This window comes from Anarhichas minor, unplaced genomic scaffold (genome assembly GCF_050575085.1).
Source record: "Anarhichas minor isolate MPS153535 unplaced genomic scaffold, ASM5057508v1 ptg000011l, whole genome shotgun sequence".
NCBI lineage: Eukaryota > Metazoa > Chordata > Actinopteri > Perciformes > Anarhichadidae > Anarhichas > Anarhichas minor.
The window spans coordinates 8,089,283-8,313,252 of record NW_027466457.1 but is presented as its reverse complement, the minus strand read 5'-3'; the positions used below and the strand labels follow the sequence as shown (position 1 = coordinate 8,313,252).

General features: G+C 41.8%; 20 protein-coding genes and 1 non-coding gene across 26 annotated transcripts; 13 read left to right on the top strand and 8 right to left on the bottom strand.

The window, feature by feature from the left end:
• The first annotated feature begins 5,992 nt into the window (after positions 1–5,992).
• On the top strand, positions 5,993–67,888 carry syt7a (synaptotagmin VIIa). The gene is made up of 11 exons (XM_076089766.1): positions 5,993–6,026; positions 32,518–32,621; positions 40,780–40,859; positions 42,224–42,364; positions 53,221–53,352; positions 62,402–62,504; positions 64,076–64,343; positions 65,039–65,208; positions 65,537–65,651; positions 66,275–66,474; positions 67,267–67,888. Exons 1-11 carry the CDS (start codon positions 5,993–5,995, stop codon positions 67,369–67,371), a joined length of 1,452 nt encoding a protein of 483 aa, XP_075945881.1. The 3' UTR covers positions 67,372–67,888.
• Positions 67,889–81,013: 13,125 nt separating this feature from the next.
• Positions 81,014–84,167, top strand: saxo4 (stabilizer of axonemal microtubules 4). The gene is made up of 11 exons (XM_076088735.1): positions 81,014–81,089; positions 81,365–81,488; positions 82,501–82,663; positions 82,775–82,820; positions 82,970–83,070; positions 83,230–83,295; positions 83,406–83,495; positions 83,582–83,647; positions 83,751–83,845; positions 83,963–84,067; positions 84,149–84,167. The coding sequence occupies exons 1-11, from the start codon at positions 81,014–81,016 to the stop codon at positions 84,165–84,167; spliced, it is 951 nt and encodes a 316-aa protein (XP_075944850.1).
• Positions 84,168–86,319: 2,152 nt separating this feature from the next.
• Positions 86,320–87,504, bottom strand: lrrc10b (leucine rich repeat containing 10B). The gene has a single exon (XM_076088731.1). It carries the CDS (start codon positions 87,502–87,504, stop codon positions 86,320–86,322), a length of 1,185 nt encoding a protein of 394 aa, XP_075944846.1.
• A 4,795-nt stretch (positions 87,505–92,299) lies between these two features.
• Positions 92,300–95,837, top strand: fads2 (fatty acid desaturase 2). The gene is made up of 12 exons (XM_076089928.1): positions 92,300–92,509; positions 92,797–92,907; positions 93,269–93,466; positions 93,554–93,655; positions 93,727–93,852; positions 93,941–94,001; positions 94,083–94,159; positions 94,302–94,399; positions 94,602–94,698; positions 94,788–94,867; positions 95,428–95,553; positions 95,786–95,837. The coding sequence occupies exons 1-12, from the start codon at positions 92,300–92,302 to the stop codon at positions 95,835–95,837; spliced, it is 1,338 nt and encodes a 445-aa protein (XP_075946043.1).
• Positions 95,838–97,191: 1,354 nt separating this feature from the next.
• On the bottom strand, positions 97,192–114,785 carry eps8l2 (EPS8 signaling adaptor L2). The gene is made up of 20 exons (XM_076089926.1): positions 114,751–114,785; positions 114,223–114,269; positions 109,096–109,160; positions 107,498–107,659; positions 106,588–106,737; positions 105,526–105,605; positions 105,158–105,267; positions 104,975–105,045; positions 104,739–104,865; positions 103,415–103,503; positions 103,247–103,321; positions 102,197–102,345; positions 101,801–101,969; positions 101,673–101,707; positions 101,471–101,576; positions 101,070–101,189; positions 99,237–99,312; positions 98,960–99,131; positions 98,049–98,181; positions 97,192–97,269 (listed from the first exon to the last, which is right to left on the bottom strand). Exons 1-20 carry the CDS (start codon positions 114,783–114,785, stop codon positions 97,192–97,194), a joined length of 2,049 nt encoding a protein of 682 aa, XP_075946041.1.
• A 9,859-nt stretch (positions 114,786–124,644) lies between these two features.
• On the top strand, positions 124,645–143,044 carry myrf (myelin regulatory factor). Its single transcript, XM_076089925.1, has 27 exons — positions 124,645–124,690; positions 133,730–133,820; positions 133,951–134,250; positions 134,789–134,850; positions 135,527–135,749; positions 135,851–135,951; positions 136,113–136,227; positions 137,100–137,295; positions 137,391–137,467; positions 137,562–137,672; positions 137,766–137,871; positions 138,739–138,939; positions 139,216–139,324; positions 139,771–139,880; positions 139,961–140,121; positions 140,248–140,320; positions 140,410–140,492; positions 140,597–140,665; positions 140,772–140,855; positions 141,081–141,148; positions 141,263–141,337; positions 141,415–141,642; positions 141,820–141,913; positions 142,069–142,131; positions 142,490–142,595; positions 142,772–142,846; positions 142,964–143,044. Exons 1-27 carry the CDS (start codon positions 124,645–124,647, stop codon positions 143,042–143,044), a joined length of 3,108 nt encoding a protein of 1,035 aa, XP_075946040.1.
• Positions 143,045–145,384: 2,340 nt separating this feature from the next.
• Positions 145,385–146,812, top strand: tmem258 (transmembrane protein 258). Its single transcript, XM_076089198.1, has 4 exons — positions 145,385–145,514; positions 145,866–145,975; positions 146,448–146,576; positions 146,663–146,812. The coding sequence occupies exons 1-3, from the start codon at positions 145,512–145,514 to the stop codon at positions 146,572–146,574; spliced, it is 240 nt and encodes a 79-aa protein (XP_075945313.1). The 5' UTR covers positions 145,385–145,511; the 3' UTR covers positions 146,575–146,576; positions 146,663–146,812.
• A 314-nt stretch (positions 146,813–147,126) lies between these two features.
• Positions 147,127–149,869, bottom strand: tmem138 (transmembrane protein 138). 5 transcript variants are annotated; one of them, XM_076089196.1, is made up of 6 exons: positions 149,802–149,819; positions 149,444–149,491; positions 148,767–149,276; positions 148,075–148,246; positions 147,860–147,935; positions 147,127–147,778 (listed from the first exon to the last, which is right to left on the bottom strand). In XM_076089196.1, the coding sequence occupies exons 3-6, from the start codon at positions 148,892–148,894 to the stop codon at positions 147,666–147,668; spliced, it is 489 nt and encodes a 162-aa protein (XP_075945311.1). In that variant the 5' UTR covers positions 148,895–149,276; positions 149,444–149,491; positions 149,802–149,819; the 3' UTR covers positions 147,127–147,665. The 5 variants fall into 5 exon arrangements, with proteins under 5 accessions (XP_075945311.1, XP_075945308.1, XP_075945310.1 ...); XM_076089193.1 differs by lacking the exon at positions 149,802–149,819 and adding an exon at positions 149,700–149,768; XM_076089195.1 differs by lacking the exon at positions 149,444–149,491 and having other exon boundaries at positions 149,802–149,869.
• A 211-nt stretch (positions 149,870–150,080) lies between these two features.
• Positions 150,081–158,625, top strand: cracr2b (calcium release activated channel regulator 2B). 2 transcript variants are annotated; one of them, XM_076089191.1, is made up of 18 exons: positions 150,082–150,193; positions 152,161–152,519; positions 152,597–152,708; positions 152,795–152,939; positions 153,875–154,021; positions 154,141–154,231; positions 154,323–154,418; positions 154,502–154,689; positions 155,142–155,213; positions 155,352–155,406; positions 156,274–156,353; positions 156,460–156,580; positions 156,770–156,893; positions 156,990–157,071; positions 157,252–157,366; positions 157,590–157,697; positions 157,828–157,904; positions 158,373–158,625. In XM_076089191.1, the coding sequence occupies exons 2-18, from the start codon at positions 152,163–152,165 to the stop codon at positions 158,455–158,457; spliced, it is 2,055 nt and encodes a 684-aa protein (XP_075945306.1). In that variant the 5' UTR covers positions 150,082–150,193; positions 152,161–152,162; the 3' UTR covers positions 158,458–158,625. The 2 variants fall into 2 exon arrangements, 1 of the variants encoding a protein (XP_075945306.1); XR_012953374.1 differs by lacking the exon at positions 158,373–158,625 and having other exon boundaries at positions 150,081–150,193; positions 157,559–157,697.
• Positions 158,626–159,862: 1,237 nt separating this feature from the next.
• On the top strand, positions 159,863–163,636 carry cd151 (CD151 molecule). The gene is made up of 7 exons (XM_076089924.1): positions 159,863–159,946; positions 160,567–160,758; positions 161,436–161,510; positions 162,307–162,411; positions 162,621–162,776; positions 162,894–162,980; positions 163,122–163,636. Exons 1-7 carry the CDS (start codon positions 159,863–159,865, stop codon positions 163,179–163,181), a joined length of 759 nt encoding a protein of 252 aa, XP_075946039.1. The 3' UTR covers positions 163,182–163,636.
• A 76-nt stretch (positions 163,637–163,712) lies between these two features.
• gatd1 (glutamine amidotransferase class 1 domain containing 1) lies at positions 163,713–165,656 on the top strand. Its single transcript, XM_076089190.1, has 7 exons — positions 163,713–163,872; positions 164,062–164,138; positions 164,343–164,448; positions 164,545–164,652; positions 164,744–164,835; positions 164,927–165,020; positions 165,113–165,656. The coding sequence occupies exons 1-7, from the start codon at positions 163,824–163,826 to the stop codon at positions 165,226–165,228; spliced, it is 642 nt and encodes a 213-aa protein (XP_075945305.1). The 5' UTR covers positions 163,713–163,823; the 3' UTR covers positions 165,229–165,656.
• chid1 (chitinase domain containing 1) lies at positions 165,482–169,499 on the bottom strand. The gene is made up of 13 exons (XM_076089189.1): positions 169,275–169,499; positions 169,075–169,184; positions 168,725–168,868; positions 167,806–167,938; positions 167,677–167,721; positions 167,454–167,560; positions 167,309–167,370; positions 167,116–167,205; positions 166,918–167,019; positions 166,626–166,775; positions 166,259–166,339; positions 166,121–166,163; positions 165,482–166,023 (listed from the first exon to the last, which is right to left on the bottom strand). The coding sequence occupies exons 2-13, from the start codon at positions 169,180–169,182 to the stop codon at positions 165,925–165,927; spliced, it is 1,164 nt and encodes a 387-aa protein (XP_075945304.1). The 5' UTR covers positions 169,183–169,184; positions 169,275–169,499; the 3' UTR covers positions 165,482–165,924.
• Positions 169,500–169,560: 61 nt separating this feature from the next.
• Positions 169,561–175,811, top strand: ighmbp2 (immunoglobulin mu DNA binding protein 2). Its single transcript, XM_076089187.1, has 16 exons — positions 169,561–169,733; positions 170,257–170,339; positions 170,502–170,671; positions 170,767–170,962; positions 171,047–171,144; positions 171,315–171,478; positions 171,636–171,836; positions 171,920–172,067; positions 172,156–172,330; positions 172,832–173,014; positions 173,117–173,235; positions 173,322–173,416; positions 173,649–173,772; positions 173,900–174,718; positions 174,812–175,011; positions 175,534–175,811. The coding sequence occupies exons 2-16, from the start codon at positions 170,263–170,265 to the stop codon at positions 175,729–175,731; spliced, it is 2,967 nt and encodes a 988-aa protein (XP_075945302.1). The 5' UTR covers positions 169,561–169,733; positions 170,257–170,262; the 3' UTR covers positions 175,732–175,811.
• A 1,428-nt stretch (positions 175,812–177,239) lies between these two features.
• LOC142947533 (DNA-binding protein SMUBP-2-like) lies at positions 177,240–180,195 on the top strand. Its single transcript, XM_076089188.1, has 7 exons — positions 177,240–177,400; positions 177,501–177,619; positions 177,706–177,800; positions 178,033–178,156; positions 178,284–179,102; positions 179,196–179,395; positions 179,918–180,195. Exons 1-7 carry the CDS (start codon positions 177,255–177,257, stop codon positions 180,113–180,115), a joined length of 1,701 nt encoding a protein of 566 aa, XP_075945303.1. The 5' UTR covers positions 177,240–177,254; the 3' UTR covers positions 180,116–180,195.
• A 76-nt stretch (positions 180,196–180,271) lies between these two features.
• On the bottom strand, positions 180,272–182,449 carry LOC142947893 (E3 ubiquitin-protein ligase TRIM17-like). The gene is made up of 4 exons (XM_076089765.1): positions 182,060–182,449; positions 181,476–181,571; positions 181,046–181,276; positions 180,272–180,280 (listed from the first exon to the last, which is right to left on the bottom strand). Exons 1-4 carry the CDS (start codon positions 182,447–182,449, stop codon positions 180,272–180,274), a joined length of 726 nt encoding a protein of 241 aa, XP_075945880.1.
• Positions 182,450–182,737: 288 nt separating this feature from the next.
• rapsn (receptor-associated protein of the synapse, 43kD) lies at positions 182,738–190,191 on the bottom strand. The gene is made up of 8 exons (XM_076089923.1): positions 189,586–190,191; positions 188,674–189,012; positions 187,825–187,983; positions 186,843–186,941; positions 186,560–186,682; positions 186,397–186,450; positions 185,031–185,230; positions 182,738–184,838 (listed from the first exon to the last, which is right to left on the bottom strand). The coding sequence occupies exons 1-8, from the start codon at positions 189,808–189,810 to the stop codon at positions 184,766–184,768; spliced, it is 1,272 nt and encodes a 423-aa protein (XP_075946038.1). The 5' UTR covers positions 189,811–190,191; the 3' UTR covers positions 182,738–184,765.
• Positions 190,192–191,045: 854 nt separating this feature from the next.
• kbtbd4 (kelch repeat and BTB (POZ) domain containing 4) lies at positions 191,046–194,525 on the bottom strand. Its single transcript, XM_076089186.1, has 5 exons — positions 194,459–194,525; positions 193,058–193,532; positions 192,834–192,975; positions 192,583–192,689; positions 191,046–192,497 (listed from the first exon to the last, which is right to left on the bottom strand). Exons 2-5 carry the CDS (start codon positions 193,517–193,519, stop codon positions 191,637–191,639), a joined length of 1,572 nt encoding a protein of 523 aa, XP_075945301.1. The 5' UTR covers positions 193,520–193,532; positions 194,459–194,525; the 3' UTR covers positions 191,046–191,636.
• Positions 194,526–195,563: 1,038 nt separating this feature from the next.
• LOC142947854 (protein FAM180B) lies at positions 195,564–196,357 on the top strand. The gene is made up of 3 exons (XM_076089725.1): positions 195,564–195,639; positions 195,819–195,892; positions 196,001–196,357. Exons 1-3 carry the CDS (start codon positions 195,573–195,575, stop codon positions 196,355–196,357), a joined length of 498 nt encoding a protein of 165 aa, XP_075945840.1. The 5' UTR covers positions 195,564–195,572.
• Positions 196,358–196,481: 124 nt separating this feature from the next.
• Positions 196,482–199,885, bottom strand: ddb2 (damage-specific DNA binding protein 2). The gene is made up of 11 exons (XM_076089922.1): positions 199,771–199,885; positions 199,536–199,680; positions 199,350–199,459; positions 199,027–199,218; positions 198,398–198,564; positions 197,945–198,044; positions 197,614–197,791; positions 197,296–197,441; positions 197,031–197,186; positions 196,902–196,947; positions 196,482–196,792 (listed from the first exon to the last, which is right to left on the bottom strand). Exons 2-11 carry the CDS (start codon positions 199,669–199,671, stop codon positions 196,554–196,556), a joined length of 1,470 nt encoding a protein of 489 aa, XP_075946037.1. The 5' UTR covers positions 199,672–199,680; positions 199,771–199,885; the 3' UTR covers positions 196,482–196,553.
• Positions 199,886–200,326: 441 nt separating this feature from the next.
• On the top strand, positions 200,327–209,856 carry kif23 (kinesin family member 23). The gene is made up of 23 exons (XM_076089921.1): positions 200,327–200,381; positions 200,623–200,686; positions 200,875–201,003; positions 201,305–201,410; positions 201,554–201,690; positions 201,803–201,912; positions 201,995–202,165; positions 203,549–203,661; positions 203,941–204,062; positions 204,161–204,263; positions 204,343–204,422; positions 204,501–204,620; positions 204,708–204,867; positions 205,027–205,188; positions 205,285–205,451; positions 205,537–205,710; positions 205,843–206,046; positions 206,925–207,242; positions 207,477–207,710; positions 208,532–208,620; positions 208,702–208,780; positions 209,218–209,288; positions 209,376–209,856. The coding sequence occupies exons 1-23, from the start codon at positions 200,368–200,370 to the stop codon at positions 209,389–209,391; spliced, it is 2,943 nt and encodes a 980-aa protein (XP_075946036.1). The 5' UTR covers positions 200,327–200,367; the 3' UTR covers positions 209,392–209,856.
• On the top strand, positions 203,745–203,841 carry LOC142948168 (Z30 small nucleolar RNA). Its single transcript, XR_012953452.1, has one exon. It is a non-coding gene; the product is annotated as a Z30 small nucleolar RNA (small nucleolar RNA).
• Positions 209,857–223,970: the final 14,114 nt, after the last annotated feature.

The following is a 223,970-nucleotide window of genomic DNA, read 5'->3' as shown; positions in this document are numbered from 1 at the left end:
GGAACAGTTCAAACCACTTAGCTCCACAAGTAATTATTATTGTTTACAGATGAGTTCACACTCACTTTAGATTCTTTGTCTGAACTAGAATTCATTGGCAGAACCCAAAGAGCTGATGGTAAATCTTTCTTCCTCAGAAAATCAAACCGACGTGTTTTCAGCGTGTTCTATGATTTTACCAAACATCTCGGCTTGTTTGTTTTAGAGGTTTTGTTTGCTTTAAGCTGCGAGGGGGAAAGCAGCTCTGTCGTATCTCGTTTATGCATCAGGACACTGAAGCCCTGCCATTGGTTTATCTCGCCGGAGATCAAGGTGACTTTGATATGTATTATCCAATCACATTCCTTCCTCGCTCCCACTGTCCAAGCAGCTCCTCAATCCTACTGTTGCACTGTCGACACGCGATTGCGACTTTCCGATGTTTTATCATTTGTGGGAGCGAGTGATCTATTTATCAGAAACCCTTTCTATATGTAGAATAGCACTATATATTTGTATGTGTTGTTTTATCTGTGACAAAGTGTCCACCTTAACTATATTGTACAGAAAATATGAAATGTATGTTTTAGGATTTATTGTTCGGTTTGTACATGATGGCTTATTTGCACACCTACCGCCCCCCCAATCCATAATGTGGTGATTTTATGTTGTGATGCTGTCGACATATCAAATGAAGGAACATGTTTTATTGCAGCAAACATTTGAACTTAAATGCAGCATGTTGATGAGTTTTTTTTATACTGTATGCAAAGGAGAACACTAGTATAAATCAAGGAGGGTTTTTGTGGAGGTTCCATTTCTCCTGAGCTATTGGTTAAGCTGGTCAGCCTGTTGTCCTGTTTCATCAACTGGGACCAAACGGAACATCATTTAATGATGACAGAAATGTAGGTAGTTTTAAATGAATGACCTCTGGGGCTAATAGGACAGTTCTGGAAGTGAAATGTCATGAAATACAGCCTGAACGAGGCCTCTAGGGAGCTGCTGACATCAGACTGTAAGTCTTAACATCTGTGAGCGGTGCTTCTTTCATGAGGTAGCTGCGACATGACATTGATGGCACTACGGACCGAGTCTGTGCCGACTGAATCACAAGCGAGGGAATCTCGGCGTTATCGATGTCTTAACGGAGAGCCATAGGTCAGGGAGGGACATTAGAACTGCTAGACATGGACTGGCACCTCCGGCCTTGCTGACAGATGACAGCTGGGCCACAGGAAGACGGTGAAAAGAGCTGTCTATCTGAGTAAGCTCGTCGTTAGAAATTACTGTTTTTCAACATTCCTGTTGCCAGTTAATCTCATATATGCTGTTTCATTGTGTTAATGCCTATTTTTGTGTTGTTGAGATTATTGTTATGGTTTTTTTTTTAACTCCCCATCCCCCACCCCCTCCCTTGTTGTTTTCAGATTTTCTTTTCTGTATCTTTGGTTGAATCTTGAAAATGTTGTGCAAGTAATTTTGTTTTACTCAGCTGTGAACTTTCACTGACCGTGTGCATTTGGTTATATATATGTGCGTGCGTGTGTGTCTGACTGTGTAGTGCTGTAGTTGATGTGTAGTTGTTAGTGCGACACTGCGGTATTTTTCTCTTTGATTGTCAGACCCGTGTTCTCTCCCCTCTTTCCTTCTACCGTTCACACTCCTCTGCCATCAACTCTCCCCGGCATCCACAGCCGGGGCTGCAGGTCGATGCAGAGGAGCTCTGAAACACCAAATGTATGACTTAGAGTGTATACAATCAAAGAAGGCACAAAGGATTTTTAGGCACAAGAGACCACATGGCCCACTTTGAATATACTCAGACTACGTTCTTGGAAAACAATGCGCTGCTTTCCCTGACATGGTTTAAAGTCTGAGTTATTCAAGTGGAGAAGTCGATTGAGATTAACTTTTTAGTCTTGTAAGAAAGTTTATCTATGTCTGTAAAACTTGATCCATAGGGCTGAGAAGATGTGATGGTGTCCACAATGTCACCCATCAGCAGTTATCCACAAACTGTATATCGCCTACATATTCTAAATGAATCAGATATAAGAATGTATCTTAGATATTATGAGATGTAGTATTATTATTATTATAGTGAAGAGTTTATTACATTTTAATCTAAAGATTTGTGCTTTACACATTCACTGAAAATGTTCATGAACCAGCTCACTGATATGCAATAAGTAGAAGCTGCACACACACAAACACACACTAGAAAAAACAAACAATGAACACAGACAAAAATAACTTCACAATGTATGATGCAAGCGGGGAATTTGGAGGCCTTCCGGGATCTCTTCCCGGCCTCTGTTGTCTTCCTCCAAGAGGAATCGTGCATTCTAGCACTTTAAAATATAGGGACCCACACCCCACTGTCCATCTACAAAGTCTCTCTCTGTGGCAAAGAGGGTGTTTATGAATACGTGTGGTGAATGGCACAGTTGTTCTAGACATTGTTGACAATGCAATTGAAAAAAAAAAAAATATATATATATATTGTGTTCCCTGTCACAATTTTCTGTTCAATAAACTGACTGTCCTGAAATCGCCTGGTGCAGTCTGTGCTGTGGGTTACACTGTGTTTCTCTCTTTCCTATTTTACACTTATCGCTGTATCTGCTTTCAAGGTCCAGTAGTCGTCTGACAGAAAACAAAAGAGCAGACAGTGCCGTTTTTCGTCTGAAATAGTGCCGTGAAAACGAAACAGCAGTGCAAAGTTTTTTTGAAGAGTGCGAGCATGACATCGTGGCCCCTCGGGGGCACAAGAGCCATGTTGTGGTGATTTGCTGCTATGCGGAGCCACCAGGTGTCAGTGTGGGGTCGCGGGAGAGCTGTTAGTCCTGCTCTGGTGGGAGTGGGGTGGAGTGTGAGCAGTGCTATTATGTACTACAGGTGTATGCTCAGCTTGGGTGGTGTGGCAGTAAATCACAGGCACTGATCTCACTCTCCGTCCATCTTATTCTCAGTCATGCTAGTCTCCATCTCTGTGCAGCTGTGGTGCTGCTTGTACACAGATGTGCCTCTGTGATCTGTGTGGCTTCACTTGACAAACTTAAGGTGTTTCTGTGTGCTTACAAGTTGCATGATAGGAATATGGAAATGTGTTTTCTCGCGGATTTCACCGGATGCTTGAGGTCCATAAATCCCACATTATTCCTGAATACGTTTCAGCAGAACGGATGTTTTGACAGGAGGGTTATTCATCGTTAATCCCGTGCTGTTTGTTATGTATTCAACATTACTGTGCATAGCATTATATTCCAGAATGCTATTTTGCAATAATTAAATCTTAGAGCCTTCATTTAACCCTAAACAAACACACACACACACACACACACACACACATAGACACACACACACACTCTTGCTAAGTGTGCGTCTTTGCATCCATATCTTATTTCAACCAGAGTCAGATTTCATACTGAATGTTGTGCCTCTTTGAGAGACTCCTTTCATCGTCTACTCCAGTGTTTACACACACTGGAGATGAGGCTCAGTTTACCACAATGACAAGACTTTGAAATATAGAAATGATGCACCGGCCACTGTTCTTATGCTCATTCGAATCCCCTTTGTGTGTCATGACTTGAGCTTCCGCCATGAACAGGTTTTTCATGCTTTCTAGCAAGAGGAGGAGAGAAGGTGGACTGAAAAGGCAGTCTGAGATGAGGTTAAAGCGACAGAATGATGGAGGGAAGGTGTGAATCAAGATTGGAGACGGTAAAGGGTCGTCGATAGAAGGAGCAGAGAGCCAGAGGAAAGGAGGGGACGGTGTTGGTGTATATATAGGTCACTAAATCAATGGGAATCAGGTTTTTGAAGGGGAGAGAAGGGGGTATTTATAGATACCAGTGGAGACAGATGCATCAGTGACAGGCACAATGATGCTGGGAGCACAGGAGGGGGAAATCTGGGGAACAGACTGTGGTCAAATTAGTCTGCAGAGAATTCTCCCTAACAAAAGGCAAACGATTCTCAATAGTGATCAAATAACACGGAGCGCAGCGCAAAACAAAATATAATCAAATGGAAATCACTGCAGAATGCTTTGAGCAAATGACCTTCCCAGCTCTGTTGACAAAACGCAGGCAAACTGTTATTTGCGGTGTTGCTCACAGCATTTGCATCTATAGTACAGCTCAACTCATATCCTTTTGAATTGTAATCTGTGATATCAGAGAGACGCATGATTGAATTGAATATTAGCCTTCTATTTTGCAGGCGTGTAAAGAGAACCTGCATATTTATCACTCAAGCGCACTGAGAGCGACTGAATGGCTGGGAAGTGCAATAAAAACATTACAGACCGCATTGTATAGATTCCAGGTCAGAGGTTATTGGTTGATGAGCATGCACTGTAATGATTTCCATTTTAATAGCATACATTAATTACACAACTACTGTTCAAACCATTTCTACCAAATGGCTAAGTGGTGATGCTGGCCTTATGTGGTAGTTTTAATAACTGTAATGGCTTATCCCATTATATTTTATATATGCCAGCTTCATGTAAGAAAGTAACACGGAGTTCCATCACGAATTAGAAATTTGCTCTGAGAACAAGAAGGAAAAGTAATTGAAGAAATTGTTTTAAATTGCCTCCAGACTCGATTTTTCTAGGACTAAGTCAAGGTCATGGACAAATTGTTCCTTCACCACTTACAGGGCTGTGTGTGTGTGTGTGTGTGTGTGTGTGTGTGTGTGTGTGTGTGAGATGAAAGACAGCCTGAGTACTGAGTGTTAAAATATTCTACATCTCATTTCTTCATCTCATTGTCTAATAATGTGGTCAATAAACTCACAGGACAGTGTTGTGAATACAGGACCATCTGAGGATCATTTATATAAGGGGTAAGGATATGGATATGCCGCATGGTTGAAGTGACGGGGGCCAGATGGTCGTTATGTCGTTTCCTCTCCTCAGATCAATGTTTAATGTAACAGGATGATGTTGCTTTAATGACTCATTTGTCATTGTGGTTTAAGAGGTATAGAAGTGGAAAGTATCTCAATACATTGACTCAGGTATACTGCACATAAGTACAGGTTTGAGGTACTTGCACTAACATGAGTATTTCCATGTTTTTCCGCTTTATAATATTACATGTTTTACTCCACAACATTCATTTGACAGCTATACTTTTATGGCTGCAACAAACCATTATTACGATTACGAAACAAAGCAAAGTGACATCTTCAAATGTATTGTTTTATCGAACAAACATGTTCATTTTCAATTACAGTATGCAGTATATGAATCAGGGGTAATAAACCAGTAAGCTACTATATTGCAGTTTAGTTTTGTGATCGTTTTTAAGATTCTGTTGTTTAATTTTATGTTAATATAGGTTTTGTGTATTTTAATACATTGGGACCAAAACAAATATAGTATATACAATGATACAACATTCTGCATGATGAGGACTTTTACTCTTAATATATTAATGTTTTACGTAAGTACAATTTTGGATACTTCTTCCACCACTAATGAGATTATCAATTAAGCCATGCAACTTGGGTGCAAGCCTTGTCTAAATCCCACGAGTGAGCTAACTGCACTCCTCACTACACAGCAGGGGAATATTTTTTTATCTTTGAATGACAGGTAGATACACAAAAATAATCAAGGATCTCACCTTGCAGCAGAGCAAACAGACTTCTTAAAGACAGCTGCAAAAAAAAGTCACTTATGTATTGTCCTCTGAGCCACAGTGAACCGGTGGTTATTAAAGGGAGAGAGAGAGAGAGAGAAAGAGAGAGAGAGAGAGAGAAAAAATGGAGAGAGAGGGAGGGAGAAGGGAGAGAAGGAGGGAGATAGTGAGAGTCTCAAACTGGCTAGCCCACCTATCCACTAGGAGGAGAGGAGAGTCTGTTGAGGAGCAACAAAACAATAAACAGCTACTACTACAAACCACATCATCGGAGTTCACGAGACACGCCAGAGGAGTACCAACAGATAATTGAGACAACGCCATCGTATTTGCCTCGGAGTGAATTAACAGCCATGTATCTGAACAGGGAAGAGGACAACAGCAAAGGTAAGATCCTTGCCACTCTTTGCGAGGAGCACGCTGACAGGTTCAAGGTGTTTCATTTCTGACCCGCTGTTTGTCTTTGACAAGAAAAGGTGCGGATGTACTGTCTGTCACTCCCCGTGTGTCTTTTCTTTCGCTTCTTCTTCTTAAACAGCCTTGTCCGTTTGACATGCCGGAGGACCGGTGATGTTAGTCTAAAGTGTGGGCAGTCATTATGTAATATCAGTGCAGTTAATTGCCTCCTGGGAGGATGCCTATCAATAGCCCAAATCCTGCATTTATTCCAATGCACCGTGGACGATTAATTGTGAACCTGTTGTGGACACAGCCACTTTATCATATGCATCATTTTACCGGTGTGCGTTGTCTTTCGTTGTCAATGTTTTTTGGACATTGACAATACTTAAGGGCAACAAAACACAAGGTCAAAGCCTCTAGCCACAATGAAAACCAAGTGTATATTGGTTATTCCTAATGCTCCACGGCTTCCGACATTAAAAAAATAAATAAAAATAGCTTACTAACGGAATGCAGCTTATTGCTTAACGGGGAGCGATAACCGTGCAGCAGCGAGAGGGGCAACGAGGGTACAAAGGAGGCATATTTGAGTAATCTCTCCCACGTGTTTTTGAGGCGTGATTTCTTCGCTCAGAAACACACTCGACCCGTGTCTCCTCCCGTTGCCGTGAAGCATAAATAACTCTCTGGGGCTAAGAGGTAATGCTAATTACCAACTAAATCTTCAGGTTATAGGAGAATAACACCTGCTGCTACCGAGGACCGGGGAGGAGGGGGGGGTGAAAGAGCAAAAGGCAAAGTGGGAGGGGCTCATTGTGTTCATTTCCCTTTGATGTGAGATAATGTGATCTCGCCACACACGGACGACACATGATACTGTACAGCAGCATCATCCTCATCCGTGGATGAGAGCAGCCTCTGCATGTGTCCACAGAAATACAGCAGAGGTAAGAAAAATAAGTTGCAATCATTATTCCATGTAAAGGATACCGTGTAGCTACTTACGCCCAGAAAAAGTTCTTTGGAACAAAATAAATGTTGGTCGTATTCGGTGAGAAAGCTCTGTAAGGTCACATTAAACTGATATCCACAGAAGTCCTAATACGGGAAAAAAACAACAAAAACTTCCGTATCCGTTGGTCATTCCTCCACCTTGGTCCAGACAAATGAACGGGGCAAAATTCAATATTCAGAGCTTTAATATAGCAGAAAACAACTATATGCTATGTAAAGATATACAGGACTCATGTACCTGAGCAGAGAATGAAGTCCCTCTTCCTCTGTGTGTGTTGTAATCCCAGTTTAGCCTTGCTTTGTTTACATAGTTGGGCCGTTGTGTCACTGTTTGTGCTGTTAGCACCGTTAGCTGCGAGCCCACGGCTTAGAAGTGCCTGTTTCTCAGACAATGAATCATGATCATCTGTTGATATCCTGATATGGTTAAAACATCTTCACATTTTTTGTGCCTCATCATTTTATGAGCCTCAGACTTAGCTGCCCTTTATGTTAAATGCAAATGCTAGCATGCTCAGAAACTAAACTAAGATGTTAAAGATTAAGCACCATTCTGCCTAAGTACAGCCTCACAGAACTGCTAGCATGGCTGGCTCTTTTCTAGTTGAAGGTCAAGGAGGGATGCAAAGGGGAATGTTTGGATTATAACGGACTGTAGAGTGTATGGGACCTCACGATCCAGGAGTCATGTTTGTTCGTAGCAGGTCTTAGGTGAGATAGGAACATCAGGAGTGATCATTAGTGTGAGGTGCTGAAGTAATTAAAGGCAAGATGTTGCAGAGTGAACGTACCTGAAAACCTGTTGTTGGACCCAGGCTAAGACGAAAGGATCTTTCCAGGGATAAATGGACTGCGAAGTATGACTAGGCTGACTGCTAATGTGTTAGGGCTACTCTTTTAAATAAAGGGCTCAATACTTGATTGGCGTGCATTTAATTGATTTACGTCGGTGGGTGTTCCTTTCCGGCGGGTGTTTCCCTCGCTGCACTGCTGTGGCCTTTAAATTCACACCGCGTCTCAAGGTGGACTGGCAGGGAGATGGAGAAAGGTCTACCAGGGATGTATCGATTATGGCCTCAGAGGATTAAAGGGGGGGTGAGGACAAACGGGTTGATCATATGAGGGCTGACAATCACACAAACCACTGGCTACTGTCAAATAAACATCTGCAATAAGACTGGATGTGTGCTTCAATCAATACCACACTTAAAAAACAGTATATTGTAGAATACTCTGGATAAGTGGCACCCTACCATCGTCTCTTCAGTGTGACGGCTAAATGGCCCGTTATTTATACCCACTGGAAAACAACAACAACGACTTAGACTGCTGACTGATGCTCCTGCAGGGTTTGATTGTAGACCATTAAGAGACAACCTGGAGATGTTCAGACCATCCAGCGCACATGTGGCCAATCTTTCTTTATCATAGTGAAAATGGTAATCGGAAAAAACATTTGATTCTTTAAGTTTGTTTAAGAATACATTTGGGTGTGCTCCAATGTCTTCTTCACACAGCTGAAAGTAACAGGAACACAATTCCTGTATGAGATGGTGTGGCAGTATTCACTTTACTTTGCTTTGCCTTTGGCAAATATAGAAATTCACTTTTTAAAACTAAACATTTTATATTTCAAAGTATGGAAACACTAAAGATGTGCAGACTGTTCAAACACAGAACACTTAAAAGCCCAATGCAATGGTAAACAGCTATTTGGAGGTCTAAGGTGGATGTTATAGAGTTTAGGTTTAGTATGCATCTGTGTTGGCTGGAAGTAATGATTATATCATAAAAATGAATCCGTCAACAATTCACTTGGTCACTTTGATAGTTTATTCTCTAAAATGCTAGTAAATGGTGAAACATGTCCATTTATATTCATAGGGCCCAAGATGACATCTTCAAATTATTATTTTGTTTGTCCAAAACACAAATATTCAGTCTACTGTCATACTGGACAACGAAAAGCAGCAAATCGTCAAATAAAAGAAACTAGAACCAGCAGAATTTTGGCATTTTTGTTTGAAAAGTGACTGAAAAATGTATCAATTAATAAAAAAAGTTGCAGATTCTGATGATCAATAAATAGTTTAAGTCTACATGTTTGTAGATTACAATTTTATGTCGAATTCGTACATCACTGTATCTTAATGATAATTATGCTAACTGACCACATTTTTCTTTTGCCAGTGATTTAATTATTGGGTTTACACATGATCGTGTGTGTTTCTCCTCTTTAACCGTCACCAGCAAGTGTGAAAAATCTGTCAGGCAGGCGGCATCGTCACCCCGTGCACAAGTAGAAGACTGTCCCTACTTGTGAAATGTCTGCGCCACACAGACTCTCTTCTATTCCCACTTCAGAAACTGAGGGGCTTCTTTCCAACTGAAACACATCCATCGGCAGGGGACCGATAGATGAAGAGCTTTCCAGCATCATCTATTGATGACAGTGTTGATGAGCTGACTTGTAGATTTGTCGGACAGGAGCTGATGCCTTTATTGATCGACTCCACTGAGGGAGAATGCTTCAGGTACAGGTTAGGTTTGGGGTAGATGCGTTCTGACGGGGGACCTGTGGTTGACTGACTTCATGTATTATGCATAAATCACCCTGATCAGTATAAGTGACAACAAGAGGTGGATCAGTAATACAGCTTTATGGCCTCTCGTGGTGGAGCAATGTCCCCCACAGGACGCATTCCCCTGTTGTCTTATTGCAAAGTGCAGTTCAGTCTAGGCAGAATAGCACAGTCTGTGATAATGTTTCCAAAAATAATATAGAAAACAGTGTAGAGCTTCACTTGTTGGCTCTGCAGCATAAAGTATTATCCTTCTGTCAACATTCTGTTATCTCCCTCCTTTCTGGAGACAGAGTTGGAGCATCTGGGACAATTTGCCTTCAATTTATTTGATGTGTGGTCCTGTACTCTGAATGTCTGGCATCCCACACTATGTACCACTTGAATATGATATGGAGTAAAATGTCAGGTTCGCTATTGATTAAGGGTGATGTTGGCCTTGCATTTGGGCTGGAGTCTAAATCTCCCGCCAGGAGTAACCAATCTAACTGACACAAGTTTGGCATGCAGAGCCTGCCCTGCACTCAGAGAGATCCTCAGGTATAGACCTTTTTTTTTGCACATAAATCAGCAACCTTAAAAGGTTTGATATGATTAATAGAGAAGGAATACCATGATTGTTAAAAAAGATAAACTTTTAGAATATAGTTTACGGAAATTGCTCCTTTTTAGGCACTTTCCAAGGAAATTGCGTATACAACCATTTGTGGTCACCAGAGGATGAATTATAATAATTGTGGTGATGCCATAACGTTTTAATGAAGCGCCATCATCAGGCCAAAATCAATTTGTTCAATAACAACAAAAAGGCCGTTATTATGCCCTGGTCTCTAGCAGTTGGTGGTATACTAGCTCGATGGTGTAAGACATGCAGTTCTTGGTATGCATGACTGGATTTTAGTTCCTGAGGAAATGAAATGGTAAATGGAGTGGATCTGTGGGGACTCTTTAACATGGTGTGAAGTATAGTGTCAGCGTTAGACTGTGAGTCCATAACCTCTTTGTTATTATTGCCCTGTAGAAATTGATGATGTCCCTCTTCTTCATGGCTGTTTTACTAATGTGGGATGGACAATTATTTGAGGAGATTGCTGTGGCAGTCTTGTAATGTCCATGCTGCTCAGAGCAAAATGAATTGACGTACAGCTGGACGCTTGGAGAAAAGGTATTAAAAGCTAAATTCAACAAGTCTATATTTCCATGATCAAACTTAAAAGGAGGATTACTGGAGATATTCATTCATGATGCCCTCTATTTTCCCTCCTAATGTAGTTTGAAGCATAAAGCTGCCGTGAGCTATTCCGCGGTCTTGTCGGCTCGCTGTATTGATATCTGATGTTGAGTATGAAAATGTCACATTTTACAGCACAGCCTGAATTAAATGTGGTGGATTCAGTCTGTGCGCATCAGATTGGTGAACCTAATCGCAGCAGAGGCCTTTCGGTATGTAAGGTACATAAATTGGCACAGGAATAGCGTAATTGTATAGAGCGCTTAATCAGCCTGTTTGACATTTAATAGATCGCTTCATCACTTGAGCTCAAGTTTATTTAGCTTTGAATGGATAGTCAAAACAGTTAACAGCTCCAATTTATTATATGTGTATGATGTGATCGAAGCCTTCGGGAGCATCTCAAGGATCACTGGAGTCAGAGGAACAGGCTACAATGCTGCGATGGAGGCAATTAGATGTTTTTGTAGTAACACCTGCAGTGAAACACAGATTTGACCCGCTGTTTCATCACCCTCCCCGGTGAAACAGGAAGCCGTATCAGCCGATTACAGCGAAGCATAATCACACTTTGAATCAGTGAGCAATATGCGCTGCAAAGAAAATAAAATTGCATTTGTAAAAGAATAGAATAAAATAAAATAAATAATTTTTGATTGATTACCCTGCAGAACGGCACACTTGAAGAACATGAAGTTAGTCTAATGAAAGGTAATGCTTGATATCAGAAATATTTTTTTGTTTTATTACACTTATTTGTCCGCATGTGAAATTATGGATGAAAGACCTGTTTTTTTATTAGTACACAGTATAAGACAGGATCCGTATATATGGGACTTGTTGATACAGTTATTTTTAGGGTGAACTCTCCCTCAGCTGACTGAAATTGCGGAGGAGGGGGAGGTCTCTTACTTCTCCTCTCTCTGCCATGCTCTTTCCCTTTCTCCCATGTGTCTTGGGGGGGCGGGGAGGAAAAAGGACAGCGCCGGTTAACATCAGCCGGTCAGAGGGGGGGGGGGAGTGATAGAAAGCAAGAGGTAGAAAAGCGGACAAATAGAGTGGAGGCGTGCGTGAAAAGATGGAGTGAGAGACAGAGGGAAGCAAAGAACAAGCCCTGGAGTGCTAGCCAGTCAAGGTCGCACAGAGGAGAAGAGGCCCTGCATGTAGATGTCTATATGTGTGTGTGTGTGTGTGTGTGTGTGTGTATGTGTATGTGTGCGTGTTAAGGGAAAAACAGTGCGGACGGGAGGCCGACACAGTAAAGAATGAAGTGCTGGTGACAGCGGATTGGTTTAGTCTGGGATCGGGGGTTTTATGAGGGAGGGATGAAGAAAGGAAGCAGGGAAAGGGAGAGATAAAATAGAGCTTGTAATATGGTTTCACAACAGTTCTCTTCTCAAACTTAAGTCTTGACATTTCTGACAGGAATGGCTTAATACATTTGCAACTTTTAACATGTTCAAACTCAGGCAGTGGTGGCACATTTGTCATGTTTATGATGTAGCTGTGTGTGTAATGAACGTTTCCATGCATGGTGCTGCATAACCATCCAGTCCCGTCGTGTTGATCCATGTTCAGTCTCTTTCTCTTACCCCCCCCCCCCCCTCACCACTCGATGACCCCCGCTATCTCGCTGCAGCTTCCGCTTTCAGTAGGTACTGCGATGCATTCTGTTGAGAGTAAACGCAATAACTCTGCAGCTCCATCCATACCACCTTTCTGTCCTCTGAAAGCAAAGAGACAAGAGGAAGAACACGTTAATCCCACCCAGAGAACTTGCTCTAGTTTCTGATTAGTGTCGGAGAAAGGGGGACTATTGCATAATGGATAGCCCGGTGCTTGTCATCTTAGGATCAAGTGTTTTGAGCGCGGGATTGTGGTTTGCTGAGAACATTCTTTATTCGGTTATCCTAGCAGGATGCAAGGAGTCACTTGGGAATGTGATCGCTGCCTTCTCTTCAAACATATTAGCCCTGTTTGCATCTCACACCCGGGAGAGATTACGCGTGTGAGCCGTTGCCATAGTGTTTTGGAGCACCACGGTGCTGATGTGAAAGATCTGAGATGGCTCGGGTGCTCTGTGACATTATCTCTCCGGAGCAATGGTGTGTGGAGTTGTGATAACGTATGATGACTTTATTTGCAGGTCAGGAGTTCACCCTGTGGGTGTCACCGTGGGGTCAGTTCCAGCTCTTATCGTCTTAATGTGGTGATGCTGCATGGATGTTATTCTACTTTTTTAGAGAGAAATCTTTTCCCCCCGCTCTCTGTCGTCCTAAAATGCATTCACCACCACTAATCCTCAAATTAAACCTCCAGTGGTCACACAATCGCATTCATTTGAAGACTCCAAGCGAATTCTCTGCAATTATCCTGTTGACAGACATCATTACCATTCCAAAGAGTAATTCATCTTTACACACCGTGATTTTACACAGATGAAGAGTAATAGCTTCTGTAGTAATGGCTTCAAAGCATTTGAAGCTTTAGACCGTAATTGTACTCCTGTTAAACAGACCCAGTGGAACTGACCTGTAGTGTGTGCTAAATGACCCTTAACATCTGTATGATTATATTGGACAGCTGATGGAATAGAGACAGACATGAAGGGGAGAGAAACGGCTATGGCGTGCAATAAAGGGCCCCAGCTGGAATCAAACGTTGCTGGTATATTGTATCTTCTTACGTCCATCCACGAGGGCGTCCCCACCCTTCAGCTTTGGTTGAAACAAAACTGCCCCATGTCATTAAAGTAATATGCTTAAAGCTACAGCCGGTAATTTTAATACAAATTACTTTCTGTCATATTTGCTTAATTAAACTGTCACTATATCCTGACAGTAGTACATGAGACAGATAATCTGTGAATAAATCAGGTTCCTCTGCCTCTTTTTAGTGCTAATGGCATTTGCAAGATTCCACTGTGCTTGAAGAAAAACAAGCAATCAGAGCCGAGGAGTCTCTAACGCAGCTGTCAATCACTGCTCTGGAAGATCATGAACTCTGATCAAACTGTCAAACTAGGCTGCGCTGATCCAATATGAATCAATATCCTGTAACTGTATTGCCTGTTTTTCACTTCACATGTTTGTGAATATAAAATAACGCGGATCTTCTGGCGATGTTCTGCATCCATGGGGCTCCATAGGGCGAGCTCACTAGCGTTTCCTTTAGCCCCGCCTCCCAGCCCTCGGTCCAGCCTCGTTCTCGGGCTCATTCACGTGAATGGAGGAAGGAAAATAACTCTGGATTTGGCTATTAGTGCATTTAGGACCAAATAATTTGAATAAGGAACATTTAGGTGTTTGTACTGGAAAGTTGAATGACCTCAAAAAAATGTATGAGCTGATTTACAGATGCCGCTTTCCCACTGTAAGTCAATGGGGAAAAGTCTTTATGGGCCCCATGACCTCACCTGATACTGTACATCAGGTACTCAGAAATTGTAATTCCACCGTTTGTCCACTATATACAATTTCCGTAAAAAGCCCGGCGGTCTTTCGTGGAGACATGAGAGTGGTATCCTTCCTCATCTAGCTCTCGGCAATAAAGAAAATGAGCGTACACCCCAAAAATCTGAACTATTCCTTTAAAGGAAACCCAAGCAGTTCCAATTAAAAGTGTTTTAATCGTAAAAAGTATGTGTTAAAGAAGAAAGACATACAGGAAAAATGATCTTTGCACGCCTGTGTTGAGAAATGTGCCTTGGAGAAAATTTAAATAAAAAAGTTCAAATGAAAAAAAAAAAATGCTCACACACTGCCAATACTTGTGGTAAATGTATTGAAAACTCTGTCTGTGCCTGCACACTGTCAACGAAAAAGTGTTGACAGTGTGCAGGCGCTGATTTTTATGATACGGAAGTAAAGTTAAAAGCGGAAAAGCAGGTATTATTTTACAGTGTTTTTACAGGAGATGTATCACACTTCAGCACAGCATGTCCCACAAGTTTGTGTGTGTGCTTGAGCATTAATTTCTGTGTTTATGTGTGTAGCCTCACTCACTGTCTCTTGGTATTTAGCAAAAAGTGTGTGATTTTGTGTGAGCCACCCTGTATCTGGCGAGGTAGTCAGACTGACAGATTGTGCTGTATGAGAGCCATCTCCTCAGCTTGGCTGCCTGCGCGTTTCTCCCTCGTTCCTCTCATTCCTCCCTCCGTCTCATCTCCCTTTTACTGTGCTTCAGTGGTGACCAGCATGGCAAAGGGATATTTTTCCTTCATCTGCCTTATCAAGCCAGCTGTATAGGTAGGGCGTCTCCCTGGATTAAGCCCACTCACCGTTCCATAACAGTAGCTACAATACCTGATGGATCAGCCCTCCAGGTCTGTCTCTTGTGCTCTCCAGCCAAGGAGGTAGCTTGTGACAGGGTGTGAGGTTAAAATGCCAGAGATGGCAGCGGGCGCTCAGTATGTCCTTGCATTACTCTCCTCCATTAGAGCCGTTCTCACTTTGTGGCTTCATCAGGACTAGTTAGAAAATACACAGATACTGTCGACGAAGGAGAAGAGGGAGCTATTGCTCTGCAGGGGCAGTGATTGTGTGTGTTTCTGTGTGTGGGGAAAGTGTTTTCACGCTCATTCTTTTGATTAGAACCTTTGTGACAATGATAGAACGATTTTCAGTCACATCCTCATTTTGCTCTTTTTAATTTTAAAAACATTTAAGTGGATTTTTCACATCTGATTTTGTTGAATCTAGCCATTTGGACCAGTGAGGCATTTTAAAATTGGCATTGTTTGTAATGTGGTACCACACCAGAGCTCCTTGTGGAGAATGGGGTGGAGGGAGCAGGTAGAACAGGGAGGAATGAGCCTTGGCAGGAGGGACAGATGATGGAGGTAAACCTGGCGCAGACAAAAGGAATACACAGTCCCACATCTCTCAACCCAAATATGGATTCACGTGACCGATTGGGAAATTGAAATCCTGGGGTCGAGGGCAGATGAGGGGGTTTAGGATTCATCAGTTGATCGTTTAGCTAAAGAAAAGCAATGCTGGCCCCATTCACGGTGTGACTGAATACCTGCTGTAAACACAAAAAGATCAAATTACTGATACCAACAGCTGGTAGACTTGTTTTTGTTCTCTCTCCTCCCACTCCATCTCCCAAAATGATCTGGATTACTGTTTTCGCTGCTCCTCTTGATTCCCCACCAGTCGCCTAACTTCTTGTGGACGCAGGCTTATCATCCTATGTTTGCCTTGGCAGCGGCGTGAATTGCTGCAGCTGGAAGAGCACAATGAATTGGATGCAAACAATTGTGCATGCATGGGAGTGAGCTGAGAGAGAGAGAGAGAGCTCAGCCACAGCCTCAGCAGAGCTGAGACTCACCAGATTGGGCTGGCTCGTCCAAGCAGTACATTTCTGATTGGTCCGGGCGACAAAGCTGAAATGTGCCTTTTGTGCCACCGGTCCACAAATCTGACATGCTATAGAAATATCTCTCGCTCTTTTTCTCTCTCACGCTAATGAACAGCAGTGCCTCTCTACAGTCACTGATCATTTTTCCTGTTCGCAAACCTTCATTGATTAATGCCAACTGCCCTGAGACTCTGCTTAGTGGTTATGGCTCTCAGGCTTGGGAGGGGCCACTGATACCCTTAATGAGTCATAAAAGGCGAATAATTATACACTCCAATAGTCTTGACATTGGGTGATATTTCAATATTTGGTCACTCTCTCTCGGAGTCTATTTGCCCACATAGTTGGCACACGCTCAAATGCCCTCAGACACGCATTTGCACAAGTAAACAGAGAGATCTTGACTCTCCAGTCCCGTGGTGTAGTCCATGCGCTCGGGATATTTGAGTACAGGCAGGATCCTGCTGCAAAGCCTGGAAAAACAAACACGCAGGTCAAACAGAGAGCTCCCAGAATGCACTGTGATTCAGCTCAGCTCACTCACCACCAAAATAAGCATGTTGATTACATAATCGCAACAAGAAGCCCGAATGCCAAAACCACTATAAAATAATTGCCATGCCATCATCCAGAGTGCCGACTCTCCTGCCCGTGGTGTCGTTCCTTCCTGGGTGGTAATGTTTGTGAGCTGCTATCTGAGACTGATTGTGCTAAATCATGTTGTCCTATATGTGATTATCCACTTGATAATGACAATGTATTGTTTCCCCCCCTAGAGACGGTCAGCACACTCTGAACGAGATGACGGAGGTCTTCGCTTGTTAATTGAGCTATCATAGAGAGGGATAATGCATGCATAGGGCGTCATACTATCTGCCTCTCACACCATCTTTCCCTGGGGTAAATCTGTTCCTCCCTTGTCTCTGAGTCCATTGCCCTCTAAAACACACTGCTTAATTACAGAGCAACAGAGGGAGGAGGTGAGGACAAAGTGGGAGAAACGAGCAAAAGCCAGAAATATGCAAGAGGAAGCTTTAAGCGTGTAGCTAGAGGAGGTAAAATGGGCGCTCGAGAACAGCTGTGCGAAACTGATGCCTGATAGGGAAGCAGCTCATAATTAAGATTGTTTTAGAAGTAGCGTTTCTTAAATTCAATTAATATTTGATTGTGGCTGCACTCTGAGTTCCCCCCCCACTGAACAGGCTATGACTCTGAGGCAAACACACAATGACTGCACATCAGACATGGCTGAGGATTGACAGGCATGTGGCTCCCAGCTTCCTCCAACAGTCTTCCTCCTTCTTAAAGCGCCTGACAAACCTCATTAAGGGCTGTTCACGCAGGCTCTATTGACATGAGGCATACCAAGGAAGGCTCATGTTTTAAACATCGGCTTCCCAAGGTTATATTGCAGAGCCTATAAATGGATCTATAGCACTTTGTGCCGTATGAGCTTTCACGGTATATGTGATGTATGTGTGGTACTTACCATCAGTCCCTCCTGCTGTATTACATATTGGTGTCTGAGGTGTAAAAAATGATGGGCCCTGTTTTAATAACGGTGGGAATATTATCATTCCGCCCAACTCCCAGAGCCACGTTCACACCCTTTACTCCTCTGAAATATTGATATAATGTAACCGGCTATTTGCATTAAATATTTTATTCAGTGTCACATTTGCATCTCATAAACGGCTGGTCAGTATTACTTTAGATTACCTTTTGAATTTTAGAAACTTGCACGACTGGGACAGAATGAGAGCAGAGAAGCAGCGGAAGTTTGGGAGAGGAGGGGAGCGTGGAGTTTGTGAGCTGCGAATCGCTTGGGGAAATTCACTGAAAATGTTTCCTGTGTCCTTTTGGCTGCTCCATTTTCCTCTGCTGCTCCTTCTTCTTCTAAACACAGCGCTCTCAGCTCCGTCTCCCACTGTTTATTACACACTGTTTGCAGCAGCACTTTATGTAATGTGCTCCAGACAGATTTGACAGGCTGGATGTGGACCATAAAATACCTCCTCTTAGAGTACTGTCTACCAAGCTATCACAAGCCCAGGTACGAGGAGGCTGGGATGTTTAGGTAGAAGAGGGGAAAACAACTGGAATGAAAGCAAAGAGGAGGGGCAGATGCACAAGGAAACCATGCAGGATTTTGCACAAAATAAGTTTAATTTTGAATATATGGCTTTCATTTGAGTTAGAATAGTAATATTCTAGAGCAGCAGTTCCTTGACAATACATTATCTTTGAGGTGTAGAGAACACAAACACACAGTATTGTTTGATGCTCTGGTTCTAGAATAACCTCTTACAGGCTTTAATATGTCTCGAGTGGTTATATTGGACTGTAGGACCTTCTTTGTAGTGCTGACCTGAGGTTATTACTGTGTGCAGTGATGGGGAAGGAAGATCCATGGCGTGCAGCCATTGTTGTGTTATTTCGTTGGTTTGAGGCGGTGCTCGTTGCGCCACCTGTTGGAAGCTGCTTCGCAATCTCATTTGGGAATGGAGACCTGCATGTTCGTTTAAGCCGATTGTTGAACCGCCTGCATAGTCTCCATTTACAAATGTTGCTCATGCTTTGTTTATTCTCATTCTACAACATATTTAGCCACACAGCTGGACTGTAAGCTGTCATTTATCAGGAAACGTAATTGGAAGAAATCTCTGTACCTGAAAATTGTATCGTTATCAAACTGTAATAACTGCTTTTTAAAGTCTTAAAAGTCATTAAAGTCAACAGCTGCATGCTGTTAATGATGTGTGTTTTACTACATATGATGGTGCAAACAGACATGCAATCACATAAATGCTAAAAATCCCACATTCCTGCAGGCATCCTTACTAGTAAAATTTTAAGGCTGTGCACATGACTAACTCTGCTTACTGAGACTCTGTTTGCATTTGGAACCACAATGCATCTCATCTGATCACCACTGAAATGCCCTAAACACAGGTGTAATTGCACCAACACATAGCTTTGAGGCTCTCCTGGGACTGAATCTCTCAAACAGCATTCAGAGGGGGTCAGTGATGCATGTGACTGCACACTCAACGTAACGTGAAAGCAAGGGCCGTGGGGTCATCTTCAACTTTGTACAACACACATACGGCACGACAAGTTGTTTGTTTGTGGCAGAGAGCATGGGCAGTGCTTTGAAGTGAATTCATGAGGGGGAGGTATCAAACAGCCTTTCTCGTCTCTGTGGCTGAGCATAAATGTGTTTTTCTGTTCAGCAGCGGTTGCTGTTTTCCCACAGACAAAAATCACATGCGAGCCAGCAAGGGATGTAGTCCCTTTTAGACTTAGACGTTTGATTCTAGATTGAGCTGCAAATCTTTATTCTGGATACTGTTGGTCTGAACAGGGCACGAGACACATGTGGAAGAGCTGTTCTCTGACAGGATTATGGGCCACCAGCCACAACAATAAAGCCACGTAGGATTTGTCAGAATCATGGCGAGCTGGAAAAGGTAGAAATAATATGTATTTGTTCTTATCAAACTATAACCCATTTGGCAATCATTGCTGTCAGCAACAAAGTGCAAAACGATTCACAGTTTTTTTTTTTTAGGGGGAAATTATTGATATGAGCGATGAGTAAGCCCTGTCTTGTCCTTTTTTTTTGGCTTTGCAGTGCAAAGCAGGCTAATGAAAAGCTCTGAGCATCTGTAGGCCTGCACGCTCATGCTCGCTCACTGTTCTCCAAACCAGGCTGCACGGCCACTGCTAGCCAATCGTGTTGTCTCTTCTCCCCCTCCAGCCTCCAGCCTGCCAGTCCCCAACTAGCACAGCCTTGAGGTAGGACATGCTGGCAGTCCTAACATGCTCTGGCCTAAACCTATTTTGGGTGCTTTTTGAGCAAAGGTCTGCACAATGCCAGATGCAGGATGGAGTGACACTTCAGCCCTCTCCCCTACATATAATTTCATCATCCATTCATGACCACTGGACCATACATCACGCAAGAACATTGTGCAAGTGGCACTTGCCAGTTCACCAGCCGCTGGAGACAAGGTGTCGAAGGTCCAAAAGGGAAGCACTAATCTTTGTATGTGCCATTCTTTCTCCTCTCCGATCCCTTCCTCCACGACTGTCAGCCCACATAGGAATCCTTCGGAACAGCCTGGTGAATCACCCTGCATCACCAGGCTAAGCACTGCACATGTTCCAACAATTACACAAACAAGCGTGGACATATACCCACACACAAATACCCTCCCTCAACCTGACATATCATCTGTGTGTCAATTAGTGTTTTTGAAATGGTATAGTGCCAGCCAATTCACGCACAGCCATTAGATAACAGTCAGTGATTTGTGTAAAACCATCCCATTAACTTGTGAATAGCCACTGATTTTCAAATATAAGTGGTGTGTTAAGTCACTAATTGTCCACAAAGTACTTAAGTGCCCGATCCAATATGCATTTTGCTTTTTTGACTTAATTAAATAGTTTTTAATGTAAGAGAGCCTGTGATATAATGTAACACATTCTTTAACCACGCTAGCAGTTCTGTGAGGCTGTACTCCGGCACAGCGGTTCTTTGAGCTAAATGCTAACGCCAGCATGCGAACATGCACACATGACAAAGCTAACATGCTGATTTGTAGCAGGTACCGTGTTAGCATGCTAACATTTTCTAATTAGCTGAGACTGAGACTGATGTAAATGTCATAAACCAAACTATTGAACATAGTAACATTTTGATGGCGATTTCACGGCAATCCATTCAATAGTTGTTATATGTCTGAGGGGCTAACTGACTGACCATACTGCTAGCATGGCTAAAGATGTTCTCTGAACTTTCTTCACGAAACTGAAACAATTCTAACCAAACTAGGCCACTGAAGGGATTTGTTTTGGAAAGAAACAAAAAAAGGATCTGTTCAATACCACCTTATTATCTCTACTAATCTAACAGGAACCGTTGTTTCTTCCTGGATAGCTTCGTGTTCTCAAGAGCCCCTCAGTCGGCTTAAAGGTCAGGTTGCATACAAATCACACAATCGCCCTGTTTGTCCTTTTCGGAATTCAACAGACCTCATAGAGACTTAGGGCTGAGAGGCTGCCTCAAAAGCATCAGCTATCCTTTGCCAACTCCCATTACTCATTACCAGAATTATAGCTCTCTTGAAGAGTAAATCAACCACGGATCATGTTAGTTCTGCCTCTTTGTTTTTCCTTCCAATGACAATATTTAAGGCTCGTAGTGCCAGATAGATTGTTTGTGACAACGTACTGTACTTTGCATGTGCCCTGTTCAGGTGTCGCCCAGTGAACACAGCCCCCTGAGCTCTCAAGCCGCCACTGAGTCAATTGAGAAAGCGATGGAAAACAAAACTCCAGCATGCTTTCCACACGTAATCATATTTTTGTAGTAGAAAAACACTGTGCTTCTCATTATTACACTTAACATGATTTCCAGTAATAACTCAAATCTCCTCTCTTTTTCACTCTCTAGCCTGAACTCACACTCCCTCAATTATTTCCCCCCTCAGCTATGCCTGCAATAGTTAGCCAAATGACATCCTTGTCATGATGTAAGGGTAATAATGTCAAGTGGGTTTGAGAGCTGCGTGTGTGTGTCACTCTGCTTAATGGCAGTAGCCAAGCCTGCCATTTGTTCTCTGCGGCCCTGCCAGCCAGATGGGCTACGATCGCCGTATAGACGTGACAAACAGTGACATCCTACTTGGTACTGCAGGTATCATGGCAACTCCTGAACTCTGAGGTGATATTGTCTGCTGCAACAGCAGCAACAAGCTCATATCTCCACAACAGCTACTATTAATATGCATGTGAGTAAGAATTAAGACTATTACAGTATGGAGGAAGGCTAAAATGTCCTCAGGTGTAGTGTAATTGAGTTAACGTGAAGGGAAAATTAGAGGCTGCTCCCTGCAGAAGTGAAGGCCACAAGGACCGGTAGTTGTGGAAAACTATATTTCCCATGAGCCCTTGACTGTATCCTGCTGCAAGCAAGCAGCTGCATGGCACCGTCAATATGTCTGTGCTGGGTACTACCCAGCTGTAAATTGTTGACAGTTATACAAGCCAACACATCAATGGCTGCAACAGAGAGAAGTGCTGAAGGCCCGTCAGTCCAAGATGACACCGTGCTTATGACGTGCAAATTATGTTAATACAGAACTGGCTGTCTACAAAAAGTAAAACTTCATTCTGGGGAACATGACGCATATTCAATTCTAATATTAATTATTAAATGTGTTTTTTGGAAGAAACCCACTTATGAGTCAGAGGAAGCTTATATATGTTACAGGATATATTTCATTACTTTAATTTGTCCTTCCAGTCACATTGGCCGATGCTAATGAGTTATTTTCTGTGGTGTCGGTCCAGCTGGACTCTGAAAGCAGAGGGGTATTTAAATCTCCTCCTGACACTGAGCCAATGGAGTGTCTTCCCCGGGGCCTACAGCACTGAAGAGGACGGGATCGCTCCGACCATAGTGGAGCTTTACCGTTAATGCACAGCGGCTGACGGGAAATGTCACCTGGAGAGAAAAGTGGTCACTGGAGAGATTCTCTTTTCCATTTGATGAGAGCAGCAGCCACTGAACAAATACAATGTTCCCCGAAGAGGAGTTACTCTGTTCTCCCTCTGCACTCACAGTGTAAAATGCAGTTCGACAGCCTGTTGCAAATACAAAAACAATACCAGACTCATTAATTCCCTCACTTAGCTGTCGTGCACTTGTACATCCTCCCCTCGTCAGCGCTCCTGGCACCTGTTGTGAGAAGGTTGTGGTCAGAGGCGAGGCAAGTGATCAGTCATCACACCAGCCGAGGGTACAAGTTAGTCAGTGTGAGGGTTTCACTCCAAGGAAGTGAGTGCCCCTTGGAGAAAGAATATTGGCAGACATGCAGATGCAAAGACTGACATGCACGGATGGCATCAGGCCATGAGAGGTCTGTCTTTTAGTGGCTTTTTTATTGAGTCTTAAGAGATACGACTTTAGCTGTGTTCGTGAACGAGTCAGTACTCTAACCTCTAGCTAGAGGCGAGGGTTTTCTATGTCCGGGGTTTTTACTACCTGGTCTGTCCTGACAGGTAATGAAGGGCTTTTTTACAAGCAGTCTTTAATTGATTAATAAAGAAGGTAAAGATGGAGGCCTCCAGGTAGTCATGAATCTGTATTAATTCATTAATGACAAACTGAGTCCGTATTGCTTTTTCACATGAACTTTGCTTGGTAGATGTGTGTCTGTTTTGGTTGTGAATAATCCTGTAGACGTCTTAAACTAAGCCCATTGTGTAGTTGCGTGGTGTTTGATGAGATTTTATAAAACCATAACGGAGATGCTGGGACTAGGCTGCTTCACTGTAATTTAGCTGTCATTCAATTAAAGTTGCACTTGTCCTGCCAATACTTTAATTACACCCTCAATAATTGTTTTCCCATTTTTGATGGAACGAGAATATTTAGGCTATTTTTACGTGAAGAGAGGCACTGGAATTTGGACATGGATACAAAAATGCACAAGTATCCACACACATACACATACCATGAATGCATTCGACTCTGCCCTGTATCCTTAGGCAAATACAATTGACTTTGACTTGGATTAGATTTTATAATGCCACCCACATGATACATCTGGAGCATCCGAGACCTCTTTGTCTTGCTTGATGTCACCAGCAGTGAGCTGATGATGTGGGCAGAAGGGGACTGTAGGCCTGTATGCATATGCACAAGCTTCACAAATTGCTCCTCAATAGCATTACAGTCGAGTCCCTCTTCCCTCACTCCCACTCTGCTTTTTCCTGCACTGTTCTCTCTCCACTTTCTTGGTTCCTTCACATCGCTAAAGCGCATGTGTTCCCACTCATGTCACTGTGCTTAAGCTGTGTCAAGTGGAAGAGTATGTGTTTTAGTGTTTGCAATTTTGAGAACATGCAATTATTCCCTTTTTTTTTGGCCGTAACTGAAACACAACTTTCAATGCAGATGGTGAAGGTGATAGAACAATGGATTAGAGGTGACTGTACATTAGAGCACAGACGACAAGAAGGTGATAGAAAGTGGACATTGATGGGGTTGTAGGAAGTCAGAGGAGCCAGGCAAAATGTTTGGCACAACTAACAAGACTATTACCATTTTGGGCCTTGATGAATATATCCATCCATTAGCTATAGCCACTTATTCTAGAGGGTCGCGGGTGGGGCTGGAGAGCCTGGGGACAGAGAGCTCAGCTAAACTATTAGCACCACTTTCTCTCCAACTTTGAAACGCTTTGCCGATGTTGTAGCTCGCTCCGAGCCTCGAATCACAGTCTGTCAGAGTGTCAAGTTGGAGCTATACTCCCTCAATTGTGGCATCCGACAACACTGCAAGATGACATGTTTTTGCTGTTTCGATGCAATGCAGCCTGGGTCTCCAGGTGTGTGGTGTTGGCTCCCAGAGGAGTGAGGTGAGGCTCTGCTCCTGGTCGGAGGAGGAGCCGCTGCTTTCCACTTCCCACTTCCCACCGGAGCTCCAACTGCAAGTCGAAGGCAGCAACAAAGCCAGATCTGGGTCTGTCCTAGGGCGGCAACCAGCTCTTAAAGCTAATGCTAGGTTAATTAGCTAGCTAGCTATAAGGTCAAATCAGCCAGCAACAGCTCTCATCTCAGACAGCTAAATCTACCTGCTACTCAGTCAATCACATATGTGTATTCTGATAAACTTCCCGCCTCCAGTAAGATTTACACACACAGTAGAGACGGCGACAGACCGAGTAGTCGGAGAATAGAACGTGAGTCAGAGAAGTTATTTCACATGGCGTTCTCCAAAAAGAGAAAAGTGGTCAGTGAGACCAGAGACTTTAAACAAGAATGGACAGACTCTTATGTTAATTCTTCCCACGGGCAGTTTAAAACCAGTATGTCTCATATGCTCAGAGACCGTGACGACTATTAAAAGCGGCAATGTGAAGCACCACTGCGAGACAAATCACACAACCTTTGAGAAAACGTACCCGCCGAAATCCGAAATGAAGTCACAGCAAATAAACAGTTTAAGAGTCCGATACGATCAGACTCCGAACGCATTAATTCACTGTCCAACAATGATGTTAACAGTGAGCAATAGAGCTGAACCAAGTGGTTTCAATAACCACAGATAAAGTCCCTGCACACAAATTTCTCTTTTTAGAAGATGAGAAGAATATAATATCATGGTTTTCTTGGTTGACATCACTTCACCCTGAATGAACTGAATTTAAAGCTGCAGGGCAATTCAGTGAAATTCATTTTTCGAGTCATATTTTTCAAAAGCTTTCTGTTATTTAATTTATTCTTTAATGCAGCCCTTATTTTACTTGACATGAGAGCATAACATTGATTTATTATTAGATTATGTATCATTTATAATTTATCCAGTTCAATTTGAAAACTGACAATGAATATTGTTGAGATATTATTGAACTGAACTTTGTTTAATTTTAATTCAATACCCCTGCATTAGAGTAATAATGAACATACTGAAATGGTTGGAAAGGACAAGACACCAGGGAAAAAGCAAGGAGCTGTTTTATTGTGAACCCTAACCTTGCTCACAAGAAATAAAATAGGCTGTATATAGGCAATTTAATGCCCCTGAACCTGGAATAATGTTAGTCATGGTTGACTTAGTTTACAGCTCCCAAGCTCATTACTGAGATGGACACTACTCTAACTCCAGAGTATCAACAGCCACCATGTGGGCTCAAGTCAATAAAGTCAAGGGCATCAGTGGGACTGGTGAGTAATAGGTTGTTTTTAACCGTGTGAGGAAGCCATAACCCCAAGAAGCTCTGGGGCCACTAAATGGGAGAAGCTCATTCAGCTTGATCAGCTTTCTAGAATATATACCAGTCATTTGTTCCAGTGCACTGGCGACAGGAGGTGAAAGTGGGAAGAGTACTTAAAAAAGGGGGAAAAGGTGAAATGTATGTGAAGTCAAGAGGTAGTTCTTCGTAGGATTTTTAAATTTTCTTCAATCCCGACAGATCTGGCACGATCAAAGTCACTTAAATGTGCAATTAGCTGGCAAATTGCACTGACAGATGTGCACCGCTAAAATGTAATCCAGGCAGGCAGATGAGTTAGCCTCTTTGAAAGTAGAGTTTTAGAATCATCTGGTGATATATGACTCTAATCCATTTTTAATGTGTTTGATGCGAGGTAGGAGGGGCACTTACAAATTGGAAAACAAATGGGCCTGTGTGGAAGCATGAGGAGAGTGTCCAGGGTAAATGTGTTGAGTCCTTCTTGTGGCTTACATATGAAAGTCATCAATTTCAATCTGAGCAGTTAATTCAGTCTTTCTGAGGCAGAGCTGTAGGGAGACAATTATGGCAGAGACACTGATAGATTATGTGATAGATCAAGACCACGCTTAGTGCATAAATATCCAGACAAAGGACATAGGAAAATTAGATGTAACCAAAATGTTATCTTTATCACTCATTTAATGATTTAATTAGATACTATTCATTTATCAGCCCACTAAGATCACAGCAGTAAAATTAGCTCAACATTAATGTGTTGAGTTCAGTTTCTGGAAACTATGCTTTCACAATTGATACAGAAACATACAACATACCAATATCATACAATTTTCACCTGGCTGCATTTTGTTTCTATGAAGGGGTGATGCTCTAAGAAAAGGATAATCTGTAGAATAAGAGGTTGCCAAAAAAGGTGTTGTAAAATAGTTCAGAAGGGATCAAACAGAGCTGATTCTGTATGTGCCTCTTTAAATATGCAGAAAAGAAACATATTCGGTAATCACACGTTCATTATTTTCATTGCAGTATGTCTTTTTGACAGTATTATGCAGCCCGACTTATTCAGTCTATTCATTGAGCATCATATTGTGAGCAAGAAACGGTTGTTTTTCGCAGACACTCCTGAGTATTTACCATTAGAATACAGTTGATAAGAAAACAGAGTATTTCAAAAATGTTTTATTTATGTGGGTATTATATTTGTTGACGCTTAAATAATTACATAAAATGGTCTACGCCAAAGGATATCTTAGCCGTATTACAGACTCATAAATATACATTATGAGTTGTAGTATTTACACAAGAACATGGATATGCTGGACAAAAATAGCATCTGTTGTATTTAAGTTACTTTTCATTTAGTTTATCTGCTGTTTGGCAGAGTCAGAAAAATACTGCACTTGATTTTGTTCCCTTGTAACTATACTAAAACATTATCACAGCTACCGTTGACTTACGTCCCAAGTGTCCAGATCTTGTTGGCTTTTATGGGTGATTCACCCCTTCAGTGTTAGAGGTGCTAATAAGATGATGGTGCCATTATAGGTGACACCAGGCATGTGTCACATGACGTCTTGCTGGTCCGACTCCAGCCCGGCTCGTCACCGGGCTGAGATGGATCTTATCCCTCATCTGAGAGCAGACAGAACGTGGGTGGCAGTCCTCTTACCCCTCGCTGTGAAACAGCCTCTGTGACAGCGCAGCAGTGCTGCAGCTGAGCCACAGGGTGCATATAGGGACAGGGGACAGGCAAAGCTCCCTGTAGCCTACAGGGGATGCAAGAGACACTCACTCACACCACAGGTGCTCTCCACCTGTCAACATTTCACTGGTTGCTCCACACATCGCTGTGATTTGCAGCACATGGGGCTCTGGTGTGCGTTGGGGACTGGGATTTCTAAGTGGTTAAAAAGGACCATACCAGAATTGTCCCCCCATGTAGTGCAAATTGCTGCAAAGTGCATAAACTCAACATTACCATCAATTTCCCAAAGTTTTTTAGGTAAATGGATGTTCCCAAAACTTTGCTAAACAGTTTCTGGTCTTCCATTAACATACAGTAAGTTTAGTAAGAATTAGAGGTGACTGAATCTCTCCCAAAGTATTCATAAGTAAAGTATTCATAAGTAAATAAAGAGTAAATAAAAATTCGTATACGTCTGTGAAGCTGAACCGTCCACTGAGAATCTACTGAGCTCAACAAAATGCTAACAAACTTTACAAAAGGTTTAGAAAACATTCCTGACTTGCTCAGCAGTTCCCAGACCTTGTGAACAACCATCTATTAAAATCAAGCATGATTCTGCAACTGTAGATCAGTTTCGATCAAACAGCTGTGGGACGGTTTCACAATGATGTCTGCATGGAGGAGAGACCTGTCAATCATCTGTCATATACATCACACTTGAAATGACGTTCTGTCTCAAGCAAATGCCTTTTGAGCCTTGCCAGACTGTCTGGCTTTGCAACAAAAGTAAAAGGGCTAAAACATGCCAAAACAACAGCTCTGGCCACAACTCTGGTAGCAACCACCAAGGCTCACTGTGGGAAATGGCACCTCGTCAGTTTATTTGACAATGACGTTTACCTAAAACCATCGTACTTAGTCATTTGATCCACGTCTCCCCTCCTGAATCAATGTTACGCTCTCCCTCCACAAATTATTTTGTACAACTGAGCAACGGAGAAATATTTAGATTGAACATCTTGAAAGTGATGTGCTGTTTACCACCGTTCAATCTTTTTTCCAGAGAAATAACTGCAAATCAAAAGCAACAAGCTGCAGCGTATAGAACTGATCCAGAAGGTAGATGGAAGCAATTCCAAACACTCAGTATCACAATATAACTGGATGGATGTAACATTTTGCCGTTGCACACAGATTGCTCCTCAGAGGGGACGGACCGTAAAGACATCTGAGTGACATCGGAGGGTTACCCAAACAGCAGCTCAGTTATAAAGAGGGCAGAACCCAGACTCCAGTACGAGGAGGGGGGCACTTTGAAGTGGCGATTAGGCTGCGAGCTTTGCACCCAGAGCTTCCGAGGCACTGCCCTCTACACCTCAGACAGAGCATAAAGATGCAGTGTGGCAGCTTTGCTGACTGGACACTGCTCCAGTTCCGCCTGTCCAATTAGCAATCTCTTCTACCCCTGAGGACTGGTCCCTTTCTGCTTGGCTTAGCTCACTGCATGTGGGCCGGATCACCTACATGCACAGTCCCACTCTGTGCAGCCACAGTAATGCCTGTCGTACTTAATGCCGCTATGCACTAAGAGCGCTCCATGATAAAGACTGTGTGCTCTTCCTGCTAGCTCTACCTCTGCGTTACCCATAAATGTCCACATTTAACCTCAGCACGACTTGGACTTTGTTGTCCTCTTCAGTGAGCTCATTTACGCCAGCGTTGCCACCACTCACCCCAGTGCAGTTCCTCTCTTATGTGCATATAAAAGAGATAGCCACTGCAATCTGAAACAAATAAGCGACTTTCAAGTTCAAGAGTGCTCTGACTTCTAAAGGCTTCTGATCAAAGGGTGCAATGGCTTGTTCAGCTCGCTTGTCAGTTTTAGCGAGTCGTGCCGTTTTAGTTGGTAAGTATTTTTCAGTCCTTACCTCGTTAAATATAGTGAAGATCACTATATGTTACATTAGCAGTTATTTAACACCAGTAAAATTGTTTTTTTTTTACCAGTTTCCGCATCCAAACACGGTTTCATCTTTCACTTTACTAATGCGTCACCTGTTTGAGTATTTCAAGCTGAAAGTTGTTTTGTTCAAGGGGGAAGATAAATTGAATTTGCTGAGTGATGTGTGATAGCTGTGTGTAGTGCAGCCTTCTCTTTCTCTAATGATGCCTCTCTTTCTCCGCTGCCATAGTGCGGAAGATTTGCATATCTCCCTAATACCTCAACGCAGTGTATTTCCTGCCTTTTTATTCCTCCGCACTGCTTCTCTGTAGCTTCTAAAAAAAAAAAGGAAGTTATATTCCATGAAGTGGGAATCCAGCTCTCTATTTACTGAGTGCAGTATACGTGGCCTCTGTGGATGCTGCATTATATTTGGAGGCTTTTTACTCCCTCAGCTGTCATGACTGACACAGATCATAAAGCATACCACCCTTCACCCCACCCCCGACCTTCAGAAAGCGCACAGGATGTGGGGCCTTACATCAGCTGCTGGCTTTCACAGATCCACCTGACTCTCTAAGCCCTTCAGGAATATAAACATCCATCACTGAGTCACTTAGCACTGGATGCTACCATAGATGCCCTTAGCTGGAGACCAGTTTCTTATTCAAGATCTATTGCTACCCTTGCTGATGTCACGGTATCTAATGGACTCAACTTTATTGGCCTCTCTATGATTCTACAGTAACGGAGTATATAGCCTGCGTCTATTTCTGAACATCTATGAATAGTGATATTCATCATTCAGGAGCTGGCTGTGTTTCACTGACCCTCTCATGCTCCGGAGGGCATGGACGTGCCTTTTTACCATTAGCAGTCTCTTTGACTGTAGATAAATAATGGTAGGGGTCACTTGTAACAACTACTACGCTGATTATATTTCAAGATCAGATCAGTCATGTCGGCTCGAGTGTTTTCCAGTCTGGAGCAGTTGCTGTTGTCAGGAGATGATGTTTGAGATGTTTAGAATGTTTGTTTTATTAATCGGGGAAGCACCTAGAAGTGACTTCTACTGAGCACCTGCCTGAGAGGAGATGTTGTAGGATACAGACTGGGTTGACTTGTGTTTCTTATTCTTTGCACCTCACACTAACTCCTTTAATACATGAAAGCATAAAAGGGTTTATTGATACATTGTAGCTTGATTCAAACAGAAGATTATTAGAATGATTATAGAAAACGCCATCCTTTGTCTCTGTATACCAAAAATCCACTATGATGTACGATGCAGTAAGACATTGAATTATGAATTGTAACCACCTTAAGAGGCATAGCAGGAAACGGTCATTGGCAGCTGAATTGACAGCCCAGTCCAGATTCCCATGGTGATTATAAATATGATTCTTTCTTTCATTGTTATGACTGAAAGCAGGACAATCAACAAAGGAACAGTGGAGTGGATTAACAATACAATTTTTCTTGGTTTTACTGAAGACCGCTGAAGTTCACTCACCTCCATCTCTCCCTGCAAAGTCTGCAGTCTCTGCAGTCTCCAGCCACAACCATTGTGCCATTCCCATACACGTTTTCCGTGCAAATGCACAAAGTAAATGGTTCATTTGTTACAGTCACACTCTAGGATTTGCGTTATAATGGGATTTTAAAGGACTGTCTAACAGTAGAAGTCTAATCATCATCTACCTGTCATTAAATTTGCTGTCCATGGCTATTTTATACGAACTCTCTTTTCTCACTGCAAGTGGCCTCAGGTGTCACATCGACTTCAAATCAGTAGTCGAGGCCGAGGGAAGACAGAGGAATACAGTGCTGATCCCGTTCTTATTTTCCATATGAAACAAGTTTACTCCCCACTGTTCCTGCTTTTGGAGCTAGTCAGTTCCCAGAGGACATGGCGGGGTGGAGAATAAAGCAGAGATCCAATGGAGGAGTGAGCTGAAAAGGCCAGTTGTGACGAGCAAAGGAAGGGAAGGAGAAAGCAATTGGGGAGAAGCATAGAAGACAAACCCAGTTATTGAAAGGAAAGCATGTGTGCTTCTCCGTGTTTGTCACTCAGCGGTGTGAAAATGCATCCTGACACCCGTTTATCACTGTATATTTAGGAATCAAAAATTGTTAGAAGGAAATCATGAATTTGAATACATTAGCATCCTCCCCGCTGTGCAAATATCAACGCTCAATGAAGCTTTATATCCTTGTCCTCTAGAGTGAAGGCCATTGAATTGTTTAAATGTGTGCAACTTGAAGCTCAAAGTGCTCACGAGTTTAGATCCACTTATTGTAATAGTATCATGTAAACAGACACAGGCGCATAGGTGCAGCTGTGAATTATCTCTCTCTCTCTCTCACACACACACACGCACTCTCTCAACAAAATATGATGTTTTTTTATAACTCTCTTCCAGAGCCACCTCTCTCACTGGGCATCTACTGATACCCATTAATCACGAGCTCTCTTGTATTGTCAGCCAAGCCTCCTCTCTTCTCTCCTCTCCCCCTCCCTCCCTTCTCTTTCAGCCTGTCAGTTAACAAGCTGTGACACTATGACAGTGATGTGTGTGCAACTGAGTGATGCCTGGCTGCAGCCCTTATTGGAAAGATATTGAAATGCTCCAGCATGAAGGGGGTAGTGATGAAATTGTATTTCTCAGCTCCTTACGACAGAATGTAAAAATGCCAGCTTTGCAGGCTTTTCAATTAGGCTGGGAGGGAGGGCTTTATTTTGGGTCGACAACATGATTCACTTTGACGTACAATCAGCTCCGTAGCAGAAAATCCCATGTTTTTATTTTACACACAGCGAAGAAAATGTAACTATGTACGTAAATGACAGCATCACTCATTTTTCATTGTACTTTGTGTGTGCAGGCTCCGTGTCCCTCAGTGTGTTCCTGGTCTCCCTCGCAGCGACAGTGTGTGCTGTTTGGCTGGTGGCTCTTTGTGGCGTCTGTGGTTGGTGTCAACGCAAGCTGGTGAGTTTGAACACGCACACGAACACGAGCTTCATTAACAGATACTGTACGTGTACTGGAGTCATGTTTGTTAATCCTAACATGCTTTGTCTGCTGTGATTGTACTTGAAAAAGACACTTTGGTGCATTGGAGAAACAACAATGTGTGCAAATATTATGAAAAGCTGTTCAAATATTATGCGCGTTCTTGTTGAACCGAGAATTTCCTGTTGAACGACAGTTAATAATGAAGTATTCAGGTATTTTACTCGTGTAAAAATATTAATATAGTGTGAAAATACGAGTAAAAGTCCTATATTCAAAAGTAAAAGTAGGCTATATAAGTATAAGAAGCAGAATGAACTTAAAGTATTATAAATAAAAGTACTTACTCGACAGAAAAGTTACCTCTATGTAGCACCACCTGCTGGCAGTAGACAGAGGTGTGGTTTTAGTGGTATTGAGTAACTAATGAATATAGTACTGGATTGATGCATGATTCATTTCTGATTTATTTATCATTATTATACAATTTAAGGTAATTGGCTGGTTATAATTATTTCTAAATAGTATTTTAATTGTGCATGTCTTGAGGGCTTGAGAGCCACAGGTGCAATGTCAAGTTGTCCCGAGTTTGGGAAAACAACACTGCGAATGCCCAAAACAATTGGTAATGAAAGTGGATGGCAAAAATGTAATGCCATGTGGGGCTGATTGTCTGCCGTGTACTGTCGCCATTGTCAGACGAAGGTATTTATTGTATCTAGATGGTTATAACAGTTACTCACAGGTCACGAAAACATGCGAAAACTCTTGAGAGACTCGCTGCCCGATGACTTAACATGACCTCAACCAAAGATACTTTATCACAGAGATGACTCATTATAAGCTCCGCCAATGTTTTCAAATGGTATACACTTCCTGTCTCCTAAGTGGACGTAGTGATGGCGTGTTCGCTTATCCCCCCCCCCCCCCCCATCTTGTTTGGAAGTGTTGTGAATGTGCATGGATAAAAGCATAATGGGTTATAGTTGCATCAGGTAATACAATTTTTGTTTGCTGACATAATGTATTTACACAGCTAATGGCCATATTTAGCATTATGAACATCTATTAGTCGCCATGTTACTCCAGTAGCCCAGAATGACCAAACCAAACACTATCCTATCGCCTTTCACCTGAAGGCCACCGTAGTTCTCCAACAAGCTTGTGAAACTGCATGCGTCAGCGTGAGCCGCAGAGTGCACGCCAGCTGCTGTCAAAATATAAATCAACTAATACCATGTGATGTATAGGTAAGCTACTCTGCAGCATTACATATTTGATATTAGGCCCACCATTACAAGTTGCAACATTAATGATGCTTCCACATTAATTCATCACTAAATATAATTCAATGTGATAATATACATCATTCTGAAATGCATATTTTCACACTGTGGTGATGTGCTTCAAAATTGTACATAACAGCAGTATCTATTTACTGTCCATGACTGCATGTTGCTGTAAACACTGGCCACGGTTGCATCAGTGTCCGCACAACTACAACTGGTGCAGACACTAACTACTTCATCTCTCAGACAGACACAGCTCCAACACCAGTACACTGTGCTGATACAGCATCAGGACCAGTCCACTCATTGATGAGAAACAGAACACAGATTAAGCATACTGACCTCTAGTAGAGGGCATGTCATTGTGATTACATGCTATGAAAGGTGATTGATTAAAGAGCGGCAACCACTCATTACGCAGACAGAGCTGTACGGCTAAGTGCCACTTCACTTGACTGATTTCTTTTAGATTTGCATGCCTTTAAAGTTAATTGATTTCTGATTCCTCTTGTGCTTGTACAACCCAGGGACACAGGTCACCTGCTTCGAGTTTAATGTTGGCTCGAACTTGTTTCAGCTCACCGTTGCACTGCTGCGAAACCTATTGGTCCACAGATGGCAGGATTTGGCATTGCAGTAGGCTCTGCACACCACATGCCTCTCTACATTATGACATTTGCATTGCTTGAATCCCTAGAAGGTGACTGTAACTCGATTACTTGTGTATGAACCAGGGAGGAAATGGTCCTTTGGTCCTCTCCGGAGCACTGCTTTAAGTGTAAATGGAACTCATTTCCATCCTGTGACTGAGTCGTGCAGCAGCTACAGAGCAGGGGCGGACTGGGACAGGGTGACGATCTGTTGGCCATATGACCCTATGATGGCCACTATCAACCACGTCCTCACACACAAGATGATGTGCTTCTATCTCAGTGGAGATGCTGTTTGTGCATGTCTTATTTTGTCTTTCCTATCGGTGCATCTTGCCCTGGCTAGTCTACTTCAGGGTGGGTGTTTAATGTGTTTGGTGGTGGTGGGTAAAACAGAGTGGCATTAAGATGTTAATTAAACCCTTTGAAGTCTTTAGACCACTTAATTTGGGGGAAAATGTCAGCCGCCCACTGGTGTGTGAAACCACATTAAACACAGCTGCTTAATGTACAAAATAATTAAGTGTGACTGAGATAAACTGCAGTCCTTTCTATGGTGATGAATGTGTTATCGATGGTGCGCTACACTTTAACAAAGCCTAAATACTAGTCGTCGTGTTGATCATTTTCTCACATTAATATCCTCATCCGTGTGATGCTTTCTATATGTGACTAACGACCACGAAGGCGCGGCAGCTATACAATCTGTTTGCGCTACAGAAACTGTCTCCGCTCCCTCACTTCCCTTGATCTCTTTATCGGTTGTTTTCCATGGTAGCACTATATTCCCTGTACGCATAATTAGAATGTGTATACAGTATGATTTGCATAAACACGGCTACTTTCAACTGACGCACCTTATTATGGATGCGTATCTAGTACGCTTTGAATTCACGCAGGCAGATTTTCTATGCATAACTATATGTTTTCATTCGGTAGAAAGTGCTCAGTGGTTAATGCTCATTTTACATAAAGCTATACCACAAGCCAGGCCACGTCCAAAACTTTCGTTTATGATGTTTGCGAGTGTACTCTTTGACAGTGTCAGCTTTCATAAGAACAAATGTTTGCCTCAAGCTTCACGTGTCAGTTGCGAGTGGGCCCATGCCAGTTTTGGTTATGATTCATAGGTTAATAGACAAGACATTTTGGGTGAGTGTTGCTTTTGGTGTTTTAACTTTGGCAACCAGTGTGATGGGTTTTATTTTAAAAGTCCTCATGTGCGGTCATCCTGAAGCCTCCCTCCTGCTTGACTTTCTGTTATCTAAGCCCTCTGGAAAAACTGCGCAGTGAATGCTGTCGTCCCCTTCTGCTGCCTGCTAAGTCTGCTTGCTCGTTGCTGTTTATAGATGCATCAGCGAGACATTTTTAGAATATGTGCTCAGCCAATAATATTTTTATAAATGTCTTCACATTTTTTACTCCGGTTTCACAGCAAATATTCTTCTGTATCGATTTAGTTATTATTATTTTTTTACTTTTTCATGTCTGATATTATTATTGTTTTTGTAATTGGAGACAAAGTTGGTGACAACACCAACTAAACAAAGAAAATGATCACTGGTTGGTAAGCCGCTGCGTTGTGGGGCTGCTGACTGTCAGCAGGGGCTCGTGTTGTAGGTGTTGGGTGGGATTTTCGGATATCAGAGGTGGTGCAGCGAACATCTGTTTGAGCAGCAGTGGCTGTTTGGCATTCACAAACCCTCTGCTTGCTCCTGTGAGCCCAGTGCCGTTTGTTCCGTAACATAGTTGTGAGTTGAGTTGAGATTGGACCTGACCAGATTCCCAGCATGATTCAACAAGCCCAACTGGGGTGGCATTTTGGGTGCATTAACTGGATGTTAGGGTTCACAGTTGTTAGGAGGATCATAGTAATTATACCAATCAGAGGAGAGAGAAGATGTGAAAATCAATAATTATAGAATTTCAAAACTATTGGGAATACTATAATAAGAGCACATTATGTGGATCTAAAGCCTTGACCTGTCACATTTACGGGACAGTGTGTTGGTGGTGATATGTAAATTTTATGTCGCTGTGATTACACGTTCCTCGATGTCGGCACAAAGCTACACAAGAACACAAGTATTTTTAAATAGATTGTTTTGACAGATGCTGAAAACCAATGATCGACTGATGATTTAGCAGCGGACGACCATTTTAATAGTGTACTCCTCTCTAATTATGGTGTGATGTGGGTAATATTGAGCGAGCATGTAGACTCTTGCTGCCTGCTAATTCACAGCAAACAAACACAGCTGGGTGTTGGAAGGCAGTGCACTGCCAAGTGAGACAGAGAGAGGGGTAGTTTCACTCTGTCTTCTCCCATGTCTGGATTCCTCCCTCAGAAAACCCTCAGCATCACCCTGGGCAGTCCAATGCCGAGTCTTTTCTCACTCATCTGCTGTGACGGAGCAAAAAGAAATCTGTGCCGCGTACATATGGAGCCTCAGTGGGTCCCCGTCCTCTTTTTTTAATACAGTGCATCCATTGGGACGCCAATCAGTAAACACACAAATCTGTCGTGTTTGTTAGGGTAATCTGCAATTACTAAGTGTTTAAAACTCATTAAAGACAGTCTGCACGATCTTAAAGCTCAGCATATTTTGTCCACTTTTGACATCATACTGTATTTATTGTTTGAAGCTTCACTAGTTACATTTTAGTTAACCTTACTTCCTGCTGTTTTTTCATCAAAACTTGGACACAGAGGCATTTTCTGATCTGATGACATCACTTGTCTGCACCAAAACCGTTGCTGTTGAAAAATAAACCGGCTGAAACGACTGATGCTGATGCAGCATAGAAGTAGAATAATAAAACTTCTCATCCATATACAGTACATTGGCTTCAGAAATTATTCAGACCCCTTGACTTTTTTGCACTCTTTATTGTGTTGTCTCTCCACAGATGGTCTATAGGGTTAAAGTCTGGGCTTTGTCCAGGCCGCTCAGGGACAGTCAGAGAATTATCCCAAAGTCACTCCAGCATTGTCTTGACTCTATGCTTCGTGTCATTGTAGCGCTGAAAAGTGAATTGTCGCCCCAGCCTGAAGTTGTGTGCGCTACGGAGCAGCTTTCCTTCAAGGACCTCGCTGTATATCTGCTGCATTCATCCTTCCCTCAATTCTTTCTGACCAGTCTCCATGTCTCTGACGCAAAGAAGCACCACCGCCGTGCTTCACTGTAGAGATGGTAATCACAGTACCTGGTGTCCGCCAGATATAATGCTTGAGTTCAAAACTTGAACACTAAAGTTCGGCTCAGACCGAAGGGTGAAGTTACACTTTAAAATGTCTTTGTTGCCCCCCCCCGCGCGCCCAAGTTCTTGTGATTTGTCTCATAATTGGTTATTCATATCAGTTGGAGGTATTCTGAACTCATGGCTCAGAGCCAGACAGCACTGAATGCTGTAATCGTGTGAAACCATTTGTCGCTTAACAAAAGGATGGCTGGTTTAAATTAGACGTAAGTATTGTCAAGGGCATTTGAGTAGAGGATGATGAGGGGGAATTGCTCACTCTTCCAGTGGTATACTTTAACCCTCATTTGGGGTATTGAGCTGATTTTCTTTATTGTACCTTGTCTTTAGAGCTGGTGAGCTTTGTTATGTTCATCGCTATGGATCCCTGCAGCCTCCACAACTCCCCTGAAGATAGAAGAAGGGTGTTTGTTATCCACTCTTGTGAATAAGCTGAAGGGAAAGGTGTGGGAGATGGTTTTGAAGCTGTGTAATTCTTTCTTTGTGTGTGTGTGTGTGTGTATGGAAATGAGGATCGTCTGACTCGATGCCCATCCATTTCTTGTTTTCACATCCAATCCACTCGGGACTTCCTGTCACTCATTGTTTCTCTCAGTTCATTTTTCGCACCTGTCTCTCCCTCCAATCTCGTTGTCTCACATACCGTCCTGCACTGTCCTTGTTTTTCACTCCATCTGACTGCCTGTTTTTATTTTTTTTAATTTAGTTTCTATTTTCAGCTCTCACCCCTCTTTCTGTACTGGACTCTTGTTCATTCTCCGTGTCTTCCCACCTTCTTGAAATTTTTACGATAGCATTGAATGATACATGAGCTTCCTTTGATAGCTTGTCCTCGCCTGACAGAGATTCAGAGAGATTTTTCCTCCCTAGAAATTGCCGTACAAGAATACAGTATTTATTGTGATGTGCTTATGTAAAAATGATTTTTTTTAGAGTTTCCCTTCTGGGCATGCAGATGTTTTGAAGCTTTAATAGTTGGCTGTATGCATCTTTGTGTTCCCAAAATGCTGTACAAAAATATGAGGTCATGCATTTAGCCAGCATGTCAAGCCAATGATAACAGCTATTTAATGCCGAAAGCCAACTCCAAAAGATCATGATTGGTCTCTCTAGTGTGGGCTGAGAACATGTTGATATGTGTTCAGTATATAGACTTCCATGTCTACTATAGTTTATAAAGAGACCGTTAATCCAGAAGTTAGTATTTAAATTACAAACACGCCTCTTGAATGCAGCTGTTTAACGTGTCGTTCCTGTCAGATCAGTGTTTATTCATCTGTTGACCTGTCTATTTCAGGTTGGTGTCGATTATACAATAGATGAGCGCTTTTGTGTCCTTGTGTGTGTGATAGATATCATTCTTTGCTCAGTAGTGCCATTGTGGGCTTTATCATTTCTGCCCAGCAGTGCTATTGTCTACTCTGGCTTTGGAACAGGTCCAACAATATCCAAAGCCGCAATATCCAAGGTGTGGGCTTTAGTATGAAATTATATCTGTGTTATCTGGACATTATGGAGTTTACGTCAGTCATCTTATAAATAACTGAAGATCAGTACATAAACTGTGGCACAATTTGCATTTCCATACACGTCTGCTATTTATGACCGTTGCATGCATCATACATAGATCTCTGAGTCAACTCAGTCAATTACTCTGGCTGATTGCGTCTCAGAGTTTTCCCCCATGTTTCCCCCTCCGGCTGTCTTCCCAACGGCTACCGCGTTTCAAATGTTACCTTAAAATAGCGTTAACAGGACAGATGCGTCACTTAGTACTAAGGGCGAAATGAAACAAAATAACACCAACTGCCCAACAAGAAATGATGTGACATAAATAAAGAAAAAGCTACAAAATGACAATTAAGTCTGATTATCAGGCTATCGTTGGCTTGCTAGGCTAATGCAATGTATTGGCTATTGCCCTTCCCAGTGGACATTACATATGACAGGCATGGATGAAGACAGTTGACACAATCGGAGAGAGAAAGGAGACGTAGACTCATTTTATGATGCGTATTATATTTGGAAATAAGCAAACCAGAGCCCGACAATTGTCATGACAAAACGCACAAACCCGTTACGGTGTCGCTGGGTCTTAAGGCCCTGTAGTAGAACTCAAGTGAGGTCTGGTAAGGTTTATTACGAAGGCTCATTACAAGGGTAAAGTGGAAGCAGGGAGGTTGCATAGTTCATGATATCCAGTATCAAGCTCCATCATGCTCAATCCCCAACAAGCAAGCCCAACACAGGAAATCGCCCTTCAACATAAGATCCAATTGTCCAAGCCAAGCCACGGTGGCAGCTCTGTGTTCTCCTCCTCCTCGTTTTCTGGGCCGGAGGATCCTCGCCTATCCTTGATGTGTATCAGAGCATCACTTTCAGGGGAGCAGGCGTGGTATTTTGGGGGCCGGGCAGCTTTAGACTGATCCCCTACCTGTCCAACTTGTAGCAAAGTGTCAATAGAGATTACTTGCATTGTGACATGTGTGAAACACCTTTAACTGTAATGAGCTTTTCCAGCCGAATGCACCCAGCAGACCTCCCTTTTTGAAGCCTTTAAATTGCCATTATTTCCATGGTTACAGCAGGTCATGCTCTAGCTATTTGAAGTCAGGCTGGTGCGAGTCTTTCTAGAGGCTTCTCTCCAGTACCCAGCGGATTACTTTAAAGAGGCAATTGCCATGTAAATTTCAGGGTGGTACGAATGATAATCATAGTCAGAAATGGCTCTCTGCAGCAGATTTGATTTGACTTTGATGAGTGTAATCAGGAGACCATCGGGTAAAGGACTGATGGCACAGTGTTCCTGAGATAATGGGAGAGGCATTTACACTTGAAATTAGTATAGCAAAAACAGAGCTTCAAATGACAAATCTAAGCTAACCTTTTGTTTCTCTGCTTTCTCTGTCATCTCCTCCCCCTGCTTGGCTCAAGGGGAAGAGGAATAAGCCAGGAGTGGAAACAGCAGACACTCCAGACTCGGCACGTGGGCGAGGGGAGAAGAAAGCCATCAAGTAAGTGACTGGTAATGGGTTGGGGTAGAATAAATCTGGTGATAATGAACTCTATTTGGTTCAGCTGTGAGTGCTGCGACGTACACCACACAAACAAGGTGGAAAATAAGGCCTGGTGTTTTATCTTGAAGAGCACAATCTCTACGAGAGCATGTTCGGGTAGACTTTAAACGAAAGGTTAGTGATTTAATCAGTATAGATTACATCTGCATTATCTAACCTGTGAAGCTTTTGGCTGGATGAGCCTGCTCCTGCACGTATCTTATGGGTTGTAAGATAGGTCTCACTTAAGTGCAGGCCTTTAGCCACGCCTCTGCATTGCTTCAAATGGTGCAGGTTCAAGTAAACGTAGGGGGGGGCTTGTGAGCGCTCTTTGTGATATGAGTATAAATGTTTGGGAGGATTTTTTGATTTAACATTTCTTACAGGGCTCAAACTAAGATTAAGATATTTTCTGTTCTTGATGAAACAAGACTATAGGTCAACACCAGGAAATGTCAGCTCTGTAATGCTAAGTACAATATTTTATTCCACAAAAATGCCTCTATTAACCACTGCTCATCACCACTTCTCTTCTATAGCCTGCTGCTGTCTCGGCTATTTTTGAATGTCTTCTTTTTACTTTTAAGCACTAAAGATGGACTATGTGAATGTATTCTGACTTGAGTCCCTCGGTCTCTTAATTTTTTGCATTTTCTTTCTCACTGGCTCCAGCAGCATTGGTGTGCTCAGTTGGCCATTTCAGCTTCAAACTCCTTCTCTTTGTGCACTACCTTTCTCTCCTGCTCTGTCCCTGTGCTACAGCTCTGACCACTGCTGTGTGACTCGTATGACATCAGTGATTCTGCTCACTTTTTCCTCCTCTACTTTGATTGTCTGCGATTTATCTCTCTGCCTTGTGTCTCATGCGTTCTCACCGCTCACGCCGAGGACGGGGCGCCTGACTTCTTGATGTTTACTCAAATGTGTTTCATCAGTGGTGCCGTGCTAGATGAACAGAAATTAATCACATGCTTTATGTATTCATCAGGTTATGACTTCCTCTTTTCTTGCATCTCCTTCTGTTTTTCTCTGTCTTTGCTACACATTGCTTTATGAAAAGCTTTTGAGAATGCCTTTTTCCCCCAGGCTGCCCCTTTTTGGTTTTAAAATCAAACAACTATGGTGATTTGTCAACTTCAGGTGGAAAAATAGACATTAATCTGGTCCTGTTTTGTTTCAAACTCCCATTCAGTGCAGCTGTAAAACCAACGCTCTTCCTCAAACCAAGCCAACGGATGAAAGCAGGAGCGCCTGTTGCGAATGGTTGGTTGGTGCCAAAGGCTGTCCATAGTTGTATTGCTCTGACCTGTCTCTCTCTTTGGCCACAGTGATCTAGACAGAGACTTTTGGAATAACAATGACAGCAGCACAGTGCAGCAGAGGTGGAGCTCCTATCCGCCCAAGGAGTTCGTACTAAACATTTCTCCCTATGCCCCATATGGAGATCCTCGCCTCACACTCAAGTGAGTCTTGGTCCAAGGTTGGTAAGAGACTTCCCCCTGAGCAGGGCTGTAACGAGGCAGGGGCAGTGCCACTCTCCCCTTTCCCTTCCCGATTTCCTTTCCTTTCGTCCCTTGCTTGCATTCCTCTCCTCTCCCCTCCTCACACCATCCTCTTTTCTAGTTGAGCAGTCACCACCACTAGCCACTCATCAAATTGAACCATTAGATGTGGATGTTACATGGCCGAACAGCTTATTAAATCCACCTAGTTTCATAATGTTGATTATTTTCATTTTCCTGAGGACATTTCCTCATGAGTAACCAGTGGTATTTAGCCAAAGGCCCTTTGGAAAAAGACCATTCTGTAAATGTCACAGTTTTGCAATATTCACAAAGTGTACATTTCTAGACTTATTAATGTTGTATAATGCGATTTCCATCAACAATAGTAATAACGACAACAATAGCAACACAGCCAATGTTAGAACACTGGAGGTCACGAATGGTTACTAATGATTAGTCATAATCTGCTTGGAAAATGTGAGTGCAGGAAATGTCATACGCACATTACAGCATCACTGCGACAGCCATTCGACTATTACTGCAGCGTCAAAACAGCACAGCCCTGTATCCTCCGCGGGCTAATTTCTGCCGCAACTTCTCACATCCCGTCACCTTCTAATGAACAGAGAGGCGCGTGCTCAGATGCCCCCCCACTCCCTACAGCCCTGCCGGTCCCACTAACTCCTGACCTCTAACCTCTCGCCTCTTTCCCATGGGGCTCTAACCATGGAGACGGACAACCCTCGTAACTTTCCTCTCAAAAAGACATACTTTAACCCACCGTATCTGTAATCTGTGTATCTCCCCGCCCTTTTGCTTGTGTGAACTGAAATTGTTGTTGTTGTTGTTATTGTGGAGGGTTGACCGTTGAACCAGGTTGCAGGGTGGTGCCAGTGTTCACCTGTGGTTTACATTCATATGTGGCTTCTCTCTGATCCCCATCAACCTAATATCTAAGGTGTACTGCACTAACATTGTAGCACTTCAACTGTGTCTACTGTCTGTCATATGGGGAGATAGGGTAACAGTGTTTTTACTTGATGCAATAAAAGTCATTTTTTCACTCACTAGGCACTTGAATCCAATATAGCAGTAGCAAGGTCATACCTATCTCCCTCCGGGCACAGAAAAAGCTCTACGCTTAGACATCCTGCTACCAGGCATCTGTCTGATAAACTGTCTAATAACTGGTCATCTTTAATAGACCTAGCTGTTGAGGACTGTGTGTCAAATGGCCTGCAGAAAGGAGGCAGCTATGTGCTCATGGACGCGGTGGATATATGGATTGCTGTCTGAAAACTCTGCCTGAAGATGATGGCTGCTGATCTCAGGAAACCAGCTTTAGACCCTACTGCTCGTGTTTGAGAAGTTATTATTTTTTTAAATCCTCAAGGTTCTCAGTTATTGTCCATAAAGCTGTTTTTCAGCAGGCCCTGTCTTTCCAGCAGTGGAAAATAAATTAACTTTTCAGTGCAGTAATGGTAAAATGAGCTGTGTTTTCTGCAGTGCATGTGAGCCAGTAAAAAAATACATTGACTTAGAATAAGAAAACATTAAAAAGATATTTTAACTAGGGGAGACGGGGGCTTTAGCAGCATAGTATTGACTTCAACCAATATTATGCTGCTAAAGCAGACAGCTAGGAATTATTTCCACTTTGAGATTCTCTCGAGATCAGCAGCTTTCAATCTCTTTAATCATTTATCAATCCGGTAACCATCCCTGCACAACAGTCTCCGTGCTCAAGGATTTATTGGATTGGAAGTTCAATACGATCATTTTTCAATATTGAACTTGTTATAAAAATAACGTCAGCAACGGGCATGCCACAGTCTTAAAGTCATGGTGATTTGACGTAATGTTATTTTGAATTTATGCACCAAATACATTATAGTTAATTTGATCAATCTGACAGCTTCCAGATGAAAAACTGTCAACGACTTAGTGACTATATTTCTTCTACTGTCAGTGAAGTTCAGTCAGAAATATGATTAATATCTGAATGCTATATTCCTGTAAATACTCTTAGTGATTCATGGTCCCTTTATTTATGTGTTCCTACCTTTGATGAAGAGTAAAGACGTTCACCTTGTTGAAGAGTAAAGACGTTCACCTTGTCCTCGATAAATGAGGCCGGCGTCTCTTGTGTTGACCGTTGCTTCGGCTGCTGTTCCATGCTGCTGTTGTGATTGATGACTTATCCACATGCTCTGTCAGGGTAGTTGGTCAGAATTCAATGTAAAAGGTGACCTTCAAAGAGACATGATGCAAGTGTAGCACCCCTTCCCCCCCCCCCCCCCCCCCCCCCCAACCCCATGCTTACACACCCGACGACATGTGTCTTCTGCGCCTCATATTTTGCGTCTCCTGGAGCAGGAGCACCATGCATATTAATGAAATGTAGTCATGTCACCAGAGGGCACTACTGTGCTTTATTTTTGATCATCACTGCTTTCAGAGTAGATGTGACATGTTAAACCTAAAACCAGCTTTGAGAGGAAATCTGAGTTGGCGAGTTTGCTTAAGTATGAACACTGTACCATTTTAGGAGGTTGATATGATTAGATTGCCCTTATGATCCTTTCTACTGTGTGGTTCAGGTATTTCCTGTGTACCGTTATTAATGCTAAGTGGTGATCAGATGACAAGCAAATCTTTAGAAAATGAAATATTACACATTAGGATCTAAAAAAAGAGTGTAATTGGTGTTCTACCTGAACAAATGCACTTGTATTTAACAGAATATCACTCATTTGATTTCCCAAATGAGTCGATTATTTGCTCATGAGGCACTTCAGTTCAAGCCGTCCTCCAGTTGCTCTAAGTTGCTACTATCGAATTGCCTTGTATAGTAGCACATCTCAGGCCCCAAATACCTAAATGAATGAGAGAATGAGACCTAAATAACCGGCATCCACACACTGTTGCCACTAGTGAATGCTGGCAGCTGTAGTATTGGTCCTCCAGGCTCTAAGGAGTGACTTCTTGCTGGTTTTCCATCCTCCACAGGCTCCCTGTAAATTCTCCTCTTCCTCCTCTTCCTCCCTGCTCTCCTCTCCCCCATCCCTCTCTTTCTCCACACTGGACTCCACACAGACCTTTTCCTCCTCCTGCCTCTTACTTGGCCTGGAAAACTAGACCTGCCCCCTCACACACTCTGCTGATCTGTCTCACCTCCTTAGCCATGTGGTTACTCAATCTATTTTACTGTGTGTGTATGTGTGGTTTTGTCTGTCTTTCTCACGCTCTTTGGTCTTTTTCTCCTCTGCCTGTCGTTATTCTCCCTCCTCTATACCTTCTGTCTGCTGTGGGACCTCGGCACCCTGTCTCTCTCTCTTAGTGGGGCAGTGTCAGGGGGTCAGAAGGGGGCAGCAACTGGGCATGGGGATGATGGGGGGGGTCCTTATCGCAGTGACAGCGTGAAGAGCATGGTGACAGAGGGAGTGAAGGCCGGGAGGTGGCAGACCGTCCAGGGCCACATGCAGTCCGGAGGATTGAGACCCAGCGAGTGAGTTCAGAACCGGGTAGAAAAAAAAAAGCAAACATTTCACTGTGCAGCAGAATTAACACATTATAACAATGCAAATGAAAACAAGTTTTTACCTCCTCCTCCTCCGCAGCAGCAGCTGTGGTCAGATGAATGAATCAGTTCTGAGTCGACACAAGGAGAGTTAGGTCAAGTTCAGCAGGGAGGAAAGTGCAGCTCAGGTGTCACAGTGAGCATGTTGGCACAGATCAAAGTGTGAGCACACGGGAAATGTGAACTCTCGTCATCACCAGAAGATAACAATAGTCGCCCGAGCTGTATCACACTGACTCAAACCTTCAGCTGACACAGTCGGCCCAGCTGCACAATATAGCCCCGTGTATGAATCTGCAGGAGGATATGATTTATTTATGTGAGGAACTGCACTGCCTGCAAGTGTACTTTAAAAAAATGCTATGCAGAAATAGTCTCACTTTCACACTCTGACTGAGATGATGCCTCACACCTTCCCAACCCACCTTTTAATTAAGATCTAGGCTGGAATGTGAAATGATGTTTATCACTGACTGCATGTATCCCACAGCCATGACATATGACACAAGTTAGGGTCTATATTCAGCGTGTTGTAAATGAGGCAGTTCATTTTCAGTTCTTCATGATTTCTTTGCACCTTCCTTTGGCACCTCGTGCCTGCGATGCTTCCTCCACAACACATTTACGCTCGTCACTACCTCACTCCTCATTCCCTCCTTCTCTTCTCTCCTCATCTTTCTTTTTGCCCCCTGTCTATAATTGGATTCTATTTTCAGGCTGCTATAAGTGTCTGTGTCTCTTGTGTTTGTGTCTCGCACCCCATTTTCTGCCTTTCCTCCATCCTCACCCTCTGCTCTTATCGTTCCCATCGCGCTCTCCATCTTTCTTTTGCTGTGTAATGCAACTCCTTTTCTTCTTCTTTTTCTTCTGTTTTGCCCATACACTGTTTTATTTCTGCAAAACCTTCCATTACCTTTTTTATCCCTTTTATTGTGATTGTCGGATATGATGGACACTAAAAGCCTCATTCATGCAGAATTATGTCAGGTGAAGTTATGCGGAGCGGAGTAAACTGCACCTAACTGATGTGAATAGCTCTCTCATGACCTAATTCTGGTAGTCTGGTTTACACAGTGATCTGAGAGAGAGGAGGATATATTTGGTGAGTAGAGGAAAATATAAAAAGGATGATACAGGATACCGTACAGCCCACAAAACACAGGAATGATGTTTAAGTAAGTGTTGGCATCTAAATACCATGTAAATAATAACATTTGTAAGAAAGGCATGAGCTAATTAAACAGCATTTTTGAAGGGGAGGAGTGGAAAATGAGAGGCTAACAGAGGGAGGGAGTTATACTGTAGGACTTGGTTGGCTGTTGGGATGTCTCTAGAGGTGCGGCATATATTCAAAAGACCAAAAAGACTTAGAGTCAGGAAGAGAGGCTATCAGAGATGGAAAAAGTTGACTGACGAGTCGAGGACATGGGGATCTCTTATCAGACCAAAAAACCCTCGTTAAGAACGCCTGGAACCTGCAAAACTACAACACACACGCCTCGACGCAGTCACGTGGCACAGAATCGCGCCACGCCCGTGCGGACGGTGCACATCCGACCACTGCCCACGCGAAACACGCCCTCACGCAAACAGCACGCTCAGACCGCACAGACCCGCAAGGTGCACACACATCTGACGCAGACGCACAGGGCGAGCTCACCGTTTGCACACTGCTGCCCGACGCGGCGCTATGAGCAGTACACGGCTCACAGCGACCACTCAGGCTGCACCTTCTACTGCTATTTCTGCTACTGCTGTTACTGCTGCTGCCTCACGTTGCTCTCTTTCTCTCTCCTCCTCCTCCTCTCTCCACCTCCCAACGCTCCTCCCTCTGCCTCCTTCCCCACTTTGTCATCACACATCACTCTTCCTCCTGCTTCCTCCTCCTCCCCCTCTCGATCATCAACTTCCTGTTTGGATGAACTTTCCCGTATCTATCCGGGCGTCAACCTGACTTCCTCCGCTGTGTCTCCCTACTGCCCTGTGCCACCTTGTCTCATCTATGATGATTCTTTCCCTCTCTTCTACGTCTCATCTCCTGACCTCACCACTCCTGACCAATTCACCTCCTGTTGCCACGGCTCCTCTCCGACTTCTCCTTCTTCCTCTTCCGTGCCCTCTGACTCCATCCTCCCTCCTCATCATCCTATCCTATGCCGGCCGTGGCCTTCTTCGCGCTCTCTTTCCTCCCTACTCCTCTGCCCTCCCAGCTTTGGGGAACCAGTCTTATCGTATACGTCCACTTTGGAGCACATCCCCTCCCGGCCTCGGACGCTGCTGCGCCAGCAGAGTCTTCAGCAGCCTCTCATCCACCCACCAGGCCCCATTCTCGGCCATCCCCCCACCACATCCCAAAGTTTGGGACAATTACACACTGCACCTGGACAGCCTGGGGGAGGCGGGGGTGCTGGGAGAGGAGAGGGAGGTGGCGGCAGTGGTGAGGGTGGGGGTGCAGGTACACGAGGCGGTCCCAGGGGTGTACGGGGCAGCCCATCAGGAGCAGGGGCCTCTCGCAATAGGGGAGGTGGAGCAGCAGGGCGCTCTCGTGCCAATCCTGGCAGCTGGGATTACACGATGGACCAGATGCGAAGTCGCGGCCTGGACGTCAAGTCCTTCCTGTGAGTTTCTTCAACTCTTCCTACATATTTTGATGGAGTCTTTGTAGTGTCACCTGCTTCAGGCCTCTGTCTTTATCCGTGTCTTACAGTACATGCTATGTTATGCTAAGCAGAGTTATTTTAAGTATTTGTTTAAGGTGATGCTTTGCAATGCTTAATGTCTTAGAATCAAATTGTTATTAGTATTTTTAATAGTGTATCTATGTTTAAGTACTAACTAATCTGCTTTTACCTTTTAACTTTGTGTTCTGTGCCTCTTCTTTCGGTTGTCTATTTTCAGTTTGCATCTGATATCCAGGGAAGGATATTACTTCTGTCTTTCAAAATATGTACTGTGTGATTGTGTGCATACATGCATAAATGTGTATTGTGTAGGTGTGTGTTTTTGTGGTTCACGGCTGTACAAGATAGTGTGTTTGGAGCAAGTTCTCATAGCTTTCACTACTGCCAGAAAGATATTCTATATACAGCTACAAAACGCAATTTAGTCCATGTTGTTTATTAATGTAGGATGATGAAGTTGATTGCAGATGAGGAGGCCAGAGGATGGCTTATATGAAAACTCGATTATAAATGTAAATAAGGGAAGAGTTATGGATGTAAATAAGCTGTTGTCTTTTAGCTCTAAGCCCTGTGGTTGTGTAAGAGATGGCTCAACATGTCATTTAATCAAGACGTCATAGATAGATATTAACAATTATACATTATGGTTATTAGATTTTAATCTTAGAGGGGGAGTACATGGTAACTTGTTATATTGTATGATCCTTTCAAATCTCAGCTCAAACTGATTGTTTAATGAGTTATTACCTTGTAAACAGTTATAAATAGTTTTGTTCATATGAAGTGATGTATCAGTGATCAGTTACATTTAATTGCAAAGCTTCTTATTGAGCAATCTCTTAAAAAAAATAAATGCATTCCCCCTAATTTTAGAATGAAATAACATGTTTATAAAAAATTGCAAGAAAAGGTTGCGACATATTGTGGGCTTTTTCTGTCCCATTCTGTAAAAAAAGTGTTCAGTGTTTACACTGTACGCTCTGCTAAACAGTAACATCTGTTTGCATGGCATTCAGCCTGTCTGCTGCAATTGTTTCTGCAGGACAGAGCTGCTGGTGCTCGTTCATAATATTCATGAGATGGTGTCATAAAAAGTCACATTTTGTATTCAAGCCGCCCTACTCAATTACATGATGTTATTTCGGAGCCATCACTTGAAATGATGGCTCCGATGGCCATCACTTGAAATCAATATCCTGCTCAGGGGACACACCAGTAGGCCTTATTCATATTTCATGAGTATTTGCAACTAAACTCTTTTTCTGGTACCACTGTAACTTTTATGCTAATGGTGGTTGTGCAGTTAGCCTGCTGACATGTGCTTCAGCATGTGTACATCACACCGTCCACATGTCACTGTGCATCAGTAAAAGAACAAGGGTCAAGCAGCTGTGTTTTGTGTTAACCCTGAAGCATTGATCTTATGTCACCAGCGCCATTACTTCTACAACATATTGTTACTTCAGGCCAGAAGTGGAGGGAGAGCAGATGAGGGAGAGCGGGGATGATGAAGGTATGACGTAGGACACTGCCAGAGTAAAGCATGCGTTTAATGTCCCTTTGCACTGATTTCCATTTTACAGTAGCTTCTCACAATTTCTTTTATTTTATTTTTTTATTTGTGTAAAAGCTTCTCTAGGCATTTGAGTATGACACAGCTGAGCTAATGTCAACGGCTAGCGGAGCATTAGCAATGTAGCAAACGCGCCACAACCAAGGTCATTGAGAATATCGCCCATAATACTCAACTTATCTAGTCGACTCATCATTGTAAACATGAGATTGAGGTCATATATGGTGATGTATTTCCTTCTTTGCAACGGCAACACCTCATATGATTGATGACAGAGCGGTCTAGTAATAGACGTGACCCACTGTTCAAGCCAGTTAATTTCAATCTTGGCCAGATTCCCTATCTGGGTGAATCATTGCTCAATGAATGTGTTGATGTGGTTGACACAGATATCTAGCCTTTGGAGCTATTTGACCAAATGGATATCTTGGGTGAATGGTCGCCCTGCTTTTTGGCATAAAATCAATAACTTATCCTAATGTAATTAATGTCTGCTCCCTCTCTCGCTTCCTTAATGTTCGGTGCATTCATTTAAGTTTTTTTTACCAATATTCTTGAGTGTAAATGCTCATACTTGAAAGGTGATGGGAGAAGAAGGATCCGATGACCATTTAACCAATAACCTGTACTTATAGTAACAATACAAGCACCATGCCATTGGATATATTATTGAGGGTGCCCCGATCCGGATTATTAGGTTCCGCTACGGATCACAGGGTCTATTTGAAGCTTTGTATTTAACAGTTTGACATATTTATTTATTTAACTGTTCTTAAAAACAAAGTATGAAAATTAATTGATGAAAAATTATCGGTAGCACTTTATAATAACTACACACTATGAAGCATTAGTTAAGTATGAGTAAACACTTAATTCATCATTTATAAAGCATTGTTCCTACATTAATAATTCATTAGTATGCAGTTCATAACAACAGTTGTAAATGTTTTATTCTTGATTAATAAGCCCGTCTATTATGTGCTTCATTATTGTGTTTTCATACTTTATAAATGATGGATTCCCCATTTGTAAATGAAGTATTATATATTTTACAAACAATTATTAAGGAGTTGTAGATGATTAATATGATCATTTATAGTGTTAGTAAATGATTAATAACTTATTTAGATGTACATTATTCATGCATTTATATATATAATGGTTAGGGACTATGTTAATATATGCTTTATAAATGCATATTAATACTGCAATTCATGATTAATTCATGATTTATTAAGGTAGTTACTACTCATTGACAAATGTTTATTTATTTGTAGGCAACATGTGCAACATGTTAAGCCTAAGCCATTTTAGATAAAATGTCTAACATTTTTGTGTCGTCTGATCGGCCTTCTAGAGACCACCGATCAAAATATTTAGAACCATTTTGAGCCTGCATTTGCCGGAGTAAATGTGGAAATATTATGGAGTAGATTAAGGAATTAATATGATAAAAACAATTCAAATATTGAGTCAGCTGTAACGCATGAAGTCCGCGTGTAATAGTAAGCAAGTGAGCAGACAAGTTGAAACATAGAAGACATGTCAGTAAAAACAATCAGCCTAAAGTAATGGATAAAAGTTCAGATTGTTTGCTAAAAGTAATGCATAAACGTTAGAGATAGACGATATAGATAAAATCACTTTCAATGGAAACATTTATGACGTGTGGTGGTGAAGGGGTATTTAAGTTAAGCTGAAAGTAGTTGTGGGTTTCTTGTGGGTGTTCGACATAAAAGGCTGGGAACCACTGTTATAGACGTATAACAGGGAAATGATTAAACATGGCTTTATGGGGCTGCAAGAAATGCTTTTGACAGCATGTAAGAAAGATGAAATTGTGAAGTTCAGGGTGATATCTTTCCACAGCTTGGCAGCACTGTATTTTCTTAGCGGAGGTATTGTAACGCAGTCAGAGGCTTAAGCTATAGAACCGTGGGTGTGGGTGACAGGAAGTAGGGAAGGAGGCAGAGAATTAAGAGCCGGGGATAGCGATGAGGGGGAAAGGGGATTTGGAGAGCAAGTGTGACATAATGGAGAAGATGAAATGAGAAGAGAGCAACACGGAGAGCGAGAGAGCAGTGACCCAGAAAACGGTGACATACACCGAGCACCTCAAGATACTGTGTCACTCAAATAGAAACAATTAGTCCAGATCTTCTTAATGAGGCTCAATTAAATCTTAACTCTGGAGAAAGACGACATTCATGTTCGATGGGAAAGGTGAGTCTGGAGGGAAAGCAGAAGGCGGGTTAAATAACTAAATAAATTAGTGTGTGTGTGTGTGTGTGTGTGTGTGTGTGTGTGTGTGTGTGTGTGTGTGTGTGTGTGTGTGTGTGTGTGTGTGTGTGTGTGTGTGTGTGTGTGTGTGTGTGTGTGTGTGTGTGTGTGTGTGTGTGTGTGTGTGTGTGTGTGTGTGTGTGTGTGTGTGTGTGTGTGTGTGTGTGTGTGTGTGTGTGTGTGTGTGTGTGTGCACATACAGGCCTGTACATACTTCTTACATGTGTGGAAGCTGATGTGCAAGCTGCTGAATATCACATCCATTAACAATCATTAACTAATCACCAACAGCTCCCTTAATTTAGTTGTCTGTACGATGTGAACACAGAGTGCACCTGTTGTCAGCACCACTTCATTAAAATCATTACGTTATTATTAATTTGGCCTTTCAGTTTAAAAGGTTTCTTTTAAATATCCTTCCCTGGACAAAGTGCTTACTGCTGGGGTGTTGCATTTTTCACATTAATGACCATTTTCTCTGTAACTGCTTCCTCTGTTTAATGTCATAAGGTCTCTTATTGTCCCGCCTCTCATGCTTTCTGTCCTCGCTGTCACTTAAAATGACCTCTTTTCTTCTCTCCCCCTGCACCACACCTTCTTTATGTCCGATTTCCCTATCCTTTGCATCTGTTCTCTTTTCTGGCCTCTTGTTCTTTCTCTGTATCTATCTCTTTATCGTATTTATTTTATGGGGAGCCAGTGAGGGGAAGCTGGTGGTCCTGGCTCTGGCCATTGGCGTGGCCGAGCAAGATGACTTTGCCAATATCCCTGACCTGCAGGAAACAGCGCAGGCACCCCCACCAGCCAATCAGGAGCCCCCTCCTGAGAAGAGGTACCAGATAACATACGAGAGTGCTTGTTGTGTGTGTGAGCGAATGATGGGGTGCAAATGAAAGTATGTGAAGGATATGATATCAAAGAAAAAGAAGAGATTATTTCAGAATGTTTGTAGAGGAGAGTAGTTTTGTTTTGTAGTGTTTTCGGTGAGTCACTGCACTTAAGTGCATTGTGCCACAGACCTGCACCTGAAATAGCCCCAGAGCTCAACACTCTGTTACAGAAATAAAAACGAGAGCTGACTATGAAACCAAATGTAGAAAAAATGCCTGAAATGCTGAGATGAGTAAAGAGATTTGGATGTTAGCTGAAAAGCAGCAATGAGCTCATAAATCAGGGCAATGAGATTCTCACTGGTACTCCAGTCCTTTTTTCTGCTTTTAGGGGTGGAAATTTCAGCGAATCACATAAAACCAACATTTTCTCATGCCAGTGGTCTTTTTTTTTTTTCCTGACCGTGATAATTATCTCCCCCATCGCAATGACATTCTCCTCCACCACTTCATCTCTATTCGTTTGTCTCTTCACTCTTGCCTTACAGAGACCTCCCATTGGTAATTGTTGTATTTCCTTTGTATTTTCATGCTTTTTTTATCCTTTCTACTCCCGTTTTTGCTTTTTTCCCTCCTGCTCATTAGCTTCCTTCAATCACCCTCTGCTGCTCTGAGAGTCCCATCTCTGTAGCTCCACCGAGGGCCCAGAGAGCCTCCTCATTATTCCACAACATGTTAGTCACTTACATAAACACGCTGCTAAAAATAAACCTTTTCCTTGCCAGCTACTTTACACTAGATGCCAAGATATTTCCACTCATCTTTAAGGATGCACTACTCTCACTAGCATCTCCCTATCTCCCAAAATAATTAGTTTAGCATTCTGTTTAGGATTTCGTCCAACTTTTTTGTGGAACAGTTTAAGACTAACAAATGAGTACAGTGGCTGTGTCATGTAATTCAAACAGCTGAAACCGCACTGTGCTTGTGTTGTTCCCTTTACGGCCGTGGATGGTGGTTGTGATTATTCGCACCAGCGTGTAGCACCATAGTGTCAGAGTGAAACCCTGCGTTTGGTTCCAGCCCTAGGCAGATGCGAAACACTCGATTTCCTCAGCAGTCCAATTAGGTCGTTTTAACCTCACTTTGATTCTGTGACAAATTGGAGACAATTTGGAGATACATAATATGACACACACCTTAAAACAAAATGACAGGGCAGGGTGAACAAATTCTGATTTACTCGTCACACCAATTATTCCTCATTCACAAGTGTTCCATCAATTTGACACATGATTTTAAACTAGGGCTCTATTACAATACAGATGGTAACTGTTTTCCTCTCTAGACTGCACAGCTGCAATATGAAGCTGCACATGTGGGCCGTGCAACTGGAGACAGCTGTAGGGTCTCCAGCGTCTTTAGCATGACAGCGATTGTCCTCCCGGAACTAATAAGCACCTTTTATTTATCATAAAACGTTAGCCTTTGGTGCTACACTACATCGACAACGACCTCTTGGTTTGTCTGCTTCATGTTAGTCTCTTGCCCTGAAGCATCCTGTGGCCTTTTCCTCGTCAACACAGCGCTGCATGGAGTTACAAACAAGCATGAACATATTCTTTCAGGAACAATGTCGCTTTTGTGAACATCGAAAACATTTCCGTTGTTCAGGATTAGTGTGAAACCCGTAGAGCCACAGAGGAGTACAATTTTCTGTGTAATTTGCTGTGCACATTACATCTGGCTCTCCCAGCTTTTGCGTTCACCCGGAAACCTGGTTGTGAAATCCACTAATAGACAAAACAGCAAAACAGGAACCGTGAGCCTTTCAGTCCAGCTCGTGGCTCGCAGGACCCACCATGATTTAACAGTGATTTACTGCTTTGTGGTGTTTTCTACATTAACCTGAGGTTCATCTAATTTATTTAAGTCCAAACAGAATGACTGGAAGCGTACAGTCTGTGAACAATGGAGAACTAGGAAGTAAAAATATTTAAATATAATACAAGCTCCTGTGTAGCCCTCTCCTTACCTGTGAACTAATTCCACTTGAGCCTCTCATTGTTTTATTTCTTTCATGATTGATTAGAAATTCAAATGTATAGTAAATGATTTAGATGCACTTTAATTGGATGCTAAATTTAGAGGCTCGGATAGATGTTATAAGCCTACAGTATATTAGAAATGCAAGGTGTAAGCTTGCTGGGAGTATCATTCCCTGTGGTATTAGTGCGGACTTCACTGATGTCTGACCATGATTTAATCAATCACGCTCGTGGCATATTGCTCATTTTAAACGGGACTCTCAAGCCGGAGACAAAGCTGCGCTTTCATTCGTCTCCCGCTCTCCACAGCCCTTGTGTAGCCATTTCATCGAGTCTGTGCATTTACATCAAAACATGTCCTTCGTGTGCCCATCACTCATCGCCATACCTGCATCAATCCATCCAATTAAATGAATAATCTCAACAACATGTGACAAATTATTTCAGCCAAACATAAAGCCTCTGAAGTTCATGTGAATAGTTCATGTGACTCTCAAACGTAAGCATCATCAATGCAACATAAAAGGGAAACTCTCCACTGTTGATGAATATCAAAGAGCTGCTCTGCACAGCTGATACGTGGTGCCCTACATTAGTGGAACAACAACCAGCGGTGGAAATGACTATTTAACAGCTATAGTTAATAGTTGATGTACAGATTCAGATTTGACTTAATAACACATGGATTCATTTGTTCAAAATAATGCCTAGTTAAAGATTAAACCAGTTTTATTGTGTGGCCCGTAGGTTGATAACCGCTGGACTAAAGTATCTAACAGTAAATAAATCATTTTAAACTAGCCATACATTGAGCAGCTACAACAGTAAGCAACAGTAAAATGCTGCTAACACATTGATGCATCAGTATAGCTCACAATACCTATGAATGTTAAGTTGGAGTTTGAATGCAGCACTTTTACTTATAACGGAGTCGTTTTACGTCGTTGTATTATTACTATTCCTCGAGTAAAATATCTAAGTGCTTCTTGCACTTCTGGAAACAATAATACTCCTGTCTTTGCACTACAATCAGCCAAATAATCTTGTTAATTTAAACATCATGGATGTAAAGTGCTTCAGGCACAAATAACAATAGAGGGGCCTTTCGTTTAGCCTTCAGCCATGTGTTAACGCTTCATTGTTGCTTGGCTGTAGACAAAGGCGAGCCGAACAAACGCACTGCTATCCCCACCGGCCACGAGGAGGTGCTGTAGTGCGTAATATTCATTACGCTCCTTCACTGACCTTGTGTGAGATCGCTGGATGAAAGTGTTCTGCATAGCCCTTTGTTGATGAAGTGATGCAGGAGCTGACTGACAGCTTGAACTGCAGTTGCTGGTGGTGACCAAGACTTTAAAACCAAGGTAACACAGTTTCAGGGGAGAGGGAGGGAGGGGAGGTTGCACAATGAAATAGCAGAGGAACTCAGTTGGATTACAACGATCGTGTGTTGCTTAGATTCTGTGGCCACACGTGCTGAGATGTTTATATCCTAGGCGTCCGTAGATTGTGGATCTTAGAAAGCTTAATTAGGTTGTTCATTGTCAGTAATGCCTCATTGGTCTTCACTTAAACGACTCTGCTGCGATTCAGCGAACCTTGTGTACACCGTAGGTTCTCCTCCAGTGTTGCTATACGAGAAGCCTCAATCCCTGAGAGCTTTGAATCTAGATCTCTTTCTGAGCAGCCAGCGAAAGGCCCAATGAGGATGGAGGTTTAGGACAGGAGAGGCGGGATATATCCTCATGCCACATTAACATTCAATCCACTTGCCTGTGGTCTTTCAATTATTCATCCATTCATGTTACATAATTTTGTGTAAGCCAGTGGAGTTGTTTCTTGTTTCAGAATGGATCTTGCAGATTTGGATAAATATAGATGTATACTCTGCCTCAAAGATGTGATGCACTCAGGGATGCACTTTTAGTGGCTGTTAATTGCCAAGTGGGCTTGGGCTATATAATAGTGCTTTATAATTTATGATCTTAGTCGACTCCTTAACCTGACATGAAAGGCAAAGACGAGCGTGGTTTATAGGGGTTATGACCTTTAACCTAAATTAATACAAATGCGTGTTTATGTAACGTCATGATTGTGGGTTTGTGCTCTAACTGCATTAGTCTGACTTGGAGGAGTTTAGTCTTTATTGTGGTGGTGGAGGATGTGTTTAGGTCATTCTGAGGTCACATACATTTTAACATTTTAAGGCGGTCATTTCGGGCCTTGCTGTTACAATGCTTCCAGATGATATAATCTGTTTGTACATAAACATGTAAATTGATTATGCTATGCTCTGCTAGTCTGCTCCTCTTGTGACAGGGGCTTTACAGGCCTGGCTAATCAGCCAAGTCTTCAGGGGCTCTGCCTAAGACTGTCCCTGAGGCTTTGGGCCCCTGTGGCCACCATGCTCATCCAAACAACACAGGGAAAGTGATGAGATGCAGGCGGGGGAAAGTAGATAGCACTAAGGCTGAAGAAAAGGAGTCACTAAGAGTAGGTTAGTGCAGTCGCATCATATGTCAGGGGAGGATGAGGGAATATTTCCAGGGTGCAAATCCATCTTCCCTATGAGAGAGTACTTTATTGTACTCTGTACATCCATGCGTTATGCGGGGCTGAAGGCAGCACTCTAGCCAGCAGGTACATGCTGGTACACATGCTCATCTCATACATACAGATCAGATGATGGCTATTCGGAGCATTAACCGAGGACTTTTGTGTCCTGCCTCAGAACAGGTGGCACATCTGCAGCAGCCTCCACCTCAGAGGCAATCTTTGAATCCAATCGGGTGCAAAACATTTGGTCGACTCTTGAGACTTTAAAAAAACGTTTTGATGGTTTCATGTTGCGGAAATTCCCCAGAATAAGAGGTTAGCTGTTTTAATTAAGCTCGGAAACATCATGAATGCTAAATTGCAGAGAGTGTTGGGAGGCCATAAAGGGAGGTGGGGCTCAACATTTATAGATAGAGTAGACACTAAGCTTGTCTTTGGATTCAAAAGTAATCATGCGTAACTGTATCAGGCAAAAGGGCAATTGCCGGCCACCAAATTTTAGAGTCGCACATTTGGAATACGGCCTCTAATAAAATAAAAATAGACATAAAACAGTGCTCGTACAGACCAACGTTTGGCACCCGCTGAAATGCCTTCTGGTTTTAATATTCCTTTTGAAGAAGCAGAGACACAGAAGGCAAACATTTAGCACCTCCCGTGTTGCTTCTTCCTGAAATGGGATTTCAGTAAACGATGCTATTTTAGACCAATTTACAGTTCCAACATGCAGGAAGTAATTAGGTAACAGTGAACGCATCCATATTTATATGTCGCAGCAGAATATTTGGCCGTAGCCTGAGAAGTGAAGCAGCAGGAATGACTGACTCTAGTGTGAATGTACATGTGTTTCATGTGGATGATGAGTTATGTAAGCAGCGCCATGCTTCACTGCTGTGGCTTTGACTATGTACGATCCTGGAAAGTATGCTGCGGCCTCTGAAGAATGATAGATCTAGTGGGCGACTATGAAATTGAGCATAGGCTTTGAAAATACATCACTTCATGGTCTCAGGCGAGCGTGTTTGTTTGACTGTGACATGTTTGCAGAAGGGTGAAAAAAAAAAGAAAAAGAGGGCTGGGTTGGGCTTTCTTTCTCGCGTCTCTCTCCAGCCTAGAAGTGGAGTCTTTCCCCCCCTCCCCCTCTCTTCGAGCTGCTGGCCCTCGGTCAGGTAACAAAACAGGATAGTATCACAGGACGGTGAAACCCAAAGTGGCCCCGCCGGCCTCCATATGTCTGTCCATGTGTGTGTCTGCGAGGTTCTCACCCGTACCTGTCATATATCCTATACCTTATCTTCTTTGTTCTCAGTGTGTTTGCCTGTTTGCTGTACCCCTCTAAACACACCCTTTCCCTGCGTCCACTCCCAACTACGTCTTGTCACGCACACCCCAAACCCTCAAATGCATGGTCTCTGTTTCTAGAGCCGTTGCTATGCCAACAGCCCAATTTCTGGTCCTTAGCTGTGGGAGAATCTGATCTAAACTCGAGTCCACTCTGCCTCCCACTGGATACTGTAGACAACTGCAGGCTCTAAAGCGTCAACTTCCATTATCAACCCCCAAGGGGTGGGACAGAAAAAGCATTGGCACCAAAATGTTGCAGTTGTAGTTTTACCATCTGCCACAATTAATATTCCTTATTAATAGAAATTAAATAAACTGAAGCCAACCTTCATGATATACTGTTTGATCTGGAGGAAGTATATTATTTTTTGCAAAGAATCCGCAGCTCCAGCTGCTTTGTTTAAACAGCCCGGAGGCAGCGCTGGAGCGGACGTCCACCTCAGGTGTTGTAGAGCAGGGCTGGTAGAAAGGCCATTCCCCTGGCTGCACTAGCTCTTACCTGAGAATGCACTGAACCCCTGAATGAAGCATGAAGGAGAATGAATAATTGAAGACGTTCACTCCCCTATCGATAGTTGGGAGGTGGAGGAGGAGGGAGGTGCCTTGCTTTACTTCAAACCCGAAGTCTCTCTCCATGCTTTATAGAGCTCTTTTGAGCTGATCCCCAGACCTTGGTTAAGCGTTTTATCCAGCCTTTTCCTTGCCTCTCAAACTCATTGCCTGCAGTTTAGAGTTTGTGCAAAGACAAAACAGTCTCCTGAAAATGCAATTACCTCCCTTGGCAACTAATACGACTAACGCCAATTGATGAATATTCCCTTCCCTTCTCGAAATGGTTAACATCCCTCCTTCCCCCCCCCGTCTCGCTCTGGTTCCTTTGCTGGTTGAAGTGATTGTCTGTTTGCTTGTCTTGTTTGCTTGCCCCCCCCCGGTTCTGTCCTTGTCTTCAGCAAAAATGTACACATTATTACATTCAACATCAATTCTCATCCAAATTTACAGTTTAGAACGCTCAAAACTAAAAAAAAGTACATTCTCTCAGTGAAAAGCTCGACAGAGATTGCTGGTCAGACAGACAGACTTTCTGTGGGCTCCTTGTTTCCTGCCTGTCCAAGGCATTGCCTTCACTCTCTGTGAGTGACAACTACTTGCATATATTGTATATGCACATGTAGCCAATGCCAGTTTGTACTTTGGCCCTTGTGTCCCCAGTCCACACTTTTAGAGTGTTGCTTAAAGGTTGAAAATCCGGTTAGATGTAAAGTTACCTTCTATAATAGTTATTACGTTATTTCTACCAACGCCCTCTTTTGTGACACTCTAAATGTGCATTTCCTATGTTCTTACTATTTGTCTCTTTTTGTGTTTTCAATGATATAATATTTTTTAATGGTATATCTAAGCCTTATTTCTCTTTCATACTATATCTCATCTATCGTTTATTTTGAGCTCTCCACGTAGAACGATGGTTCTTGCTCTCCTTTTCCTGGTGATCAATTGTATTTATTGTCTTTTTCTTTTCTTCCGTGTGCTCTTTTTCTCCCTTTATCATGTCCGCCCCTTTGTCTCCTGTTAGATATATTGTCTGTGCATAGCTCTTTATTTTTGTCTCTTATTCTTTGATACTTATCAGACTGACCAAACTAAGCCTCTCTTGTGTTTCCAGGCTTTCCTTCCTTCATTCCCTATCTTTTCTTGCAGCTCTGTTTTTCTCTCTAATGTGCTGGTGTTTGTAACAATCTCACACTCTCTCTTTGGTTTTGGTTTTCGTAACCTCACTGTTCATGCTATTAATACTTTCTATCTCTTCTAATACAGATAAATAATTTTCAGCTTGCTTTTCTATTTCTTACTTTCCTTGTTGAACCTTTTATCTTATCTACAGTCTTTATGATTTCTGTCCAGTGTGTGTGTGTCTGCAACTTCCGCATCCTCTCTGAGTCTGCTCATTTCTTTTCTCTTTCTCTGTGTGTCTGTTCTTGTTTTTCTTCTCTATTTACTGTTTGTTTATTGCCCAACAGTGTTTCAGTGTGCAGCCTCTCCATGTGCCTTGACCAGTCATCTATGGAGTGCTGTGTGTCCAATGTCTCACATTACATTGGCCAGGACTTTCACATCGATCTCTCTCTTCCTCTATCTTTTTTTCATTCTTTCTTTAATCTCATAATATTTATTCTCTTTAAATGTTTCTTCTTTTGCTGATTTTTTTTCTTTACACTTTGTGATTCTTCTTGTTTTCATGATGTATGAACATAGAGGTTTTTCTCCCAGAATGTTTGTCCCACTTTAACGTTATGTTTTCAACTAAACTTAACATCTATTAACATTTGTACCTAAGTACCAGCTGTGCCATGGGAGATCTCTGTTCTGTCTTTTGTGCTTTTATTTACATTTTGTGTTGATGATGCATATTAATAACAGAGATTTTAACACACACATACGCACACGCACACACACTTTACACAACTGTTCCACATCTGTCCTGTTAAACGTCTGGTCCTCTACATGTTGCTATACATGTTTGTCTATTGTATTTATAGTGACGTTATGTTGCTATACATGTCATTATACATGTGTGTCCCGTTAATGTCTGTAGAGTAAATAAGGTTAATCTTGAACTCTTTGGAGATTTGGAGACAATGGATTGGTTTCTATCAATTTCAAATTTAGTGGTTCTGTTTTGCGTGCTGTCTGAAAATGTGTTTGTTTACTTGGTGGAGGTAACTTTCTTGTTAGAGATATGGATGTTTGCCACACTGGACATATGTACAGTCATCTCAGATTCCAAGTTTCATCAAACACAACTCACCGCATCAAATGCCCTCAGTTCTAGCGCCCGCCGTTAATCTGTGGAATCTTTGGCAGATTTTATTTGGCTTCGCTCATGATAGCTAGAGAAAGCACAATCTACTTTGAAGTGACATCTATCCAAAGCATATTTGTACTCAATTGGTCGTTTCAGATAGGCGGTCCTCGAGCGCCAAACAGGTGGAGGTTGGACTCCCTGTGTGCTCAGACATTCTCTCTTTCTGGAGACGAGTTAGCTTCTCGGCACATGTCCTCGCCGTTTCCCCTCCGGGTCAACCTGTGTTTCTGCTTACAGGGGCAACAAGCCAGCGAACAGTCCCAAGGGCCAACCCCCTGATGCTGACGGCCGCTCCTCCGTAACTGACCTGGCCAACTCCCTTACAGGAGACATGGTGATGGTAAGAACTGGTATCTCACCACACACATCCACCCCACCTATGCTGAGGAGGTGATGGAATTTGTTTGACAGTACAAACAGTATAGAATTTTGCCGGACTTATTCATTAAGCGAAATGTAGAGGGACTCACGATAGATTAAAAATGAATTAAAGCAAAAGAGGCCAATATATTCAGATTTTTAGTCCTGAGTATGTTTCATAGTGTTGTCTTAGATTTTACAAAGCTTAGTCCAAAATCACAGATGGTATTATACAGCTGTTTTCACTGGCTGAGTAGTACTCCTTATGATGAGTAAACTGACCTTGACATGGCAATTCCAGTTTGAAGTCAACTAGCCTGCCAGCCCCATCCAACATCTCTGGTGATGAATCGGACCGCAAACTGTGAGCCAGGACCATATCCACCAAAATCAGTGCCCGGCATCATTAATGCTCTTGAAGCTGTGTGGAAATATTCAGAACAGAAGAGTACAAAAATCATATTGATGCCCATGGTTTTGGAATTAAATGTTATATGCATGTCATATTTTGGCAGTACTGGCTGTAGGCAGGACTCGTGTTGCAGAATCATCCTCCATGCTAGAGGTTGATTTAAAGCTGCACGTAGTAATAAGAGTACCATAATATGAGAAACAAAAACACAGACAGTTCCTACAGCGGCAATCAAGTGAGACAAGCCATCCAAGGTGACTCACACTGTTTCGGAAATTAGACTTTGAAATATTTCACACTTGCTCTGCCTGTCAGTTCTAAAACCCATATTGACAAAAGCTGAGCAAGTGAGTCTTTTTCCACTTTGAAATTTAAGCTCTAACCCAAGGCACTGAAATCAACAAGTTCAGGTAATGCTCCGACAAAGAGTTTGCCTGCAAACCAAACGACCCGGCTGGTCTTTTTCAAAGTATTAGTGGAGACACTTGCACAAAGTGGTCTTTATGAACTCCCTGAAAGTCCTCAAACGCTTCATTCCAAATCAATGCTATTGTTGCAGAGGGAGAAAACAATAAAGGACAGCGACAGAAGGTGGAGCCAAGGGGAGAAAAGAAGTGGAGCTTAGCTTCAAGTGCGGAATGCTAACCTTGAGCTGTGCTTTAGTTCTCGCTGTGCCCCTAATGCAATGCTCTCTCTCTCTCTCCTACTCTTTCTGTTTGTCTCTCGCTCTCTCTCTCTCTCTCTCTCTCTCTGACTCTCTGGCCGCTGCCTTCTATCAGATAGTGGCCTTTTAGTGCACAGCAGTGATAAAGCAGTCAGAGTGGCTGTGAGGGAGAATGGGTGGTCTAAAGCTCCTCTATCTTTAATCTGAGCGCCTCCTGCCTCTTAAGAACATTAGAAAGGAAATTAAACTCTCTCAGTCTTCTTAATGTCAGACCTTTGAGCAGCTGCTTGAGTACGCCGTGATAGAAATACAGCTCTAAAATCTCCTCCCATCACAGCTTCTCTCTGTCACGGTCTGTGTGCGTGTGCTTGTGTGAGAGAAAGTGTGTGTCCTTGGACTGAACTATCCGTGTGATGAGTGGCTGCTGCTGTTGCATGTATTTATATTTATTTGACTGCATTTGTGGCCCCGGCAGCTGTCCCCAGGATCGGAGGACGATGACGGTGAAGGGCCAATCAGTGAGAAGCTGGGCCGGATCCAGTTCAGCATAGGCTACAGCTTCCAGAACACGACCCTCACCGTCAAACTTCTCAGGGGCCAGGAGCTCCCGGCCAAAGACTTCTCCGGCACCTCCGATCCCTTCGTCAAAATCTACCTGCTGCCCGACAAAAAGCACAAGCTGGAGACCAAGGTCAAGAGGAAGAACCTCAATCCAAACTGGAACGAAACCTTCCTGTTTGAGGGTCTGTGTTGTTTCCACTCAGCTACGTATCAAAGAACTGTTATATATATATATATATATATATATATAAAATAACTGTTTTTATTACATATTTTTCTATTCATATTTATATTTAACGTACAAATATGAGAGTGGTATCGATCTTCTCCTTTAAGAAGAGATGTGTTGCTCAAATCACAGGCTCACAAACCTAAGTTTGTAACATTGGTCCATTAAGTGTTAGTGGCAACGACAAAGGTCTTAACCCAGAAAGAGCATTGTGGGAGTTGTGTGAAAATTCCCAAACAAGACATTTAGAAAACCTTCAACTCTGCAAAATGCAGATGTTAAGTATAGCAGCCTCCAGAGTGAAGGAGTGTCTCACCTCTGTATGATCGCAAGTTGTTTCATTATGACCAATGTGTTCGGATAGTAAAATAGCCAAAATAATGTGTAAACGGTTCTAAAATTAGAAAATAGCCAGTGCTCTTGAAACATGAATGAGATAGTTCTTTGTAACTTGAGTGTAATAATCCCTCTCAGTCATTTAAGAGAGAGAGAGAGAGAGCTGGCTGTTCCTGCAGTGTTTGAAATGCACTCTGGCCTTTGCCAAATTCCTCCCTGTTAGCACGGTGCAGATTACACTGCACGCTCTGCGCTGTCAAGAATATGTTTCTCACCCTCTGTAACTTCCCTCTGATTCTGTCTCTGTTTTAGGCTTCCCTTACGAGAAAGTGAGAGAGCGCACTCTATACCTTCAGGTGTTGGACTACGACCGCTTCAGCAGGAATGACCCCATTGGAGAGGTGTCAATCCCCCTTAACAAGGTGGAACTGGGCCAGATAAAGACCTTCTGGAAGGAGCTCAAGCCCTGCAGTGATGGCAGTGTAAGAGAGGGAGGGATGGACGATGACACATCCAGTGTTTTCATTCAGATGTTACAGGTTTATTAAAAGTGCAACGCCATTTGTTGAGTGCTCTCAGCATGTGAGCTTGATTGACGTAATTTCAGGGTGAGCAACGGGCTCAGCTATGCCAGCCTGGTCACTGTGTTTAGCATCTGCGTTTGCCATCTGTGTTTGGCACAAGGGGTTAGAGCAGTGATGTAAGATTGCACAACGAGCTAGTGAGTAATCTGGAGGTTGATATTCCCTGATGAAATCTGATATCAGACTGGGGGATTCATACGTCATCGTGTTTGTGTGTGTTCCTCAGGGGAGACGAGGAGACCTGCTGCTGTCTCTCTGCTATAATCCCACAGCCAACACCATCACTGTGAACATTATCAAAGCGCGAAATCTCAAAGCCATGGATATCGGGGGCACCTCAGGTACGTTTGTTTAGCCTTTTTCTTTCTTTTTAACCCTTGTTTACCCGTCTGAAACCCCTCTCCTGACATTGGAAGCTCCATATCCGCGTTCAAACATTCGCTGACCTGTCCAGCAGAAGACTGTTGCCTTCTAGCTTCTAAGCTGGGTCGCACCAAAGATAGCTGCACCTCTCCCTTTTCCCTCTATCTATCCTTCCTGCTCCCTCTCTTTCTGTATATCTATGAGGATCTGCTCAGCCAAATCTGTGTCAGCTCAGTCTGGTGCTAGTCTTTAAAGCATCAAGTCTCAATGTAAATTGCTTTATGTGGCATATATTGTTAAAATTACTGCTTCGTGCAGTAGCAGGAGCGGTGTATGCTCGTGTCACAGAATATGATAATGCACCAGAATTGGTAGTACAAATCCCAGGCCCTATTTCCATAAATACTTCCTCATTTGTATGTTTCCTAGCTCAGGGGATAAGTTGACCTTGAGCTCAAACTAGGTATCTGCTTCCCTGCTTCCTTCCCTGACTTAAACAATTAAGAGGGTAATTGCCATCCTGACTCTAAAATTCACCTTCCCAGAGCATCTTCACCCTCGCTCTCATGTAAACTGCTGTTTTTTTGCGGCCACATTGCAGATCCATATGTGAAGGTGTGGCTGATGCACAAGGATAAGCGTGTAGAGAAGAAGAAGACGGTGACAATGAAGCGCTGTCTCAACCCCATTTTCAACGAGTCCTTCCCCTTCGACGTGGCCGCCCATGTGCTGAGGGAGACCACCATCATCATCACCGTCATGGACAAGGACAGGCTCAGCCGCAACGACGTTATCGGCAAGGTAAGCCTTTTGTAGTACGCCTTGTGTTGTAGCCTTTGGTTACAACACATGAGCCATGAAAGTGATGGCAAACTGAGTGAAGAGACTTTCAGACAGGAAGTGGTCGCCACTGAAGTTGGTCAACTTGCGGCGAGGAAAAACGATACAGTAATTAATAACTGAATTAAACACATACATTTTTCACCAGGGGTGAACAAACTAATCAATGAGGAGAAACGGTCCAGGAACAACATTAGCTTCACCGTTTGATGTCGTGGTGCTAACCAGTTCCTCTATTTTAAAGCATAGTTCGACATTTTAGGAAATACATATATTAGCAGATAGAGTTAGATGAGAAGATCTCTCATGTCTGGCAATTAAACATGAAGCTACAGCCAGCAGACGGTTAGCTTAGCTTAGCATAAAGACTAAAAGCAGGAGGAGACAGCTAGCCTGGCTCTGGTCTGGCTCTAGCAGTTACCAGGCAACCAGCGGAGACTCCAGGGAGTTTCAGCATAGCAGAAATAGGCTTCATTGATTAAGGCCTCAACAGCAAAATGTATTTTAATATCTATAAGTGATGCAGCCTGTGAGAGAACTGAGACCACGTTTCTTCCTTCATGTCAGTACCTTACAACTCATCGCCGCTGCTCCTCTCGCGTACCTGATGCCAGATATCCCCCAAACATGTCTGAATAAAAGCGACCGTTAGTGTAAATGACACAAAAAAAACAAAAACAGCAATGTCGTGTACTCTGGGTTATAGATTATTTAGTCTACATTGTCATCCCTTCTCTTCTCCCGCTCTCTCAGATCTACCTATCGTGGAAGAGTGGACCAGCGGAGGTAAAGCACTGGAAAGACATGCTCGCTCGGCCGCGTACTAACGTGGCCCAGTGGCACGCTCTCAAGGCCTGATCGCACCGCCCAGCTTCCTCCGTGGCCGCTTCCCCCCTCCTGCTCCCCCCTCCTCCCTTCCCTCCTCCCACTCCCGTCCTTATGCACAAGACTGACTTGCTGCCAGGCTGCGAAACACGGGTACAATTAGCCATCTGCTCTATTAAACCTTTAAACTCTTTTTTTTTTTTTTTTTTTCTTTTCAAGATCTCTATTTCTCTCCGACTCTTCTCACTTCTTCTGTTCCCTCTTCTTCATACAGCCGTGTCTTAGTTTTCTGTGTCTCACCACTTTGCCAATGGTCCCCCTGTTTCTGACCCCCTGTCTGTATGTCTGTCTGTCCTTATGCACTTTGCCTGTGGCGTCCCGATATTCAGTTTCTTTGTCGACCCCTTGGTTCTGAACTGCACTGCAGCCCCTCGACCCATTTAAGGTGCCAGTCCCGTGGGATCACAGAGAATCTTAAGTAACGATCTATTCTCATATAATCCTATTGTATGACTATTCCAGGTACTCAATACTATACAGTCTGTACAATATGTACATATATATATGTTAATATATGAGGTAAACAGATTGGCAGAACTCCCCCCATACACATGCCTAATATACGGTATCTTATCCAAAGCCTGTCTGCTGTTTCCCATCTCTCCTGTCACTTCATTTGTCTCCTTGTCATCTGTCTCAAGTGTACAATATCCTCTCCCCATTTCAGTCCTCTCTCCTTTTACTCAAAAGTGGTTTAATGTTCAGCTGAAGTTGTGGAAAGCAATCAATACTCTGTTTGTGATGAAACCAGCTGAACTCTAGATGGAATTGTTGATACTGCTGTCTCTTTCCCTCCTCCTTTTTTTCCTCTACGCTCTTCTTTATCTCATTTTTTCCCCCTTATTGTTCCCTCTCTCTCTTCCTCTGGCACAATATTAGTGTATCCAACCTTTTCTGGACCCCCCACCCTTATCGTCTGTGTGCTGTGGGTGCTGTGCTGTAGCTCCAACAAAAATAGAGATTAAAATGAAAAAAACCTTCCGAAACTGGGAAAGCAGGAATACAATAAACTTATGAAAGGGATCGCTCCTGATTTTTCCAGACAAAGCCCTGACATGGAGAGAGAAAAAAGAAGATGAAAAGACAAACAAAAACAAAACAAAAAATCCCCCCCATGATACGATGATGTCATTTGTCACAGCATCACCAACTGAGGAAACCAATTTAAAATCTTCTTCCAATTTTAAGATGAAAACAGAAGCAAAACGTTTGTGCACATGCATTCGGTTGTGTGTGCACACTTCTGTCTCTTTATTGATGCTATGAATTCTTCGTGCTGCCCTGTGCTGTTGTCTCGTGCTGATGGGAGTCGATCTCCACCGATTTCGACTGTATGGTGTGCTGCGCTAATATGTGCCTAGTTATGTATGTGTGCGTGTGTGTGTGTTCACAGGAGCGACAAAATTCAGACTCGTCAGAAATCTTCTCTTTTCTCTTTCTCATCTTGCGCTCTTCTTGCTCTTCTTACTGCCATTGTTTCCCCCATCCTCCTTTACTGCCCTGCCTTCTGAACGGGGGCACAGGAAAGTTCTATCTGCACTTTTTGAAAATGTAATAACAATAATAATGATGATGACAGTTTTGATGATGATTACAGTACTGGTGAAAATAAAGGGAGGAGTATCTGAAAGGGTGAGCAGCAGTTGGGGAGAGGAGACGTCTGCTCTGTGATTTCAGGGTTTGGAGATGAAGTGGAGGACACAGAGGATGGATGTAGGGCTCTCATCCTCCTCTTTTTGTTCCTCTTTTTTTTTCCTTCTCAGTGTACCTGTGTGTGTGTGTGTGTGTGTGTGTGTCTGCTTCCAGACTCCTGGTGGCAGGCTGCTAGTGTCTGCAATGTTAGGCTTGTCTGCTTGTCACACGGAGACCCGGCCAACACAACACTGCTATTACACAATGTGTTGATCGACAGCGAGCATGGTCGGAGCTCTAACCAAGAGTCTGGATGCTCCTGCATGAGTCCACGATGCTGTACATCGGTGCGTGTCTGGAAACAGTCAGGCAGATGTGCATTTAACGCTGAAAGAAAAATGAGATAACAAGGCTTTCTCTGAGTTTTTGTTGTTGTCTCCTGAAACTATGAATGACTGTGTATTATAGACAGTGGGTGTGATATTAGACGATGGTCTGATCTGCCGCTGTGAGATACCGTAGAAGCAGATTAGACATTATCTCTTCCCTGAGTGCTTGAGAGCACCACAGAGTGAACTGGTAGCTGCCCTGCTTGTCAGGCACATTCAGCTCAGCTCGATATTTCTGTAACGTAAATAAAACAGTCACAAAGTAGCAACACGAATACCGTCGGCCATTAAGAGCTGCTCACACAGACGTCTACTCTTTCTTTGTGTACACTCTACAGTAACAATCTGTGTTTTCACATTCATAAAGTCCTGTGAAGCGTAATCCTGTCAGCTTTTTAGGATTTGTTTCTTTACTGGAGCAGCTTAGTTTTTATGTCTAAATGAGCATCAACCTTTCAAACATCTCTCATGTTTGACTGACTTAGCAAGCAAATGTAATTAGTTAGTTTTTTAGTCAAAGCATCACTGCCTCCGTTAATGTAGTTCCTACTAACTCTGGCCCCATTAAAAACCATGCCTAAAATACTGAAGGCCCTGCAGTGGGTTTTATTTTCTCTTATCACGCAAAGATCTGATAGTGTCTTTATGCATTTGTGCTTGTCTTGATTTATGATGATGATATCCTGATCACTTGAAAGAGTATGTAATTGAAGTCTAATCTGCACTAGGTTAGTCCTCGTCTGGTGTCTCTCTATAAGCCGGTCTGGGCGGCACACTGTGTGCTGTGAATGTGTTCTGGGCAGTGTGTTTCGTGCGAGACTCGGTGCTGGCTGCTGTGATGCACTGATCCAGTCCAGCACCCTTCAGAACAATTGGCCAGCCGTTGAATAGGGTCCACTGTTTTGACAGCCGCTGCCTGCAGTGTCACAGCACATTACACTCCCATTAGGTGGTCAGAAAGGAGCAATATCTGCTTTCTTGGACCTGAGGGACCCGCTGTTTGCAGAGGTAATACTCGCTAAGAATAAAAACAAAACTGTGGAGCGTGCTCATTAATAAGCATGAGGATGATGGACAGGGATAAAGGCTCCTCAGTCAAAACAAGATGAATAATCATTAGGCGATCGCTGTGTGAAGCTGTGAAAACCAAAACGTGGTTTGAATGTGCAGGTGTGCAGGTGATGAGTCGACACAATGCCGCTGCCATTTCCTTTCACCAAGTAGCTCAAGGAGTGATAAATTGGTATGCTACGAGGGTTTACAAAGCTCAGTCATCAGTGACCCTGTAAACCGGAGGATGTGGCTTTATTTTTAGTAACATGAGGCACAGAGTGATGTGGCTGATCCTCCAAGGTAGCCTGGAGGGCTGCAGAGTTTTTAAACTCACTGAGTGCTTTGGAATACAGACGTCTTAAAAGCAATTCCAATGAACACTATTTTCTATTTTTAAAAGGTCAAATTGCACAGTCATCAAATAATTAGTGACATTTGGGCAAAGGCAGGAGGTTGCTAAACTAAATGTGAAAGTAAAATGCTGTAAAAATGTGTTTCTTCATGTCATGTTATTACCCATGAGTAACATTGACTTTACTTCTTCATTGCTTGGGGTCTCAAAGAGTTCAAAGTCATGAAGTATCGAGCTGATAAAACAATATTTATGTATTTTGAGCTGTTAAAGAACATTGTAGTTACAGGAAGAACTTACTACGTTCAAGATCTACATATGCAGAGTTAATTCAAGAGGTATCTAACGTTCATCTTATCTGCATTAAAAGAGATTTAGTGACTACTCATGCTCACAAAATTGACCATTATCTCTAAAAATGGCGAGAACAAAATACTCAAATGTTATTGTAATGTTGTCTCTAGTTTAAAAAAGGATTTACTTCCGCAAACCAGTATTTGTTTTAAGTATAAGTAAGTAAAATGTATTTATAAAGCGCTTTTCACAGACATTAGTCACAAAGTGCTTAATTACAAACATAAAAAAAAACACAGTGGCATATGATCCATCACAGAGTACCCAGAAAGTTGTACTTTCCTTGAAATAACCAGAAGTCTCAAACCTTATGTTCTCCCACCGCCAGCAGTCAAACAGCAGCACCATTAAAATGGATGGTGAGCTCAGAGCCAAACCGTAGAAAGGAGAGAGCAATTTCCAAATCCCGGTTTCATTATACTGCCACCTGTCTCACGCCTCTAAACGTATTGCGTTCTGTTGGCACCAACACTGTCAGGACCGACCTTTAACAATCCTGAGCTCATGAATACAGCATGGCGGTGTTGCAGATGCTCCCGGTTGAGACTTTGTCAGACTAACTCCACTCCAGTGTACTCGCTCTCCTTGTGTTCAGACTCTTCTCTGTCTGTCATCAGTGTTTCATTCCCTGGCAAAGCCAACCGGTTGGTGCAAGGTTTTGATACTTACTGCGGTTAAAATCAAGAAGACAGACACAGCCAACACTGCCCACAACTTTGCCACTGAAATAGGAGCAGCTTAAGTTGCTCTTTAAGCTTAACCCAGTTTATTAGATTCCTCTTTATTTCGTTTTTAATCCGTAGGGTGTTGGAAACGCTTTGTAATTTCTCTTTTCGAGTTTCTGCAAACTTTCGTGAACTTTAAGCACTGCCTTTAACAATTTGTCACAGCCACGGTAAACATTATACCTGCTTAACATCAGCATATTGCCATCGTGACATTAGCAATTAGCTCAAAACTTGAGTACAGCCTCAGAAGGCTGCTAGCTGTCGACAGCAGCTGGATGAAGTGGGGGAGAAGACTTTTTTCTTGTCTAAGACGTTTATGAAGGGAATGGGTGTGTCCGCCCCAAATGTATCATTGTCACCTGCAGCCTTGCCTTCTCTGTTTACTTTCTAAATAACTGAAAGCTTTATTGGCTGAAGGGGTCACACCTGTTTGCCGAGGGATTAGCAAGATATATTCCTGAGCCTGATGTTGTTTGTCCTTGTCGTACTCTCGGCCCGTTTCCTATACTGTGACACTAGTTTTCCTTGATGGATATGGCTTTCTCAATATGAGCGTCAGTGACTCACTCTATTGGAACGGTGCCTGCTTTGCTGTAGTTTGTGCAATATTAAATTAAAGCTACACTGTGCTTATGTCTTGGAGAACTTTAGGTGTGTGTGTGTGGGGGGGGGGGGGGGGGGGGGGGTTAAAATCCGGCTGTAGTAATCTCATCCTGGAGGGACAGCAGTTGTTTTATTCCGCTGAATCATATTATGACGGCTGAGTCAGCCCAGAAGTCTTCTGGGTCACCTTTGGGTTTTTTCCGCTCGCTCCGTGTGTGAGTCTCACCCTGCGCAGACAGACCTCGCCTCCCCTAACTCACCCTTTCAATTGTTTTAAGCATCTGGTGAAAACCAATGTGACTTCTCCCAATCAGGGTTCAAGCAAGCATTATTTGAATGGTAACAAAATTAATATGAATAACAAGTAATAATATTTGTTTTCTTTCTGTTCACATTTGACTGTTGGTCAGTGTGTATGTATGTGTGTGCTAGATGTTATTTCTTTATAAAAATGTGGTAAGAAAATCCTTCTGTTTTTGGAAACTTTATGTAAATATCGTTGGTGAAAATTAACATTTGTTGTACGCCGAGTTTTCATTTGTCACTTGAAATGATGAAGAAAACAATGATATTGATGAATAACAGTGGTGATGTTGATGATGCTGAAGCTGATTATACCTGCCCTTCTTGAATAAGGGCTTTTGATGTCCGCTGTATTTTTGTTGGAGGTGCTGTGAGGTCGGGGCAAGAGAAACAAAGGGAAGGAGTGATACCCAAAACATCCCAGGGCCGCTGTAGCAACACTGCCACATACCTTTTACCCCCCCCTACACATTTTGAGGATGTGGACTGAGCGATATGTGGCACAAATTGTAGCCTGTGTTATCCATGCCACAAAACATCTTTGTATTTTTATTACAAAAATGGAGCGCTCCGTGGCTGTGTGAGAAGACTGTTCTCCTCCCCGTAGAGTCAGTCTGCCCCGGTCGCTTGGCATCACATCTCACCCTGTCTGCTTACAGGCTTGAGGATTTACTGTAATGCCATTGTGTTAGACGGGATTGGCCCTGTACTGACACTGATGATGCCTTCCTCATTGAATTTAGAGTCATTATTGCTCTGCTGAAGGCCATACATGGGGACAGGCATGTATGGAGGAGGGAGTAGATTCCAAGTAGAGGGACGTACTTCATCCATCTGGCCCTGTAAAGGGCTAGTGATTCAGCCTCTTTTTGGGGGGTTAGACTCACGATTAAGCACTGCCATGAACTCGCCACATAAGATGCTTGTCTCCTGCTTAGAGATGTCTGTCAGACATCTCAAACTCCAGCAAGAGAAACCCAGGATTAGTGCTATAAACCGCCATATGGCAGACGTATAGTGGAAATAAGGGTATTTAATGATTAAAAATAAGTGAAGGAGATTAAGATCTTTCCAAATGTCCAAAATGTGCCCTGTGCCTTCTCAACAGACTTATTCAGCCCACTGCTGCATCCCAAAAAGAAAAGCACAGGGCTCTACTCCAGTTATTTTCACTGCAGGTGTCTGTACGCCTACTTTCCTATTTTCCATATGCCACAGCCTTATGTATCTGGCTGGGTATGTGTACAGTGCAAGGATGAAGCTTATCGGTTTCATTTTACTTTTAGCACCGTCTCCGCCACGGACGTGATATGGTACAGCAGATACTCCCAGCAGCTGTCTGCAGGAAGGACAGTGGACACAGTCCTGCCTTCATTTGTAATCCCATCCTTTAGAGGGAGTCCCACGAGTCGGGAAATACACACACACACACAATCTGTCGTTTCTCGATGCGCTGAAAATAAATTCTGACTATTTTCCCTAAATCCAGATCCCTCAGAATACGTGTGTTTTTCTTTCCTCGCTGGTTGTAAATAGACTTTGTGATTCGGTTAGAGCATCCTCTAACTCCTGCCATAATGTGGACATTTGTAATCAGGTAGGTAATAAGCAATACACTTATTTAACGCCATACACAAATATTACTTACCGAGTCTGATGGTGACTCTTTTTGCGTTGCGGGATGTCCAGGGTAACACTCCTGTTTCTTCACCTCCTTTCTCAACTTGCCATGGCTCACCTCTTTAAAACGGCTCTAACTTAAAAACACACAATTGTGATGTGTACAATCTAATTTAATTTATTTATTTATGTATTTTTGCCAACTTTGTATAGTGTATAAATATCTATAAATATATGAAAAATGACAGTACTGTATAGATTTTAGCTGCCTGGTAAGGTTAATAGTATATACTTGGTAGACTAAAAGAAAAAGCGTAGAGCTGTTCAAAAGCCAGTCATTGAGAAAATGCTTTCTGTAAAACCCGGTGCCACTGGCTCTTTTTATATCCTAGGTTTCGTTTCTGGTTTATTTTTTTATTATTGCCAGTGGGATCTAAAGTGTGTGTTGTTTCTTCTTTTCGTCCGTTTGTTTGTTAATCGGTTTGTTTGTTGTTTTTTCTTGACGAGACACAGCGAGGTTCTGGCAGCCAGGAGAGTGCAGTGGAACGCAGACTGGGACCCTGTGTAGTAGTGTGTGTGTGTGCGTGCGTGCTTGCGTGCGTGTGTGTGCGTGTGTATGTGTGTGTGTTAAGTGCGTGTCCGTCCATGGTAGTGCTAGTGCTCTTTGTGCAGTGCCTCCCTCCCTCTCTGATGTAGTTTGTCATGTGACGCAGTGTGTGTTCAAGTGCAGGATGACTGTTGGCTGAAGCTGGCAGATGCTCTCTCTCTCTCTCTCTCTCTCTCTCTCTCTCTCGTCCACTCTGCTTCTTCATTACAACGCTTCATCTTAATCCTCCACCAAGTATAGATTTCCACTTCCTCTGCTCAATTTCTCATTTACTTCCCCATTCAGCTTGTAATGCATACACCACCAGAGTCTAATTTACCAGTAATCCATGCTTCCTCATCTATCTGTGATTCTTTGTCCATTAGCAACTCTCATCAGTCACCCTCCACATTACCTTGTTTTTCCTGCAGAGCTCTGTGGACCAGAGAATGATTTAGCACAAAAAAAGAGCATCGTCGTCCCTGTTCATACCTTCATGTTACATCCTCTCTTTACGATGCTGTACTTTTAGACTCCTCTCTATACAATATCCGAGGAGACGGGCAGCTGCCAGCTTAGCACACAGAAACACAAAGCAGCCATATTCAGATATAAAGCACAGACCTGTGACTCAAATCAACAACTATGTTGTGGTGGTTTCACTGCCGCCCTGTTTGTAGCAAGAGAAAGAGAATAGCCTTAAAGATTGGACCAACTACACACACACAAAAAGTAGTGGGATATGTGCATTTGTAGTGGATTATTATTACCTTCCCTTTCCCACACCAGATTTATTACTCAGTATTCTGATATGTTGCTTGGTTGCTCTGTACATATCTGTGTAGTACTTCTGTTGATGTCCCTGTGTTAGGGTAGTAATGGGTTCTTACTGGGCGACCTCCGCAGACGTCCTCTCCCTCGTATCTCGTCTCATTTCCTCAAAAACTTCAAACATTCCATCTGAATCTCAAGTGAGCAACATTTTAAAGATGATTAGATAATCACGTAAACTGGGAGTAAAACAGCAGAGGGACTGAACCACAGACATTTCCACTGGAGCCATGATAATAACCAAGACGTCTTGTCTGTGTTCACGTCCCTCTGAGAACTGATAGAGCACTCGGCATAAAGACCGTCACACTCTCCTCTCTGCTCCTCCAAAACCCGCCTTCACGCTGACCTCACCGGGCTCTGAGGGGTCAGCGGGCCATCGACTGTGGGACGGTGGGAAGAGAAGGGTGAGGTGGGTGAGGAGGTGGGAGAGCCCCGGGAGGCGGCAGAGAGGCCTGTCCCCGTGGTCACATCCTGGGTCAGGGAGGAGGGGAACGAGGGGAACGAGGGCGTCTCGAGGTCAGACCCAGTAGCACTTTGGTTTTGCGTTCCATGTTTTTTTTAGCCTCTCCTGTTTTTGGGCCGAGCGGACTGTGATCTTGCTGGTTGATTTTCTCGTTCTCCTCCACCCATCAGTGTTACAGAGTGTGTTGGGTGGACGGAGCCATGGAGCTGAGCTCTGATTTTGTTCCATATTAAAGAATCATTTTTACTACATCTGTGTTCAGAGATTCAGTCGTCTTCCGCTCTGTGTCTTGTTTCTCTCAAGGTTATTTGAAGAGCGGTAAGCGTTGACACTGGAGACACTCAAACATTACACCCGAACGCTTCTCTTTCTGAAAGGCGTTAACGTGCTGCTCAGTCCTTTTAGCCATGTTAGGGGTTTCGCTTTTGACATGGCATCACTTTGGTCCAGACTCAATCATCTCAACAATTGGATGGATTGACATTCAATTTTGTACAAAGCGCCACCATGAGGTTGACATTTTTCGGTTTTGGGTGAAATGTGTTGACTACTACTTGATTTTGCTACAGATATTGAAGGTCCCTACTGAGTGCTTTAGTGAATAAAGACCAACTCGGCTTTACAGGAATAGTGTTGTTCCTTAATTTCATGGTCTTCTGTGTATCGCCAGGCAATGTGGTGGTTCTCTTTTACACAGTGTTCTTTCGTCATCTTTTTAACCTGTTTTTATCATGGATAAATCCTTATATCTGTCTGCTTCCTTCTGAAATCACACTTTTGTGTATCCAAAAATTAGCAACTTTTTCTTCAGGAACTGCATTTAGTGACAGTGTGGACTCCATGCTAATATTAGCTCTTACTGCTTGACGAAGTAGCAGCGGGGGGCGGGACTTAACAAAGGGTCAATTGCATGTACGGCTTCAAGGCCCAATGATAAAAAAAACAGCTCCACGGCAAAATGTGACCACAGGAGTCCACATACGAATGGTGTTTTTTTTTTTTTTTTATCAACTTGGACACATGCAGTGTAATTGAACTGCAATATAAATAATTAGAAACTTTAATGACACCATTCCAACCTGACATGTTCCACCATTTGCTGATAGCGGTGGCAATTTGCAAAGGGTTGGTTTTGCCTTTGAGTGCAATTAAAAATGCATCGTGGAAAGCTTCTGCTCTGAGCAACACATTAGTTCGCATGAAGGTAAATGACTCGCACATCTACATGCAGCACTCTGAGGGAATCTTTCATCCCGTTTTCAAGGATGATGACAGAGTTTCTCATTAGTTAGCTCTCGCACTGTTCATACAGTTTGTTTGACTTCTGACATGTCAGTCCAAAAGCTGTTTGTTTCAGCTTCAATCCATTTTAATCCATCCATCTCAATATTCAAAGGCATATCTTGCAATATCAACATGATGGTGAAATCGTTTTTCTTTCATTTAATCTGCTTCTCATTGAGTAACAGAATACCTTGTACATGTCAGGAAATGTACACTCGTCTGATTTTATGTCTGAATCTCCCTCTGCTCACCACAGCCGGCCTCCTTAGCATTACACGCACCAAAGCTGATTGAAACTAGAAATGGAAGAAGATGACTATGCAATTTACTCCAAACCGCTTTGCCTATTAAGTACAGAAGTCAAAAAGGAAGCAGGAAGGAGATAAGACCCCAGAACAGTGAGGCGGTGAAGCAGAGAGAGCACCTCTGAGACCTGACACACAAAGACGGGTCTTAGCGCCTTAGCTGTCTCTCTAAATATTAATTCCATGCTTTTCTATGGCAGACACAGAAACAGGTTATTGAACCGACAGAGAGACTGTACAGAGTCTCCTCCCGGTGCAGCAGAGTATCAGAGTTGGCCAGGAAACGCAGACGAGCACGAAGCCAGCCGAGCTCCTGCAGACAGGGGCCGAGGTTTCGTCCCTCCCTGAACTACAACAGACGGCTGCAGGCGAGCCAAGCGCATCAACTCGACGGGAGACCCGTGCTTGCATCACCTCCATCTATTTTTAGAAACACTGCACCCACCTTTTCTCATCTTTTTAGGCTCCCTCTGTATTCCAAGTGTTATCTCAAGTGCACATTTTTGCAGGAGGTGCAGCATTGTATCCTTTTTGTCCTCCCAGAATTAATGTCAATTTGATCCAGAATCTGGCCTATAACTGAGTGTGGCTGCAGCATAGTCATGTTATATGTGAATTATGCAGATGCAGAACAAACACAGATTGCTGTACTGAAGAGATGAACAATCATGTGGAGAGTCTGCAGGTTTTTCATCTCAGAGTACAGCAGGTGCTTCCACTGATCAGTTCCTCCTCTCTGACTCTCTGGCTGAAGTTGTTCTAATAAGCAAAATCATCTGGTGTAATCTTTGACTGGAATGAAAATAGGCGCCTGGTCTATTTCTGCTGTATGGATCCCTGAGCGTTTATAATTAGAAATGCCAATAATGTGCACATTGTGCTTAAGAGAAAAGAAGCAGGAAATGAGACTGTCAGTTTCAATGATGCAGGCGTTTCCCTGTCGTTATTTTTTTTGGAGAAGATAATGAACAGTCCCAGGCATGGCACGTCAAGCACGAAGGACTGTGGAACGGCAACACAAGCAACAGCTTGGTAAAGATAGGCTCCTCCGACTGCCAGCGTTGGACAGATGGAGGGAGCAAGAAGTGATGTGACAGAGGTGAAGATGCAGTGTGAGTCCAAGGAAATGAGATGGAAAGAGAAGGAATAGGAAGTGAGGGGGTGAGCAGCTCGTTATGGAAAAACCTCAGTTAGATTTTAGGATGTAATTTTCACCTAATAAGGAAACGGTGAAGAAAATGACACTGTTTGAAGTGTTCATACTGCGTGTTTGAAGACCATGTGGGTTTTCTGATGTAAATATTACACTATTTTACCCCTTTTAATTGAATACAGACGATATCCTGTTGATGGTTAATAAGTGAGAATATATCTGCTTCTATAAAAAGGATTTTTTCGCAAATAAACGTTGTAAATAAAGGAGGTGGATATCCTCCAGATTAAATTGACATGCTCATGTAGATGTATAGATGGTGTGCGGACATTTCTTCCTGCTAACAGAGGTGGATGATAAACCCTTGTCTCGGATGGACATTTTTTATCAAGATATCATGCAAATTTCAAGCCATCCATCATTTTTTACATAACCTTGCATCTTTTCTGGGCTCGACTGAAGTCAGAGCCACTGTGGCATCACACTGCCATCCAATGGACACACAGAGAAACCGTCCAGTCTGCTGAGGATGTTTGGTATGAGAGCTGTGCAGCTGAAGTTTTGTAAGTCAACTTTATTTATACATCACAAATTTGTCTCAAAAGACTACACGAAGTGAAAAGCATACAACACCTACTATTAAATGAACAAATAAAAAGCTGTATGTATAATATAGAATACCTTAGACTGGATCAATTAATTATGCTAATATATGGACATGCACTGTATTAGTTATTACTTCTTAGTTCAGTAAGTTATAGAGTAAAACATGTCAGGCAGCCATGGCGTGTGTGTGCTGTACACAATATAAATATAGGTATAAATAATAAATACAATATGCATAAAATACATTCTTCAACCCCTCCTATTTCACATTTATAAGCATTAATAACATTTTATAAACGTATATAACACTAAGATGTAGCTGTAAGCAGATATAAGATAAGTGTTTACTAGCTCCTCCTCCATAACGCAGTAATAATGATTAATAAATGATAGTGATCAGTTCAAACTTAATAGGTAATCAATAATGAATGTTAATTCATAGTCACATACATTGATTGGATCATTCTGTGAACTAATCCCATTAAGTCATTAATAATTTGTTAATGCAACAATAATTACATTTCTTAAGTATGGGATTTGTATTCTTATTATGAAGTGTTTCCAATTAAATAAGTAACCGTAATATGATGAAATATGGACTAAAAACAAACAAATAGATGATAAATGAGTAGGAGGCTGATCTTCAGTATATTTATTGCTATGATTCAGAAGGCTGACACCTGAACACCACCTGCTGCCTTCGAGTGTGTCTGAAGACTAGATAACATTAAATATAAACATTAAATTAAATATAAATCTAGAAGTGCTGATGATTGGCTGAAACTCCTGCCAGTGATCAAATAACTTGCAGAGGCCAGGTGTTAAAGGAATAAAGCATCGACCTGATTTACAGTAGAAACGTTATCTAATGATGTAAGCAGCCAACCTTTCTCTCTGGAGTCACTCATCAGCCCTGGTGCTGCCTCTCCTAGCAACAGAGACCTGTTTACCTAAACCACGAGACGGAAAGGTGAGCAACGAGCATTGCAGGTACGTCTGGGGAGTTAAGTGAATCTGCTCTTTTTTTTCGGGGGTAATTTAAATCTGGTGTAAATAGAGCTGATATCTGTAGCTGTGCTGCAGTGCTGTTGACCTTCTCTCCTCCACAAACAGCATTTGATAAAGGGAGCACTCATTGCATTATTTCCTACAGGCTCTGTAATCACTTTTTCAGAGAGCTCTGTTGGATTCTGTCAAACCTAAAAACAAAGGAGTTGCACATTGTTTGCTGCTTTTGTTGATGGTTACAGCACTGTGCACATGCCCAGAGGATTTTTGCCATCCATCACCGGCGTCAGTGAGAGTTTTCCATTACAGCAGTCACGGGTGGCTGAGCAGAGGAGGATAGTTATGACGACTGTTGGAGCAACAGGTAGCAGGGGACGACTGACCGGCAACGCAGTCAAACTCTACAACACGTCTTACGGTGAGAGAGTGCACGATGAGGGGGGAAGTCAAAAAGTCTCAGCTTACATGTCATAGTAGCAAAAGCACAGATGTATTCAGTAACATTAGCTTCGTTCCACTTAGGGGAGGCCCTGGTATGATCATAGCTTAATGGGACACTTAATGAAACTGAGCCATCGTCAATGTTGATTTCACTTGTGCTTTTATGATTATAGTGAAAATGACTGCTGTGAAAAACGTCCATTGGGATTCAGATTAGGTTTCTGATGGCCAGTATTTGTATGACTGTCTCAGACCCGGGCAGGGTGACTTTCACCTCTCATCTCGGACATCCCAGTGTGACGGGCTACACATCAAACCAGAGACCAGCCGTATATTACAGGCCCAGTTTGGACCACATTGACAACCCTGCTTTTGGGTAAGTGTCAGGTGAGGACTATGAAAATCAAACTGAGATGCTCACCAGTTGATTATTATTTCAAAAGCCCTACACATGTGTTTTTTAATCATGTCTGATTAGACGTTGAGTCAGGTGGAAGCTGATTTAGCTTTGTGAATTACCAAACGCTATGTCCAAATAAGTAAGTAAGAGTGAAATGATAGTGAAAACACCTTTGTCAGTACACTGAGTGTGTGTGTGTCAGCGCACACAATCGTTAATGTTATTGGTAACACCTGAGCTTCTCCTTCTAGTCAAAGTGTCTATTATAGCGGTGATATTGGTTCAGCCTTAAAAGGTGCAACAAAGCTAACAGGAGAGTTCAATATAACGTCAGTAAAGCACTGTCTGGACTCCCTAACAGGTTTGAGAAGAGATCTAATCAATCAGTGATTAACACCTGGGTTAATTTACCGTGGGTGTGCAGGGCTTTTAAGATATACGTCTAGTGAATGGAGGCTCATGTCGTGCTCAATTTATTTCAACATTTGATTAAACAGAAACAATGTCCCTGTTAAGTGTGATAATATACAGATTGAGCCGTTAATATTTGAACTAACTTTATACAAAATAAATAGTCCCTGTTATATAACTACTGTTAGTATTGTTGTTTTTAAATCTCATTTTCTCAATGCAAAGACCCCCACATATAGATAACTTTATTGACCTCTGTTACATTTGGGTGGAGGCGGATCTTTAGGCCCTGCACACTCATGCCGAGTCCTCACAGGTAATCTTAATCATTAATCAGGCAAGTAAAACTAAAGCTATTTGCATAGCTCGATACCACTAGATACAAGACAGCGTGTAGGTTTTGTAATTTGGGTGACTTGACACGTACAACAATATTTTGATAGCAACGTTTCTGTGGTGTTTTTCATTTTTGTAAACCAACTGCCTGAACTGATTAAGCTGTCACTGAAACTACAGTTCGTCCTTAGCTTCAAAAAGCCTGTTTCCTCAAACACAGTTGTGTTGTTTTTGTGTGCAGACTCCTGTTATCTGACAGTTTCATGTCTCAAACTAAACAACACTACCAACCTCACATCCTGTCTGATTATACGGGGTCTTTGCCAAACCTCATTAACAAGTCCAGAGACAGCGGCTTCCATCAGCTGAGGAGTCTTCCGAAAACAGCGACTATGGAGCAAAAGGTAAGACACAGAAAGATAACAACACTTCGGAGATGTCGAGAAGCGTCACATGTGCATGAATAAGAAGTGGTAAATTTCTCATTATCTGTCTTCATGAATATTTCTCTTCAGACGGAATACCAAAGAGTGTTTGTGCCACATCGTCTCACACCATCAGGTAGAATAATAAAGACCCATGTTTTTGTGATTTTAAAGGTTAAAGACAACAAACAGAAAATAGATGATTGGGGAGAGACAAAACCTAATAATTGTAAACTTCTCATGACCTGTTGGCGTTTGCATATGTGCACACTCTCACACCTCCAGTTTTCCAGAACCATGTGACTGTGGGTCCGCCAGGAGACAGTGGCTTCACTGAAGGAACAGACCTTCAACTTAACACATTTGTGGAGAAGAAAAGCTGCATGGTAAGATTACTAAATAGTCATTATTGTAAATTAAATCAGTATTATTAGTCTATATTTACGTAATCACACAGTGAGTACACAGTACATATTTTACATACTGTACAATAAGTTATTTCTTAAATGTAACATCTACTTTTTTTTTTTTTGACTGATGTTCAGGTTGAACCTCTCCAGACTGACAGCTCAGTGATGAAAAGGGACTTTGTGTCACCGTCATTTCTGCAGGTTGGCACACAGACCTCATCCACTCTGACTTGTTTGAAAGGATGCAGTTTGTAATATTGTTTTCTAGAATCTGTAAGGTTTAACAGCATCTTTCCGTGCTTGTGTTTCAGGGCACTGAGGCGAGACCGAGCGTGTGCAGTAGCCATTTGTCTCGAGAAACAGGATTCACTCGAGGTGCCATCGCTCCCTTGGCCTGCCCAGTGAGTATTGATCCCCGTCCAGTCAGCTGTAGCAGATTTTAATGATATCACTTTAACTTTAAACATTCTTCCCTCTGCTCATCTAGACCTCCCTGCTGCCGTCACCATGGACTAAAAGTAATGCACCAACTACAAAGTCCATTGGAAAAAAGGTTATATACTTTTATCTTGTAGTTTTCTTTCTTCCTGTGATCAATATTACCTCTGTGTTTGGAGCTGTTATCAGTTGTTTTAGCCTGTTGTTATGTTTTCTAGGAGCCCACAGGATTTCTTCTCAATGCTTCAAGCAACCAGATTTTTCCGAACACACCGTTTGATTGTTCACACTTCAACACACATTATAAAAGGACGTAAGTGTGTTTGATATCTTCAGATAATGTCGAGGTTAGCTAACGGGTATCAAACAGTACAGAATAACATCCAAGCACATGTTTAGTTGACAAGAATGATGATTTTTTTTCTTCCAGGTTTTGTCATGATGCCGATTACGAAAAGTCAAAATCTGGCCACACTTGTGCAGGAATTATCAGTGGAAAAAGGGACAACAGCTACAATCGTCGAGACATGGACAGGTACGCAAACAAGCTGCACACATGATGTCCCATCATGCATAATGTTTCCTTTGACTCATATGAGTTACTTTTATTTCACAGGTTCATCTTTAGGGGCTAAACCTTCTCACACCTGAGAAGGTACCTGCATGACTGCAAATAAAATGTGGAGTTTGTTGTTAAAACTGTACTCTGGGAGATTTGTGCAGAAAACAAAACTGCGGATGTGTGTGTGTAATTATTACATATTGTTATGATCAAATCCTGAAAGCCTTCAGAACTCCCTCGTCTGTGTTTTTTTGCAAAAGTCCTGTCAAAAAATAGCTCACTTTATCTCTTTGTTAAGTCCTCTTTGTGTGAGCTGAAAAGCTGCCAGTCAGTTGTGTGAAGTGAGTCGTGTGACGGCCAAAGAGGCAGTGAAGGAGATGATGCATTGTCTTTGACTCACTGTCACTGGAGGATCGAGTGTCCAAAAGGGTCACATTATGTGTCTTATACTGTAGCTCCATCCTACTATACATGCGCGGAAAAACGCGAGGAGCTCAACAACGCAAAAGCGGAGCAAAACCGCTTCAATCACATTGAAAACAATTACAAAAAAGCCGCCCAAGCTGCTAAAAACGCACATTGTCTGATCGGGGCCTTAGTCTTGATCAAGCAAAGCAGCTATTGCTGCATTACTTTGTCTTTAATCAAAATTACAGTTATTTCGTGTCTTTGGGTTTTGGTCAGGACATTTGAAGATGTCACGTTAGGCTCTGGGAATCTGTGATGAGCATTTTACACTGTTTTATGACATTTTAAAGACAAGACAATTAACCTGTTAGCTAAGAAAATGTTGCCAAATTAGTTAATGATAAAAATAATCAGATTTACAGAAACTTTTGAATGATTTTGAAAATTGCTTCATATCTTTTTTAAGCTGACAAAAAACAGTATAACAATGTTTTTGGTAAACTGAATATCTTTGGGTTTGAGACTGTTGGTCAAACAAAACACTCAATTTGAAGATATCAACTTGCTCTCTAGTGTACTGTGACGGGCAATTTTCTCTTTTTTCTGATATCCACTGGATCAATCGATTAATTAATCAAGAAAATTATCAAAATATTAATAGATAATTAAAAAATCATCAACTGCGGCCCCAGACATAACACAAATAGCCTTACATATATGTAAAATTAATGGTTTTATATGTAAAAAGTTTGAGTCTGTTCTCCAAAAGTTTCCCTCAGCACAGACGCAGGAGTCGAGACACGCTGCCACACGAGTACGAGCATAAATATTTCAACGCTGGGATAAATATTTCACTCTTTCAATGAGATGTGAGAAGGAGATACGTGGAGGGAAAGGAGATTGGATTACGTAGGAGCCCGACATGAATAATGAGTGCAGAAATGAGAGGAGAACAAGGGCCGGACTTGCTTCATGTTAGAGACGGAGGTAGAAAAGGTGCCGTCACCGACAAAAAGGAGTATACAAAGGTCATGACGGACCCGAATCTCTGACCTGCTGACCTCCTGCTTGATACTTTTGTGAGTCTATTTCATGTCTGGAGCCTCCCTATGGACTTACCTTTTATGGTGAGGCACCCCAACTATTCCTCCCTCTAATAATCCTGCTGGTCTCGCTCTCTTCCTTGGAACTGGCACTCACAGGACTGCTTACACAACACTGACAAGGGTTGGGGGGTTGTGTTTAGCACGTCATAAATATTTTGTAAATCTAAATCCAATACACACATTTACATGCGCACACACCGTCTCGGTTTACAAAAATAGCAATGAGTCGAGGCCGAGGTGCACTGGCACATAAACCAGACACTGACCATGATATGTGGAAATACTACAGTGTGTCGGTGAAGTAAACGTTCACTGGTTCCCAATTATGACATATTTTCCCATAAATAATTGACACCAACTTCATCAGCTGAGTTAATATTTAATAAGGGAAGATGGTGTACACAAAAATAACCCTAATGTAAAATACCCGCACACCTCTCTTACACACACACACACACACACACACACACACACACACACACACACACACACACCACCTGAGTCCTGCTCTGATTTGGTCATTTGCTGCTGATTCAGATGTCACAGGTGCTGTCAGTTTACAGTTTCATAATGCCTCACTGCTTATTCATTTTCACAGTTAACGCTAGATTAGCAATTAGCAGCACAGCTAATTTGTTGTGTCAGCTTCTTTTCTGTCATCCACCTCCGCCTGCCTGCAGATCATCTGAGTCTGGATGTATGAAGGGTTTTTCATGCCCCTTCATCTTGTCTCCCCGAGTCCTCCTCATACTCATAGTCCATCTGAGCCCTCTCGTACTCCAGCTCGTCCCCCTCATACTCAAACCCCTCTCCCTCACATATCAGCTCCTCCGTCTCATATTCGACCCCCTCCTCATCATATTCAAGCTCAGCTCCGTCATAATCAGTGACGGGCAGCTCCATGTTTTCCTCCTCCTCATTTGCCAGGGGCTCCTCCTCTTTAACGTCTGCGTCCTCTACAGTCACCACAGCTTGTTTTGAGTTGGAGCTGCTGTTCTTCAGGATGCCATGAATCACCGGCTCTTCTCCTGCCAGAGCCAACTCTTCGGCCTCTTCCTCTGCAGCCTTTCGTCTCTCATTCCTGGCCTCGCGCTCCTCCAAGAACTCTGCAGCGCCTTCCCCAACCACGAGCACCTCCTTGCCCACTTTAGGAGGGCCATCCACTGGATTGTGGTCGTAGGAGAAGAGCTGCAGGGCGTGGAGACGCTTCAGGCTGGGAAACTCTGATATCTTATTGCGGTCCAGATCTAAAATCTCCAAACTCTCCATGCGCAACAAGACTTTGGGGAAGGTATCAAAGCGGTTCCCATAGAGCCATAATCCCCTCAAAGCCTCCATACGGCAGAGGTCAGGAGGCAACGTCTTCAGCCGGTTGTCCCCAATCTGAAGGGACTTGAGTTTGGGCAGGTCATAGAGCTCCCGTGGAAAACTCTGGAAGTAGTTGCTCTCCACCCACAGGCAGCGCAGACTTTGCAGGTTTCTCAGCTCAGGCGGGAGGGTCATGAGCCGGTTGCTGCCCAGGTAGAGGCGAGTGAGGTTAATGAGCTGGCAGACGGCAGCAGGAACATCCTCCATCTTGTTGAAGTCGAGGGCAAGGATACGCAGACCTTGCAGCTGGGAGATGCTGTCCGGTAGAGTGCGCAGGCGGTTCCCACAAACATATAGCTTCTCCAGATGCATCAGTCCACTAACACGCGACGGCAACCGCTTAAATTTACGGTAGCTCAAGTCCAGCACGGGATCCCCACTTTCAAACAACTCCTCCACCCCCAGTGGAAGCTCTGCCTCCACCTCCACCGGTTCTTCTTTCTTCTTCTCTGTGATATCGGCCTCCTCGCCATCCTTCGCACCCACCTCTTCCTCTTCTCCCTCTCCCTTCCTGGAGGAGTTGCCCATGCTGTGGCCTGCAGCCCCCTGACTCCTATGTGAGTCAGGACAGAGTCATTTGATGAGGTAGTGTCCGTGACAAGTTAGCCTTCCGCCTGGGAGCGAATGTTGTCTTGTTGTTGAACCCACCGGACGCAAATGGCATCACGGTCCGGACCAATTAACGCTCTTGCAGCCATGCCACAGCAGTTTATCAGGTGTCTCTTCGTCACGTCATCTGCCGCTTCATCAGAAAACACCAGTTGAATATATCTAACAAAGTGTGGAGTAATAGTAATGATAGTAATAGTAGTAGGAGTAATAATAATAGTAATAGTGCTGCTGGTAGCTGAGCTCAACAAAAATACAGCAGAATTTTGTGCTGAAATTGAGTTCTTGCAGTCCTTACCCTGTCCTCTTTATTCCTCCAGGCTTTTAAGAGAAAGATAACGTGCAGCGTACACGTCCAGGTCACCTGTCCACGTGATCCGGTCTGGCTATCAGAACAGGATAGAGGTGCCACTTTAGGACTCTAAATACTCCGTTTAATGTCCCTCCTCCTGCCGGGTGTCGGTGGATAAGCCCACGGTGCGTGCGCAGCTCAGTGACCTGGCCGGCAGCAAAGAAAAGCAGTAAATGGAAGTGTGTCCACTAGTTAATGCGGCTGCTCCCCATTAGAGGCCGAGGTCTCCCGGAGTTCTAATCCACGCTGGAGAAGGAAATTGCACATTTTGGGAAACTGCAGCGCTGACTGAGTGACTGACTGTCCTCTCCTGATGTTGGCCGCTTCTCTCCATCAGTGGGAAGGTTTACATTGTACTGCTGCCTCCCTCCTCCCTCCCTCTGTAACCGGAGCAGGGGGCATTCACATCACATGGTCAGTGAGTGAGTGTGAATGTGTATGTCTGTGTGTGTGGGGGGAGGGGGGGGAGGGGGGGAGGAGGAGTGTGTATTTGTGTGTGCGTGTGTGTGTGTTTAAAGTAGTATAAGAAAACTTTCTCTCCTATCAACTGTGTTTTTTAACATGTGTATTAAAACAATTTTAAAGAAAACTGCATTTTCAGGGTTATAAATATCAAAACGTTTTCCCCTATTTTGTAGATTTCAATTTTAATTAATTAGTTTATTCTTGTTTTTGTGCAGTAATAAGGCCGCTACACCTAATTGTCCTTTTTTATATATGGTATGTCCATCACAGTGGCCATGTGATGTACTGTAGCCTACTGTCTGCACTAATATAAGAGATAAACAGTTTAAGCCCTTACGCCTCAAATTAGACCAAAAATACAAACTGAGTGCATCAAGTACTGTACTTAAGTACAATGTTCGGTACTTTACTTGAATATTTTCATGTTATGCCTCTTTATACTTCTACTCCACTAACATTCAGAGGAAAATATTCTGTTTCTTTCTCCACAACATTTATTTCACAATTATAAGTACATTTAAAGTAATATACAAAACATAGATGTGATGCACTAATATGTATTGAACTATAGCTTGTTCCCGTAAGATGGTGACTTTAGTACTGGTTTGTATCAAACACTAGACACTACAAACACAGCAGGTTTTTATAGACCACTTAAAAAGCTGTGACGACAGCCTTCGTGGGAATTTCTGCTTTGACACAGAACAGACACAAAAATAACTTCTAAACTGCTGCTAACCCTTAACAGTGTTCAACCTGAGACAAGTGTAAGACGTATTGATGCATTGACAATCAGATAAGCAGTATGCTTGAGTAAAAGTCCCACCAAATGTCAACAACAAAGTAAAAGTTGTACTTCACCACCTGGATAGGAGGATGGATGAATGGATGGAGAGATGCCCACTATACTGCAGTTTGGATTGTCATGAATGTGACTCGACTAAAATATATTCTAAAAATAGCTCCAAAATTTGATGAGCCCAGAGCAAGTTTTAGATAACAGGACAGCAGCAGTTACAGCACAAACTAACTTGATCCAGTGGAGGAATACTATCCTCTATAATATAATAATATCCTCTTCTTGTTAAGACTGTGCCAAAATACTCCATTACAACTGCATACTGAGAGTATGGTGCAAAGAGTGGAATGTAACTGAGTACATTTACTCAAGTACTGTACTAAAGTACAATTTTGAGGTACTTACTTGAGGATTTCCATTTTATGCGTAAGTACTTTGTACTTCAATTCAATATCAGGGGGAATGTACCTTATATTGCATTTATTTGGACCGAATGAGTACTTTTGCTTCTTAAGTGTTCTTTTACTTAAGTAGTAGAACGTTCTGTAGTAAAAACTACTTCAATTCTACTTCCGAATTCAGGATGTTTTACTTTTAGAGCAGTATTTTTCCATTGAGATTATTGCTATTTTTAGTTGAGCAAAATATCGGAATACAATTTCCAACACTGTGCAGTACTGGCAGTAATATGTATTTACATAAGGTCAAAGTACTCTTTATGAATGAGCATCTCTTCTGAAATTATGAATGCATACAGTAATCGTATTATTGCTGCAGTAGAAGGTGGTGCATAGACTGAAACAACGTTATGTGTTGTCGGGTTGTTTAATCTGCAGCAATGCATCATATTTAATAAGGACCTGAATGTAAAATCTTCATCTTAAAAAAGTAACTAAAGTGTTATCCGTTGGTTAAATGTAGTGTACAAAGTAGAATACCGTATGTCTGTTTGAATGCAGAATTGTGAAAAGTCTCCCAAAATAGAAATACTCAAGTTACTTCAAAACTGTACAAAATATACTTATGTACTTTGTTGAATTCTTGACAACAGCAGACATGCTTTTTTTGATTGATTGCATGCCTTGTTGGTTGTGATACTGAAGAAAAGCCTGGAAAAGCCGCTGGGGTCAGATGCGCAGTGCTTCTGTCAGCCTGATGAGCTGTGGCAGAAGAAGCAGACAAACAGGGAGACAGGCCACGCGCTGCTTGAGGATAATCCTGTCTGATATGCTGAGAACCAAAAGAGCTGATTTGCAAATTTCTGCATCGCATTCAAACGACCCTGAAATGACACAATGGACTGTAAGCAGCAGACTGAAAGACAGAGACCCCGGGCGGTGACTGGATGTGACTGCTGAGGTGAATGTGTTGAATGCAGATTAAGAACTGCATGACCCGGCCAGCATGGGAAAGACAACTAAAAAATTTAAAAACTGAAACAAATGTAAACAGTAATGGATATTTTCCAACATCCAAGATCAAATCATTAATAATGAAAAATCTCATTTGGGTTGAATTACAGTGTTGCATGTTTTTCTGATGCAACAGGAGACTGTAGTGATACCTGCTGTGTTGTTGCATCCTCGGGGTGAAATGAGGACAAGGAAGGTGTCTTATTAAAGGAACACATCTGCAGCATCTGCTGGTGGCGGAGGGAACTGCAACACACCTATTTCATAATATGTCATTTAATATAGCCCATTTTACGTTGTTAATAATAAGATAATAACGCATCACAATAAACTAACCATGTTACTTTTTTTTCCCGTTGAAGAGTGTTTCAGATGTTGATTCCTTTAACACAAAAAGCATTTCATATTGTTATAAATATCTCTAAAGGTATAGTTGTCCAGCCATTTATTGTCTTACTACATTGACACGAAGATTGATTGATTTAGATCATTTTGTAGAGATCTGTTTTCACTTTGACAAAGGATCTCTTCATGCTGGTCAGTCTAAAATTAAATTAAATTAAAAATTTAAATAAACTTCCACCTGAGATGCGGTAAGGACACGGATAAACCAACAGACAGACAGATAGATTGATTATTGTACAATGATAATACCAAATAACACTGTTAATTATCATATGAATATAATACATTTATGTAATGGAGGATGCTCTAACGGCGACTCTTTCCGTGTGAGCGCACAGACGAGACCGTGTGACAATCGGACGAGCTGCTTGTTGAGCCTATTACACATCAGCCAGCGGTCCAGGGTATACTGTACACCGATTGGCCCAGAAACCCTCGAATGATCGGCTCGGAATTTGTACTGTGAGTGGGTGAATGAGTCCATGAACATTTTTAGGCAAGACGAGAGGATGCATTTTTGTGATGTTCACTATTTGAAATGAGTCTAAACGAAACGGGAGCAAATAAAGTGAACTAGTGTGTTGATGTGACTGAAACCCGGGGAGAGTAGCCACAATCTGGATACTGTAAGTGTGAAATATTTTCCATCTTCATGTAGCGGGCCTTTCCAGCTTGCCCCTATCTGCGAGTATTGTTCAACTAATCAATACGCCGGCGATGAACGTTTATGGAGGAACTGTCTGTGGTTTGATGGGTCTGTTTTGTGTCCTGTTTTTACACATTGACCGCTTATTATGATAAACTGCGGCTTTTGCTTACATGCGCTGCTGTAAAAAAAAAAGAATAGTCGCACCTAAACGCGCTTACACGCTAAATATAGATTATTCTCGATATTTCATTATATGAGGATATGCATATATTTCATTATATGTATAAGCTATTGGAGGTTAATGTCGATACAGACAAATGATGCAAATGTGAAAATCCACCCTGCTTCCCCGACTGCCTCCTGATTGTCGTATTTCATCATCAATTATTGGTGAAGAGGTTGCTCTGCTCTTTGTCTGACTTCACTTGTGTCACAATCAGCTGGGTGGTCGAAGTAAACAGAGCAACAGGTTAAAACCCTCTTCCTGTCGATGCTGCTCCCTCTGCTCAATCAGTGACACTGTTGAGGGGCGTTCAACACACCTCTTCTTCTTTTTACATCCAGGTGTCAAAGTTTGTGGCTGACTGGCCCTTTAGTGTGCAGGTGGACCCAGGCCAGAGACAGCAGTGAGGATGGGAGGCGGAGGCCAGCTGACGGGGCCAGGAGAGCAGGTCAGCGGGCGAGCTGGTGGCTTCTACACCTGGGAGGAGGTGCAGAGCCACTGCAACAGGAATGACCAGTGGCTGGTGATCGATCGAAAGGTTTACAACATTACTCAGTGGGCCAAAAGGCACCCAGGAGGGATCCGGGTCATCAGCCACTATGCTGGAGAGGATGCCACGGTAATATTTTATATTTCAACACGTTTCCTGAGAATACAAGAGGCTTTTTGCTGTTCTCCAACACTTTATTGAATATTAAACCAGTGGTTTCCAGCCTTTTTTGGCTTCTCAAATGATTTAATTTACAGGTTTTTTTTTTGTAATTGCCAAAACACAGATAACTGCTTTTTGTGGCACAACTATTGAAACCAGAATTGTCTACTTTATACACTAAGTTTGAAATTCTAAAACACATTTTGCAAACGTTTTTTTATTTCCTGGGTTACTTTCTCATTTCTGTTTTCCAGGAGGCATTCACTGCTTTTCATCCCGATGTAAAGTTTGTGCGAAAGTTTCTGAAGCCCCTGCTGATTGGAGAGCTGGCAGCGACAGAGCCCAGCCAGGACCGAAACAAAAACGTGAGATCAGTCTCAGATTCTTCAAGTAAAAATAAACATCTCATTATTCATGGTGTCAGTGGGACAACACGGCTGGATTGATACCTCGTACAGAAACACCTGAGGAAAAGGAGTAGGTCAGACCATTCACACATCTGTTTTGTTATTCATGAGTCTTACAGTGTTCGGGAACATCTGAGATTCTGGACACTCATGTGTCTTTAGCTGTTAAATAACTCAAACTGCCTTAATGCCTTGTTTTTCTTTCTTCTTTTTTGAATCTCTGTCCTAAAACTGTAAAGCTGCACGCCCTTCAAATGTTGTGAGAACATCCCTTTTTTTTCTTGAACCCCCAATGGTATTTCTTCGTCTCTGCTCTCAGGCGACAATCATACAGGATTTCCACACTTTACGTGCGAAGGTGGAGCGCGAGGGTCTGTTTCAAGCTCAGCCTTTGTTCTTCTGCCTCCACCTGGGTCACATCCTGCTGCTGGAGGCCCTCGCCTGGCTGATCGTCTGGGTCTGGGGAACTAGCTGGACACTGACCTTTCTGAGCGCCGTCATGCTGGCGACTGCGCAGGTGACTCGAACATCATCATCTCTTCGCTCGTGCCGTTATAGTTGACGAACTTTAAGTCAATGCTCGTTTACTCTTCCTCTTCTGTAGTTGCAGGCTGGATGGCTGCAGCACGACTTTGGCCACCTGTCTGTCTTCAAGAAGTCCAGCTGGAATCACGTGTTGCACAAGTTTGCCATCGGCCATTTGAAGGTAATTGGTATTCTCAATCGCTCATTTTGTTTTCTGAAGATTTTACAGATATTAAAGGATCGTTTTCTCAGGGAGCATCAGCCAACTGGTGGAATCACCGGCATTACCAGCATCACGCCAAACCCAACATCTTCAGTAAGGACCCTGATGTCAACATGTTGCACGTCTTCGTAGTTGGAGCAACTCAACCGGTTGAGGCAAGTAACTCATGTGTTTTTTTTTTCTTAAACATGTGGTATTTAATCTTTCACCAGCTTCTCATCCTAACTTTCCTCTCTGTTGCAGTACGGCATAAAAAAGATCAAATATATGCCCTATCACCACCAACACCAGTACTTCTTTCTTGGTATGTTTCCTAAAGTCATTTAAAAAGGGTGAAACTATGAAAACTTCACAGGAATAATAGTTCACTTTTTCTCTTTTTTAGTTGGACCGCCGCTTCTCATTCCAGTTTACTTCCACATTCAGATAATTCGCACCATGATTTCCCGCCACGACTGGGTGGTAAGATGCTGTCTTCTGTGTGGTACAGTGCAGATTATATGAGCATTTTATCTAGGTTATGTCAGGATACATGTTAGCTAGGTAAAGATAAGAGTTGAGTCTTGATAACAAAGATCATATTAACCCTCTTGTCTCTATGAAGGATCTGGCTTGGTCTCTGTCTTACTACCTGCGCTACCTTTGCTGTTCTGTACCCATGTATGGCCTGTTTGGCTCAGTGGTGCTCATCAGCTTCGTCAGGTAAACACCACAGTCCAAACATACACTTGCATATTACCATCATGATATATTTAATAAATTACTTAATTTAAATCAACCCATTAGTTTCAGCGTGTGAACCCTTTATAAAGAATTATGAAGTGACACCTCGTTTTTCTACAACACCTCGATCATATGGTGTGACACATTATTCAGTCACTTGTCTTGTGTTGCCTTGTATTAGGTTTTTGGAGAGCAACTGGTTTGTGTGGGTGACTCAAATGAATCATCTGCCGATGAACATCGACCACGAGAAGCACCAGGACTGGCTGTCCATGCAGGTATCTGGTTTATTGTCAAACAGTCCGCACAGTCAGCTGTACGTGCTGCTGATGTATTAACACGTCTTTTGTGTCATCCTCTACTTTAGTTACACGCCACCTGTAATATCGAGCAGTCCCCCTTCAACGACTGGTTCAGCGGACACCTCAACTTTCAAATCGAACACCAGTAAGTCAGTGATTGAGTCTAAAGAGAACATGTGTTCATCGTTTCAAAGTTTGTAGGAAAAACAGACAAAAGGTCCTGAAATTAAAAGAGAAACAATCTTTCTATATACTGTACAACATAAACATCATGCTGTATGAGAGTTGAATAAGCTGATGATGTTTTGGAGGTATTGACTGTAGAGATGTCTGTCTTCTCTCCAATATATACTGTATATAATGAGACTATATGGCAGTCGGCTTGTGGTGCTCAAAGCGTCAAAAATGCATATGAAAAACTCAACAGCAGAGATCCTGAGCCAGTTACTCTCGATAATCCACAAACCTTGTTTTGAACAGTTTCATGCAGGAACTGTGGTTGAAAGAAAATAGGTTTTCAGCGACTGGAGGGAAAACTGTATTTCAAAGAGTTACATTTCTGGACCTCCAGTGCATTTAATAACTACAAAACACAACATGATCTTTTTCAGGAAATGAACAGAGAAAGGATGAAACTATTCTGTAGTTTGTAAAAATATAAACATTAGGACTGCAGTGACCTTCTGTTCCCTTTTGTCTCTGAAGTTTGTTTCCCACGATGCCACGCCACAACTACCACCTGGTGGCCCCGCAGGTCCGCGCACTGTGTGAGAAACATGGCGTTCCTTACCAGGTGAAAACAATGTGGCAAGGCCTCGCTGATGTTTTCAGGTAAGTCCAATGATAGTTCATCGTCTACTGCCGGGATGAGACACGTTGAGGTTGTCTAAAAACTCCCAACAGTTTGCATCTGACTAAACAAAGGCATGAACTCAAAAGTGCAACTGGCAGAATAACCAAGATAGAATGAGATTGTATTGTAATGAACAAATCTTAATTGTCGAGTGATGAATTGCTTGCCTGAAGAGCGTCGTTTGTATTTTTGTTCTCATTTTTCTTTCAGATCACTGAAAAACTCAGGCGACCTCTGGCTTGACGCATATCTCCATAAATGACAACTTTAATTCTCTGCACTGTACCTACAGGGAGTGACGTTTTCCTCCTCTTCTGCATCATACATTGATTGTATCTGTTTGGTTTTATAATCCAGTTGATAGTGTGGGAATGATCTTTTTTAGTGTTGGTGTTATAGTTCACTTTTTTAGATTCGGGTCTTTAGTGCTCACAGGGTTTCTCTGAATTGCCTTACAGTGTCTTGACCAACAGTAGTATGGTGTTATATATACAATTGTGAAAACTGATTGTGAGGTATTTCATTTTCATTATCTATCATGTGAAGCAGAGCAATAAAATGAGACAATTACACGGACAAATTACAACTCCCGTGTAATTGAGGATTAATTAGTTACTGCACTTAATTTTAACTTACTTCTTTACTTGCAACTCTTGTTCTTATCTTCCAGTATAAAATAAAGGAAATGTATTGACTGTTTATCCACCTCTGCTATTATTGACAAACACAAGAATTCTGAACAAAAGAGATGTGATATCAAATATTTGCCAAGTTTATTTCCTTTTAAATATTCTTTTTAAACAATTTTGTCCCATAATATTTACAACCGTCTTTGAATGTTTTACCTAAATCTTCATTTAATTATTTTATATCAGATAATCTCACATATTCATCATTCCTGTGTCTGTGCAGTTTACACTGCAACATATCATGCTGCATAAAAACACATTCATCACAGCGTCCCACTGTCATTGACTAATTAATAACTTCATGCAAGATTATTGACAGTTTCTCGCTGTTTGAATTCTGATTATAATCAGCAACATTATTCATGTTAATACCTACTGCTGCTCTGCAGTTACCAACAGGATGAGACTATACTTCTGACATACATAGAGTGTGTTTTACTATTTATTATACCTGTAAAACAGTAATATGAAAATAATTGGCTATATATCAGAAATTGTGTCAAACATTCTGGCACAGATTTAGATATGCGATAGCTAAGATCTAGTCATTCAGTAAATAGCTGGAATATCACCAATGCGCACAAACATTGATAACACTGCTCATACAAATATATACATTACATGCATGTTGTGCTTACACATGCTCCCACACACACACTCACACACAAAACTGCATTGATTCATAATGTTCCTCTGTTCATACGACAACAACATTTAATGAGACAATGAAAACCAAAAGCAACATAATTAGATAAGAAAACACTGGAATACATACACGTTGGGTGATACAAAATAAATATACAATTAAAAATGTATACAACATCTCAGTATGTTTTACTGTGGGTCATAACTAGCAGAAGATTGATTGAAGGAGCTGCTGCTGTGAGAGCGTGAAAGCATCTGGATGGGTCGTGCTGCTCAGCAGGTTCAGTCTTTGTTGCCAGAGTCGATCCTCTCCTGCCGCCGCTTCATGATCTCCTGCAGTTCTGAGGCCCCGCTGGTCTTCTGTAAAAGTAACACATTTCATTTTTTTTCTCTTGAAACTACTGTTCATCATTTACTAATTTTTGTGCACACATTTTATAAAAAGTACATTTTACATTGAATGAATAATATCACAGGTAATTCATTTTTTTTTTTACAGTTTAAAATAATAGATCTAAGATCTTAGATCGAAGCTTTAGGTCTCACCCATTGGTATGTCGCAAAGTTTTTATTTACAATACTTATGGTGTAAAGAGATGCATCTACTGTTTATTGTAATTTGGTAATTTGTATTTATTTATTCTACATAACTGTTATTATGTTATTGTCCTTGTGGGGAATTATGTAATAATCCTGCCTCGCTAAAGTTCAAGTTTATCGTCATATACTTTATAAAGTACAGACATTCTACAAAATGTCACTGAGTTATTTAAAGTGCTTGTGACTTATTTTAAAGTGCTTGCTGTTCAGCAGTCTGGCTGCCTGGGGGTTAGTTCTGACCGCTCTGTGGACTTCACCTGTATGTACTTAATGAGTGTGACTCTAATACTCTGCTGACATCAGCTTTTGGAAGAGTGTATGGACTTGTTGTAACATGCCCAGATAAAGACTGAAAGCTGAGAACGGTGAGTATTATCCAAATCTATTTAAGACGATTTACATTTTTTGCAAACATGTTGAAACGGTGTTCATTTGTCGATTTTAAAATAAATTGTTGTGGTCTAACTGTGAACGGAACAGCTTTGTTGTAACAGATGTGCGCACAGTTTGCGTGCTACTTGAACAAGTGTATGACTGACCTCCAGCTGTGCTTTCTGCACGGTGACCTGACAATAGACACGGCCACCTTCTTCTTCGCACACCGCCTTCAGTTCTTCTTTGTTGAGGGAAAAGAGTTGAGCTCCAGTCAGGATTCCCAAACATTCAACAGTCCTGCAAACAGTCAATTACTTTACTCATTATAAAATATAAATGCATTTCTTAATTCCATTGGTAAGTACACTGATGTTGCTAAAACACTGTAGATCCAAAGAGAAAGTCTTGGTTGCATTTTAACATATAACTGCAGGAAAAGCATAGATGTAATCAATAACATTAATAAAGACCAGATTCATCAGGGTTGTGTCTGTTCCAGCGTCCTGGTATTGTGCATGCATGGCTCGCTGGGATGGCTTACTGGGACATTTAATGGGACTGAGCCATCATCAATGTTATTAATGACACCTGTGCTTCCCATGTCATCCTGCAGGGAGCATGAATGTCAAATTTCATGGCAATCCATTTAATATTTGTGGAGGTAGGATTCATCTTAAAGAAACCTTGAATGTAAAGAAATGCTCAGTTGTATGCATAGACGGTGTCCGGCTGTTGGTTTGGACAGAAAGGGTCTTGTTGCTGATGTTGTTGACCTTGTGTGTACGTTCTTTCAATGTAATCTAATTTGTAGCCTGAAGATGTCCTTCAATTTAACAGTAACAAATACTCAGAGTATATTGTAACTGACCTACTTTTTTACTTTTACTAAAGTATATTTTCACAGAAGTACTTTTAATGGAGTACAATATTCTAGCAGGCTACTCTTTCCACCTCTGGTTATTGGAGTTGTAATACGATGCAGCTTTTAATTGGCCTACATTTGTCATTTTAGTGAGAACTTCTGGTGTGGGAAGTATTTGTTTTGCTGCATTGATGAGCGTCGTGGGTGACTTACGTTTTAGAGAAACCTTTTGCGCTGAGCCATTCTGTCACCTGCTCCGGGTTTGAGTCAAACGTGAGCGGTACTTGGCTGCCAGACGATCGCTCCACACGGAACTTCCTGGCGGCCGGCTGGCTTTTGTTAGCAGTGATCATCATCAATAACTCATTGTTGACTTCATCCATCACTGCAGCACAGAAACAAGACGTCAGCAGACGTCAGAATAGAGCAATTATGACACATCTGTAATTCCCAGATCTTGCTTTGTGTTACTTTGTTTGTGTTTACTCACTTTTGTCTTTGGGTCTACCCTTGTTGAAGCTGTCTCCATGGCTCAGAGAAACGGGAGATGACGGACTGTAGCCTGGCTGCACACACACACAGAAACAAACACAGTTCATGAGAAACCAGCTATTATTCCACAAACAGGTTTGTCTTTCATCTCACTGGTGGTTGATACATTTTTGCCCCGGAGCCAAAAGAGAAAATATGTGTGTGAAAGAATTTGACACCAGGAAGAGTAGCTGCATGCAGTATCTGCTGCAGGGCGTTGGTGAACCTGCATGCAGCGTGCATGTGTGCAGTGCGTGTCTGTAGGAATGTAGGCTTTTGTTGAGGGTGGGAACGCATTGCTGCACAATGAGTAGGATCACAACAAGTGCAGAGAGTTTGTACACAAAGCTGCACTGATCTAGGAGCAGCGTTCAGGTGATATGACTGCAAACGTTCCTTTTACATTGTTATTTTGCTTTGTTTTACATACTATCCTTTGTCTTTATACATCTAGGTTTTTTATTCAACTGATTACTTATTTATCACTGTAAAATATCTTTATTAGGACTCCTTCATGTGTATTAATCATCTTTGCACTTTAAACCCGGATGCAACAATTTTCCAGCAGCAAAATAAATCTTTCCACAAGCAGTGATAAAGAAACCTTGACCCGTCTCATTACAACGTGATTGCATTTCCCAGAATTCATTGTGGCACCTCTTGATAACACACCTGAGGTTGTGCAGCTGAGATAAGGATGATGACTCTAAGTAAGTGAGAGTGAACTGACATATATAAAAATTCAAAAAGCTGGAAAAAGTCTATTCAAAACAGCATTTCCTGTGGCTGCATTGCATTCTGGTCTACTAAAGCAGACAAAATAGTATCTTGAAATGTTTTTTGTGTAGCTGCTGGAAACATTGCCTGTGGGAATGCTAGAATTACATCACACAGCTACAACAGGCTTAGAAATAATACAAGTTTTTAACAATGCTATCAGAAAAAGGGGCTAAATTCCTTAATCAGAACTGAAGGATTGCTTCCCCACAGCTCTCAACATGGCAACGACTGGGCCGGCGGCTCATAGCGAACAACGTTAACAGCGCAAACAGTGCAAACATTGAGATCGGTGTTAACCGGAGGGGGAACCGGAGGGTGGGCTATAAGCTTCCGAGACGACGCAGCTTTAGCGGCCGTGTGAGCGCAGTGCAGAGCGGCAGCCATTAGCTAGCCAGTGAGGCATGCTCACGTTCACTAATATACGGCAGGTACGGCCTGCCCGGCCATGTAAACAAAGGAAGGAGAAGCTCAGATAAAAACACAAAGATCGGATCGCAACTTTATTTTCAGCTCAGGTAGACATGGACTTGGTAAATGCTAAATGGACTTGGACTTGTAAAGCTGTTTTCTAGTTTTCCGACCACTCAAAGCGCTTTAACACTAAATGTCATCATTCACCCATTCACACCCCTTCAGACACTGATGGCAGGGGCCACCTGCCCATCAGGACTATCTAACATTCATCCAGTACCACAGGCACAGCCTACGGGAGCAATTTGGGATTAAGTGTCTTGCCAAAGGAGACATCGACATGGACTAGGGGAGCCGGGGATCAATGCAGCCACAGGACATGTTGTGCCGATCCTCTGATTGCAGGACGAGCCGCTTTACCACTGAGCCACAGTCAACATTACTCCACTATATCTAGATGCTAGTTGTGTGCTGCTGTGTTATAAATAGAGAACCTTTTAAGTGAATCATTTCCTGAGCTCACACATACACAGCCAAAGGTTTATCGTGTTCATCAGAGAATGTAATGTTAATGCTCTGCATGTATAGAACAACAGGTCACCTGGTTGTAGACGGCTTCCGGCTCTTCGATCTTCACCACGTCCAGGATGTTAAACGGGACGTAGCCGGCCTGACCGCTGCGATTCCGTAGTTTCCACCACTGTTTGTTATCCTCTATCACCTGCGAGACAATTTTCACATCTCAATCCGAAATTGCTTCAGTGCTGGAAGTGCTTTTATGGTTTAGCACTGGACATTCGCTCATTTATACAATTTGTTTACATCAGACAAATCAGATTAGCTGCATTTTTAAATGTTTACCTTCACAGAAGGTCAATTTATGTTTTTGCTCAAGAAGGCTGGGGAGGGGTTTGCATCACCCCTGCCAGATGCTACAATCTACATCTGCATTTGTTGTAGATTAAAAACGATGTGTCAATGTTCTGTGAATTAGTTTTTTACCTCGAGGATTTCATCCTGCAGCACTGAGAGCTCGTTGGCATTCCGTGCTACGAAGTGGTAGCGAATTTTGGCATATTTGCGAGTGGGGGGCATCCCATTGTGAGACCTGTTAGGACACATGGTATCCACTCAGCACACTGTGACATGTTTTTTGACATGTGTGAAAGAGGCAGCGACGTTCGTGAAGGACTTCATTACTTACCCATTTGACGAGTTTGAGGAATGTGTTCCATAATACTGAAAAAGCAGACAGATTGTTACATGTTCAGGTGTTGGGACCTGTAATGGTCGGTGCATTCACAGACAGTAGCTAACAAACAAGTCCCTTACGTCTTCAGCTGAATGTCTTCTGTAATCGGGGCTGGTGAGAGACCCCGGTGGCCCCGTGGGTCCCTCTGTTTCCCATGGGGCCGCCCTGAGGAGCTCCAACGGCGGCTCCCAGCCATTACGAAACTTAGGGTGATAAGGAGGCGCACACTTATCCCTGGGCCACTCCGCTCTGCCACAGGAGGGACAGGATGGTCAAAATGTGACCTTTCAAACTACACATCTGTTCAGACAGAGCCAGTCAAAATAATGCACTGAACTCTCGATCGCTCCCAATGGTCAGGCCAGCCTTTTGCATGGTAGCTCACTGTCGTCAGTGTGTGACTGGGTGTGTGAATGAGAGGCAAATTGTGACGAGCTTTGGATAAACGTGCACTTGAAATGCAGCCATTTATGTACCTGGGTTTGGTCCATCCATCCCCCAGCAGCTCAAAGATGGTCATCTCTTTGGGGGAGAGGTGTCCACGCAGGAAGTCGACAGTGTCTTTGGAGAGGTGAGGGGAGATTACTGAACGCACAAGGTCAGGACTCCCACAGCTCTGCAGCACCTGTGGACACATTCAGGAGTTTACTTTTTAGCAATGTGCTAAGACGGATATATATATATATATATATATATATATATATAAATATACATATTTTATGTTTTTAATTTGTATCTAGCCAAACATTCAGTGCCATTTTCGAAACTAGAAAGTCTTCACTACTTAATGCTCCACACATTTTGGCCAATCTTCAAAAAATGTTGAGGTTTGATATCCAGCCATAGTGTTCACCAAAGAAATTAAACTAAACTAAATAGTTCTGCTCTTTAATCTGAAGATCCTTTATTGTTTTCAGAAGGCATGAAAGTAATAATTAAAAAGCAATTAACAGCATCCTGGATAAAATATTGATTAACTGCATCAGAAATCTCGGTTAGATGTACAGCTAGAGAACAGCTAGAGGCCGTGGGGCCACACTTTGAATATTACTGCTCTGCCTTAATCTCGACAAGCAAATCAAACGTGTCCAGAGGGTACTGCACATTATCAACTGGCAGAGCCTAATCACAGCTCTGCGTTTCTTTACCAGCAGTATCGAAGGTGTGACCGAAAACTGCAGGGTCGGAAACCTGCATTATGCAAATGTGGCTGCACCTAAGTCAGAGCTGAAAGCCACGTAGCTCCAGTCTGGTGAGAGTTTAGCAGAGCGGCAAGGGGTGTGGTGGCAGAAAAGATAACAACAATAAGAGGAATGTCTGATGGCAACAATGCAAACGCTTAACTGCTTTAATTCTGTGCGTTATTGTTACGGCTCAGTCAACATTGAGAGAATCAAATGACATGGAGAACTCATTTAGAGTGGATTAATATCGTTGGCATTCACTCAAAGGATGATAGCATCACCCATAATAGCCTTTATTCATATCTGTATCAGACACACTTTGTACAGATTTATAGCTCTTACCAGCTCCAGGGGGCCGAAGAGGAAATGAACCAGCTCAGACGCACTTGGATTCTGTATGTGTTTCTTCAGTTTGGCCTGCAGGGGGCGCCATGACAGACACACAGTGAGATGGTGATGCAGAGAGGACTAGTGATGACTGAGGAGAGGTTAGGAGCTGTGATATCTCACCAAGAGGTTGAGGGCCAGCTTCAGTTTCTGCAGGCTATCAATGAACTCTGCTTCAGTGGGGGGCTTGGCTCGCAGGGTCAGCATGCCATCTATAAACAACCAGAGCAACAATGACCACACACAGACTCCAGAGTTACCAGCCCTCCATTCAGACATATCACAGACGGAACACAGGATTCACTTTCTGGCCACAGTTCAAAGAAATGGTATTTTTGTCAGTGAAATGAAGGCAAGCAGTAAAATGATGGTTAGTTAATAAACAGCTCTGCATTTTAAAAAAATCACCTTGACCAGAGAGTAAAGCTTAAGAAAGAATGTGCTACATCAGTGTTTCTCAACCTGAGACCCAGAAGGTCCCAACATTCTCACAACCCCAGAAACCAGAGTCATGAAATGGGAATTAGTATTCCTTTAAATTGTATTTTCAGGGGTATGGAGGTTCCAAATTAAATAATGGTTATGAGATAAATCAGACGTACTGATTTAACTATACGTAATTATATTTATATAATATATATTTGAAATGTTTTGATCAACATGTATCTGGGATTCTGACCACAAAGTTGAGAAACTGATTCTCTAGAAAGAGAATACATCATTTTCAGCTCATCTGTCAGAGTCAGGAGCAACCAACAGATGTGTGTAAAAGTAACACATCCTGTGTGTGTTTGCACCTGACCAGTCACACAGAAAACAACACATCGCATGTATGTAAAGAATGTCTTGCTGCGAAGGAAACAAGGTGTGTTGAAATAAAAACACAGCATCACACCACTGCCAGTGTTGGGTGGTAAAACATTACTCAGCTACATGTTACAGTAATATTATTACTCATCACGGTTATAATTAGCTGCTATTACACTTTCAGTCCATAGATGAACAAACTTTTGGTTTCAATTAAAATAGTTTTGGCTCATCTAATCTGCATCTCAAGGTAGCCTCCATGCATAGTTTAACTGAATTAAATCTAAATTAAATCTTCCTTCTGGTATGCCAATATTTTTTACTTTTTTTTAAACATAATACCAGATAGACCGACACACACTGATAATAACATTTTAAACATTTTAACATGACAGAAATACCTCAGTTCAGCTTTCCCAGGGAGTGGATAAGAAGTAATAGTATGACCTCAGTTATGACAGTTGAGTAATGAGTATTGTGTTACTTAACAGAAAGCCAAACTGGCCACTGCTACCACACATGCATCACTGGATGACAGTCCCGGGCCACAGGACACAAACAGAAAAACATGACAATGTGAGCAATATGAGCATATTGTCACTGCATTCGTGCCACCACAACAGAAGAAAGGGAGACAGACCTGCTGGTCCTTTCTTCTTATTCTTCTTACTCTTGTTGCGCTGGTTGAGCTGAGAAAAGGCCTCCGTTGCCTTTTGCAGCCGCGCCACAAAGATCTCGATGTCATCCAGGGAACAGTTGAGGATTTGCTGAGGGAGACAAACCCTTGGGTTTAGCTTGAAGAATATAGCGTCACGAGCCGGTGAAAGGAGCTGTGTAATGTAATGACAGGCGTGGGTGTGGATAACAAACACTCACCACATCTTTCTCAATGCGCTGGGCCAGCTTTTCATGTGACTCTGTGTCATTTTGTCTGGAGCCTCGTCGATCTACATGCAAACATAAAAAAAGCTCTTGTGAATGCAACTATTGCATCAAACCGGAGCTCTGCATGTGAAAAGGGCTTTCTTTTGAGTGCATGTGCAGCATGTGTATTCTCACCCTGTGTGTTCATGGCTGCCGCGCGTCCCTTCGCAGCAGGTGAGGGGCCCTTAGGGGCCGAGGGGGGAAGGATAGTTTCTCTGTGGCGCTTCATTTTCTCCTGGTTCACCCTGGAGAGAGAGGAGGAGGCATTGAGACCTTCAGAAATCTAACATCAAGTTAGCTAACTACTAATTAGAAGTCTGTGTCGCCTCCTTCGATGTGTATTTGACTGCAAGAAGGTGTGTGTGTGTGTGTGTGTGTATGTGTGTGTGTGTGTGTGTGTGTGTGTGTGTGTGTGTGTGTGTGTGTGTGTGTGTGTGTGTGTGTGTGTGTGTGTGTGTGTGTGTGTGTGTGTGTGTGTGTTTCTGCTGCAGCACTGTTCTCACTTCAGAGTCTGAAGCCTCATTTTCTTTCCATGCTTGTTGTCTCCAATGGCACTGTCTATATCTGCATGGACCATCTCAGCCTGAGGAAAGTGAGGAGAGACACACAGAGTCAAACTTCACATACTGTATGGTGGTAGAGCTTCACTGGCAGCCAGAGTTACCGATCTAGGGTCTAGATCAAAATCAAATATTGCCAAATTGAATTATGAAAGTTTGCAGTTTAATATCCTATTGCAAACTGACATTAATATCTACCGCATGATGGATTTTACATATTCTATACAGTAAAAAAAAAAAGTGATACATTTTATACTATCTTCAGGAAAGCTATGCATCCATGGTGATAATTGTTTTCTGATATTCTGTCATTCGGATTATTGGTCTAGAACTAAATGTTTTGGAGTAACATATAATCCATTCATATATTTAAAAGGTTTTATGGACGATCATCTATGCAAAGCTTTGGCTTCTGGAGAACTGTAGCTTTTGTTGTGATGCCCTTCAGACCTTTGAGAGTGCAGCAGAGTGAACTTATAAAGTCCAAAAACCTACAAACATTTTTCAGATTTTGAAAAGCTGTCCTATTCGTTCTCCTCATTGAATAACAGAATCGTCAGAGTTTCGATAGCTAAGAAACTCCTCGTTCACTAATATCCTTTCAATGAATACAAAGGTAAGCAATATGTGATAGTCCAAAGGCCATGTTATTCAGATCCTCCAACCCTGCTCAGTGTTTATGAGCCAACATTTCTCTTAAACTATTTATTTGGACTTACTAGTAGCCTTGTGATTCTGAACTATTGAAAGGTATTGTCTTTAAAATAAGTTATAGTATTATATCCTTTCAGGGATTGATCTTCCCCGGAGAAGGCTGCAAGGCTGCAAACAATGTAAAAGGATACACACAAGCACACTGCCTCCAACAGCACTGAAATCTGACCTGGCGCTCCAACAACAGCAGCTTGGATTTACAAATGACATAAAACACAAAGCCAGCCAATTCACGCACGGACAATAACGGACGCAAACTGAGCCAAGCCTGCATCATTTAAACAGACTCACCTCCACCTCGTCACAGTGGAAGAAGTGGATGTCGGGTTTGTGCTGCTCCTTGTCCTGACACACCAGCAGGAGGACGGAGGGGTAACGTGTCTGATTCAGGACCGTCTGACTCATGTGGATTGTGGGGAGAGGGAAGTTCTCCAACTCTTCCTGCAGGAGCACAACAGAGGAATAGTTAGAGGGGAGGAGGTGGAGGAAGAAAAAGAGCAAGACACTATCTGAGTGGGCCTGAGTAAGATAGAACAATACTACAAATCGTCTTTAAAATGTGATGACACTCTCATATTTGCACTCTACATGGAGTGTTGTGTGATTTTTTTTTTATCTTTGGACAAAGCCAGGCTAGCTGTCTCTGCCTGCTTCTAGTCTTTATGCTAAGCTAAGCTAACCGTCTGCTGGCTGTAGCTTATTGAACAGACAGAGTGATATCAATCTTCTCATGTAACTTTTGGCAAATAAGCAAATTCCCCAAAATGTCTAACTATTCCTTTAAAGGTTGTTCAATGTGTGAATTGACAGAATTATAATCACATTGGACATTATGACGTATGTAAAAAAAAAAATTACTATTTTACTGAACTGTACCACATTTAATTAAAACTTAAAGAGGCACCTGAGCGTGTTCGTATTGCATTAAGTTGGGGCACTTGTGAGAGACAGATTAAAACAATATCGATGCACAGAAGGCCAATATATTCTTACTTTTAACAACGTCCATAATGCACCTTCATACTCAAACTCCCTGCCTGGTTAAATTCTCACATCTTTCAAACTCCAACCCCCCACTCTCTAGTGTAGGTTTTCTGCATGTGCTTTACAGTTTGTGATGCTGTAGATCCCAAACACAAATCAGTGCCTTTTAAATGTGAAGTTTATTGCATGCTAACATAATCTGATGATGAAGCCGTACCTGTGTGTCACAGTCCAGCAGCCTGACTGCCTTGTCGGTGACCTGCAGGAGCATCTCCTGGGTCCAGATTTTGTCTTTTGTGTCCAGAAGGACCAGTTTCTTGATAGCATCGTCCACTGTGGTAATGGACTCCGTCTTGTCCATTATGAACGTGGAGAGATGCTGAGTAGAAAGCAGTGAGTGGGTAAATGAAGGATAAGATTTATGGTTGTAAGGGGACTTTAACATGGTGTGACGTAAAAACAACGACTGTATGGAAAGTAGGAAAGGTATGTTGGTGGCCTAATCTGAAATACAGACTATTTTCAGTTAACTGGCTGTATTAAGGTAATAGTTTGACAATTTGGAAAATTGGTATTAATCTTCTAATTAACTCTCAGCAAGAAAGCAAAAAAGGATATTTCCCATTCCAAAACTGTTTCTAACACTGTAACTGTGCTGAACTGTATAGTTAGGCCTGTTTTCTTACAGCTATTACCTGAAAGAAAAACTAAAGTACTTAACTTGAAAATTCCTCACGATGCCTTCAGCTCACAGCATTACTTAGCCGTGTGAATTACTTGTTTTATCTGACATCGAAGCTGCAATATCACCACTTCCATGGCTCTCTCTGCATGCAGCTGTTGCCAGCGGGGCTCTTATCTGAGACCACCTGCCCATGTGTGATAACAGGGAGGCATTTAGAGAAATCCTACCCACAGGGACACAGGCCATAGTTCAACACCATCCCTGACCTAAATAATGTGTCAGGCTTAGACTTCCCATCATCAGTTCCCCTGCTGCAATCAGAGGCCTGATTGCTTTATTATAACAGAGTTTTATTATATGTGAATGGACTCTTGAAAGACTGCTCAAGAGGTTAACTGTCAGAGTTTATCTCTGGCCAAAAGAACAATGTACAACATTTAGAGTAAGTGTGTTTCTTTCATCTTGTTTTTCCCATGAGGTTCATTGACCTTTTTAAAAAGTATTATCTTCTATCTTTCCTTTTTTTAAGCCTGGTTTAGATTTTGTATATGTGTGACAGGAAAAATTGAGAAAAAGAGAGAGTTAGAACATAGTTCCTCAGCTGGATTACATCTGGAGACATAATGCTTATGGGGTTTACAACTACTGGAATAGCAGAACAAGATTTTCTCTCTTAGTTGCTCATTTTTATACATAGTTAAAAATTTGCCATCTATTTTATTATTATTGAGTTTATTTTATGTTATCTCAAAAGGCCTTTATTTATCTCCCCAGTCACAAGGCAGGTGAACAGGTATCACATGCATAAGTATATAAAAGTATATAAAAACGTAAATCAAACATTTAAATACAGAATGATGATTCAGAGAACAATGTCCAGGAAACTATTAAACAGTAACTTTTGATTTCACTTTAATGAGTACAAAAATGATTTTAACCTTAATAATAATAAGGTAAAGTGTGTTAAAGTGCCTCTCACACTGATCGGTTTACCTCACAGCCTCTGTAATACTATTAAATAAATATGCAGTCTTTCTACTTAAACATGTATTTTCCTTTTTTTCTAAAAACTTTTAAAAATACAAGAACGGTCAAAATTATAACACAGATAAACACAAATGGAGTCTTACCTCAACATGATACTGCGACGTCTCATGCATGATATAATTGGAGTTGGAGTATTTTTTCCTCTGTTCTGTTGATAAGAAAACAAAAACACCAAAAGTGAAAAACTGTCAATCCAAGTCCTGCCTGTGATCTTACAGTTAATCTTTTATAAACAACCAGCAGTGACACTGACCTAAACTCCACATGTTGCCCGTTGCAGTAGAAAGAACCGATGAAACAAAACACTCGTATGCAAGCTGAAAAGACCAGCACAGCAATAAGGAAGTGACAAGAATACGTGTGTGGGGCGTTTCTTTTCATGCTCTATCTGTAAACTTCACAGTCAACTATACTGTTCAATATTCACATCAAATAAAATGAAAACACCTATCTGAGAAGTTAATTATTAAATCTCATATCAAAGAGTCTGCGTGACTTGATTTGATCCCTAACATTACAGCTTGTTGACCAGACTGGCATTAACTACACCCACCAGTTACAGGCGCCGATTTACTGCAGGGTCAAAGATCAGTGATGCCATTCTCGACAGCACCATGCTAAGAGTTGGTCAACACGCTGTGAATTTAGCCTGGAATGTTTTAGAACAAACCTGTTAAGTAGTAACAGAGGTGAGAGTACCCTAAATAGGGGCATGCAAATAGTTTTTTGTCAGTGCTACCAGTGATTTAGATTAAACCAATGTCACCACACAAATCCACACAATAAAGATTCACTCTAGACATATTGTAAGACAGGCAATACTCTGCTCTGAATAATAACTTGTGTCTGGTCACAAACAAAACAATTCTAAACTACTTGCACACTCTAAAAAGCCTGTTTACTAGAAATCCAGAATCTACACAACATTGATATATCATCACCTATTAAGTTCAAATGGGGAACCTGTTAGCAAACAGTTGCTTATTTACACATCTGGCAGTTACAGAGCAACATTATCATTTGTTTGGAGTTTTGTTTCTGGCCACCTGGTGAATGTAAGTCCAGTATTTACTCTCTTTGGGCTCTGATTTTGGTCTCTACAAAACCCGCGATGGCAGTCTTGTAAGGATGTCCTAAACCAAGACTAAGTCATGACCAAGACCAGAGTACATCAAGACCAAGAGACCAAGACTTTGAGGGGTTGAGACCAAGTCAAGACCAAGACAAAGGCAAGCCAAGACCTAGTTAAGAACCAGATCAGCGAGAGTCCCAGTGCTGCTGTGTGCTTCTAGGTATCCAAATTTGTTTTTGTCAAAGATTTAGCTCAAATCTCTTCCAAGACAGCCAGAGCTTTCTCCTGTCTACCGCGTGTGAAGAGGGGCGGGGATGTGTGACAGCCGTTAACGGTTACAAAAAAAATAGAAATAGAAATAAGTCACATTATTGGTTGCATTTCAAGCAGGAAGTGTTACATCTTCTCACAGTAATGATATCAACAAATAAATCAGACAATGCACACGCAATTTAGTGATATACCGGCAGCTGTGGTCTTGGAAAAAATCAGCAGTAAGCCTTAATATAATTTAAACGGCTGAGTTATATAACAATTCACACCCGTACAGTTGTCATGGACGGGGAAATTACATAGAGACCAAAACATTTGTTTGTACTAGACTGTAGACATGTTTACGTCTGCTGTAAAGTTGAGCATTTTAACATGGGGTCTATGGAGATTGACTTGCTTTTGATGTCAGCCTTAAGTGGCCATTTGAGGAACTGCAAGTTTTGGCACTTCATTTCTCAGCACCGGAGGTTGCCGCTTGCAAAAAAAATGTTATTAAATTACAATACATTTTAAATGGTGACCTGTTAAAAGTTTGAATGAACACTTGAGCTAACTCCATTTTGAAGAAGGAATTGTAGACAGCACTGTGTGTACTGTTGGCTGGGACCAGTGTCTTCAAACAGGCCGAAGGTAAATGAGTATGCCAGTGTGCTCATTGACCTATTTACCAGCTGAATAGTCTGCAGGTTACAATTACGGTTAAATGAGAGTATGTTCTTGTCAACACTGGCAGATTCATATCAGGTCTCTTTATGTCCCCCACCCAATAGAGTCAACATTTTGATGCTGCACAGGTTTTTTCTCCATACAGACGTTCAGCCATATTTCACTTCATGTCCTTTTTGTTGACTGTGGCACAAAAGCTCTGCTGTTTGTATAACCCTTAATGAATGTGTGTCAAGCCTCCAAATGTCATAATATCTGTTTATTGATGATTAAGTGTAATCATGCTTCATAGTGCTCGGCCTTTTCCATGTTCCAAGCAGCTTTTTTGTATGCTGCCGCTGCCCAAATGACGCAAGCATGTTCCTGCTATTTCCTCTCTGCTGATTCCTTCCTGCTTGGCTCCCCACAGGTGAAACACAAGCGTCAAGTGTCGTACTGAAAGTCGAGCTCGCCCCATGTCTTATTAATGGACTGACATTTACGCCAATCAATTCACAGCGCTGCAACAGCTTGCAATAAGAGCCACTTAGCAGGCAGATGGGCAGATCCTCAGGGCTCTCCAGAGTCACTGACCAGTGATAAACATAGCTGCTTGGCAGATTATCAAACCAATACATGGCCCAGATCAATCGGACAATCTCACCTCCTACTAAATGCCCTTTAAACAAACTGAGACCTGATATTTAACGTGACTCAACCCAAATAAAAAGTAGTAAAAATGTTTGATACAATGCCATGAAACTGAAACGTTTTGCAAATGTAATTTGATTAACAAAAACAACAAAAATCCTGCATTGCCCAAAAAGGCAGAATGAGCCACAATACACGTTGTGGAAGAGTGCTGCTGTGTCCACAAAGATTATGTCACCAAAATATCATATTAACAAACCTCACAGTCTAATTCACCAAAGACTTGCTCTCTCAAACTACGTAAAACAAATGAATACAAGTTTACATCATGCATTTGTCTATCAGGAACAGTAAGAGGCCAAACACGTACAATACAGCCACTGATAACTGGAACTATTGGATCTTATTGGACATTCAGCTGAATTCCATACATACACAGACTTTAAAGAAAAACAGCAGAGCAGGACGAGAGAATTAACACGTGTTTAGTCAGTCTCACAGCCCAAACGCATTTTACCTGACAAAAACATGCTCCTCAACCTCAAACAAAGAAACTCAAGAAAACTGCCGGATGGTCTGAAGTCCAGAGGTGATGAATCTGATGTGGCACGTCTCTGCTCTAACACCAAAGCTGCTGATAACAGATCAGGGTGGAGGACCTGTGCATTATTTGCATCTGCTATGTGCTGCCCTGCACTGTGTGAATAATGGGGGAGTTTTGCATACGGGATATTGAGCTGGGACTTTTGCTGTTGTTCCTCTACATGTTTACTCAGCAGCAGACCTTTATCTATCCAAATATCTCCCACTGTTATGGATGGTGCACTCTCCTGCCTCTGTGGTTCAGGGGGACAGGCATGCTGCTGTCATCCTGCAATGAGAAGGTAGCGTGACCATCTGCCACACAAGATGAGACGAGCCAATGAAAAACAGCACAGCCTCGTCACGCATACAGCGGGATATTTCACAGGAATCCCAGGAGTGGGTGGGTCCTGTGGACTTACAGCATAAAAATAAATCACAGACAACGAGGTGCACAGTCGGATGCTTTGGGAACATCTTGCATCCCTACAATGCATCATCTGTCATTTGAGGCCATTCTTTATTTGGAACAGTGCAGCCATGCACGAGAGCAGGTTGTCCGGGCCTACCTCAGTGTAGGTTTCTATCTATCTGCTATACAATGTTCCTCTATGTTGGCAGTGTGTGGAGGGAGGTGCTGGCAGGAGCCAGTGAGCTAATGTCTGAGGCAGCGCAGAGAGGACCAGAGGTGAGTCCGCCTCTTCCTTTCCACTTTTCAATGCATCTTTTATTCACCTGCAAAACATGGGCATCCGCACCCTGTTCCAACCACACTTTAAAAACAGGCACACCCTGCACTCCCTCAGCACATTTCAGTCACACACACACACACACACACACACACACCCTAGCACAAGTATGCAACAGCTAGTGTCATGCCAAAACTATATTACTGAGTTTCACCAGAGACATGACAGATCAGAGCCTGACAATTCAGATATGAATGGATTCAGAGTATACATGAAAGACTAAAAAGCTATATAAATATACATCTGCACATCTGCACAAAACGTGACTATAAAGTGCAGACAAACAACCAAAAGACTGATGCATCTGACAACAAATCCCAGCATGCTGTGCAGGCCTGGCACAGAGCTGGAAACTCAAATTCCCTTCAGGAGCCCTGCCTCCCTCCCATGTCCCTCAGCATCTGACAGAGGTGTCAGCAGCCTGAGCACGACGGGGCCCCTCAGCAGGACCTTGGCCCCCTCTTATCACTGTGTGTGTGTATGTTCTGGGGAGAGGACTGTGATAGTCAAGCAAGGCCGTGGGGCTGCAGAGTGAGGGTGCTGGATTTCCTTATGAAGTCATTTGCATAGCAAATTGAATATTGTTGTGATTTGAGTCAGTTACAGTGCTGATCTACACAGCTTGACTATGACAGTTTGAAAAGGTGTCAAAAGACAAGGCTGACTTTATATCTAACGCAGATGCAAGATCTATAAAAACGAATATGCTTTAGCTTATTTTTAAATAAATGAAAACAATTGGGCTCTGTAGTTTTTAGCAATAGCGTATTTGTTTGGGAATATTTTCATATGCGGATTTATACAGATTTGCAGGTTCATTGTTCATCTCACAGCAACAGAGTGGTTAATTTATGGACGACAGTGAAGGTCAACAATCAGGCTTTGACTACAGAGGCAATATGCATTAGTAGAATAAATCAAGTTTGTTTTCCTAGGATTTTTGAAAACTATAGAATATTGTCTGCCTTTAAGAATAGAAATAATAATGGGTGTTGAAGAACATACTTAATAAACAATGTGCAAACTATTCCTTAATAATTAAGAGTGTAAAATCTCCTAATTGACAGAATAAGCTATATACTGTAAATCGTCAGCAGTGACTCATGCCACAGAAATAACAGCAGGAGTAATTACAGGTGACGGGCATGTAAAGGCAAAGTCTTGAAAACAGGCCAACAATGAAATAATCCGTCTAACAAGGCAGCAACTTCCCGTCACACTTCCATGCAGTCACTTACCGTAGAGGGCCTTGGCGCTGATCTTGCTGTCTGATCTGGCCACTCCACTGCAATGACAAGAAGAGGAGACGGGGTTACGCTGCATGTTCTTCATCCTCACCCCTGCACCTCTGGACGTCGGTGTCACAAACGCTCTGAATCACCCACTCTGTCACTTCTCATAAACGCAAGTACCACCAAATAGGAGTGATATATACGGAGAGAAGACTGGCCAGCACTGGATGAGATTAGCCTGAGATTCTGAGCATATGGATCAGCCAGGGAGAGAGAGGGAGAGTGGAAAAGGGAGAGAGGGGGAGGGTAAGAGGAGGTGTGTGGGGCACGGAGGGAGGCTAGAGCCAGGAAAACCCAGGCAAAGGCAAACAATTCTCAACAAGAGCCGCTCTGTGCCCGAGGTCCCTGACCCACACCACCTTCTACATACTGGGTTAGTGATTCTCTCGCGCCTGTGTGACAGTAACTCCGCGTAACACACTGAAAGGTAAACATGTGGGGGGGGGGGGGAGTAGGAATGTGTGCGACACTCACTTGGCTTTCCTCGACGGAGGTTCCAGAACACTCATGGTTTAAGGCATCCACCTGGAGAATAAAACAGAGAGGATGATAATCAGAGAAAGAAACAGGTTGGGTGTTGAGGGAGGGAGGTGGCTGAGGGTGGAGTGCAAACATTTTCCACCAAAACAAACATGCATTATGTATTCCTTTTAAAGGCCCTCTAAATGCCTATTGCATCATTTTTGGTGAGCTCTCATGTACAGTCCATGGTGTTAAAGCTTATAGAGCTATTGGTAGCACCTCATTAGGGTTGTAGATATGACGTGCAAAGTTGAGGCGTAGTCTACCAAACAGCCTGTTCTTCCACTGTGTAGAGCCAGGTGTTGGGCCTGTATTGCTGGTAGTCGGGGGACTGATCTGGGACAATGGCAGACAGCAGGCTGATATGCACTGTGTAATTAGATCCACTCTGTTGACGACTATATCTGTATAGCTGCAATTCATTAATTGGTTATAGCTATTTGATAATTAGCATGGTGTGCTACATCTAAATCTGGTCAACGAGAGCAGGAAATGAGAGAAGGACACGCCCCCCAAACCTTTCCCTCTGGGTGTGGAGACTCTTTTCTGTCAAGGCATGTACTGATGAGGTTATGTAATAAATCTATCAGGTCTACAGTGCACACTATGGCTAAACACACACTGTAGCTAGACTAACTGTGGACCCTAACGAGCTGTTACACAAAAGGGTGGGCTCCTCTCGGCTTCCTTTACAATACTTTATACTGCAAAGCCACTGATAAGTGCTCCTACGTTATTGGCTGAAGTGAATTGTATTTAACACTGGAGATAGTAATCACCTTTTACCGTATGTGACTTTTAGACTCCAAGGAGCCATGTATCGCTTTGGCCAATGCGTTCAGTTTGTATTATTAATTGGTGGGCGAGAGGTTTGGGTTTTGTTTCACAAGCAAGCATTTTAAGTGCTCTGCAAGAACAATCCAACCTGTAAGATAACAACCTTGTGTAAGGCGTGTGTCCCAGAATAGCTCTGAATATTTCAGTATAATTTTCTAACCAGACTGTTACCACTTGTACTTGGCAGCGTTATGAGACAGACATTTCCTTGTGACACGCCTCCTCTCTGACGTGTTGAACTATTTTTGCATAATGAGCAGCAGTAAACTACACGAGGTAAACACTGTGTATGACAGTTTACAGGTTACAGGCGTGGTCACTCAAGCTTATCGTGCCGCAGATCATTAACTTAATCGGCCTCAACAGATAATCCGCTCATATCTGCTGCAACATAGTGAAGCCAAATCACAGCAACAGCGTTCACAGATATCACCCAAAGTTACTGTGTTCCTGCAGACATGACTTTGTTCAGATGCACACATGTATCTCTCCATGCGATCGGCTTAAAGGATCATCTACAACAAAATCGAACGGAGAAATGCAAATGAGCAAAGAAAACTAATCCGATTAACTTTAGTTTGCACAAAAGGTAGACTTCCTCTTTCTGTCCTTATCTCTCTGGTCATCATCCCTCTGCGCTATTGTTCGCAGCTCTGGCCCACCGCCAGGTTTCAGGAGGGAGGTGAAGCCGGAGCTGGATAGACTGGGTGTCATGTGTTGTCAACCTCATGGCAAGAGGCCCTCCGCACACCTCTCGTCCACTCAGCCTCAGGTGCTTATTGTTCAATACTGACAACCTCTTATCCAGAGGTAATTACACGGTTTTAGAACAATAATTACGCAAAAATAGAGACTGAGTGTGCAGGATGCTTATCTTGCTCGTAAAGGCAGCTATGTCCCATATTTAATTCTACCTTTTCTCAAATTAGCTGGTGATATATTTAGATCTTTCATTTTTAATTGAAATTAGGTGTTGTCATGTTCATGCTGCTTTCTGTGACAACAAATCAGAGCGATGAGAGTAACAATGAAAGTCAACCAAATAATCTGTGTTGTTTCTTTTTTTCACATGTTAAATCTAATTTTGTTTTTAAACTCGTATAATTGTATTATCTAATATTTGAACAGTTAATAAATCAATAACTACACATGAGATTCTGCGATCAGTTTACGCACAGAGGATGTCATGAGCTGTTTTGCATGACAACAACCTGACTTTATGTACCAAGTGTAAAACTAAAACAAAACAACTGATTTTTAGCAGCTTGAGTCTAAAACACATTTAATGCCACAACATGATAACTCTGTTCATACAAAGCAGCACAATCACACTCCCAAACAACAACTGCTCTAACACAATAAGTATCTATCATAACACACCTGGAGCTTAATCAGAGGATTTCAGAAAGCCTGACAACAAGAATCACAACTGACGTGCACATTATTGGTGAAATAAACCCAGTGTTGACAGTATCATACCACGGTTTTCTTTTAGCATTATAACCAAAGTGTGCTGAGATCTCAGCAAGTAAATGTTAACCAAACTCGTACTTCAATATCAATATCAACACCTTTTGACATTGTCATAATACAAAACTAGAAGATATTGACAGTGATAGTTTATGTGCTGTGTCTGAAAAAATATGAGCAGGACTTTGCTCCACGCTCTTGAGCATTTTGTGAAACAATTGTCTGATTTATGCATTTCAAGCATTGCATCTGGGTGAATCATAGCACGCTGTTATGACATCTGGTGACGATGTTCCAGGTTTATTCTGGCTATACAGGTCTCTGAATCAGGACACAGAGCACCCGGCACAAGTTGAAATCAGGCCAGATTTCACAGACATGATCCCTTTTTGATCACATTCATATAATATAATGTGAAAATCAAAAATCACCTACCAGGACAATGAAATGCTAAAAATAGTGTTTCTTATTTGGTTGTTAATGTGTAGCAGGCATGGGGTTATTCCTAAAGTTGTTGAACCCAAATGAAAGCACATTCCTCTGTCATGCTGTCATTGAGCCTGAGGGTGACAGCAGGCTTAAATGTATGATAGCAACATATAGCAGAAACAACACCAAATGTTGCAGTATGTGAATTACTCCAATAATGAATCACTGTACAAGTTTTCAGACCTGCAGTCTTGGTCACAGATCATGAATGATGTGCTGACAATTATTCGGAGGTATTTCATAATAACATAATGTATTATTAAAAATAAATCATCTCCATAAACAAAATAAGTGCAACCAATCTCTACTTCAAACCAACATTAGGCCATGAAAGTGCATATGATATAATATGATATGATACGGCTGGGAAGGAAGGAAAGAATGAAAGAAATACAGAAAGAAAGAAAAGGACTATTCTATCCTTCACCCCCTCATCGGAACTCACAGTGGTGTTTTCCTGAACGGGATGCTGAAGGTGACAAACGTGGGCGAGAGGCGCCTGAAGCATCAGCCTGCCATGACAGCCCGATCAGGAACCCAGCGGGAAATTGTCGATATTTGCACCCGCTTGTTTTCCAGTAGAACCGTTGAAATCCCAGACTGTAAAATACACAGCTGTCATCCAACAGAGCGCAGACGTTTGTTGCCGCTTGCCAGCAGGTAGGTGACTCTGCAGGTAACTCAATCTGAAAGGGGAGGAGCTCCACGGACACTTTGTGGGAGGGGCGGTGTGGGCTTTTCTCACTCACTTCGCAGTAAGTCGGAATGCTTTGGTTTGGATGCATGCTGGTGATCCAAATCACTCATCGGTTTTATTATCCGGCATTACATAAAGCAACAACAACCCATACTGTGCAGCTTCATTTGAAAACATAGTGATTTATTCATTTATTGATGTATTCTTATTGCCATCTGGTGTGCTTTGATAATATGCTGTAAATCTTGGGAGTTAAGCGGTGGTTTCAAACCTTTATGGTTTGTGACCCCGTAAAATAAAGCCATATTAACTTGTGGCCCCACATCACATACGAATGGGAATAAGAGAGAGGACTTTAACCAAAACGTTGTTTTCCTCCTCAGACAGTGTGATTTGAAGGATTTATGATTTTTTTTTTTAAATATATATTGCAAGAAAAAAAAAACTAAAATTACAGCAGAATGAGGAAAATAAACTTTTGTGTAACAGAATATATATATATATTCATTTTTAATCATCTTGTGAACCTCGGATTTATCTTGGGACCCTTTGACAGATCACAACCCTAAGGGAACCACCGCTGTAAAGCACCATTACCCTAAGAAGACCTTAAATGACCTTAGGTAACATTTATGGTTATAAAAAATGCTGTTTATGATTTACAAATGCAATTACAAATGTATAGCCCTCGATACATTTTATACGCAAGCTATTGATTTGTGGGATCATTTTATTTGAGCAGGTTTCCGTTTGAGCAGCAAAGCAGTAGCTGCTCTAAAACAGTTGGATTCAACAGGTGAAAGAAGAGCAACAGTGTGGAACACTGCCCAGGTTTCAATGTCACTGGCTGCTGGTAAGAATGACCAGTCTTTGTCCAGCTGTAGTGAGCTGTGCCTACAAAGAAAATCATTAAGATAATGCTGTTGCCCTCTTCTGGGTATATTACTGTATGTGAACAACCACCTGAATGATTTTGCTTGCACACAAACTGGCTTGACTTACATTCAGAGACACAAGTGTGTGTCCATGTGCTCAGCTGTTGCTTAAGCGCATGCACTCTGAAATGTGATTTGTTTTGAATGTGGTTACTTTGGAAACCTCGCCATTCTGTGTGATCATTAACTTGAGCTGTCAGTGCTGAGAAATCGGCTGTTTGACGAATGTGGGGTTGGAAATGACCAATAGAGATCTTTACCTGAAGGAATAAAGTGCAGAGGATCAGTGCTGATCTGACATCAGATATGTATAGGCTGCAATGAAAAGATTAAGCCAAACTACAACATTCATTCTCAACCAATCTGGGTCAGGTACTCTGAAAGCAACTTTATAGATCAATAGGAATATTGTAAGGTCATTTGCATGTATAGCCAACTCCAGTTAACCTAAGTTGTTGACTCATTCAATTCCTAAAAATGGAAGACATGGAATAAGAAAATGTTCCTTTTCTTAGTAATAAAATCAGTGTTGCCACGAACACTTCAAATCTTAATCAAAACAATTCTGCCCTCTACTGGAGCCAAGATGAACATATATGAAGCGTATTAAATGTGGTATGTTTAGTATAAATAGCACAAAGCATAACGCTGGAGAGAAGGCTTCTTCAATCGTCACTGAAACACACAAAAAAAGAGCAAAAACAGATCTGTTATTCAACTGCACCTGAACAACTTAAAGCACATGAATGACAGAGAAGTGTGTGAAACAATGTTTAGTTGTTCAAAATCAATCTTGCAAATGACTGCAGGTGTAGTTTAGCTCTTCCTTCACATTGCTTTATGAATGCATGCCGGCCATCGGCCACCTGAATAAACAATATCCATCTTTTCATAAAGGGAAATTGGATTATTGTCCTTGGATCTATCTTGGGAGTAAAAATTGAGGCTGTGGCCACATTGTAGAAGGTATACAGTATCACTTAAATGAATGACACACATATCAATTATTCAAACAAGTCCTAAAGGCAACCAGGGCTTCATTCGTGGACAAAAGCGTGAACAAAAGAAAAGCTGAGTGCGTTCAGGTATATCAAAACATACGTCTGAGATGCTAATTACAAATGTTGCCAATCAAAATAAATGGAGACTATATTGTAGGCCACTCTCTTCATATGATAATGAAGCATGTTATCTATGTATGATACCAGATATTGTAACATGTCCATCATTTATGCTGACATGCAACTGTCAAAAAAAAGCCTGTTGTGTTCTGAAATGTCACATAATCTGATAAGGCCATCCATCATGGCTGGTGAGGTTTAATATAAACTGTCTGTGATACAAACGAACGAGAGGAGAAGTGACCTGGCCAAAGCGTTGAGAGCCGGGAATACAGCTAAACCACAGAGAATAAATGATGACATCGATGACGAGCCAAGTCAGAATGAGGTCATAACGAACAAGGCCCTGAATCGCCCTCCGGTCCCTCACACCTGCAAACAGGGTCAAAGACGGTGGAAGAGGGATGCCAGTTACTGTTGAATGTATTGTTTTCACCGAAAGTGTGCATTACAAACTGGAGGCAGGCAGTTTGAAAGAAATGACAAATGATGCGGTTACTTGTATTATGGGAAATGTTGGATCCAGTGTTTCAGGAGCTTGACCCATGCTCGGGATATGTCATACGCATATCACAGGTTTTTAGATTAATAGACGTTATTTGTCAACATACAGGCAGCTCTTGCTCACCACTTGTTTTAACATTTGACAAAATCACACATGCAGAGACTCAGTGGAGTCAAATTACAGTGAAAAATCGTCTATATCTTTAGTCAACACTGTGTTATTGCTGCAAGGTGATGATTTTAAGAGTGGATGGTTTGGTATCTCTTCCATGTGTCTTGAATTTATACACCATGTTGTTATAAAATGTAATTCCTAAGACAGGACACATTTGAAAGCTGCTGGGAAGTCTGACTTGAGTATATGTCGCTCCATTTCAGGAACCTTGAAAACTATAATATGCTCTTGGGAATGGATGGTAAGCAATAATATATGATAATGCAATCAAGTATACATGTGTTGTATGCAGAAATATGTGGCTCTGTTCTCTCACCACGGCAATAATCCAGAATAACCTTGAGGTTCAGCAGAATGATCAAACAGAGATATATCAGGAAAGCACCAAGCAGCTGGGTAGAGAGTTCAGGTGTTGTCGGTTATCATCAGTCAGTGACAGAGAGAGGATGTCCTTTTTAGACGCTGCGTTACTCAGTTGAATGAAATGAAAAGGATACTACTGTGATTGCTCTTCCTAGAGAGAGAGAGAGAGAGAGAGAGAGAGAGAGAGAGAGAGAGAGAGAGAGAGAGAGATACAGAGAGAGAGAGAGAGAGAGATACAGAGAGATACAGAGAGAGACAGAGAGAGACAGACAGACAGAGAGACAGAAACGCAATTAAAAAAGTTATCTCAATTTCTTCACAGCTTTGAATTAACACAATGTACCAAAGTAAGAGCATTGACACCAGTTATCTTTAAAGTGGATGTAAATAATATGAATTACATATTTAGCGGTCTGATGTAACGCTAGCTTGTTAGCTTAAATGCGTGTCTACAGTAACTATGGCAACGCGTCCACCTACCTTCTCCAGGCATCGCCATTTTGATTTTTCCTCAGCTCGTTCACTTTCTACTAAAACGATGAAACGTCTCGGCCTACTGGCTGGAAGATGAACTACAACAGCTTGGTCAAATAATAGGATAAATGTGTGGTTAAAATACTCGCTAACGCAAAGACAGACTGAAGTGTATAAAGTCCTGATAATCTGTCAACTGGGAAAGCACGTGCAGCACGACTTTCTTTTAACGTTGGCATTTAACTTCATCTCATTTCTGATTGGCTGGCAGGCTGCTCAGGATGTCTAGTCAGTGTAACCTTTTAATCACTGCAAGGTATTAATAACTGCAGGTAACTATAGTTTACACACCTCTTAGTTCAATGTAACTGTTAAAAACCCACTCTTATCCACCTCCAGCAGCAGCAGGCAGCTGTTTTCAGTAAATAATAATAATAATGAAGCTACTATGCACTACATGCTCACTATCAAATGGCAGATAAAGTTAGCAACTAAGCTAGCTTAGCTGGTGAGCATAGTGAAGCATGTAGCTAGAAGCTAAAGAGGCTGAACGTTTTCTCAGCAGTTGGTGGAGACCAGAGCAAAAAGGAGAGTCAATATTTATTTTGACAGGTGAATGAAAATGATTGCTAATGTTGCTCCATGTCTACTAACATGTTTATGATAACAACTTTATCAATATGTTGATGTATACCTACATTTATTCTCCCCATGCCAAACCACAACCTTCAACAAACCCCCAAACCTAATCCTAACATGTAACATTTAACCTTGACCTGCTTTTTGTCCGAAATAGGTGAGTCCCATTAATGTGCCTTTGTTCACTGGCTTTATATCCACACAACATGCAAGAGTAGTAGGCTACAAGTGGACACACTCACACACATCCACACACACATGCAGTTCGCTATATGAGATAAGAAATATAGAATGACAAAATGAACTGCTTTAGTATAGCCAGCTGTTTCATTGTCCCCTGCAGCCTCTATCTGTTTCTCTTTCTTGCTTGTCCTCTGAAACAATCTGCATAGTGTGGCTAAAAGAACGGAGGCGTTGTCTGGGCTGAATGGAGGAAAAGCAGAGGGGTGGAGGGGCTGTAGAGGGAGATGCTCCAGCTGTGGGGGAACAAGACAACACAACAGCATCTCACATGTGGGCGAAGGGGGGGTGGGCGTCAAGGCTGCGTGGGCTGCACACAGTGGCATTGTTATAAGGGGGGGGGGGGGTGCAGCTGATAAGGTTGAGAGAAATGGATCATTCCCTCAAGTCCTCCCCTTGGGAAGCCTGGACACAGAACACCCCTGTTACTGTATGTTTGCTTAAGATGGAATTTAAAAAGGCTGCACGGAAGTCTTTAAATCACTAAAACATACTTTAGATCAAATGTTTATGCGCTGCTAGATCAGGGAGAGAGACAAATATTTATTTTTAGGACCATGAATCAGGTATAGGGCTAAAACTGAATTTGACAGCCCATTAGATCAAGTGTGTTGGAAGCTTTTTTTTTCAAAGCGTCCTCAGGCCTGACCTAACTGCATGCTGTTTGTATTATGCTAAAGTCTTTTCATAAAGTTAAGGCAAAGTCACATTCATTTCATTTTTATAATATTGCAAATTTGCGTCAGAAGGCTTTAAAATCCATAGCCTCTATTAGAATATAATTTAAAAAACTCAATATACAAAAACTTAAGAGGAAATAGGGAGAAACTTCAGGAGGAGCAACAGAGGAGAGATAAAGCTCAATTTCACAATTTCAAAAAAAAAAGAAACATTTAGAGTGTCCCTGCTTTTAGGAAAAATATGTTTATTTCAAATATCATGCCATATGTCTCATGCAATATAGGTTTAGGTCTGCAACTAACAATTCATTTAAATATGGATAAGATTATCGATTGCTAAATATTAAAAATGCCCATCACAGACCCCAAAGTGATGTTTCAAATTTAATTTAGCCTGTATGAAAAAGAAAAGCAACAAACTCTAATTCTTGAACCAGCAAACTTCAGCCATTTGTCTGATTATCATAATCGTTGAACACTCAGTTTTCTTTTTCATAGAGGTCTTTATATGAGTTAAAAAACAATGTTCCATGAATTAAAGATACAGAACTATAAACCAAATGTGGAGTATGACAGACACACGCGTCCTTATACGTTAACTCTTTGTTTTTGTACGTTGCTATTTGCAGCAGCTTCACATCATTCACCTGCCCCGCTGCTCTCCTCCGATGTGAGCTGCACACATCCTGTCTGAGAGAGAGAGGCGAAGGAGGAAGAGAAGCAACAGAAGGGACTTCTGGTCAAGTTAAGACAGCTTTTACGTTTCACACTTTCTTTTTTTTTCTTTTTTGAAATACTTGTATTTTTCTGTCGATTTTTCTTCAGACTTGTGTTTTTTTTTGCCAGTTTATTATGAAGCTTGTTGTAGCTGAAATGAAGGTGCGCCTGAAGGCGATTATTTCAACGTTGTTCTTATATGGATTTTTGTTGGCACCTTAATTAACAAACACCTACGACTATAGTTTTAAAGTTATAGCCCTGTGTTGTAGCGTCACTGGAGGCGTTTGGCTGAGAGACGTCAACCCAGTGCCAAGTTGCTGAACAGGGGAAAGACGTTCTCCGCATGAAGCGTTGGATTTATCTGAACTAAAACAAGAAGTCGTCACTAAGAATATAATCTGGATTCCGCGATGTGTGTTTGAAAGTTTCCCCGATCCGAATTGATTTGGTTCGGACAAGGGGAGACTTTAATGGATGGATTTTTTATGTGGGACCTGCTAGGATGGACGTGGTAGATGAAACAGAAGCGTTACAGAGATTTTTTGAAGGTAGGAATGTCTTATTTTTGTATTATATTCATTAATACAGTTCAGTATTAAATCAATGTACAGACAATTGATAGTAAAACGGAAAAAGTGGGATTTTTGTTGTACTTTTACAACCACTTTGACTTCTTAATCATTTGTTTTAGTAATTGAAAAAACTAAATGTGTTTAAGTATCAGCTCTTATCAAATGCAGTTAATTAATGTATCGTATGTATAGTTTAACTTCAGTGCTTCTCTGATGCACTACACGTGGCAGGTGGTTAACATCACAAAAAGAATTGCGATAATATTTGCAAGTGATCTTATGATGTGTGGCTTTTAGGTGAACGTTTCCTAAACATATTGCGCACTGCACTCTGTTTTTCACTGAAACTTTTCTTCTTGGCTGTCCATCTTAAAAACAAAAAACAAAAATGAAAGAAGGCAGGAGGTTTAACGGGTGAGGGGAGCAAAAGTGCTGCTGATGGGTAACAGATCAAGTTAAACGGGGAATCCTAAGACAAAACGAGGTGGAGGAGGGTGGGGTTGAGGGTTGGAAGGGTGGAGGAATTCAAGTCAAGATAAATGGTGTGTTTTGCAAGGGTGCTGTGGCACAATGTGTGCGTTAGAGACAGACATGAGCAATGGGATTTCAACCAGTGATGTAGTGTTGCTCATCGTAAGGCAAACAACCTTAAATAGTTCAAAAAAGCACAAATGTATGTCCCCATAACATCAACTTGATTATTATATACTATGACTTGGGATTATTAAAATTGTAGTTGTCAATTTTTTTTTCAACGTATACTAAAAGAGTTTGTTGGGTTCTTCTGTGCTACATCGCTAATTTACCAACCTTTTGTTTTACTACATTATAGTTGTGTGACTTGAAGATCTTCACTGAATTGTATTGAAGTAATTTGAGAATATTCATGACATTCTGAACCCTATTCGGTCCAGCGTGTTCCTGCTCTAAGTTTCATCGATCTCGGGCAAGACAATTACATTTTGTCACATTTGTTTGAAGAGTTTTTTTCACTCTGCTCTGTGATTTACAGCTTGAAGAATTCACTTCTTACTAATTTGTTTTTCTCAAAGAAACTTAATGTCATTTGTTCCAGAAGTCAAGTGCACATAAAACACATACTGTGGTTTATGTATAATAAGTTATCTGTGGAGAGACTTAACACTTGATTATAGTATACACAAAGTGTTGCCTTGAATATACACAGCCCACTATGACTGTCAGATGTTCCTTGCCACTCTGACAGGAATTTAGTGTGTTTACATTCTTGCTTTGGGAGTAAGAGCGATGTTCTTACTTTGGCTTTATTTCAGCCACTTTTGCTTGGACTAAAATGTCAACTTGTCCATGAGAAGTATACAGTAGGTGCCGCCTTAGATGCTTAGTTTCCAATTTAACTTGCTCGTTATCTTAACTAACCGTAGTGATATCAAACTCTATATCTCTCTCAGATCTTGGACTCAGGCCTTTTGATAAAAGTCCTTGAATTTCAATTTGTGACAAAAAGTAAGCCTTCAGTTTTATATATTAGATAATTAGTGTCCGTCTTCATCTTGCCCTTTATCTTTATGACACACACTCACTCAGAAGCACACACGCACAGCACTATAATGGATTTTGGCACTGCTAAACTGTGTTTTTATAGGATTAGTGAAATATGTATACATTCACACTAATGCACAGTGTACATTCCTGGCATAGCCCTGGTGGCTGTTAAAACACAATGAGGTGAGACTGGTGTTTCTCCTCAAGTATTTGGCCTTCCCCAGGCGCTCGCTCGCTCTGATTCCATTAGAGTGACAGTGAGCAGACAGGGTGAGGAGGTGAGATAATGCAGACTCAGGGTGGAGAGAGACTGACCTGTTGAGAGAAACCCAGTTAAACCACAAACCTCCCCCAAATCTTGACCTTCTCCTCTCTGACTCACTTAGACAACAAACAGTCGCTCACACACGCACAGAGTTTGCACATAAAATAATGACATTCATTGCTGTTGTGTTGATTTCAAGTAATGCCCCATCCTAAAACACTTGAATAAACGGTGACCCACACTGCCTGTGTTGCATTTTCAGCATGTCCTGAAGACAAAACGCATTGGAATTGAATCGTTCATGTACCGTGTTTTCAAGATTACGTATGCACACAAATAGTTTTTGCCCATGCAAGTAATGTGGATCCAGCAGACATAAGACTGCACAAAGATACCAGTACATCCTCACAATTTAGAAGCTGCAACCAATGTAGTTTGGCAGTTTTGCTACAAAAAATGACTCTTAACCATTGTCCAAGTAGCTGCTGTTTAATTTCCTGTCGACTGATCAGTTATTTGTTTTTAGGTGTAGTCAGAATGCGAACATACTCAACATACTCACAAGTACTGGAGAAAGAATTGACCTGATGGTGGCGCTAGAGGATCACTTAAGCTGTTTGGATTCATCCTCAGGAGAGCATGAATGTTTTTTTTTATGACAATCCATCCAGTAGCCTCCAAGATATTTATCTCATGGTGGCACTAGATGGAAACGTCAGGGAATCATCAAAGTCATTAGGATGCATCCTCTGGGGAACATGAATGTTTGTGCCAAATTTCACGGCAATCCATCCAATAGTTGTCAACATATTCCAAGGGGGGAAAAAGGGGGCCAGAGTAGATTTGCAGCCTGTAGTGCAAATAGTTTGAACATTTTGACTCTACTGTGTCTTCATTAGATTCACACTAGACGAAGACAAAAAGCAAACACATATATAGTCAACCTAGAACATGTGTACAATTTTCATAGGATAATTGGTTAAAGAGGATTTCAAACCTATTGGATAATGGACCCAAGGGTGGGCAGCGAACCGTGTTTCAACTAGTTGTCTGGTGAACATTGCCATCCACAGAATCACGCTGCTAATGTGAAGGAAAACCCTTCAACATGAAATGAACTTAGTAGATAGATACTGTTATTAAACTGGATGCGCCAGAAATCAAACTGTGAGCATGTGCACCTTGTAACCGTCTGAGTCAAAAGGTGATTTAATGACGTTCTTACTCCATTTTGTCCTTAAAAGATGAACAACTCATCACACGTGTTACTATATCATCCTGCTGCACTCCCACAGAAGTTGTGAATCATGGATGGGATGGCTGTCGTCCATCTTGGAAAACCTGTGTGAAACGGAGCGAAGTTTGGACGGTTCCTCTGATTTACAGGTTTAGCAGTGAACTGCAGCTCGAGGAATGTATTGTTTTTGAGCAGTCAGGCTTACGGTGCTTACGAATAGGTTTAATTATTCATTGTTGTGCCTCTCTCCCGTCAGTCCTGACTGCCAACTGAGTAATCCTCAGCCGGTGCATGTTGTTTGTGGTTGACCTGGACAAGAGATTAATTCACTTGTTTGTGTTTATGTGTGTGTGTGTGTGTGTGTGTGTGTGTGTGTGTGTGTGTGTGTGTGTGTGTGTGTGTGTGTGTGTGTGTGTGTGTGTGTGTGTGTAATAACTTCAAGAGAGGCTGTTATGGGGGAAAAAACATGCAAGGGAATGTTTGTTTGCATCCTGAATTCTTTATATTATTAGTCATTGTCACAGACATACTGTAACTCAAACACAGCCATGATGACTGCAGGTGTTTATCAGAGTTGCTCTGTCTGAAAATCCACAGTTTTTATTCATCTTCATGAGATTATTAATTGGACTGCATTATCAGTTTGAGGTTATTAGCCAATTTTTCCTCATCTTCTGCTTCTTCGTGTCGCTCTACATCTTCTTATTCTACGTTTTGCCTCTTCTTCCTTTATTCCCTCCTCTTCTTTTTCCTCCTTGATGTCTTCATCTGCTTACATCGTCTCTCTCTCCCGCCATGCTCTGTAAGTCTGTTGAGTGCTGGCCCTCAAACTGGACCTCACATTAGCAGCGTTTCTTTTTTTTTTTTTTTTTACAGCCTGTCTTCGTGTCCCGGTCTCAGCCTTGTCACTCCTGTAATCTCCTGAGCCAGGTCCGCCGGTGCGCCCAGTGCTTGTGTGCGACAAGGGCTGTGTGTGGTAGCCTGGTACAGCCTTTTCTCATGACTGGGGAATAATCCTCATTATAACACTCTACGAGCCTTTCTCACACACACTCGCACACATATGCTTTTACACATAGGCATGCACGCGCACACACACACACACAAACACACACATTTGTTACCCTGATCTGTGGCTCTCAGGTCTAGTGAAGAAAGTCTTTCAGCTCGAGTAGGGAAACATGTGAAAAATTAGAGAGGAATTGTTCTTCTCATCTTCTGTTTCAGGTGCTTTCATCTCAAGGACATCAACATGCTTTGGCTACGCGCAGGTACTCTGCCGCTCTGTCCGCTCTGCTTCTCTTTAGCTGTGATTTATTTCCTGCCCGATGAGGGGCTTTCTATTTGTATTCACTTCTTGAATAATGTCATAGTGGTGCTCTTTACTCTTTTACCAGTAACTCTGTCTTGTAAACAAATTGAGAAGGTCTGTAACTCTCAGGCTAAAAGTCAGAGCTCTCTAACACTTTCTGGTGTAGATTTGACACATTTCCTTTCCTTTCATTTACTATTTGTGTCTGTATGTGTGTTGAATTGTACTTTGTAGGCACAATCCCTGCATTGTGTGCATCTTGTAGAACAACTGAGAGATTGTTTGCTCGTTTACATTGATTATATTGACATCACTAAGATCCGTCAGCTTACTTTTAGTTGATTTTTGTGATAATTATCTCCAAAAGTCCATTGATATACAGGAAATACCTGTTCATTTACTTTAAATAAAACTCAAAAACTTAAAGTGATTTTACAAACATCCGTTTTAATGTGGTTGCAAAACTTTTTTAAATTATTAGTTTAGTATGTAAATTGATTAATTCTCTTAAAAAGTGTATTCACTGTCTGTATGTGTTGTGGGTGTGCAGCCAAGTTCATTCAGTTCTAAATGTTTGATAATCAGACGGACTTTGTTCCTCCTCTGAAGGTGTTTAATTATTAACACATATGTGAGTGCTTACAAATTTCATTTGGAGGCAAAACATCAGTCTAAAATCTAGTTTTGTTCAATTTTTATGTTCCCTTAAATCTGTTTTCTTACCTGTCTGTGGCCTTAATAATAGTTTACACAACTCTACAGGAGGATAATTACATTGTACACTACTTTTTAAAAAAGAACTATGTAAGGAAAATGAAACGCTGTGCATCTGATTGACGATATAAGTCAAATCCTCACTCACACACTTGGTCCTCTGTGTGTTCATTTTAGATTATTACTCTGCTGACAACCCAGGCATTGAAATGGTGGCATAACACACTCTCACACACACACAAACAAACACACTTATGCTATCAGGCATACATACACACACACACACACTCCCCTCTCAGCCCCTAATCTCTCAAAAGGCCAGTCTGTATCGAAGTTGGACTGACAATCATTTCACTGTTCCTTGTTGAACACAGCTGGACAGAGAAAAACAAAGAGGGCGGGGCAATTTACACATCCAGATCACTAGTGATTTAAACTTAACTGATTCAGTGATTTGGAGGTCACGATTACTTAATTTATGTTTCTATTATTCTTTACCGACACAGAATAGAATAGCATTTAATGACAGCGTGACCCATAACTTTCCTGTAATCATAACAAATGTGACATGTCACACTGTAAAGACAGAAATCCACTTGTGTCAAAAGTGGTGAAAGTAGGGATGCACTGATCCGACTTCTGTCCCGATACCGATACCTGGCAGCTTTGGGTATCGCCTGATACCGAGTACCGATCCGATAGCAATGTTTAATTGAAGAATGCCTCACTGAATGGAAGTGACTGGGATCAGGCTTGACTTAAACATTGCTTTCCTCACTTTGTAAAACAAAATGTAACAAGAAATACATCTAAATTGTTATCTGTAACAATGTAAACATATAATTGAGTAAATTAGATCAGCCCCATTTTCACCAATCCAGCTGTTTGAGTCAGTATGGGCCCGATGTCCGTATCGGATTGGTGCATCCCTCGGCGAAAGTTTCTTCAAGAAGCAACAAACGTACTGAATCTGTTCTCAGTGAACATGGACATCAGCTGCAAAGTTCTGAAAGACTTAGAACAAATGTTATTGTAATGCCTTGGCTTTGTAGGTTTGGTAGGCCATGTATTTTTATATGTTTTTTTGTTTTTTGTAACACATCTGTCCAGCGCACATGTGATTTTAACTCACCAATGAAATCCTACTTCCACAGTGTAGTCTGATATTCATTCACCCTATGAACTGTACACGTGTTCATTTTATCCTTTCAATGTTACCTTTGCAACTTAAAAGCACTTAACTAACTGTGCTTTTTTCAGCTCACTATTTTTCAGTAATATAACTAATATAAATAATAGCAGCAGCAGGCCCTATACTATAGGGTACATGCGGGTGGATAAATGAGGCTACAAATAAGACTACCATAAGCCTTTCTGCTTCACTGGGCAATCACAATATGTTCTTATCTGTTTGCAGAAAGTGTTAACCGTTAAGTTAAATTCGGCTGTTGCTCCACTGAAAATGTATATCCCTAAATATATAAAGGTGTAACATCGGCATTTGAAACATCTATTTTGTCATGCTTCAATCATTGAAAGGTTAAGTGCATCTAATTAAATCATCATTATTATCAATTTTTCTTGATTTAACAATGTATCAAATGGCAATCTTAAAACAATGTGACAATCTGCAGGTCCTCTCGGCTTGACAGAGCTGTATAGCGAGTTTCCGCTCATTGTTTATCTGTGCTGCAAATAGAGTTGGTAGAGACCAAAATCAGAGCTAAAATGAAGTGGATTTTGACCCTACATTCATCAGGTAGACAGAAACGCAACTCCAAATGAATGATGATAGTCCTCCCTAACTTCTAAATGTGCAAATAAGAAACTGTTACAACTTAAAAGGGGTCATATGTCTGTTCTGTGCTGTTCACAATTTGTTTCCGCTGCCCCCAAGTGGCCAAAAAACAATCTGTTATTGCAGATTTAAGTAATTAAAATGTTTAAATATCTGTTATTTCCAGCTGTATACTCAAGTCAATGTATGTGATTTGACCAAAATCACAAATTTCCCTAAAAGGGCTCAGCCTGATAGTACATCTGAATTTGGAGCTGTTGGCAGAATGTATTTCCAAGTATAGCTATGTCTTACTTTGCCAGATTAAAAGATATTGAAAATACACAAATGGGTCTTGGGAGAGGACTTGATATTCGATCAAGGTCTTGAACTTCTGCCATTCTTGACTTGAACTCAACTGCGCTCGGTCTTGGACTTGTCTTGGACACTTGATCGCAGCCCTGGAGGTTTTTCCCTCTATCATTCAATCCTTGAACATCAAACTTCTCTCCGTCTTGCCCCCGCTCTCCTCAACCTCCATACCCTCCCCTCTCCCTCCATCTCTCTATTTTTCGTTATCAGGCCTGCCAGCTTAAATTTACTGCCTATTTGGGTGGGGTGCACATCTGGATCTTATTTAAGGGGAACCATCCTGCTTTTCTCCCCTTGCACTGGCACGTATTAAGAGACATTAACCATCTGCTTCTTTACAGAGAAGAAAGCCAGTCAGTGCAAACATGCTAGTTTTCTCTAAAAACATGGCAATGTGGGGATCTACAATGTTAAACAATACAAGTTGGGTTCTTGGTTTAATTAGGGACAAGTGGTTTGGTTTGTGGATTTAATGATTGAAAGTTGTCAAATGATTATGTTTATGCCATCAACTCTGTGCGGATGGGACAAAGGACATATTAGTCCAGAGATGATATGGTCCATTTAATCATTTGTGGTAAACAGTAATGGGTGGAGAGGGTTAGGAGAGGAACTGTGACAATTCAGTTGCGTTTTTGATGAAGAGTGAAGCATTAGTGGCATACAAAAAAGAGGGAAAAGGAGAATTTTTTCCATTGCTAACACAAAAATTCCTTGCATTCCCAACTGAGTAGCTGCTTAATCTATCAGAGAAAGTGTGTGTGTGTGTGTGTGTGTGTGTGTGTGTGTGTGTGTGTGTGTGTGTGTGTGTGAGAGAGAGAGAAAGGAATAGAGAAAGACTGGGGTTGCCTGCCCACCCACTATATACCAGATCCTTACCCTCTGCCTCACCCCCTCCATCCTACTACCCCCTCTCCTCCCTCACTCAATTTGTTTCAGCATCTGCAGTCTGGGACAACTAGTGACAGCTTTAAAGAAAATGCATCTTTCTCTCATGTAACATTTACGTTGAATGGAAGCAATAGGGAAAGTCTGTTTATATAAAGTGATTTACTCTTTTCTAAATATATGCATAAGCAAGTCCTTGTTCTGCATGTTGGTGTTTTAAAGATTAAGTGGGGTCATGTGTTTGGGATTTGTGAGGCTTTGGCTATCAAAGGGTGAAAATGACCCTGGGGTGAAGTAAGAGGGAATTAGGGAACAATTATGAAATAACTAATATATATGCTAACTAATATATATGCTATATCATTATTATAAAACTATTTTAAATTACGCCACACATGAGAAAGTCTTTAAGAATTAGTTCGTCTTCATGATGTCAATTGTAGTGAACAAAGAAAATTGAGATAAAAGTTTAGTACCTGTTAGTAATTTATGATTATTGTTAATTATGTTAACTGTGGTTCTTTTTTATGGGGAAAGGCAGCTGAGGTACAAAATAGTAACTTTCAACCAGAGCCATTCCAGTCTATATGTGTCAGCAATTAGAGACACTGAATCACCAGTATGTGATCTGTAATGTTTACTACTAACACATATTTAGATTGTTGGTCACTCCTGTATCCTTAATCTTTAACTTCTCAGAAATCAAATACAGCTCTTTTTTTTTTTTTTACATCATCTCAATTATGTGTATGCAGAAAAAGCTATAAATGATAAACAAACTGAGTTAATAATCAGTTATTTGATAGATAGATTGTCTTACAAGCTAGTGTTGAAATCTAGAGCTATTGTTGCTGAGAGATTCCCATTGCTAATTCCCAGATGCTCTCCATCTCCCGTCTGTGTTCCCGACCCTCCCTTCACCACAGGTCATGATATTATCAGTTCTCTGGAGCCAGCCAACATTGACACCAGTATCCTGGAAGAGTACATCAGCAAGGAGGACGATAGCACTGACATGTCAGTAGGGACTCCAAACCAACCCAGCAACGTCAAAACAACATGCACCAACCGAATCAGATCATGTTGTTACAAAGGAATTTGTTTTTTCAGATAAGGCTAATCCCTTTTTTCTTCTTCTTTCTCCCAGCTGTTTCTCAGAGGTCCACAGCACCCCAGGACCAAATTACTCATCTCCCCAGCCAGGAGTGTCCTCCTCTGGGGGGTTGGTGTGTGGTGTGAGCCCTCCTATTCCACTGCGCCAAGGAGCCCCTCCGCCTGGGCCTCCTAACTGTCAGAACGCCTACCCCCCAGGTCCATCCCTGGGCCTCCGACACAACTACCTCTGCCTGGGACAGCAGCAGCAGCAGCAGCAGCAGCAGCACCAACACCAGCCGCAGCAACAGCAGGCACACGTCAAGCCTGAGCACAGGGGCCACTACGCTCCAGGGTAAGCACAATACCACAGAGTTAGATGGATAGAGGTACAAAAAGGATAAAGCATAGAATGAGCTGGTACCTAGGTATGTTCAAGAGATGGTCAAGATTCTCCCACAACTCTCCTTTTAAACACGAAATCAGGCAGAAGTTGCAGCAAATGAGACTTTTTTTTCAAGCATGCAATGAAACCATACACACCCTACTACAGGCCCATTATTTAATCAATACTAGATTTAGCTTCATTTGTACAAGTAAAACACTAGCTGGTCAAGAGGGGGAGGGAGACTGATAACAGTCAGAGAGCAAGAGTCAAATTACATCCTGCAAAAAAATCCTGACGCGCACAATCTTGTGTAAAGAACGTGTACACTCTGATCCCAAAGGAGAGTTTCTCCATTTAATATAATGGCAGTTTAGAAAATAAGAAGGAAATACGAGGGAGGTCATCCCAACTTCAAGCATGGTATTTTTTAAAGGATTTTTACGATTTGAATGTCAAACGTTACTGTTTTTGTGAATATACCATCTACTGCCTTGTGTTTTTTTAGGACACTACCTGAGTCCCCTCCAGACTCCAGCTCAGAGCCGTACTCTCCTCAGCAGGTGAATGGTAAGTGGCACATTTTTTTCTCCTGAACCTCTTTATTTTCTCAAAAATGTGTGGAAGGAATTTGACAAACAGCACACACAAAAGAGAACATATAACAGACAGAAATGGTGCTTTCATCTGTTGTCAAATCAATATCTGTTACTCATCACTTTGTATTTGAACAGAGCGTAAAGACAAGAACAAGTTCATGTGTAAACCAATCAATATATTAAATGCATGTATCTGTCATTTATAATCAACAGTTTTCATCATTTGTCTGGAAAATCGATTTGATCAACTACATAAAATGTCTGAACTCAGCTTTATAATCTTTGATTTCAAGTGTTTCGACAAAGAATGAACCGGCGTATGTTTGGCTTGTTTCAACATATAAGTTGAACACCAAAGGTACTCAAAGTCATGTACTTCTTGCCCCTCACACGTGTGTTGTTCTCGCCCATTAGTAAGAAGGTGTGGAAGAGTGTTATCTGATGGGCATCCCTCCAGTTCTCCAGTTTGAAACAATGGAAAACATTTCGCTAAGTTTAGAGGGAAGTAGAATAAACTGCAGTCTGAAATGCAGACAGAAAGATCAATCTTGAGGAGAAAAAAAGCTGCAGCCTGTGTGTATTTAGTGTATTTAAAGTGTATTTAGAAAAATCGTGTAGATATGCTCCTTCCTCGTTGTGTCTTTTAGATCCTCACATGATCAGGACCATGACACCAGAGAACATGTGTCACATGACTCCAACGCCACCCCTTCCACCACACGGGCACTATCCCAGCATGCATCGGGACATGTACCTGAAGCCTGAGCCCATGATATCACAGTATTCCATTGGTGCAGCTACAAGCGGAAGTGGAGACATGCAGCAGACTCAGATGCTCCATCAGCTACTGCAGCATCCTCAGGGGCAGGAGTGAGTTATACTGGAGGGAGTTGTTCTGTCCAGCACAAGCAATGATGGGAAGGAGCACAAATATGTGCAACTTCTGACGGTGTTTCCATTTCCTCACACAGCAGCATCCCCGCTCACCAGGCTAAGAAGAGGAAGCACTCTGACTCGCCCAACAGCACCCTCAATTGCCAAATCCTCACAGGTATCATCAAACAAGAACCAGGTAGGCAGGCATCTTTCTTCTCTTCCTGACCTTCTCTACCTGATGCTCACCTGCTCTTACTAACCCTTTAACTTTTGCACAGATAAACACTTTTACAGTACAGTTGCAGACATTCTTAGCATTCCACTGACTCGTTTTAATTGCTGATCTGTTTGTCACAGGTTTAATGCAGGATGCAGACAACTCCTACCTGGACCCAAACTATCAGTGCATCAAGTGGCAGCCCCACCAGCAGAACAAGTGGACAACACTGTATGACGTTAACTGCAAAGAGCTGTGGGTGGAATTTATTTTGGCGTATCTGTACGTCATGAGGTCTTTATTTTGGGAGAAGAAAGAGCTGAAAGCACTCTGCAGTGAGCCAAAAATGAAAGAAGTTATAATTGGTCAAATAATAATTCAACAAAGTATACAGCGGGAGTGGCAAAGGAATAGCAGGGTTGCAAAGGTCTACGAATTCCTCAGAGGTGAGCTGTGCGGGGGAGTGAACGAGTGCAGGGTTTCGGCTTAGAAAGACAACGTTAGGAGGGGGTGAAGGGAGAAATTAGTGTACACCTACTTGTGCTTTTGCAATGCCAAAATAAAAAAAAGTATAGGGAGGAAGGTTAAAATCAACTCACAAAAGCTTTCAGATATGATATCAAAACCAGCTGGTTGTCCATCACAACTTTCATCACACTACACCTACGTAAGGCACAGCAGGTTTTCATTGGTTTTACATTAGATTTATTAAGTCTTTCAGACGATCTCAGTCCTCAGTGTCATAACGTAATGGCAAAACAAATAGCAAAACTGAGATGCAGGGGTCTCTAACGATGAGGAAACATTTAAAAGTGACTTTTTTTAGAATTACAAGAAAATAGTTGGGGTGTCAGTCAACATCTCCATCTTAGCTCCTCACATAGATTAAGTATTGTCCTTTTATTTACTAAATTACATGCATTAAATATGCTCCGTCCACTTGTCTATTTCTCTGAGGGCTTGGACCTAAAATCATATGGAAGCCCCCTGTGATATAGTCAAGAGTCTCCCCCTGGTGATGGTTTAGAACTCTGCAGTATGCAGCAGTTTTTCCACTTTTCTAACAACAAATGCAAAGCTTCTTATTCACATTATTCATGTGTCACAATCTCTTTCCTTGTCTTTAGTCCAATGCCAACCTACCGTGTTGATGCTGACAAGGGCTTCAACTTCTCCTTGGCTGATGATGCTTTTGTTTGCCAGAAGAAGAATCATTTCCAGGTCACAGTATATGTAGGCATGCTGGGAGATCCAAAGTACATCAAGACAAGTGACGGCCTGCAGCCCATCGACTGCTTCTATCTCAAACTCAACGGAGTAAAGGTGCGCAGAGGCAAAATAGTGAACATGACGTCATCTTGACAGATAATTAGCTCTACGGTATTTAGTTTATATTTTATGTCTCTCTTCATTGCCAGGTGGAGGCAGTGAATCAGTCTATCAGTGTGGAGCAGTCACAGTCTGACCGCAGCAAGAGACCCTTTAAGCCAGTGCTGTGAGTCTGAACACTTTAAAGGACAGGTTCCCGAATCAGAATAGAGCTGCAGAAGGAGGATTTTTTCATAATCTATTTTTTTTTTTTCTCCCAGGATCACCCTGCCCTCAGAGCAGGTCACAAAGGTCACAGTGGGGCGGCTCCACTTCAGCGAGACCACAGCAAATAACATGAGAAAGAAGGGCAAACCAAACCCTGACCAGAGGTGAAAGACGTGCCATCACATGTAAACATGATCATATTGATCCTGTCAAAGCTCCAGGACTCACATCTACTCCTGATGTTTTTGTCCTCGCAGGTATTTCATGTTGGTGGTAGCGCTGCAAGTTCAGTCCCACAGTCAGAGCTACACTGTGGCTGCTCAAGCGTCTGAGAGGATCATCGTCAGGGTAACGTCTGGCCATGTCTGTCTACCTCCTACAACAATCATATCCCTTGTGAATGTATCTCAGCATCTTCTCCATTGCCTGTCTTTCCTCCTTTTATCTCCGTAGCTGTAATTCCCAGCACACCTACTGTATGCTCCAATATACACAGTAAGCTGTGTTGTGAAAACCGTGTATCTGCCAAACTTCAACCTTTTGTGAGCAGAAAAACAAACCTTGTTTAAGATAATTTTCATAACCCATGAATCAACATCTGACCTAACAGTTGATCAAAAGAAAGAAAGATGAAGATAAATGGTTTTCACTGGACAGCAATGGCATTGTTCTTACTCCAGATGTGTAAAACATGGAATTACAGTGTAAAGTTAAGTGCCTAAACTAAAGAAGTATTAGAGCTACACAATTATTTACTTTAAGCCACATGGCTGACATGAAACCACAATTTTGTGAATAATTTTGATTATTCAGTGAATATAAACACTGACTAAGCTTTAAGATGTAATGTAAGGTCAAGCCTTTAGATTTTAGGCTTGTGTTTAAGGAATTTACACAAGACATATTTTGGGTAATATCCCTATTTGCTTTCTTGCCTTATGTCCTTCTCTGTCCAACAAAACAAAATCAACAAATTCTGCTTACCAGCACCTCTAATGCTCACTTGTCTTACGGGGGCGTGATGTGTTAGACCAATTCTTAAGTGGGAGCAGTGCAGAGTCTGGAGTCTCTACTGCTTGTCTGGAAGAGTATTATTCAAATTCTCAAGAATGTCGAACTATTCCAAATAATGATAATATTTCTATACTATAATTATTTGGATCTTTTCTTGGCATATATTTTAGAAAGTCTTTTAGTCTGTGCACCGTCTTCTTTGTCTCTCTATTACAGGCATCCAACCCAGGCCAGTTTGAAAATGACAGCGAGGTGCTGTGGCAGCGTGGCCAGCTGTCAGACTCAGTCTACCACCACGGGAGAGTCGGCATCAACACCGACCGGCCGGACGAAGCCCTTGTTATTCATGGCAACCTGAAGGTCATGGGCTCAGTGGTACACCCGTCTGACATCAGGGCCAAAGAAAATGTCCAGGAGGTCAGGATGACACTCTGTGTGTATGTATATGAGTGTGTGTTTGGGCATTTAGTGCTGTGCGTGTGTTTCCAAACTGTCAGTGTGTCATTGTGTGCCTCGTGTGCTTGTCATCATGTATCATCATCCAAATTCCAATGCTCAGCACAGCTGACTGTGCAGTTTAACTCTAGGTTTTGTCTTTTCATTGTACTTGATCCAAGCATTTTCATCTGCAACGTGAACATTTTGCTATCATACCATCTGCATGGACATCACTGTCATTCTGTCTGTGTGTAGGTCAACACTACCGACAATTTGAAACGGATTTCTCAGATGAGGCTGGTCCATTATCAATTCAAGCCTGAGTTTGCTGCCTCCGTGGGCATAGAGAACACTGCAGATACTGGTAACAACTTCATAAATAACACAATTAAATGTTTGCCTCCATCATCTCCATTTCTTTGTACACTGTACATCATGTTATCGTCGTAATGTCACATGTTACATCTCAAAGATCTCTTTGGTGGCACCTATTACGAGAAGCAGTAATTGCAGATTTGTTTCTGGATTTAATTTCCCAAAGACTGTCTCTTGTGTCGCCACAGACATACAGTTCGTAATACTGCAGGGCTTTCATCCGTGGGCCATAGGCTCAGTTGTGTTACCTCATTCGGCATAAGATAGTGACTTAACAGACATTCATTTAAATGAAAATCTTCGAGATGATTACTTTAATATTTGATCTGTCTTTTGCTCCATGTGCAATGTTATGCCAGCGTGTCCTCTTATATGTGCATCCGTCGTGCTTTCGCTGCTCGTATTCACTTCAGCATCTGTTGTATCCTCCTGCAGGAGTGATCGCTCAAGACGTTCAGCAAATCTTGCCTGAAGCAGTGAGGGAGGGGGGAGATGTGGTGTTCGCCAATGGAGAAACTATCCCCAAGCTGTTAGTGGTCAACAAGGTAATGACAACACATCAACAAACAGCGCACACAGCGCATCACTTCCATACACACTCACAGCTCTCCCTCTTATTTCAAAGGACCGTATCTTCATGGAGAACGTGGGAGCGGTGAAGGAGCTGTGTAAGCTGACAGACAACTTGGAGACTCGTATAGACGAACTGGAGCGCTGGAGCCGCAAACTGGCCAAGCTGCGTCGTCTCGACAGCATGAAGAGCACTGTGAGTGGAGGCACTGTCAGGTGAGAGCAATGCGCAGAAGTCGCCTGAAATTTAGGCTTCAAGGCAGGTGTTACACATTGACAGAGATAATCTTGTATGATTGGAAAATAATTCATAGATTCCTTTTGTTTTTGTTGTCCATGTAGCCAATCAGGGAGTTATTTCAGCAGAACAGGAAGTGGCCCACTCAGGAAGAAGACAGTCAAACCTGGAAGCAAGGTCTGTGATGATAATGATGTATTTTACCAGTGTTATAAGTGAACAGTAGGATTTACAACTTTAATGTAATCTGTGTTTCTTTATTGCAGAATTCGGCTCCAGATCAAGGCTGCATCAGCCAGAGGTTCATGCAGGGAACCATCCTGGCACTGGTCATTGTCATGGCCTTCAGGTTAGACTGAATGAAATGTGTTTGGGGAGGGAGTGGTGGGTAAACGAAAAATTCTGCTTCCTCTGCGTGCAGCAGTGCCATGATCTTTATTTCTCTCTCAACAGTGTCATTTCCATGTCCGTCCTTTATGTGTTGACTCTTCACCATAGAGGGGACGTCACAGAGAAAGATGGGTATGTGCCTTTAAGGGAGAAAGACACTTAAGCTTTAAAGTGAAGAAATCAATGTTCCTCTTCTCCCTTAACTTCTTTCTATATAATCTGTTCCTGCTTTCTGTAGCTATGTTCCTTCCTGTGTTCTCTACATCTCTTGGATGCCCATCTTCACTGCCTCTGTATCTTTCTGTCCACCTGTCTGCCCATGGTACGTGTTCAACACCTGCCTTTCTTGCTACTTCCTTGTTTCATTTTCCGATCTACTCTTTCTGTCTTATCTATGATTGCTTAGTTGGGTGTTTCTTTTTTCTTGTCTGAAAGGAGATCATGAGTCACGTATCTAAACACTATAAAATCAACTCGGTTTTAAATGTATCATTATTCTACCTAACGCATGCTTTTGACCTCCTGTACTGCCATCTGCTTGGTGCAGGTCCAGAGCTGCACTGGGATCCTCACGCAAAGGTTCCTATACTCCATTGTCCAGCACCCCTTCACCAGGTGAGTGGAGTTTTGAAAAGCACAGTAATAACCAAGCTCCCTCAGGGCATATACAATGTAAGCATATTTTACATAGATCTGATCCTTCTATTTCATTTCTCACGAATCCTGCAGCTTGCTGTTCAACTACAGCCATAAACAACCAATCAGCTACAGTTGTGACATTGAGTAACAACCAATCCACACCAGGTAAGTAAATAGACATGAGATGTTTCACTGTAGTGCACGTTTGTCTTCAAAGCAGGTTAATTGTCTTCCTTCTCTAGATTCAGGCATCCCTGTTCCCACACCAGGACCCATTAATAAGAAGGCCAAGTCCAGACCAATGGACAAAGACAACCGTAGAAACCGTCTGAGTCACACCTCAGCACCTTTGTACTTTGCCAAGTCCAAAAGGCCAGCAACCACAGACCTGGGCGAAATGGGAGCTACCAACCGTCTGACTCCAGGTCAGCCGCCTGTGCCACGCAGACAGCGCAGCCTACACACAAAGGGTAAATCCACAAACATGGCCCAGACACGGCACTTTCTTCACCCATATAATATGCAGTATGCAAACACAGTAAAGCCATGTGTTTGACAACAGCAAACAAAGCTTATCTACATACTGTACAGCGGAATGCTACAGTATGGGTTCGGCGCTCACAGTGCAGCTTTTCTTCCTTTTGCAGGAGGAAGGTCAGCTCCCTCTCTGACTAGTCTGCATATCGTGGAGACAAACCAAGAGATCTCAGCACAAAATTGCTCCACACCTGAAAGCTGCAGGTATATAATTAAAAGTTGCACTAGTCTTGAGTTGACATTATGGGTGACAAATTAAAAATGCAGTCTTCCTTTCTCTTGTCACTTCTCTGTATGTTTGCCTTTTATACAATTACACTTTGAATGCTTAATGCTGATTCTATTTATGTCGACTCTAGCTACACAGTGTCACTCCATGGAAACAGAAATTCCTCCAAATCACATATAACTTTGCACATGATGTGAGTATACAAACACCACACTATCTACATGCATTGCTTTACTTTACGGCTCTGTAAATCCCTAATAATGTCCAAAGAGGTTCCCTTTAAAAAGCCATATCATTTGGCATTAAGTATCTGTAAAATAGAGGCAGGCTTTAATTGGTACACTTCCAATTAATTAATTTGAATTAATTTCTGAACTAGCTTGACCGAGACTCAGCTGAACATGCAAAAATGTGCATTTGACTTTTCCCTAAAATAAGTTCCAAATTATATTAAAATAATATTAGTAAATTGTCAGTAAATACCAGATCCAAAATACAAAAAACAACCGTTCAACTGTAGACCCCAGATAAAGCATAATTAATTATTGCAGGTCCACGAACAGCGTGTGGGTACGACAATGTGGAGCCACCAAGGGACGTTTATGCACCAACCACACAGAGACAGAGCTCTATGGTGGACAGAGTTCATCAACAAAGGTACATAATGTTGATCGTGATCCATCTTATAAACAAAACAGATTTCCTTTTTTGTGGTCATTTTGTACCACTTGTATGTGAAAGTAGAATTATCATTCATCAAAACCTATTTTCCCAAGAGTGACTTTCTGCAAATGACTTAAGGACTCATTATATTCTTTATACATTTCTCTTAGGGGACTCATCACCTGTGGTCGGTGCCCTTGTTGTCCTTCCAGGACGTCACCTATCACTTCCGTGTCTCTCTGTCTGTGAGTAAACTTGGCCGCCAAAGTATGACAAGCTTTCTGAGGCTGTAGACGCTGCGTGGTTCCTCTGTTGTCAATTGCTGCCAATGACTTTTATCTCCTCTTGCTTTCCGTTGACAGAGTGAAGTGAGCTGTGCCACTGAAGGAGAAACCTCATCATACTCTGACTACCATTTTCTCATTCAAAGCAGCTGTGTGTGAGAAGGAAGACGATGTGTCCCAGGGCCGTTACAATACACCACATTTTCCCTTTGTGGTTCCATTTGTACGCTGTTGTGATGGGATACGGTTTTGTCTCATTATTGTACATTATTTTTTAAAGATATTGATACAGAACAAGCTATACCACATTCCCTACTGCAATCCCCTCCATATGTCTGTGCATCTCTTTTTGCTGTGGTCACTGGATTTCTTTTTCTGTCACTGAAAATGTTTTCGATCACTGTAATTGACGACTATGTTGTGTCGCTGTTAATTGAGTCCATGAGTTTTAAACTCATTTAATTGATGATCACCACGTCTATACTCAATACAAGCCATACTAACTTTTTAACAGAATTCAAGTTTTTAAATGAAGCCCAGGCTAAGATACTTTAGTTGACTCTCACACATTTTTGTCGCTTTTTTCAATTCAGTGAATCTGTATGTACACTGAAACCAGTGTCAACAGAAAACAAAAACACGTTTTATACACTGGAGAGAATATCATCGACTTCTGCTGAAGGCTTCAGTGAATGGTTGCAACTTGCACTGAATATATACCTCAGTAGTGCACACTAGCAAATCCTGGGTCTCTACAGTGGAGCATTGTGTTTGAGGCTGCTGCAGTCGACTAGACTGTCTGCTGTCTCCTCATGCAACATCTGACTAAACACTGCACAGAGAAGGAAATGCTGTGCAGTGTTTCTTTCTCAATTGTGACATTGAATTAAACATCGAACTGTTACATTAAATGTGTATGCATGTGCATACTATCGCACAGAAAGCCTTATTATCATTCCTAAAATGAAGTCATAGTAATTTCAGCAGATTCACTGGAAGATAAGGCTGGATAAGTAAACAAATCACTGGAAATGAAAACGTAGAAACACTGACAGCTCTTAGCATCTGATAGTGGAAATGCAACACGTTCAACACTGACAATATTTCAAGAAACACTGGAATAGCTTACACTGTATTTTGCTAACTGGACAGAATGCTGGCAAAGCAATAAATGGCATAAATCATTTCAGGTGCACGCCCAATCATTTCTTCAAAATGATACATCTCCGCTCTGAGGCAACTCAAATGCTGCTTCAGCTATGGAAATTCTATTTTAATGGCATCAAGCTGAGAGGGAGTTGCATATCTGTATGCACACTGCAGAGGTAGAATTGGATATTATACACTGGACTGTTTTGTGTATTTCTCTGGATGTTTTGAATACTTTTCCTGTGCCTATACAATTAAGAATATGCAGTGATAACACCGTGAGTATAACTGATTTGTATGATGTTTCCTTTTTTATTATCTTTTCTTGTTTTAAAGTCATTCTCCACTTACTCTCACCACCATGCTCCTGTTACTTTTGTTAAAACTTGTTTTCAAATCCACATTTCATATGTGTCTGTATTCAGAAAGAAAAAAACATAATAGTGTATCTCAAATGTAAAATCAATATTAAATAGGAAACAGCCATCAGACAAAAGTTTATGGAATTTATCATAATATTAAGAAACTGTACAATGCTTTCAGTATAATTATGATGACTTCAGTGGGTATAGTGTGATATTTTAGCTTATTTATAACGCACCAGCTAGCATAATGAAACCACTGTAGCACTTTTTGCACTGTATATATGAACTGCTTTTGCTCTATCCAGTGCACCAGACTGTTTTCAATACTCTGGTAGAACTGCATTATATGTAACTGTATAGCTTCATTTTGTTACTACCAATGCTCCTTTTTATCTGATGTGTTTTATCATATTGTTTTTATAGTTGATATTTTTGTGGGTTGTTGTATTATTAATAATATATTAACGTTTAGCTAATGGAGCCCAGAAATGATTGACAAGCAAGTAAACACACACACACACACACACACACCAATACATTTCTAATTTTAGCACTATTCGTCATGAAAATATGCCATAACACTAAAACTTGAGTACTTTAATATCACTACTTTTATCTTTTTAGCCCAATTTATCATTACATTTTCAAAGCTTCATGTCAAAGTATAAAAAAAATACCCTGTAATACCATGTAAATGCATGTAGTAAATAAATTTGTGATTGAATTTTCTGTTGTGTTTGCCAAACTCCTTCATGAGCTGAAACCAGATTGCTCATTCTGTCCATTAGATGGCAGCCGAAGATGTATTAACAGTCGATGAGCTGTCAGACATTTAGGATTATTCCGACGGATTGAAAACGATTATAGGACGGTTATTGTCTGGTTCATCCGTGGTGATGAATAACTAGAGTCTATAGTTTGTTAACGTTTAGAGCATCACTCATGTGTTATCAGACTCAGTAATAAGTAGCGTGTCTTTGTTACGATTGGACAGAAATTCGCATGCGAGCCACGTGACCTGTACGTCACGAAAATAACCAGGAAGTGATAGTCAGTACGTGGCCTTATCATCATCTTGGACCACAGAGAGAAGATCTCCACTTCATTGCAAAATGGTAGAATCTTTTTCTCGTTTATATAGGTTCAGACTGTAATATATATATATATATTGTAATATACAATGATATGCTGTTCATTTGTGCGCGTTATTCACTATTTAACTAGCTGAACAGTGCGTTGTCTGTGTTAAAGTACGCTTCGTGTAGCTACGTGTTTGCAGACTAGCAGAGCAACGTTAGCTTCTCATGTCAAATTCACAGATTGAGCCGCTCTATTTAAAGAGAAGTAAACGGATTAAACGCTATATACGCGGTACATTATGGGAGGAAGTATAACTAGTTATCGGGGGGATGTAACGTACGCTTGTCTTAACCTGCTTGTATCTAAACTCCTCGCTGTGGCTGCAGGAACTCGAGGCTATGACCAGATACACCAGCCCGGTGAACCCGGCTGTGTTCCCCCATCTCACTGTCGTCCTTCTGGCCATCGGCATGTTCTTCACTGCCTGGTTCTTCGTGTATCCTTTATCAATAACACTGTGTATGTGATTAACGTGAAATAAGGGGTCATACCAGACACCGTTAGGGTACTACAACCCTGCAGGCACCCACTGCTCTCCACTCATTTGAGTAAATGTGTAATCTAAATGATTAAGCAGGTTTGTTACTATTGTGACTTGTATTGATAAGTCAGCTGTCACTTCAATTGCTAAACAATGTTTTAAACAAGCCCAAACTTGGCCATAATTAGGTGAATGATACAATTGTTTCCCGAAACTGTCCATTGAGAACATCCAAACATGTCAGAGTTGCTTCAGCTTTGGCCTCAGGGACTTGGGGTGTCCACGCAGTAAATTAAGGGGTTATTAAAAATTAAGTGTTTTCACAGTTGTATTTTCAAATAAAGTAACTCCACTCAGGAGGCAATAGACTCAGAACCTGGCTGTTGGTTGTGCTGTTTTTATGAGCTGACCCTTAACTTCTCATCAGCTACGAGGTGACATCAACAAAATACACCAGAGACGTCTACAAAGAGCTGCTGATCTCCTTGGTGGCTTCCCTTTTCATGGGCTTCGGTGTGCTGTTCTTACTACTCTGGGTTGGCATCTATGTATAAAGGTACATTTAACATCTTATTTAGGTCCAGTGGGTTTTATTTGTTTTGTTTTGTGGTGGTTAACTTTGTTTCCTCTCGTCTCCTGCAGCTTCCTGTGACTGACTTAAAACAATACGACACATTCCGTTGGACGAAGGACATCACAAACAACATGGACTCGATTTAATTTGACTGCACTGACATTTTGGGATCTTATGGACTCTGGGTTTCTTGTCACGAGTAAAGGGGATTTGTATAACTTTTAGTGTCTTTCTTTGTTCAACCTGATATCTTAAACAATTGTAATAATCCATGGATCACATAGATTTGAACTATTGTTAAAATGTTGATAAACAATATTGAGACGAGACCTGAAGTTCACTGGAACTTGACCTGCTGGGTTGTTGAGATTAGAAGGTTATTTTGACGCACTGAAAACTATTTTTGGTGCGTTTCACTAGTGGCACCTAAAAGCCAAATCCCTGATTAATCTTTGTTAAAAATAGAGCAGACTGTTTCACCGTGTCTACGGGATAATACTGACTATCCTAGTGATGAAGGATTACACCGGGATTAGAGAAGGATTATTTAATAAAAACAGCAGGAACACTTCAAAAATTCCAACTAAAAGACAACTGGATTCACATGAAATTGGCTTATTAAAATTACATCAACCATGTAAACAGCATACTAACCTTACATAAGGCAAAATAAGTCAACATGTTTCCTCCTTTGTGGGGGAATAACAGAACATTTCCAACAAAACTATTACTACATGTTCTACAAATGGAGCATTAGCATAGATCAAAACAAATGTCCCATCTACTTCTTCCAATGTGTTACATTCTGTCTGCAATTCAAATTGATTTACAGAGGCCACGTAGAATTAACTGACAATCCCGCTTAATGCAATACTACTGTGGTTGAGTTACCTGCCACTGTAAACCATTTAACCAATTGCTTGATTGGCTACGAAAAGCCAGTCAACGCAAACTGGTTTGAGACTTAGCTTGTTTTTTAGACAGAATAGCCTAAAATTCAGAATAGCTGATGATGATGCGGTTATGTCAGAAGATCCTTTTACGTCTCTCTTAAAAACTCAAAACTCTTTTTCACTGACGACCTCGAGCAAAGGCGTCCCGAAGCCACAGAGAGTCCACATACAGCCTCGGGTCTCCCATGTACTCTGCTGTTCGTTTGTATAAGTAGTAATACATCACTGCCACTGTTGACAGAAAGAAGTACAGTTACATAAAATAGATTAGTTGCGATGGAAAATGCACTTCTGAATTAATCCACTGATTACCTGTTCTCTGGAAAACAAAAAGGGCTTGAAGACCATCTGTCCAAACGAAACGGTCCGACTCTAACCATCTAAGGTTCTGGGGAGAAAGATAATACTCATCAGGTATAGATCAACATTCTCCACATTTACTCTGATATAAGATTACATTGTATCAATATTTTTACTTGGATGTTAAAATGTGAGAGATTTGACGATTTGATGTGACGAAAGCTTACCAACACCCAGCAGTGGAAGCAGATGCTGAGCGTCAGGTAAAGAGCGGAGAACACCAGCAGAGCCCTGAACCTCTCCAGCAGCAGGGACACCAGGCCCACCTGGAACACGTAGGTGTTGAACATCATCAGCAGAATGATGATCCCGTTGAACAAGATGGCGATGTCCTGGATGCTGGAGACACAAAGTGTACTGGTTTATTTCTAATAGTGGTTTCTGATGGTGTGAACAACGCACAAAAAAAATACATGTGACCATGTCAGAGAGAGGGATATTGTGCAAGACTTGTACGTTACCAGGTTTCTAAACAAAAATCTTATATTTACAATGAATGAAATGAAACCCTGTAAGGCTGCTGACGACTCACAAGAGTTAGCTCTAGTTATGACAAGGCTTCACTCACTGACCAGGACATTTTGTAATGACAGTTAATGGGATATAAATGGTTGGTCTATAGTTAATATATTAAACAGAGCTGCTGACACATTGCAAATAATTATGATAAATCACAAGTGCAAAGACTGTCATATGAATAATATAAATCTCTGGCAACTATTCTAAACTATAATAGATGATATGAAGTGAAGAAAGGACAGCAAGGCTGCACATGTTAGAAGGTGTATCCAGAGAGTGTCAGATATGTTTACTTGATAATGACTTGAACAAGCTGACCCGGTGTGGTTGAGTGACTCACATGAAAAGCACTAGTTGGATAACAGCCGCCCCTCTCAGGAGTTCACTGAAGGAGTTGACGAAGAGGTCATAGGCCAACAGTGTCAGCTGGATCAGCAGCACCAGTGAGTAGTTACCAGCTTGGAGCATCTTCAGGGGCTGATCCTGCAGACCACCACACCTCGCAGTCTATTCTCCTCCTCGCTTATCTTCACACGTGCTAAACGCAGGGACTTAATGGTGACACAAGTCTGTTTGGTCTGGATTCAGCCCCTACATATTTGAGTTAAAAAAAACAAAGTAGGCTTCACAATGTGTCCATTCACATAGTATGAAACTGGTTGCCTTTGTCCTTAAATGTTCTGTTGCTTTAGGTTTTCTTCAGTCCAGGTTGTCCCTCTGTTCATAAACATGTTGGTTGTTGTCCTGCAGCCAGTCCAAGACATTGAGATTCAATGTTTGAGATCTTTTCATATGTTGCATGTTAGAGTCTCCTTGTCTGCTGCATTTCTTGTGAGGAAAAACAGAGAAGCTGTAAAATAAACAACAACACAGACGCTGTTAGGTATACTGCTACATAACATACTTATTAGGCTGTTACACAGGCAAGCATGGAAAGGTCAAAACTGGGATTACAGATTAATTTCCCCTAACGCTACGCGAACACCACTAACTCTTTGTTTGTTTCTTTCCACGCACCTAACGTTGTCTATGGCGGTAGTTATGTAGTCCGGGCATCAGATAATCCTGCAGACAGATAATATAGTTACGACTAACTGTTTCAGAAATTTAATTTCCACAACAAATCACTCGTCTGGCAGTGTGCACAGCTCGGATTTTAACTTCGAGGAACTCCCTCCAGACACGTTTGCTAAATTAAGCATCACAACACAGACCTCGCTGTGCTGACTGTTGTATAAATCGACTTCACAAACACCATATAACACCTACTAACCGGAATATAACGTGTGAGGAATGAAACTAAGTCACCCGGAGCATAGAAGAACCGCTATATTGCTCACATTCCTACTTTTATCGGCAGACGATGCTAACTTACCCACTTGGAGCGTCATCTGCTACTTTTCAGCTGTATTTCCGTCAATTCCATGGTAACGCTCCTTCTTACCGTAATAGTAGACGTAGAGGTTCAGTGAATATTCATCAAATATATGTATAGAGTTCACGGTATATTTTGTTGTATTTATTGCAATTACTCTGTTATTTCCTCACCGTGACTAAACATAGGTGCTGTGTGAATGTGAAAACAAGTAGTGAACATTTGGGAGGGAGGAACTGTTGGTCTTGAATTCAAGGGCTACATGGGACATTACGGTAAGGTTTCATCACATCCGATGCTTACTGCCACCTAGCGGCCGACGTGAGTAGTACGTGATTAAAGTACTGTGAGCTGATCAAAGGTAGTGGACACCTGCGCCCAGGACTCTGTGGGTAAGTAGTGAAAGTTTCTACAACTTCGATGATTTGATATGAAATACAGTAATGTAAGTCATATAGAAACATCAAGGCGTTTATGTTCACTTTCTCCGCTGTGACGCATATAACGACCACGACTAACGGGTGTGTGGGGTTTTGTTCTTTAATAATACATGTGGGCAGATTGTTACATTACTTCATTCTCTTGGTTTTGTTGCTACAATGCTTCAGAGTTGGTCGCATGTGAGCCGTTTCATTCACTTCAGGTTTCTGAGCTGAGTTTCAGGCAAAGTTTTTTGGTACAGTCGCAAACGCTTATCTGCATTTCACAAAGTATGACTGTCATATGTTGACATTTCTCAGGAAGCGTAACGTGACGTGTAGTATGAGTTTGACTGACAGTTTTGTAGCCGATAACATGTAAGTTACCTTTTGTGAGAGATTGCTTCACACACACCAACCTTGTTAAATTTAGGTGTGTAAGTTTGTTTGACCTTTTGCGCGGCTGTTGGCTAACTGGCAAATACAAAATCCTTAACATATAACGTTTACATAGCCTATTATCTGGGATTCCACCATATCTCTCATGCTATGAGGATGCTTTCATGGATCATAATCAAGACGCTTTACAAGCTATTATCAGTACATGTTTTTAGGTTTTAGTTTTTAGTTTTATGATCATAGATTGCATGACTGGAGGGATACCAAGGAGAGGTAGGGTAATATTAATTAACACTGAAACAGATTTAAATTCAGAGTATAAATATCTTTGTTTCTAATTCTATTTAAATTAAAACATGTATGATTTATGCTGATATGATCTTCCTGTGCAATAGAAATGCCATCTAACCCGCAGCCTGCTGGTATCTGTCATAAATCACAGCTTTATGAATGTTCATGGAGAAACTGAGCCATATTTTCTCTGTAGTCCTTAAGAGTCAAATTAGTTTGCAATTGTGGTATTTCTAACAATGCAAACAACTGCAAATGTTTTATTTGCATCTCCTCTCTGCTGGCAATCCGCCCTCCCCTTCGAGTACACAGAAACTCTTCTCACATGATACCATCCTGTTTTTTTACCCTCGACACATCCTGGTGCTCAGGCATGGCGCTCCTAGCACTGACATCGCATCACATTTATTCATGTTTGTCCTCCTCTAAATAAACACTCAGGGCAACTGTGACGCATGAAGCTAAGCATTATGTGTTATTATGTTTTACCTTGCCTCGGGATAATAACAGGGCTTCGTATTGGATTCCTCCGACAGTGTTCAAATCTTTTTGAGTGTAAACATGTCAGCCACCTGATCACAGCAGCTGTAGATAATGTGCACAGTCACAGCTTGTTCTGCACCTCATGTTTGACAAGGGAGGACCTACAGGGCCAGCTTCTCAAAGTGTCCTTTAATTCATACTGGTTCATCAAGAAAGTGAAAATCAATGTCTCTGATTATGTCTCAGACCGGTGGTATTCAGAAATAGACAACACTGTCTAAATACTGAGACACTCTCATTAGGACTGTAACTAACAATGTTTATCATTATCACTCTTTCAATTAGTTTAGTCTATAAAATGTCACAAATAGGGGGATACAAGGTCCATCACAACCTGCTAGAGTCCACGGTGACGTCTTTAAATATCTTCTTTTGTTGACCAAAGGTAAACATTTTAAAGGATTTTCAGTTTAAATTGATATTTGACAAAGAATATCAGTAAATTATCTCATTAGAGAAGTTTGAACCACAGAATAATTAGCATTTTAAAAATATGCTAATTATCGCTAATTATTGTTATTATCCAAATAGCTGCAGATTATTTATTGTGTTTCAGGGTTCAGCTCTACTTCTCATGACTCCCAGACAAATACAGTTTAGAATTCAATGACAAACTAAGAGGTCAACAAGTACATAATACTTAATAATATACTCCGACCCCCCCCCCCCCCCCCCCACCCCACCCATCGCTGTCCGTCTGTGTGCAGCCATGTCCAAGTGGCTGAATGATGAAGAAGTGCTGGTGGGTCAAGGCAGCGGCGAGGCAGAACCAGTGACCCCCAGAATGCGAGGCCTGTCAGCTGGGAGCCCCAGAACCGGACAGAGTGTTTATAGTCCGCTGGCTTCACCCAGAGCCAGAGATTCAGTGCCAGGGAGCCCTAGACTGCGAGGCCTGTCAGCTGGGAGCCCCAGACCCGGACAGAGTGTTTATAGTCCGCTGGCTTCACCCAGAGCCAGAGAGGCAGTGCCGGGGAGCCCACAGGCAGAGACCATGGGCAAGGCCAAGGAGCTGTTTGTGCTGTGTGACAAAGAGGGGAAAGGCTTCATCACAAAGCGAGATATGCAGGTGAGCAGCTGATGAGGTAGAATTAAATAATTCAGGCTGATAGTAGAGTGTTGAACTTCCCATCTTCTTCTGTTCAGAGGCTACAGGCGGAGCTGCCGCTGTCCCCCGAGCAGCTGGAGACGGTGTTTGAGAGTCTGGACCGAGAGAGCAATGGATTCCTTACTCCTGTTGAGTTCAACACAGGACTTGGTAAGTGTTGTGCACGATGACGTCTATATGGGGGAAAGCCACTGTATGAACCAAATCCTCTGTGCCTCTCTCTATCTGTGGTGCAGACGGGCTAGTGGGGCTGGAGGACTTGACTGAGCAAAGTCAAAACCAATCAGAAGATACGGACCAGATGGACTGCTCCCAGGACACCCGTGCTGTTAGATTTGTAAACATACTGATGGAGCTCGGAGCAGACAAACTCTTTAAGGAGTAAGAGTACTGACGTAAAGTCATTCCCGTCAGACCGTACACTAAATGTTGCCCCTTGAGTTCTACAGTCGCAATGTAGAACTATCTACTCTCAGGTGCCAGTTTGTTAGGTACACCAAGCTTAAACTGATGCAGTTTAAAACAGGTTATTTAGCCTACCTTTACTTTCCTAAATGTTGACATAAACAGACGGAACAAATAGTAGAAACGTGTGTCAGGATAATGTAATATAATTCACACTGCAGCCTCAAATGTCACCATAAGGTTCAATGAAAATCTCCCTAAACACACAACATTATAAGCATTCCTGAAGGTAGGATTCATGGCAGGACTGTTGTATTCGACTGCATACGTACCCAAAAAATAATAGATATTCAGATATTAGCACAAGGGTGGTTAAGATGGTATAAATACTACTACAGCACGTTTGCTTTATGTGTAACACGTTCTATAGAAATATTAGCATATTTACTAGAAGCTGAAGGATAGTGAGGTGTTAATGGGACGGGGACGTTTTAAATGGCTGAATAGATAAGGAAGCGATCTTAAATAAGTGAATACACACTACATGGTGCATTTCTCTATCGTGCGCTACAGTTACAGTTACAGTACTTTGTCCCGGCAGGTCCATATGAAATTATTCTATTATATTATAACAGTTTTATTTTATCATGATTCTTTGCCACTTCGATACAACTTTGTATGTACATAATCTTATATGTTTTATATTGTAGATATTTGATTGTTCTTCTCTGCTAAACAAAAATGTAAACTATTAGTTTCTTGAGCAAACTATGCAAATCTTTGAGCTGGATCACTCGATGCACAGATACTGTATATTTACAGTTTGTTATTAAAAACCTGTGAGTGAGTGATTCTGGGCTGTTAAGGTTCGAGGTCCTCCGTCGCTTTAATAGTCGCTTGTTGTGTGTCAGTCAGCAGGAGCTCTCCTCTCTGTGGTGTGAACTCCAGAGAGACAGACCAGAGCTGCTGAGCGTCCTGGACGGCGTCCTGATCCACGCAGTGTCGCATTTACAGGACTCCATCAGAGAGAGAGACAGTCTGGAACAAGCGCTACGCAGGTCACAGCTTCCTCCCGCTGTCCTCTGAGGGACACCTCATTGTGCTCTATTCAACTATGAGTATTCACACTGTGTTGAGTTCTCTAAAATCATTCAAGTGTCATTCTTTTGCGTTTCAGACGGGAGAGTGAACATGATGAGGTTGTTCTGTCCATATATGAAGAAATGGAAAACCAAATCAGAGAGGAGAGAGAGAAACGTGTGGCTCAGGTGCATACTTGTGCTATTTAGTCCTGCCTTTGTGCCATTTAGCAAAAGCGATCATCACAATAGCCTTTAATCAATGTATTGTGAAATCAAGGACAGTATTGGACAGAAGCAGAGAGGACGACAACTTGAGGAGGAGCTGAAGATGCGCGAGCAAGGGCTGGAGAATTCACTGACCAAACAGAGAGAGGTACTCGTTCAAATGGTACTGCTGTTATTTCTGAAGAGTTTTAGTGAAATGAGTGAATCAACAGGACCTGTCTTTGTCCTAAGCTGGAAACCAGAATCCGGCAGCTGAGCTGTGAACAGGCAAACATCAAGGAGCAGAACCAGCAGCTGCAGAGCCTCAACGTCCAGTTACAGGAGCAGGTGGAGCGCAGCAGGGAGCAGCTGCAGGCCGCTCTGGGTCAGCTCAGCCTGCACCAGGTCAGCGTTGCCCAGGAACAAGTGGCCAGACAGAGGTGAGTGGCTAACCGCACAAGAAATGACTCCTACGTCCCTGCAGCTGGTCTGATAATATAATAGGATATAATACCAGGAGTTAAGGGGAAAACCATTAAAAGACCTTCATTTCAACACCTTGCTACGGTGTCTGTGGCACTCGGACCAAGCCATATTTGACCCGACTGAAGACATATTTCGTAAAAATGACTCTCAAATATTCAATTAAATTCAATTATAATGTATTTGCATAGCATCATATCATACAAAAGCAGTTTAGAGTGCTCTATATAAAAATAAAAACAACAAAAATGTATGAGATATACACAAACAAACCAATTTACATACAAGCATACTGTACAAATGCTGTGTGTTCTATATATATATATATATGTATATATATATATATATATATGTGTGGACGATAAGAAGAATAAAAAGCAATCTTTAACAATTGTTTGCTTCACTGTAGAAACGTGATGAAGGTGTCGAGTAACATGCAGAAAGAGAAGGACAGTCTCTTCAGACAACTGGAGCTTTTGAGGTACAAACAGCTGCTGTCAGCAATGAATGTAATTCCAGTGTGTGTACTTTTCCTTTTTTTTTTTTTATTCAACCACTACCACTCTCTACATCAGCCTGTGTGATGGTTGTTCTAAATGATTACCTCTCTTTATTTTAGGGATATGAACAAAAGGCTGCGAGATGAGAAGGATGCCCAACAGTCTCAGAAGAGGGTTAGTCACAGAAGCTCTGTCCTTCCTCCTCTGCCTCTAACTTATTATCTCAGTGAAGACCTTTGTACCCCGTGGACACAGCAGATTTATCCAACCTAAGCTCAGTCTGGGAACAGCTTCGTGCTTTATTCCTTCCTGTGGACAATGATTATTTATATGGGCAGCTGTTATTGTTGGGTTATTGATTGAACGTGTGTTCATTGACCCCGTTTGGGAATTTTACGATGTCAGCAATGTTTTGGGTTTTTTTTTTGTAGATGTAGTCGGTGAAGTGAAAGATTTTGTTGAATAGACATTTGTTCTATTTGTGCCAATTTAAAGAAAGGAGCATTTTATATGTTTATTAATGACACTTGACGAAAGCACTATTCATGAACTAAAGTGTCAGTATTTACCAAACTAATAAAGTCTTGTCACAATTCATGAAGGAGTCATGATCTATTATCAGGTTCTCCGTTATCCAATCCACATTCTTAAATGTATGGCATTTTTGCCAAAGCTGTTAACTGTGGCTATGTTTTTATTTATTTAATAATCCTCTCTCTTGATCAAAGTCTCTGAACAAGTAAAATACAAAATAGTCTTACAAGAAACCGCATTGACCGTTACACAATGAACACCTGTCGGTTATTTTTGTCTTATCGTATATATTATACTCAAACAAGTATATTGCAGATAAATAATTGTGATATTTAGCTAATTTGTAGCAGAATAAATGTCACTATTGGACTAAATCCTTGCATTTTTTTAAGGCAACTTACCATATACATAAGAGTCCATATATTTATACTATATAAAACGTATATATTATTTTAAATCTTAATGCTACTCATTTCTTCTGCCTCACTTCCCACAAAAACCTTGTAGAATCCAAATGTCACAAAGCCTTTAAAGAAGAAAGGGTCAATTATAGGCAACTACTTACTGCAAGACAAGCTACTGAAAAGGTTTGTATGACTGACAGCTTCTGATATCACATCGATCATATTTGCAGCGATGCAAGGCAGATTGCCAGAGGAAGCAACTAACTGTGTGTATTCATTGATTCTGAAGACAGCTGAGCTCATCTGATGAGTTGGAGCACGACAAAGACACAGAGGTCTCAAACTCGTCCAAGAGACACCAACCGTCATGTAGAGTCAGGGGTGAAAATGTTGAACAGGTGCAAACTCAGGTAGGGAACATATTCCATTTACAAATACATTAATCCCAAATCCTTCAGTTTTATTATACAGTTGCAGCAGCTGGAGATCTTTTAATGGTGAAGATGATAATCTGAGCACAGATTAAAGGTGCATCCTCTTAAACAGAACATGACTCTGATGTCATGATATTAAGTTTGGTCCCTTTACCTGAATTTTAGACAATTGTCAGTCCTCAGCGAGTGTTCAAGCTGGTATTCCTGGGTAACTCAGGCGTTGGTAAGAGCTCCTTCATCCAGCACTACTGCACGGGACACTTCAACAGTAAAATCAGCGCTACTGTGGGTAAGCTCTTCTCTTATCACTCTTTCACAATGATTAATGTGCTCCTCAGTGTATGTATAAGTAAAGAATGACACCATGGGTCTCTGTTGCTTCTAGGTATTGATTTCCAGATGAGGACTTTAACTCTGGGCTCCACCATCATCACCCTGCAGCTGTGGGACACTGCAGGACAAGAGAGGTCAGATGTATCACAGTTTATTCTCGTGTTTACCAGCCGTGTGCTTTTTTTTTTGTGGCCTTTCATATTTTACATTATACCGTCTGAGAGCTGTAGGGTCTTTTTTCTGGCCACCTGATGAGTTAATTTATCTTTTTTCAGGTGAACATTTTTCTTATTCATTTTCTTATTCCTGTTCAGGTTTCGCAGCATAACTGAGCAGTACTACCGCAAAGCTGACGGTATCCTTACCATGTATGACATAACTCAGTCCTCCTCCTTCGCTGCTGTGAGAGCATGGATGGACTCCGTGAAGGTGAGCAGGTGGAGATGGAATGGAAGGAAAACAACATGCAAAACCATTTGTCCGAATTTGAATACGCATGCAGCTGATCGACGATCCAGGAATCTATAGACACTAATGCTCAATTTAGATTATTTTCAAGGTTATTTTTGTCTGATGTCTGTGTAGATAATTAAATAGCATTTCTCACCTTTTTTGCTTCAGTTTTCAACACTAATAGAAGTGTCTTTCCCAGGAGAAGATGTGTGAAGGTGCGGTACTGATGCTGCTGGCGAACAAGCTGGACCTGGCAGACAGTCGCAGCAGAGAAGTGAAAACAGAAGAAGGGCAGAGACTAGCAGACGTGAGGCACATTCGAACATTCAAACTACTTTCCACCGTGATTTACTCACAATGTCCTTGCTAACGACGGAACATTATCTTTGAAATACGTGAAATGAAATGTTTGTTTTTTGACTTCCTGGTTTATACAGCAGCACCAAGCTTTGTTTTACGAGTGCAGCGCAAAAACTGGATGCAACGTGGAGGAGCTGATGGCTTCTCTTGCTGGGTATGGCATCACTTTTCTTTGTTATGTATGACATTCACATCATCTGGATCCTGCAAAATGTTTGGCATTTTGTTGGCACAATTTGTCACTGTAGCCAAAAATACACTCAGTTACCAGTTCATCAGGTACGCAGTCTAGTACGGTAGTCGTGCAAAAATGTTACCATCATGAATGTTACAGTGATTTGAGAGGTTTTGATTCAACTTTACAGTCATTGTTAGGGTTGTTGTTTGTGGTGCTGTTGAATTGTATTGCGGTAGTTACTAATTACTTTATCGACTAATTGTCTGCAGCATTAGTTTACTGTCATGGATATAAAAGGGATGTACCTGATAAACTTGAGTGTAGTTCATCTCATATGATTTTTGACTTAAACCTGAGATGAAGCCAGGCAGCAGGATCAACTGTGTAAACGACAAATGTTGTGGCTTCTGCTGCGTAATGATTCAATCATTTTCTTCCTTTCAGGATGTTAGTCTCCCAGCATGATCGACAATGTGAAGATGCACTTTTACTGACTGACGGCATGGCTAAAAGAGGCTGCTGCACATAAACGGAGGACGAAAAGGCTTATGAATAAGTCCTAAGGTCACTTAAATCATTTGAAGACACAAACATCCGCATTTTTCTGAGAACAAATTCACTGAACAGTATCCGTTATGTTTGCCTATGTTGTTATGTATCTTTATAATCTATCAAATAAAATACATTTTTGCTGACACCTTTGTTGTCGAAGTCTCTTTTTTTTTAACTCTTTGAGCAACATCTTACAAGCTGCACAATTGTTCTAGAGCTCATATGCGTGAGAAACCAGCTGGGGGCAGCCATGTACTCGATATAGCTTGTAGAGGGGTGAGCTGGCTGTTGTGCCAAAAGAGGACAGACGCTCAGACGCTCGAGTAGGAGGCGCTGGTCTGAGTGTCAACTGAGAACTAACGCTGTTGCAGCTAACCTTCAAAGACAGCAGCACATTGACACCGGGGTTGGTGGGATCTGGGAAGACATTACCCCGATAATATACATCCTACGGGGCCCACCGTCCAAAATCAGGTAGGAGTATTTTAGTCTCAGCGGAAAGGGAGAGCAGTTTTTCTATGACAAAATTAGTTAAAAATAACTTGTATGACCATTAGGAAATGTTGTTTTGCTGCTGGACAATCACATCTATACAGTGACTCTTTCTTGATTTGTTTGTTTTTTATGTATAAAATGAGTGTTCACTGGTGCCTGAAATCAACATCTCTCATGATGCTCAGAGTCTCAACCTTTCTTAAAATAGAAGCAGAGGAAAGTTCAGTTTAGGTTAGGATAAAAACAGACACAGACTTTGAATTCATAACGTAGAGCGTTAAAGTCAACAGTATATCACTTGCATGTGAAAAGATCAGGTTAACTTGGATGGGGGAAATGTATATCTGACTGCTGTGTGACATGTGACACAAGTTCTTAAGTATGTGTTCCCCAAAACACATTTGATTTAATCTTTGAGCTCTTTCCATAGCTCTGTAAATACCACCTGTTTGAATCTGTTGAATGTCACTCAAAGCAAACGCATATAAAACCTTAAAAACAGGTCAGAAAGTGTCATGTATGTCATAGTTGTGTGTTAGAACTCTACCGAGTAAATCACCTTTTCACACCAAACGTGGAACTAAAGCAGACTGAAAGAGGAAATTCCTAACGCAACGGAGAAGTTTCAATCGGATAGAGCACTAATAGAATTTAGCATTCTGTCATGAGAGTATAAAGATGGTCAATTGTATGATCGTATTCTTCACTATAGTATGAAATCGGTGTTGGAGGGTATGACCTGCTCTCTGAGCATCTTGTGTTCATTCTGTAGGTGAGGATTCAGCTCTAATCTAATCTTCTCCAAACAGTATTTCATTTGGTAAAGCGCTCCCTCTGTGTGAACACTAACCTGCGGTTCACTAACGTGTACATTTTTATATTTCAGAATGGAAGCTCAGGGTGAAAAAACACACAGCTGTGGGACAATTTGTCTGAAATATCTACTTTTTCTCTTTAACATTCTTTTTTGGGTAAGTTAATAAGGAAGTGTGAAGACTTTATCTGTACTTAAGACAACAGTCTCTCTGTTCAGAGCTCTATTGACTAATCTAATAAGTATTACTAACATTAGTAGTAATTAACTTTTACCTAAACGTTAAACTTATTCTTTGCTTCAGATGCCACAGAGATTTACAACATGGAATCACTTCACAGCTCCCACAATTTCTATTGTTTCTCATAGTTAATATAGTTATATATCTTCTATAAAAATAGGTCATATTATGTGCCATATAATTTCTATAAACTATATTTACAGTACAATGTTGTGTCTCCAATGCACAAAGAGTTACAAGAGACACTTCAGAGACAATCCTACAATATATCTACATATCATAACTTTTAACTTCAATTTTCCCTTTCTCAACTTTGATTTTCTTAATTTAAGTTTTTAATAAGTTATTGTGTAACCATCTTGTATAACCAAGTATGCACTCAGATGCATGATTGTCTTTTGAGGCTAACAGGGAAAGAGTAAGGCGTCTTGTTTGCATCACTGGCACATTTTAAGAGCCTGCAAAAAGAATAATGTGGTGCATTCTTGATATGAGCATCTGGTTTGAGTTGAGCTGATAACTGTGTGTTCTTTCAGCTGGCTGGAGGGGCTGTGCTGGCAGTGGGAGTGTGGACTATGGTGGAAAAGAGCGACTACATCAGTTTATTGAACTCCAGCTTCTACTCAGTCTCAGCTTATATCCTGATAGCTGCCGGGGTCATCGTGATCGTGACTGGGATCATCGGATGCTGTGCCACTCTGAAGGAGATGAAGAGTCTTTTGATTGTGGTAGGATGGATCAGACACAAACCACTGCCCTGTGACAGAGAAATGTTTATTTCACCCCACTAAAGCATTAACCCCATTCAATTATGAGGAATCAGAAACCAAGTAACGGCACTTTCCTGTTTATACACCCACAACCTGGTCTGAGTTTACGTGTTTGGAGAGTTAATCCTTGGTGACCTTCTGTCTCGTCTGCCTGCATTCAGTGCAGCTCATTATGTCAGACAGGCATGACTGTCAAATATAACAGACAAAGCCATGCAGAGTGTGTCTTTAAGAGTTTAGATTTAGAGTGCGGCTCATGCTCAAGGAATGAAGGGCATCACAAGCGGCTACTTGGACTGAAGAGTGCGTGAGAGAGACAGACGCATGTGAGAGGATATAATACAGAAGCAAAACTGCACAAGCTCTGTGACGTTATGTTTATTTACATATTCAACGTGATCTTTGTAGTGAGTAACTTCCTTTACCACAGTTTAATCAATTATGAGTAAAAATATATATTTATATTTTTTTGTCATACACAGTGATGTCCAATGCTTATGTCATATTTAAAAATAATTCATATTTTAGCTCAGAAATATACTGAAAAAACATTTGAAAAATGCAGGATTAATATGTTTCGCCCTGAGTTTATTCACAGCTGTGTTCTTTTTTTATTTCATGTCCCTCCTCGACAGTATTTGGTCTTGTTGCTCTGTATCTTCCTGCTGGAAATCATTGCTGGTGTGCTGGCTTACGTTACCTACCAAGAGGTGAAGTGCTTTACCTTCTGTTTGTCTGTCTGTCTGTAAATATTTTACCAAAGGATAGTGACAGATATTAGTTCAATACAATATCATTTTCAATAGAAATATTTCCTTGCAAAGGCGTGTGATGTTTTGTATTCTAGTTACCATTTATTTTCAATTTCACTGCAGCAACTACAAATCTGACACCCCCCTTTTTCTGTATGTACTTAATGTGTATTTTTGTCGTTCCACAATCCCTTAATGTGATTTCAAACACCAGTCCTTGTTGTCCATCATTTCTATTTAAATCTTTTTTTACCAGCCATAATATGGCTCAGTCGCTGCACTCTCTGTTGTAAAATCTTCTCTGCATTCCTCTCTGTGCATGTTCTTCATTTGTCCTGTTTTCCATCCTTCTCAAACTCTCTTTCTTCCCCCCTTTTCTTGCTCCAGTGTTTCCCTTTCTGCTACCAGGTAATCTGCTGCCACCTGTTTCCATTTAATATCAAACTGTCTTTCTAACAGGTTGATATAAATGGCTTGTTTGCACTTTGTCAGTGAGGCAACAAAACTATCTTTATTTGTAAATTAATTTGAAGAATGCTCATGTAGCGCAGGGAGTCAGAGAAGCTATGCTTATATATATATATATATATATATATATATATATATATATACACATATATACATATAAATTATGAGTTATGTGAGGACATTGCACAGGTACAGAGGAATGTTGAAACTTAACCAGCCTATTTGTATTGATGTGAGGAGATTAACAGATTATAGAGTAACCTAAATGCAGTTTTCTGTCTCACAGCTGGACGAGGAGCTGAGACATAATCTGAAGGTGACAATGCAGGACAAATACCAGCAGCCGGGGGAGGAGAGCGTCACACAAGCTGTGGATAAACTTCAGCAGGAGGTGTGGAAGTGATACTAAATGTTTAAATCACAGCTGAGTTAACTGCCAGACTGATAAGAAATAATACTACTTACTTCAGCGGCAGGTGTCAGTTTGATCAGATAACGTTCAACTTGAAATGACAGTTTGGCCCCTTTAGCCTGCATGTGAATACAATTCAGTGTTAATTACCATTGCCTCATCATTTTTCTGCACCGTCTCCCTCTCAGTTTAAGTGTTGCGGCAGTCATAACTCCTCAGACTGGAGAGACTGTGTGTGGATCCAGTCAGCAGAGAACGAGCGGCTTGTTCCTGATAGCTGCTGTAAAAGTCCCAGTGAGCTCTGCGGGCGCAGGGATCACCCCTCCAACATCTACAAGGTGGAGGTAGGGAGACATGTCAGTTTGGCTGTGAATAGATGTTACATTATAACAGTATCTTCATTTCTTTCCTCTCTTAAATTATAACAGTGTTTTCATTTCTTTCCTCTCTCGTGCTCCTAGGGAGGCTGCATTATGAAATTAGAGGAGTTCATCCTGAGTCAGTTGTATATTATTGGCGCAGTGGGCATTGGGATTGCATTTCTACAGGTAAAGCACTAACCATAGAACAAGTTGATATCAACATCTCTTTTAATGTTGTGCAAAATGCCAGCTGCTGAACTGTGAACAATGGTTGTTTCTATGTGCACTGGGGAACTAACAAGTTCCTTGTGTCTTTTTTTATTTCAGCTTGTGGGGATGATGTTTACTTGCTGCCTTTATCAAAATTTGAAAGAAGATCCATACTGATTTTTGACTTCGTTTTAATATCGCAAAATGTGTCACATCATGAATTGTAAAATATTTGGTAGGTATTGTAATAGCCCAGCTATTCATACAGTTCTGGATGCTGTGAAGCTGTTCACTCAAATTATGAAACGGTGAAAGTACGCACACTACAGATGCTGTAATGCTGCCGGGCAGCAATGTTCTTTTTCTGCAAAATAGCATTGCATGCTTTAAATATCGTCCCTTTTATATGAAGATTATGATGTTTGGATGAACTATGAACCAAAAGCACATTCTACAGAGCAGAGAAATATGAGAATGCTGGGGCTAAATTTGCAATAGTTTGCAATAAGTGTTGGTCTTGTTGTTTATCTTTTTTATGTATCACAGTGTCAACCAAAGTTGTAATTAAATAATGAATGAATAAAAAATATGTTTTCTTTGCCGAAATGCAAATAAATAATGCTTTCACTTTCCCAATGACATCGTATCGTATTTCTGTGACGGTGAACTTTTATTCTGAAATCTTACAGCGGATGTTGTCAGCTGACATTACTTCCTCCTCGCGGATTTCTCTTGAATGATTTCGCCCACACTTGTCTTCTTATTCATTTCAAACAAGCGAAACATATTTGTTGTTGAGGGAACACGAAGATAAATGAAATGTCTGCAAAGCCAACGTGTTTGATTGTGGCGAGTGCGTCTCCTCAAGGTGGGTCCATTAGCTCGTGCTAGTTGTCACGTGACGTTATATTCATAGACTGGTTATAATGTAACGTTAATTAGTGTGATGAAGTGAAGTGCTGAGTTCACTGAGACAGTTTTGTATGAATTAGAGCTCAGCTACGTTTGTGTTGCACATATGAGCTCAGGTTTAAACTGGTGTGTTTTGTTTCTTCAGGGGTGTCAGCGACGTCTTTCCATCAGTCCTTCAGCCTTTGTACCTCAGTGTTTAACCTCCAGACAGCCACACCTGGGGTAAGACTATTCCTAAGTAAAAAAATACCCAATAAAATGGATTAATTAATTTATTATCATGATCTAAAAATACAGCTGTAATATGAATAACACTGACATTTAGATTTGTCTTTAACTTGTTTGGCAAAGGAAACAGTATGAAACTTCAGCTCAGAGTAACAGAGCGATGAGATTGGCCTCATAGATTATTTATTTTGCTTGCAGGGGAAGCCGATAGACTTTGTTGGAGTCGATGAAAGCACTGCTCGATGGGTGCAGGACTTCAACCTGAAACCCTACGCAACACCAGCCAAACTTGAATCTATAGATGGTGAGGATATTTATGACTTCGTGGTCATTTGGCAGTTTTAATGGTGTGCCGTTTGTTGTACTCTGCTCAGTTGTGTCATGATGAACCCCTCTTCAGGTGCTCGATACCAGGTGCTCCTCATCCCGGACTGTCCCGGAGCGCCGAATGACCTGGCACACAGCGGCTCGCTGCACCGCATTCTCACACACTTCATCTCTCACCAAAGTGAGTGCAAGGATATATGTATATTTTTAAAATCCGTCAGTGTGTAATCCATGTGTCCGGTGTAGAGATTGGTTTGTGTCTCTGTGTGCAGAGCCTGTTTGTGCAGTGGGACAAGGAGTGTCGGCACTGTGCTGTGCCACTGAGGGACAGAAGTGGATCTTCAATGGCTACAGCTTAACAGGGGTTAGTCTTCCTCAAGTAAACATGAAGGCAATATTCCCAAATATCTTTATGTGGTAACGTACGTAATAACAGCGACTGTTTCTGCTGAAAGCCGTCGGTGTTTGAACTGGTGCGGAGGCCTGACTTTGCCAACCTGCCCTTGGTCGTGGAAGACTTTGTGAAAGACAGCGGTGGATCATATACAGGTGAGCTGACCTGCAGAGCACAGACAATAATTGGAAAAAATACTTAATCAGCATTTCTAAAATCCTCTCGTGTGTATCTCTTTGTTTTTCAGCAAGTCAAGAGGATGCTGTGCACGTAGTAATAGACAGACACCTCATAACTGGCCAGAATATGCAGTCAACCTCACTTGCTGTAAATAATCTGATCCTGCTGTCGAGTGCCAAATAAAAACAAAAGTTTACCATCAGGAGCATTGAAATTCAACTGCTTGGTTGTTCCACATTTATATTCATGTAATTAAACATTCATCTCAGACAAATATTGGCAGATGCTGGGTCAGAACCGATGTTTGGCAACACTGTAAATACAACTTCATTACTTCTCAATGCTGTTATTGTAAACACAATGAATGGCACACAATCAAATGTCACGATTCAAAGATAGGAGAGAGAAAAAGCAGTTTTGAGGCTGATGTCTGTGGTACGTGAACAAGAGGAGAATATAACCTTTTATTCAAACGTTATACATGTTGATGATCATGCACCCTCTGTTGTTGAAGGGAGACGAGTCACTGCACTTTGACTAAACTGTACAAGTTGATTTTTCTTTTTTTCCACAATACCACCGACGATGAGGAATAAAACATACTGAAGTACCTTGTGTCTGCTGCTAGTATCGTTTAAATCAACAAATCCCAGATTTGTTCATGTGGAGAAGATTTCTCAACACTTTCATGACCCTCAAACAAGTTGAGCATTAACTAAATCCTGTCAACACCTCGTTTCAGAGTTCATGTAAGCCTAACTTGTAAAACGAAAAACAGATAAGACCGGCATAAAGCTCCTGAATATTTGGTGCTTGGTGTTCAAAGAGAGTAAAATCCATGTGCTGCTGGTCCAAAGTCTTCACTATCAAGTCCAACTCTCATAGGAGATCATAGAAGTAGTCCAGTCCTTGTCCTAATTCCCATAAGGAAATTCCTGTTCCCAGTTCAGTAGCTAAAGAGATCCTCAGGAAGAGTGACTGGAAAAAAGTAAATAAAAAAAGTGAGTCTCCCCATGTAGCAGTAAACATAATGAAAACACTTCTTTAATAATCTTAAAATGTGCTAAAGACTTACCTTCAGTGACGGATAGTACACCACATGCTTAACTGGATTGTTCCTGAAATGAACGTCACAGATATCGTTAACTGATGCTGTGGGAAGTTTCAAATTGAAGCCATAATTTGTTGACTTTGAGTATAGTTAAATCAGCACCTCTTGTAGCTGAAATAATGCTCCGCAGAATATTCGTCCCAGAGAAGCTTTGGCCTGTTTTCTCGCAAAATCTCGATGTACCTTCAGGAAATCAGAGACAAATGTAAGAGCATGTTCAAGGACCTTTCCTGTTCTCAGCAGACTATGACTTCTTGGCTTCTTGCTATTGTACCGTCTCACCCAAATTTGCAATTTCGTAGAGTTAGAATAGTTTTGGTTATTTGGTTATATCTCCATGATCAATTTTGATTATCTTTTGAAAATCATCCATCAGGAGTCAGACAATGTTTACCACAATGCGAAATCAGATTGAAACATATAAAAATGTAAATAAGGTATTGCAGCAGTAGTCGCAGTACTATCTCACCTTCCTCCCAGGACTGGCTCGGTTCCCTGGCTTGCAAAATCAAGGCCATACAAATTGAGTCCAAGCAGGATCTTTTCCCTCCACTGAGTGTTGGGAGCAAGTTGTAGAACACAGTCTCTCACCCAAGGCAGCGGGGAGCTCGGGCCCGGTCTGTTATAAATAAATAAAAATTTAAAAAACAGTTAACATTGCCTGCATTAATGCTGTGCATCTTCTTGTAGCTGTCAGTTGCTCTACTGTCACTACCTGAAACATTTCCATCTATGGACCTCACTGTGTCTGTGACACTCACCTGGCACCGCTGGAGTAGTCGTATGTCATCAGGCTGAATCCATCCACTACAGGGGCCAACTGCTCAAACTCCTCCCTGCCAAACATACCCGGCTCCCCCACACTGATGGTGATGAAAAAAAAGTCAGCACCAATTTCGGTGCACTTTGAAAAATGTTTAGCTTTTGTAGGCGCTGAAAGAAAACTCATTTTCATTCACCTCGTCACAGCAGGTGGGATGACAAGAATGCAGTCTAATCGTTTTGCCTTCAAAGTCTCACATATGTGTTTCACCATGTGCACCAGCTCCCTGGACAGAGATTTTACATATTTGATTATTTGTATTTCCGTCATCACCTCTGACAAAAGAAAATATGCTGATCAGATACAGATGTGTCAACAGAAGAACTCACTTTCTTTTGTTACCTCCCAGCTGGCTCCACAACTCCAACGCGAAACCATCGAAACCTTCAGTCTGCAAGGCCACAGCTTCATTAGACAGACGCAGGACAAACACCGTCACAAAGGGAGTGAAAGCTAAACACAACACTTACTTACCTTTGCAACATCCACTAGCTCACTTCCCAGCTCTTCAATTTCATCTTCACTCCCCAGCACACTCGTGTAATCCTGGTAAGACCAGCCATCAAACAACAGCCGAGGCACTGAGGGTAAAGACAAGGAAGCATCTAAAATGAATAACTAAACAATGGAGACTCATCTGAAAGCACTTGCACACACTAACAGTTCTGCGTTGTGGGCAATGGGGACATCTACTCACCCATCCGGACTTTTTTGTTAGACTTGCGTACGGCTTTGACCCAGCCTGGACAGACAAAAAGATCCCTTAATGTACATTAATCACTGGAAAATAACTTCAATTTGACTGTCAGTGGCGTGGAGCCTTTACCTGGGTCATGATCGTGGAGTCCTGTAACGTCAAAGGTTTCGGGTCCCCGCCGGCGCAGCTGAAGCCAAACTGGACACACTGAAGTTAGTTTAGCACCAAACGTCTTGGCAACATCATAACCGTGGGAATTCCACTGGAAGATGGGGGGGGGGGGGGGGGGGGGAATAAGACATGTAATTTTGAGATATTTAGTCAAAACAACCTACTGTACACACAAACAATGTCTATGTGTATGTTGAAGGAATTATCGGTCACTGCAGTCATTCTTCCTTTCTATACCGGCAGGAAAGCGATAACGTCCGCATACATAAGCAGTAAGAGGGCTACTTCTAAAGATATGGGCCAGAAGTGAAAATCATTTTCATTGTTCAGCTTCATCACCTCAGAAAAAAAAGAAAAAAAACGACCATCACAATTCACAGACACTAAATTTACCATCATATAAGACGAATGAAAGCCGTAAATCTATATTGTAGAGAACCTGGCATCAGCAAATATTTGGTATTTGTGCTTGAAAAAAATAAATAAATAAAAGGAGTTCAATGATGAATTCATCATCAATGCAGTGACCAATTCATTCTCTGTGTAATCAACTAATAGTTTCGGCTCGACCAAAGTTATTCTTTTTAGTTTGGCTCCAAGAAATTGAAAGTGTGCCTTCACAGTAGAGTCCTTTTAGTTTAAGTACTTTTATAGTTACTTTGCAAAGTAACAGTCTGATGACACACAAAGACGGCGTGTTACAATAAACAGATACATTTTGGGAGGTACTTCATTTGACTCAGAAAACCACAGGGACAAACACTTCCAATGTACTCGTGGGCATGTGAGTGTTGCATTAAGACGGACTTGAAATAATCTGAACCTTTAATGCTGTGTTGTCAAATGTTGAACAGCAACATGTATGCCGGTGACTTACAGGGGTGACATATCCGAGCACCGGTCCTTGAAAGGTTCTCTTGATCTGAGCCCAGTGTCTCTTCTCCTCCTTCACTATGTCTTTCCAGGGCGGGTCTGACACCACGAGGCCTCTCTCCAACACAGACAACTCAGCTGGAGATGTCTAGACAGTGAGAGCAAATGAAAAACAGCACATTTCAGTGACAGATAGCCATAATCGTGACTGATATGACTGGTGAGGATCAGGGCCTCTTCCTGGTCCTAGACCAGTCCAGTAACATATGCCAGGCAAACAGAGCAGGACTTGTATGACCTAAACTGACAGCATAACACAGTTTACACACCCATTCACCCATGAAGTATACTCACCTCAGTCTCAGCTTTGTGCGACTTCTTTGCATCAGTTTTTGAGAGAGTGGCACTGACCAGCAAGCAGCAGCATGAGATGGCGTGCAGCAGGAATAATGTCGTTCTCATTTCTAAAACACGCAGTGAACAGGAGTGGTGAAAGCAGTGGAATATAAAATGGGTTAGCTCGGAGTCTGCAGGTTTGCAGTGCAAGTGCTTACTTCCTGACAGAGATCTGGTAGATCAGAAACTAGCACATCTTGCTTCGCTTTGAAGTCACACAGAACCACGAGCCAACAGTCCGCTCATACTGTAGAAATATAACATGTATTATGAACAGCCCTGGTTTTGACTGTCGGGCGGGTTTTGTGCCAGTTTGATTGACAACTTAGCTCAACGTGTTTCTCGAGCGTCAACGAAGCTGCTGGGTAACTTCCGCGTTGTGTGATTTTCAAAATAAAATGTGTGCGAAGGGAAGTCATCTGAGCCGTTAGGTGGCAGTGTAGCTAGAAGGCTGACAAGCTAGCTAGCATAATGAAGGAAGACAACATGAGTCAAACAAACACACTGGTGTTGTGCGTTTGAAGATATTAGCAAGACACTTTTAAGAGCTTAACATCAGCTTTTCTCTCCTCGGCTGTTCTCTACGCAGATAATCTAACTGACATCTTCATTAGCAGGTGAGTGTCCTTCTGTCTTTCGTGCTAACTGTTGCTAAAGTAAGAGTGCAGTGTAGCTAGCAAGCTAACGTGAGCATTCATGAAGCGTTAGCATATATCTGTCTTAACTACTACTCTGTATACTCATGGTGGAAGAAGTGCACAGGCTTTATAACGTTACTTAAGTAGTACCACCACACATTTACCCAAAGTAATACAACATAATACATAAAACAACATTATACTGAGTATTTAGTAGCATAGGATATACTCGATTAAAGTAGAAATACCTTAGAGCTGGACTTAAGTGTGGCGCTTGAATAATTAATAAAGTAGTATGTTATATTCCACCACTGGTGTGATTTGCCCCTTACCTATCCTTAAATTACAACATGTGTTATCAGTCAAATGTGAGCTGGTGTGTGTGTATAACATTAAAACTGAACAGCAGATAGTTAGTAGGACCTCTTCTGGTTTGTCTCTAGCTTCAGTGAAGTAGCTCTGATCTGTTCTGTAACACTGATCATCTTTTGGTTGTTTTTAGTGAGTGATGGCGGTTGAACAATTTGTGTCAAAGACACTCGAGCTCCTACAGGAGGAGAGGGAGGCTGAAATAGAGGAGACCAGGTATGTAACATAACATCCAGACTGTGATACTTTACTTAATAAAGGCTTTTTTTCAGCAATTTTGCTCTGCACTTCAATGAATGACTTTGGTCAAGCTTCAAAAACACAGGATGCTGCGCTTCACATAATAGCGCTATAAAATGTCTTGTTTTTTGCCTTCAGGATATGGCAGGAGAACATCTCTCTCAAGGATCTTCAAAATAAAGGAGTTTGCCTGCTGAAATTGCAGATAGGAAGTCAGTCCACAGGCCTGTACGGCCGCACAGTCATCGTCCTTGAGCCGAGAAAGCATCTCGGGTTCTCATCTCTGCCAAGCAACAGCTTTGGACCTGGTGAGATGGAAGAATAAAACATGGGATCTGTGGGTTTTCTTTGTGACTTTAGATTCACATTTTGCTTCATGTGACATCGATGTCTTTTGTTACAGGGGACATAGTTGGCTTGTATGACACCGGTGGATGCACCCCGGCCTCACAGATCGGCACAGGAATAGTGACGAGGGTCAGCCAAGCTTCTATAAACGTGGCCTTCGACGACTTAAAGGACGGCCTCAGCTTTGATACGGATGCGCTTCACAACCTCTTAAAGTTGGCAAATGACATCACCTACAAACGGATGAAAAAGTGAGTTTTTATATAAGAACGATACAAGTGAATTATGAAAACTTGAAACAACTTATTTTCTCTGTGTGTTTCTTTTGCTTGCAGTGCCTTGAATACATTAAATGGATACAGGAATGGACCAGCTGCCAATCTGATAAACGTTCTTTTTGGAGACTCCAAACCCTCTAATCAATCACAGCCAAGTAAGTCACACTTTACTCAGCAAACATAATCAAAAGATAGTTGCTCAGAGAAATTGTGCTTGTTGGTTTGCTTTTACAGAAGTATGCAACATACTCTACGCTGATTTCAAAATGTTGCATGAATCATAAGATCCACATACAATTCTTTGTATCCTATTTTGTTTCATCAGACGACGTTCAGTTCTTTAACTCGAACCTGGATGATTCTCAGAGAGAAGCTGTGTCCTTTACGCTGTCTCAGAGAGAAGTGGCTGTGATTCATGGACCACCAGGCACTGGGAAGACCACCACAGTGGTGGAGATCATCTTGCAAGCAGTCAAACAAGGCCAAAAGGTGCAGAAAGTTGATATTTATTAGGGTATATATATATATATGAATATGTTTCTCCTACTGATTAATGCAGTTACATTTATTGTGTTCTGTTAGTTGTCATTGCAGCATCTCAGTCTAGATGGGCTCATTTTCACATTTGGATTCTGTGTTTGTGCAGGTCCTCTGCTGTGCGCCCTCTAACGTGGCCGTGGATAATCTAGTGGAGAGGTTAGCCCGGTGCAAGGCAAAGGTGCTCCGGCTGGGTCACCCTGCCAGACTCCTGGAGTCCATACAGAAACATTCTCTCGACGCCATCCTCGCGCAGAGTGACAACGCAAACATCATCGCTGACATCCGTAAAGACATCGATAAAGCATTTGTAAGTAGTTTAGCATGTGTGCCATCTTGACTGACTTGTTGTACATATAAAAACAATTTTTTTTCTTTTTTTTCATTTTCAAGATTGGAATGAAGAAAATGCGTGAAAAGGGAGAGCGGGTGAACTTCAAGAGAGAAATAGGGGAGCTTAGAAAAGAGCTCAAATCAAGGGAAGCAACAGCCATAGCCCAGATCCTAAAAAGGGCCGATGTCGTGTTGTCAACCAACACAGGTCAGTATTGGCCGTGAGTGAAGGAAAATGTCATTCAGTCGTTGCAGCGATGATAAAAGGCAATCACAGTGCACTTGTCTGCGTTTAGGTGCTGGTGGCGAAGGCCCTCTGAAGTACCTGCCGGCGGAGCATTTTGATTGGGTGGTGATAGACGAGTGCGCTCAGGCGCTGGAGAGCAGCTGCTGGATCGCCCTGCTCAGAGCACGCAAGTGCGTTCTGGCTGGAGACTACAAGCAGCTACCACCTACTATCAAATCACAAAGGTAAAGAAACTCCTCTTTTTTTCATTCACATGCAAATAACATTCAAGATTTTGCATTTGTCCTGTGACAAAAATGTTAAAGAAATGTCCTAAGAGCTCCTGTAAACACATCAGAATATTTCTTCATTCATGAGTTAAGCTCTTAAATAACAACATGGGGTTTAGTTTGATCAGATTTGAATGAGGGCAACTGTCAACAACACTCATCCAATTTGGTTCAAATGCTAAATTCTCATTGGTGCAGAGAAATATGTGACATCATCTTTTTCCAGTTGAGCCCGGCCCACGTTAAACCACTGACGCATGAAAGACAAAAACACAAATACAGAAATCTCTCACATGAAATAAAGAAAACTGTTCTAACTTTGGCAGAACATGTGTGTTCTTGTAGGACCCCATCGACCATAGTGAGATTGTTTTCAGTGCCTTTTTTTTTTAATATAAGATCTTGTTTCAGATTTTTATAGTTTACCTCACATTGTTTTCCTTTTGTGCTCCACAGGGCTGCATCAAAAGGCCTGTCTCTCAGTCTCATGGAGAGACTTATCCAGATGTATGGGGACTCAGTGGTCCGGATGCTAACGGTTCAGTACCGCATGCACAGTGCCATCATGACCTGGGCCTCCAAAGAGATGTACCAGGGAAGACTAACGGCCCACAGCTCTGTAGAGGGACACTTGTTGAAGTGAGTGCGAGCTTGATGATGGAAAGTATGTCACGTTTGTATTTCAGTGAATGATAAATCATTAAAGTAAAAAAAAAAATAATGATGTCTTTGATGCTGAAGAGATTTACCAGGAGTCACCTGTGTTGAAGAGACCAGCACGCCACTTCTTCTTATTGACACTGCAGGCTGCGGTCTGAGTGAGATGGAGGTCACAGATGAGCAGTCCAAAGGCAATCAGGGTTAGTCATTTTTATTGCAAGAAATCACATTTTATTACAGTCGGTGTGTTGTGGGCTCTTAACACGGTTGACTATTATTTCCTCAGGTGAGGTAGACATTGTTGAGCTGCACATAAAGGCCTTGACTGGAGCTGGGGTTAAAGCTAAAGACATCGCTGTTATTGCTCCATACAATCTACAAGTAAGTCACTGGTTTGAGGGACTGTAGTGTAAAATGTTCCCACATCAACTAATACTACTATACCGTGTCATAGCAATAATGCAGAACTTAAATTTCCATTTAGAATTCAAAGAAAAAGAGATCTACACTTTCACAGCAATTTAAATACAATCTGTACAAAATCAAAAGATCTTACAGTTGTGTCTCAAAAGCACTAATTGACTTGTATGTTAATGTATTATCTCTGTAATAGGTCCATCTTCTGCGTCAGAAACTTTCTGCGAGGCATCCAGAGCTGGAGATAAAGTCCGTGGATGGATTTCAGGGCCGGGAGAAAGAGGCGGTGGTGTTGTCGTTAGTTCGGTCCAACAGAAAGGGTAACTTATTTAGAATAGAAATATACTTTATTCATCCCCAAGGGGAAATTTGTCAATTTAGCTGTTTCTGCCACACCGTGATTGTGGGCAGCAATCATTGATGTATTTGTTCATTCCTTTATTTTAGGGGGAGTTGGATTTCTGGCAGAGGACAGAAGGATTAATGTGGCTGTTACACGTGCAAGACGTCACGTCGCTATTGTGTGCGACACCCAGACTGTCCAGAGTCATGCTTTCCTGAAGTCCCTGATCAATCATATGACTGAGTTTGGCGAGGTCAGAACGGCATTTGAGTACATCCAGGACATCGTGCCACAGAACTACACCCGTGACCACAAAGACACGAAGGCTAGTGCGTCTGCCAGCAGCTCCACGTCCACCAAACAGAAGGTTAAAGATCAGCCTCCGAGCAGGGCGAAGCAACAACAAAAGAAGTCCACTGGCAGCAGCAGTAATGAAACTGCTGCTGGTACCGAGAAGCACACAACGTCCTGCATGACGGCACTGACGGAGGAGGAGCAGAAGAAGAACAGGTGTGCTGAGATCAGAGCGCAGGTGGAGAGCTTTCTAAAGGACTTAAGTCAGAAAGAACTACAGTTCCCATCATCGTTTAACTCTCATGACCGCCTGCTGGTCCACCAGATCGCTGAGGAGCTGGGCCTCGTGCATGAGAGTAAAGGGGAGGGTAAAGACCGGTGTATCATGGTCGCCAGGCCTCTGGTGTCAACACCAGCTGAGAGGCCAACACAAGAAGAAGAAGAAGAAACAATCCCTGATCCCCAAAGAGAGCCGCTGTGTCAACCTCCATCAGACCTGAAAAGTTTACATTTGGAGCGGATGAAGAGGGAGCAGCAGAAGAGGGAAGAACATGCTCAACAGAAACAGCAACAGAAACGCATCCCACCAGCTCCGGCCCAGTCATCAAAGAAGCCCAAGCCTGCTAAAGGTTTGTGATAGAAACACCTCATTTTAAGTGTTATTTTAAGCCGTCTGCTCCAATGTGTATGCAACAATTCGACTCTTAATATTTCTTTACCAGAAAAGAACCGAATGAAGGCCGGCGCCTGCGGCATCGCTGCTGCTGCAGCTCCAGACGATGACTTTGACACACTCATCAACGCTGTCATAAAGGCTGAAAGGGTGTGCAGCTTTGTCAGGTGTAAAGCTTCTTTGCTGACACTCGGACAGCTCTGCCTCTTCTGCAACAGGCAGTATTGTCTCAGTCATCATATACCAGAGGTAAGACAGGAACAGACCAACCAGACAGTAGTTGTTTTAGTTTGTGTGTTTATTAGACCATGTCGCTGTATTAAATATGCATGACAGTGAAAGGATGTACTTTTTGTTTATTAAAGGCTGTGCATTGATTTCAGCATAAGTGACAGCTTAAAGGGACAGTTCACCCAAAAGTCAAACATACATATTTTTTTGTCTTACTTGTAGTGCTAATTATCAACCTAGATTGTTTTGGTGTGAGTTGCCTAGTTTTGGAGATATCAGCTGTAGAGATGCCTTCTCATGGACTGACAACATGGCGCTAGGCTTGTGGGGCTATTCAACTATGGTTGAAAGAAAATAGTTCCTACATGAAGCTGCTTACAATGAGGTCTGTGGATTGTCTGAGTAACCGGGTCATGATTTCTGCAAAGAGACATTGCTGTTGAGTTTTTCGAATGTATGTTTTTGGCATTTTAAGCACGACAAGCTGAGTGCCATGTTGTGTTCTTCTGATTTGATTGTCATGTTGTAAACCCTTTTTAGGTTCACGGCTGTGGAGATAAAGCCAAGTCTCATGCTCGGATGAGAATAAGCAAAGAAGGCGTTCTGTACGCAGGGAGTGGGAAGAAAGACAAATCCATGGACCCCAATAAGAAAGCCTATCTGCAAAGGAAGCTGGACTCTAAATTGAAAGATATGTCATCACAGAGGAAACCAAAAAACAAAGAGAACGACAGTTAATGATAGCAAATGCACTCTGTAAATTAACATAACTAGAGACTTTGTTCTGAGCATGAATAAACCGTACAAATGTGTGAAAACGTCTTGTTTGATCAAATATACTGTGTTGCCTTTCTAACCTTCATAGTAAAGAGTATGGTTTTATACAATTTGCTGCTAAACTTTCTGAAATACGTATTGAAACTATACAACTTGTTAGGTATAAGAAAGTATAGAAATACATCAAATTTACAAAATGTTAGATGTGTAGTTCTATGCAAATCACATGTAGGTGCAAGGCTTTTTGAAATCAGCATTGATAAAAAGAGTAACGCCTGTACATGACTCCAAAACACAAGTTTTGATCCCAGTCGGATTTTCTTTAGGTCAAAAAGAATAATAGATTAAATATATCAAGTAGTGAAAGGAAACATTGATGAAATAATACATGACAGGAAGCATTTATTAGTATTTAAACAAAAAATGTACACTCACAAAGTTGTTTTTTTAAAGTAACTTTTTTTTCAAAGTAACTTAAAAAAGTAACTTTTTTTCAAAGTAACTTAAAAAAGTATCTTTTTTTTCAAAGTAACTTAGAAAGTAACTTTTTTTTCAAAGTAACTTAAAAAAGTAACTTTTTTTCAAAGTAACTTAGAAAGTAACTTTTTTTTCAAAGTAACTTAGAAAGTAACTTTTTTTTCAAAGTAACTTAAAAAAGTAACTTTTTTTTCAAAGTAAGTTAAAAAAGTCACTTTTTTTTCAAAGTAACTTAAAAAAGTAACTTTTTTTCAAAGTAACTTAGAAAGTAACTTTTTTTTCAAAGTAACTTAAAAAAATAACTTTTTTTCAAAGTAACTTAGAAAGTAACTTTTTTTTCAAAGTAACTTAAAAAAGTAACTTTTTTCAAAGTAACTTAAAAAAGTAACTTTTTTTCAAAGTAACTTAAAAAAGTAACTTTTTTTCTAAGTAACTTAGAAAGTAACTTTTTTTTCAAAGTAACTTAAAAAAGTAACTTTTTTTCAAAGTAACTTAGAAAGTAACTTTTTTTTTCAAAGTAACTAAAAAAGATTTTTTTTTTCAAAGTAACTAAAGCTATTTTTTTTCAAAGTAACTTAAAAAGTAACTCTTTTTTAAAGTAACTTCAAAAGTAACTTTTTTTTCAAAGTAACTTAAAAAAGTAACTTTTTCACAGTAACTTAAAAAAGTAACTTTTTTTTCAAAGTAACTAAACTAAAGTTTTGGTTTATATTGCCATGTGGTTGTGTAAACAGCAGTAAATGTACCTGTAGAAATGGTAAGTCCTTTGCTCTGAGATATGCCTCAATATCACTGATGGCGGAAGAGAGGGTTTTGATCTGGTCCTTGATGTTCTCCAGCTTCTCACACATCACATGCGTCTTAATTTCCTTTTCCTGTTTGAGCAGCTTCAGTCTACCGTTTTCCTCCTCCCTGAGGAATAGGTGTAGCTTCTGAAACCCCTCCTTAATCGCTTCCTCACTTTGATTAGCTTGGCTCTGTCATGTTGAGAAAACTGGTTATGTTGTATGTTGTACTGGTTGTATGGGGACTCAGTGGTCCGGATGCTAACGGTTCAGTACCGCATGCACAGTGCCATCATGAACTGGACCTCCAAAGAGATGTACCAGGGAAGACTAACGGCCCACAGCTCTGTAGAGGGACACTTGTTGAAGTGAGTGCGAGCTTGATGATGGAAAGTATGTCACGTTTGTATTTCAGTGAATGATAAATCATTAAAATGAAAAAAAATAATGATGTCTTTGATGCTGAAGAGATTTACCAGGAGTCACCTGTGTTGAAGAGACCAGCACGCCACTTCTTCTTATTGACACTGCAGGCTGCGGTCTGAGTGAGATGGAGGTCACAGATGAGCAGTCCAAAGGCAATCAGGGTTAGTCATTTTTATTGCAAGAAATCACATTTTATTACAGTCGGTGTGTTGTGGGCTCTTAACACGGTTGACTATTATTTCCTCAGGTGAGGTAGACATTGTTGAGCTGCACATAAAGGCCTTGACTGGAGCTGGGGTTAAAGCTAAAGACATCGCTGTTATTGCTCCATACAATCTACAAGTAAGTCACTGGTTTGAGGGACTGTAGTGTAAAATGTTCCCACATCAACTAATACTACTATACCGTGTCATAGCAATAATGCAGAACTTAAATTTCCATTTAGAATTCAAAGAAAAAGAGATCTACACTTTCACAGCAATTTAAATACAATCTGTACAAAATCAAAAGATCTTACAGTTGTGTCTCAAAAGCACTAATTGACTTGTATGTTAATGTGTTATCTCTGTAATAGGTCCATCTTCTGCGTCAGAAACTTTCTGCGAGGCATCCAGAGCTGGAGATAAAGTCCGTGGATGGATTTCAGGGCCGGGAGAAAGAGGCGGTGGTGTTGTCGTTAGTTCGGTCCAACAGAAAGGGTAACTTATTTAGAATAGAAATATACTTTATTCATCCCCAAGGGGAAATTTGTCAATTTAGCTGTTTCTGCCACACCGTGATTGTGGGCAGCAATCATTGATGTATTTGTTCATTCCTTTATTTTAGGGGGAGTTGGATTTCTGGCAGAGGACAGAAGGATTAATGTGGCTGTTACACGTGCAAGACGTCACGTCGCTATTGTGTGCGACACCCAGACTGTCCAGAGTCATGCTTTCCTGAAGTCCCTGATCAATCATATGACTGAGTTTGGCGAGGTCAGAACGGCATTTGAGTACATCCAGGACATCGTGCCACAGAACTACACCCGTGACCACAAAGACACGAAGGCTAGTGCGTCTGCCAGCAGCTCCACGTCCACCAAACAGAAGGTTAAAGATCAGCCTCCGAGCAGGGCGAAGCAACAACAAAAGAAGTCCACTGGCAGCAGCAGTAATGAAACTGCTGCTGGTACCGAGAAGCACACAACGTCCTGCATGACGGCACTGACGGAGGAGGAGCAGAAGAAGAACAGGTGTGCTGAGATCAGAGCGCAGGTGGAGAGCTTTCTAAAGGACTTAAGTCAGAAAGAACTACAGTTCCCATCATCGTTTAACTCTCATGACCGCCTGCTGGTCCACCAGATCGCTGAGGAGCTGGGCCTCGTGCATGAGAGTAAAGGGGAGGGTAAAGACCGGTGTATCATGGTCGCCAGGCCTCTGGTGTCAACACCAGCTGAGAGGCCAACACAAGAAGAAGAAGAAGAAACAATCCCTGATCCCCAAAGAGAGCCGCTGTGTCAACCTCCATCAGACCTGAAAAGTTTACATTTGGAGCGGATGAAGAGGGAGCAGCAGAAGAGGGAAGAACATGCTCAACAGAAACAGCAACAGAAATGCATCCCACCAGCTCCGGCCCAGTCATCAAAGAAGCCCAAGCCTGCTAAAGGTTTGTGATAGAAACACCTCATTTTAAGTGTTATTTTAAGCCGTCTGCTCCAATGTGTATGCAACAATTCGACTCTTAATATTTCTTTACCAGAAAAGAACCGAATGAAGGCCGGCGCCTGCGGCATCGCTGCTGCTGCAGCTCCAGACGATGACTTTGACACACTCATCAACGCTGTCATAAAGGCTGAAAGGGTGTGCAGCTTTGTCAGGTGTAAAGCTTCTTTGCTGACACTCGGACAGCTCTGCCTCTTCTGCAACAGGCAGTATTGTCTCAGTCATCATATACCAGAGGTAAGACAGGAACAGACCAACCAGACAGTAGTTGTTTTAGTTTGTGTGTTTATTAGACCATGTCGCTGTATTAAATATGCATGACAGTGAAAGGATGTACTTTTTGTTTATTAAAGGCTGTGCATTGATTTCAGCATAAGTGACAGCTTAAAGGGACAGTTCACCCAAAAGTCAAACATACATATTTTTTTGTCTTACTTGTAGTGCTAATTATCAACCTAGATTGTTTTGGTGTGAGTTGCCTAGTTTTGGAGATATCAGCTGTAGAGATGCCTTCTCATGGACTGACAACATGGCGCTAGGCTTGTGGGGCTATTCAACTATGGTTGAAAGAAAATAGTTCCTACATGAAGCTGCTTACAATGAGGTCTGTGGATTGTCTGAGTAACCGGGTCATGATTTCTGCAAAGAGACATTGCTGTTGAGTTTTTCTAATGTATGTTTTTGGCATTTTAAGCACGACAAGCTGAGTGCCATGTAGTGTTCTTCTGATTTGATTGTCATGTTGTAAACCCTTTTTAGGTTCACGGCTGTGGAGATAAAGCCAAGTCTCATGCTCGGATGAGAATAAGCAAAGAAGGCGTTCTGTACGCAGGGAGTGGGAAGAAAGACAAATCCATGGACCCCAATAAGAAAGCCTATCTGCAAAGGAAGCTGGACTCTAAATTGAAAGATATGTCATCACAGAGGAAACCAAAAAACAAAGAGAACGACAGTTAATGATAGCAAATGCACTCTGTAAATTAACATAACTAGAGACTTTGTTCTGAGCATGAATAAACCGTACAAATGTGTGAAAACGTCTTGTTTGATCAAATATACTGTGTTGCCTTTCTAACCTTCATAGTAAAGAGTATGGTTTTATACAATTTGCTGCTAAACTTTCTGAAATACGTATTGAAACTATACAACTTGTTAGGTATAAGAAAGTATAGAAATACATCAAATTTACAAAATGTTAGATGTGTAGTTCTATGCAAATCACATGTAGGTGCAAGGCTTTTTGAAATCAGCATTGATAAAAAGAGTAACGCCTGTACATGACTCCAAAACACAAGTTTTGATCCCAGTCGGATTTTCTTTAGGTCAAAAAGAATAATAGATTAAATATATCAAGTAGTGAAAGGAAACATTGATGAAATAATACATGACAGGAAGCATTTATTAGTATTTAAACAAAAAATGTACACTCACAAAGTTTTGTTTTTTTAAAGTAACTTTTTTCAAAGTAACTTAAAAAAGTAACTTTTTTTCAAAGTAACTTAGAAAGTAACTTTTTTTTCAAAGTAACTTAAAAAAGTAACTTTTTTTCAAAGTAACTTCGAAAGTAACTTTTTTTTCAAAGTAACTTAAAAAAGTAACTTTTTTTCAAAGTAACTTTTTTTCAAAGTAACTTAGAAAGTAACTTTTTTTTCAAAGTAACTTAAAAAAGTAACTTTTTTTCAAAGTAACTTAGAAAGTAACTTTTTTTCAAAGTAACTTAAAAAGTAACTCTTTTTTAAAGTAACTTCAAAAGTAACTTTTTTTCAAAGTAACTTAAAAAAGTAACTTTTTCACAGTAACTTAAAAAAGTAACTTTTTTTTCAAAGTAACTAAACTAAAGTTTTGGTTTATATTGCCATGTGGTTGTGTAAACAGCAGTAAATGTACCTGTAGAAATGGTAAGTCCTTTGCTCTGAGATATGCCTCAAAATCACTGATGGCGGAAGAGAGGGTTTTGATCTGGTCCTTGATGTTCTCCAGCTTCTCACACATCACCTGCGTCTTAATTTCCTTTTCCTGTTTGAGCAGCTTCAGTCTACCGTTTTCCTCCTCCCTGAGGAATAGGTGTAGCTTCTGAAACCCCTCCTTAATCGCTTCCTCACTTTGATTAGCTTGGATCTGTCATGTTGAGAAAACTGGTTATGTTTGGCAGTAAACCAAAGGAATGTTTGTGTGCCAAGCTCAGGGTGTTAACTCTCTGGGCCGAAAAATTATTTAACAAGTGATACTAGAAATTCAGAATGAACCTGTTAACAAAACCTCCATAAATATAAGTCAGAGTAGAGGTACAACAAAACTTTCAGTTCATAACTTTCACCTGTATATAGTTTTTGGTTTCCTCCCGGTCCACCTTGGTCTTGTTCAGTGTTCTGAGCTTTTTCCTTAAGGACTCCAGCATCGCTGAAATTTCTCTCTGAAATGATTAAAAAAAGAATCGTTAAGAGTTCAAATCTCGAGCTGAAACAATGAATCTAGTCAACAAACAAAATGTATTATTATATTATATATATATATATATATATATATATATATATATATATATATATATATATATATATAATTATTTTCAACTATCTCAATAATCAATTTGTTACTTTTTCCTGTGCATTAAATCCTTGTAAACTAAATTTCGTTGAGTTTTTGACTGGTTGGTCTGGGAAACTGGGGTATACACTTTTTATAGACTAAATGATTCATTATTTGATTGAGAAAACCATTAATATGAAATAAATTGTAATTTGCAGCCCAATGTATCCCCTTATACGCCTAAAAAAATAAACATGTTACACCCACAGTAGCAACAAATATTTGCTCTCACAGATCACTAATTGTGTTTCTTGTGTTGGAGTATATGTGCAGTTAATCCCTCTGTCATTTTCCCAGTTTCTATTTTTACTCCACCTTTTTCTGTTCTGCCGCCTCCTCCACTGGGCAGCATTCATGAACTTTATGCTGTCTTGATGTTTGGCAGACAAGACAGATAGGCTCCAGGTCATTATGACAAAAAATCTTCAGCTTCTCTTTGTGAAGACGACAAACGTCTTGGTTCCCGATGGTCTTTTGCACTTGATAATTGTCCGCAGCTATCTTTAGTGCCAAATTGATAGGAGGCCTCCCAGGGACAGACACAGTGCGACACACAGGACATTCTTTGCATCCTTTCCATTCCCAGAATTTCTGTAAACAAAATCTGCAAATATTGTGGCCACATTTTAGGAGAACAGGAAGGTAATAAATATCAGAGCATTGAGGACAAAGTAAGTCCTTTTCAGAGAATGAAATCCCTGCCATCCGGCTGAAGTGTTCCTGTACAGTGAGGTTACAGGAGCGCTTCCTTCCTGCTCTTCAGGTGTTGTGACTGCAGGCAGTACCTTCCCCGAAACCTTTAAATGTTGGCAAACTAGTACGACTGGTTCCATACGCATCAAGTATTCCTCATGCAATATATTGAAATCTGTTGTTAAATGATGATAGTAGACTGACATTATATATATATAGTATACAGTATATACATATACATATATACCCAACAGTCAATAGCAGCACTAAGATCACAGAATAGACTTATATTCACTTTCGGTGCACTTTATTTTCCATTATGAAATGTTTCCATATTTGACACAGTAACATGGTTTGACTCAATGCATAAATATATTAACAATGCATTCAAGTCATCGTCTAAATCATTTAAACCATGGTTTTATCAACATGATGTCTAGAAAAACATAAGAATTCTACTACATGTATTTAAATGTTGTGTTATTACTGCATTATTCCTCTGAGCAGGGCAAAGCTCAGAGGCAACAACAGAGGTAGTTTAAATCGTTAAAGATGAGTGGCAGTGCTGTCAGTGAAATCATATTTATACCCCAGAACCAAGAACAAAAAGTGTCGATGATATTATCCATGCTTTAGAAGTTTTACATTGACTGTACTACAGGTTGGATGAACAACTTCAAAGAAGAACCAGGAGCTAGTAGTGATGCTTGAGAAACATATGAGGCTTGAGTTGTGAAAGTAAATGTGTTGGTCTCTCTCTTCTCATGTTGTCGCCCTATTTGCGTTTTATAGAGAGAAAACTAAATACTTTTTTTAAGTTTTAAAGCTACAGTATTGTGTGTATTGGATGAGAAAAGTTTGTCACCTCTTTTCTTTAATTATGAAGGTTTCAAAAAGGATTCATAGTAATTGTTGTTTTGACCAATCAATTGAAATTATGCGTGTCCCGCATCAATGTTTTAACGGAGTACTTTTGTCAACTACAACTACAGTCTTACTAAAACTAAATTTAGGGGGAGTTTACTGTATGAAAAACCTTTTTTAAACCACGACTATTTAATTGACAGCCTTTTCTCCCCAAAATCACAATATTACTTGAATATACTGAACAATATATTGAACAAATATATAAGAGATATGAATGGTAAAAGCCACTGAATATTAAGAAATACTATAATAAACAATTCCGAAATAAATGCAGTTACAAGGATTCATAATTTGATGAAATCCTTTGTTTCTTGGCCATTGTAAAGAAAACATGCAACATTATCTGATGTAATAGCTCATGTTTTGGGGGCTTTCTCCCTCAAAACCACTTTAAGATTACAATGCCTAATCTCAATACATTTGACCAATTAATAAATATTTACATATGACTACAAATATGAAAGTACTACATTAAAACAACTGCATGTATCTCCTCCAAATGGTTATCTGACAAGTGTGTGATTGGTCAAAGAAGATCCTTTCCCAATAGGTTTCCTTCTCAACAATATTATGTTGATGTCAGACTTAAGAGTAAAACATGGACAGAAAAGGAATTTCTATGAACACAATGTGTGTTGATCTGGCTCCTTAATCTCGATGAATAAGGGAAAACATCAGCTGCATGAACCTGTTCTGTAAAGACACACTACATTTTGAATGGTTAAGAGATTTTAGCTCATCTTTAGGTTTTACATAACACCTCAAATAAATCAAACCTTTAAAACAAATGAACATGAGAATAGTATGTACATGAATACAGTAATAAATATACCATGTATGAAATCAGTTAAATTCAGAAATGGCTCTGTGCTCTGATAAAAAAGAATTAAATAAAATCAGAAAAATGTTGATTAAAGAAAAAGTGGATGTTGTGTAAAAGGTATTATCGGAACTGGACCAACAAACCCTGCGACTAAGATCACTGAAGATCATTTCACGAAACAATTCTAATCCATAAAATAGCAAATACAAGTTATAAATGCTCTTTGGGCGGTCCATATTCCTCTAGATTTAAATCCTGCAACAAAAAGAGAGTCATCAGAGACAATGTAGGTTCTTACTTCTTCAGCTTGTATTGAAATCAGTCAGTTCTACCTCCACCGTCAGCTGTAACTCACAGACTGATGTCTGTTAATAAGACGGATGCCTTGATCATGTCCTCAGAGCCGCACTGTGCGACACTCTGGGTTCAGTTCAGCGTCCTCTTCACAGAGCAGTGAATTATTACTCCTCAAACGTCTTCAGCGCATCCCGAGGCTGCCTGCTTCTCTCAGATCAGCCAGGAGCCTGTGAGGCTTCACGCTTCGTCTGCAGATCCAACGCACAAACACAGTCTCACAATCACACAAATCCAGGCTTCATGGAGGACTTGAAACATTTAGGACAACCCTTCGTGCCGTTCGTCTGCAGACACCTGAAAGAATAAAAAAGCAGAGTGTCAACTGCTTCGGCCTTTAGAGGTGTAAAAATCAAGAAATGCACATGTTAATGCGACCAGATCTGAAGACCTCACTGTATTCAATAATAATCACGCTCAATCATTTATGTTATCTATGAAATATACGTGTCAAAGATAATAAGTAGTACGCTGTGCTAGAACACCCACTTGAGATGGAAAATGTGGGAACAGGGTAAGGCCTGCAGTTTTTGGTCCCTGTCCCCGATGGACTCTCCACACATGCCGCAGTAGAGCTCCAGCTCCTCGACACACTGTAGGAACTTCACCACCTGCTCTCTGAGCTCCACCTGCTGCCCCCGGGTCCGATAAATCCCTTCACTCAGGCAGTGCACCTTCAGCGCACACAGCTGACGACACAAATCAGAAAGAGACCGTCAATGTGACCTGTAGATTGTATGTATGATGAAGATTAGGTAACGGTTAATGGCACTAAAGAAAAGGTAATTGTTTTGTCTATAAAATGGAGAAAAATTGCAAAACATTCCTTTGTAACTTCCCTCGAAGTTGCCATCTTTAAATGTCTTGCTTTGTCAAAACCAATAGTTGATAATCATGTGTTACGAAGAAATCTTAGTGCTAATTTATTTAAATTTATTGAAAATGTTCTGGTATCCTCCACACCACTCTCCAGCTACAGCAAACAAAGAATACAACAAAAATAATACCACAATAAAATAACATTTAAGCTGAAATAAGCTTCATAATCATACAAAATATCCTTTGTTTACCAGAATTTATCGAATCTATATTTGAAAGAGTTAACAGAAGGTGCCTGCCTTACATCCTTTGGATGCTTTTTACAGCAAAAAGTGTGAAGAAGTGTTTTCTCCTCTGAGAGAAACACATTAGTGGGAATCATTTTAAGGAGTTCACACTTAAATCATACCTATTAATCCAAAAGTAGATGACAGGCTCGGCTGTGATATCATAATATATTCTGTAAACAAGCTTTTAGACCTCAATCATGTCAGCCGTACGTCTTCTGTATACTAGAGTAGGTCATTGTATTTCTCTGAACCTGTCCTCATATGACATCTCTTTCAGACCTGGAATTAATTTATTAGCTCTTCTCTGAACCTTTGTTAATTATTTATATATATTTTACCTTATAAGGACACCAGAACAAACTTGCAAATTCAAGATGAGATCTCACCAAGGATTTATATGGGCTGTGTCAATGTCAGTGTCCTTAGTAACTGTTATAAATATTTTTGTGTCTTCCGCTAAAAGATATGCATCAGGCTGCATCACACATGGCAAAACAAAGATAACAAAGAGGACAGGGCCCAACACAGATCCCTGAGGAACTCCGGAGGCCTGAAGTGGCATCAATTACCACCACCTGCTGTTTCCTACTGCGTGGAAAGTCCTCTATCCAGTCTGTAACTCTCCTATTTATGCATTATTGCTTGACTAATACGATTATTTGATTATAACTACTTGCCGATTAATTCTATTAATGGACTAATAGTTGCAGCTCTACTGTACTTGTGTCCTGTGTAACATCAGTTACCTTGTTTCCCATCCCATCTGCCAATTCCTGTGCTCGCTGCAAAGAATCAAGAGCCTGCAAAATAAACAGTGAGGCCGGCACTTATTATGAGAAACAATAAAACAATGATGTCAGTCATAAGAGTGTGATATTTGAAGGGAAATGTACATATAATTATAGGTACCTTGTCCAATTCTTTTTGCAGAAGCCAACACTTTGCAACTCCGAGGTAGACGTGTGATTGTCCGAGACGGTTTCCAATCTCAGTCATGATACCCAGTGCAGACTCGTAGCGAGGGAATGCTTTCTAGATGGATGAAGAGAATTACCAACATAAAGCTCGCCATACAGATGCCAGTGCAACAAACAGTTAAAGGGAAAAAATGAGAAAGCAGTGATAATAAATACACCAAAAGACAAAATCTTATCTTTAACCCAACAGGTCTGCACAAAGGGTGGCATCTTACATCAACGTCACGCCTGCAGCGGTGTATGTCTGCGAAGTTTAGTAAGCACAGAGCCTGCAGAGGACGGTCGCTGTGCTGCAGAGCAATCTTCATCGACTCCTGTTGAAGTATAACACAGAGGTTTTCCGGAAGAAATTCATTTGTCGGACTGTGATACCAAAGCTCTTCTGAAATCTAATGATGGGAAATTATCAAACATTTTGGATCATTTGGAAATTGGACTTTCAAAGTTAGTCAGGTTCATTGACAGCAGATATATTAAAATGAAATGGCAGTATTAAACTAAGTAGCACCATAATGTATACAATGCTTCTTAAAATGAAGTCTTATTGTGAATGAAAATATTTACACGGTACATTTAACTAAATCATTCTGTGAATGAGAGAATTTGTTCTTTAGAATGAAAAGACGCGTGCATCCTGAAACTCACCGCCATATTTTACTGAACTACTTTTACAAATTGTTATGGCAGCTATTTCATTTATCAGTTTCTTTATATTTTAAGATAAACCAGGCTGACGTTGTTGTTTCACCGTAAGGACTCCTCTTGTACCCTGGTATTCTGAAAATGACAACATGTGTAAATTGTTTGTCTAAATGTGTTTGGCAAAAGTAATAAATCTGAAAATGCATCCTGCTGTCTTGTTACTTTTGCACTCCAAGGCAATGACATCAAGCTATTTTTCACCCTCAGTACATAATTAGAACAGAGTGAAGACCAAAGCTTCATTAACACTTTAAACCAGCCCGTCTATGAGCATATTTCTGTCGAGGTCTAAGGCCTGGTACAACAGAACAACTGGCGCTTGCACCTGTCAGCAGAACATCTACAGTATCTGCAACTCCGACATCCAAACAGCCAGAGACATCAGGGGACAGGGACTTTGTGACAAGCTATGCAAGTTTGTCTTTGTGTGGGTGAGTCCAGACTTTGAGGACAGTTGGGACAGTTATTGAGTGTCGGACAGCAATAAAACAATACCTCACAGCACTCCATGGCGTCTGGCAGGCGCTCTAGTTTCCTGTAGGCGACAGACATGTGGTACTGGCTCATGGCTCGATACTTGAGGCTCCAACCCTTGCCGTAGTCATTGACAAGCTCAGCTGCTTTACATGGGAAGAACAGGGCTTTCTCATAGTCCTGTTGGCAGAAGTTATTGATGAGTAAGACCTCTGATATCCCAAATGGCAGTGTCTTAGTCAAATGTCTTTTCGGTTTTTTATTCCCTTCTTATGGCAATTCAGCAGTATCATTCTCTACAGTATTATTAACAGGCAAATTATGTTTTCTTTCATAAAATATGACATATGAGTGCATTTTTCAAACGCCGCTTCATCTCAATCACATTGAAACCAATCCTCCCAAGGAAGCAACGGGATGACTATTACACATCTCTGATGTCAAGGGTACTACACAAACCCCCGCCAGGCAGCCTGCTCACTCCGCCCGTGTTTCACAATGCCCAGTACCACATGAGCTAACCATTGATGATGTTTGCTTGGATGCTCTGCAGTGTTACCATACTCTGCAAATACGTTGGCAACCTCAGTAATGATTGCGCAATGAAGTCCCACGTGCGATCCAATGAATGTTTTTACCCAAATAGAAAACCTGAGACGTCTGCAACAGTCAAATTATGTTCTACAGAAAAAGAAAAGTTCTTATTCAGGCTCTTTGTCTGTAATATGCCTTTCAATAAATATTTTTAAAAGACATTTGGGGAAAAGGTAAGGCTGAGCAAAGACAATAGTGTAGTATTTGCAGTGGAGCACACATTAAAATGATCACAATCAGCTTTCAGAACAATCTGGTCACTTCTATCAAAAGTACCTTAAGGTGGACATAAATGTTTCCCAGACTGCAGCAGACTCTGCACTCCAGCATCTTGTCATCGTTGTTGTGTGCGTAGCGCAGGGCCTTCTCGTAGCTCTCCAGAGCTTTCTGGAAGACACTGAGGCCCAGGAAGGCGTTGCCCATGCTGAGACAGACCTGGCCGTTGAGCTGCAGGCTGACGGTGGTGCCCTGCATGTTTAAGCAGGTCTTACAGTAGGACACCGTTTTCTGGAAGTCGCACAGCTTCTCATTGCTGCGCGCCAAGTTCAGGTAGCCTTCTGTCAGGTAGTCTGGGTCCTCCATTTCTCTGGCTGTGTCGATTTGATCTAGAGCGTACTGCAAAGAGAGAGTGAGGAAAACTCGTAGGCAAATTGTGAATCAGTAAAAACAAAGATACTGAATAAAAGATACATTATATGATGCATTTATTGAAAGACGTTGGGCCTCTACTTTCTAAAGTCCTCATTAAAGCAAAGTAACAGAGAGTGGGTGCTGCTTGAGTAAAGATGGTTATGTAAACAAGACACCCCACACTGGTACTCGGGTTGCAGGACACTTATTTACTCTGCATCGTGTGGAAGCCACAAATTAACCCATGCTTCTCCACTTCTCCTTCAATTGTCACTTAATCATTGTAGAAATGTACTACAGCACAAACTGTACCAGACGTTGTGACATATAAAATCGATAGGATAGTCAGTGGCACACACACACACACACAGCTTAACAGTTTGCATAACACAAAATATGATCACACTGTAGTGAAAATGTGAGATTGTCTTGACATGAATTATCAAAACCAAATGACAACATTGACATTTAGAGCAGGACAGACCATATATATATATATATGTACATTTGTTTGACTACAGTAAGTGTAAGTAGCAGAACTGTTCTTTGGAGGCTTACCTTGAGCATATCTTTATATTTTCCCATTTCTGAGTGAGCCGTGATCAGGCACCCTAACACCCGAAACTTCCCTCCAGGATCTGAGGTCTTCTCCAGCACTTTTGTCCAGACATGCAGGGCTTTGTCTGTCTGATTGGACTGATACAACCTCAGGCCCTTCTCTATCTGCTGCTTGGTTTGGTCCTGGCCCATCTCTGGTGCAAGGCGCCTCATAAAAATATTCATTCGTTTAGGCCATGCAATGTCAGTGAGGCAGCAAGAAAGTAGATCCTTGCCATGCACAGAACAACTCCAAAGAAGATCCCTTGAAGATGATCCCTCAGGAGGTCGCTGCCAGCAGGCCTACCAGATCCCGCTCTCTCAGCTCCGGCTGTGCTGAGATGGAGAGGAAACTGAATCCACCCAAGTAAAACGGCAACGCACCAAGACCATTATCGCCAGTCGCTTCTAGGAGAGCTGCAGGGCCAGAAAAGAACCGTCTCCATTCAACCCTGCAACGATCCCCTCTCACCATCAAGTGGTACAAAATTCTCCGTGAGATTTGCGCTTGAAAAATGCCAAAGAAACACGTTTCCCGACGGAGTGCTAGCAGTGATATCCCGGAATATCTGCTCCCTCCACACCCCAGCAAAAGGAATTCTCAACACCCCCATGTCCCCCCCCCTCCACCTTCCTCCTACTGCTGGCGCTACAGCAGATGGCCTTGTCACTCTAGACCATGTGTCTCTTCAGGAATTCTGTCCTGTCCTCAGCAAGCAGCCCCAAGGTCAGTGCAGCTCCTAGCGATCCACCTTCGCACTAAACCTCGCTCACCGGCCAAACGCTGGACAAAACGTTTTTACTTTACAACCCTCTGGAGCATTGAATACACATCCGCAAATCGACCTCACCGGACTCGCATGTGGGACTGTGGACTGTGCTATGGGAGCTATTGCCCAAAATGAATAAGGGACCGCAAGTCAGATGGTGCTCGTAGTGGCCGTCGGTTCCTATTGGGAGTTCTTATGGAGGCGCATGTGTGCCCCCCCAGAAACCCCCCACCCCTTATCTTGGCGTCAGCAACTGATGCTTAGAATAGTTCACAAAGTCTGACATGTTACTGGGCTTGGGTTTCAGCTGCACAGCCTCCTGCAACACATCAATGGGATCAAAGTTTAGCCCTCTCTGTAGTAGCTTTCTCTCCTTCAACCCCCCCCCCCCCCCCTAGGACAAAACAGGCACCTTTACCACCTCGCCATTCACAAGATGCATTTCCGATCCAAAGACAAACACTGTTCGGCGTTATGTCGTTGTTGAGGCAAAGCTTTCATTAGCTACACAGCAACAAAGTGCACTAAATGCATCGCTGTATAATTGCAAGAATGAAAGATCCAAAGGCCCTGGTAATAAACATGGTGTTAATAGTGAGAGAGTTAATGCATAAAGGCTACAGAGCCATAAATATGAGAAAAACAGTGACATCTTGTAGATACAGCAATATATTTGACATTTCTGTAAACAGTTTAACTTGAACATGTACGTTGTACATCAAAAAGTACAATTTCAAGACAAGAAACTGAAAAATTGAAAAGTTGGAAAACATCCTCAGTTATCATCTTTATGCACGATTGACTTCAAACTTGACATCTGAGAATATTTAACCCACAACATCATGATACACTTAATAACGTACAATATACCGAAGAATGTTTTATGTTTCAGTAAAGTTTTAAGCTGAAGTTGTGCATGCGTGTCAACAACCAATCAGTGGCGCAGGAAAGAATGTCGATTAGTACATCACTCGTTACAGAATCCCTACAAATCATGTGACTTCTAAGCTAAAGGGATCAACGACGAGACTCACAGGAATAAAAAAACAACCCGCTGAACTATTTCTACTGGTCTGAGGTTGAAGTCAGAATGGAATGAGTGAAACAGAAACCAGTTGAGTAAATACATTTAGAGCAGATCTCCTCCCCGGATGTCTGAGCGGTGAAGTCATGGCAAGTTATCCAACAGTCTTCCCTGATTGTCCGTGGCGGCGACCACAGTATGAACATCCAGAGGACAGTTCAGGCCAAAACAAACTGCCAGTTTGTGAGGAGGATTTTCATACCTCTGATAACGGAGACGACAGAAGTGGCCGGGTTGAACTTTAACGTGTTTGCCTCCCCTTTCTTGCATTTGTCCCTGAAGACGTATATGCAGCCATTACAGCTGGCAACCTTCCACAGTGACGGAACGCAGCTCCACACCTCAGGGAAGCGCAGGCGGGTGAAGCTCTCCAGCAGAGGGTTGTAGCACACCAGGGAGTCTCCCTCGGCCACAACGAAGATCACGTCCATGTGGACCGCAGCGTGCATGCAGCCCGCGAACGGCAGCATGTACGGTTTGATCTGGCACTTCTGGGAGGCGGTGTCAAAGCACTGAATCAGTCGAGATGGCTTCGTAAAAAAGTCCATGTCGTTCTCCTCCCCTCCGAGCAGGTAGATGGTACCTCCCAGGTTCACACCAGTAGCCCCGGACACTGCAGTGTCCAGCTGGCTGGTCTCTGTCCACATGTTGTCCTTCACTGTGTAGTAGATGACGGCGTTTGAGAGTGTGTCCTGCAATGTCTTACCTCCTAGTGAGTAGATAGCGTCCTCTGCAGAGACAGAGACCATGGTGTGATGGAGGCGGTCTCTGGGCAGTGGGGCGCAGCGCTCCCAGTCCATGGTGTGCATGTTGCACTTCCACATGCGGCGAGGAATGGACCCCCCCACCACATACAGGTCGCCTCCGTGTTTACAGGCTGCAGTGATCTGATGGCATAAACTGTTCTGGCCGCTCACGCTGATCGCGTCGTCCTCGTCGCAGTGAAGCGACACCGCCAGGGAGTGAGTCCGCGCCTCCTCTTTACCGATCAGGTAAATGTGGACGTTCTCACCGATTTCCTGGAGACACACAAAAGACACATCAGACAAACAAATAAACACAACAGAAATCAAATGAGAGCACTCTCAGACGAAAGAATGTTACCTTGAGATTTTCATGGAGGATACAAGAAAACTCCTCTCTCTCCACCTTGTTGTGATTTATCCACAACTGGATGGCCACTGTTGGATTCTGGGAGCTCGGAACTCCATCTGAACACAAACACAAAGCTTAGGGAGTCACATTCATGAAATGTGTTTTCTTTAACTGTTCCCGCATGTTTTATCACTGTACCTACAGTAATGTAAACAAGACAGCACATTGGCATAGAGTGATAAGACAGCCGTGGGTGATACCTTTGAGGATGTCCAGGAGCAGACAGAGAGGCAGATTAAGAAATTCCTCCGTCTGATGCAGCTGCGTCAGGTGGATTTTAGCACAATGCTTTGCTGCAGTATACAACTCCTGGTCACTGTGTCTGTCGGCAAGCCACATCACCTGGACAAAAACAGGTCATCAGTAATGTGATACTACACAATTATGCTGAGGTAGCAGAGACTTGTGAGTCACAGTGAGTCACCTGCAGGCAGTTCTTGACCTCTACTGTCCGTGAGAGGAAGCGGGAACATTCCTCAAACAGTGCGGTGAGCTGGTACATATCGGCCATCTCATACGTGTCCTGAAGCTCCTCCACCCTCAATTTAATTGTGCCGTGATAGATGTAGTCGACCAGCAGCTGAAAGACGGTGGCGCTGACATCCTTCAGTTCAATAGAGCGGTTGTGGGACTCTTTGAGGTTGGAGGTGAACATGGAGCGGAAGAAACTGCTCTGTGCCGAAAGCACCAGCCGGTGCAGGTTGAACTCTTTGCTATCCACGCTGACGGTGACATCAGCGAACAGGCCGTCCTCCAGACACAGGTCCATGATGCTCTTCACCACCCGGCTGGAGTGGGAGCGATCAGTGAAGGTGTATCCCAGGAAGTAGTTCTCGTCTCCCACAGAGCCCCCGACGCTGAGGCCCCCCTCCTCGCTGGACTCCATCTTTGCTGCTCGCCTGATAAAGTCACCAAACAACATGGCATCCATTTACGCTCAGTTGCCATTTTAAAAGATATGTAAAGTTAAAACAAAAAACCAAAAAAATTCCTGTCTTTATTAAGGTTATAATGTTCAGTTGTTGTTGACATCTTTCTAGAGCTGTCCTGACACTCCAATGTGACGAGTGTTTAAAAACAACAATATGATGACCAATAATATATTTTTTTTTACATAAATAGATAACATAGATAGTGACTAGTTTATGTACTTAACAAGCAAACTTGTTCTTCTTTAGTGATTCCTTTTATGGAAATGTTTGGGCCTGTAGTGTGTGGTTCTCTTAAATTGTGTTGCATTATCTTGAAAGGTGTTTTTAATCGTGTATCCACCCCATTTATTTAAACTTAAATAAACTAAATATTAGACACCTAACAGTATAAAACAATACAATACAAATGAAGCCTCCAAAATCACCTTTAAGATGAATAAACACCTCTCTGATACAGTTCAAACAACAATACAATCCACATTATAACCATCATAAGGAAGGATTATTGCAGGAATGATGTATTAGATTGCATTAGTTCTAGCTAGATGACAATAGATGATGTGATGACTGTATGTCGCATTTAGTATGTAAACCAAGAGCTGATCCAAAGCTTAGTTATACTGCTATTAAATGAGCTGATGTTACAGGTTTTTAATGTCAGTGATTCACACACAGATAATAGTCTAGTGCACGAGGAGCTAACGCTAGCTTTGTTGTGTTCTCATTAGCTAGCCCATGGTTAGCACACACAGCAGCTAGCTAGCTGGCTGCCTAACGTTCCCTCCAGTCACAAATCAACCGCGATATCGTGGAGGTACAGTTGAAATTAGGACTTCACATGAGACAAAAGAGTCGTAACACTTTAAAAATGACAAATAAAAAATCGTGGTTACCTTTGTTTCCACTACTTTATTATTCAAGAGCAGCTGAACTCTTCACCGGAAGTAAATAAACTGTTTCATCGGCCAGACATGAGACGAGTCGCTGGTATCAACTGGAGCTGCTGCCCCCATGTGGTGGAGCTGCGTTACTACAACTGTCAATTTGGAAAAACTCTTTAGTGTAAAAAAAAGACAATCAGCTCACAAGATATAATTGGTCAATTCTACTAAATAAGTAATTTCAAGTGATAACAGTCATCTAGATAGATAAATAGATAGATATATACTTTATTCATCCCCAGGGGCAAATTTGTTAATCTATGTATAGTGGAAAGTTAATTGATTACTTAATTAGTTACATAGTTAGTGATTCCAGGACATGTTGTGGTAAACATAATGCCTTTCTTACAGCATGCACTGTGTATAATCTTCACCAACAGCATGAGGCTTTAAGGTTATATTAAATATGTGTCTTATCCAACTAAGCAGAAAGCCAAAGAGGTGTGCTTTAATATCTCAAATTACATTTACCCAGTATTTTGTTTCAGGACTTCCCTGGTTATTTTTTCAGATATGGTTTCACCCTATTGTTTTATCTAATCATTTTAATGTTACTCAAATCGGTGTGCTTTTATGTTAATTGTTGAAACTCTGCATTGCTGCTATTCTTGGCCAGGTCTCCTTTGAAAAATAGATATCTGATCTTAATGGGACACGGTTAAATAAAAATAAAAATATAGAAATTTGACCGTTACCTTAACTGATACTGACTTCCTTTATTTGTCTTTTGTTTTATATTGTTCAACATGAATATACTGGGAAATGCATCATTCAATTAAAAGCTTATATGTTTGCACTTAATTTAGGCAGATTAAAGGCTGAAAAGGTTAGTTCTCTCTGTGAACTTCATGTCCCGCTATAAGTTCTGCATACTGATACTGATGAAAATCCAGGATTTAAGATATTGCTCTCTGTTCTGCATCACAGCCATCTGGCTTTGGGTCCCATTTTTCCGAGGTGGAAAAATGAAAGGTATTCAGGCTGAGCTGCTCCTGCCTGCATTCACAAAAGTGCTCAAGGGAGGAGGGTGCAGTGTTTTACTTTTTTAGCAATAATCAAAAGAAGAATGAATATAAAAATACAACTTCAAATCTCCTTTTGGGTAATTTTATGGCTTTTGTTTGTTCTACAAGGTAAGTAGACAGAAGATCTTCTAACATGACTGTGATGAGGACAGACTATTTTAGGTTGTTATATAATGATACTGCATGCACTGATCAATATGCACTAGACAGGTGTCAGTGTATACAGCCACTTACAGTTTCTCTGCATTTCAATTATGTTAGTTAAACTTCAGTATTTTCTTCTTTAGATGCGGCTGCAGGCGGAAGTCCAACTTCTCAAAAAACGGTCTCATCTGTCTCTGATGCAAACCTGATGTTTGAGGTACTTTCTTTATTTTAGAGTTAGTAGATGTCCACTAAATCAAATATTGTGCCACGTTTTACTTGCAGAGTTAGTGATGCTTTTTCATTTTTTCTATCCCGTGTGCAGTTGTTGCTGGGCGGGGTGGAGATCGACGTGGACAACAACATCGTCCTGCTCGACGAGGAGATGGCATCGATGAGGCAGGGGCGGGCTTTTCTGTCTCAGATCAATGATAACTTCCCCAGAAGTCTGAGCTCCATGCTGCACACGGTGACCACACTGGAGGGTCAAAGTCAAAGGACGAGACGGCCACTGACTCAGGATCAGTTTGACAATCTCGTCCTGAGCACGGTGTACTCCGCCCATCAAGCCCGGCACCAGGAGAGAAAAGAGGAACAGACGGCCTGGAGTGAAGTGCTCCTCCAGCTGGCAAATGTCACGGTCTATGAACTACGTGGAAGCCATCTCTTCAGTTATGCATGATACCCAAACTGCCCTTCTGTACGAGATAAAGATGCAATAAATCAATTGCCCTGAATCCTCCTGTAATGTGTATTCATAATAATGCATGTGGTTGAAGATTGGTGAAAAAAAGAAGCCAATGGTGTATGAAACACAATAATCTTTATTATAGAACAGTAGAAAAACACTTTACACGTGAGCTTTTAAGATCCACAGTTCACTTCTTCCTCGTCTGTTTTTGTTTGGTGTACTCTGTCTTGGTCTCCAGTTCTTCCAGAGAAGCCAGTTTCTTCTTGAGCTTTGCATCCACAGCAGGAGCTCTCTTGTCCCTGCTGGAGCGCTGCCGACTCCTCTGCTGGCCTCTCAAGCGGTCCACCGAGGTCGAGGTTTCCTGCTGCGCTCTGCGCTCATCCCCGATCAATGACTTGTCTCTATCCCACACCAGCGCCGTCACACCTGTGAGTAAACATTAAGCAGCTTAAGTGACACACTTTGACCTCTATTCAATGAACTGCTTTGATCAAATCACGCAATCTATCAGAAATGTGCATTTAGAAAAACTCACCCATTCCAGATCCAATCACGTCGCCCATTGGATTGAATTTGTTGATCTGTAAATAAATAGATATCAGTGTTAATAACTAAACTATTCAAGTCAAACAGGTGTTTCCTGTGTTTTAAAGAACACGCTCACAGATTTGATTCCTGGAGCACTGGGATCCTGCAGCTGACACATGAGCTCGGCTGTGTTGGCATCGAAGACGTCGATGGTCCTCTGATCTCCGGGGCAAACCCGGTCATCAGGGTAGCGGCCCGCCACGATGAGGTCATAGAAAGGGTGCCATGTGGCCTACAGACAAATAACAACAGCGTTCACAAAAGGTATCCTAACACTAGATATTGATTCCCCTCAGGATAAGTTACAGAAGGATACATACACATCTAGAGAATAAACAAACCTTGATGGGTGTGAGATGCTGGAAGTGTCTGTGTGGATGTTGGATGATATGCTGAGGCTTCGACCAATCAGGAGACGAGTAGACCCGGATCTGGTCGTACTGATCCGTGGTGAGCAGCTTGGAGCAGTCCAACGGGTTGAAATAGGCTGCGAGGAGACGACAGCACCAGCTTTACAAAACAATCTAGATCTTCTTGTTTACAACCTGCCCATAACAACTGTAGTGCTTGACAACTATATGTATATTAGGAATATTGCACAAATGTTGCAGAATATTCTAAAAAACAAATGTAAAGAAAGAGTTGCTTGCACGAGTTACCCGAGTTGACGGCTTTCTCGTGAGGCATCTCATGGAGGAAGCTCTTCTTGTCTTTGAGGTTTCTCAGGTCCCAGAGTTTCACGGTGTGGTCGACTGAGGCCGTTGCCAACAACCAATCACAGCAGGAGTTGAACTCTGCATGGGTCACTTTGGCTTTGTGCAACTTGTGACTGAAAATCTGCAACATCAAACCAGAACAAAAGGCATTAATAATAAAAATACACACCTTTTAAATTCCTTATACAGTGTCTATTCACATTTTAGGATTAGACAACAAAACTACTTGGTTAGATTTGGTAATAAACACTTCATTGGGGGAATGGACACAAACCTTTTGGCCATCCAAACCCAGGAGTGTAAGCTGTCCCACATTGTCTCCGGTCACAAGCATCTGCCGACTTACAGACACATCCACGCAGCAGTACCAGTAACTGTGAGAAACAGAACAACGTGAGCTCACTGGATGTCACAGATGGAAAAGTAAACAGGGATGAAGCTAAAGATCCCATAGTGCAACACTACATGTATGATGTATTTCTTTATTTGGTGATTCTAAATGTTTCCCTCCTATGGCTAAAAGCACACCCACAAAAACACAACCTAACTAAGAGACGCAGTGTTACAACTGTGTTAAGAGTTGTAACACTGCGTTTCTTAGGTTTTTCTTATTCCATGAGAAGTTGAAATGTTGGAGATGCAAACATTACACTTTAGCACAACAACATTAAGGTCACAGCATCCTTTTGAGCTGAGCATCAGTCTTCTATCGCAGTTTTTTTCTCACCAAACATTGTGGTGATCGTGGCCACAGTCTTGAGTTCTGGACAGAACGGTGGGCGTGCGGCCCTCAAAGCTCTTCATGGTCAACGTGCCCTCACCAGAAGCCACATAGACTCGGGAAAGGTCCGTCGGGCAAAACTTCATCCCTCCGATAAAGTCTCCTGCTCCGCTCTGTGCACAGGAACACAAAGGCAGGCCTATCACAGGGCAGCTATCTGCACCACATACATGTTTAGCATTAAACCAATGAGGGCCACCCGGTAAGAAGACTGATGCTCAGGCCTTATAACTCGCTTTGATTGCAGCTCAGAGAAAACAGACCATGTCTTACTTCAGTATGTCTGTGTTGGCAAACACTGTTAAAGTTGTCCCATTGAAATCTCGAAGTGCTGTCACACCCCGCATAGACGAGGCGAACAGCTGATTGTGATTTAACTTGTTAAACTTCATGTCTGTAAGTGAGTCTCCGACCCCCATCTAGGCAGAAGAACCAATAAAAGGGGTGTTGTCAAGTAAATCTAATTTGCAGTTTGGAAATGAATCACAGCTTCGAGATGTCCTCAAAGTGTTGCATGATTTAAAATGAACGACTCGTAATGTTGGTCACCCAAGTATGCGGTGCAGGAAACTCACCCCTCGAAGAACGACTTTTTTTGTGGGCGCCTCAAAATCCCAGAGATATATGTCGCCGCCCTTGGAGCCCATAGCCAGAGTGGTGGGATGAGTGGGGTGCCACTCCAGACAGGTGATTCTCCGGTTGAAGGGGCTGGTGGCACCGTGGAAATGATAGGACGACAGCGAGCGGACAAAAGGTCCCTGCAGACACTGGAAGAGGAGACAACGGAGCTGAATGAGAAACTGCAAACCTGGCGAGTTAATCTGGTCATGAATATATGTTTCTACTTCAAAGAAAAAGCATGCACACATGTCAATATATTGATATGCATTTGGAGAACCTGTCTCATCTGTGAGTGAAGACTTTGTCCCAGAGTGCTCTTGTAAATGTAGTGCAGGATGCTCCCATACCCTCCTCTCTTCTGAACTCTTGCGGACTTAACCGGAGGACCTGCAAGACCAATCAATCAACTGTCATGACCAGAACTTTTCACTTGCAGTGTGCTGAAGCTGTCAGTTCTGCACACCTTGTTTGGATGTTTCTCCATCTTTTCTGTCCCGTAGTTTTCTGGAGGGTGTAGGGCCAGCACTTTCCCCAGTTCTTTTCTTCAGTTCAGCCTTTGGCTCAGGTGCATCTGCGGACTTCGTCTGACTTGTTTTCATTTTTTCCCCCTTAAAAAAAAGAAGATTCTTATTGCACAACACGGAGGATTTGACTCGACACTTCTAGCAGCCTCAATGGGGTTAAAACAGACTGCCTACCTGTGGTGTTCAGTGTTTAATGGCGCAGTGTAAGAGCAGGAGCTCCTGGTGTTTGCATAACGCAGCAGTGCACGTGAGCTGCACGACAGTGTTTTGTAACGTGTGTGTGGTTACAGCTGGTGGATGGGAGGTGTTTGTTCTTCGCATTTATTGGCGGATTGATATACATATTTTAAGATGCATACCGCCACCTACCGTACTGGAGTATGTAGAGAGGGGATCTAGTTTAACAGTAGTCTGTAGAAATAAAATAAAATAATTTTAAAAACCAAAGCAAAAAATACAATGTAATACTAAACATTCCAGTGTTATAAACTATTACCTAACCTGCTGTTTATTTTTGTCTGCGTGGTTTCTACGTGCTAGTGTCGGTTTATCTGACGACATGTCACATATTTCACATGTCGGTTGTTTCCACTTAAGGCTCGTGAGGCGAAGGCGGAAACACGTGGTCACTTGTTGTGAAATCTGATTGGCTGCTGTCGGCTCGTTTTGAAAAAAAAGTGCTCTGATTAGAGGCGGAGGGAATTTTCAAAATTTGTCGGAACAAGAAGGAGAAAAAAGAAACTCAAGAAGAAGAAGAAGCAGCGAGTAACAATGATCAGACAAGCGTAAGTAGATTTATTTAAAATAACTGCGTTTAAAGTAAAATACCTTCAAGTATGATGCTGAGGATAAATGTCGTGAAACGGTTTAAGTTACGTGTTGTCGACTGAATCCAAACTACCTAACAGTTACCTATCTAGCTGTTAGCTTAGCCGTTACGTTAGCTGGAGGCTAATACGCCGTCTAGCCCGGAGCTTTGTTCACGCTAACGTTGTGCTGTGCTAATGAAATGTGATTATTTTTCAGGAAGGGCAGAACCCCCCGCAGGCCTCCTAAGAAGCCGTCCAGTACCCAGAAAGACCCGGTTGGGGTGAGTGTCACTTAACGTGTGTTTAAGAGTAGCATTCAGTGCGTTTGGGATGTGATGTGTGAACGTTTGGCAAATGTTTGGCTTGTTACTAATGGTTAGTTAAGCCAATACTTTCCCCACCATGCACTCAAGAGTAGTGAACGATTAAACACGTCCACCTCCTGTAACGTGACTTTACTTGTGCTCAGGTGTACTGTCGTGTACGACCTCTGGGTGCGGAGGACGAGGAGTGCTGCATCGAGGTGATCAGCAGCAGCACCATCCAGCTGCACGCTCCTGAAGGCTTTAAAACCAACCGCAATGGAGAGTACAAAGAGGTAATGTATATACTACAAGTAGTTTTGGGAGTACTTTTAAGGGTAATAGAGGTATTATGTCTTTATCCTTTGCAACAAATTTCCCCCTGGAGATGAATAAAGTATCTATCTTTATTTGTCATCCCTTTACACAATGATCATGTGACTGTCTAATTTAATTTAAAAGAATATAGCGGGTGGTAGTCTGCATTTTTCTTTGTATTGTCTGTTTAGCCAAAGCATGATCAATCTTATCCACTGTTGTTTTTAAACACATCAATGTATTTCACCTAAAATGTTCAAAATCTCTTTCACTTCTCAGACACAGTATTCCTTTAAAAAAGTCTTTGGAGTGTCCATATCTCAGATGGAGCTGTTTGAGCATGTGGCCAAACCTCTTGTCGACGACCTCATCCATGGAAAAAATGGTAAACCCACTGGCCAGCTCCAGGAAGAAGCCACGTTCATTTTTCAAATAACAGTTTACCTAAAGCAAACGTCCTGTTTTTTCATACTAAATATCAGTAATTCTGCTGCATTCTCTTCCACTAAATCTCCTCTGTTGTTGCAGGTCTGCTCTTCACGTACGGGGTCACAGGAAGTGGGAAGACGTTCACCATGACTGGCTCTCCAGGCCAGGGTGGACTTCTACCTCGCTCACTGGACATGCTCTTCAACAGCATAGGACCATACCACGCCAAAAGATATGTAAGAGAGTGAACATTAAGAAACGGTGTCTCTTTAACCCACACAATTAAATACACTGTGAAATTGGTACATTTATTTATATAATTTAATTCCTCCTGTCTTTTTTTTCCAGGTTTTAAAGACTGATGACAAAAATGGCATAGAGGTCCAGAATGAAGTCGATGCTCTGCTGGAGCGCCAAAAGCGTGAAAACATGTCTTTTCCAAAAACCCCCTCTTCCAGGTGAGTCTGAGTCCTGTTAAACACCGGTGTTCTGCTTCAGTGTAACCGATGTATAACATGCAAGTCACTGCTTTGATTTCAGACAAAAGCTGGATCCTGAAATCGCTGACATGATTAAGTCAGAGGAGGCTTATAAAACTGATGGCGTGGACGAGGACAGCAGCTACAGCGTCTTCGTCTCCTACATAGAAATCTACAACAACTACATCTACGACCTCCTGGAGGAGAATCAGGAGGATGCAATCAAACCAAAGTGAGTCCAGGAAGTTTAAAGTGAAAGAAACATAATTCAGATATAAACAATCATTTAAAAACTGATTAATCACATCATGATTTAACTTTTCAGAGATATTCAAATGTTACATTTCAAGTGTAGTGGTCTGTACAAGTAGCTGGAAGACAATTATCGTCTTTTCTTTTTGCTAGGTGGAATGGTGGAGGCACACCTGTACGCCAGAACACTGAGTTCATGTATGTGACCAGTGAATCCTCATACGTCATCAGACTAGTAGCCTAATTAAGATGAACTCTCCCTGTTACACAAACATCTACAGTCTAGCTGGGCGACTGTGGCTAAGGGCTGCCTTTCAATCAGAGGGTCGACTGTTCAATCCCCGGCTCCGGCTCTGCTAGTCGCATGTCGATGTGTCCTTGAGCAAGACACTTAACCCCAAAATTGCTCCCGTAGTTGTGCCTATGGTGTAGAAATGTGATAGACTCTGAATTGTAAGTCGCTTTGGATAAAAGCGTCTGCTAAATGACTGTAATCTAATCTAATCTAGTTTGTAAATAGAAGCTCATCAACACTGGAGACATTTTCAAACTTGAGATGGAAACTTCTTGTACTATAAATCAGATCTAATTGTCAGGACATCTAAGAAGTTACCCAGAAGTAAGGCTGCGTTTTAGGGCCGATACCCTTTTTTCTTATGGATCTACAAAATGCACCAATCGAGCCAAATATTCTCTACATCCAGCACAGGGAGCATTTGCTGTAAACGGAACATTTTAAAGTTTTGGACTGGAGAGAACAGGCTGCTTGAAGATGTCACCGTGGACTTTTTTTTTCATTTTATACATCCAACGACTCAACTACAAAATAATGGGATCAATAATGAAAATCATCAATTGCAGCCCTGAAACCAAAGTTCTAAAATGTTAAAACGCATGCAGCTGTACAAGGACTTTGCCTGATAAAATATTGGCAACTTTGCAAAATTCCAATTTAAATCAAATGGTCTGCAAGGATTCAATGCCAGATTGTCCACAGACAAATGAGGGTCAGTAGCCAAACAATATGGATGTTTGCAACTCAGCCCTACCCAAAAGTTGATTGCAGGCTGCTCCAGGTGACGTCTCCAGTGTTGAGTGTTCATTTAGGCCTAAAAATCATTGCACCCCCCCCCCCCCCCAGCTGCTTGTAGTCTTAGGTTCAAAGTTCCTGAATGTAAACCTGCTGTCTGTTGCTTTGTATGGCGCTTCATGATTGTCATCGCTTATTTATTTTTCGTGGCTGCAATCAAGCAACATTAGAGAGAGCCCCCCCCCCCCCCAGATGTTTGATACTCCACATCTGTTGCATGAAAAATGAAATTCCATGTTGTCAGTGAGTAACACGTTTCTGCTCTCAACGTAGACCACCTCAATCCAAACTCCTCAGAGAGGACCAGAATCACAACATGTACGTGGCCGGTTGTATGGAAGTCGAAGTGAAGTCTGCTGAGGAGGCGTTTCAAGTGTTCTGGAGAGGTAAGCGGTTGTAAGAGCTGCGTTTTAGAAGTCAAAAGAGTCTCATTTAAGGAAATGAATAAAAGAAGAGTAAGGGGAAAAGATTGCATTGATGATAGTAGATGTGACTGACCTGGCATTGCTGGCCTCCGGGTCGGCTCTGGCCAGGAAATGACCTCAGTTAATCTTCTCTCTGAGCTGGTCACGTACCAACAAATAGTTTAAGAGCAGTTCAAATTACATGTGAAGACGCTACCTGTGAATAAACGTGCTTTGATAAGTTATATTCTGATGCTCCAGGTCAGAAGAAGAGGAAGGTTGCGAACACTCGCCTGAACAGAGAGTCCAGTCGCTCCCACAGTGTGCTCATCGTTAAACTGGCTCAGGCGCCTCTCGACGCAGATGGCGACAACATTCTCCAGGTCAGTTGAACCTAAACCAAAATGTCTGCTCCCAGATTTCTGTTTTGGATGAATTATGAGCACTGTTTTTGAGTATTTTTTCTGATCGTGTTTGTCAGGATAAGAACCAGGTGACTGTTAGTCAGCTGTGCCTGGTGGACTTGGCAGGAAGTGAGCGCACCGGTAGGACGGGGGCAGAAGGCACACGTATACGAGAAGCAGGTCTGTTACGAAAACATCAAACTGAAGTTTTCTTTGTAGCTGAGGTTGCGTGAGATTAAATGACGTTCTTACCTCGCAGGTAACATTAATCAGTCTCTGCTCAATCTGCGAACGTGCATTGAGATACTTCGAGAGAACCAGATGTGTGGCACAAACCGGGTATGAGTCACCAGAACGGACGTGAATTCATTCCATTAACTGATGAACCATGTAGGTGATGCCAGTTTTCTCTCACAGATGGTCCCCTACAGAGACTCTAAAGTAACCCATCTGTTCAAGAACTACTTTGACGGAGAGGGAAAAGTCAAAATGGTCGTCTGTGTCAATCCCAAAGCCGACGACTACGAGGAAACCTTGGTACGTTCGCGCTGCACCTTCACTGCGTCCCTCTTGTTTGAATGAACATGTGAGTTGACTCACAAACCACGTGCTCCGTTTGTCCAGCTGGTGATGCGGTTTGCAGAGATGACCCAGGAGGTGGAAGTGGCTCGGCCGGTGGACCGGCCCATCTGTGGCTTCACCCCGGGCCGCCGCCAGAGAAACCAGGCCTTCAAAGAGGAACTGTCTCGCAAGCTGGACGAGCGCGGTGGTCCGATAGACAGAGGTAAGCTACGCACTGCACAAGCTAAACCTGCACAATAACTGTATGCAGTTAATGATTAATCTTTCATTGAATGTCATGTTGGAACAAATGTAAGACGAGCCTGATTTAAATCATATTTGGAATAGAAAAGAGGAGTTGTGTTAATCCTCTTTCTTTTAGACATGCACCGTGTCATAAACCACCTGGTGCACAGCCTCCCTTCTCTACCGTCCTGTGAGCTGACCGACCCCCACGATGACATCACCCTGCCCAGGCTGATCGAAGCTCTGCAGAACAGACACAGGACCAGGCAGCTGATGGTGGACGAATACAACAACGCAGGTGCCTGCTGACATCCTAGCTCGACCCTCACCTCTCAGCTTTGCTTGTTCAGGTTACTTGCAACGTTTTCCTAACTCTGCTCTCATGTTCTCTCAGCCAACAGGATGAAGTCCATGCTTCAGGAAGTGGACAGCATTCAAATTTCCAAAGACGATTTGATTCATGAACAAAACGGCAAACTGGTGGACAAGGACAAAATCATCCAGAACAACAAGGCAGAGATCGAACGCTTGGAGAAAAAGACCAGAATGCAGGATCACAAGGTGACACACGGAAACATGCAGACTTCCAGAGATTGCTGGTTTGTTTAGTAGATGTGTTGCTCAGTTTCTTAAACGTCTGTTCCAGATTGACATCCTGCAGAAAACGACTAAAATTTACGAGGACGACAAGCGCTCTATGAAGTATGAACTGGAAACCAGAGACCAGAGGCTGCAGAGGGAGCAGACGGACAAGCGGCGCATGGAGCAGCGAATGCACGGCGTGGTCACAGACACCCAGCACAAGTGGGAGAAAGAATGTGTGAGTTGCTCCTCTAATAACACACAGACTGATAGATTAGGTAGCCTTGCATGTGCTATAGTCTGTTACAGTAGCATGTCGTAGATTACTTTGTATACAGTCTGTGGTGTTGAACTTTAACTCTTGCTGCAGGACCGACGCGTTAATGCGATGCAGCTGGAGATGCAAAACAAGCTTTGGGTGAAAGACGAGAAGCTGAAGCAGCTCAAGGCCATCGTGACGGAGAGCAAGACTCCAGGTCGCCCCGATCCTCCACCTCGTCAGACGCAGCCTCAGCGGCCTTCCAGAGAGGACCGCCTCCCTGCAAAGAGATCCGCCTCGCCCTCACCCGTCCCTGTATGTCACGTCCACGATGCACATCTAGAGCTCCCGCCTAGCTCCTGATTGATTTATCTGTTTTCCTCACCGGACTAACATTACTAATCCCATTGTGTTGGCAGTAGATGCAGCAACATAAACACCTGTGTGTTATAAAGTACAGTGCAAGTATACAGTACAGTGCATTAGTCCTGCAGCAGGTAACTCATTTGACAGTTTTGATTCAGTTATCTGGTAATTGTTGATGTTGAGTTGCATTGTAACCGGTGCTGCAACTAACAATCATTTTCATTATTGAATATTCCATGGATCATTTTTCAATTACTCAAATGTTTAGTCTCAGAAGATGGTGAAACATGTCTTTCAATCTTCACACATTTACAAAGATATTAAACATAGAAAATGGCAACAACTTTATTATTTATAAAGGCAAAAATGTCAATTAATTAAGTGATGGTTTCAGCTCTACATTGGGATATATTCAGGGGCGTTATTATTTAGTAACTACATTTACATACAGTAGACATGCAACCGACTCTCTGTGGATTAATCCGCCGGTTATTTCTCATTTGGTCTGTGCAATATCAAACTATTAAAAAAATCTCAATATATCCTTCAGCCCAAACCTCAAAGTACTCTATTAAATATAATGTATGACAAAATAAAGCAACATATTTTACCATTCCACAAGCTGGAACCATCACGTTTAACATCTTTGCTCTTACAATAACCCAAATGATGAATTGATTAAAATGACAAACCGTCAAACGACTAAATGTTGCAGCTTTAAAATAGACAACATTCCACCTGTAACATTTCATTCCTCTGTGATATCTTTGTACTAACTATCTAACCGTGCATGCATGTAACTGCAGTCTGTCCGCTCTGCTTCCCAGTGCCCTGTTGCTTCTCCCCGTGTCAGGCCAGGGCCAGTCAGTGTCACTAGAGTTGAGGAGGTTGAGATGAACCCAAGGCCCGCCTGCCCCGCCCCCAGCACCAGTAGCTCTGTGTCTGTGTCGAACTGCGTGTCTGCATGGGAGCAGCAGGGAGACCAGGACAGCAGGCAGGGCTACCGGTCCCCTAGCACGCCCACGAGAACCCAGTCCTCAGCCTGCCGGAGCAGCAGGAGGAGAGCTGCTCTGTTTCGGGTTCGAGAGGAGGAAGAGGCCAACTCCCCTACCTTTGATCTAGACCTAAGTGAGAGGAGCTACAGGGTCAGTGAGTTAGCTACAGGAAGCAGCTTGAGGTTTTCTAGTGTCTCTGATCAGACTGTAGGTGTCCCCCTCCTCAGGCAGAATATTTGACAGTTTACCCCAAATTTGAGTTCCTACAACTGAAGTCATCTCCAGCCATTTACCAGTCTCATGATGGGTATCTTTGTCAGAGTGAGATCCTACTTGTATGTATGTTCTAATTTCTTCTTTTTCAACTGCCTCCACGCTCTGTAGACGATGACGCCGGTGCGGCCGCTGCACCGTCGCTCTCGCTCCGCTGGCGGTGAGAGGTGGGTTGACCACAAGCCTTTGTCCAGCTTGGACTTGGGTACAGTTTTGCAGCCCGTCATCCCCAACGCCATCCAGGTGTCTACACCGAGTGAGAAGGCCCTGTCCAAGTGTGACCGATACGTGTTGACACACCAGGAGGTCGCCTCTGATGGCGAGATACAGACCAAACTCATTAAGGTAAGTACGCCGCAGATTTAGATCAATGAAGTGAAACCAAATAGCGGATTATCGGTCTGCTAGCATGTTCATGTTGGCTGGTTTTCTTTTTTGGAGAGGCTGTTAGAAAAACATCTTGGGAGCAGTTCGTTTTTTTTCACGTGTATGTTTCACATTCATCAAAAGAATGCCAATTTGTAAACGGCAAAGTCTGCTGCATATTCTAAAACGTGTTCAGGGCCGAGTGTCTACTGGAGGGTCTTGCAGTGGATACACGTTGAAAAAGAAACCTCAGCTTGTACCTTAATCTCAGGGAGTTTTTTTGTCCATAAAACACACTCTGTGGGTACACATCCATGTCCTTTTTGTAACATTGGTTATAAATTAGTGAGATGTCATTTCAAAAATCTGTTTTCTTTTTCCAACCAAGAGGCCTCGTACGCGGTAAATGTTCTCTAAATAGCAGGTCATGTTCTTTGACATAAATCAGGAACTACTTGTCGTCCCACATGTCGAGGCCCATGCGGCTCAAAGCTGCTTTCATTTTGGTTGACGGGCACATTTCAGGCCACAGAGAGCCGATACTGATGCTTTGGTTAATTCATTGAAATAGAGCACCACATCGATTATAACTGGTGTCGGGTGCCTTTAGGAAAGCAGGATATTGAGATGTTATGCCTTTTCTGTGCCAGTTTTAGAATGCTGCATATTGAATGTTGGGGATAAAACGGTGGTGATCAACAATGTATAACTGTTTTAAAATATGAAAACCATGTGCGGCACTTGTTGACTCACTTTGTTTCATACAAATATCTATTACGTCATACTTCTTCACTTTACAGGGTGAGGTGATGAAAACGAGAGGAGGAGGACAGGCCGTCCAGTTCACCGACATCGAGACCCTGAAACAGGAGCTCACCACAGTCCCAAGGTAGCAGCCGGTCAGGAGCGGCACATCAGTCGGGTGTTTATGACGATGTTTAAACATTTTCTCTCTGTCACATTACTGAAGGCGTAAAAGAAAATCATCAGAAGGTGCATCTGCCAGTGGAGACGGAACAGATGGTGCTTGGACTGATGTGGAGACGAGGGTAGGATGATTATATTGATTAGTCTCCAATAAACTGGTTTAGAAATCCTGTAATGAACCTACTGCTGCATGTGTATAGAGGCAAGCTGGAAACCCTAAAACAGATCTGAACACGTCTCTTCTTCTTCAAATATTTTTTATGATCAGACGATTTGCCATAATTAACATACTTTAGAGATAAATTGGACTCTAAATATAATACCCTCCAACTACAGATTTAAAAAAGTAAAGTCAAATCAATGCAACTCTGACACAGAGCTGAAGATAGTTTGGCTTTATGGGAGGACTCCTGTGTTGGGTTACAGTGGAGACATAATGCACCACAGGTCACTTCTTCACTCTTCACATTGCACCCCCACTGCAGGCAGAGACAGACGTTTGATGAAGAAGCCGATGCTTCAGAGTACATTTGGGTCCTAATGTGTCTTTTGTTGGCAGTGTTCTGTTGCTGTGGAGATGAGGGCCGGATCAAACATGGGTCCTGGCTTTGAGCATCACGGGATCACCAAGTAAGCTGTCCGTAGATCACACCTGAAAATAACATTAGCTTTGCAATACACAGTACACTATTTGACTTATTTCTTCTTCTTTTAAAGGCGCAGGAAACCTTGAAAGCAGCCGACAGCTGCTCAAGTGATGCCTCACCTCTCACCTGGCTGTTGTGCAATAGTCTGAACTTTTTATATTTAGCTCTAGTGATAATATTTATACATTTTCCACGCTTTTATATATTCAGACGTGTATATACATGGGTCACCAAAGCTGTTTTGTAAAAAAATATTTTATGTTGTATTTGAACCAATGGATAAAGAGTACTCTGATTCAGTCAAGGATGCTGGCAACTGAAAGTCTGCTTGCACATTTGTGTGTAACATAAGTCACATTTGTTTCTTGTGAAGCTGCCACAATATTGATTTCCATCTGCTCCATACTGTTTGGTTCTTGATGGATGAATTATATTGAGCTTACAATAATCCAGTTATTTTTTTGATTCCCTTCTTTATATAGTTGGGTTCTCTCCTTCCTTCACTGTACACTCGGGAATAAAGTTCCTCTGAAGCGAATAAAGTTCCTCGGAAGCAACAGTTTGTCGTGTTTACACAGTAAAAACAATGCAAATGTGACAGTTTGGTGCATCATGCTCCGGGCAATTAGTGCCAGGTTCATTTCCAGACACTAGATGGCGATGCAGGACAGCAGTACACTATGCTGTGTGTTGACCACCGCAGTGATACTGGAGGCACATGATGCCTGACTCATGCACCGCACTATTCCGTAAGCATGTTAACGGTTTGACAAGAAATGCTGACTTAATGAATGTTGGTGAGGAGAAGCACAGAGTTTAAGTGTCTGTGAAAAGTAATGGCAGCTTTGCAGTTCCACAGGTCAATTCTGTGCTGCTGTAAAACAGATTAGCAGTCAGCAGAACTGTTGATGGGCAAATAAGCAGCGACTGCCCGCTTATTTTAAAACCATGCTTGAAAAGAGATTTAACGTCCCATTAGAGCGCTGGGCGGTACTCTGCCAGCAGTGTGGCAATATTCTCTGTCATATAAACAGTCTGCTTTCCATTACTTTGCAGAAATTGCTTTCTTGTGCTCATGCTTGATTAGATGTGCAATGTGTTAAACAAGACACGTATATAAATCCACATTAAAGGACTCTGGTTGGCTGCCTTTAGGTGAAGTCAGCTGACTGTAGTCTGCAAACGAAGGGACCAGCGCCAGTATTAACATCCTCTTAAGTTAAAGTAGCAGTACCACACCATAAAACTACTATGCAAGTAAAAGTATTCATTAGGTTAAGAACTAGCCTCTGTTAAATTAGATTAGCAGCATTATATTTAATTTTTTACTACTTTATAATTTAATCATCACAATGAATCACACTCCATATACCATCATATGTTATGTAAAGTTGTGATCTTTAAACTAACTGGTAAATACTGAAATAAATGTAGCAGAGTAAAACGTACAATATTTCCCTCTGAGACATGAAGTAGCCTAGAATGGAAGTACTCAAGTAAAGTACAAGTACCTCCATTTTTTGTTTTATTGGAGTAAATGTACTTCATTACTTTCCACCACTTTGTATTTTTGCTGTTTTGGGCTATAATAAAGAAGCAGAGTTAACTAATGTATTGCCTGAATAACTATCTACAACAAACCATTCTAAGCGGACAGAAGTGTGAGAAAACCCTGAACTTCAAAACTCCCACGTGTTAAAATGTCAGCGTCCAGTTTCCCCATCTCTTCACAACTGAGCATCACCAGTGTAATGGCCGGCTGAAGCTAGCGGCACAGTCATCCAGGCTTTGAGTAGACAGTTGAAATCTCACCAACTACCAGTCTGGCTGGGTTTCAATTGGAAAGCACTGGAGAGTGACTAACATGGAGCCTCTTGGAGAGGGTCAAGAGCCCAGAGCAACCAGTGGCCATTAAATTCACTCCTATGAGATATTGAGTGCTCTGCTTTTTGACCATGGCTCTGTGTGGTGTGCTGCACCACACTGTTATCCTCGGCTCCTCACTGCAAGCCCTCCAACAACAAGTGGCACGAACATTATAAAGATGTTATTATGAAACTCCCGTTGAGCCCCTGATCAACATCACCAGTTTCAAAAGAGACACTTGAGGAAAATAAATGAAAACTGCACACAAAGGCCTCCAATCAGCATGAAGCAAGTCCTAAAGACAACGCCGTTCATCCAACTGCATGGTAAGAATGCGTCATTCTGCATTTCAGAGCTTCAGGCTTATAATTACGCATTACGCTTATCAATGTTATTAAACTTGCTGGAGCGGATTCTGATGTTCTACTTGAATACACAGTCAATTAGACCATCTCGGATTTTAAAAGAGCAAGCCTAATTGCAATGTTTTATTGACTCTTTGCTTGAACGACTCTGATAAAGAGGCCTTAAGCTGCCTTTTGCTACTGATCCATGATGTCGATGAGGGCCGCTCATAATTAAAATAACGCTGTCCACTGTTTTACCTGTCACATCATTATTTATCTTAGTCACTGATAGCTCAAAAGCTGGCCCTTTTATAGAATTTAAACCTGCAGAAACCTGTTTTGTGGCCACGCTGTTGCACAAAACATGCTGTTAACAGTGACGTAGGCCTGTACGTTCGTCACTATGAGGGGGACACGTTTCACAGCACGCAGTCATTTGATCTATTAATATAAAATATTGATTGATTCTATTTTGTTTTGCTATATTTGACTTGAGCGGCAGGTTTATGACCTCGTTCTGCTCCCACGATTAACACGCTGTGCTGATTCCGCCTGTGAAACGTGGGCAGGAGTTTAAATAGGTGTGATGAAAGTGTAACCCTACCCAGTAGCACTCTAAACCTGGCTGTACGGAGCATTCAAAGAATGATGCCATGTTTCATTTGCTTCCAAAGCTGTATCATAACAACCGAATGCTTGCTGATTTGAAGGGCATGTCGAAGCAAGTACCTAAAATCACAGCCACAGCTGTCCTGTAAACCAGAACCCATTACAAAAAGGCTTTCTACCTTCTTTTAGTGGAGAGGATAACAATTCCCTGACAATGAAAGCCAATTAGTGGGAAACCCGAGTAAATACTGCATGAGAGCAGAGCTTTGCAAACCAAAGCTCCAAGCGGGTCTGCACACTACGTCTTCATATGTCAAGGCCGTGGCTGCCTGCCAGCTAAATGTGTCGGGCCAGAAAGATATGCGAATGCAGATGAGTGTTGACAGCCAGTCAATTGTCATTCAGCCCATCTCCCAGCCTCTCGGGACTCATCTGGCTCTCTTTTTCTCTCTCTTTCTCTTTTTTCCCGCTGGTCTCCTCTTCACTGCTCGCTCACCTCACGCTCCTCTGCCTTAATGCATACTAAAAGGCACAGTGGAGGCATGAGGCACCGTGTTCAGTGTTAATAAAAAGGTGAAAGCTCCCACGCTCTCTTTTCTGCTGGTGCGGCTGTGACGAGCAGATGGGTCAAAGAGTCACAAACTCGCAGAGACTCCCGGAGGTAGAGTTTGTTTTTGCAGCTGTTTAGAAGCACATTGGATGAGAATTGCTCTGACCCTTAAGCGCATGCGGTTAGTGGTTCAGAACACCTCATCCCATCTGCTCCACCTCCACCTGCTTTTTTTAGTCCGATGTGTCACTTAGCTTCTCCACTCGCACTCTGTGAGACAGTCTGCAACTAGCTGATCTGATTTCTTACTGCATGCTGTTGATGTTTTTTTTCCAAAGATGATTTAAACAGATGTTGAGCCTGTCACTGTCAATTTCATTTCCTGACATTATCATCCTGATTTCCAGTTGTCCTCGTGCTTGTTGTTGTGGTTACACATCAACATTGAGAGCGTTGACCTCTGACAAACGTAATTCAAGACGTGACTGGTGTCTTATTGAAAATATTGGAAGCCATTGTTGTGCAGGCTCATTATAGGCAAATTGGGCTGAATAGTTTTTTCCCTCCCTGTCTTTGTTCTTCGCAGCCGACTAAGTGCTTGCAGCTGTCAGTTGAGTGTATTCTCTTTGCCAAGTTTATGTGGCTTGGCTGCACTTTTAGCTGGCTGTGTCCTGACTGTGGTGACAGTATGCCATGACTGATTTCCATTGACTCACTTTCATTGTAACCACAATGTGTCACAGAGAAATTCAACTGCTGCTTTTTTTTTTTTTTTTTTAAAACAAGTGGTTGATCTCATCTAGTTAACGCTGTGGCGTAACCGGGCTTTGCGTGCAGTTGGCTGATTATTTAAGCAGTGCTCCAAGCTGTTTGCTGATGAAATGAAAGGAAAGGAGATGCCAGGCATAATTGTACTGACAATGGCACAATGCAGGATGATGTATGATGACTAAATGGTATTTGGGATGTGGCGGAAATTGACTCAACTTTCTCACATCACATGAATCCTTCTAGCTTCAGTTCTGCGAGTACAAAGAATAAAAGAGCGTTAAAACACCTCCTATTAACCCGCACAACTGATATCTGTGAGTCCTTGTTTGCTACAGCGAGGAGGACAATGGTATTTCAAACCTTTGTCCTGCCAATGCTTTCATGCAAATGACTCACACTGGAACCAGCTTATCTGTGAACAATCATAGGTGGCATTTGGAAGAGGGTGAAATAGCGCCACATGATTTTTATATCTGCATAAGGCTCAATCAGGTCCCTACTCACAAAATCCCACGCCAAAGCAAACATAAAAGCCTCTTTGAAAGCACACATCAGCTGTTTATCTTATAATAGCCTGCCACACTGCTGTTCTACAGTTCTACATTTACAACGGTGCACTTTGCACGTTGTAAATGGTAGGCAATTTGACATGGCGCATTAAAGGAGTTGTTACTTAATTCATAAGATATGGCTAAGCAGCAAAGTTCATTCATTCTACTAAAGCTGCAACTTTTATCACACAGGGCCAGGTATGAGTATAAAGGCTGGGATCTCAGCATCCATGTGCACGAATAAGATTAGAGCGCTGGCTGCGACTGCTGTTTACAAGGTGAACGGGACAGTTGTTCCAAAAAGCGAAAACACCGGATGAATGTGGGTTCATATAATTCACAGAGCGCTCTATTTCCATGGTGTGGTTATCCGTCTGATTAATGGCCGATCCAATTTGCATTTGAACATTACCTGAGGAACACATCTACATGGGCCTTACTGGATGCTAATGATCCGGCGCATGCCTAATAAACTGAAGTGAGAATTCAAACGAGGCTCAACCTGCCTGCGAGGCTAGCTTAAGCAAACACCAGGACAGCTGGCAGAGAAATCATCGTGACTAATGGTCTCAGTGTGAGACAGTAGCAGGGCTGTGGGTGGTTGTTTTACCACGCTAAGAAGAACAGACTTTGTTTGTCTTCCTATAGCATACAACATGACTGTGTGATTCTGAATATGTTGGCTTTGTTTATGTTTGCTTTTCTTGCCACAGTAGTGCGACACTCGGAACTTCCAAAAAGTGTGACTGTTGTTCGTGTTTCCCTCCGGAGACTGAGGTGACCTTACAAAACGGGAATGTATTCATGCTTTTAGAAGTGGGCGGACAAATCTCAGACTGTGTATACCGTCACCTGGAGGTGTGTCTGTTTTGTATTCGGTTCAGGCTCCTCTGCTGTGGTAAACATAATGCGCTGTGACCTGTCCTTAGGGCAAATGATCTGATTTGCTCTTCCCTTGTCTTTTACTCCTAATCGCATCTACCTCAGAGCCAGAAAACGGTTGTGCAGCTGTCACAACCGAAGCACGGCGCGACGTGACGGGAGTGCATGTTTTTGCTATTATCTATTCTATCTGAGCCAGAACACAATATTAAAACCTCCACTGCATCCCTCTTTCTCACAGGCCGCTGCATGATCAATACCCACATCAAAGGCTCTGCAGAGATAGCAGGATTCTTTGAAGCATGTTTGTGGAGCTGGATTTGCTGAGCTAACACGGTCCACACAGAACCCCCTTGAATAAGCTTGTTTGGCTAGCATCCACTCTGTTTGTAGAGGAACTGAGTGGAATCTAATGGAGAACAGACAAGGCCTCTCCCTTGTCTTTTTCCTCCCTTTGAGCAGCTAAATGCATCCATAGTGCCAGTGCTTTTTGCTCAAATGACATACGCTTCATTGCATGCCAGCTCAAATATTTATCTAATATCAAATTGGCTGTAACACTTTGGAGGCAGTGAAATGCCAGGAAATATTTCTCATCCAGGACACAAAATAACTTGCATCATGTTTCGCAGTGCCAAGTGCAAATATGCCGGGTGATTACTGATTGAAATGAGATGGAGTGCGGACAGAAGCAGAGTTGTTTTGTTGTTTTGTGGTTACCTTGTGTTGTGACTTGAACAGGCAGACCAAAAAAAATAAAAATAAAAATTCCAACAGTGATTATTCTGCACTCAAAACATGACCCGTGTCCCTGGAAAGCTATTAACTATTTAAAAAGGTGCCTTTCGTCTGCTAAATGGGAAAACAGTGCATCTGGGACTGTGTGTGCTAAGTGGGTAAAGCAGGAAAGGGGGCGGAGGTTCAACCACAATAAATACAAATGCACATAACTCCTGCCAGCCAGCAGAGAGAGTCAGCGACTCTGTACATGAATCATCTCTCTACATGCAAATCCAAGACAAGGACGAGATAGCCTTTCTTTACATTCACACAATAAACCGCATTTGTGATGCTTTTGACTTTTTAAATTCACATATTGTTGAATCTTTTGGTAAGTAATTGCACTATTTGGTATATGCAGTGCAAAAAGGTTTTGAGTCTCCAGTCAGCTGTGGCTCATTTGAAAGTGAAATATGGGAAAACGCTGACATATCTTCTCTTCCCTCCCAACACCAGGGGCACCACTGCATTTGCATCCCTGTCTCTCTCTCAATCTCTCTTTCTTTCTCGTTTACATTACGGATGGTTCATTTAGCTTACATGAACGAGTGAATACATAACCCAGGGCAATTCAAAATACCACGAGGGCCTGGAGGAATAAAATGAAACCACATAAGCAGAAAAGATGTCCGCACCGCCATCTGCAGCAGCGTTTTATTCTGCTCTTCCCCTTTCATGAGGTTGACAAACACGGCCGGCCCTCACACAGATGTGTGGGCCCAACAAGCTTTTTCCTCACGTTGAATCGGTGCCACACACTTGGTATTTAAAGAGTTTAAAGGATCTGAAACAAAAAACACAAGACCAACTAAAATTACTTGACCAGTCATGTTGCAGTTTAGATCCATGTCCGTCTAAATCACTTCATCATTTTATCCTATCAGACATTTGAGTGAAATTGTCATAATTAGCATATGAATTCTTGAGTTATGGCCCAAAAATGAGTTGTGCGACGTCTCAGCGACCTTTGACCACCAAATCCTAACCAGTTCATCCTTGCGTCCATGTGGCTAATTTAAAGAAAATGTATAAATTGATAATGCCTCTGGCCACAGCTGAAGAAGCATCATCAAAACAACAACCACATCCAGTGTGTTGGTAAATCACCACTGTGTGGAAGCCGGTCCTGGATGCTATCAGAGTTTAAGATAATGAAAGCTCTGTCTTGCTCTTTAATGGATTTGGCAAAGTCATACTCCATTAACCCGAGCCAACGCCACCAGACGTGAGCAATGCGTTTGCCAAACTCATTGATTAATCCTCATCCTTCTTCTCTTTTTTTCTCTTGGAACGTTAAAAGTGGTAACATGTGTGTAAGTGAAGAAGACAAAATTACTTTTTTCTCCGTCTTATTAACTAATTAGCTCCAAGGCTAAATGCTATTTCCATGTCCCATGAGCAACTGAAGAGGATGTTGACTTTTAGCACAACGCCATGTACGTAGCCATCAAGTGCGACTTTTAACGAGATTCTCATTGAAAACGCATCAGCTTAACTTTAGCTCCGTCTGCCTGCTGCTACCCACAGCGGCTTAAATCTGCCACAGCAGTTATAAGACGTCACCAGCTAGAATCGTCTCCCTCAGTGTGAAATCAAGGAGCAAAAAAATCATAAAATCATTATTAAAATTACAAAAAGGATTTTTCCACTATCTTTGTAAACTGAAGTGCTGTGCGAGAACCAATAGCTTGACAGGGTTAGCAACAACTACGGGGGGCGGGGCTTAACTAATAGTCGATTTAACAGTCGACTAAATGGAGGAAATTAAGTGTCCAAAATAACGCCGCTGTTAACGGACTCTGTGGTTTACTCAGCAGTGAATCGAGATTTACGACACTTATCAATCATCGACGCTTTGCGTCATCACTGATTCTTGACACCTATAAAAGGCAACACATTGCATCGTGGTAATGTTTGCAGAAAATAGTGTAAGTTACATGGAGGCTGCTTTTTTCATTGCATTGTGGACATTTTTCTGGCAATACATAAATTACACACTCAAACAAAATGGCGGAGGGTAAATATAATGTACTATAAAGTAAACAAGAAGGGGTTTCAGACATAAACTGAGTTTGGGAAATGTGTAAGCGAGAGAGATAAAGAGCAATAAAGTCAGTGAGTAGGCCTGTGAGTGGCGAGTAGTCTAGTAGGTTTGCTTATCTACGAGTCATTTGTCTGCGTGTGTTTTATGGCTGGGTAGTGCCGTTAACATTATAGCTGCAATGTGTAACAGAAGATAAGAATTTAATACCTGCGTTCAGATTAAAAACGTGCTTTGGCACACAATGCCAGTTTTTATTCCTGCTGCCAACAAGTTTGACGGCACTTTGTTTTCAATGCGGTGGCACAAACGACACAATGGCCCCAGTGACAAGCCAGTTTTACAACCCGGAGGACTCAGTGAGCTTAATGACAGAAAAAACACACACACACACACACACACACACACACACACACACACACACACACACACACACACACACACACACACACACACACACACACACACACACACACACACACACACACACACACACACACACACACACACACACACACACACACACACACACACACACACACACACACACAGAGAACAAGAACGCTGGGCGTGATTTCACAAGAAGACATTTCACAAGTGGTTGTTAATGTGCGTCGCCGATAAAAGTGGCAGAGTGAGAAAACATTTGTGGAGGGAGCAGATTGCGAGCCCCACCTCTGCACCTTGGGCTCGCTCACGACGATCCCTGCTCTGCTTTACATTAGCACCACAGCTCCAGCCTGGACAGGTCCGCGGCTGTTATCTCAATGATGTTCTAATTCTAGTCAAACAGTTCTGTGTTTGACTCAATAGAGGCAGTGTTAGTCAGGAGAGTCAATATTAGCTGAGCACACAGAGCAGGACTGGTGTTAGGAGAGAGACAGAGAGTTATGTGTGTGTGTGTGTGTGTGTGTGTGTGTGTGTGTGTGTGTGTGTGTGTGTGTGTGTGTGAGAGACAGGATACATGGTGAAGTGTGCTCTGTCAGTGAACCTTGACCGCCCGGTGCAGTAATAATAATAATAAAGATAATAAGAAAACGGAAGAAAGCAAACTCCTGCTTACTTCTTGCCTCAGTGGCTTCCGCGTTTGACAAGAGTGACGTTTCTTTTATCGCCCGTCTTTTATGTGGACATGGTTGTGAGACGTCAGAGTCCCTGACTCCGCTGGCCGAGGGCGCTCTGTGCAGTCGAGCTTGGACTTGCTGACAGTCGTACATGAACGGCTCAACACTTCAGATGGTTTCACTCTTGAAGGAGAAGGTTTTGTTTATTCAGTTCGTTCAAGGTCAAGCTGCTGCCAATATCAGCAGCCTAATTATGATGTTCTCCCTATTGGATTGCTCAACTGCTAAATTAAAGCTTCCATTCATCATGTCGATGAATGCACTCAAAGTGGAGTCAGTTCTAAAGGCCATTAACTGTGATTTCTCCACATAAAACATGCAGTGGCATAAATGTAGCTTTAATTACAGAGAGCAGCTGAATAATGTTTGGGTTTTGCCTTATTTGCACTTATAAAACAAGAGGAAATTATAAACCCATCAGATAGCAGCACCTTCTGTTTGTTCAGGATTCCTCCACCAGCACAGTTTAATCTACAGGAGATTCTGGAAAACAAACATATTAATATTGAGCTTCTGCATCTCATGATCTCAGTAAAGTGACAAGAATAGAGAAGTGGACCAACAGTATTCTGTTATTGATCAGCATGCTGCTGTTGATTATTGGTTCTTCTTCTCTCTCATAAATAAAGTTCTCACACATACTTTATAAGTCACTGGTTTCCTACTTGTAGGTCTGGACCGCTACGGTTGTGAAATAAATCTGAAGGGGTCACAATATGATCAACGTGATAGGAAAAAGGAAAAGCAATATCAGTGTATCAGGCTTTTTTCTTCTTTTTTAAACACTGTAGAGTTTTATCTCTTTAAACCTGTAAAATATTGCAATTAAATAAACTTAAAAGGAGTAACCAGTCTTTACTTAACCTGCTCACAACTTGTGTGTGAATATTGAATTTGTCAGGTGGACACCAACTCGACACGATAATAAGTAACTGTGTTTGCCAGATCAACTTCTATGTTGACAATATGTCGATTTTGAGTTGGAGAAAGTTTTAACATAAAGTGTGATATCCATGACGGCAAAAATAAAAATTCTTTGAAATAAATTGTTTGTAGATCACAAGCCAGATAATAAAAAAAAAAAAAAACATTTCACTTCATTATTGATCATCTGAATCTGAGACGTGAGCAGCGACTCAGAGGTCTATAATCCGGCTAATAGATCGCAAAGAAAAGCTGCATTTTCTGTATATCTGTGTAGCAAACCTGTGAAGAAGCAACATGAAACAGTGATGGATGTCACACATTCAGATAGGCCTCTGCAGCAGCTGTGATGGTGGAAGGCACTCAGTCATGTTTGACTGAGCCTGTGGCCTTGTTAGCAGTAATAACTAGTGTAAACAAACAGCAGCAGTGTATTTTAAGGTCATCACAAACATCAACCAAAACCTCCCAGTCAGCACAAAGCAGTGGCTCTGATGTGGCAGCACACTCCTCGCTATCTAAATCTGCTGACATGAGAAAAAGCAACATTAGCTAATGCACTACTTAAAGACCATAATCGCTCTTTCCCCTACTGTTAATGAATGCTAATTAGAAGTCTGGAGCAGTTTCTGGCGTGTGCTGGCTGCTCCTCTAATGTGCCGTATTGTTCCTCTCCTCGCTCCAGCTCAGCACTAATGCTGCTGTGCCAGCTATTAAAGTCAGATAAGCTATCCATCTTTAGCATTGCCAGCCAAAAAGCCACTAATAGCTTTGCCACAAAATTGTTAATTTCCATGGTTTCCTTTCCTTGTTTGGAGTTGTTCTCTGGCAGTGTATAAAATGGACAGATATTCAGTATCACTGCGTCGGCCTCAGCGCGTTTCACGTGATCCATTTTCTTCGCCACATTTTACGACCCCGTCACCTCAAAACGCTCCGTCAGGGAAACGGGCTGCAATATTTGTGGGTGCCTCTTTACAAAGCCTGTTTCAGCATGGCACTCCATCATGGACACATGAACCCCTAACGGGCTGTGCACACAGTGCTCCCTTCCTGATAAATGCGTCCGTGACTCCTGACAAAAAAAAAAAAAACTAACACAGGAGTGCATTTTGGGAACCCATCATAAAATGTGTGCTGTAACAATGTGATATAATCCATGAAACGACTTGGCTACAATAAGGTTAATCACAGCCACACTTTTTAACGAGGATTAGGAGACATATTAGCTGCCATATTATCCTCTTTACAGATTCCTGTTAATTTTACAACTGAGTTTAAGATCTGGCAGAAGTCCATTAGCCAATTCAGGCTACATGGGCCACCGGGGATTCGAAGTGAAAGTTGAGTACACGTCGACATTGGGAGTTTCACAACATTGATACACTGTCTTGTGCGTGTAGGCTTTTGTGATACACATTTTTTAACATTTGCTAACATTTGCAGTTAACAAATTAATTAAAATAACTACTAATTGCTTTTTTAAAACTGGGATAGACAGTCAAGGGGCTAAGGCATTGAGGGAACTTATAGATTACATGTTCACTGGATAAGTGTTACGGCACAATTACCCTCAAATCTTTTTTATTCTAACCCCTTATGAGCCTAAACATAGGCAGAGATCCAGCTCCAGCTCTAATAATGAAAAATGGAGAGAACAATATTGAAACTGTCAGATAATTCCTTCTAACAGTTTTTTATATCACCTTTTAAAATCTCTGCTTTAAACCCTGTTGTTTTGCTTTACTCTGTATTTTACTCGGCTTTTATTTGCCTCTTTTTAATTGTTCTTGGCTGTGACTGGAATTTCACACCTTCAGTTTGCTTCATGCCTACTTTCTGCATAATTTCATTACCTTTCCTAACTTGCCTCTGAAAAGCACATTGTAACATTGACAAGACAGTCTCACATGACGGTTGATTCAACAACTGCTCTGGAGCTTTCAATCTCATCACGGTCATGAGTTTGTCAAGTTAACATGAAATTGTAGATGTTGTTTATCTTTCCATTTGGTTTCTGAACCATTTCTCATCCGTGACGGCTTTAAAGTTCAGCTTCCAAGTGTTCAAAGTTTCAACACGATGTGATCGACAGCTCCAGAAGAGCTACGACATGGACCTTGAGGTGAGATTTTGCCATTAAAAGTCATTAAACTATTTGCATGGTACATTAATTAACATGGCTACTATTTAATGTGGGGTTTTCCTGATAAACCTGATGTGACCCACATGATTCTCCACTACTCAAATCGTGTGAGAGTGTGAACAATCCGGTGTATCAATGAATAAATCGATGACCTACATGCTGCTCTGGGGAGTGAATATGAGACACACTTTTCAAAATCACTGTGACGCTCATCCTAAAGTGACAGCTTGTAGTGTTTCGGGTAAGGTCAGAAACATCCACTTCAATAAATAACGTCCTCAGTGGAAACAGCCTTACAGTACGAGGCCTCGGTGCAATTTGTGAGGTACTCCAAAAAAACAAGAATATAAATGGAAGAGTGAAATCCACTGAAGATCGAAGTAGTTGTTACTCAGATCTGCCGTTTGTGAGACAGCGCCCTTTAACTGCTGCTTCTCCTCTCGAGCCCTGGGCTGAAACAACTTCCCAGCCACACAGATGTTCAATTTCTACACGGACAGACACCCATGTCTAGGCCTCACCCAGACAGAGGAGTCTTGTTTCATGGATCTGAAACTAGATCCATGAAAGTGCACAGAAGAACGGTGACTCTGTGAATGTAACAGCCCCCTTACGAAATAGTTTTTTTGCGCTTTTTTAGTCCACCGAGTATTCACGAATAAGCTCAGTGTAAATTTCACAACCCCAGATTTTTTTCATCTACGCAGAGATGAAAGAGTCTCGCCTCAGTGTGAGGAAACCCAGGAAGTGATTAGTTTATAGAGCTTGCATGAGTTATGGTGTTGTGGCTCTGCAGACGTGCGCTGCTCTGTGGCAGTGCGACGTGGGAAAAGTGAACTTTTAATGCTGTGCGACTTTAAGGCTGTTCATCATGTTATGTTTGACATGTACAAAAGTGAGGTTTACCATTTCCCCTGACAGTCTGGTGTTACATTCTCAAAGGCTGATGGATTTAGCAGATCCTAGCGTCACTCATGTTTGCTCTGTGAGTAAATGAAGTATATCTCCTTTCTAAAAGACGTATGCAATCTTAATTTTTCTATATTTTATGGAAGAACACAAAAGGTTATTTTAGCTACAATGAGAAAAAGAGAATATAATTTTACCAATTTTACCAATTCCTAAAATAATTCAGCATTCAGTTGGTTTAGTATCTTAACAATCATTGGCTGGACTGCCATGAACATGAACTTTGGTCGAGACATTCATGTTCATGTATCTGTAGACTTGATCTTTCTCATCAACATGCCAATATTCAACTATCATTGTGTAATAACTAGATATTTGTGTTGCAAAAGAAATAAAAGGAGTGATTTTACTAATCAACCTATCTGGTTACAACACAGGCCAGAGGAAAACTGGAGGCCAGAAAACAAACAAAGAGCACATTCATGAACTACTTCTGCTGTGTACAAGTGTGAAGCGTGACACGGCGCCGCCTCAAACTCTGTGACCTTCTGTCCCATCGCTCTCTCCTTTCATCGTGGGATCGTGTTACAGGTCCGACTGTGATTACATCACAAACAATGAGGAGGAAGCAACCAGTAAACTTCACAAGCTTACATTTGGTACATATAAACAATTAGTCAAACTGTATGCATGACAACTAAGCAGCTCAACTAAAGCCTATAATGCTTGAAGACGAGTGTGCCTTCAGGCTCCCGTATTCTTTAGTTTGACTGCTATGCTTTGCTTGTCGTGAGGGGTTAATAACCCGAAGCTTCTTAAAGAAAATACACAGAGTTTGGGGATATTCTGCCAGCCTTTTCTTGTCCTGTCACTCTCCAGCCGAGGGGAGATGAATCCACAGAAGAGCATCGGCCTGACGCAACGGCACTTAAATCATAAACCCGACACTGCGGGTCAAATACCACAGAATATTTGAGGAACCGTTCTCTCCTCCTTCTAGAGAAATAGTATCTACAGCATCCCGTAATTGTCAGCGGTTTCCCAGTGATGTGCCTACAGGGCGGGGGTGGTGACAGTGTGTGTGTGGCTTGACAGGTGGTTGAGCGGTTGGCTGTATGTCACAAAGCTCTTTCCTCAATCCAAGATCAGTGGTGCTTTTGACTCA

Bases quoted from the DNA above. Each gene is read 5' to 3' on its own strand.
- syt7a (XM_076089766.1), top strand. From the start codon at position 5,993: ATGTATCTGAACAGGGAAGAGGACAACAGCAAAG. The intron at 32,622-40,779 runs GTGAGTTTGAAC...GCTTGGCTCAAG, and splicing joins GTTGGTGTCAACGCAAGCTG to GGGAAGAGGAATAAGCCAGG. The intron at 42,365-53,220 runs GTGAGTCTTGGT...ATGGGGAGCCAG, and splicing joins GATCCTCGCCTCACACTCAA to TGAGGGGAAGCTGGTGGTCC.
- saxo4 (XM_076088735.1), top strand. From the start codon at position 81,014: ATGACGACTGTTGGAGCAACAGGTAGCAGGGGACGACTGACCGGCAAC. The intron at 81,090-81,364 runs GTGAGAGAGTGC...TGACTGTCTCAG, and splicing joins ACTCTACAACACGTCTTACG to ACCCGGGCAGGGTGACTTTC. The intron at 83,296-83,405 runs GTTGGCACACAG...CTTGTGTTTCAG, and splicing joins TGTCACCGTCATTTCTGCAG to GGCACTGAGGCGAGACCGAG.
- lrrc10b (XM_076088731.1), bottom strand. From the start codon at position 87,504: ATGGGCAACTCCTCCAGGAAGGGAGAGGGAGAAGAGGAAGAGGTGGGT.
- fads2 (XM_076089928.1), top strand. From the start codon at position 92,300: ATGGGAGGCGGAGGCCAGCTGACGGGGCCAGGAGAGCAGGTCAGCGGG. The intron at 92,908-93,268 runs GTGAGATCAGTC...CTCTGCTCTCAG, and splicing joins GCCAGGACCGAAACAAAAAC to GCGACAATCATACAGGATTT. The intron at 94,699-94,787 runs GTATCTGGTTTA...CCTCTACTTTAG, and splicing joins AGGACTGGCTGTCCATGCAG to TTACACGCCACCTGTAATAT.
- eps8l2 (XM_076089926.1), bottom strand. From the start codon at position 114,785: ATGAGTGTTCTGGAACCTCCGTCGAGGAAAGCCAA. The intron at 109,161-114,222 runs GTAAGTGACTGC...TCTTATCAACAG, and splicing joins CAGCGCCAAGGCCCTCTACG to AACAGAGGAAAAAATACTCC. The intron at 101,708-101,800 runs GTAAGGGACTTG...CTGCTTTTTCAG, and splicing joins GAAGACATTCAGCTGAAGAC to TATTATGGAACACATTCCTC.
- myrf (XM_076089925.1), top strand. From the start codon at position 124,645: ATGGACGTGGTAGATGAAACAGAAGCGTTACAGAGATTTTTTGAAG. The intron at 138,940-139,215 runs GTCAGGATGACA...GTCTGTGTGTAG, and splicing joins CCAAAGAAAATGTCCAGGAG to GTCAACACTACCGACAATTT. The intron at 140,493-140,596 runs GTTAGACTGAAT...CTCTCTCAACAG, and splicing joins GTCATTGTCATGGCCTTCAG to TGTCATTTCCATGTCCGTCC.
- tmem258 (XM_076089198.1), top strand. The intron at 145,976-146,447 runs GTATCCTTTATC...ACTTCTCATCAG, and splicing joins TTCACTGCCTGGTTCTTCGT to CTACGAGGTGACATCAACAA.
- tmem138 (XM_076089195.1), bottom strand. From the start codon at position 148,894: ATGCTCCAAGCTGGTAACTACTCACTGGTGCTGCTGATCCAGCTGACA. The intron at 148,247-148,766 runs GTGAGTCACTCA...TTGTGTCTCCAG, and splicing joins ATCCAACTAGTGCTTTTCAT to CATCCAGGACATCGCCATCT. The intron at 147,936-148,074 runs GTAAGCTTTCGT...CTTTCTCCCCAG, and splicing joins GCTTCCACTGCTGGGTGTTG to AACCTTAGATGGTTAGAGTC.
- cracr2b (XM_076089191.1), top strand. From the start codon at position 152,163: ATGTCCAAGTGGCTGAATGATGAAGAAGTGCTGGTGGGTCAAGGCAGC. The intron at 152,520-152,596 runs GTGAGCAGCTGA...TCTTCTGTTCAG, and splicing joins TCACAAAGCGAGATATGCAG to AGGCTACAGGCGGAGCTGCC. The intron at 152,940-153,874 runs GTAAGAGTACTG...GTTGTGTGTCAG, and splicing joins GCAGACAAACTCTTTAAGGA to TCAGCAGGAGCTCTCCTCTC.
- cd151 (XM_076089924.1), top strand. From the start codon at position 159,863: ATGGAAGCTCAGGGTGAAAAAACACACAGCTGTGGGACAATTTGTCTG. The intron at 162,777-162,893 runs GTAGGGAGACAT...TCGTGCTCCTAG, and splicing joins CCAACATCTACAAGGTGGAG to GGAGGCTGCATTATGAAATT. The intron at 162,981-163,121 runs GTAAAGCACTAA...TTTTTATTTCAG, and splicing joins TTGGGATTGCATTTCTACAG to CTTGTGGGGATGATGTTTAC.
- gatd1 (XM_076089190.1), top strand. From the start codon at position 163,824: ATGTCTGCAAAGCCAACGTGTTTGATTGTGGCGAGTGCGTCTCCTCAA. The intron at 164,836-164,926 runs GTTAGTCTTCCT...TTCTGCTGAAAG, and splicing joins ATGGCTACAGCTTAACAGGG to CCGTCGGTGTTTGAACTGGT. The intron at 165,021-165,112 runs GTGAGCTGACCT...TTTGTTTTTCAG, and splicing joins CAGCGGTGGATCATATACAG to CAAGTCAAGAGGATGCTGTG.
- chid1 (XM_076089189.1), bottom strand. From the start codon at position 169,182: ATGAGAACGACATTATTCCTGCTGCACGCCATCTCATGCTGCTGCTTG. The intron at 166,164-166,258 runs GTGCTGATTTAA...CGTTCATTTCAG, and splicing joins CATTATTTCAGCTACAAGAG to GAACAATCCAGTTAAGCATG. The intron at 166,024-166,120 runs GTAAGTCTTTAG...ACTTTTTTCCAG, and splicing joins TGTACTATCCGTCACTGAAG to TCACTCTTCCTGAGGATCTC.
- ighmbp2 (XM_076089187.1), top strand. From the start codon at position 170,263: ATGGCGGTTGAACAATTTGTGTCAAAGACACTCGAGCTCCTACAGGAG. The intron at 171,479-171,635 runs GTGCAGAAAGTT...GTGTTTGTGCAG, and splicing joins CAGTCAAACAAGGCCAAAAG to GTCCTCTGCTGTGCGCCCTC. The intron at 172,068-172,155 runs GTCAGTATTGGC...GTCTGCGTTTAG, and splicing joins CGTGTTGTCAACCAACACAG to GTGCTGGTGGCGAAGGCCCT.
- LOC142947533 (XM_076089188.1), top strand. From the start codon at position 177,255: ATGTTGTACTGGTTGTATGGGGACTCAGTGGTCCGGATGCTAACGGTT. The intron at 177,620-177,705 runs GTTAGTCATTTT...TTATTTCCTCAG, and splicing joins GCAGTCCAAAGGCAATCAGG to GTGAGGTAGACATTGTTGAG. The intron at 178,157-178,283 runs GTAACTTATTTA...CCTTTATTTTAG, and splicing joins AGTTCGGTCCAACAGAAAGG to GGGGAGTTGGATTTCTGGCA.
- LOC142947893 (XM_076089765.1), bottom strand. From the start codon at position 182,449: ATGGCAGGGATTTCATTCTCTGAAAAGGACTTACTTTGTCCTCAATGC. The intron at 181,572-182,059 runs GTGGAGTAAAAA...TAATCATTTCAG, and splicing joins AGGCGGCAGAACAGAAAAAG to AGAGAAATTTCAGCGATGCT. The intron at 181,277-181,475 runs GTGAAAGTTATG...TCAACATGACAG, and splicing joins AAACCAAAAACTATATACAG to ATCCAAGCTAATCAAAGTGA.
- rapsn (XM_076089923.1), bottom strand. From the start codon at position 189,810: ATGAATATTTTTATGAGGCGCCTTGCACCAGAGATGGGCCAGGACCAA. The intron at 186,942-187,824 runs GTATTGTTTTAT...ATACTTCAACAG, and splicing joins ACGCCATGGAGTGCTGTGAG to GAGTCGATGAAGATTGCTCT. The intron at 185,231-186,396 runs GTAACTGATGTT...TTGTGTCGTCAG, and splicing joins CAGATGGGATGGGAAACAAG to CTGTGTGCGCTGAAGGTGCA.
- kbtbd4 (XM_076089186.1), bottom strand. From the start codon at position 193,519: ATGGAGTCCAGCGAGGAGGGGGGCCTCAGCGTCGGGGGCTCTGTGGGA. The intron at 192,976-193,057 runs GTGACTCACTGT...GTTTTTGTCCAG, and splicing joins AGGTCAAGAACTGCCTGCAG to GTGATGTGGCTTGCCGACAG. The intron at 192,498-192,582 runs GTAACATTCTTT...GTGTGTCTCCAG, and splicing joins TCCTCCATGAAAATCTCAAG to GAAATCGGTGAGAACGTCCA.
- LOC142947854 (XM_076089725.1), top strand. From the start codon at position 195,573: ATGAATATAAAAATACAACTTCAAATCTCCTTTTGGGTAATTTTATGG. The intron at 195,640-195,818 runs GTAAGTAGACAG...TTTCTTCTTTAG, and splicing joins GCTTTTGTTTGTTCTACAAG to ATGCGGCTGCAGGCGGAAGT. The intron at 195,893-196,000 runs GTACTTTCTTTA...TCCCGTGTGCAG, and splicing joins ATGCAAACCTGATGTTTGAG to TTGTTGCTGGGCGGGGTGGA.
- ddb2 (XM_076089922.1), bottom strand. From the start codon at position 199,671: ATGAAAACAAGTCAGACGAAGTCCGCAGATGCACCTGAGCCAAAGGCT. The intron at 198,565-199,026 runs GTGAGTTTCCTG...TCCTGTGCACAG, and splicing joins AAAAAGTCGTTCTTCGAGGG to AGCGGAGCAGGAGACTTTAT. The intron at 197,792-197,944 runs GTTTGTGTCCAT...TTGATGTTGCAG, and splicing joins TGGGTTTGGATGGCCAAAAG to ATTTTCAGTCACAAGTTGCA.
- kif23 (XM_076089921.1), top strand. The intron at 204,868-205,026 runs GTAAGCTACGCA...TCTTTCTTTTAG, and splicing joins CGGTGGTCCGATAGACAGAG to ACATGCACCGTGTCATAAAC. The intron at 205,711-205,842 runs GTGAGTTGCTCC...CTCTTGCTGCAG, and splicing joins ACAAGTGGGAGAAAGAATGT to GACCGACGCGTTAATGCGAT.